This window comes from Amblyomma mixtum, chromosome 6 (genome assembly GCF_055824585.1).
Source record: "Amblyomma mixtum isolate Tamu chromosome 6, ASM5582458v1, whole genome shotgun sequence".
Taxonomy (NCBI): domain Eukaryota; kingdom Metazoa; phylum Arthropoda; class Arachnida; order Ixodida; family Ixodidae; genus Amblyomma; species Amblyomma mixtum.
In genome coordinates, this window is record NC_143017.1 from 136,482,923 (window position 1) to 136,768,606 (window position 285,684).

A 285,684-nucleotide genomic window follows, 5' to 3' on the forward strand; every position below is an offset into this window, starting at 1 on the left:
TGCCTTGCTAAATTTTTTAACAAAATAGGAAGCGGTGTTGGAAGCCTCTTTATTTGTACGCAGAGCTGACGAAACGAGCTCAGTTGACTATGAATGCATAGCAAATGCAATGGATTTTGGTTTGGTTTGGTTTATGGGAGTATAACGTCCCAAAGCGACTCAGGCTATGAGGGACGCAGTAGTGAAGGACTCCAGCAATGGTCGACCACCTGGTGTTCTTTAACTTAAGTATTGACATCGCACAGTACACAAGCCTCTAGAATTTCGCCTCCATCAAAATTCGACCGCTGCGGCTGGGATTGAACCCACATCTTTCAAGTCAGCAGCTGAGTGCCATAACCACCGAGCCACTGTGATGGCCTCACTGGATTTTGTCCAGTCACTCCCAAAGAAAATAAAAAATCTGGATGGAGAGCAATGTAACGGGAGCTTTCTTGAAACCCCTTCCTACTTTCTCTCTTTGAGGCCAACAAAAATTATTAAGTGCTATGCGACTCTCAAGACTTGGCCCTGGCCAATAAAACCCTGTACAGGCCATCACATGAAGCCAACTCCTTTCCCTTAATTTTCTATTGCTAGGCTTTAGGATTGCTGAGTGACGCTCTCAGAGTTTGTTCCTGCATGGCCATTCATGCTCTTGCTTCAACTGCAACTTTGGCCACGTCTAATTCGTTTAGATGGTTGCCTTAATTAGTACTAGCGAGCAGTCATCAGAGCACTAATGAACATTGGTGTGCAGCCAACAGATGTGTTGCTCTCTTTTCTGCTTTCTGATCTGCTGCCAAAGAGGAAGCATGCACAGAAAGCGCGCACAGCAAAAACAAGCGAAGATATATGTGTTGCATGGCAACTTGTCTATAAGCCATCTGATTCAAGCTTTACCTGTAACTATGCTGAAGTATGGTTGCCTGGTTCATTACTTAAGCAGGCTACGCTGAAAGAAAGGAACACACAGGATTGCTGCCTACTAATGCATCGAAAAGGGCAAAGTTGCCCAGTGTATGTGATCCTGATAAGTATCCAGCATTACACTGTTATCCTCCTAAGAGGACAACAATAGGTAAATATTGCAGAGGTAGCTAATGAGCACAGATTTCCTTCGAATGACCCAAATAAACAGATTAAAGTGCTGACCACAGGTACAGTTCGAAGTTATCACAAATGTCACAGTAGGTGCCTTTGAAATCAGCCAGATAGAAAAGACAGACATTGGCAGAAGAATCATAAGAGCAGAGGCTTAATTCGTAGCTACAAATATGAGGGTCCTTTCTACAGGAATAAAGAGGGAAAAACATTTTGCATATAAAAATATCTTTATTTGCGATTTCAAAAGCAGATGTAGTTGTGACCATTCTGCATTCTATACACAATATTAACGTATCTAACAAAACTGTGACTAGCTTTGAGTACAACTACATGTGGCCACAATATTAGGTCTTGGCGACCCATGACTCAATAGCCAGATTCGAAAGAAAATGTGTGCAAAAGTGGCTCCCCAGCTAGGTACTTTTCGAAGTTAGTCATGAAGCTCTTGACCACCTGCACCATAAAAAAAGTACAAGAACAGGAAGAAAGTCAGTACAGTGAAAGAAAAATGATGTTGTGTTGCAAGTGCAACTGACTTGTTTGAAAGCATAAAATGAAATTAAGAGGCTCTCAGTGCTTGTTCCTTACATACACAACATGAAAACTCAATCTTCTGCATCTCCATTTTGTTATACCACTCAAGGCATTGTGGGAGCCTGATCACAGCAGGATAACCATTGGCTACCAGGATTACATACTCAAGTGTAATGTACCACATGAAAGCACTCCTACATGCTGTGCACGATACAAATAAATCATAATGTGTAGTGGTATCGAGATCAGATCAGGCAAAAAATCAGTGAATTGTGCATTCTAGTATAAGATGTTTCTCTAATACATAATACAGCCTCACATGCGCTAAGATACAAAACTGTGCCACCACCATCTATTGCTATCACCAGAACTGTTGTCATTACAAATGTTGTACAGCTAGTTCAAATAGATCAAGGTTTATGACTGTGAAGCCACTTATGTGGTTTTTCAGTGATCTGAACAACTTGGGTCATTTCATCAAAGACAGAAATGGCATTAAATGGGTCAATGCCCACATCTGCAGAATTGGTCCTTCTCTGCTTTACATTCATAGATCGCTGGGAGTCCTCGTACCACTCCTGACACAGTGGTGCAGAAGTCAAGTGCTCCACCACTGCCCTGGCAGGGGGTAGCTGTTTCAAACACACAAAGTGGGCTTGTGAGACCCAGGTTGCTCTTTCCAAGCAACTTCTCGTGGCCAATCATTAAGTTTACTGCCACCTGCCACGGTGGGTAGTGTGCTCATAATTCGGTGGGCAGGTTGCGATGACGTCACAAGGTCACGTGACCTAGGTGGTCCACCTAGGTTGTTTCTCGGCACTGTGCCGATGCCGGGTTTTGCAATGAACAGGACCCATAAAGGTGCACTGAAGAGGATTATGAACTTGTCTTTTTGCCGCGGGAACTCGATCTACACGTTCCTAGCATTCTTAGAAACTGCAATTTATTGCCCTGTATGGCCGATTTCCCTAATTAAATCAAATTAACGTCCGGCTCCCGCCCTTTTCTTTAAATTCTGCTTCGTACAATGGGCGGAGTCGACCAACGCGTGAAGTTCCTTTCAGCCAGCTCTGTGGAGGCTTTGCTTTCGCTTTATTTTGTTTTTTAGGTCTCCATGAATAAATAGTTTCATTCGCAGATAATATAGCCGCAAAATAAGCCCACAGAAATAAAAATACGCGCGAACTATTTGCTACTACGGACTACTACGTATTACTCCGCCGATGGCAGAGCGGCAAGCCGCCACGGGACTGGGTGAAAGGCACTCCACGCGTTGGTCGACTCCGCCCACCGTACGAGGCAGAATTAAAAAAAAAAGGGCGGGAGCCGGAAGTTAATTCGATTTAATTAGGGAAATTGGCCACACAGGGCAATAAGTCGCAGTTTCTAAGAATGCTAGGAACGTGTAGATCGAGCTCCCGCGGCAAAAAGACAAGTTCAGATTCCTCTTCAGTGCACCTTTAATGCTATTACATTAAAAAAGAAAAGAAACCTTGTCAATGAAATAACTAGCATACAAAGTGAATTTTCGAAGTTTATATACAAAAACAAATTCTATTTCTCTAAAGGACCAATCGAGGAGCTGCTGGCCACATTCCACCTTGAGCCACCGCGGTGGCTCAGTGGTTATGGTGCTCGGCTGCTGACCCAAAAGACGCGGGTTCGATCCCGGCCGCGGCGGCTAGAATTTCTTTGGAGGAGAAATTGCAGTGTTGCAGTTGCAGTGCAGTGCAGTGCAGTGCAGTTGCAGTGCAGTGCAGTGCAGTGCAGTTGCAGTGCAGTGTTGTGTTACTAGATATAAAAGCTATATGATGCAAAATGTGATACTCTGAACGAACACTAACGACAACTCCACTGAAACTTTTTTTCCTTCGTAAAAATCAATTCTTTGGTGCTTTGTGGCCAAATTAATTTTTGTTTGACAGCAAATGATGTATTCATTTCAGAGAGAACAGGATTTAAAAATGAAACAATTTGTTCCTTGCCATTCCATTCAAACTCATGACGTCAATGACTAAAAACATTTCTTGATCCCTCATTTGAAATAAATGGCAGTGCGACCTAGCCAGAAAGACTTTTTTACATTAACTTGTGAAAACAGCCACTGGCGGCATTGCATTTTTCGGCTGTTCTAGCTTATGAAAGCTCAGTTTTCAACATAATTAGCCTTTTTATCATCAGAACAGGGTAATCTATCAATACAAGCCAACTTCGATTTGTCGTCGGAATCCCATTAAGTAACCCTCAGCCACCTAGCTCAAGTTCGTCAGTACTGAAACCTTGTGTGCAGCATTTATACGAAGACATGTGTGCTGTTTGCTTTTAGAAAGTTAAAGAACTTTGCAAAGCTGAAAACTTGGCAAACTTGTAGCAGAGTTCTACTCTAAGAAACTTGCACTAACATCTATGCATCAAATATGCCCACTTATAAGGTGATCTGTTGCAAAACTGGCTCAAAATATACTCAGTTATATATAGCACCATGAGTACCACAAGCATAGTGCCAAATGGCTGCACTAATGAGTAACCAGTTTAGTTTTCGTGGGGTTCACTTCACCAAGGCAACTCAAGCTATGAGGGGTGCTGCAGCGGAGAGCTCTGAATAATCTTGACCACCCAGGGTTGTTTAATGTGGACTAGCATTGCACAGTACATGGGCCTCTAGCATTTCGCCTCCATCGAAATGCAACCATCGTGACCAGGACTGAACACATGTCTAAGAGCAATCAGCTTACAGGATCAAAGTTGTTGTTATGGTACTCAGTGAGTTCCAGGAATAAGCCAAAATGTGTAAAAAAAGAAAGTAGTTCTGAAAATCCATGTTTTATAAACTAAACATGAAATAACATATCAAACACAATTCTTGTGCTTCTGTGTAAGCAAAGTTAATATTTCTGTGACACCTTTCTCAAATCTTCGTTCTTCCTATTTTCTTGAGAGGAAACCAACTGAAGAAAACTTGAAGTTAAACTTATTTTGTTGTTGAGCTCATAAGCACCTTGAACTTGAACGCTCATGGTAGGAGAACCAGAACTTGTGTATAAAAGTAAAGTCAATAAAGTCGTAAAACTAAGCTTAAAACCACTCACCTCTTCGGGCCTAGATGGACCAGACATATGGGGTGTGATTATCACCTGCAAAGGGCAAACAAATGAGCAAACCTGACATAGACAGTTGGCACAGTGGGCTATACACCAGCTAATCAAAACAGAGGCGACATACTCAACATCCTACACCATACATCGCATTGAAATCTAACAGTGGCATGAATTTGAAACCAGCACAGCAGCACAACTTTCAGCCTGTTTACTTGATACTTCTGCCTCTGAATAGCTACATTTCGGCCCATGCTATTGTTTTGGACAACAAAATTTTCCCATTTTAAGTTCATCAATCCAACCTTGCCCTGCCATAAGTTAGCATTCATGGTTAGCTTAGTCCGAGTGTCCCAGACAGGATGTGGTCACAGTTTCGACCCTCGGATGATGGCAAGTTTTTCTCTAACTAGTTTCTCAGAAGGCTGCATAGCTTTTCTTTAGAGCCAAACCGTTATGCTCTAGTGGGCATCGATGAGCAATTACTTCCTCAACTGAAATATACTGCATCTCGGGGGATTCCCTGGTGCACAGTCTGCTAAAATACTTGTCATGTGGATTACCAATCAGTGTGGTTGTACAAACAACTGACACGTTCTACACACAGGAGATAACATGCATTTCACCACACTTCATGGCTTTCTTCGCAATTACGGGTGATGATCAACAGGTTTTTTTTACCCCACAAAATAAACCACGTCCAAAACCCAGTGAAACCACGAAATGCTTCTAGTGCTTTTTTGCATCATTGTCTCAACTTATATACCTTTCCGCAGTATTTTAAACTGCCAACATTACAAATTCATTGTCACTGGACTTCATTACCTTGTTCCCACCTACAATCCTGCCTATACCAGCCTATACCTACCACTACCAACTGCTGCCACATGCCTGCCACCCTGTACCATGTCTTTTATTGGCTCTCATCTCTGTCTGCCTCCGACTGTTGGTCTTGCAGTCATGTCACTACGCCTCCGTTGCTTTCAAATGTACAATCCAAAGTGCATACCACGATTCCCACATACTAAGGAAAGTACTACCTCATCAAAGCACACAGAAAAGCTGGCAACAATGTGGAAACATGCTGCCATCATCACTGCAACAGCGTGAACACTGAATATGGCATGCACATTCTTCAGTTTTAAAAAGGATGAAGACTCTTTCCAGATCATTGCAGTCTTCATAGAAAAAAAAAAAAAACTGGAGGAGACAGCTAAGCTCCGGGCTCTAATAAAGTTGCGGTATACCCAGGACGATAAAGGATGCCGCTTCACGAATACTGTTCCGCTAGAATTATTTCCATGCGCTTTGTAGAAGCTGAGTTATCTGTAGTCAAAATTTAAATTTCAACATCTTCGTGCCTTTCCCTCTCCTCTCGTCACTTTTTGCACGCTGTAAGGTCGGTGCTCCTCTGCCAGCCCCACCTCCGTGGGCGGAGCTTCCTGACCTGTCGGAGCTACGCGGCTTAATGGCCACGGCCATGGTATCTGCCTGACGTCTGAAAGGATCGAACCAACAGCCATCTCTGATCTGGTATATACGCAGGTGCAAGTGTCAAGGAGGGTGCGAGCATGAAGAAGTGGCTGGAAAGGGCTCTCCAGCTTTCATACGTGACTGTGGGCTCCCTGCTGCATGCAGAAGTGCATTACTTGGCTCAGGTGTTCATGACAACACAATGCAGTGACTGAGCGAGTTGATGTGTTCTCCTCAGAAGGTGTTTCGGAGCCCCTTTAAGGGTACGATGCGATAGTGTAATGGGCTAATTGATGTATAAGCAGAAGATCATTCTATAAATTCATAGATCCTAGGGAGTTCTCATACCCCTCCTGGTGCAGCGGTTAAGTGATGTGCAACTGCCCTGTGATGGCAGGTGCTCCCAGCGATGGGCCTTGTGCATCCGAGGTTGCTCTTTCCGAGTGACCAATCATTAATTTACCTGCCACGGTGGGCAGTTTGCTCACATTCCGGTGGGCAGGTTGTGATGATGCCACAGGGTCACGTGACCTAGGCGGCCCAACTGCCAGAGTCATGCTCATGACTTATCACTCACAACACCGACATCGGATTTCCTGGGTAATGGGCCCTTTAATGCTATCATGTTAATAACAATGCTTTCGGTCAAAAAACGAGAAAAGTAGAAAACAGCTGCAATTTCCTCCCTAAAAAAAAAACAAAAAAAAAAACAAAACAAACATCATCATCATCATCATCAGCCCAACTACGCCCACTGCAAGGCAAAAGCCTCTCCCATCCCTCCTACAATTAACCCTTTTCTGTGCCAGCTGCGGCCACCCTATCCCTGCAAACTTCTTAATCTTATCAGCCCACCTAACTATCTACCACCTCCTACTATGCTTGCCTTCTCTTGGAATGCAGTCTGTTATCCTTAAGGATCATAGGTTGTCTTGCCTTCGCTGCCAAATGTAACCAGTTATTCTGTGATTAAATGCGACCAGTGGTGCAAGACAGAGAACTGTGCAACTCCATAAAAACTGCTCAAAATAAATTTTTCTAAGAAGTGTCCCATGCTCAAGGTATTAGACCGGCTTCACATCAGAGCCCTAGAAAACTTTTAGCAGCTGCAGCATGTCTTCATTTTAGCACCCAACCAGCTAAGACTTTTGCAAATACTATACAAACAGTAAAAGCCACAGTCTTGGTTTGCTTTGAACCATGCCACTCACAAGGAAGAAATTCACTAGCGTGTGAAGCTGCTCAAATGTTGCTTTGCACAGATGCGATCATTGTAGGAGATAACCAGAGCCCGAGGTGTGGCATGGTGCTGGTTTCATATGCGCAATTTCAGCATCCAACCAGATGAACTGCCAGAACATAAATAATAATCTACAAGAGAGTAACAGTACTGTCTGTTTGATTGGTACATCAGGTCTGGACAGGTCTGCTGAGAATCTGATTCAATTCAATTTTATTCAACATCTTGAGGATGTTGGGTGCGCCGACAAAAAGCTAGAGAAAAGGCTTGACAGAGGTCGACACACCCAACAATGACTTGACAGCAGCACCACGAATGGCATAGAGCATGTGGTATACATTCATAACAGTATCACTGAGATCCATGAATATGGAAATAAAATGGCATGTACACACAGAGGGTGGAGCCTATATTAATAATATATAGCTCTCTTAAAGCTCAGTGTGCCAGTTGCCTCACTCACAACGCAAAGACAGCCACTACTACAACATTACGGCCTAAAGCAGTTCATTTGTATTAGATTCAAGAGCTAGCTAGCTCACTTTAAATAAAATACACCTGCACGCTACCTATTTGGTGCTCTGAATACAGCAACACACCCAAATTTTAATCTTACACCTAAGTTGCTCTTCCACCTAATTAAACCTAAGGGGCAAAAAGAGAGCTGCAAAAGTCATAACGGTTTATGCTGTCATTTCTGTTGCTAATAGCACAGGCTTAACAATCAAAGTTTCAGTCAACTGCTTTACAAGGCGATGGTACAAGGTACAAGGCGATGGGAGGTGATGAAAAGATATTATGAGCCTTTCGCATGCCTGTTTTCAATAAGAATATAAATTTCTCAGCTCCTCAGGAAAAACTATCTTAATCTCACTCGTTCCAACAGCACCATAGAAAATATAATGGCATGAACTATTAGCAGCCAGGCAGTCGGCACCCCTTCGCACCTCTCGCACATGTCTCTAGTGCCCAGCAACGAGCAGCATGGTTAACTGTAGGCTTTTCTTTCATTTCATTCTTTACTTCCCATTCTCACGGATGGAGGAAGCCGAGGTAAAAGCTGCACGCAAACAGCTTGAGGAGCCCTCGACCCCCCATACAAGCAACAGCAGTGGAAGGCATGCATGCACTTTCTGGAACAGTTTCACAGGGTGAGAGATCCTAATGGGCTCCAGTAGCCATCCTGTGCTTCCACTGATATCACAGAGGTGGTGATAACGACGATAGCTCTTGTTCTGCATTCCGACTTTTTATGCGACACCGCTGTGATGAGGAAAAGCCACCCTAGCTGGCATGTAAAATGCCACCGTGCGCTGGCAGTGCTGTAAGAGGAAGCCAACCAAACTGGCGTCTGGCGCTCGGTTTGCAGCCTCTGCAATCGCCATGGGTGGCTTCGAAACAACATTGCTAAAACTTCTGAAAAAGTCCCTCCTAGTTGTTGTCCTTTCAATGACTATATTGTACTAAGAAGTACTTGAAGCTGGGCTTGTTGGTGCATAAGAGCGCAAAACCGGGACACTGACGAGGAAGGGAACAGGACGAGCGCTGCACTTTCAACAGGATTTATTCAGGGAAGAACGTTTAAATAGCCTTTGCTCTTATTCATGCTCTTGATCGCAGACAATCGCCTCTCACAGATACGCATCAAGAAACAGCATTTCACTGTGGCGAAGAACAACTGACGTGTCACTAATACAACTATCACCTCGCTTCTTGATATAGAAGGCTTCCACAAGCTCACGTTCAGTCCTATCTCAGCTTTTCAATAGCACTTTGCAATCATATAGTCGAGGCTTGCAGGCTACACGCTTCTCTTTCGAGCAGGCTTGGCAGTGGTCTGGAAGATGTCCTCTCTTGTTTAAAGAATTCTTGTGTTCAAGCAGGCGCTCATTGAGACAACGTCCGGTTTGTCCAACGTACACCTTGCCGCATGTAAGCGGCAAGCGGCATGTAAGCGGCATGTAAGCGGTGTCTGATGGTGCACTCTTGTACTTTTTTTTCTTCCAATGCGTGAACACATTCCGGCGAGTACAAGAGTGCAAGAGTGCACCATCAGACACCGAATGCCACATGTTGGCTGCAAGAAAGCAGTAGTCTATGAGTTCCCGCTTACATGCGGCAAGGTGTACGTTGGACAAACCGGACGTTGTCTCAATGAGCGCCTGCTTGAACACAAGAATTCTTTAAACAAGAGAGGACATCTTCCAGACCACTGCCAAGCCTGCTCGAAAGAGAAGCGTGTAGCCTGCAAGCCTCGACTATATGATTGCAAAGTGCTATTGAAAAGCCGAGATAGGACTGAACGTGAGCTTGTGGAAGCCTTCTATATCAAGAAGCGAGGTGATAGTTGTATTAGTGACACGTCAGTTGTTCTTCACCACAGTGAAATGCTGTTTCTTGATGCGTATCTGTGAGAGGCGATTGTCTGCGATCAAGAGCATGGATAAGAGCAAAGGCTATTTAAACGTTCTTTCCTGAATAAATCCTGTTGAAAGTGCAGCGCTCGTCCTGTTCCCTTCCTCGTCCGTGTCCCCGTTTTGCGCTCTCATGTCTTTCACTATATTGCGCTACCGCTGCATGAGTTTTTGGTGTAATTTTATATTACGAATCTTGGCTGCATCGGAACTATTTGCTATATTGAAGAAAAGACCAAGTAGAAGTCTCACACTGGGTGGGCACCTGGACTGTGCCGTGAAGGAAGGAGTGAAAGGGGCAGTCCATGTTGCAGAACAATGCTAGGAATCAGGCATGCGCTACCTCTCGTCTGTGCACAACACTTTCTTGTCGTGTCCTGTACTCCAGCCAGACACAACACCAGGCCAGTGTGTTTCAATGGAGATGAAATGCAAAATGACCCCCCTGTGCTGTGCAATGTCAGTGCATGTTAAAGAACCCCAAAACGATTGAAATTTATCTGGAGCCCTCCACTATGGTGCCTCTTTCTCTTTTCCTTCTTTCATTCCCTCCTTTTGCACTTCCCTAACAGCATGGTGAATGCTTGATGTTGGCAGCTACAACTATGCATAGGCCGGGAACCTTCACCTCTGGAACAAATTTCAGCTGCAAAGAATTTTTCCGATTAAAATAAGCAGACCAATTTTTTTTGCTTAACTGCACACTGTGCTTCCAGGGCGATACACAGAATATTTTCTACCATATCTTTTTCGTCCACATCAAGAGCTTGCACAAGTGATTGATATTTCTCATAAGCAATACTCCATGAAACAAACCCTATGGACTAGCACAAAACTAAAAAAATACTTCAGAAAGACTGAACTGTACACCACACATTATGTAAGACTCTCTAAAGTTAAGGAGAGAGCATTTATGACGAGCATCTCCCCTTCTACATCACATTACACTGTGCCAAAGCGGCCTCCAAAATGGCAATGACTACCTTGGACAGAAGAAAGGCTAAGCATAGCAGCATGGAAACAACCAACTTACATTCGGAGTCGTCCAAAGAGCACTGGATTTGGGCAGTGGCTCAGCTTCGAAGACATCAAGAATGGCCCCTGAGATCCATTTCTCCCTACAGAAAGAAAAAGAAAAAACGCCTTCAATGGACACTTCCCTCAACGTCAATGACTGCCGGTTTCTGCGATGTAGAGTAATGAGCTTTGGCATCACATATATCAAACTTAGTTTACCGTGCGTATGTTTGCCAGATATACTATCCAGCATTAAAAAACAGGACAGCCCTTTTCAGTGTACGGTGCTCTTACTAATCCCAAGGTCTGAGGGAAGTACTGTATCTGTTGGATCCTTTGCACGTTTTCTCCTGGGGATGAAAAAGTAGAGGCAAATGTCATCTGTGTTGCCAGGAAACGAAACTCGAGGACTCCAGTCAGTTTGAAAATATTGAAGGGGTAGGATGGCAGCACAGAGTCCATTGCAATCAACCTGATCACGTCAACACTTGTACTCTGTGTGGCAAGAGGAAGGGCCCCATCCCTGTGAGTTTTTGGTTGGCCCAAGGCCTGACGGGTAAGCAAGCAAGAGTCCCTAATCTCCTTCAACTCATCATGGGCATTCACTGCTCCACAAGATAAGAATTGTATTGTTTTAAAGAGTTATAATAACTTTTGTCCGTCAAGAGTTTTCTCCTTCAGAGCATCACATCACATCAACTACACTATATATTCCACCAAGTTCATCGACACTAGTGCATTTCAAGTAAAATCAAGCCAAGTTGATTAACATTAGGTCTTGCTTGTCTGCTGCTGGTGCCACATGTAGGCCTGAGCTTTAGCAATTTCCTTGGCTGCTTGACTCGCGCTCCGATACTCTTTCAGACAGCCCGGAAGGTTCAGACTGTTGTGGAAAGACAAGGCACTGATGTCGCTCATATCTTTCCCTCGACCATTGTGGATAGGCTTTATGCGAGCTTCTTTCTCTGTCTCTAAGTCAATAGAAGGCACTCCCACATACACCTCAGGCACGGCACTCTGAAAGTTGGTGCTAACACAAGGCTTGACTTTGCCACTAGTGAAGATGAAAAAGCAGTGGCAACTTCGATGAGGCTGAATAGATAATCACTGCGCTTGGCCTGAGTTGTCTCATAACAGTATTGCTGGACTTTCAAGCCAATATCCAAAACATATGAGGCCAGCACAAGCTTACAAATAAACTGCACTCACTGCACCTTCTCAGCAAGGAATGCACTGAGCCGCTGGTTACGGGCACCTCACGATTTCAATTTGGTGGCAACATACATTTTTAAGATGATTTTTAATAAGAATAATGCAAAAAATAATGCAATACCAGACAGCAATATCGACAAGCTGAAGTCTGACGACCAGCCTCAATGACAGGTATGGTAGTAGGTATTTTAAGCTCTGCTGAGAACTGGTTGTTCGAGTAAAAGCAGAAAAAAGCACAACAAGGATGGTTTAGCTTTGCCGGCCGTAGGGTACAGAACACAAAATAAAACAAACCAATACCAAAGCGCAACAAAAAAAAAATTCAGAGCACATCTGAGTGCAAAGCAAGAAACTGCCACTCAAAACCATGGCTCCCACACAACAGCAGCACTCACTTCAATGCATTTAGCAGGCTGTCTTCAGTCATGATGTTCCCTCGCCCAATATTGATGAACACGGGACTCTGCACAAATGAAGAAACGAGGTGAGTGCAACGTTAACAAAAGGTCACGACAAGGAGAGCAATAGTAGGTCCGTGCTAGGGACGCAGTGACACTGTTTCAAAGTGTGTCACAGGAACTGCACGAGAAAAGTAGGCCTAGACATCACTTATCTGACTTGGCTCAACACAAACATGAGACGTTTTGATATTTGTTCTTTTTTACAGCGCTAGCTGTCAATGCAAAGGTTCTCAAGCAAAGCATGTTTGTCGGTGTAATTGTTGTAGTAATCAAAAAACACCTCTGCGGCTGAGTGTTAATTAGAAGGAGGGACGTAGGGGGACACCCACTGCGGGGGTGCCACTGCTATCATGTGACCAATTTGTCCACATAGCCTGTGCCTTGCACCTCGCATTATCTTTCTTCAAACATACAGAGCAAAGGTTTCTTGGAAAGGCATGTTTGTGTTCGTAGTCATTTTGCACCCATTGCGCAAAGTATGACTGAGGGGAAAGAGGAAAGGCAGAGGGGGATGAGCCGGAGCCATTTTTCTGTGCACAATCATTATTGCAGGCCAGCTTGCACAAATTTTCTGCATTACCAGTAAAATAATCAGCATTCAATTTTTCTTCTTCTAAGCTCAGCACCAAAATGCAACAGAATGACAGTAAATGTAACAGAAAAAAATAACAGACAATTTAGCGTGGTTAGGCCAAATGGGAATTAGGTACACTAGCACTTTGGTATTCACTTTGGTTTCGGTTTCAGGCCGAGGTTCGGTTTTCAAGGTCAAGCAGGTGTCGGACAAAAACTGGCAAAATCATACTGTGAAGGCCTTCATTCTCGCGCATTAAAAATGGAGGGTACTTGAGCTCTGTCCTAGGGGTGACGAGATAGCACTAATGGATTAATGCCCATATGTGCGGAATTGGTCATTCTTTTCGTTACATTCACAGATCGTTGGAAGTCATAATCGCTGGTGCAGTGGTGTAGTTGTGCAGCAGTTAAGCGATGCCCCATTGAACTGCGATGGCATGTGCTGCCACTGGTGGGGCTTGTGAGACTCAGGTTGCTCTCTCCGAGCAACCTCTCGCGACCAGTCATTAATTTAACTGACAACTGTCACGGTGGGCAGTTTGCTCACAATCCGGTGGGCAGGTTGTGATGACGTCACAAGGTCAAGTGATCGACCTTAGGTAGCCCATCTTCCACCCAGCACTTCAAGGCTGCAGAGGGGCCCCACAGACAACGGCTAAGTGGCTGAGTGGAAGCTCTATTGCTAGCGCACAAAAAAAAAAAGCTAAACGTGGCAACTCTGCCACATGTAGCTGTAAACTTCATCAAATATGGCAAGTTTTGGATCATAAAACACAAAGTGTAAATCCAGGTCTTTAGCTCCAGTGATAACTTTTGAAGTATCCAACATACAGATGCGGGCTAGCTGGTTATATACACAGTTAATTTTACAGCACTAAATACAAAACACAAAAACAACTGGTCAACACAAGCGCTGGATCCATAAACAAGTAATTAAATGGGCCCAGAAAACAATGAACTTTATCAATGTGTACTGATGCAGACTTGTGTTATGCAGTTGTCATATTTCGTGCTTGGTGCCATAGAATTATCTAGGTGTAGAGTGAAGAAAATTGCCTTTCTGGATAATCTGTTTATCAAAAAATCTACAATTTAACACATTTCCGGACCGTACATTTCTTGGCAGCCAGCAGCAAAAACCAGTGGAGGAGATTATAGAAGCCTTTAATTTGATATTACATTTAATATACCTAGTTACATTAAAATTAATAGCTTTTGAGTTGCTGATTTCATTCATTTTGGTAGTTTCCTGGATGTTACATTTTCCCAGCTCTTGCAAATCTTCCTCCTTCCCACTACCCTAATAAAAACATAAGACTGGGGTTCTACTGTAGTAATCCCTCTCAGGGGATAGCTTGACACTAGTATGAGCACAGACAATACTCTTTGTCACGACTTTTAAACACTACCCTTTCTTGTTAAAAAGAACAAGCAAGGCAGCCTATACTCCACAGGAAAAGAAAAAGCTCGCGTGGCTGACTGTTCCCAGGACAACACTTAAGCCCTACAAAATGACTACTACTTCTATTGCTTCTTTTATTGCGGCTTGTCTATAGCCAGAGTAATGAAGTGGAAAAACAGTACTCCCGCTTACTTTTCTATGAAGACGCCCAGGTGCAAAGGCCCGAGAATTTGCCCATACAAAATTCTGCCATGCTTGAGAAATGGCCATAGCAAAAATTTTAGCCATGTCAAGGATGCTCATGAACAAGCAGAAGACGACGCTCTCCAAAGCACAGTGCAAGAGTGTGGTGCAGTTTAACGCAAGGCGTGTTGGCTGCAGCGATAGCCTAATGGTTTCACTGAGCGGCCCTTAAAGGGATACTGAACCAAACTTTTGGAGCTGCTTTTTTGCATGTAAACAAGAGCTTGACTGCTAAAATTGATAAATATGACAAGCATTTTAGCGAAAAAGGAGGATAACACGCCTTTTTTCGCGATTTATTGCCGTATCGTTGCACCTGGTGGCCGCCTGTGGAAGCTGCGACTAGACGTCATAACACCCGCGCGCCCACCGTTCCCGCAGAAGCACGATTGCCATCGCTACTCGCGGCTTTTCCATGTCTGTCGTCTGCTCACGGCGTACACAGATATATCAAAATGTTAATCGATGCTGTCTACATACCATAACCGTATGCACGCGTATACGCCCGCTAAATGCAGCTACTTTTTCCGGACCTTGTGCCATTTCTAGCATTCTCGCTTTTAAAACAGAAGCGCGACGATGTTCAGACTAGTGGCGCCATCTGGTGGTTAGGAGGGGAAGCATTGTTGTCAACAAACTGACACCCCTCTTAGCCCAAAGGGGGCAGAATCGTCACTTTAAATAAAAAACAAAGCAAATTTATTGCTCGTAAGTTTTCTTATGTGCAACAGGAGATGAAGCGAAAGACACGTGGCCCATTTATGGCCTGTGAACGCGCTGAAGAAGCCAGTAATAACGACGCAACCAGTCCGAAGCGAGGTTTCATGCATCGAAGGGCGCCGCCATATTTGTCGCCGCGGGAGGGTGTCGTGACGTCACGCTTCCCACCTCGCGCCGACCGGGAGGGCTTGGCGCGCGCTCATAAAACATCGAAAATAAAACCATCCGCTGAAAAATATGCGCAGTGACGACTACATTTCGGTGTAATCACATTCCGAGAATCTATATTCAGCCTTTTTGTTCAATTTTCAGATTTTGCTTCAGTATCCCTTTAAAGGGGCTGCAAAACACTGCTTGGGGGGATACCGGCTATACTTCAGGTGGGTTCTTTATGTCACACAGATGCTGACTTAAAAAGAATGACAGGAATCGATGCACAGGAACGGGAGTTATTCAATGAAGAAATTTCAAAATGCAAGCAAACAAAACGCTGCCCTCAACTCGATTTTGGCGGAGCTTCCCACTCCTATTTCACTCTCCCAATGACGGCACCTGGCGCAACCAATCAAAACAGCCAGCCAGAGCACGTCGCGGAAGTTTGTACTCCATGGTTGCCTGCTCTCTGTAACTCGTTCTTGCTGAGACTGGCAGCGTTGTTTCCATGCCAGAGCGCCCCTGGTGGTGTATTTTTATTTTACTTGCTTTGCAGGGCTTTTATCTAAGACAAACAAGTTGTTTTTCTTGATATAATATAAAACGCAGACAGGTGACAAAATGTGTCTCTATTTATTCACACAATTTGCAGCATCTTTACTGTTTGTCCGATCATCAAGCTCGCGCCAGGTGATGTCATATCCGCTGCTAAAAACCCGCCACTGTGTGGCGACACAATCAGAGCCATGAAGCTGTTTTTGGGAGGACATTAAAATATTAAAAAACGGAATATACGCGGTGTTACCGACGCTAATAGCACCATTATAACTCACTGTATGCAATCAACAGGCAAAACAGTTAACTAAGATTGTGTTTCTGGGCCCCTTTAAAGGAGATTTGCTCGCACAGCCGCGGGTTCTACTCCCAGTCATAGATATTGATTCAATTTCTTCTTCTCTTTTTCGTGATTTGACCTCTAACTCAGCTGAAGGTCAAATTTACACGGGCCGTGATTGAAACCCGAGGTCCTGTAGTGAAGCTCTCACTTCGAAAAAGCTCTTTCTGCCTCAAATGGCAACAACACGGCACGTATAATAGATTTCTCCACTAAGCAAGGGCTCAGCACCTTAACTCTTGTCTATTAGAGAGTCCCACCCACAGCCTTCAGAAGTGAGAGCCTAGGCATGTCTGAATGCTGAAGTACAAGAACAGAACTGACAATTCAACCAGCTGCACAATGAATGCCATCCACAAATCCACAATATGACCCTGCCAGCAATTATTTTGCAGACAGCAGCATACTGAAAACCGAGGCTATACACAGAACTATGAAAATATACCATTTTTCGGTTTCATGCAAATACAAAATGTAATATATCTAGCATGAACTTGAATGTTCATATGGATTTCAATGGGAAAGAAGTGTCGTTACATTTCATAACCAATATGAATTTATGAATTTGGAATATACAAGCAAGTACTCTCATCAGCACTGAGCTCGCAAACAAAGAGGATGCATGTCAAAGCCTCAGTATCAGGACATTTCCATCTTCTTAAGAACTATATGCAGTGAAAGAAAAATAGTAAATAACTCCAATCGCTGTGCACTTGAAGAAAACAACTACCCTTTGTCTCCTAAGTCCATCTGAATGAGTGCATCTGAAAGTGCATAACAAAGTAATGCCATGCTAGTAAGGCAGAACTCGGAAACCAGATACATAATCGGGTGCCAGCTGAAAGACAAGTTGCAAGTTTAGTTGCCAGTCCAAAACACCTTTAACTTCATAAAATACCTGCAGTTAGCAGATTCATGGGCATTGTTTTAAAACAGCACAGCAGATTTTGATCCTTTTTTGCCTCGCTTCATGCACCATTGCATAGATAAATTAGAATCAACCGAGAATTTGGAACAGGTGAAGCTGAATAACCACAAGAATGAAGCATATCATACAAACCTTGCACTGCATTTAGAGTGCAGAGGATGCAGTGTTGCTGCTTGCTTTAATGGCGAATTAAACTTACGTTCTTGCACCGACTCAGGACATTCCCATTGAGCAGGCCAACAGTGCTCGGGGTGCTAGGAAGAGCATTGACTATGTAGTGGGAGTCCTCAAGTATTGAATGCAGGTCATCAGAGATCCTGAAGCAAAAAGACAGACACATGTCGATAACGTTAGAACTGAGTAACGTCTCGATCAGAACAGGGAGCGGCTCTTAACTCAGAAACATAAAAGCAGGGGAATGGGTGAAGAACTGGATGGGCGATACAGTGGAAACTGCTAACAGGTATGACACAACAGTCAAGCTGAAAGCTGTGCAAGTGGTTTAATGCTTGTGGCGAAAACCTGCACGAAGAGAAGATCACAAATGGACAGAAACAAAAAGACAAAGACAGCACTCGTCTTTGTGAGCCTGTTCATCCAACATCTTCTCTTCGAGCTACTTTTCACCATGGTGCAATGAACAACTAATTGCAGATGCAGTTGGTTAAGGCATTCATGCCATAATGATTTTTATTAAGCACTCCAAAAAGAAACAAAATAGTAACAGTAGTAATTTTAGCAGTTTACAAAAATCCCCTAGAAGTAGTAACGTTCCATGCCGTAACCGAAAATTCCCTCAGTTAAACCAGAAAATCACTATTTCAAGCTCTTTCCTTGCAGTACCTTGAAAATGCAAGCAGTTGAGAAAAAAAGTGACAATTTCAGTTCTTAAAATTCCTTAAACATAGTTAAACTTGGACATAACGAAGCTGAAAAATGTCCGGGAATTTTTTTTATATCCCGGTTTTCGTTACATGCAGTTATCGCGAGAAGACTTGAAGGGGCAATGCAGAACTGAAATCAAAATAAGAAATAAATTCAGGTGAAATCACCTTGAAAATGTTTACAGGAAACCCCATTATTTGATGTCTGATAGCACAATTGCCGCGGCTTGCTTACAAGCTGGAATGCATGGGGCTCTTTTATGGCTACAAGTCGGCAATCTTCGCCCGATGGCACCCACTCGACGACCAGCGTGGAGAAAAATGCCCCCCGCCGCCGATCTGGTTCTGCCAGATATTGTCGTGCAGCGTCCGGTGAGACCGGAAGTGGCAGCTGAAGCAAGCCATTAGCAGTGCAGAAAGCCCATTCTTCCAGTTTGGCTGCCTCTTCCTGCCGTAACCAGCATGGCCGCCACGGCCGACGAGCTACGCAGTGATTCTGGCACGGAAATGTTATTGTCATGAAAATAAACGCTACACCAGACATGAAATGTCGCTTTTTTTTTTTTAGAGAACACGGCCGAATCTTGGATCTAAATGCCTGCATTTCCTTCCTGAAGTGAATGTGTTGAAGAAAACCGCAGCCGCTGGAGTCCGCGACTGAGCGGGTGCCTACCGAGTTCGTTACTCGGCCTACCGAGTTCGTTACATTAAGGTCAACCGCCGCTCGGCGCAACGTTTATAGATACTTTTTTAGTTCCATAACTCCTCCTCTGAAAGCGGGCGCTGCTTGTACCCGGGCGGTGAGAGGGCGCTGCAGTCGAGGTTTGCGCGGTCGCCGGCGCGCGCGCTGCTCCTCTCCTGCGGTTACTACTTAGCCCGTGCGCGGGATTGTCGTTGCCTTTTTTTGTCCATTTGTGTTCCTGTGCGCTCTGCGAACACGTGGTCCCCATCGTGCACTCAGAACAACAAACGCTGCTGGCCGTGAAGCAGCTTTCGAGCGCGACGATGCCCACTTGCTTCGTGCCCGGCTGTACCAGCGGGTACAAGAGCAACCCGGAGAAACGCCATCCGTACGGAAGCAAGAGGAAATATCAAACTCATTGCATCAAATCAAACCGTTGAGTCCCTGAGGGTGACATTGATGTCAGTGCTGTCCATTATAGACTTCCTACACAACAAGAGCCTCAGCTATATATACTCACAGCGAAGTTAAACCAAGACCCGCTTGAGGTAATTATACTGGCACGTTGAAAAAGCCTAGAAATGCTCATATATAATCTGAGATTTTTTGGCCTAGTGAGATCATTAGGAGGTGACGAAGACCACCCTACAGTGACCAAGTTCAGCCAATTATTTAGGCTGCTTTCTTTTACACACCTGTTGAAGTAGCTGTGAAAGGGAACTGTGAGACGGGAACTGATCGTGTCTTAATTAGTGCCTTCGAGAGCCTCGGAGAAAAGCGTCGCGACACCCTCATCCAGAAAAAGGCTAGAAAGAATAGATCTGGCAGGAGCTGATGACGATACTTTTCAGGGACCTCTCCGATGCCTCCAACGACCACAGATACTGTGTTCCATCACCAGAAGAAACAGCCTTGTACTATTTGGCAAGCTATGTGGCTTTCAAAATGAAAAATAAAGCGCAATATGGACTCTGTGATGCAATGTGACGCACTTGGCAGGCAGGATTCTCTGCCGCGTGAGGCTATGCTCATTATTGAGCGCGAGTATGTCAGTGGCAGACTCGCGTACCCTTCCGAAAAGATGTTTGCCTGTGTAATTGCGGTAGAGGGTGCTATAAAACAGGATTGAAAGGGCGAGTTGTTCGGCGACCTGTTTTGGAACGTGCTGGATTCTCTTGTAAAAAAAGGCACGAATGGTGTTGGTTTACCAGAGCATGCTGAGGTGTTCACAGCTCAATTAATTTGCTTTTGTTTAGTGACGCGCATGCACTTCTTTGCGCGAGCAAAGTGCTTGGAAAATAGTAGCGCCGTTAGAGCTCGAAGAGAGCGAAAGCAGGCGAAGCTTATCTGACAAATTAGTTGACAGAAAATCTGTCAGCAACAATATTTAGTGGATTTGTGAATAAAATTTTTCTATTTAAATGCCAAGGGCCTTGAATTACTCTTGCATTTCGCCTACACCGGTATCGAACTCTCGGCTTTCGGGAAAGCAGCCGCGGGCCGTAGCCACCGAGACAGCAGCGGGTTTTATTTGCACCAGTATTGCTGTAATAAAACGTAAAAGTAATTTTGCGCGAAATACGAGACACAACAGCCAGTCGCGAAAAACTGGTTCGGCGGATAATCCGAATCTATTGAAGTAGCAAGGTTAGGTTCATCTCACGAGAAGCAGAATCGAAGCATGCATGCATTTCGTCATTGCCCGTACAAAACGGCCGCTTGTGACACGGCTGAGAATACCGCTCTTAAGTTCGCAAACGCGCCAAGCACACATATGTTATGAAATACCTCCGGGCAAGAGCCAGAAACAAAAAACAGCAGTCGCGCAGCGATGATTCGAATGCGAGTGCTCGTGCAAAACGCTGCGCGCTAGCAGACGACTCTCGCTCTCCTAGCTCAACCCGCGATTGCAGCGCCGCGGTGGCGGGGACGGCGACCGGCCGCCTGCTCCCTACGGGCGCTGCGAGGAGTTATGGAACTAAAAAAGTATCTATAAACGTTGGCTCGGCGTTCGATACATAGAAGTCTCAAATACATGCGCTTCAATGGGGGTGGCGCCGGAGAATTGAAAAACTTCGTTATATCGAGGAATTCGCTATATGGAGGTTCGTTACATCCAAGTTTAGCTACATAAAAATTCCTTTTTCCCAAATTCCCTGAAAAAGGGCAAGATTCCCCAAATGGAAAATGACTGCACAAACAGGCACTCTTTTGGCATTGCCTTAGAATCTACACATCGGGTGAAACCTCTAGAGTACAGTAAACTTGAGGCCCTGAAGTAAATGATGCATGCAAAAATATCTAGTTAGCTTCGAATGGTTAGCTGCCTCCCACAAACAGCCAGCAATGACGAGCAGTTTCTGATAAGAACACCAAACACAGGGAAAAGAACGGAGCTACAAAAGTCTCACAGTTTTACTCATCAAGTGTTAGCCTCTGCGACCGAACTCAAATATGAACAGTAATGCATTACGCAGTTTCGTCAGCAGCTTCTGTTTGAAGTGAGCCCACTGAATAGAAAAAAAAAACATTAATCAAACACATTTACATATTTGTCTGGCATACTGCCTCAAGTCTCCAATAACTTTATAAGTAAAAATAGGATGCAATTCAGTTACGTTCAATGATACACGTTGCAATCACAAAGACTGGACTCGATGAAGAAAAGTAAAGTGGACTCTACTTGTTCTGGGACTTTGTTCAGTCAACCTCAGGTACTGCCTTGTCAGGGTGCACACCACTGTTGAGCTCAGAGTTTTTGTTGAAAAGCACTGGGTACATATATCCCAGTGATATGAAAAAATGCATGCCCGATTGACTAAAGAAAAATTATCTGTCAGTTGTCACCGAGCTCTTTGTGGTAGTATTACTGTTTGGTTTATGGTTGATGAGGGTTTAACGTCCCAAAGCGACTCAGGATTTGAGGGAAGCCGTAGTGAAGGGCTCCGGAAATTTAGACTACCTGGGGTTCTTTAATGTGCCCTGACATCGCACAGTACATGGGCCTCTAGCATTTTGCCTCCATAAAAATGCAACCACCATGGCCGGGATCAAACCCGCGTCTTTCTTGTCAGCAGCTGAGCGCCGTAACCACTGAGCCACCGCGGTGGCTTGTGGTGTTATTGTGTCTCGATATACAATCAAGGCATGCAATATCTGAGGCTCACCAAGTAATGTCACTGGGCTTCATGATGGCTTGCCCAAGACTGTGTCAGCAGTTTGTTGTATGACAGTGGCACTATGTACAGTCTAGGTCAAAAGTCTTCAGGCCAAAGGCCTTTCATTTGAGCCGCATAATGGAGCCATTGTGGCACCGTCAAAGACCAAGGGGCTTTGAAGTGTTAGGAGAAGGTGTCTTCTCGCAGTAGAAAAGTTCGCAGCTTAACGTGTTCTTCGAATGCTCCGTGAAGCTGAGCATTCAAGGGAAAGTTATTCCATTACAAGTGAACACTATGGCCTGAGGACTTTTACGGGGGTTGTACATATTGGCCAGAGACCAATAAAGGGGCTTCTGTCAATGGCCAGTGGCTACAGGCCTTCATTCCTGACTGTTGCCTCTAGTTTTCCTCTTGGCCATGAACACTATACCCAGCCCCTTCTTTACTGCTTAGACGAATTTAGCTGTAGAAAAATTAGAACTACAAGCAAACACTTTGCACAACACCATTTGCAGCTGCATGAAAAAATATCTTGAAATTCCCAGTTTCCCATAAACAATAGACCTCCCCGCTAGACTTGGTGCTTGAGGATACGGTCGCGAGTTTGTCTCATCTGTGGTGGCACGGGAGAGCATTCAGAACCCTTGAAATTTTGCACACGACACACTCTGGCTAGGAAATTTTGCAAATTCATATCATCCTGATATTCATACCAACCGTGATTGTACCATCGAGATTCTACTGCACTAACGAAAGAGAACATCATTGAAAAAAATTCCACATCGCATCTTTGAATGAACTGCATGGCTGAGCATACAACTGGCAGTCATATTAAAAGCACAATATCTTGAATGTAGCTGAGTGTAGTTTTCAGAGAAGGCAGTACCACCTGCGCAGCTGTGAGTGATTTTACACGGCAGTTTTCAAGAAAGCTAAAGGATGAGCTCTAAAACACAGCACTCAGAAAAATCATTGTTTATAAGCATGCGAAAACGGATGACATCGGGGAACACATATTTTATGCTCCTGGACATACTTTTGAAAAGATGAGCGCCGCAGTTCCTCAGAACTCCTCTTTTTCCTCGCAAACCCATTCACAGTAGTGCCAAACTGGACAAGGGACTTTGCAACTGCAGTAAGGAAATTCAAAGAAGTGAGGGAGCCCAGTATATAAAAAGCAATTCACAAGCATGTTTATACAAATTAATGTCTCTGGCCTAAAAGTGATCTAACACTAACAAAGTAAAGCAACATGCCCAAAGGCGTAGGCATAAGTCTGCATCTGTACCCTGACATGCAGCAAGACTTACACAATCACAAAGTTTCACAAAGATAAGCACAGATATATTAACAACACAGTAGGCAGTGATTAAAAATAGACTATAATGCTACTAGAAGTGATAAAACAAAATAAAAAAAATCAACATTCTTGTTCCAAATTCCATACGTCATGCATGTTCAGAATCATCTTCCATGACTCTACATCAATAAAAATGCTTCTAAACAATGGATGTCGTAAGGAGAAAGATGATGCATCCAGGTTTGTTTTAAAGACTAATTGTAAGTGCTTAAGTTTAGGATAAGAAAAAGAATGGTGTATAATATGCAGCAGAGTGCCAGAAGAGCCAAATATTTAGATTCTTAACTGTTGCAGTAAAAATGCATGAAGGCGGAAGATTTAATAATAAGCAATGCTGTAATGGCGGCTAGTTGGTTTGTCATCTTCAGGTTGGTGCGCTATACTTAGGCACAAGGACTAGTTACAAAAAACAGGATCTGTCTTGTCCTGTTTTTTGTATAATTAGTCCTTGTGCCTAAGTATAGCGCGTTCATTTCTTAATTCAAATGTTTCCTTGAATGCAGCAGAAAAAAAGAGCAGAAGCTAATACATACCCCATTCCTTGCACATATCACTAATACTATTATGGAAAAAACAACCTCACTGCAGCAAACTCACCAATATAAGCCTGGTACATATCACACAGTTACACACCCAAGAGATAAGCAAATAAGTCCAGCGATACACCTCCAAGCAATAATCACCATGCTTCATGTCCACTTAAGCAGCACGTCCTTGCTTCCACAACAGTTTTGATAAACAGGGCCCCTCAAAATTACCCAGAAGACACCACCATCTTGGAGAGCACTGCGCCGACCGTGGGAATGATGCAGAAGTGCTCACTTTCTATTTGGCTTGGATATAGCACTAGGATGGAGATGTAGATTCTGCTGTGAAATTATAAGTGCACTGCTCTTCACAGCACACTAACTAAATTCTTTATATAATTCATTTTTCATTTCTTTAATAAATTCAAATTCAGTGTAATTTTACTACAAGTAAATACCCGTTTTCCGCCAAATGTTCGCCACGCCAAATACGAAGCATGCATCTCTCGGGATTCCTGCGATGGATGAATGACTGAACTGCCACTTTTTCCCTCTAGGTAATCCTGAGAAACTTTATGGTTAAAAAAAGTTAAAATTAGCTACAGATTGTTTGTGACCTTACGTACAATTTCATTTTTTTTTTCCTTAAGATTAGATGCAATCCAGAAATGACTGCTGCCGTTTGATGCAAAAATAGAAACGAAATCACAAGCCAATTTGTACCTCTCTGAAGCATGTCTATCATGTCATCATATTTTTGTGCACTGGAAAGCTAGCTTTACGAAGCACTTGCTACTGCACTGTACAGCCTTATTAAAAAATTTCCTGCTCATACAGTGACACACTACACAGCTCTGCTGTTCCAATAATTGTATAGTGCAATGTGTGGTCCACTGTAATGACCTGCCACATCCACGCAACAGGTGAAGGCACACAGCTAACACGACGGATGAAGCACGCGACACAGACTTCATATGCAAACTTCTGGTGGAGCTTCATCCATCCATTCGGAAGGAGACAGAAATTTCACTCATGCTGGTCGACACAGTCTTGGCAAGGGGCAGCTGAGATGAACGTGGGGGAATTTTGTTACCTCATCAGCCCTATCTCCAATATTACTTCGTGTTCTAAAAAACTTTTTACATAAGCATAAGCCCTATATGCCTAAAATATGCTAAACAGAAAGCACGGCTGATGCGCTTCTTGAAAAACAAAAAAACACAAGAACAATAGGAGGTGGAAACGAAACCTAGGTTAGGCTAGGTTTGGTTTAGGTTAGGCTAAGTTAGTTTCGCTAAGTTGAACAAGGGAGAGAATGCCTCAGGGTGCTTGCCAACGTTTCAACAAAAGGACTTGTCTTCTGAGGCTTTCCCCTCCCTTGTTCACTTTGTGATTAACAAGAACCACCTGCCCACCCTCTCTCTGCCATAGACTTTAGTTTAAGTTGGGTTACGTGAGGTTAGCTTTGACACAGACTTCTCAGCAGCCCCTTGGTCATCTTTCTCAAATCTGTTACAGAATAACTGAATTTTCAAGCAAGAGATTGTAAAGGTTATTTAAAGTAATCAAAAACTCCTCAAGTACAAAATCCGCACAGGTGTCAGAGACACTACTACTTGCCAGTTGTTACTAAGGGAAAACATATTTACATGTACTGTCAGCATCAAATGAAATGTGAACACAGTAACTGTAACGAGAAAAAAATATGGCCGATTTAGCGCGGTTAGGCCACATGTGAATTAGGTGTGCAAGCACTGCGGTTTTCAATTCGGTTTTGGGTCGAAGCTCGGTTTTCAAGGTCAAGCTGGCTTCAGACAAAGATCAGTGATGTCGAGGAGGGGAAAGGGGGGGGGGGCCTTCGTGGGAGCACACTAAATCTGAAGGGGACATTTAATCTGCCCTAAGGGTATGACGTGATATTGTTAATGGGATAATACCCATATATGCAGAATTCGTCACTCTTTCATTTACATTCATAGATTACTGGGATTCCTCATATACCACGCCTGGTGCAGCAGTGCCGTGGTTAAGTGATGTGCCACTGCCTTACAATGGCAGGTGCTGCCATCGGTGGGGCTTGTGAGACCCAGGTTGCTCTTCCCGAGCAACCTCTCGCAAATAATCATTGACTGAACTGCCGGCTGTCATGGTGGGCAGTTTGCTCACAATCTGGTGGGCAGGTTGTGATGAGGTCACAAGGTCACATGACCTAGGTGGTGCACCTGCCACCCAGGCAGGTGTCACTCTACCACCCAGCTCATTAAGGCACCACCGAGGACAACAAAAACTGACAGACAACAGCTTTTCGGCTGAGTTTAAGAAGTGCTATTGCACTATAAAAATTATACGAAAATATTACCTTTGCGAGAGAAAATATAGGCTAGGTCTGTGAACACCTCCATGTAATGGCCTTCATAATATTGAAGTGATTATTAAACATGCTATTATTCAGCTTCCCTCAAATAAGGTCTTCTCGCTTCACTGTCCCAATTGCAACTGTGTTTTCACGTTTCATTAGATATACTGACAGTGCTTAATGTGCCTACTTATGTAAAAACATTACCTTTTGAGATAACTTACTTTCTTCGCCAATAAGGCCAGCTCCAAGGATGCCAACATGCAGGTCCGAAAGAGTCCTAAACTTGAGTGGTATGATATGATCCCTAGTGATAGAAGAGAACGCATTTCCACCAAAAGTATTGCGGACAAAACAAATGGTGCAAAATACTCGTCTGGCTTCACACAAACAGCAAAGAAAAGATACAACTAAACAAATGTGCTTGAAAATGTTATTCTAGTTACCACTCAGACGGCGTACTCATTTTTTGCCTTGGAGTACAAAAATTAGGAGTGCTCAAATGAAGTGATGGACAGTACAGACTTGGTCATAGCTTTAAATTTCAGTGCATTCAAAATAAAACAAATTAAAAACAAGTTAATACACTGCTCAATTCACTACAAGTACCCTAAGATCTATCAAGCACTTTGGATCACTACTCTTGAAAATGTCACCAGAAAAAGCGTTATAAAAAAACATTATCTTGCGAAAGAAACTGCACATCTAACAAGAAAGTGCAAGGGCTCACTGCATAGCAATGGATAGCCCATGTCAGCAAACGCATCTTTGGGCAATGGATTCACAATAAACAACAAAACAAATTAATTTTTCAAATTCCTGCGCACCATTCGCTCGTAAAAGCAAGTTAACAGTTGTTTCTTTTATTGAAAATTGAATGGAAACTATAGCTAAATGAGCCTCATTACCCAAACAGTTAAATCCCCCACCATCCTTTTTTGCATGAAAATGTGTGAGAACAAAAAACAAAAACTTGAGAGGACTAGGGCTCCACCCTAAGGCCCTGATGCGAAAGCGTTAATGGGTCCCTTTAGCGGTCTGAAGTCCACTTTGCGTACCACAAAGCAGACAAAGTCATCCTCACTTTACAATCATAGGTCCCAGGAAGTGCTCATACTACTACTGGTACAGTGGTAAGCAACGCATCACTGCTCCGCCACATGGCTGATTATACAACCACCGGCTGGGCTTGCGAGAACCATGTTTCTCTCACTGAGCAACCTCTTCTGACCAATCATTAACTGCCATGGTGGGCAGGTTGTGATGATGTCACAAGGTCACGTGACCTAGGGTGGCAGGTGGGCCACCTGCTTTTTTGCTCACAGCGTACACAATGTCAGATTTTCTGCAGAACGGCGGCCGTGTTAAAAGCCATGTTGAAAGGCAGAACGTGTTAAAAGCTGACATTCTAAGACAAACCACTCTGTGTGCACCGATAACAATATCAGGAGGTATGCGCTCAAGCCACAGTGGTCGCCATTTTGGCGCCCATGCAGCACGTGAAAGGCTACGGTGCATGTCTAATCGGCTTATCACCTCCCCCCTCCTCCTTTGGCCTGCACCACTGAAGCTAGGCGTTCAACACCAAAACGGTGGCCATGACAACACGTAACTACCTCCTATAGGAAACACTAGTAGCAGGCCACTTGTAGGTTGCCAGCCACAATTGGACTCTAGGTTGCCGCACACCTTAGGATAACAGTAAGGTGGTCAGAATGTTCAATCACATGGTACCTGCAAGAGCTGTACACATGCGCTGTAAGGGTAGCGAGATCGACCTCTGTTTCACATCAGTATCGTGAAAATGTGGCTTCTCAAGAAACTTTGTAGATGATCAAACCTACCATTCCTTTTTCTGCTGCATGGCGAAGTACCTGTAGAGGCCTCGCTCGAAGTTGATAATGCCAGCCACGACGTATTCAGCCATGAGAATGCCAAAGCAGCTTGCCCTCACTATTGCATACTTTGGCACGGGCTGAAAAAGTACATTTTCCAGGTGAGCAACACAGGAGACTAAGTTTGATGTTCCTGCCACTGCTACTGCTGCCACTGCAACTGCTGATGCAGCTGAAAGTAAAACAAGGTGTCTTACAAGTCCAAACAAGTTCAAGTAATATTTGGGGGAAAAAGAAAAGAATATTCAAATTTCAGCAACACTGATCCCTATACATTCCGTTACTGTTTTCTAGTTTCCTCAGCTGCATGCCAACCAAAACATACTTGAAGGGAAAGTGAACTATTTTCTGAATACAATGAGCTGCATATGGGTCAGATTTTTACCTCATTTGATCTTTTGGAGATGATATTATTAGCTACTGAAGCTTCATGAAACTTCCACTCCCAAAGCTCTGGCACAAGAGAGAAGGATGTTGCCATGCTGTTCTACTTGCTTCAGTTGAGCAGTCAATGAACAGATCAACAACTCGAATCTTGCCGCGGAAATATGCTGCATGTCTGAAGATAAACATAGTGCATCAACTTTCTTTCACGGTAACTGCAGTGTTAAGCTCATCACACCACCATTCTTTTACGCCTTGCAATATCAGTGCTCCGAGAATGTGAAGGCTGGTGAAAGCCAATTGCAAGCGCAATGATCTGTCTGAAAGATATGTTATGCTATCACGTGACAATTGCATTATGTGGCTGGGAAACTGAAGTAACTTAAAAGATGACTCCAATGTGACTAGCTTCAATTCCTCGCTGTGCGTGTTCGATGCAGTGAAAGTTCGGACATACTATACCTAAGTGTGCCTGCCTGTTCCTATTGTGAGGTCAGTTTATGGCTGCTTTCTAGCAGAAGGCTGTCTGTCACCTGTAATATATACAGAGTTGTAGGAGACATTCCTACTAATTAATCAACCATGGCATGCAGGACTTTTGCGGCAAACAATACAGCAGGTGCTGCATCACTGCTGTTGCTCCTGTCTACTGCAGAATCATCAGGGACTACAGGTTCAAACACTCACATGTAAAGGCCAAGTGCCTCAAAGAATCAAAGACAGTTTGTAATAACAAAGTTTGTTATGAGGATGGCCACAAGCACAACCCAGCACAACACACTTTATCTGCTAGTCCCAGGAGTCTTAGTGACAACACCGTTTTTAGTCATGCTATTCAGAGCTATCTGGAAGCTGCCAGTGCTCCTTTGCATGGTGAGGCTGTGGTTGCACAGCATGTGGCAACACTGGCTTGCACAAACAGGAATGGTTTATGGGAGTTTAACGTCCCAAAGCGACTCAGGTTATGAGGAACGCTGTAGTAAAGGGCTCCGGAAATTTTGACCACTGGGGTTCTTTAACGTGCATTGACAACACACAGTACACAGGCCTCTAGAATTTCACCTCCATCGAAATTCGACTGCCACGGCCAGGATCAAACCTGTGTCTTTCGGGTCAGCAGCCATAACCACTGAGCCACAAGGGGGCTCGTACAATCAATGTTATGCCTGATTCATAGCATTCCTTGTCTTGTTCTGCCATGTGTCTCCTTGTCGCTCAGACATGTGATGTGTGTGGCTTCAGTGTAGCACAGATTCTCATACCTTAAAATATGCACTGGCAGGTAGCATCACAAACCTGCGACATGTTCATCTAAAATCTGCCACCTATTGTCTGTACGTTGTGTGCTATGCTGCTGCTGCCTACATGAAAAGCTTCAGCACAGAATGCCAATACAGTCCCTGCCCTCAATATAGTCATATTTTCTTTTGAAAAGCTTTAGTTTGTGACCTTATAATTTTTCTGTGACTCATCTATCTATAACTACTCTAGGTTTCAAACCACTCTGTAATAGCTTTATAGCATCCCTGAGAGCACTGGCAGGCAAATTTGGCACTCTTGGGGATGCTCTGTGGCAAATGGCAATAATGCAGGCAGGAAGGCTTAGGTAAGCTGTAACAGATATGAAAAGTGATGCAGCAAACTGCATTTGCAGATCGATTCATTTTATTATTAGACACAGACAAAAACAGCAGAGACAAGCTACATCCATTCACACATGCCAATTCGCACCACACTTAAAGAAACAATGCACCTGCAATTACTGTCAGGATGATATAATGCTCGCTTCGTAGTGAAGCCTACAAAATGCATTCTGGCATTGGTGCTTACAGAAACCCAGCACAACTTGACGATGGTGGTGGTGTAGCGTCTTCTCTCTGAAGACAGCGTCACTCTGTGGTTGGTACTGCTCAACAATTAGGTACTTCTTCCACTGGTCTTATTTCCCCTACACAGTATACGCAGGATTTTATAATAGGCTTTCTGTGCTGCAGATTTTTAGCAAATGAGGTGTTTATGCCTGAAAGCATGCTGACAACAGAGAAACCTACCAGAAGCCACACATATGTGACTTTTGCCATATTGTACTGTACTGAGCCTACACAGTGCCATGACTTTAGAGGCCACAAATCAAACAAAGCAGAGGATAAAATCATGTGCTAGTGTGCAGAGATGCTCACCAAAGATCGGTCAATATAAGGAAGGAGAGTCTCAACACCTGCGGAAAAAAATTAAAACCAATAAGAAATTTATGATTGCAAGCAACAATAATGAATGCTATGCAAACAGCAATCTTATAGCAGTCATTGTAGTACTGCGTGGCACTAATTCTTTTTCAATAAACCAGACCAATTATTTGTGATTCGCAGCCATCACAGAGAAAGCTTCTTTCTGTGGAAAAAACATTGCCCAGAGATTAGAAACACTCTTGGTTTGCTCAATTTATGCTTTATTATGGTCAGGAAAGCATCGCCTCGACTACCCCTTCTGCAGCAGAATTGAAAAAAATGCTCTCAAGTACCGTGTCAGCGTTTAGTAACCATGTCCATGCTTCATATAAGCTTAGCAAAAGCAATGGCAGGCAAGCCCTCCTCTTGCTGGAAACATGCCGCATTAGCTGTCACTGCATGTCGACTGCAGTGAAGCTTCTATCTAGGCTCCTAAAGAGTTACCAGAGCGTAGAGTGCGCAAAGGCACTTGGTCAGTTCATCTTTTGGTAGAACTATGATTCTGGCCTCAACTATTACTGTCAGCCTTTATTGCACTGTTCCAAGACTGACTGCATGGCACTTTAAACTGGCTCCTTCATTTGCCATCATGCAAAAGGAGCTGAGCAGCCTAATAAGATGCGTCATGAGACATGAATGCAGGACCGATACAGAGTACGCTTATGGAATTAATTATATCAGCTTAAAATACCCCTTGAGTGACTAGTTCAGGGCTTTCCGATTTATCAACATAGCGTACTGAGCAGAACAATAATTTCACCTGTACATGAGCGGCATCTAGAATACGGAGATTCATAATGAATAATGACCACGAACTACAACATACAGCATAGCATTATTTACAGATCAGTTTTCATAAAAGGACAGTTTTGCAAAGCGGATGTAGATGCCAGACCTAACATTCGACACACAGCCGAAACTACATATTGCATGCAAGTAAATGTATTATGAATCCGCACAAGGGCAACACTAAAGAAATTTGCTTAGCTCCTCTTGCAAGAACTTACTTTGTGCTGAACACGTGAGCCTTAAGTGTAAGTACTTTCACGCCTAGTGAACACAGAGGAAGTCAGTGCTCACTAAAAAAGCATGACCAATGTGATATCAGGAGCTCGCGGTTTATCATCAATCAGCTGATTTCCAGCAGAATGAAATCCAAGACAGGAACTTAACTGCTCATTTACGCTGCATGTTTTAGAGGTTATTAAAAACTTCAATCTATACAATTTCAACAATAGCAAATTAATCAAAGTAAAATCGGGCTATTTCAAGAAGAAGGCACCAAAACTGAACATAGTAAAACCACTCGCTGCATGTTTACCACAAAGGGGAAGTACCCTACTTGATGAAAAACAATACAAAAGGCATTGCCCAAAATTTACGGTTCATTTGTTGGTATGAAAAGATGGTACTAAATATTTTAAAGAAAGAAAAAAATAATCACAGTGTCACTATAGTTGGAAATGTCAGTAGTTATGGGAACCCAACACGCATCAACACGCATGAAGAATAACAGCATTGCAAATTATGTAGCTGAAAGCTGATGTCACAAAAGGCAAAACCAGACTGAAATGACCACACTTGCCTGCTGATGTGACCTGCACAAGCTTCATGTTTGGAAGCCGGTAGAGTACATCTTTTAATATATGGGTGTCAGTGATCAGGATCTCAACCCTCTGAAGCCTCTGAACGACCTCAGGTTTGATCTTGGGGCAGTCGTCGTGCACAGTGACTGAAGAGCGATGACAAAAAAAAAAAAAAAAAAAAGTCAGAAGAACTGGAAACATCAAATGCTCGTAGAAAAAGCTTTTGTCGATTTGGGGTTTATTGCGGTAGGCTTTTTTTTTTTTTGCTACGCCGCTGCAATACAGCCACTCAAAAATGCGCAAATTGTCAACAAGCAAAGCAAGTTTAGTTTGTTACAGGAACGAAGGTTGTAGTACAAGACAAATCAGCTGCAGCTACCGTACATAATATACAGCTTGTTATTAAAACAAATCAGTCACTTCAATGTCAGCTTAAATGGTGAAGGCTTGTGGATCTTTGCCGCTGTTTTGCATGCATTATCGCGTGAAGCTCTACATTCATCATGCACTTAAGTGCAACGCAAAGCGACCCGAAAGGCAGAGCAGCATACGCACACTTTGCGACGATCTCGACTACTTCAGCTCGGCCTTTGACCACTTCTCGCAGGTGCTCGGCGATATTTGGAATCCTTGAAACGACATAGATCTCTGGTAGTCCCATCTTGGAACCCTGATATTGCGTAACAAGGGAACGAGTCGCAGGAAGCAAGAATGGCACACGGTGAAACCGCTCCTTCCCAGCGGCACGGGAAACTACACTGGCTTGCCGGCGCGTGATGGCCGGACAAAGTGAAAGCAAACGCAAGGGGGCATGGATCATCGCAATTCTGAGGGCAGTGAAAGTGTCTATGTAGAACAATCTACGCTAGAATACGTATTCATACATTTGAACCCGCGTCCTTGCGCGGTGAGCGGCTGTAGAGCTGCTGCGGCTGCTAAATCCGCTAAAACACTGACTGAACTTAAAGAAACCGCAGAAAGCTCATGTGTAAATGTATATAAATACTACTTTTCAATATGTTGGAACAAGGTTGCATATTTAAATGAACTATGAACTTAATGCCCGAAAGCCCCCAACACAGTTAGTTTCGCTTTGTTTTGGCGCGGAATTCGGTTTCATAAAAGACGCCGCGGCGATGTTGTGCTCAAAAATGAGGAACAGCATGTTATCTTCGCATGTTTCTATCATTTAGAAACATTGCTTACAGATAATATGGCCACGAGTCGTCCACGAACGGGGTCGTCATTGCGTCATTTCCCACGCCTTCAACTGCAACATGCCTGCATGTGTGCAGGGTTCGAGTAGAGGCCCTAACTGCTAGCTGCAAATGCCAAGCGCGTCCTTCAGTACAGTCACAAAATTATCGTGGTAACGGTCGGCATTATCAGAGAGATTACAGCTGCTACGGCTGCCGGGCCTGGCTGCTCAGCACCGTAACTTCTCAAATACTGCCACGCTATCAAATGCGTGGTTCACAAGGAAATGAAGAGTGTGACGCTTCAAAACAATTGTTGCTTTACCGCGACGGTACTGGCTACCCAACAGCGTGCGCAGCTTTTTTTTGTTGTTTCTTTTCTACTTATCACTAACCCACCTCGATTTTGAGTCAATAGTGGCTGCCAGCACCCAACCATTTTTCGAGCGCGGCATAAGCTAAGTCCGCGTAATGGCTCATATGCTAGCCGCGCAATTACAGCGACATTTGACACGTACGGTTTAGTCTTCAATGTAGACGACGGTGGTGACTCGACTGATGTCCTAGTACTCGCGTGGTGTTTGCAGCGCCAAGTACGCGAGTGTTAGTGGTATAACGTGTAAAATTAAAGCATACTTTGGGATGTGAAATTGAACTCAGAACTATGAGCTGAAAGAATTGCGTGCATCTGATGAACTGCCGCAAAATAGCTTTCGAAGTGGCTTGTTAATCCGGCTCATAAAACCACTCACATGAATAACACGCATGAATGAATGCACGCGGATCAACTCTATGCAGAACGAAAGACCATGTTTGCTCAACACAGACGCAAAGAAATCACAAGACGGATGAGGCAGTTCTGATTTTGAAAAAAAAAAAAAAGTTGGAATGGTTTTCACAGCGATGTTCTTGTACTTGTTTTTTGAACATATGGTAAACACAGTCGCACACAGCATATGAACCTAAAGAGGAAAGTACAGTGCTGCCTACTCACCTCCTCTCGTCGGAGCGCATATGAAGCGAGAATCGTTGTCAGCATTCATGCACGTGTGCAAATCGCACCAAAAAGATGCCATGGTATCAAAAAAGCATCTGCTGACGTGTTGTCAGCCTTGCAGGATACGAGAACGCTGCGTAATTTATGGTTGTCTTTTTTTATTAAGGCCACGTGCTAGTCATCAGTTGTTCTAACCATAACTATCGCAGCTTCAGGTGTCAAAACTGAATGGAACGTTCCAGTCAATGGACGATTCATGACACATATCGGAAAGTGTCCATGACAGGAGAAGGGATACCATATAGATGTACCGCGATCACATGCCAGCGCTCTAATAGACCAGCAGCTGCTCTGCAAGAGAAACTAAAGCCGGCTTCAGTTCGTTGCACTGGGCGTATGAAGTGTCCGCCAAACCTGTTCAATCAAAGGCACAATCATCTTGATAAAGCAACATAATGCAGACTCGCATCCGCAGCATTTTTACCGCGCTTGCTGACTTTCACTCATCACGCATACCTTTTCTGAGGCAACGCCGACGCTGTCCGCTCCAGCAAATACAATTGTAACTGAAGAAAAAAATTGCAAATGTTTCCGCACCACTGGCCAGACATACAGCCATAAGCCTTTTGTTTCTCAACACTGAATGAGAGTTGCACAACTGTGTTCCATGTTCCAGGAGGCGGGCGGCTACGTGGAGTCCGTTTCCGACCAAGCAGTCCTGGGCACAGGTCTTCTCCATGTCTGACGTCCGGTGGCTATGGACCGCGGCAAGAAGAGGCGGCCGTTCGGTGTGTCCTCTGTTTGCGTGGAACTGGAGGCTCGCTCACAGCCCCTGCGTGGTTGCTGAGGCAGTTGCTGTTGCCGGTTCGTAACTGCATCGACAGGCTCTTCCGACGGACCATTGGCAGTCGGTTCTGCGCAGGTGTTGAGTTTGCCGTTGCTGATTGTGGCTACCTCAGTGCCGGGCTTCGCTGAGTGTTCCGGTCTCTGGAGGTACTGGATCCCATGCTCGACGAAGTCTGCGCCGATCTGTTCTTCCTCTAGGGACATTCGAATGGGCACGACCCGGTTGATGCCCTACGAGCGAAAAAAAAAGACAGTTGTTTATTGTGTGGGTTGATAAATTCATCAGAAAAAGTGATTGTGGTGTAGACAGCTGCCACATACTAAATGTAAAAAAAAAATCTATAGTTCTCGACCGTATCCGCCATGAGGGGCAACCTTTATGATAAAGCGCATTTCCATTCATGGCTTCTGGAAAAAGGATAATATGGAATAATATGGGATAATATGGAACGAAACTTGTTGTCCCGTATGCCTGTATTAGGGAAGGCCACTCCCCCTTTGCTTCCTCTCTCCGTGCACTCCCCTCCATCTCTGCGAGCAATCACCTAAAATTCCTGTAGCATGCAGTTCCGGAGCGTCTTTCATTTAACTATGGTCAGATCTGTTACTGATTCTTTCTGTCATCCACAAGATATGAGTGCCGGGGGTGGCTTCTAGCGTGCATTTATAGTCACGCGGTCAAAGTGAGTTTGGCAGTAGGTGTCCTCATGACGACAAGGGGGCAAGGCAGGATACAGATAACACCCTCAGTTCTTTATACCAGGGCAGAGCGAAAAGTTAGGGTTAACCCTAGGGAATACGGTGTCAGCTCCGTCGTGTGATGGCACAGAGCGTGTGAATAAACCCACCCAGAGTATGATGTACGTGGAGAGACAGCTCCAGGCGGAAATAGTGAGCACTGCCAGAGCCTGCACCCCGAGAAGGTAGAAGCCTCCGCCGCGGAACACGCCAGCCCCTCCGCGGCTCAGGCGCAGCAGCGTGTCCCGCTCGACGAAGAGGCCGACGGCCAGCATTCCCCAGACGGAGCTGAGCCCGTGCACGGCGATGGCGCCCACGGGGTCGTCCACGCGTAGCCAGTCCAGCAGCGGCATGCCCACGTTGGCCAGCAGGGAGCCCACCGAGCCCACTACCACGGCCTCCCAAGGGTGGTACAGCGCACAGCCGGCTGCGTGGAGCGCGTTTGAATGAACAGCTATGCTGGGGATACTGACGCCGAGGCTCCAGGTACAAAGCCAGTACATACTAGGGGGCGGGAAAGGGGTGCTGGATGGCTGTTGCCCAACCCAAAGTGAGCACTGTCAGGATGGTCGGAGGCGGGAAGCCCCCCCCCCCCCCCCCCCCCACATGGTTACATGCCTGAATTCATGAGGTCCATGCTCAACGCAACAGTTATTTTTTAACGCGGTAGTGTTAAGGAGTCGGTGTCGCAGAAAAGCCGACGTCATCGTCGGCGTCGTTGGCCTTGAGCGAGAAATCCACGAAAAAAATCCCGAGAGAAGCAACCTAGGGGGCAGGTGGGCCACCCTAGGTAACGTGTTCTTGTGGCGCCGTCACTACCTGCTTACTGGGCTGTAAGCAAACTGCCCACCATGGCAGGGCAAGGGAGCATCGTTAACCGCTGCACCACTGCGCCAGGAGTACTATGAAGACTCCCAGGGATCTATGAATATAAAGTCGAGAAGGACCAATTCCGCACATACGGGCATTAACCCATTAACGCTATTGCGTCATACCCTTAAGGCAGAGCATAAGTGTCCCTCCCATTTTTTATTGCGAAAGCAATACTACTTCCACTTTCACGCCTTTGCCGTGCCGCGGCGGTGACCACCATCGTGCCGCGGCGGTGACCACCAAAGCAATACTACTTGCACTTTCACGCCTTTGCCGTGCCGCGGCGGTGACCACCATTGACCTTCATTTGACCTTGATTACATTAGATTGGATTAGATTGGATTGGACTGGATTGGATTGGATTAGATTAGATTACATTAGATTAGAGTAGATTACATTGGTTTGAATTGGATTTGAATGGAGTGGATTGGATTGGATTGAATTGGATTGGATTGGATTGCATTAGAATGGATTGGATGGGATTGGATTGGATCGGATTGTATAACCGATGCATCACCACAAGTCTAACCACAAGCACCACCACCAGCTACACTACCAGTTGTACCATAGCGTAGGTACGGATATTGCTTTCGCAATTACCGGGCTTAACCAAGCTAAGCCACAGCAAATTTTTTTTTATCCGATGACTCGGCAGATTCAAGATGTCAGTTTTGCGGCTTTCTCATCGCCAGGTGTCACATGGTGGAGACACCGTCATGAACAATGGACGAGCAGACTAAAATGGCGCTGAAATGAATTCCTTATTGGGTTGACCTGCGCCCACAAAGAAATGAGCAACTCGGCGACGGCGATAGCAAGAAACGTGCTCAGTGGTCGTCAGGAACAGGAATTTTACTAAGCTGACGGCTATTTGAGAGCTGGTCCCCACAGCCATTTTTTTCGCCACAGTATCGCAATTCATTAATCACTTCCTCTAAAGGGTCAGTGATGACAAGTTGAAGTTGGCGTGTATCGATTGGGTACCGCGTTCTAATCGCTAAGTCATAAGCTTGAAAAATTAAAGAACAAAGTACGGGTGTCGTCGTCACTGGCCTTATCAAATCACAACTGGGTGAGCTATATGACTTTGGGCAGTGTGGTAGACGGCTCCGTTGCTCACTGTAAGCTTCGACCACTGCAGGGGTTCTTTGGAGGCACCAAAATATTGGTGCACAGCATTGCTTTTGCACAAAGTCCGAAAATCAGACAGCTGTAGCCAGGAATGGAAGCTGCCAACTCGATCTCCCAAAAGGTACGGCTAGGTAGAAGCAACAGGGCAGAAAGCTGAGCTAGTTGATATATGTTCATTATTATCCAGGCGCTAACAAACAACGACACAGAGGGAACACAGCGCTGTGTCCCCTCTGTGTCGTTATTTGCTAGCGCCTGGATTTTTTATAATGTAGGTAGAAGCCCCAGGACTGTGCATTTTGTTCTTGTCATTATATGTGCACCAGCCACAAAGTGTGCGAACGAGACAGGTGATCATTGCCATGCGGCCTACGAGGCATGCTGCAAAACGTTTAATGTAACGCCTGGAATAATTGGCAGAGACTCACCTGTGATGGCCACGAGGGAGGCAAGTATCCCGTTGATGAGCTTAATCACGGAAAACTTCCGACTGTTCACCGCGTAACTGTTGTGAAAGAAATAAGAAAAGTGGGGCCATCTTTGTTGTGTCACGTCCAGGCAGTATAGCGCAGTAACGGTCGCGACCTTATCACTGATGCCAGCGGGTGTTTACGCCAGTACGAGGTAGAAGCGTCGCAAGTCAGAGCTTCATTAGGAATGGCGTGTGACGACGTATGCGCACATTTGCGCCTCCTACGGGTCGCCTTTGCAATAATGCCCAATCAGCAACGAGAGAAATGCGAGCAAGAGAACCGCGATGCACAAGCACAAAAATATTATCTCTTGGACAGGAAATTCAAGCGAGGTTAATCAAAACTTATATAGGGCAGTCTTCGCGCCTTCGAAGAGAAATCAAAGTGAGCAAATATTGGGGTTCCTCCTGCTGAGATATTCTCTTTTTGCTGTTCGTGTTTCAGTTGTTTTGTTCGCGTTTCGTTTGTTGCTGGTAGTACGTAAAATGTACGTCTTTCAGGCGCCATTGAAATATCACAGAGCCATTCTTTCCAGACTTGACAGTACAGATCAATGTGGTTACAGATAAGACGACTCCGTCTCATTACGCTGCAGCATCGTACCATGACAGCAATATTTCCCCGTTGTTTGATCTTTAGGGTTTTAAGAAGTTTACCTTCATCTTTCATTTCTTTGCCTTGGATACGTTGCCGTGTGGTGGCAGCACGAACAACATGCGTGACCTTTATAATTACAAGGATCGATATAATGCGGCGGTTAAGTTAGCAGTTTTAACTTTTATATGACCTCATTCGCGGCACACGGGCAGCAGTTAAGCGGGGGAAAAAACATGGAGCGAACAGCAGGCAGTTCCTACCTGAAAATGAGCGCAGTGATGCCGCCTCCTACTGAAGAATTTATTGTCACTATAGCAGACCTGCACAAAGAAAGGGGTTATGTGTAAGGAACAATCACAGGGGCTGCCTAAACTGATTTCGCGCTGCTATAAATTGCTCAAGTCCAGCAAATGCTGCCTTCAGATCACTAATAAGCCGAGGCACAATGTTTACGCCGTTAGCTGTCATTTTAGAAGGCTTCGTTACTGCCTATATTTTCCTCCTAGTATTTCCACAACAGCTTACTGGAGTACACCGCGCGATCAGGAACGAAAGCAAGATCGTTCAAAAACTGGGCGTTGTCGTGAATCGACAAGCCGCAGAAGTGGGGTAAAGTGCAGTGGCCGTTGCTTACCTAAAATCGCTGCAGTTTCCGAGACTGTTCGTGACACATGGCGATAGGCAGGCATATTGTACAATGCCGTTCTACCGCAAGGCCTCGAAGTACAGCACAGACCTCAGGAGACTACGGGTCACAAGGGAATGAGCGTACCAGTGAAAGAACAACAGAATGGGAGAATCTTTATTTAACTCAGGTAGGCCGGGCGCAGGTGCAGTCCGATCGTGGTGGCGAGGCCTGGTTGCTGGTGGCGCAGCGGGCTGAGGCCACTAGTCCGACTCCTGGCTTCCGTCGTCAGCATCGCTGTCAGTGTCCGTCGCATCCTCCGTGTAGTCCGACGAGTCTTCCTCATCGTCATACTCGCCCTCGTCGCTCGAGCTGTCGTTTATCGTCTGCTCGCCCTGCGCATCGTTGGTCTGCGTGCCCTCCTGACCAGTCTCCGCTGCCCCGGCCTTGGCCTTCTCCGGCGCTGCCTCACCCGTGGACGTGGCCTTGTCAGACTCGTTCTTGAGCTCCCCGGATGGCTGGCGCTGTTTAGCCTGGACGCTCTTGCCGCGGGCTTGTGCTCCTTCGATGTGACCTTCGTCGGTCGCGGCGTCCTTCGCGTCACCTTGCTCGTCCTTGATGGGCGACGCTGCGAGGTCTCCGATGTCCTTGATCATCTGGGCTTCAACCTGGGCGATGCCTTCCGTAGCGTCGGTCATGGCTGCGTTGACGGTGGTAGTGGTGGCAGCAGCGGCTGCGGCGGCGGATGACTCACTGAACTGCTCTCGTCGTCAAAGGGGGTAGGCTTGCGGGGCTGACTTGACGTGCGACACGGCGGAGGAGCGCGAAGCGTCTGACCTACATGAGCCTCGTACGGGTAAGCCTAAAAAGGAAGCCTCCCGAACAGGCCACGACGGCTTTAGAATGTTCCGCTGGCGCGTGGAGCGTGGGCCGAGAACGCAATTGTTGGAGCTCGCGTGGCGACGGGCGCCGCAAACGAAAAAAAAAAGAAGATAACACATCATCACTATGTCTTGCAAAATTCCTTCAGACTGAGCAAGGAAATAGCTTTGTGCAAACAGTTAAATATGTCAATAGATCCAGCTTACCGTACTTTATCATGTTTATGAAGAGTCGCTTAGCAGGGTAACTTTGTTAAAGAAGAAGAAGAAGCAGGTTGGTGGTGACGACAATAATGGTTGGTTGGTTTATGGGGTTTAACGTCCCAAAGCGACTAAGGCTATGAGAGACGCCGTAGTGGAGGGCTCCGGAAATTTCGACCACCTGGGGTTCTTTAACGTGCACTGACAATAATGGGATGCAGTAATTCAAATTTGCACATAAAGCCGTCGTCCCATCTTCGATCTCCCAGCTAACAGGACCCCTTTCGTTGCGTCGTCCAATCTGTCAGCCTATACCCTATTAATACTCCTTTTCCTCTAAAACTCCTAATCATTCTCACAGTTCACCGCCTGTGTCTTGGCCACTCCCCCGTAGTGGGTATGTGCCATTCTACTTGAGGCCAACCAACCAACCAGTAAGCAGCCAAAAGAGGTCGGCACCTGGTACCAAGGAAGAGGAAGGTATCGGCTCATCCAAAACGGGTTGATTCGCTTGGTATTAGAGTTACTGCAGCGGGCACAGACTCCGCAAATGATGGAAATGATTTTCTTCGCGATGACTTAAATTTGTAAATTGTGCTTTCTTTGCCTGTCGGTGGCATGAAAGTGTATAGCAGGAATAAAGGAAATAAAGTCTCTCACCTCGCAGCATACTTCCATTTGTGACCGGAGACGCCGAAGGTACTCCCACAGTTGAAGCCTAGCCAGCCCCACCTGTTGGAGAACGGGGTGTGGGGCAAAAATACATTGCGGCAAAACTCCAAAGCAAAGGCGCGCGCAGACTGGTGGCAAGGGAGGAAGTGGCCCCCTAATAGACGTGAGGAAAGGGGGGTTCAAATTTTGCACCACATTGTTCTCAACCCCCCCCCCCCCCTCCTTATATGTAAGAACTTGTGCAAGCTATGTTCGAAAGTCTATAACAGAGGTAGAGAGCAGTAATTTGGTGCAAAGCTTGTGACAGCATCTGGGGCACCCTCAAAAGGTTTAAGTCTCAAGAAAATAGAAATAACACCTGTTTCGGCAGTGGTGTACATGCAAATTGAATGATAGAACTACATGCTGCTTGCGCAGGTCCTGGCAACAGCCTTGCCTCCTCACCTCCCTCCACGCTCGCCACATTACGAATTACATCATATTTAAATGCTGTATGTCCATGCGATGTTGATGCCGATGGTGAAAAGCTTTAAGTTAAATAACTGCTTCAGCCTTCTTCAAACTGAAGTTTCTTTATTTCTCTCTCAGCTCGAGCAAAATCCTTTAGGACTGCAGGGAAATAGAGAAACCAAGTAAATCAATAAGTGTGGCGCTCAGTGCTAAAGACCCATCAGGGCTTGATTTATTTCTGCCTTATTTTTTGCGTCCTAATCTATCTCCGGTGTTCCAACGAACGCGCGGACCTTAAGTTCTGCGCGTTGCTCGCTCTTGACACTGATCTTTAGTAGACTGACGTAAATATTCACTGGCGCTGCTACGCCTCGGCTCTGGCAATAGATGCAACACCCGTTCGGGCAACGATTGCTCTATTCGACATGGTTTCATGGAATGCACGTCGTCGAAGGACGCTTCGTCAAAGGCGTCTCATCGATCGATGTGTCCCTAAAGATTTCTTTTTGTCCCTGAAAGTTCACTACCCGATCGCTCGTGAGCTCAACTGTCCCCGAAAAAATAATGGTGAAGGAAAAGCGGAACTGCCTGTATCTTGGACAGCTGAAAGCGTTTGCTCAACAAATTAAGTTGGCCTTCGGAAACTTGGAAATCGATAAACGCTGTTTGTTCGCGGCGATATTTCTTTGTGCAGTTCCAGGAAGACCACGGCATCGCGCATGGTGACATCGTGGCATTCTTATAAATTAAACCACATCGAGTTTTGCGCGTCGTCAGACACAAAACACACTGCCTCTAACCGTGCTAAAAACCTGCGAAGAAGAAGCGTCAGGAATAAGCAAGAAAAACATTTGAAGAAGAGAAAAGGCTGTTTTCCAGGTCTCATCGCTAAAAATTAAAACAGGGATTCACTCGCGTGTACTTCGCTCTGCAAGCTGCTTCAGTCCGAAATTGAAACATGCACGCGTACACACGCACGGGCGCACAGAACAAGCAGGCCACATTATAGTCTTGCGTTGGTCATCCCCACATTGGTCAGGGAGGCCCTCATGCCTTGCAAGTCCTTAGCACAGGGAATTATGAGGCAGATGGACAGACATAGCAAGCAGGCAAATAATAGAATGGGCTAATAAAAAGAACTAAAAATAAAAACTTAGCGGCCGCCTTAACCAGATTCTTAAAGGAGAAAATCCCATAGCATTTATGTTGGTGTGTAATGTTCTCACATTTTCAACTTTGGCGGTGCCCTTTGATCGGCCCACCGGTGGTCACGCGGTGTTGATGACATCATGATCCTCTCAATCGTATTCGTAGATCGTGGGGACTCCTCGTATACCACTTACCAGCGCAGCGGTTAAGCGATGCGCCACGGCCCCGGCAGGTGGCTGTTTTATACACAGCCGCTGGTGGGGCTTGAGCGACACAAGTTGCTCTTCCAAAGTTCCCGTAAGGCTCATGCGTAGTGTCACGGTGGGCAGGTGGCAATTGAATTGAATTTGGGAATGGTGGGCAGGTTGCTCGCAATCCGGTGGGTAGGTTTTGATGACGTCACAAGGTCACATGATCTCCCTCGGCCAATCAGGGAATTTCAAATTTTGCAGTGCTCTCTGATTTGTCAATTTCGGACACGTGACCTCGATGAAGTCACCAGGTAATTGACCAATCAGACAATTGTGTTACGGAAAAGCCGGAAATTTTTTGTGACACAAAGGCCTAAATGCTATCACATTAAAACAATGCCCGGCTCAGACGGACTGACAGACAAGCAGGCGGACAGGCGGCAGGCAGGCGGGCAGACAGACGGACATGGTTTTTCTCCTTTCGTAGGGGGTGGGCAGATTATTAAGTGTATGATTCTCATAACATGTCCGCCCATGCGGAGTGTTGTGGACGGCGAACTCCACCACTCACCACAGCATGAACATGCCGACGAGCGCGTTGGTGGGCGAGCCCATGGGCGGCGGGTCGGTGCCGTGGTCGTAGCGGCCATGTCGGGGCTTGAGCATGGCGGCGGCCACCAGCGAAGAGGCGCCGCCCACCAGGTGAACCGGCGCGCAGCCAGCGATGTCCACGACCCGCAGCTTGTTGAGGAAGCCGTGCTGGCCCCACACCCAGCCGGCCGGTAGGCAAAACACCACCGTGTTCAGGAAGGAGAAGATGCAGTAGGCCACGAAATTGCACCGCTCCGCCATGGCGCCCGACACGATAGTCGTCGCCGTGGTCGCGAACGAGAGCTGCCGCGGAGCCAGACAAGGCATTGTGAACGTCTGCTGTTTGATGTTGGGCTTAAAATTCTGCGGCGAAAGTTGAGTGCTAACTGATGCCACTAATTAAGTTATCAGCATTGTGACGATACACTCAGCCTTGAAAACCTCATATGCAATGACACTCAGGACAGTTATCCTTCTCAGTAAAAACTGGTTCTGTGGCTCTCTCTGACCATGTTAACGTTTGTCTGGCGGCAAATAAAAAATCTGGTTGAGAACATTTTATTAAATTTTCTCGCCACTATATTTAAACTCGTGGCGTCCACACCGAGAAGCGTTGTTTGCCGCCGTTTTGAAATGAATGGCTGTGTCGCATATCCCCCGGGACCCGCACGGAAAATTCGTAGCCGACGCACGCACCTAACTTGCAGGCGACACCTGCCGCTGCCTCTTTAGGTCTTTGGATTATTAAAAGCTCTGTTTTCGTCAAGAGTGGTCTCTCTGTCGTTAAAATGGCTTAGCCTATCGACCAAGTAAATTTTAATATGTTTTCAGTGTCCCTTTGAGAAAAAAAAGCACTCGCGTTAGATCGCCACATTACGGTCTATAGCGCCACGTGCTAAGAATTAAAAATTGCCTACAAGTACAGAAGCCGCTCCGTGTCGTGCGTACGACGCCCGCACAGTGTCGAAAGCGACGGCACATACGCGAAGTCATTGCGTTCTCTCTTCTAAGCAATAATAAAACTCTGCTGACCCAGGTAGTTCAAGAAGAGTCTTCTGGCGGGCTAGTTGGTGCTTTTCGTTCATGGTTAAACTGCGCGAAGAAAACACGGACAGAAACAGAAAAACACGTACACACACTGAGCGCAGAACTTCCAACTTTTATTCGAAAAACGCTTCGGGCATTACCTTTTATACGCTCTAAACAACCACCACATGACACAGCCGGGATAAAAACCGATAAGTATTGACAGTAACGTGTACATGATGCGCTGACCCGCCAGAGCGCCAATCTAAACTATACCAGTGTGTGCATGCTTAAGCACCATTGATACCTATATACAAGGAAAAAGAAAAGGGAAACTGGAAGATTAAGATCCTAAAAGTGAAAATAAAACCAATACCACCAAAGAGGTCATCAACAAAACGCTGTATTACTAGCGCAACCTACTCAGCAATGGGATGAGACGCGGAACCAACAGTAATAACAACAAACGATGAAGGTGCAAAGCCACTAAAAAAACGTAGGCTGAAAAGAACTAAGAACTAAGAAGAACACCGAGGCTAAAACTGTGAAACTGAGAGTGAAAGATGGAAACAACAAAAGTAAAGGCGACGCGAGCAATGAAAAGGCGAAACCAGGCTAAAATCTATGAAGGATGGCAAAAAACAAATAACAAGAGTACAGGTGCAGGGTTAAAATGGACGGTTTAAAGTGTTCCTTTCTAAAAACGAGATTTCTTTATCAGAAAGCATAATGGACGGTGTGCTCACACAATTCTTCGAATTCTTTGCGATTAAGAAGGCGTCAATTATCTCCCTTTCCGTTTTGGTTCTAGCCGTAGCGGGGAACTCTGTGCTTTCGAGAAACGGTTGACAATCACTTTTTTCGCACTTCTTACAATGTAAGGCTAAATTTCCTCCTGAGTTGGTAGAAAAATTGCGAACATGTTCAGCCGCCCTCTCATTAAAACATCGCCCAGTTTGTCCGATGTACATCTTTCCACAGGATAATGGCACCTGATAAATAACTTCTCTGGCACATTCAGTGTACTCAAGGCTGTGATTTGAGGTGCACCTTTGCTGTCTATCATCTCGGTTCATGATTGCACACAGTTTAGCTAGCTTACACGGCGCCGCAAAAGCGAGTTGGCCGCCGTATCTTCCTGCTACTTTCTTTAAATTGTGAGACACTCGGTGCAGGTAACGCATGACACACACTGGTTTTCGGTCTTCGTTCGTTTGGCGGTTCGTATTTTTCATCCTCTGTAGTAGACTCTCACAAACACAGGTTATCAGTTGCGGCGGATACCCGGCAGCATACAACCTCTCAGTCTGACGGTTAAGACTTGAACTCATTCTGTGTTCACACGACTTTTCTAGGGCTGAACGGCAGGCATTTAGATTGGCGCTCTGGCGGGTCGGCGCATCATGTACACGTTACTGTCAATACTTATCGGTTTTTATCCCGGCTGTGTCATGTGGTGGTTGTTTAGAGCGTATAAAAGGTAATGCTCAAAGCGTTTTTCGAATAAAAGTTGGAAGTTCTGCGCTCAGTGTGTGTACGTGTTTTTCTGTCTCTGTCCATGTTTTCTTCGCGCAGTTTAACCATGAACCAGGTAGTTCTGCGGATGACGCATCTTACATCCGAATGGGTCTAAGATCATTTGCGAATCACATGCTTGTTCCCAACTAAAGGGGAATCTCCTCGCGTGATCTGCCTTCTTGCCTTCGTTCCTAAGCCCCAGGCTTGGCTGTCCCGGTGCGAAAGAAAGGAGCTGACTGCCGGCGTTTGTTGCCAGCACTTCTGCATCAGTTCTGTACAACTCAGTAATTCAGAAGCGCCATAATATAATAGAGCATGCTTGGAGTAAAAGCAAGGTTTACAAAGCAAAACAAAGTAAAAGTTTTCTGCTCAAAAGCGACGTTAGGAAACGATAGATGCGTTCCTAGAAAAAACAACGCTTTCAGCAGCAGACAGAGCAGGATCACATGAACAGAGATGTTTACTGAATAAAGCGTCATCTCCAATAAACAGTCAAGAGGTAGCTTAAAAGACTTCTCCCACGAGCACCTGGAGCAAATGGGGTAGGTATCGCTGCATTTTTCGCTAGGTGCTCGTGGTCGCATGAGCCGGTGAAATCGCGTTCGCACCTGGAAGATGTACGTGGCGAAGACGACGCCCATCTCCTTCTCGTCGCTGTCCAGGAAGAACTTGCCGAAGGCGATGAACTGGTTGGTGCCGCGGTCCTGGCCGAAGCTGAAGCCGTAGCCGAACATCCAGTAGCCCAGGCCGCCGAACACCACGTCCACCGCGTTCTTCACCATGATGTTCACCTCGTTCTTGCGGGTCACGCAGCCCGACTCGAGGAGTCCGAAACCTGCACGGAGCAACGGTGCGGTAGGAGGAAGACAAAGAACTGATCATTAAGGAGCGATTCGCTGCTCTCCGTGGAGTTTACTTGGAGATCACCCTCGCTCCACTAGGTCTTCCTTTGTCTATTCGATTCTCCTCGCCTTCGGGGCAAGCGCCAAGGGATATGCACTGAAACCAGTGCACGATTATATCCACGACTATACAGTGGCATCAGGTAGATTCCTCTGCTAGAATGAGAATTCAGTTTTTTTTCGTATTTTTTGCCCTACAAATTCTAGTCTAAGCCACAAAATTATCTAAATACTCCACTCCTTGTACATGAGTACGTTTGTATCCGCTCTGCACCCTGGCCAATCCCCCGCCGTGGGTTTGCGCCATTAACCCTGAGGACATCACCATCATCATCAAACTCTGCTGGCAGCAGATGAGTGGGCAAGTCCGGTGGGACCGGTGAAATTATTCACCTTTTGGAAGAAATCAATTATATCAATAAATGCTTATAGCAGACTGAGCACCCGGTTGCAGCAACACGCCCAGTTTAACCAATCGCCAAGATGCGCTGTACAGAGCCGGCATCTTGAAATCATTGAGTCCTGAGTGTGCACTGCGCGGTGACCGTAAACGTGCTTCGCACGTACAGATGGCGTTCGCGGTCCTCTTTAATTCCTTGATAATTCCAATGAGAGCTCGCACCAACCTTCCCATATCCTTTCTCCATGTGTGACAATACGAAACGTGGAAATGGCAATATATGTACGGCGAGGTTCGGGTGTCAGCCCAGATATGTGAGACAGTTACTGCGTTATTTCCTTTCCTCAGAAACTAATTTTCCAATGTCATTGTGAACAGTGTAAACGCGTTTCTAATAGGTGGTTTATGGTTTATGGGGTTTAACGTCCCAAAGCGACTGAGGCTATGAGAGACGCCGTAGTGGAGGGCTCCGGAAATTTCGACCACCTGGGGTTCTTTAACGTGCACTGACATCGCACAGTACACGGGCCTCTAGAATTTCTCCTCCAAAGAAATTCTAGCCGCCGCGGCCGGGATCGAACCCGCGTCTTTTGGGTCAGCAGCCGAGCACCATAGCCGCTGAGCCACCGCGGCGGCCGTTTCTAATAGAATGACAGAAAAATAAGCAGCAAGGATTCCTCATCAGATGTCAGAGAAAAGCGCAAAATCATACAAAATTCGATTGAGTTACCATAAGAAGCCAGTTATAAGACGCGAGAAGAACAAGGATGGGGAGCTGGGAAGCCAGGTGCAGGATCTCCACTTCCACATCCTTGTGATGATGATGATGATACATTTTTCTGCATTTTTATGGCGCAAGGTCATCTGTGGCCAAAGAGTGCCATAGCACAATGTTTTTCTTCCACTCAAGGTGGGGTCAAATACTCATTTCCCAAGCATTTCATCCTACAGAAGTCGAGCACCAGACCAGGGGAAACCTGGTACCCGTTGTATCACCGGTGGGTATCCGGTGGCACTGGGGATCGAACCCCGTACATCACGCAAGCGAGGAGGATGCTCAAACCATCGCTGCGGTAGCCTAATCGCCCGTCTTCCTTGCTCTCTCTACCATAAAAGTCGACCGTTCTCTAACGCAAACAGAAACACAATTAAAGCGTTCCTCTCTGTCGTGCACCGAAGGCCGTGTGAGAATGGCGAGCATAGGAAAGCCCCGTGAAGTACACACGAAATATTTATTTTATTACTCGAACATTCGAGGCGCGTGCGTTGCGTTTGCCGAATGATGACGAAATTACTGGCCAATGACGAATGACAACGATAGTCGCTCAGTGTTGCTGGACTGCAGGTCACTTGTTCCCATCTTATCACACAATCTTTGAGTTGAGAGGTCATAAGTACAAACATTGGAGAAAGCAACAACTATATAGGAAGAAATGAAGGGTGAGGCACTGAATGTAAGGTATGAATGTAGTAAATACTCATTAGAATACACCCAAGCGCAGCCGTAAGGTTACAAAGGAAAGTTATGCAGCTTTCACAGAAACTTCGTAGATGGAGACCAACACCATCCCACTTCGAGTTTCTGACCCATTCTCTCATGTCCTACATTATGCTGGCCATACCGGTTAGCCCAGTTAGCAGAGCGACTGCCACGGTGAAGCGGTGGTCCCACGCTCGAACCACGGTCGACGATGAATTTTTCTTCGACTACGAAGTTTCTGTGGAAGTTGTATAGCTATTATTTGTAGCCGTATGAGCTGGCTTGGATTGGTGCTCATAGGTAATTACTCCCTTTTTACAGATCTGTTGAGCCTTGGGGATTTCCCTAAACTTTGCTTCAATGTAGGGTATGCGTGCCATGAACGATGTTCTGTCAACCGAGCTGCTTTTTGCCGAGCGCCTTCCTCTAATGTTACAAAGTACCTGAGCATGTGCTGTCAAACGTCAGTGAAGCACATGTAGTCAGTATTGGTACCTACACTTGTCCTCTGCTATGCTGTCACAGACCATGCTACGAATTCTTCCTGAAGGAACTGAGCAGCTCCCCGGCTCCCTTTTCACATTTAAGGGTTTTGAATCCGATAGCACTCGCGTGTAAGGTCCGAACTTTGCCTATGTCATGTACAGAATTCTTGGACAAAAATTTTGAATATGTGAAAATTTTAAGGTACTATTATAGAAATATTGAAGATAATGGTCCATTCTTGCGATCTGTAGCAAAATCTTTCTTTTAAACTTTCCCCCTCGCTCGCATGTAGCAGTTAAGACTGCCATAGAGAACCGTGGGGAACGCTTTTGACGATGGCAAAAACGTTAATAGCAAAGAAAGGCAACCCTTTCGAAAGGAGATCTGCAGATATATATATATTGCCATAGGGAAATCTTGCAATATATTTTTAAAAAATGCGTTCATAAGCTCTTTCCCATCAAAAATGCTTTTGTCCACAATTGTTGAATATGTTCATGTAAATAGGAAACCCAGAGAGCGGGGAGAAACAAAACGGGGAGAACATTCTGTCTGCCCACGTCAAGGTTAATAATTAAAGGCACCCGCCCCGCAGGACTCACGCATAGTTTATGGGAGCGCAGGGCCAATATCGCGACTCGGGTGATCCTGGTAGAGGCTAAAGGGCTCTTTATCTGTTGTCTATACTGGATGTTTTTCCCACCGCTCGAATTCACGCTGGAAAAGATCCAACTTTGATGGCCGAAAGTTGTGCCACAACAATGCACTGACACTGTCTGATTGAAATGAAAATATATCGCTAGATATTCTATCCACATTAATTAATTGACTGCGACGTCGCAGAGCAAGAACAAGAAAAATGACAGTAATTTCTTAGTGGCACTGATGCAAGAGACAAACAAAATCAAGCAAGACCAGAACTTTGAAGAAGTTATTATAGTCACCTCATTTAGCGCAAAACGGACACCAGTCTAAAGAAAGGAACACAGAAGACGAAACACGAGGGCTACTCATAGCTGATTTATTGAAGGAAAGACTCTAAGCATATGTACAGGGTGTTTCAACTAAGGCTTTAAACGATTCTTAAATAGAGGTGTTTTGAGTTACAAGAGCGCTTTTTCGGCATAGCATGTCATGGTGCAGTACATCAGAATACAGCTGAGATGCGCTAATTATATAGCAGGCCGGTTAACTGTAATATTGCATAAAGACTTTTTAACTATTACTGTTAGGCTGCCTAATTATTGAGAGGCGTGGAGCCCACCGTAAGTAATATCCATATAATTTTTTAGAATTTCGAAAACGAGGTTATACCCTCGGCGATGTGGTCCAACGATGTGGCCCAACCGATTGGAAAATAGGAAAGGTTGTACCGGTTTTCAAAAGGGGGACAAACACTCGCACGGAAATTACCGCCCCATCTCACTTACATGCATGTGTTGCAAGATGCTCGAACACATTTTCCCGTCGCACATCTACAGTCACCTGGAATCTAATGATTTTTTTTCTCTAAGCAGCATGGTTTTAGAAAAGGCTTTTCCTATGAGACGCAGTTATTTGAGTTTACTACCGACCTGCATTTTAACATTAACAGTAACTTACAAACTGACTGCATCTTTTTGGACTTTTCCAAAGCATTTGATCAGATAGCACACTGCCGACTAATATCTAAGCTTTCTGCGCTCAAATTAGATTCTTTAACTTTGTCATGGGTCCGTACTTTCTTCATAATCGCCAGCAGTGTTGTCAATAATTATTCCTCTCCTCTCTCTGACGTTACATCGGGCGTGCCGCAAGGAAGCGTCCTCGGTCCATTACTCTTCTTAATTTACATTAATGACCTGCCAGTGAACATCTCATCTTATATACGCAGATTTTCTGACGACTGTATTATTTATCGACCAATAAAAAGTACTAATGACCACCTCTCACTTCAAAGAGACCTCGATCGCATTAACGACTGGTGTAAAACGTGGCTAATGGCTTTAAACATTTCCATCTGTAAGGTAATTTCTTTTAGCCAAAAATCACTCAATTCGCATTTCCCCTACCACATTAATAACGATACATTGGCTCGAACTACACAGTATAAGTATCTAGGCGTCCATCTTTCACCAAACCTTTCTTGGGCTGAACATATAAATGCCATTTTCGCTAATGCTTTCCGGTCACTAGGTTTCCTTCGCCGTAACCTGCAAAGCACTACCCCTCACGTGTGTAAACAAGCCTACTTTACTTTTGTCAGACCGCAGCTAAAGTACGCTTCATCCATCTGGTCACCCCATCAGAAATACCTAATAGAGAAGTTGGAAGCTGTCCAAAATAGGGCTTGTCGTTTCATTTCGCAAAATCACAGTTATCACTCCAGTGTAACTCAACTAAAGATCGAACTTTAGCTCCATCCGTTGAATATTCGTCGCGACATGGCCCTTTTATCTATCTTTAATAAATATGTCCATGCCACTGATTGACCACCAGCACATGCACAACGTCCCTCCTACTTATCGCAGAGATTGCATAATAACTACAGCTATGGCCGCATTTATGGCAGCACTCAAGCTTTCAACTTCTCGTCCCTCCCTCGCGCCATACGCCTCTGGAACTATCTTCCGGATTGCATCGCCCTGCAGCGTAGTCATGACACCTTTCGCGAACATCTACTCAAACACTTCGTTGATAACGCTTAGCACGTCATTTATATAATTATGATTCATATAGCTTTGTTTTCAGCTGCTTCATACTTTTGCCTCATTGGTTCTGTTCATGCGCAGCTACCCTCATGTATACCTGAAATGTTTTCTGTTGATTTTGTTTAACTCTTTGTGCATTTCACCCATTTTTGTTCCATGACGCATAGCAGCCTTGTACCGTTACTAATTTTTGTGAACTGCGATATGTTATCTGAACTAACTTGTTTTTGTCTGTTTTGCTGCACCTTTACTAGGATTTTTATTTCTAACCTATTTTACACAAACTTCTGTATTTGACACCCCTTACACATGCCTCTCCGGAGGCCTGTAAGGTATTTGTAAATAAAACAAATAAATAAAATTTTGGCTACATCGCGCCAAAAGATGCATGCGCTTTCGAGAAGCTTTCCGGCAAAACATCTTCTCCAGCGCACGTAAATCGTTGAAATAGCCCAAACTTAACGGGTTACTGCGTCGAGGGTAACCGGGTTTTCGAAATTCTAAAAGCTGATATTGTGAGACAGGAGACAGAGCGCAGGATGGAGCGAGCTTTAATGGCACCCGCAAGTATGGCGACCAACCCTTCGAAGAAGAAGATGATCGATGATGATGGATATGTACAGATGAAGACGAAGGTCGCATGTTGTGCTTACAATATTAATATTTTACTTAAGGTGGGATACATACCTCTCAGCAATTAAGGGGCCTAAGAGTAATAGTTAAAGAGTCGACTATCAAATATTAGTTTATCAGCCTGGTAATTAGCGCATCTCAGCTGTATTCTGATCTACTACACCAATGACAACGCTTTGCGGAAAAGCGGTCTTCTAACTCAAAAAGCCCATTTTTTAAAATTGTGTGAAGTCTTGGGCGAAACACCCTGTATATGTCCGATGACCCGCGCAGTCGCCGCTCGGTGGCTATCAGGCCACGGTTGACAGCGACCTGAGTAGCCAATTCAATAGCCCGGGTTTGAACACCCAGGTCTGAGCTGACCAACACGGCCTCCCATTGGTCGAGAATAGAAACTTGTATTAGAGATTCCGGTGGCGGCTCCTCCTTACAGTTAAACAATATGTCATAGTAAGCGGCTATTTCGTCACATAGTGTACATTACATTCTGGGTCGTAGTCCCCGACCCGGAACTAGATGAGGTCAGAAAGAAAATTTATTTCCATATCGTAGAGAGCAAAGTATCATTGACGCAATTTTGTCCCGCTTTTCTGATAAAGTAAGCCTCCAATGTTTCGCGAGCGGATTTTTCCTGCTTCTGCCTAGGATTCCTACGTCCAGAAGGTGCGTGCGTTTATTATTAGCAAGATCTTTTGAGTGTTCCCTCCTTTGCGTGTTTCGTCTTGTTGTTCCTTTCTTTTGTGTATGTGTTTTGCGCTAAATTAGATGAATATAATGGCTGAAAACAAACTAGCCCATCAGTTAACTCTGAAAGAAGTTCTTTCTTGAGGCATGCGGGTAGTACACTTTTTAAAACAGAATCGATCACGAATAGTGCATCCTTACTGCCGAATAGAATACGAATAAGCGTAGCTAATAGTTGAATTGAGTACGAATCGAATCGTGAGTGGAAAGAATAGAATGGTAAGCGGACAGAATAGAATACGAATTTAGTATGAGTATTCCATTCGGCTTGACGTTTCCGAGCCAGAACAGCGAAGCTCTAGCTGCGGCGTTGCGGTGCTGTGCTATGATTCATGGAGTTAAAGCTATAGCTGTGAAAAGACGCGGCACTGATCTCCACTACGGGGATGTAACATGGCTGGTGTCATGGGTGGCACAGACCTGCACAGACCTCATACCATCCGGGTAAACCCCGCCGCGGTGGCTCAGTGGTTACGACGCTCGGCTGCTGACCCGAAAGACGCGGGTTCGATGCCGGCCGCGGAGGCCGAATTTCGATGGAGGCGAAATTCTAGAAGCCCGTGTGCTGTGCGATGCCAGTGCACGTTAAAGAACCCCAGGTGGTCGAAATTTCCGGAGACCTTCACTACGGCGTCCCTCATAGCCTTAGTCGCTTTGGGACGTTAAACCACAATAAACCAAACCAAACCATCTGGGTACAAGGCGATCCCTCGCTGCTCTCACGTGACTCTACGTCATCACTCGGCTTGGAGCAAGCGCTGCTACAGCTACTCATATACCATGCGCCGCCAATTTAATGAAACAGCAATGGCGACCTGAAATCGGCTATCTAGTACATTCAGGCATCCTTTAACTTCACTCACCCCGTTAGCCTGCAGCCAGGCTACCCTGTTATAATATTCTTTGGCTATACATTCTTGAAGGGTCACAAGTGCGTCTCGAGCAGTTTAATCGCATTTAGACTGTGAGAAGCCTATTGTAGTTGTCGAATTTTTTTTCCGTCTTACTGTAAGGCGCTTTTGAATGCACTTCCATATGAACAAGCCATTTTTCTGGCGGAAATGAGTCCGAATTTTTCAAGAGAAAACTTCTAGCATCATTTCGCTGAAGCAAGAAGGCACACTGCAATCAATTTACTTTAGCAAATAATCAAAAATGGAAAGCTACGGGACGTGATTAACCAGTGATACAGGGAAGTGAATCAGCCAAACCACCAAACTGTTTTTGAAATTAAAGCTAGTGGTGGCAAATTATAGGGTCATTACCACTGGTTATTATCATGCGTTTTTACTTTTCAACATTCGCGTAAAGTATGTCCTTGGTTCTTTAATTACCCACCGGTAAAGCTTTCTGATACGGTGCGAAGCCGTATGAGCAAACGTTCCCAAATCCAGTTAGAGTTCTTTTCCCTTTCCTACAAAATGCATTTAACACCCTTGACACCCTGACACGAATTACGGCCGTAAAAAGGCTCAAGTGTCTCGTTTTTGTACCGTGGTGAAACTCCTGCAGAAAAAAAAGCGACCAGTATCTGTCGTGTCTGCTATCAATATTTGTCAAGCGCCAGGCAAAACAATACTAAGTTATCATTAAAATATAATATAGTACCCAATACCTCCCTACAATAAGCTCGGAATCGCGTTGGCTCAGAAACAATATTTGCCTTGGCACACTTTAAATGTTTCTGTTCGAAGCCTCCTTGTGCTGTGCCAAGAATTTATTCAAAAAATCATAGTAACAGATCAGACTGGGGCCATTGTTGTTTCACATATCCCGTGGCGCAAGGTATATAAATGGCCATTGTTACAGAACAGCTCGACTTGAGCGCAGCCTCTGCTAAAACAAGACAGGCTGCATTGCAGCGCGCTGCTTGGAAGCAGACGACACCCATAACTCCGCTTGCGCCATCGCCTCCAACGCGTCCACGTTCGGCCAAGCTATGACGTAGCGTCTAGCGTTATAGGGACCGCCCTATACCCTAACGATGTGATGACTATGCCACCCATGCAACATAGTACATTAACTCTATGACCGCCATGGATGCGGCACGCACAGCAAAGTTATCTTTTCTTATTTCTGAAGACAGCGTATGAAGTAGCACCACGTCTCAGTAGATAAGAGAGGAGCAAGCTATGTCTGTGAGCTATGGCTTCTGGGATCGGGCATGACAGCAGGGTTAGGTAACCTGACTGAACCCTGCTGCGTCGGCCAATCTTGGAGGCCATGTATGAGCATTATGAACGCCGCCACGCGAATGGACCGCGCCGCGGCGCTGAACCTTCCTGCTCGCGAAGACTGATTGCGGCAACATGCTTAGCGGTGTCGGAGTGAACCCTGTCGTCAAAGAAAATTGCGTTCTTTTATTTTTTCATGTGTTCGAAAACAATTCGAATACTTGAAAAATATTCTAATAGTTTAGAATAATTTAGAACAGACACTTATTGATTCGTTCAGAGGACCAAATATAAGGGTATTCGATTCGCCATTAGAAAATTACGAATTACGAATATTCGCACACCCTTAGTTCTCTTTCTTTCTTTCTTTCTTTCTTTCTTTCTTTCTTTCTTTCTTTCTTTCTTTCTTTCTTTCTTTCTTTCTTTCTTTCTTTCTTTCTTTCTTTCTTTCTTTCTTTCTTTCTTTCTTTCTTTCTTTCTTTCTTTCTTTCTTTCTTTCTTTCTTTCTTTCTTTCTTTCTTTCTTTCTTTCTTCCCTTCCTTCTTTCCTTCCTTCCTTCTTTCTTTCCTTCTTTCTTTCTTTCTTTCTTTCTCTCTTTCTCTCTCTCTCTCTCTCTCTCTTTCTTTCTCTCTTTCTTTCTTTTTTTCTTTCTTTCTTCCTTTCTTTCTTTCTTCCTTTCTTTGTTTCTTTCTTTCTTTTCCTTCTTTCTTTCTTTCTTCCTTTCCTTTCCTTCTTTCTTCCTTTCTTTTTTCTACCTTTCTTTCTTTCTTTCTTTCTTTCTTTCTTTCTTTCTTTCTTTCTTTCTTTCTTTCTTTCTTTCACCTTATGTTCCTTCCACAGTTTCGGTCTGCGTTAGCTTCTTGTATACGAAAGGCTCGCCTCTTCTCAATACGTTGTCAAACCATGTAAGTCTTGCATCTTAATAAAAACAAATAAGTATTGTTTCACTTCCATGTATGCCATCTTGACAGTCCCTCAGACGTTTCGAGCTTTTTCCAGTCACTTCAAGAATACAACTATGCCTCCTCATTTCTGCTGCTTGGAGTTTTCTATTGCTTGTATGATCCTTCACTTGGAGCGTTCCGGCTCTGTACAGGATAGCTGGTATCATTGTCGTAAACATTTATATTGTAATGCTGCAGAAGCTCGTCGCAATGTAAATGCGTATAATAAAATACGGGACAAAATAATTAAAATATAAAATGTAATTTCATTTGCGGCATATCTTAATGAAAGACACGTAGCTTCCTAAGAAGGAAGCTATTTATGAGCGTTTATATAGGCTGATCGAAATTAAGCTTTACACATTTATTAAGATTAGGCGCAGAGAGGTACGTGAAATCAACCTTTTCAGATTTCAGATAACTTATGCGACCAAGGGGACGCAGAATGAGATGATAGTTGCCACTTTCAGGCACCCATTGAACTGAATTTCTTTGACATTTTAGTGACTGCGGGAAGCGGTAATGTTTACATTGGAAACTAATAGGCAGTCGTATTCTTGCACAGTTCCATTTGGTATAATTACCTAAGCACACGTGCGTTCCGACGTATTCGCATCCAAATATTCAGCTGGATCAGCGTAATTGCGCATGAAAGGCGATGACGATCAGCGCCAAACTCCTCCCGCCGTGATGCGGACTTTTGTCTTCCAACGGTGTCGAGCGACCGTTGAAGCTGATAACGGTTTCTCTTTCACTTCCGGCTATTAAGATGGAAGAAACTCCCGCAGCAACAGCTGCGTCAAGTACACGTGCCCTCATTCCCCCGTGCACTTTCCTCCTCTCTCATAACCCAACGAGATTGGAGGAGGTATCCCTTACAAGGATAAGGGCTGAGGCGGCTCTTACCCCGTCGGTCACCTGCCGATGGGGCTCTGAAGAAGACGCAGGACCCACCACCTGCCCGAGGTGTGCCACACCGGCTGCAGAGGTGGATGTCGGCCCCCTGCTGTGGACTTGTGCAAGGGACAAGGGCTTCATGGACACGAATTTTACACAGGAAGTGGGACTAACGGCAACAAGGGACGAGGATTTCTCCAAGAGGCAGACCGACAACAATAAGAAGCCTTCTCCGGTTCCTGCACGAAAATACCTTACATGACCTTCTACAGTATACTGCGAGGCCAAATTATGTCTTTATGGCAAGTGTGCGAAATTAATAAGAAAAACAGCTGTGTCCCACTGTGGAGGAGTTTCGCGTTGACCGCCACCGTATCGCATGCGTGGTTACTCGAAATCGGTGGAAATTTAGAGGGCGAATATCTCGAAATACGCGTGTTATCAAAGAATTCTGCCATATAGGGTAGTTTAGAAATGCGGCTGCCTTTATGTTTTCATTGTAAACATTCACGCCAGCCACACTGGCTAAAACGTTTATCAATATATTTTAGCCAATTAGGTGCAAGATGCTGACAATTATCATCTCACTTTGTATTCCCCTGACCGCATAACGTATGTGCAGAGGTGGATTTCACGCACCACTCAGAGCCTCATGATAAGCTGTAGAGATTAGTTTTGATCGTCCCGCGTATAACACTTTGTTTTCCGAACGAAAACTTTTCCTGTGAGTTAATCATACTCCTCTCCCTTCGAAAAATCTTAAAGAAAACAAAAAGAACCTTACACCATCCGCTGTTTGGAACCAGTTCTTCCGTTTCAAAAATGGACTAGAAAATAAACAAAACTGATCTTTTAGCGCACAATCTCACACGAAGAGCGACAGGCAAGCCGTGCATTTACTGACATTTATAGTAAAGGTTACCATTTTCAAACTTTATTCTTGTATCGCGCAACAAAATTCTCATTTTCGTAGTTTCATTCGCGTTCACAGTCGCTAAACCTTTGCACAGCTTGTTGTTGCGACATCGGTTTACCCTTAGCCGTGCGGCATCTCTGGTGTGATGTTTGGTGTCCAGATTGCACTCATGCTTGAAACAACACTATGATTATAACGAAGGGGCTTTGCTCTCCCCTTCAGTCTTTTTTCAAACCGGGTTTAAGTTCATTTGAGGCGTTGTCCAAAGCTATTTCTCTTCATATCTCTATGCATACGCTGAAAGCGACGGAAACCTGTCGCCCAGCAGGTTCTCTGCCCGTCGTGTGCCCGTATCGGGAAAGTGAAAAGGAAGCAAAAGGAAGACAGCCCCAGGCGTGGGCAGAGGGCCACCATGGGGTCGTGGTTTTTACGACTGCTGTTTGCCTTGACCGCCGTCCTTCCTTTCCTCGTGGCTGTTGCTTCTGCGGTCTCTCTTGTTCCTTTTCTTCTCTTATGCGCGGATTAGCCGCAGTCGCCGCGCACTGGGCGCTCCGTTTTACGACATCGTCTTCGGGTAGCGCTGATGAAGATTACGGGGAGTGCGCGCGGTAACGTATAGGACGCATGCGTCGTAAAGGGGGTCGTGGCGAGCTGTGTGCCTTTTTTTCTTGCTCTAGTTTAGCAGGGTGTTGAGGAGGAGCATAGGCGTGTGCGTTCACTCACGAAAAGGAAGTTGCGAACGAGCCATGATAGAACACAGTAGGCAGTCGGCGGTGACGTAACTTCTCGGCGTAGGCAGGTTCAACATGAAGGCATTACTTAAGGTGGAACGGCGCCGTGATTTAGGCTTTTGGTTCAAATAGTTTAAGAAAAGGTTCTTATCATTTATGTTCCCTGCTTTTCGTGACGTCGATGCCATCCGTCACTCGTCAAGAGCACTGAATTTGTTTCAAGCGTTTTAGAAAGCTTAAAATTTATAACACTATACGGAACCATGGAAAGACAGCAGAGTTGGTGAAATGTTCAGGGGAATCCTCGAAGGTGCAGTATATTTGTAATGGGGGAGTAATCTCTCATTGAATTTCGACAAGGCTGACGAATGCGCGACTTTTCACTGGATCCTCTTAAAACCAGCCAAAAGATGCAAAACAAGGAGAAAAGAAAAACACTCTAACACAAGGTTGTAGAGAGATAGTTAAAGCATACTATATCGATAAGGCTGAGGACGCGTCTGTGGCAAAGCCGTGTCTCTCAACCTTCACCGGAAGGAGTTTGCTTTTCCAGATGGCATACTTGCACAACGTTGATTGTCGTTTGTTATCCGCCCTTTCACTGCTTTGGATTATGTGTGCACGCGCATTTTTGTGCGAGCTTTATTTTGCCTCTTCCCTTCGTTAAAACGATTGCGAGGACACTTTGGCAGCTAAAGTGTTGAGAGGAGAAAGCCGAGGACACTATGCCGTGGCGACTTCCGGTGGATGTGACGTCACACCGTTCCCGTGGCTATATTGGTACCAAAATTATACATCTTTCGAGGTTCTCAAGTGTTAATTACGCTTAATTGCACATTTTTTCATCTAATTTGGCACAAATCCGATGTTTTTCCGACCATTCTGTGAATTTTCACTGTGCAAAAAATCAAATAGCTAATAAGCTAATGTACCTTGATATGCTGTAGTATTTTGATGCATATTTTAATAGCCGATAGTACAAAAACACAACTTAATACTACTACGAGTTAGACAGCACCGCTGCTTAAAACAAGTAAACAAATGACTCCGGACCTGATAAAAATTATTCTTATATTAAGGGCGAATTTCTGCGAATATGTTTAACTTTATATAACTATAACTTTTTTTATAACTATGCTTCTGCAATGCTTTACAGTTGACGAAAGAATAGCTTGGCATTAGTTGCCCGAAATTCAGAGTATCGACGTCTTTATAGCGAAGCCAGGCAAATAGGGGATTCATAATCGATCAAATGTTCGCTGCAAGCGCGTCTTGCGCGACGGCTAATAGTCTTTAAGAGCTTGCTAAGCATTATCAAATGATGCGAAACTAATGTTGTAGTCTTTCCTTTGCGTCGCTGAACAGTCGATAAGAACGCTCGTAGCACAGAAGAAGAATATGTGTTTTTCACGCTCCAGCTCGCTCTATGATGCTAAAATTATTTTCAGCCGCGCCTTGACACGAAGAAAGGTCTAAAGCTAGCAGTTCGTCTATCTTGGCCGGCAGACCTTTCATGGACCTCATAAGATGAAAAACACCCGACTAAAAACTACGTATACTGACATGAAAAAAGGAGAAACAAGCGATATTTGAAACAGAACCTAAGTTTTTAAATGTGGCATAAAATATTGTTTGAAACCAGTTACAAACCTAATTCGGAGTTTTGTTCAGGTGACGAATTTTTATGGCCATTTTGCAAAGAATAAGTGCACGCCTCAAAAACGACAGTGCTGTTTTCGAAGGGTTATATCAAATCCCATGTGCAAATCTTCGGAATGGCGCCAACGTTTAACAAAGATGCAGTGACTTGGAGGTACGTTGTTTCCAGTAGTTAATTGTTGCTTTTTCTTATCGCATCCACCAGCTAAAACAGGGCACACTGTTTACTATGACGGACTTTTCAGAATTTAAGGTTTTAATGCCAATATCCGAAATGTAACACGCCATTTTTCAACATGAAGAAAATATATGAACTGAACAGGCAGTATTGCGATGATTAGTAATACATGGTCTGTTCTGAAAGTAGTAGGACTCATTCCTTTAAACAAAATTTATTCAAGATAATAGTACAAACAATTACAATTTTTCAAGGTAGCACCCTTCGGCACCTACACGCTGCTGCCAATGAGTTTTACAGTTTTCGTACGCCTCCAGGAACGCCTGGACCGGAATGCTGTTTAGCTCCCTCGTCACGGCCTGTTGAACCACCTCTACCGATCCGTGACGTTTCCCCTCGAGCGTCGATTTTATTCTCGGGATAGAAAAAAGTCTGGCGGGGCCAAGTCGAGGCTGTAGGGGGGCTGAGGCAGCGTTGCCGCCTTGTGCTGGGCAAAAAATCGGGGTCCTCATTCACATGATGAAGAAGATCCTACCGGTTGGCCTTTTCCTCCTCTGACAACACTCCCGGCACCAACTTCGCGCAGGCTTTCCTCATGGATAAGTTTTCTGTCACGATCTCAAAAACTTGGGTTTGAGGAATGCTCAAGTCATCAGCAATCATTCTGATACTCATTCTACGATCACTGTTAAATAAATGTTTCACTCGCTACACATTTTCGTTGGTTTTGCTGGTCGAAGGGCGTCTGGAGCGGTCGTCTTCCTCCACTCTTTCCTTACCTTCTCGGAAAAGCTTGTGCTACTCAAAAAAACACCTGATCTACCCATGGAAGCGTCACCGTAGGCCTCCTTAATCATGTTGTGAGTCTCTTTGCCCGTTTTATCAAGATTTACTCAAAATTTGTTCGCGTATCGCTGATCCAGTAAACGCTCGACGATTCTGCGTGACGAGGCGATTCGACAGGGGTTCACAGTACAAGTGACCTCCTCTCTTCAACGGCCGAGAGCCGACTGCCGATTTTCCCCAGCATTCCCAATATCCCCCTTCAACGATCCTGCACGCGCAGACCACCTCTCGTCCGCTCGTTAGCCCAGGAAAAAACCAGTCCTACTACTTTCAGAACAGACCCTGTATACCGGGTGTTTCAGCGAACACTTTCAAAAGTTTTCAAAAGTAGGCTTTTTGGGGTAAAAATATGGCTTTTGCGGCATAGTATTACTATTGTTTTCGTACACCAGAAAACCGGTGAATCGTCGTAAGTAGTCAGCTGGTTAACTAATTTTTAATAATTAGCTTTTTAACTAGTAGCGTTAGGCACCTAGTTGCAATTCAAGATTTGTAGCCGATTGTTAGTAGTAGCCATATCAGTTCTTAGAATTTCGAAAACCCGATTATCCTCGCGCTCTGTATCGACAAAATCTGTCTGCATCGTGCGAAAATACATGCGCTTTTGAAAGCATGCAGGCAAAGCAACCCTTCCAGTGCACGTAAGTAGTCAAAAAAGCCAAATTTTGTCGAGTCACAGCGCCAAGTGTAATAGCGTTTTCGAAATTATAAAATCTAGTATGGCTACATAGTGTATATTGCCGCCCTACCCCTATCCTTTCTTCTATCGCTCCCCCCTTTCTTTCGTTCTCCCTGTCCTCCCCGTCTCATTTTATTCTCGCTAGCCGCAGCTCAGGTGTTTCAGGCTTCAATGGCAGATGCCGCGGCTAGCAACATCCTTTCCCTTCATATTACCAATAAATAGCCACTAACAACATTACCAACAACCGGCTACGAATCTATAATTGCAACTAGGCGCCTAACTCTACTAGTTAAAAAATAATTATTAAAAGTTAGTTAACCAGCTAGCTACTTAAGCCAACTCACCGGCTTCCTGGTGTCCGCCAACACTGGTAATACTATGTTTCCTCATAGCCTTCCTCAGCTACGAGGGATGCCGTAATCAATCCTCACCAGAAAATCCCTTAGAAAAGCCCCCCCCCCCCCCCCCCCCCGTTCTCCCCCGCTATCCCCTACCGTGCCCAGCACCCTGCTATGAGGGACGCCGTAGTGGATCTGTTCGAAAAGTGTCCTCCCCCCCCCCCCCCTCTCTCTCTCTCTCCTGCCACATCCAGTACCATATTTAGCTGCAATGAGAATACGCAGTTATGAGAAACACCGTAGTCAATACAGGCCCCGGATCGACTTCGACTCCCTGGGGCGTTTTCGCACTGAAATCCACAGCGTACAGGCCTCCTTTGCATGTCTCCTTCATCGAAATGTTGCCGCTGCGGCCAAAATTCGATCCCGAGACCTTGGTCTCAGCAGCCGAACGCCAAAACAACTGAGCCACAGCGAAGAATCGGTGCCGCTGAGTCTGTCGGGATTATTTCTTTTCTGTTTTCAGTTCGCAACCGTCTTGAACCATTGTTATCTCGTTCGTAATAGAAACAAAACGTACGCGCTCGAGAACACACGCCCACAAAGAAAAAGACCCCGCATGCCACAGCAACAGCGAAAGGTAGCGGTGCTCTGGGCTCCGCTGTTTGGTTCTATTGTTCCTGGCTCATTGCATCGCCCGCGTTCCAGTTGGTCTCGAAAATCGATGGCAGTTGGTTCGGCCTACTCTAAACTCGCCGAGGGTCGACCGACGAGAGGAAACGAGTGGTGCCCGGCGGCTGCCCGTTGCTTCCAGGAAGTGAGCGGGAAATTTCCGCTTCATCGCCTCCGGTACCGACTCGCTCCGAAATTGCACACCCGTTTTGTTTTTCTTGTAGCCAACCGAAACCAACTGCCTTCCCTCCCCCCTCCCCCCCCCCCTTTTTTTGTTTCGCTTCCTCCCTTTGTATCTTTTGCCTGGATTGGCAGTGGTTGGTCGCTACAGGTCTCATGCGACTGTGCGCTTAATTAAAGCAGCAGTGCCTTGTGAAGGTCTAGCGAGAAAGGCGTCGTTCTCTGTGCGCAAAAGGCGAAAATTGGCCTAGAATCTTGTGTATAGTTCCTTGTACCTTCTGCTCAGCGCTACTCGTACGCCGTTCCCATAAATCTCAATGTAGGTTTTACTTTCGAAGTGTTGGCTGTGGTAAAGGGCAGCGACCTTGCCTACCGCACCCCACTGGTTTGCGAGGAGGGGGAAGACGCACTTACAGTGCGAATTGAAAAAGCACGGCTAAGTGCATTTAGCGAAAATTTAGGCAACTTTGTTGTCCCAAGACAACCAAATCCTCCTGAGAGCTGGAGTACAAATTGTGTCACCGATTTTGTTCATGCGCAAGCACTATTTCACGGGGTCGAACCAAACAAGAATCTTGTGGCGTACATGACCTTGAGGGTGCAGGGATTAAATAAATATTGCCGCAACTCAGTTTTTAACCCATGGCGGCTCGAACAAACTAGCTTCGCTGTCCACTGAACGATAGCACTATGCTATCGCCGAAGCCAGCCACGGCCTATGTTAAACTGCAACACACTCTCGCGCTGTGCATTGCACACCGTTGTCTTCATCAACTTCCATCTGCGGCGCGAACAGATCCCATCGGCTTAATGTTGATCAAAGCTTAACCTGGGTCTAATATCGTCGCCAGATGACCCAGCAAAGCAAAACCATGAGTTAACCAGCCTAACACATGCTTACGCACGTCTACTCGGTTTAACTACGTCCTCGCATGCGGGAGGTGCGGGGTTCAATCCCCAGTGCCGCCGGGTACCCACCGGTGATACAATGGGTGCAAGCTTTCCCCTAGTGTGGTGCTCGGCTCACTTAGGGTGAAATGTTGGGGAAATGGGTCAAGAAATTGCCTTGTGCCATGGCGTTCTTTGGCCACAGGTGCCCTTGCGCTGTAAAAACCATCGTCGATTTAACTACGTTAAAACCCTGCCACTTTTTTTTTAATGTTTAGAATATGAGAATTTTGGCCCCCAAAACATGACTGAAATATCTTTTTGTGCATTCGAACTTTTAGCTCTGTGCTGGGGAATGTCCATTTTTGAAAGAGCTGTGAATTTCTCAAGCATAGACGAAAATTAGGGGCTTCATCTCTCAATGAATTCGTTGGTTACGCCTTCACGAGTGCTAAGGGCTTTCCCGCCTGTTGAAGTGCACGTCAAGCTACTTGTTTTATTACTATATTTTTTATTATTACTATATTATACGCGCAGGTTTTCACTGCCGAGTCTCAGGAGGATATCAGGCTTGAAGTGGGCGCTCGTTCGATACGAACTGCGCCGCCAAACAGAATGCCAATACCATTTCACTCAGTTATATCAGGTTAAGCCAAAACAAGGGTGATTTACGCTTTGCGAAGGGAGGTTTGTTATGTAACTATCGTAGAATATACGCTAGCTTGTGGGACTCTGACGCTTGAAGGTCTTGCGTCATAGTCGACACAGAAGACGTGGACGCAAAAACCAGAAGACACTGGCACTTGAGCGCAACAAAACATATAAAAACATATGTTAGCCCTTTGTCTTTCTGTAACAGTGCAGTTTTTCGCATCTTTCTTAGAACAAGTGCCATTTAGGTCCTGCGAGATGCTTTTAAAGAGCTTAACTTCCTTGTATGCGATTCAGCCCATGATATGTGACTTTCGCGCTCGATTTTAGGTATATAGCGCCTGTTTTTATGTAGCTTTGTGTAGTGGTTGGTCACAACGTTGAGTGTTCAAACATAGTCAACGTGCTATTCGCTCAAAACCGTCTAATAAAGAAATTCCTTGATGCATACTACTGAAAATATGGCGCTACAGTTACACGTATAAGCGTTTCTTCCACTGGGCTCGTAGTAAGCACCTTGAAGAGCATTTCACTGGCTCAGAAGAGCAAGGTTCCGGGCTAGTTGGTAATGCATTTGAAGGAAGAAACAGCGCGACGAAGCAAGGACACACGAAGAAATGACACACACACGAGCGCTCGTGCTCGTGAAGAAATGACACACAAACGAGCGCTCGTGTGTGTGTCATTTCTTCGTGTGTCCGTGTTTCGTCGCGCTGTTTCTTCCTTCAAATTTCACTGGCCTCAGCCGACACCTGGTTAAGAAATACGCGAATGAATTTCAGTGACAGAGAAGAACAGGGCACACACATGTTTTCATTCAGAAAATTCCCAACAGTTGTTGCGCATGCGCCGTCCAAAAATCTGACGAAGGAATGTGGCATAACCCTGGCAGTACGAGCACGGCCACTGGATCAATCAGTGATTACCATCATTCTCGCAAATTGCTAGCCGCAACTACGCACCGGCATGCATTTTCCATCGCAGAATGGTACCCGCGGGCGCACCCATCACATGCGAAACCCCGCCTTGTCTGAACGCCTGGGTATGCGTCTCTCCTTGACAACGAGCGCGTTCATGTGACAGTCCGAGAACTTATCTTCCGGACGCCAGAGGAAGTCCGTACCAATCCAGTGGAAACGTAGCCCATCAAAACTCACCAATTCGCACTACTCCAACATTATCGACTCTCCCGCAGAACATACTCACCGCCTCACAAACATCTCCTACAAGAGGAGGCGGCCTCCTGGAGCGAAATCCAGACTAACACTTTCCCTCTTCTTGCACATAGGCACACCTTTTACCCCCTCACGCCACCCGACGAAATTGCCCTTTTTGTGGCACACATCCACTCCTCTACCATTCAACATGGAAATGCCTTAATCCTTCCTCAGTCCCCCTTTCGCCTTCCCTGTGGGAAGCCGTCCTGCCCAGCACAGCCCTGGACGACCAGCGTAACCTGATCGTCCGGGCCACCCAGAAGCTACGCCAAATGAGGCCCTGTACTAAAGGCTCCTCCCTCCAACCTTTGCTCGTAATTAAGTCTCTCTCTCTCTCTCTCTCTCTCAAGTTTTTGTGTTCAATTGTGCCTTCGCTATCTGCGCATCCAAATTCATAGCAGGAAGAAGCGAGTGCATCTCTGCGGCCTCAGTCACGGTCAAGTACGCGGATCAAGCAGAAGAAGCGGCCATAGCCTTGGCCATAGCAAATACTGACGCTGACATCATTCTCAGTGATTCTAAGACTGCCATACGCAACTTCTCGCGCGGTAGAATATCCCTAACTGCTAGAAACATCCTCACAAATATTACACTGCAACGAGAAATAGAACTGGTACGGACTCCTGCCCATTCAGGGAACCCAGGGAACGAAGCAGCCCACCAACACGCTCGAGGTTTTGTCGGCCGAGCGGTGGGCTCTCGTCCAGGGGGATCCGAGATGGAGGCAGTGATTTCGTACCACGAAATTACCCAATTCTACAAACTCTATCGAAGAATCTATCCTCCCCCGCACAAGTCACTCTCCAAGCACCAAGAGGTGGCTTGGAGAAGGCTTCAAACCCATTATTACCTGAACCCGTACATTTACGCCCACATCTCATAGACCCCGCCTGCAAACACTGCGGTAGCACTGCCACCCCCGATCATATGCTATGGGACTGCCCGGAGGATCCACCTCCGGAAGCTCTTATAGAAGCTCCCTCACCAGACGCCTGGGAAGAAGTGCTGCGCAGCTCGGACCCCGCCGTCCAGGCAGGAGCCATCGAGCGCGCCGAAGAGGTCGCCGCCAGCTATCAGCTAACGGCCACCTGGCCCTTCTGCTAAGCGTCCAGGAACCCTTCTGTTCCGACAATAAAGTTTTCTCTCTCTCTCTCTCTCTCTCTCTCTCTCTCTCTCTGTCAATTCAATTCAATTTAAATTTATTTCGCATTCCTTTTACAGACAATACAAAAACACTTTTTAGACCCATCGCCAACGGCTAGTTCGGGTCCAAGTACACAAAATACGCTCATGCGCTTCCTTTGTTATGTGTTATGCGCTCCCTGTGTCAACGTATTCTGCACTGAGTTTTGAACAAACGGTTATAACATCTGTGAAGACAAACTGTTCGTACACACACTTACATATGTACACAAAAGCACGTGCATATACACAATGCTGTGCTGGTATTCAATGGTATTGAAACCTATCACCTCCCGCATTCGTGGCGAAGGCTCGACACTGCACAAGGCCAGGCAACAAGCATCAGCCTTAAAGAAGTTGTATCCTAGTGCCACCACAGATCATTCTTTCCTTAATTGCGGCTGGTCTCAATTTAACGCTCTTATTGGCGAAACCGAGATATACTTGCACTTTTTACATTTGATCCTCCTTGTACCGAGGTCTTCCTACCGACACACACGCACGCACACACACGCCCGTACACACACACACACGGATGCACGCAGACACACGCGCGCACACACACACACAACGCTCGCGCGCGCGCGCACACGCACGCACGCACGCACGCACGCACGCACGCATGCTCTTCACGTGAACTATGTGTTGCATCAAGGCATGACGAGCCTGACCTCCTTCATAGAATTTAGACTCAACATTTCTTTTTTGAGTACATTGGCTCCATAAAAGGCGCCTTTCAGACATATTCGCCATTTCGCTCGAAAGTCAGTAAGAGTGCCTCTGTTCAGTTTAGATGAAGAACAATACAAAATATTTGCTACGGGAGCGGACAATGAAAGCGTTTTGATAACGTTAACTCGCGAAAAAAAAAAAAGTGGCGCTTTCCAGACGCCCCACCAAAAAAATCAAGCAACTATCGAGAAATCCAAAGCAAGAAACTAGCCACCGATCGCATTTTATGAGGAAGAGACGCGACGATGAAGTTCGCATACTTGGTTTGGTTTGGTTTATGGGGTTTAACGTCCCAAAGCGACTAAGGCTATGAGAGACGCCGTAGTGGAGGGCTCCGGAAATTTCGACCACCTGGGGTTCTTTAACTTGCACTGACATCGCACAGTACACGGGCCTCTAGAATTTCTCCTCCAAAGAAATTCAACCGCCGCGGCCGGGATCGCACCCGCATCTTTCGGGTCAGCAGCCAAGCACCATAACCACTGAGCCACCGCGGCGGCGTTCGCATACTTGCAGAGGAAGCCCGAAAAAGCAACGAAATCCTGCGGAAAAGGGCACAGCACACCAGGAGAAAAGCGTCCGAAGGCGCATAAATCCTGCTTACATCTCCGTGAATTCACTGCTCAGTTCACGGTGAAGGTCGCGGAGAATGTACATTTATGCAAGGGCATTTATATGGATGTGCATCGTTGAACAGGCTCAAACATTTCAGCTGTCTACTAAAGGGCGCACTCAAGCCGTTAAATAAACGAAAGGAAATGCGCTCCGGTAGCTGGCGCTCTCAAACGGAAGCGGTTCGCAACGCGCAACGAAGATAAATATTTAGTGTTGTTTTATGGCTGCTGCGATTTTGCTTATACCGAAAATAGTGTTTTTTATTAATCAATAGACTCTATATGAACGCTATCGCTTCCTATGCTAGCGATTCAAAGAAAAGCACGTATGGATTGGTTCGTGAAAATCGCTGCTAGCGTACAGGTGCCCCAAAAGTAATACGGAGCACGCGAGCGGTGGCCCAAATGGAAAAAACTGCATGCCAGCGCGCTCTATCAGCAGATGCGCGGCAAAGAACTAAGGGGCGTCGGCACATCCGGCTGACCCATCTCGATAACTTGATGCTCGCGTTATCGCCGCCACGAGCGAAGTTGAGCTGCTACCATCAGTGCTCGCCAGGGGCACTTTAAATACATCATGCAAGCGTTTGTTGCTTGTCTTCGCCGTGTAGAAAGTGGCGTTCGGCTGGTTGCACTTTTTGCTTTTTCAGTAATGCCACCATTTTCAGCCTGCGAGACCGCCGTGGTTCGCTCTTCGCTTCGGGGCGAGTTTGTGATAGTGCAAAACTAAGCAAACTTCACAAAGGACACAAGAAGGGAAGACGAGACACAGAAGCTGATATAACCATGGAACGTCTCACTCTGATCGTCTTCCGTTTCTGCGTTCGTCATGAAGTTCGCGCTGCTTTTATCGTGATGAACAAGCTCATGATGTGTTCGTCAAGTTTGTGCGCAACTGAACTAATTAAAGATCACTTCCGTTGGCACAAATTTGCTTTCTTAGAATGGAGGATAAAAGACAAACAAAAAACGAGCTTGTCTCTCCTTTAGTCGTCCCCTATCGGCTGGCTCTATTTTGCAAGCGTGCAAAGGAGAAAAGGGCAACAGGGTGGAGGCGATTAAAAAAAACAACTTCCAAAGGCACTTTTCATGCAAACTCAAAGTTTAATGACGGGTGAAGCTCCCGCTCACGTTAATGACAGCGACCATGCGGCGATGAAGGGACACGTATAATGAGTCGACGTATCCGGGTTGCTCTCGAAAGTTGTCCAGTGTAAGAAAGTGAATTTGTGTGGAAGAAAATGGTCTTGAATTATTAGCCCACTTGCTATGCCGTTGAGCACCTATTTTTATCAAAGACAGCACATGCCTGCTACTGTTTTTGTTTTTTTGTTTGTCATGCGTTCCCTAGAGCGAAGCAAAGTTGTCACCGCATTTGCCAAAACGTTCCTCGAGTGCTTATACTCGTCAGCGCACAAACTCGCCGCCATGTGTAGCACAAATTTCGGCTGCTCCACAAAGATAACGTAGGACCTGACAAAGCGTAAAGTACACGGTGCCGATGGCAAACATTTCTTCGCGGCCCGGACGAACAGCAAACCATGAGGTATTGAAAGCGCCCCTGGCGGGCAGGGATGGTAGCTACGCAGCTTCGCTCTTTGAGGCGATAAGACGAGCATCAAGTTATCGAGATTGGTCAGCCGGATGTGCCGACGCCCTTTCGCTCTTTGCCGCGCATCTGCTGATAGAGCGCGCTGGCATGCAGTTTTTTCCATTTCTGCCACCGCTTGCATGCTCCGTATTACTTTTGGGGCAGCTGTACGTCCTGAACACTTTTTTTTTTTCTGTGAGGGCAGCAATATGCTCTTTACTTTCTCTCGTAGAAGGATTCATTTTTGAACCGCTGTACAGCTCAGCGCTTTTTGTCTTTGCGTATCATAAAGAATAAAACAGCGTTAATTCCATGATTTTTCTTCAAGTGGATCTTGTGTATAACCGTTGATAATTTTGTTCCAAGTGTGGAAAATATGAGAACTTCTGCAGTTTCACAAATCAGTTTACTAGGTGCGTCTCCTCGAGAACAGCCAAGTTCAAGGTTAACTTTGTTATTACCTTCTTATTCCTTTTTATTTCTCTATGCATGCATGCATAGCGCATTTACGAGCGACGTATGTAGCCTGCCCTTTATTCTCGTATCCAGGCGCTGAGCCAGCGCAGCGAAAGACCAGTCATCCATCGGTGGTCCTAAACAATCTGATTATGATGATGACAATCATTATTCTGATGATGATGGCCGCCTTCAGGTAGGCCAAGTTAACTAGGCCCCATTTGCTGCTTTGGAATGGAGACGCGTGCAGGACGGCATAATGCAAATGTCAGCAGCTTGAGAAACAGCAGCCGAAAGCCAAGTAAGATAACTAGACAGAACTTGTCTTTCTTGTGCTTTACTTATTTACTTTTTTTCTTCGTTGGTTGTTAAATGAATTTCCGAGCATTCTGTGTCTCACACCATTCAGACAGGTGCGCCGTGTCTGTGGTCAGAGTATTCGCGCATCATAATAAGCAGACGCCCACTAACTGATCGATTTCGAATTCTGCCTCGAACAGGACTTCATTCCTTTCAGTCCTTACGAATAATGGGTAATCAATAACATTCAAATAGATTGCGCAGAGTATTTGCATCTTGCTGTCGGTTTTGTTCTTTTTATTCTTCATTACTATTTTTTTTTTTTGGCGAAGCCCTTTTGAGTGTTTGCAACAACCTGCAGGTATTACGATAACATCTTATCGTGCCTGGGCTGCATTGTGCACATACGTGTATTTGATTGGTCAAACGTCTATTGGACTATCCCTAGGTGGAGTAAATCTGTAATAAGGGAGCAAATTACTCATTGGCATCCACCACAGCGCAGCCACACGGCTACAAAGAAAAGCTACACAGCTCCCGCAGAAACTTCGTAGTTAAAAAAAAAAAAAAATCCTCCTAATGTGGAGTCCGAACCCGGTACCACTTTGTATGAACGAGCACAGCTGTTTGGAACTTTTTTTTTCTAGCATCCTTTCAACTAAACCGTTTCTTTTTTTTCGTGAGTTGAATGTCTGCCGTTTCATGACTGCCGCCTCTCGGGCTCCCATGTCAAGTTATCCACCAGCAGCATGGCGGCCACACGTCGCTCACCTGACTGCATTGTGAAGATGATGAACGAGCTTGTCATGATCCACGTAGCGTCGTCCCACGATATGTCCTGGTGACTGTGGCCAACGTAGCCATCGCTTGTGGTGTTGTTGGAGTCGGTCCACACTGTCATGATGCTTGCCGGGTATTTGCAAAATGAAGGCAGCCGATTCGTGGCGCTGGCGTCAGTAGCGGCCGGAAGGAGAACCTCACGTGTAAGCACGTTTAGGGTCTGAGAGGCTAGCGCAGCCTTAGTGGTTGCTGCTAAGTCACCATCTGAAAGAAATGTGAACGTTCGCGCGTTGTACGTAGGCAACCGCGCCGTTGTGACGTTCGTTTCTTGAACAGTTATTTTAAAGCAGTATCTGAATGAACTGTTTTCTCAGAGGTACGTGTAGGGGCGTGCAGCTGTTGGATATGAACATGTGGCAGGATACACATTTAACGGCCAGCGCTGTCGTTCCTTTTCCAACTATCAGAGCCCCCGTTCCTGAATAGCACATGTAGAGCATTCCTGGCTTAAATGTAGCAACATATTAGTACTAATACGCATTTATCTGCTCCTCCTTCTGATAGCTCACACAACAAATTTCACACAGTGAGCATTGAAGGAAAATATGTCAAAATATATAGGAATTAACAGTTTCGTGCATATCTCATCGAAAAATTTCTGTTCTGAGAAAACACTTAAAAAACGACGAAGCGTCCAAAGCTCTCATACAACAGCCGCAAAGCAATTCAAGTTCTAGTTCTAGATTTGTGCAGAGTAGTTAAGTCGTTGGTCGATCAGAGGCGTATTAATGGGTCACCTTTTGAAACGGGGGGTGGGGGGGTGGGGGATTAAAGGGGAGCTCCCATTTGAACCATGCGTTTGCTGGACTCTTTTTCTGTCGAAAAAAATGGGGCGCAACATGATTTTCGTGTGTAAAAATTCTCGCTTTGAGCCATATCTTTTCTCGTGCTTTGAACGCCCGAGCATTTTATCAGGAAACAAGTTAACGCACTTTGCAGAAGGCATGTGCAGCAGCAGACAAAAGTTTATGGAACACAATATTGACAAAAAAAATAATTATACCCTTTCCTTTGCACTCATTCTTCAATAGATGCAAATAGTGTAATTCTGAGTGTCCACAGTACACACTGCATCATTTAATTCCAAGCAATGAACCTTTGAAACGAAGAAATTAAACTTCTTCAGAGTTGCGTTTGATAAACATTTGACGGTGAGGGTATGGGCAGTGTGCAACAAAATAAATGAGAAATTAAATAAGTGAATATGAATTATAGCAATGTTACAAGGTGGCTTTCGTAAAGTATAAACAAATGTCGCACATCTGTATGTCATGCCAGCTCTTATGATGACGTGACATCCGGAGGTTAAACATTGATGTACATCTCATTATAGGACAATCCGCAGTCGGATGTGCCGGACCGTGTATGGTGACGCAATTATCAAGGTTTTTTTTTTTTTTTATTACCGCGGAGTGGGCTTCGGAACACGCGGTCATGGAACAGGACAAAGATGTTTCGGCGTACTTACTTTAGTCAAGCTCCGAGCGCGGCTGCACTTGTCTACACCTCCTACTAGGGCTCTTGCAGCGGTAAACCACTAGAGGACGTACCACCCGTGCGCAGCGTTGTAACATGCAAAACTCAGATCACATTCCTTTCGCGACGGGCGCCGGCAAATGGCGGAGCGCTCAGAAGCGCGCACCGACTAGAGGGACCGTCGCGCGATTCCCGCGGCAACTCCGGCGGCGCGCCATCGCGCGGACTTGGGCCGCGCGCGCGGTTGTTTCGTGATCATGATTGATTAGATGACTCCGAAGACCACGTCATGACGTCACGACCCTTCTCTCTCTCCTTTCTCGATAGCCCTCCCCCTCCTCCAGTCGTTGCCACGAGGAGAAGCCGCACCCTGGGGGGAGGGCTCTGGCTTCGGTTGCCCCGGCGACAACCGTGGGACGCGTCTCCTACAGTCGGACGGGCTAGCGTCGCAGCTCCGGCCGCGGGCGGCCGCTTTGGGTTCCGAGAAGCTCGATGGAGCTGAACTATATCTCTTCGTACGTGGGTCTTATCAAAACTTGGTAGACTTCCTGTGGTCGCACGCATATATTCGGCATGAGTATATGTCATATTACGCCCTTCCAATCTGGGGCAGATTCCAGTAATACCGTTATCCAGTTTGGTCGCATATTGAACCCAAGAGCCTTACGCTTAAACCGAAGAGAAGATTTTTTTCAGCTAATGGGACCTGAAATCTGCGCCTCAGTTTAGCAGCTTTGGTGTCGAGCAGCAACATTGCACTCGCTACTCTCTCGACATATCTACTTCACGCGCACGGCTAGCTGTACCGCCTAGTTTTCGGCAGTGATGACAGCATCAGTTTCGCATGCTCACACTGCAATTGCGATGGTTGCGCAAAAAAAAATTATCAGTAAATTCAGCTGAAGGAATTTTTTCTGCAATCGCATGCATAACGATTCATTAGTTTCCTGCAGTTTCATTCAGTGCAAAGTCAACGTCTTTCACTTTCCAAGAGCAAACTGCCCTTTTGCTCGGCAGTTACAAGGAACTACTGTTGTCTGCAGGATAACCATAACTTGCTACCGTCAAGTTTGGTGTAGGCGAGTAATTAAGTAGTGCGATAATCACGTCGTGGCGAGTAGTCCCCACTGGACGCGAGCTGTTTTTATATTATCACACATATTTGCAAGGAACCGAATCCCTCCCGCATCGTGATCGGCTCCAAGCCGCTTTATCCATTGAGTTTCTTAATATAACTAGAGGAAAAGCTGGCGGCACTACACTTCATTCACCATGGACAGGCGCAGGAATGCCGAGAAGACGAGGTTTCTTACTTGGCTTGGCTACTGTTGGGCATAAAACGTGGATACGGCCGTAAAAACTCGACTCTGCTCGATGCAAACCTCGAAGAAATGCTGTGAAAGTTGCCATATCAGCCTAACATCGAACTTTCAGTTGCGTTAATTCCATTTAAGATGTGAAAAACGCAGTATCTAAATCACCTAATCTGCGCACAGAGGACAGCATCACGGCGAAACTACCCATTTCGAGGTACAATCTACGCTTTCGGCCTAACACTAACCAAGCCAAACAGGAAACTTCATCTTCCTGACATTCCCGCGATGGACTAAGTGCCCTTTAAAGGAACTCGCATAGACGGTGGCGCCAGCTCTCCCTCTAGGAAATATTTGGAAGCTCTATGGCGTTATCCACGCAATGCTGGTTCGCTTAGAGGGCCAAGCGACACGCCACGTCGGTTTCCCAAACTTCTGGTGCGCGGCTCATCCATTCTGTGCGTCCATTTCACCTTCCCGCACCATCCCGACGTGTTTCCCGATTCCTTCCCCATATATATTAAACACGAGGTGCAGCCCACGTGCTAAATGATCGCAGCGATCTGTGCCTCGTTAATGGCCGTCTCGGACACAGCGTGCCTCGCGCTCGTGTTGTACCGCTACACTGGCCGGGAGACGTGCGCAACAGGTTCATTGCACCGCGTCGGGCTGGCGTCCGAGGTCCCCCCGCGCCAAGCGGCGGAAATGATGCCCGGGCTCCGTTCGCCCTCCCGCACTCACTCTGCGAGCCTCCGCCGAGTCACGTCTAGCTGGGGGGCGCACTCGATTTAGCCACGACGCCCAGGAAGTCACCTCGGCATGATTGTTGCTAGGAACAACATTGGCCGCCTGTGTGCTTTGGGATCGTTTCGTCGGAGGGCTTCCTTTATCGTTGCTTTCTTTTTTTTTTCTTTTTGTTTCTTTCTAAACACGGGGATGGGAAGGCGGAGAAGGTTCAGAGGTCCCACCTTGACTTGGGGTGCCTACGCGGGTGCTCTAGAGCTAAAAGTCATTAGAGGGTGATAGAGCTCGCGTGTTACAGGCTTACTGAGCGAATGAGGGATAAGGAGCTCCACAAGGGATGTTCGTTGTGTTCTAAGCCTAACCATGACGCAAGGGCCTGACAGCATTGCAACGTTATCTGCATGTTACGTCATCCTTCTAGGCACAGGTCATTTGTATCTCGTCTGTTATTTCGTGGATACCAGAATAGGAGGCCTCCACAAATAAGGGGTCCACATCACTTTGAATGTCGCTATGTGAGAGAACCTGAAGCGAAGGGCGGCATGAAGTATTATCGTGCCGTGATATATCCGAGAAAAGAGGAAGGACTGGCGGCAAGCTTTCGTGGGTGCATGGGGAATGTTTTAGAGAGCAGTACACTGTGATACCAGACAGTCAGAAGTTAAGCAGATGTGTTAAGTAACGGCAGGGCGTCTTTGTAATACGACTGACAAGCATGTCGCGCTGTTGAATACCACTGCGGAAATATGCTTCAGAGTGGAAAACGTGGCGGTGACTAATAGGAGTGTGGCGATTCTTCTCTTGCTATGGAACAGGAAATTACATTGGGAACTAGGAAATAACCTCGTAAAAGCTTTTGTGCATATCCAGGGTCGGCACACTTAAGACGTTCAAACTGTGGATGCCTGAAGGGAAAAAAAATCAAGTCGGCTGTTCTCATAAAATTTTTAAGACGACTCCCGACAAGAGATGCCGTTGTGGATGGTCGGGAAATGAGAATGTTTCCTGTATCTACTACTGCGACTATGAGAGCGAACAAAAAATCATTGCCTGTATGTTGTTCTTACCGAACGCACACACCAAAAACTGCGACAGCAGGTACCTACCGTGCTCAAGCGGCCATTCAGCTGCATGATGCCTTCGGAGACAAAGGCGAAGAAAAGACTAGCGCAAACATTTAGCTACTTCTAATGACTCCTGAAACCGCACGTCCTTTGTGACACAACGCGCTGTACATGGGTGGCAGTTTGATGTTGGCAACAACCTTGCCCGTCCTCTGTGCCTTGTGTCCAGTGACCTCTTTCCAGTTCTGTATTTAATTAAACATTTTCGGGGACAAGGCTGTTGTGTAAAATGCCTCGTTCAGCCCCGTTTACTAAAAACTACAGAACTAACCTAACATCTAACCTAACATGGACGAGGCAAGTTGAGTACACTACATCCAAAGCCTGCAGAATGCTTAATTTCTTAAAAAGAAATTCCAATAAAGCACCGTCCAATGTCAAACAACTCCTGTATTTCACTTACATCCGACCAATTCTTGAATATGCCTGTCCTGTATGGGACCCCCAGTTTGCTTACTTATGTGATATGCTCGAGCGCGTCCAAAATAATGCTGCGAGATTTGTGTCCAATAATTACAACTTCTCAACTAGTGTCACGTCTCTTAAAAACCACCTTGGCTGGGGATCTTTAGCTAACCGTAGGAAACATTTGAGATTACAAATCATGCATCGCATCTATTTTGGAAAGCTGAGCATTGTCAAAGACCGGTATCTGCTTCAACCTCATTTTTTTCCTAGACGAGTTGATCATCAATGGAAGATCCGAGAGATTAAGTGTCGCACAGATGTTTACAAAACCTCGTTCTTTCCACGGACGATCAATGAGTGGAACAGGCTACCAGCCGGCGTCCCTGAGTGCTGCACGGAAGGTCAATTCCGCGCATTTTTATCTGATGTGTGACGTGGCGCGCAGTTGTCTTGCGCGTGTCTTTTTCATTTCATTAGTGTGATTTTATTTGTAGAGCGTGGTTGTCTTCCTTCAGTGCATGTTTTTCCTCATCTATTAGTTGTGTGATTGTATTTCTGTTATTATGTGTACTTTTGGCCAAATGAGCAGAAGTTATTGTGTTTCCCCCCCCTGCAATAATGCCCTTGGGCGCTGCAGGTATCTGTAATAAATAAATAACTAAATAACTTAAGATCGCATTTTTAAAAGCAGACTTCTCAACACTATTTTAAACACAATTTTGTTGACAAGGTCATGTGAAAAATTTCAGCGTCCCGGTACGACGTCCCGGAATGACATTCCGAAGACAAGTCGCTTATGCATGCAGCACGGACTAAGCTTTCAAAATTTTGCTTTTCCTTATTTTACTTACTCTCCCTATCTCCCTAAAATTGTGCTATTGCTTTAATTGCTTTACATTAGAGGCGTACGAGGCGCAAGTTTAACTGCTGTCGAAATATTTTTTTCGCACTCTTTGCCGAAGGTTATTGACAGGCTTGCATATGAACGTCCGAACGACAGCTGCATACAGCTTGGGACTTGAACCGATTAGTGGAAATGCCCCACCAACTACAACCAGCGCAATGGGAACGTCTGTTACTGCAACGTTAATTGCTCTGCGTGTTCAGAAAGAGAGAATTTTATCGCGTCGACACCTTTCTTGCAAGAACCCAGAAGCAAGGCTATACTAATTCTTTCCGGATCAACAAGTTTTTAGTCTTCAAGTAGAAGTGGTCTTTTGCGAATCAGAAACGCACCGCTAAGATATCTAGCCAGTTATGTAGTCGGTAGATTGACGTTTACTAAACCTGCATTTTGAGTGAAGAAAAAGAAACGACTTTCGTGCATATCAGCATGTTGATCACAGTACATTTTGTTGTTGACTGTAATGATACATGCGTTGCACAAAGTATTTTCATTTCTTTCACAGTGTCGTCATAACAGAAAAAAAATTGAGCAATAAACCATTTTGTTGATTTTCTTTAATACAGCCAATACAGTCAGATCACGAAAAAATACTCTAGCGAAAAACATGTCATACGGCGTCAGTTTACTTGGATATATAACAAAGAGGCTCAACAAAAGCATGGGCTCCTAGCGGTCGTCCAGCTGTAACTACAACATACGGAGTCGGAACATTAAATATAAATGGCATGCAGGTGGGTTAACAGCGATTACATATTTACTGGTAAAAGAGTAAAATGTATGAGTTACAATGATATGGCATGACTCGTGGTTAGTGTTTAAATTTCCTCACAGTCAGCCAACGATTCTCCAAAAATCCTAAATTTACCCGGCTTTGCCGAATCGCATTTAGAACGTGCTATCTGACCTTGAATCACCACTGCATGATGTGCACAAAATATGTGATGCCCATACTGTGGCAAGAAAAAGTTCTGATATTTTTTGTACTTTTGTACATAGCGTAGCATAAAAGGTCCAAGCCGTTATAAAAAAACTTCTCTACCGATAACGCAACACATGACAAATAATAGTGTTTCTAAAGCATCGCCAGGAATTTGGGACACCGCCCTGCTAGCGCCCCTAAGCCTGCAGTCTAAACACGAAGAGACACCTTTACGGGAGTAAAAAGGGACTAAGATTTCCTCCAGCGCACCTCTTTTATAAAAGCTGGTGTGCTAAAGGACACCTTCCTCCCTTTTTACTCTTTTCTGTCTAGAGTGTAGAGGCTTATCGCGTTATGTTCTGCATTCTCTCACTCCTGTCTTTCTTACGTCACCGCCGACGTCAGCGCGCAATTTGAACGTTCAAAGCCATGCGCCACATTGTGGCAGCCCAGGGAACTAGAGGCGCCTGTCCCGAATTCCTGGTAATGGGGAAAGGGCAGTAAATAAAATGACAAATACTGGTTTCCGCACTTTCACAACAAACTCTACAGGAGCGTGCAACAGCTTGACACAAACGCATCAGGAGCGGTTTCGACACCAATGTAAAGTAAGCGGGCACTACTTACTCTAGATACAGAGAGTCCATACGTTGGCACAAAATTAGCACCACCGGAACAAAGTGTTCCGTTCAGAGACCGACACGCGCGTTACCCTCAATACATGTGTTTTTCTTTATGACAAAGTCAGTTCAAGAAAATTTCGCAGCATTCGGCTGTTTCCTCTGCTGCATACATACGAAAGAAACCAGCAGTCATAAAGCAGTCATAAGTTCAGGTCATTATCTAGGAGCTACTATGCTACACTGCTTATGGTTACAGATATAACTTGCAGTCGAGCGTAATAATATAAAAAGAGCAAAATACATGCGGACAGCAGGCCACCCTTCAGCAGTATCCGGCCTTTTTTGTGTGGTGTTTGGTTTCTCACGAAAGACAAAATTTGACAAGGACGGAACAAGAACATGCCGTTCTGTGCTACGGCGAGTATCGTATGGACGGTAAAGGAATAAAGACATTTAGCATAGGGCGACCCTATCGGTTAGGGTGATCGGAGAATACCGGGGTGCCAATACGCAGGAAAATGAGGCCCCTCGGGTTATTGTTCTGCGCACGCGCGCTGGCGCCCCGCTGTTCCCCTATCCCCCTGACCGATAGAGTCGCCCTATCCTAGAAGTGTATAGTGAGGGAAGGAGGCGGTTGCGAGTTAAGAGGCTATACATGTACTCTGCGATCTGTGTTGAGTACTTCTCGCAGTACCTGATTCACGGAGGTCATCGCGCACAAAGTGCACCCAACCTTCTTGTCACTAAGAACTGTGAACACCAGCCGCCCCTACTTGTTAAGTTATACACTTTGGACTTCCGGCTTTTCCGGCTCTTCTGTCACGGCCATCCCAAGAGATAGCCGTGACATTACCGCAAGATTTCTCATGTGCTTTGGCAATGTGCTTTGTTAAGGTGTTTAGAAGCTTACAGTGATCCTTGAAGCGGGGTGGTACACAGGTGCAGAATTCACATATTTCGCGTTTGCTCTGGCGCCTTTACAGTTGTATGTGGTCGTCACTGCGCGCTCTGTGGTCACGCGGAATGCGGCACCAATAATATCCTAGGTTCTACTCGTGCAAAGGTTTGATTTGCCATCGGTAAGAGTTCGCATAAAGAAATAACCTCTAAATAGAAGGGCTAACTGTGGCACCTGCTTTTTTGCATTTGACCCTTTTGTAGCTAGGTAAAGTAAATGCAATAAATTCAGCACGCCTAAATATAGCAAACATTCTCAATCGTTAATAACAACAAATCATGATTAATAAAACAAAAACACTCTTCATACTTTTTTCAAAGCTATAGAACACAACGCTCCAACTATGCAACTACGGCGTTGCTACTGCAATCAGAAAGTTTTCTACGATATAAACAAGAAAATTGCGCCGACGAAAGGAAAAAATATTCACTAGAAGCCTGCAGCCCATAGAAAAATGGAGGAAGGCAATTCGTCACAATGTCTTTTGGACGGAAGCGTGAGGCCGGAGGGCGCACAACCTGCTACTAAAGTTAAAATCTAGCTGAAACGTTCCGCCTGTAAAGAAGAACAATGCGTTTCGCGACCGTTTGTTACCGCAAGTGGCCCCGCAGTTCAGTCTGTCCGATCCACACGACGGACCGTTGGCACGCGGACTAAGCATCACGTGACGTCCCACTTCCGGTCCGTCTGGCTGACTCGTGGCCAGCAATGTCGGTAAACTAGCATGACGTATGACCGTGAGCATGTCTAATGGGCTTAAAGGGCAACTGAAGCGGTTTTAGAAGTCGATGAGTTTAAGGTTGCCGAATGTACAACATGTGCAGGTAAAGCCTGTGAAATCTTTATCTCTAGCATTTGAAATCGTGGCTTAATCGCCGAATAAGTCGTCGTCGGCGTTCAGCTTCTCTGAAATGCACAGCGACGGGCAGAGACCCCGATAATGACGTCACGTATGACGGCACTAAGTTTCCAGCGAAGAAACGGTTATTCCATGAAAGAAAACCGACGCAATTGAAGGTGAAGCTCACGATGCATTGTTCGGCGCCATGCATCTGACGACACAACACAGCATGCAGGCGTAAGCAGCGGACATCTGAAATTTCGACAACAATGACGTCATTGCCGAGTTTCCTTGCACTCCTCCAACGTAGTGAGGAGAAGCCTAAACACCGTCGCGGTTTTAATCGACGATTATGTCGCCATTTTAAATGCTAATGCAAAAATACTTTGCATGATTTATCTAAAAGCTTGATAGATTCTAATTTTTGAATAACCTCGAATTCTCAAAAAACCGCTTCAGCTTCCCTTAACGCCATGTGCAAAGGTGAAGAGTGAAGGAGGGGCGATAATCGGATTACACATGGACGCGGCCTTTCCCCCCACCCGGACCATGCGCAAGAGCATCACGAAGCGGAAGTGGAACGTCACGTGACGCCTGGTCCGCGGGCGCGTGGTCCGTCGTGTGAATCGGCCTTCAGGTGCGCTTGTCAAATTTCGCGAGTGCAGCCGTGGACACTGCCAGCGATATATCACGTTGCAGGGCACAGTCTATTCATGGCCGGAGATTAAACAAAAAAGTCCTTGAAAAGTACATCAGGCTATAAATCTTCTCGCCGTAATGATCGCCTTCAGAACTACCTAACGACGGAAGCCTGTTCGATGCCTCGGCTTTAATTACAGTCGTAACACTTCATTATTTATTTCTCCGTGTTCAGTGAAAGCTTACTCTATCAAAACGACCAGAAGGTGTAGCTCCTGACAGCAGCTCCAATCTGCGCATCACTATTCAAGATATAGCATTACGCTTGAACTGCTTAGATGTGCACTATACAGCTTATCCGGAATAACTTCTGTAATCACTGCGCACAGCACTATTTTTTATGGCACTTCCTTATCCGACATGTGCCGCCTTTTCCAAATGCAACCAGGCAGTACGATTGGCTTCTCAGTCGTACAGTCTACTAAAAGACTCTGTCTGTAACGTAAGCTCTAAATCTCTGTAGCGTAAGAAGAATCCTTGTTCTCCCCTTTCAAGACCTTTTGATTTTTAGGAACACCATAAGGACTCCGCGACACGAGTGATAAACAAATCATGCTGCCTGGCTATTTCTCGCCAAATACGGGACATTGCTGTCATGATCACATGTTTTTTTTTTTTTAAATCTCAGCGAGCGAAGATCTCAGCCGCCGTGGTGGCTCAGTGGTAATGGCGCTCGGCTACTGACCCGAAAGACGCAGGTTCTATCCCGGCCGCAGCGGTCGAATTTCGATAGAGGCGAAATTCTAGAGGCCCGCGTACTGTGCTGTTTCAGTGCACGTTAAAGAGCTCCAGGTGGTCAAAATTTCCGCAGCCCTTCACTACGGCGTCCCTTATAGCCTGAGTCGCTTTGGGACCTTAAGCACCCCTAAACCGTGAACCAATCTTCCTCCCTGCGAGCGTTTTGCCCATGACTTCTGCTTCCGAACTGCCAAGTTCGTTTAATGTTCTATTCCCCCTCTGAAACTGCACGCAACGGGGCATTGATAAGCATAACATACTTTTAAAACAATCTGCCAAATCCTACTAGACGCTACACACAGATTACTGGATGACAAGTTAAAGTAACGGAGTATAAACTACAGTATCTCTTTAAGCATAAAGTAACGCACCAATTTAGAGCTGACGGCACGAATTATGAAATATGGTCAGCGCCGTATTTTTGTGCCGTGCCCTGAACCACGTTCGCGACCCTGCGGCTGATCGAGAGGCCAGCCGGAGCCAGCCTCTGCATCGGCGCCGTGCTAGGCGATGGCGCAGCTGCTCCGGTAGTTGGCCACCAGACGGATGGTCATCTCCTGCTGGGCGAGCCCGTCCTTGTTGTCGAGCGCCTCGTGGCACTCGGCGCTCATGGCCTCCCAGAAAGGGGACGCCGCATTGCGCTGGAAGTCGGGCGACGCGACGCGCACCGGAGACACGTCCTCAGTGCTTGAGGCGCTGTCCATACGCTTGCACTCGGCCGGGTTGTCCTCCTGGACGGGCAGTTTGGGTACCGTGTCATTCAGGGCGAAATAGTTAACTATATTTGTTTGCTAGGTGTTAACTAGTACTATGCCTCAAAAGGCCTTTAGGTTGAATGCTTCTTGGTTGAAGACCTTTAGGTTAAAGGCCTCTAGTGTGAAGGCCTTTATGTAAAAGCCTTTGTCCTAAACACTGTCACCTTAAAGGCCTCCAATTTAAAGGCCTTTCCTAAAGGCCTTCACCATATATGCCTTTGACCTGAAGGCCTTCACCTTATAGGCTTTTGACCTAAAGGCCACCAGGGTTCCTATGTATACATCGGGTGCTCTGTTGAGTCTCATAACGGGTAACCTTACGTCACCGCCCTGCTTTTGAGCCATCAATCTGGGACCATAGTGACGTCATTGGAGCTTTCAGACCGTTTCGTGTGGACAACAACGCAGGGTTCTGTTGACGATGAGCCATATAATGGTTTCGAATTTGAACATTCGCAAGATGAGAGAAAGAATGCCGGGAACAGCCTGCCATGCACACGCCTCAACGCCCACTTTGTTCAAAAGAAAAACTTGAGCACAAAAGGAAGGCACGAAGGGAAAAAAAAGGAAACCTAAAAGAAAAACATTGGTTCCACAGTTACGGCAACGTAACGCGAGGTTCAGCGGCAGTTGGAGTGGCACAATTTGATGATGCCCGTGTACTGTGCGATGTCAGTGCACGTTAAAGAGCCCCGGGTGGTCGAAATTTCCGGAGCCCTTCACTACGGCGTCTCTCATAGTCTGAGTCGCTTTCGGACGTTAAACCCCATAAACCAAACCAAACCAAGCAATTTGATGATGCACAACTGTGCAAATGGCAATGCCGACACCTTCAGGCCTCTTTGCACAGCGCATGTGAAAACGCTAACCATGCGTGTTTTGCGCTGCCTTAAAACATTAGAGGGAGGATTTTTTAGAGCGCAGCTCTTTGGCGTCCGTTCCTGGGTTTCGCGTCGGCGTCGGCCTTTCATCCCCCCAGCGCTATCGGCGTCAGCGGCATCAGTCAGTCGCTGCTATCTCTTCCCTCCTCCCTTTATCGTGTTGTCCGCTTGCTGCGCGCGCTTCTGCCCCCATCGTTTGCCGCTGGGTGTACACGCCGCCCCCCTCCCCCCTCTTCCTGCGAGTCTCCGGTTGTCAAAGCGCCGGCTCGAACTTAATTCCTTTCTTCGCTCCTCCTCCAATGCAACCCCTGTGCGGTGGCAATCAGAGAGCCAGATCGGTGGCGGCGGATCTGTATATGTGCACCGCCCGAGCCGAAATTGCGAATACGTGTGAAAAATAAAAAAAAAATCTGTGATAGCGCATACATGTGTTGCTCGATTTCTTTGCCTCAATCTATCGAAAAGGTGGAACAGCTTATTTGCTGCGCTCAAATTTCGCATTAGGAAGTAACGTAATCGTCGGTAATTTTTTGAAAGCCGTCTACTTATGTACTCACCATGCAACTACCAAAAGGCACAAAGGGTTCAGAAGTTAACGGAATGCAATGGTTCCACTGTATGAACACAAAATTAGTCTTAAAGTCGGATCGGAAGCATGTGGCTCAGCGATTTATATGCATATACACAGCTCGCTAACTTGGCTCATCTAAGTGAAATTACCGCATGCTTTCTTATTGCTTGTTTTTATTCTGTTGTTACTGATCGAAGACAGGATTAAGATGAGAGGAAATAATTTGTAGAGATTCAAGGATGGATTTTTATTACAGCGCGAAATTACTTGGCTGTTGATTATATTAACACCGGACACATTTACGCCCGTTAAATATGCCTGAGGCCCGCACCGATTATCACTTGCAAACCTGGTAATTCATTCGCTAAGCACCTTGCGGTAGGCCGGGCAGTCATCATCCGCGGGGAGCAGGCTTGCATCAGCGGGCTCGGTCTCAGCACTCGTGTCTCGGTGAAGGTGGGGCTCCGTCGATTCAGCGCTGTCCCGATGATCGATGCAGTGCTCGACAAAGTCTGCGCCCAACAGCTCATCGCCTGGACGCATCCGTAACGGAGTCACTCTGTTGATGAACTGGAAGACAAAAAAAAAAAGTGGCTGTGGCTCAACTCAGCTAAGCCAGGATATACACAGCGAGAGCTCTGTCAGCAGGTACTGCAATTATATTAGCGACAGCAAATCACGTGATGTGTCACGTGCCACAAGTACAAGAGCGAGCGTCCACAGCGGCGGTCGGCGCAGCGGCGGACGTTACTGCCAAGCGCAAGATTGAATCACGTGACACATCTCATGCCACAACTGGCGAGGAGGAGCGGCCGAGCAGAAGCCGACGCAGTGGCGGGCGCGACTGCCAATCACGCAACTGCGGCGTCGGCGAGTGACATGGCATGACGTCATAGTCACATGCAGCGCGCCTCCCGCTAGAGGTCTTATGAACTTCCGACTCAGCATGGGAGGAGTAGAGCTGTTCACTCTAAAATAATTCACTCATGCGCGCTAATCCTCAGCAAGAATAGCGCAGACTTTTGTGCTTCGTTTCTCTCGACGTAACCCAGTCCTCCTCGAAACGCTATGTGCGACTTAAACTCAACTCCGCCGTTTTTTCTACCTCCTCTACCTCCTCTGATTTAACTTAAACTTTCGCGGTACCTTCTCCGTAGTTTTATGGGCCTCTGTGCCAATCTTCGCAGAGGGACGGTACTTTGTTACAGCGCAAAATAATTTTAAAATTTCCCATTTTGTGGATCGGGCAGATTTCTACGGGAAGCCTTCTTATATGACATCATTGGAAGCACGACCGTTGATATTCGCTCTACATTTATGCTGAAGGATAAAATTTCGAGCTGGCTTTTGGTCATTTCGGACAAATGATGACCCAAACTCTCACTTACAGTCACCGGTTTGGCCAATCAACGCGCACATGACAGGTTTTATAACAATGCCCATCACTTCATAGGACGATTTATCATGACGTCATCGTTTATTCGAAACTGAATTTCGGTTTCGGTTTCCTGGGCTATTTTCAAATGCTTCGACTTGGTATTTTGAAAAACGATTTTTCGTAACGGAGCGAGGGGAATGTGACGTGATTATCAACTCGAAATTTTCAGAAAACCTGCGGAGTTGGCCTTTTATCTCGAATGTCCGAGTGCTACCGTGCCTTCTTTTATGACTCACGAGAACGTACTAAGTCCGACCAGCTTATTATACCCAGACACAGCTCGCTTAGAGTTTCGCTTAATCGTGTTGTCATTTAATTAGTAGCCCGTATATTTGGTACAATCTCGGCGAAGTGATGGCGATTCGTCTAGCCATCCTGCCCAAGGGTAGCCCACAGCCCCAGCATCTTCACTACGCACTCATTCACTTACGCTGTAACCGGCCGCATCTATTCCGATGGTTCTAAGGTTCTCTGCAGGGGCCAAAATACGGTAATACAAGAATGACGCTTAATTTTGTTCAAGCGGAAAGTAGTTAAGCACAACGTCTCGAAACAGTTCCCATAGCGAGCTTTGCACGGCCGGTGTTTTCACCACTTATTATTCCTTGCGATTTGTTTCGAGTAGAGAGCAGATCTCAGGCGCAAGAGAGATTTCACGAGGTGTTAGTTCTGTCAGACCATACGCTGGCCCAACGTTTACACGCCTAAACGCTTTCGGGAGCAGTTACTGAAAGCGCTTTACGGTTACGTACTTAATCTCTTAAAACCCTGGTCCATCATCGCATAGCAATCGCTGAAATGCTGAGCGCTTTGAAAACAGTGAGTGTGATTCGTGGGCCTCTTAGAGATTTCAGCATCATCTAAGAGCGCGAGATGACTGCACAAGCGACCAAATCATTGCTTTATAATGTAGTACAAGAAGGTTTTGCTCTGCATAACGTTGCACAAACAGAGCAACACTTTGAATCAGCACCTCCGGTCGCATGAAAGACGTACGCTGTCGAGCTCCCGCTTGCATTGCGACGGGATAAGTTGAAACGGTTTTATGGGCTATTCGATTCGTCTTAAATGGGCGAGAGATCGTTACCGACGGCACGGCAAAACGGCATTGCCTAGGGCATGTTGCTTCCAAAGACATATAAACCAGTCATTGTGACTGAATTGTACCATTTTCACCATACCCTGTGTTCCTTTGATTGCTTCTCAGTAGTTTGCTCTTAGCTTCCGGTTACATTTTCATCCTCCTTTTCTTCAACAAGTATTTGATGAACCGTACTGTGCGATCTACTTAAAGTTGCGCATAGGCGTGACCTTGAGCACGAGGAAAGTGACACCGGCGCTCCAGGCGACGATGGTGAGGCAGGCGGCCAGCTGGATGCCCAGCAGGCTTCCGCCGCCCCCCTTGAAGAGGCCCCGGCGGTGTTGGCGCAGCCCCTGGTAGCGCGTGGTGTCCAGGAAAAGGCCCACGGCCAGCATGCCCCAGAGGCCGCCCACGCCGTGGATGGCCGCCGCGTTCACCGGGTCGTCCACGCTCAGCCAGCGGCGCAGCAGAGACGGCACGGGCGTCGTGCACAGGCCGCCCACGGCCCCGATGAGCAGCGCCTCCCAGGAACGGTAGAAGGCCGAGCCGGCTAGGGGGCCGCGCGATCGTAGTGATCGATTATTTAAATCTTTATTGAACCCATGCATATAGTCTCTTGGTTTCACCCAGACTAGTCTGAGGATGAGGAAAGCGGGGAAAATTTCTTCTGGGACCTGTTCTTGGTGTTCCCATATCACTCCGAAGGCCAAGGGCACCCCCCTGGCGAGATGCCCCTACCTACGTCCCCGTCTTGACATGTCTGTCTAGCCTTTTCGGCAATCATGTTTGAGGGCGCATGGTAGCTTCGTATGCGCACCAACCATGTGTGTTTTTTTTTAAACTGCGTAAATCTGGAAATATACATACCATGATCTAACCAATCATTTTAAACCAGAGAGGAGAACTCCCCACCCCCCCTCCTCCTTTCCTCCGCACAAAAGCCTGACTAAAGAACAAGAGGTTACGTGGCGTCTTCTACAGACGAGATCGATACGCACCCCATCACTCCTCGCGCATATTTACCCTGATCTATACAACCAGAACTGTAAACACTGCGGCCAACGAGACAACTACGACCATATCCTACGGGACTGCAAGATAGAGCCACCTCCGGGTGATCTAGTTACAGCTCCTTCTCTCGAGCGGTGGGAGACCGTGCTGGCTAGCTCTGACCCCAGAACGCAAGTTTTGGCGGTGGAGTGGGCTGACAAGGTCATCGAGGGCTATGTACTCTCTACCACTTTATGCGACCTCTTACCAAGCTCTTTCAGAAGAATAAAATTTTTTGCAATCAATTAATACATATGGCACCAGTGAGTCAGGAGAATAAAACACCAAGATGCTTGCTTATCAAAAGAAATTGCGATTGGTCACCAGTTTTTCTGTTGCGTCACCGGCTGTTATGATTGGTCTCGTAAAGCGTTCGCCAATGACTAAATTCTCGTATAGAGGTTTGATAAATCAGCCCCCTAATTAAGTAGCACCAGTTATAATTTCAAAAGCGGCGCTTTAGTAAGACAAAAAGCACAGCTGTTGATAGTCTTTACAAACACTGAAATGACTATCGGGATGCGAATGTAGGTAATAGTTATTCATTTATTACGGTATCTACACTGTAAAGACAGCATATAGAAAAATGGCGGAGGCGTCCTCATAGTGACGCATTTGGGAGTGAGAGTAACAAATGTAGGTAAGCCATTTACGCGGGAAATGATCCTTGACGAATCGGGAAATACGTTGTTGTGGAAGGCACTACCGGGCGAATAAAACTGGGAAGTTTAGTAAATCAAAATGTGCAACTACCAGTAAACAAACAAGTTTCATTTTCGAAACTGCCGCAATAATTCAGCCATAGCTTAGCGTAAGGCCTATTTACCCTATTTTTTTTTTCCGCTGTCAAGCCACAGAGTAGGTGATTACCATGTGCTCTACAAGCTGCGAGAAAACCTGTACGTGAAAACTTATACACGGAAACTGCAGGTTGCGTTGGTTTGTTACAGTGGCAGAGTTTGAGATATTCACGCTTGAACTCAGTTCTGCGATTTGTTCAGTAAGCTAGTTAACCCTCATCTATGCTTACCTGTTATCGATACCAGCGACCCGAGAATAGAAGTGATGATGTCTTCAATGTCGAAACTTTTGTGGACCAAGTAGCTGAAAGAACGAAAAAAAAACAACTACATGTAGTGATAGGAAAAAACAGCTATTGTGTAAATCCAAAAAAAAAAGGGGGGCTTTTCTGTATGTAAAAGGCTTAACTAAAAAAAACTAATCTTACGTTGCAATTGTACCCACGAGACCTCCACCGATGGAAGAATTGATTGTCGAGACGGCTGACCTAAAGAAAGCGAGAAAACGGCATGGTTATTCCTGTAACAGCGTGACTAAATGCGCAGAGTTCCCTTCTATGAAAAGAGTACTACATCGAAAGATGTGCTTACATAAGCGGTGCTTATACGGGCTCATATATATAACCCTCTTTTAGGAGGAGTAGGGCTAGGCCCTCCTGAGCACTTTTAGTGCCGACCACCGACACTAAACCGAACGACAGCGGACGGTTACGTAAAAGCTCTTTTATCCAGTGGAACCCATAAATACGCTTGTAAAGCTTAGGGACGCGAAGCTCGGGTTACGAAATGACCCATTGTCTCACTTGCGCGGTCCAATACCAGCACGTTAGACGCTTCAGCCGTGTAGCTTTTCTAAGGCTATGAAATACGGCACCATAATGGCTGAGATGCGCCAGATCCTCAAATGGAGCATTTTAAGCGAACATTTGAAGCAAACTTCACAATGTGTAAAAAAAAAAAAAACAATCGTAGTAACCTTTCGTAATCCCAATCCAGCAAACGGGTACAGGTTCCCAAAGTTGTTCGTAAATCTTCACATTTTCCTTGGTCGATGCGAAGCCTGCCATTATACAATCTAATCGTGAATGGCTTTTTCACGAGGGGGTGGTTTATTCACTGGATAATTACGAAACGATTAGACGCCGCCCCGGACGCTCTTCTTTATGAGCCTGGGGCATTATCAAAATGGGACAGCCAATGGTACAGGGAGAGAAGAATAAATGGCGAGAGGAATCGTTACAATATATTGCGCGGATACTTTCTGTGTTATCAGGATGTCACAGATGTGGCTTTGTCTTTAACTGTGTCAAGGAAGGCTGAAGAATAAAAACGTGTTCATTGTTCGTTTCAATAGTGATTTACCCTAGATATTTTAGAGCGTGTTGTGACATTCTGGAATGAAAGAATATACTGCCTTTAGAGGCGTTTACTGCCCTCTACTTCTTAATAAAAAATCGTAGGTACGTAGAACGTAAGGAGGAAAACTTTTTAGCAGGACATCCGAAAGCATATGCCAGGTCACAGTGCGTCCTGAAATCCTCGCTGCAGCTTTAACGTGAAGTCGCCAGAAGCATGCACACCGTTGAACAAAGGTTGCCAGTCCACAGGGTCTTTATGAGCCATTTGGCGTGGCGCTTATGACACCACCGAGGACCCGAATTTCTCCTTGTCGGGGACTGTCATCCTCATCCCTCCATATCTTTGGATTTTCAGGGGCGGCGTAACGGTGACACCACACAGTCTCAGACGGCCTAGAGACTTTTGACCAAGACTTTACCTTAGGTTTTGCTCGTAATGCATTATTTATTGCGCAGAATTTTTTGCTTCGAATGTCCTTCGAGTGTTCAAAGAGCCCTGGAAACATCACTATCCGTTATGCGTGGCTCCGTTCTGTAAAACGGTTTGCATGTACCCACGCATAAGTTGATTTAAAGGCAAATACGACGCTCAATAGATTTGTATGCTTCTGGATACAGAAGAAGCAGAATATTTTAGAGTGAAGTGAAATATTAACAAAACAGCGTTCAATGTTTCGCAGCTCTTTTCGCTCATTTTCCTCTCATCACGTTCCAAAGGAGCTTTAAATGGCTTCCGGGGTATGCAGCAAGAGGAACATACCGCCTCAAGAAAAAAAAAGCATTTCGCTACTGGGAGACAAACATGCTTGGAATCGCACTTTTCTCTTTCTTATGTGCGTAAGCAAAGGCTTACCATAAGACCTTCACACTAACAGAAACCTTACCTGCGACACGTGATTTCATAGAAAAGAAATCGAGAATATGCAGAGGTAAAGAAAGAAAGGCTGAAGGTTGGGAAATTTATCTACGAGGCGTGTTTTTAACAGTCAAGGCCTCTTCGAAGATTGGTTCAATGTACGGGCCCACTGCTTGCATCCAGGCGAGATAACATGTTTAGAAGATCTTAAAACTTGTTTATGTTTCTTTTTTTACCGCATTCCGCGATCTACTGTAACAATTAAGGTTTTCTGCAACGTTCCAGATATAAAACTGTACGTCGTGCTTTGCACGGAGGCGATGGTGTGATTGGGATATAAGCTTAAACTAGGGGTTAATGAGATATGCAATTTGCTTTATCGTCCGAGTTGAAAAATACGAAAGAGTCGGGCCAAAATACGACGAAAACGTTTTGTCTTCCTGTCAAAATTATTAATTTTTCTGTATTATTTCAGTATTTTTGCAGTACTGTAGTATTTTTCTGTAGTATTTTCCTCTAGTTCTGTTGCTACGGCAAAGGGCAGCGCAATGCCAATGAAAATTTTGTTGTTACTACAGGATCGTGTCTCAAAATACTACAAAAACCCGGTTGTTACGAAAGAAAATATTTCTGTTGTATTTTCGATAGGTGCGCAGTTCACAAGTATTTCTTTGATGAAACAAAGTTACTGCTATATCGGCTTCTAAGGCAAATAAACAGCGGTTAATTTTTCTGTAAATGGCATCACGAAATGTAGCCAAATCAGACAACAGTGACCGAGAGCAGCTAAATACTAGCGTATCTTGCAATAAAATTACTGTATGTATGTATTGTATGTATGTATGTATGTATGTATGTATGTGTGTGTGTATGTATGTATGTATGTTTGGTTTGGTTTATGGGGTTTAACGTCCCAAAGCGACTAAGGCTATGAGAGACGCCGTAGTGAAGGGCTCCGGAAATTTCGACCACCTGGGGTTCTTTAACGTGCACTGACATCGCACAGTACACGGGCCTCTAGAATTTCTCCTCCAAAGAAATTCTAGCCGCCGCGGCCGGGATCGAACCCGCGTCTTTCGGGCCAGCAGCCGAGCACCATAACCACTCAGCCACCGCGGCGGCATATGTATGTATGTGTGTATGTATGTATGTATGTATGTATGTATGTATGTATGTATGTATGTATGTATGTATGTATGTATGTATGTATGTATGTATGTATGTATGTATGTATGTATGTATGTATGTATGTATGTATGTATGTATGTATGTATGTATGTATGTATGTATGTATGTATGTGTATGTATGTATGTATGTACATATGTATGCACGCACGCATGCATGCATGTATGTATGTATGTATGTATGTATGTGTGTGTGTGTGTATGTATGTATGTATGTATGTATGTATGTATGTATGTATGTATGTATGTATGTATGTACATATGTATGCACGCACGCATGCATGTATGTATGTATGTATGTGTATGTATGTATGTATGTATGTATGTATGTATGTATGTATGTATGTATGTATGTATGTATGTGTGTGTGTGTATGTATGTATGTATGTATGTATGTACATATGTATGCACGCATGCATGCATGCATGTATGTATGTATGTATGTATGTATGTATGTACGTCAGGAAAACAACTGTATGCAGACACCTGGTGAGCTCGATAACCACAAATGACCAGCAATTTAATCCAGCAAAATGAAACAACACGCGGCTACACGAAAGTGATAGTGCATGAAACGACATACCTTGCAGCGAAGTGCCATTTTTCGTCCGATATGCCGAATGTGCTGCCACTGTTGAAGACGAGTGAACCCCACCTTGAGGAAGAAACGAATGTTGAAGTAGCATGTGATGGAGTCCCATATCAGAATGCGTCTATGAATTATTACTTATTTATCGCTATATGATTTCTGATTACCCCATTTCATGATTGTTTCGCCAGAAAGAATCGTTACATACAGGAGGTCTTCTTGTTTGCCATATGTGCCTGAGGGGCCAAGTTATAAAAATTACTCTTCTCCAAGGAGTTGATGACAACATACTTCCCAGGGTCTAACACTTAATAGACAACGGAAAAAAGTACGCACGGGAGCTCTACAGCGAATACCAGCGACCTGCTTTTACCCGATCATGTAGGGAAGAGCGAAACTGCGAGGGATAAAGTGGCAAACCTCATTCAAGAGACCTCCACCGAGGTAATGCAAATGTTGCAATTTTTTACACGTGTAGTCTGTTCGACTTCTTTTTAAGTGTCCGCCCGCATAACTGCAAAACATACATCGTTAACCAATGCCAAACTCATTCTCTTTTTTTTTTCTTGTTACGGTAGAAGGACGATTTAAATTCTTGCAAACTCGCTGACTTTGGTGACTTGTTTTACCACTTGCGAAGATCGGCCATTCGTTTGCCTCCTAGTGCCTCAGACAGATGAGGACTTGCTTATCGTGGCACCCATGCGGGGCAGCGCGATATACAGACCTCGCTTCTTTAATTCTGTGCAGTGACGCGTAACTCAGACTGGTGCAGCAATCAAACGGCTCACGTGTTACATTGCTACACCATTTCCCGGTCTGGCCAGACATCTTTTCAATTATACTGCACATTCTTCATAACATTGTTCAATACAGACGCTTTTCAGGCGCTGCCAGCCATAAGTACTAAGTTAAGGAGTTACCATTTTTTTTTAATTAAATGAAGTCTTGGCTGTTTCACTGCGACTATACGAGTAGGTGAGACTGCTGATATGCACAGCACTTAAACTGCTACGCGAAAGCATACAAACAGTGTGAAAGCATATAAAGACAGCACTTCAAGGTCGATTTCTCATTGACCTGGCAGTCCGCCGCGGTGGCTCAGTGGTTATGGCGCTCGGCTGCTGACCCGAAAGACGCGGGTTCGATCCCGACCGTGGCGGCCGAATTTCGATGAAGGCGAAATTCTAGAGGCCCGTGTGCTGTGCGATGTCAGTGCACGTTAAAGAACCCCAGGTGGTCGAAATTTCCGGAGCCCTTCGCTACGACGTCCCTCATAGCCTGAGTTGCTTTGGGACGTTAAACCTCGCTAAACCATAAACCATCATTGGCCTGGCGAGTGAGCCCACCAGAGGGTGAATGCTCCGATCATGGCGTTGGTGGGGTTTCCCATGCGTGGTCTGCTGTGCCGGTCCCAGCTGAGCCTGGGTCCGAGCACCAGTGCCGACACGAGTCCCGACGTTCCTCCCAGTAGATGGACGCAGGCCGAACCGGCGAAGTCGATGACGCCGATGCGGTTCAGGAAGCCATGCCCGCTCCAGACCCAACCGGCAGGGATGCAGTACATGAGTGTGCTCAGCGCCGAGAAGAGGCAGTACGCGTGGAAGTTGGTGCGTTCTGCCATGGCGCCGGACACGATGGTGGTCGCGGTGGTGGCGAAGGACAGCTGGAAGATGAACATGGCGAACTCCTCCCCCATCACCTCGGAGTTGGCGTCCAGGAAGAAGGAGCCGACACCGCAGAATGGGTTGGTGCCCGGGCCACGGCCGTTCTGCAGGCCGTAGCCGATGCTCCAGTAGGTGAGGCCGCCCAGCACCACGTCGACGGCGTTCTTCATTAGGATGTTCACCTCGTTCTTCTTGGAGACGCAGCCGGACTCCAGCAGTCCGAAGCCTATGCACACAACGCAGACGACTGCGTTACCGAAGAAAAAGGGCCTGACACGGGCGGTTGTGCTCAGCCTTATAGAAAGTCTCCGGGGGCAGAGGGGTAGGGAGATTTCGCAAGGCGCAATATCACAGAGTTTCGTTACCCAGAGGTGCTTGCGCAAGTATACGCAGGCAATCTATTGGCCACGCATTGAAACTACTGTAGTACGCAGGCAATCTATTGGCCACGCATTGAAACTACTGTACTCATAGTGAAACCCAGGCGTCGTGAATATGTGGTACTAAGATAAGTAGTACTTAGATCAAATATAATCACTCTTCCCTCGTTTATATTTTTGTCGCAATGCCTTACAGGAACCGGCCAAAGTAGGCTACTTTTGTTACCTTTCACAAAGTGTTAATTTCTGAGAAGTCCGTTTTCGACTGTTCAAGACTGTCATGAAGACCTCTATGCCTCTTTGTAAGCGCTTTTGTTAAGGCACTTGACATATGGCTGAAGAAAGTTTTTTTGTCTTTATTTTATGCACTGCAGCCTCGATGAGGCGAAATTGCAGGAGTAGGCAGGAAGAGAAAAAAAAAGTCACCCAGGAAAATACAGTCATAAAAACAAAGAAAATCAAACCCTCCTTTACAAGCAATGGCTTCCAAAAACTCTTCCATGGTTTGGAAAAGTCCTTTTTTCCTGATTAGCATGAACCGAAAATTTTTATTTCTATCTTACAAATTTGAAGTTTTATTTCTTCAACTTCTGTTTGTGAAGTGAACATACATATATGGAGCCAACAAATAGACATGTTTCTTTGTTCTCGAACATGATAGCTTTAAACTGCGCAAAAAAAAAATGCAAGAACTAGTACTTAACGTTCCTGCACATTCAGCACCATTAGGACACGTTTCATGATTAACACAATTCCTGAACTTGCAGTTTCGAGGAAATTATCTGTTATGACAGCTCAAAAACACACGATAGAAAGAGAGTAGTAATATTCGCCAGGGTTGTAGAACAACTCATATTACTTGTAGAAACATTTAACTCAAACAAAATAAGGGGAGAATCAGAGTCGTTATTTACTGACACTGAAGTAAATGAGAGACCTGCCGCTTTTGCTTCGGCTTCCTGAAGAGCTATTTGCCACATTGTTTAAATTAGGTCGCTGAACAAAACGGAGTTCTCGACAAGTAAGCAAACATCAAAACTCTATGCGGGGAATCAAACTAGTCAAACCCTTTTCAGACATCAGGGCGATATATTAATTAAACTTCGTAACAATTATTTGTTGTACTATTCGTGCAGCTTTTATGTCCTCCTCCAATACTTGTCACTAATACTGGACCGAGACAATGCCCCAATGAACGATAATAAACAAAAGAGAAGGGAGCACGAGGCAACTCAGCTAATGAATGCATAAGCAGCTCGCAATGCCTTCGAGCACATACGGGCTACGTCTAGAGCCAACAGTTCGGCCAACGCGCGGCCCACTCACCTGTCTGCATAGTGAAGATGACGAAAGACGACGTGAGCACCCACGTCGCATCGTCGGGCTTCATGCTCTTGGGGTCCACAATCATGGCTGCTGTCGTTTTAACTACCCACAACAGGCAAGCGATTCGTTTACTCGACAGTTTACACTCTAGCGCCTTATACCCAACACGTCCATTCAAATCTCGCATACGCACCCACTAAAGCACACCCTTGCCCTCCGCAACCGTCTTCTCGCCCGAGGCGACCCCGGTCGGTGGCGCGCTTTTTCTTTGTGAGGCTTAAGCTCGGCGTGCTGGCCAGTGTGGCCTCGCGGCAGCCGTAATGCCACGCGCGCTGGCGGGAGGCGGCAGGCGAGCCTTCGTCGGCCGTCGTGGCGTGATGTTTGCCCGCTGCCGCCGCGGCCGGGCGTCTGGATCGACGGCCCCGGGGGAGCCGCGGGCGGTGGTCGAGCCAACGAGTGCGCTGGAGCAGGAAGTGAACGGGATATTGGGAGGCTGAGCGCGGGACGACGGCACGCGCTCTCGCGAGGTCCGAGGGAAGAGGAGACGAAAGAGGGAGGGATAGGGGAAGAGGCGAATAGGGAGGAAGGGATCGGGCCGGAGCGAAGTGTGCCGCCACGGCCTCGGTGTTGCTAGGAAAGCCCGCGCGCGCGATATCGCTCGCGCGCCTGAGGAATAGGCTGGAGCGTGATGATGACACACTCTGGCGAAGGTCGCGGCCGCCGGAGCGCAGCACGTGCGGTTCCAATAACGGGCCCGATGAGTGTAGACGTTTCCTGCTGCTCTCCCTTTTAACTGACAGGTGGATTTGTTTGCCCAGACGGATTTATGATCAAGTAAAGTCTCTGGAGCGATATTTTCGGACGGAAAGAGGCAAACGCCCGGGGGAAGTGAACTGTCTTCCTCGGGAACTTCTCTCGAGCACAGGAGCGAAGACCACGGAGTGGAGTTGCCATACAAAGACAAAGAAGAAGAAAAGCAGTTACCTGATGAAACGCAATTTTTTTTTTTTTTGGTACCAGCGCGTTCTTATTATTCTAAGCGGGGTCATTGCTATTTAAAGAGAGCCAAGATTCTGTAAAACGCACGCCAAAACAGAATGCGAGGGCACAAAGTGGAGTCGAATTTGAAAAAGCTGAGGCACCTTACCTCAAGAATTGAAATAACCTGTTTCGGCTGCGCTTGTCCAGAGCACGCACAACTTTATGTCTGTATGCTACACATTAAGCTATGGCTCGAGAATATCATGCAGCACTAATTAAAGAAACAAATTTGAAACAGAAGTCATAAAAACCGTTAGCGGCTTGCGAATAGAGTAAAGCAAAGAGCCAGGCAAATCAGTCACATTGAGAGGCTATGCGACACAGTTCTTCCGTGATTTAACTTTTAATTAATTAGCTACACATCCTAATTATGTCCCAACGATACTGACGAATTTCAGGCAGCCAAAGATTGAAATGGAGACATTATAGTGAGAGGAGCGCTTTGAAATTCGTGCGCCTACAACCTCCGAAGTTAACGAGCCGTCGGCATTCGCAGAGAGCATTTTTTAAGCAGTTAACAATAACAGAACAAGCCAGTTATTTTACAAGCACAACAGTTGTCCGGGGTAAACAGCTAATCTCTGGAATAAACTTTGGCGCATTTCTGTGCGATAATCTAAGTCGCCGACAGTGTCGTTGTTTTTCCTAACCCTAAAACTCCTATGTTCATCTGTCGGCCCAAAAGAATTTCATCCAAGTAGTCAGTATACGAGCGGGCGAATTTGAGGTATAGTCGGATACAACTTAATAACGACCCGACAAGTGTCCCTCGAAGGATGCCCTCCAGACAATGCCGTCGACAGATTCTCATGACCTTGTGGTTAATCGTTTGAAATAAGAGTAGGAATAAAAAGAAATCCCTTTAGACTTGCTAGAGTGACATATCGCAGTGGGCGGCAGATGAAAGGGTATTAACCACGCCTTAATCCATAGAGTTTCTTACTATTACCTAGAGGGAAAGCTGGCGGCGCTGCACTTCAGCCGCCATGGACGCTCAAAGCATCATGGGGCGGTGAGCTACTTGTTGCGGAACAGTCGTAGTTTTTCTGGAACACGGAGTGTCATTACTAAGATGTTTCATTCCAAAAACGCTGTCCGTGTGTGCGCAGACGACTTTCGCGCGAACGCAGTGTGCAAAAACCATAGTAGAGAAACCGCGACGACACACGACGCTAATAAAAGGTTTCACTTTTCCGAAATGCCATTAAAAAACCTCTTATAGTATTTAAGCAACAACATCTTTTTTGAAAACATATATACTTTTAAAAGTGCGCCTGTTAATTACGAAATATTAGTTTTTATAGTGTTCACTACTTGGCCAATAGGAGAGCGAGTCGTCTCTTATTTTTTTCAAGTCAAGTCAAGTCATCTTTATTTTCAACATCACAAGGATGCTAGGGGCGCAGCCAAAAAGCCTATTAAAGGCTTGACGAGGGGCTGCGCCCCGTACAAAAACTTGGTAACTTCGGCGTAAGAGTGGACTATGCAATGAAAAATATTTTTAACACAAACAACAGGGCGAAATGGCACTTTCACATACTGTTTAACTAAAGACTGTAGAAAAGGTGACATAGGATTGCGGCAAAGAAGAAAAAACATACACGCAGTGTGGAAAACATAATTACATAAATGCACACTTTCAGTGAGGTAATAAAAATAATAATAGTGTTATCTGCACACTATAACTATTGGATTGTGTTTAGAAGAAGAGGCAAGGTGTAACTAATGCTCTGCCGTCCGTAATTTGTTCGGGTTTGTGGAATGACGAAATGATTTTTTGTACGAGTGCTGTAATTGTGAGACTTGCGTTCAAGTGTGCAGAGTTCCTTGAAGAAGATAGCTGTGTTTATGGCTGTAGTCCTGTAGCGCCTTAATAAGGTTTGTTTATATTGCTGCGGGATAGGAATTATATTCATTTTACGAAAAATCGCTTCTGTTGGTGCGTCTCGAGAAACGTTGACGATGATTCTAAGGGCTCGTTTTTGTAATCTGTGAAGCTTGCTAACATTCGAAAAGGTGGTGGTCCCCCAAACCAAAAAGCAGTATCCTATAACAGAAGAAAATAGGGACTGAAAGATAATTTTTTTTACACATTGCTGTAAACAATACCGAAGCCTGGAAAGAATACCCACTACCTTAGCTATTTTGTTAATCGTAGTATCTATATGTTTATTCCATGATAAATGTTCATTGAAATACACTCCAAGACTTTTAAATTCCGAGACAAGCTCAATTTTTACCGAACCTAGCCACAGCGAATATCCCAGGAAATCAATGATCCTATTTCTGGGACGGAAAAGCATTGCTTTTGTTTTCTTGGTATTCATTTCCAAGGAGTTAATGGCTGTCCATTCATGGAGGGAAAGCAAACACTGATTCGCCTGCCCAAAGAGATCATATACATTAGTTGATTTAAAAAATAGGCTGGTGTCATCAGCATACATTATAAATGTGCATTGGTTATCTAGACTAGTAAAATCATTTATGTAAAGATTAAATAGCAGTGGACCCAATATGCTGCCTTGAGAAACACCAGCTCGTAGAGGCTGTATATCGGAAAGCTGATTGTCAATCTTGACCTGCTGACAACGGAAGGTTAAGTAAGATCGGATTAACTGAAGAAAGACGCCCCGAAAACCGTATATGTCTAGCTTGGCTATTAAAGTCTCATAGTTGATCCGGTCGAACGCTTTTGAAAAATCAACGAAAATGCCCAGAACAAGCTCCCTCTTTTCAAATGATTCCAGTATTAATTCTTTCTGCACAAGAAGGGCGCTCTCTGTCGACCTGCCTTCTCTGAAACCATGCTGACATGTAGTTATTAGGTTGTGTTTTTTACTAAAGCTAGCAATACGTTTAAACATCACCTTTTCTAGACATTTTGAGAAGACGGGAAGTATCGATATTGGACGATAGTTAGAGAGGTCGTTTCTGTCACCGCTTTTATAGATAACAGAAACCCTAGCCATTTGCATCCGCTTTGGAAATACTCCTTTTTCTAGGCAGATATTGAATATGTACTCTAATACTTGGCTGATAATATCAATGACATATTTAAAGGGTTGCACCTGGAAGCCATCTATATCACGAGACCTGCTATTACGAAGGGTTGCGAAGTGACTTTGAATCTCATGCTTATCTGTCGGGGACAGAAACGCAGTTTCAGGGGTACGAAATTTTAGATATTCTGCAGAGCGTTGATCATGAGCACTCCTGACAAGTGAAACAAAGTGATCGTTGAAGCGATTGGCCAGCTGCCTTCCGGATAACGCGCAGTCGCCTATTGTGATCGATGTACAAGTTTGGGGGTCTCTTTGAGGGTTTAAGATATTGTTAATTTCCTTCCAAACAAGATCGCTTCGTCTTACTGTATTGGAGTTGAATAGCTTATTCATGTAGTCTTTCTTTGCTTGGCGAAGAAATGATGTTACCTGGTTTCTAAAATTTTTAAAAGCTTTAAGGTCATCGGGAGCTCTTGAAGAAAGGAAACGGCTGTAGAGTTTGTTTTTCTTTGTTATCATTTCGAGGCAGTCTCTGTTGATCCACGGTTTACGAGCTTTCCTTGGCTTTTTGCAAGTTCTTTCAGGAAAACACTCTAAATATATGCTTGTAATTATCTTTACGAAACTATCGTACGCTAGATCTGGATCATTAATTTCGTACACACACTTCCAGGACACTTCCTTAAGTTTGGCTCTGAATAGTTCTAAGGTATCTGGGTTTATCGTTTGGTATGTTTGAACTATTTGCTTCTTTCGTTGACGCTTGTTCACACGATCAGCAAAGAGAAAAATTGGTAAGTGATCACTCAGTTGAGCACAGATTACACCAGATTGTGTGAATGTACACTGAACATTGGTGATAAAAACATCGATAGATGAGCCTGCATGCATTCTTGTTGGCTCCAAGATGACGTTTCGAAAACCGTTACAATCCAAAACCATATTTAATTCACGCTGTTCATGAGATGAAGTTAAAGAATCTATATTGATGTCGCCACCTAATATCAGGTTCAGCCCATTGTCAGTTATCCAGGACAAAAAATCGTCAAGAAACAAAAGAAAAGAAGACACATTTCCACCGGGAGGACGATAAACCACTGAAAACACATTTGAGCCACAGCTATAAGAAAGTATTTCATAGTCGTCCACTACCATGGAGAAGCGAGAAATAACACTGCCATTAAAAGATTTGTTTAACATTAACATCACACCACCTCCTTTCTTATTAACTCGATGCTGGGAAAATGTATTGTGATCTTCGAGGGTTAGAACTTCTTCATCATCTCGATACCAAGTTTCTGTTATCATAATTACGTCAAATGAGAATTTTAGCGACTTGAGAAAAGTAAAGACCTCATCTTCTTTGTTGCGTAATGACTGAGCATTCAAATGAAAGAAAGAAGTGACATTTTTGTTTTTCGAATGTAAATTAGAAACATCAGCGGGCAAGAAGAGCTGCGTGGCCATGATGAAGTGAAACAAAATCAAAGGGAAACGTACTTTCCTTAAACTATTTTATCTAGGTCACCTACACAGGCAATGCGGATCGCATCGGACGATTCATCCTTTCTCGCGAAAATGCGTCCATTTCTCGTCCAGACGAATTTCTATTTTTTCTCCTTTTTTCGAGTGACAGTCATTCCCAGCAGTTTTTTCAATGTGGGGCAAAGGTGCTCGTTAACATAAATTGCTGCACGAGTCCGAGACAGGCTGCCGTTTGAATCACCTTCGGAGTTAGAATTGCCATCGGCAACGCTTGCCTGTGCAACTGTTTCAAGGTGAAGACTGTCAGTGGTAATCTTTGATTGTCGGGCTTTATCAAGTACAGCATCACGCTTTGACCGATTTCGGAATTGTACGATAATGTTTGGGCATGGGTTATTCTTTGTCGGGACACGATGACAAACTTCTATATCCTGCATTGTTATCGGTTCATTGATAGCTTCGCCAACTTTCAGAAGTATCTCAGGCAGATGTTCGTTCTGATCAAAAGGAAGACCCTTGATTTCCACATTTTTTTGCCTTGAATATTGTTCAAGCTCAGTTAGGCGCTGTTCATAGCTAGTTAGCAGTTTTTTCAAAGAAACCTGCTCAGTGGACAGTGCTGCATTTTCAGCTTTCAGCGCCTTGTTCTCCTCTTTTAGAGCAGAGTATTCAGCCTTCAGATCATCAAACTGGGAGCTACAATATTCGACGCTTGTAGTCAGTTCTCGATGGTCTTTGCGGAAATCTCTTTCGATTGCGCTTCGCAATGCAGCAATGCCCTTCTGAAATTCATCTCTCAGTTCATCCCGCAACTTTTCAAGTTCCCGCGGCATATTTTCAAACACACTTGACTCAAACGCACTTGGCAGCGGCAACAGCAACAAGCAAGATTATTGGGGCTAATAAACAGCAATAAATCAGACCTGTGAATAGCAGAAGATGCGTATGAGCCAACAGCCTCTGTCGCCGCCGCCGCTACCAAGTGCTGGCTGGGGCTTGTTCCGGGGCTTTTATATCTTTTCTGGGGCCTGGCGGTGAAGCTTGGAAGCGTCGGTATTGCGCATGGCAGTTTCCTCAGCGATGCCAAAGCAGTCGGTGGGCAAACTTTGCACTTAAATGCTTTTCTGCTCGTTTGTTGCAATCATTAGACAAGATATTGAATATTAGGACGTTTGTAGTTATCAAACAACTTAATTTTTCTATTATTTTTTTTGGCCAAAAGTTGCAGTTCCGCAACAAGTAGCTCACCGCCCCATGATGCTTTGAGCGCCCATGGTGGCTGAAGTGGTCTCGAGGGGTCGCCATGCAAACTCCCATAGACGGGCTGCCAGCTTTCCCTCTAGGTAATAGTAAGAAACTCTATGCCTTAATCGGATTAACCGTGGCGTTATGAAACTAAGTTGCCGCCATTGGATGGAGAGCCACCTTTGAGTTGTATCTACCGCTTCGTTCTTGAGTTGTATGCGACTATACTGTATCGCATGATCGCATAATTAATGTGGACCTGTCTAACACCAGACTTGGAAGGGGACGCTCTGGATGGCTCGGTATGACTTCCATTGTTCCTTCACCACGGAGAGGGCAATAGGCTGGGAGTTTTTAGGGAACCCAGGTTTTGCGCTCGTTTAGGATTTCCATCAATTGAGTAGTGACGATGCCCTCCGTCGTTAATTTGCGTTCACCAATACTATATGCGCAGACAGAAACCGGCTTTATTAAAAAAAAAAAAAAGACGACCCGGCCTTGCTTGTTCTGTTCTCTTGAACTACTCCAAAGCTGTTTTTGCACATGAAACTTTTCGCCAGCGATTTTTTTTTTTGGTCATGACATCCTGATTTCACAGTAAGTGAACTCGGCAAATTTTGCAGCGAGAAGCTGTTTGACAGACATCGTCCGAGATAACCGTCAGTGTAAACAGCCGCTTCTTGAGGAAGGGGCGAGGAGAAGGATAATGAAGAAGAGAAGGAGAAGAGGAGAAAAAATAAGAGTAGAAGCCGTTTACATTTTTTATCAGAATACACATGGCTCGTCTAAGGCAGAAACCAACAACAGCTGAAGCAAATATTAAGATAAGATCCCTGTGACATCTTCTCGCTCAATTAACCGCGTCATGCCAAAGCTTAACTGGACGTATTTTTTATCATTTACGACATAGTACGACGTGACGCCGTTTAGCACGGTCAAAACGTCACTTGCAGCTGTCGCCGTAAAAAATCTCAACTCGAGATTGTGTTCTTTCCTGAGCACATGCACAGGTCGTGATTTATTTCGCATTGCACTCATGAGGCCCGGACAGAGCATCTCGAATCAGCATCACCGCCTTCCGTAGTGGCCGTATCCTCCGTGGCCACCGCCGCCGTATCCGCCGTGTCCACCACCGTATCCACCACCACCATGGCCACCGTATCCGCCCCCGTGTCCGCCACCGTATCCTCCGTAGCCGCCACCACCTCCGCCGTGTCCGCCGTATCCACCGTAGCCTCCATGGCCATGGTACCCGGCAAGGGTAACCGCCGCCATCAGAGCGAGAACCGCGATGTACACGATGAAGCGCTGTGGGAAACAAGCGATGAGGAGGAGCTCAGGTATGTCTATCGTTCAGGCTACTGAGATAAACAAATGCTATAAGATAAGCAATAAATGAGTAATACCTCCGGAATAGCCTGTTGTACGATATTAGAGAAAGGAACCGAATTTCTTAGCCAGCAGAGCTCTAAGGGCAAAACACTTTCTCCATAACAATTTGTAATGAGTCCAGCTTTTGCAGAAAATCGCAAAATTTAAAGCACTTTCACTAAGTCGATGCGTTACGTGCTGCAGTTGCGATCTCAGTGGTGGCTGCTTTACCTGCCTTTTAATTCAAACCCATAATCACATTTCAAGAAACATTACATGAAAGGACGACACCGCAGAGCTTAGTTTATCTTGCCATTTATAACTTCTGTCCTACGCATAGCATAACTTCCGTTAAAACTTAACTATTCGTTGACAGCGGTAGGCAGTGCAGCTGACTACAGCCGGAAAGAAGGGTTCACAAAATTCATTGTATAGAGAGTAGTTTCTGCTGCGCGTCAAAGGCGCCCTTAACTGGATGACGTGAATTTCTGCTTCTAGGGTTTTGGCTTACCATGTTTTCTCCTCGGCTAGTGCTGCCCGTTGAGGTGTTGCTGCCCTGAGACAGGTGAGCGATGCTTGGCAGAGCCGCGGCTCGAGGTATATATACCACCAGAAACCCCCGAAAGTCACGTGACGTGCACCACGTGACTCGAGGCAAATATTCGACTAGGAAAAAACTTGACAGAGGCCAGCACGCGCGACGGCATGAACGTAGCAAGAAAACCAGACGAACAATCCAGCGCATTGCGACCGTTGTCAGTTAGCTGCAGAGCATCAAAAAAGGTTTGTTCAAGCAACCGTGACTCTGGTTCCACACCGAAGTCCTGTACAACCGCCCTCGCATTCACAGACAACACCGTCCAGTGTCGCAAGCTTTCACTCAACGGTTTCTCCCACGCCGGCGCACAAAGCAGCAAAACCAAGGGAGCTCGTCTGGAAATCGCGCAAGTATAGTCCCCGCACCTTCCGTCAGCCTGATGGAGAACAAGAAAAAGAGGTCGTGAATGGCAAGATTCAAAAAGAATTCGAAGTAAGGACAAAAGCGAGAAGGACAGCGGCTCATGGTGACGCTTCTTTTCCTGATTTTTGCATTTCTTTTCACACGTCGGCTGAGCTTTTTTACCGCGCCGCCGAGGAAGCGTGTAGCGCTTGTTTCACGGCCCCGGAGCCGGGCCTGTGAGCGAGAAAAGCGCTGGAGCGTGTGGCGCATAAGTAAAGCGCCGGCAAATGATAGAAATTACGGCGACACCGATGGCGCGCCCTGTCGTGGCCGTGCCTGCCGATGCAGCACGTCAGAGTCGACCTGTTCTCGTAATTACCGCGTCTGACGTGGTTCTGTCGGAACCGCTTCCCGACACGTGGACGACCTCTCCGGGGAAGGATTTGTACTACACGCCCTTGCTGCATTATCGGTAGGAGCAACCTGGCGTGGTACAATCAATCGAGAACTAAAAATTCGGTAGTAAGCAACTGCTTGAAGAAACGAGTAGACTAGTCTACGTGTATGGTCGAACCTAGCCATACAGGATTCTGGAAAGAAATGACAACGATATGTCACCGACCATGTTTCGATGTAAAGGAATGTCCCAGCGGAGCCGAGAAACTGAGACGTCCTGGTACAGAGTAATCATTGTAAAGTGCACATTTTGATGTCACTGGGTTTGACAGTCCTCCTGGAACACAATATACATCTTTTCTAGTCTAGCCTCAGCCTAGCCGCTTTCAGCCGTTTACTGGAAAGCTCGCTGCTGTAAAAGCCACAGAGACTTTAGGAAGTAGCACGGAAGGATGGCGTGTGGTTAGGCACGCATGAAACACAACGGGACCAAGTGAGATGTCCACAGTACACGCAAGCGTGCGCTCTACACAGTGGATAGAGGAATCAGAAAGCGGAAGAGGAGAGTGGACGATAGATAGTAATATTTATACGTTAATTTACCTTTTGGTGAGTCGGTAGCAGTTCGTGGTGAAGTAAAAAGTGCGAACAGACTACGGGCAGTGAAGCTAATTACGGGATGCGCGCGCTCATCACGTAGCCTTCGTCCCCATCCGTCATCTGCTGGCGGTGTTCCACTTGGTCATGAACTTGCTCGGCGTGCTTTGCATGCATGTTCTCTAAGCGCATTTGTTGTCAAATCAGTGAACGCCTCAGTGAACACCTCAAGATATTTCGGCGCAGACAAAGGGAAGGTCGAAGACTCATTTTTCAAGAATTTAATCCTGGAGAAGCCGAGCACCAGGCCAGGGGAAGCTTGTACCTAGGGGTGTGCGAATATTTAAAATTTTTAGAATATAGCAAATCGAACATCCTTCTATTCGATTCGCTGAACCAATCAAAAAGAGCATGTTCGAAATTATTAGAAGTGAGTCGGATCTGCTAAGTTTTCGAATATTTTCTGTTGAGAACATCAACAAAAATATTCGATTAGTATTCGATTCGGTTTCGAAAAAAAATCGGAGGGGACATTTAAGCTCCGCCTTCAGAATATGACGCGATAGTGTAATGGGTTAATTCCCGTATATGGAGAATGTCATTCTATATTTTGCATTCACAAATCCCTCGGAGTCCTCATACCACTCCTGGCACAGTGGTGCAGAGGTTAAAGGGACACTGAGGAGAGCACTATTAATATTTTTTTATAGTAAAATACGATAGTTCGGCATGTCATGGCTTTGTTGCCACTTGGCCGGCAGCGAAAGATGCATTTATTTCTAAGAAATTTGGATTCGAAGTTGAAAAAGTTTTTCCCGCCGCTCTGATTCAAACTTGGGATTCTCCTATGACGACACAGGACTAAGTGACGTGAAACATGACGTGCGCATGACGTACCGCAGACTCCGTGATATCTGGCTGCCAGCAGTGCGGCCTAGCAGCAGCCGAAAAGAAAGCTACCGCCGGCCGCACGTTGAAGGCATCTATCGGCTATTGCGGCCGTCGCTACAGTCGCTTCGATTACGTTTGCACTGGCGTTTTGCCAGCGTTACGATGGACCTCGTTCTCGAATTCGTCAACGAAGTTCTCGCAAATAGACACCTTTAGCATACCGTGTACCTTGTTACCGCTAGCGGAATACCGGGAGCCCGCCTACCGCCGGAAAACAGGCGCTGATTGGTCCCGATGCTTCAGGAGCGCGCGTAGCTGCCGGGCACGTGGCGCCATCTGGCGACGTCAAGGAGATTTGCGCATGCATTGGCTGCGCCTCAGGGATTTGTGGCGTCTCGGGTCCTAGAGTTGCTAGAACCATTCGTTCTAGCAACACTGTTTTGGCCTATGATCTCATCACGCTTGTACTTGCGAGTTTGGCCTGTGGCGGCGATACCTGTATTTTGGTTCTTGCTCTTTTCTACGTTACAAGAGCTTTGTTGTCAGTATGAGTGGCGTTTTTGTAATCAGGAGCTAGTATTCTGTCGATACAAGCCAACTTCAATTTCTCCTCAGTGTCCCTTTAAGCGAAGCGCCACTGCCCTACGGTGGGCGTTATGTGGCCCAGGTTGCTTTTCCCGAGCCACCAATCATTAATTTAACTGCCACCTTCCATGGCGGGCAGTTTGCTCACTATTCGGTGGGCAGGCTGTGATGACGCCGCAAGGTCACATGACCTAGGTGGCCCACCTGCCTCCTAGGTTGCTCTTTAAACACCACCTCCCAGAGTCATGTTGCACACACGGCGATACCCAGCTTTACCCAGCTGAGTGAAGCTATCGCTTCAAGAGTACTACTCGCACATCCCTACCTATACCTATTGGAAACTGTTCGGCACCAGGCGGCGCTAGAGATCGAAACTGGCACTCCCCACAAGGTGGTAGAGGTTAAATTGGTGCCCGCCTACTTTACGGCGTTCCTTATTGCCCATTAGCTCATGTGCGTGTTCAAGACTTTACTCATATCGTACCATACCATGCCATACCTGCCATACCGTACAATGCCATACCATACCATACCATACCATACCATACCATACCATACCATACCATACCATGCCATGCCATACCATACCGTACCGTACCGTACCGTACCGTACCGCATCGTACCGTACCGTACGGTACCATACCATTTCTCCAGCTATACATACGCTCTTGCGGTTAAACGTCACTTAATTAAATTAATGACGAAAATAGAGGTACACAAACATGGCGACAAAACGTTGCAGTGATGTTTCTTTAATGTACACACCCTGCAGGTCAGAGAGCTTAAACAATGGCGCATGCGCGATAGCTGCACTTCCGCGGCATTTCCCTGACGTAGTTCCTGACGTAGGCTGCCAGTCCGCCGTCTGGCCTCGGCCTGTTGCGACCTCCCTTGCCCAGGAGGTACTCGTCGAAGATTCGCCTGTCCCAGTCTCCACGGTGCACGATGGCAGGCACATGGCTCACTTCGATGCCCCGGCTGCTGAAATGGGACAGCAACGCGTCGTAGTTGTAGTCGGGGTAGCTGAGAGAGTGTTCCATGAGATCCGCACCCAGAACTTCTTCCAGCTCGGTCATCCGGATAGGGATCACGTAGTTTATGGCCTGGCAGAAGGAAAACAGATGCACAAAGTATTTCGTGCACACATTCAAAGCAGGATGTTGAAAACACCTTTCAGGTACTATCTTCGAACACGCACTTGCGGTGAGCATCTGTATGCAAAAACTACATGATAGTGTTTCTGCGTGTGCTGTCCAATCAATAAACTTTTGTGTGGGTTGCTCAATAATAGGTTATTAGGCGCTTCAAGACGCCGTTTACCGGTTTCCCGTCCTTGGTTCCGGCCTGGTTCCTACGTTTCCTTGTCGGCGAGTGAGACGAACTAAGGCCATGATATGCGGCGATTCGTAGCTCATAAAGTGGGCCAGACTGTATTTTGATAGTAAGCCGGTACCAACTGTCAGTAAGTACTCGGACCACGCTGGCCGCACTAGATGCCACGAAGAATTATGCTATGCAGGCACCCCCAGCAGAAGCGCCGGGGAAACGTTTACGGCGCTTAAACCTATCTATAGCGCCATGTGTCCATTTCTTCACACCGTCTCAACCCACATATCCGCCGAATCAAAGTGAAAAATCTCTGCTTTTAACGCGGTAACGTTAAAGGCCCCGTTACGCAGAAAATCCGGTGTCAGAGTCGTGATCAATAAATAGGTTGTCACAGGCAGCCACCCCCGGTGAAGCAACCTAGGTAGGTCAGATTGTGGTTGGTCAGATTGGTCAGATTGTGTGGGGTTATCACAACCTACCCACCGGATTCTGAGCCAACTAACTCCCTCGAAAAGGTGCAAATTAAATTAATGGTTGATGGCGAGAGGTTGCTCGAGCAGAGAAACCTGGGTCGCACCATCCCCACCGGTGGCAGCACCCGCCATCGCTGGACAGTGGCGCACCGCTTGACCCCTGCACCATTGGGTAAGGATTGGTATGAGGACTCCCAGGCACATATGAATGTATAGTGGAGAATGACCAGTTCCGCATATAGATGGGCATTAACTCATTAACGCTATCGCATCATATCCTTAAAGGTGTACTAAAGAGTAATCTGAACTCGTATTTTTACCGCGGGAACTCGATCTGCACATTCCTAGCATTCTTAGAAACTTAGAATTATTGTCCTGTGCGGCCGATTTCCAGAATTTAAATCGAATTAAACGTCCCGGCTCCCGCCTTTCTTTTTTTTTTTTTTTGAACTCGCCGCAGATGGTAGGAGGGGTCAACACACTTTCAAGCCAGTCCCGTGGCGGCTTGCCGCTCTGCCATCGGCGGAGTGATATGTAGCGATCGACAAAAGCAATGAGTGCACGCGTATTTTTATTTCCGTGTGCCTAATTTGCGGTTGTGTAGCCTCTGAATGGATCTATTTACTCACGGAAACCTTAAAAAAAAAAATAAAAGCGAAAGCGAAGCCGCCACGCGACTGCCTGAAAGGCACTCCACGCATTAGTTGACTCCTCCTACCGTCTGCGGCGAGTTCAAAAAAAGGCAGGAGCAGGGACGTTTAATACGATTTAAGTTAGGCTAATTGGCCGCACAGGGCAATAAATCGAAGGTTCTAAGAATGCTCGGAACGTGTAGATCGAGTTCCCGCGGTGAAAAGACGAGTTAAGATTCGTCTTTAGTGCACCTTAAAGGTGGAGCTTAAGTGTCTGTCCCCTCCATTCTTTTTTCTTTTCTAAGCGTGTATGCTTCCAGGCTTCTATATTTTCGGATAGCATTCTCCTGCACATTCCTGTTTAGGCGTGCGGTATATATATTGCTCAGCCGTTCTTAAAAGTCACAGCGGTATCATCTCTGGCAGCAATGGTCGCTGTAAATAGTACCTTTTCTTTTTAATATTTCTGCCTATACATGTGGTACCTTGAGCAACACGTATGAGGTGAGCAGGCTCCAGGCGGCGATGCAGAGGCCCGAGAGCGCCTGGATGCCGAGCAGATAGGCGCCGCCTCCCTTGAAGAGGCCGCTGCGGCCCGAGGTGAGCCGCAGCAGCGTGTCGGCGTCGGCGAAGAGCCCCACGGCGAGCAGCCCCCAGATGCCGCCCACGCCGTGCACGGCCACGGCACCCACGGGGTCGTCAACCCGCAGTCGCTCGAGGGCTGCCGGGACCCAGCAGGCAAACAGCGCGCCCGTCACGCCCACCACGATGCTCTCGTAGGCCGAGTAGAAGCCCGAGCCGGCTACGCAGCACAGGCAAGCGCTCTCCTGCAGTGTTCTAGATGCCTGTAGCTCTGCGCTCTCTGTACACTCAACCGTTTCTCCAAAGTAAAACGAAACGTGACGTACAGGCTTCGTGAAAAGTAAGAAGCACAAGGGGTTTGCTTCTAAGCCGTGTTGTAGGTATCCTGTAGCATCTGTGAAAGCCGTAACTTTCACAGCGGTGAAGACGTGCGTTCTCTCACCTTCAAGAGAATTGGGACGCTGGCGATGCATAAAGATTCATACAGCACGACCCTGAACGAAAATAATTGGACTATGTACTTTCAAAGGTTGTACACTTCCTGTTCTGTTGAGCGAATGATGGCCCTGGAAAGGTGAAAACTTGAGGCACACATCTCACCTACTTCTGCATTTGCATTCTGTGTTCTTACCATTCCTTTCAGAGGAAGTATTGTCGGTATTTCTTGTTCTTTCTAGGCTAACAAAAGAAGCATTTACAATGCCTTTGTTGGCCTAGAACCGCGTCTACCATCACCACCTCGTGGACCACACAGTCTTGCGCCAATGTTCTGGGTAATTAAACCAAACCGAGGAATTGTGATGCACTGCAAAGCATTGGGGTCGTCGGAGTTGCGTAGTGACTCGAGCTTTCAACTCACGTGCACATTGTGCTGCACCTCATTTAGTTCTCCCTCATCCTTTTTATCCCTTTCTGAGTGCGCAAGTAGTCCCGAGAATTCTTTGGTTACCTTTCCTTCCCTTTTTCTTCAATCATCTTTCTCTAAGGGTTCACCATAACTGCTAAAAACGGCAGGGATCAGGAGAGAAGAGACGATACATATGTTGAAGGTATATATCATTCTCATCAAAATGATGTTCCTACTGTATATCAACATACGCTTGTATATACAGGCGTTTAATGTACTTTAATATTTAAGAGGACAAAAAGCCAGAAAATCTCTCACCAGTGACAGCAACCAGTGCAGTCAAGATGGCATTCACAATATCGTCGACGAGAAGCTTCCGGGACGTAAAGTACCTGGAAGTCACAGGACAAGGATGACATGGTTAAAGACTGCATCAAGGCTTCGCAGCAATACCTGAAATAATTTTTTATCTATACAGGCGTGCGCACTTATTCAAACTATTACTATACAGCCCGCTTCCCTTTATCAACAACCCATCTCTTCCTAGGGGAGATCATGGGAGTCTCCCTGGGGCTGTCCCCGGCTTTGGATCGATCTGTAGCTGCCTTCCTTTTTATTATTTTCTGTTGTCTTGGGGTATATGGATCACCCTTCCCCGATGCCTGGTCTTTTAATTTGTCTTAAAACTGGTTTATTGCTGTTAGGTTTAGTAAAGAAGAAGAAGACCTTTATATTCTGATAATTTTTTTTTCCTCAACATGCTAAATCAGCAGTAGTAAAATACTTTGAGTTGAGTTTCGGTGCTCTCCTTTTGGACCAGCATCACCAGAAAAGAAGACCAACGCAACTGCAAAATACGTACGAATAAAAAACGCCAACGAGGCCTCCTCCCAGGGAAGCGTTTATCGTGGTCACCGCCGCTCTGTAATAACAAACGACAGTAAATGAAGATGTTTAACTTGTAACATCTCAGCGCATCGCTACTAGTAGAGGCAGTCTACAATCTGACCAAATATATAATGAAATACACTGCATGCGTCAAAAAGACAATATTGGTTTCCGTTCTGAATCGTACAAGAAAAGCTCAAAAGCGATTTTTTTTCGGATGCAAAACTCATCAAGCGGCACCGAAAAACAAAAGTAGAGCTTACGTACGATTCGAGAATGTTTGGTTTACTACTATAACTGCATTTTTTTTTTCTTGTATTGGATCATACAGATGCCTCTTAGCAAGCATCAACCTTTGCAAAACATTTTTCGGGGGTTGCCTCTGTACACGAGAACAACTGAATGCGGCAGATGAAGAAGGTATACCTTGAGGCATACTTCCATTTGTCGTGCCTCACACCAAAGGAGCTGCCACAGTTGAACACGAGCCAGCCCCACCTGCGTACGAACAGTGCCCGTATCTGAGTGCATTCACACAAACGGACCTACCCCAGTTGTGTTTTTACAGTAGCCCACAGTCAGCACAGAAGAGAATCCAAGCAGTGCGAGCTACCAAAAAGTGTCGTAGCTCCCGATAACTAGATCAATCCTCTTTCATGCATTTTGTTTCCTGGCTAATGCGCACATTCGTAGTATATCCGGACACGTGCTACACCCTACAGTTCGAGATGGGACGGAGCAAAGTGCTTCAGCGGCACTCTGGCATTACCTAATTATGCTGTCTTCTTTGTCGGCACGTTACCAGTAAAGACAGCCCGCTAACAGCAACCAAAATGTATAGCAAAGCGGCTGACGCTGTTAGCGAAGAGCACGTTGGCGCATTTCGGAGCTGCTACTCATTGCCCTTCCTTAATGTCTGCCTGCCTATATGCCTCCTATGGACAACAACTATTTCCTTTCCAAAAGGCTGTGTTTTTTCACTATGCGCCGCCACTCTGCCCCTAAAAACATCTGCGGCTCCTAAGGAAGCAAAGTATGTCACTTGGTATTGTGTTGGTATAACATTGATGAGAGAATGATTGACTGGAATCAAGATTACTTGCACTTAAGGAAACAAAGAGTAGTTATTAATGGAAAATTATCAAGCGAATGCATTGTATCTTCTGGTGCACCTCAAGGATGAGTGCTCGGACCTTTGTTATTTTTTATCTTTATGAATGACATTTGCTCTGATATCTCTTCTCATATTCGTCTGTTTGCAGATGACTGCGCATTGTATAGGGTCGTTGATAGTCCGAATGACTGTGTGCAGTTACAGAATGATTTGAACAGGGTGTCTGATTGGTGTAAGAAATGGGGTACGTTTATTAACTTGCAAAAATCTGTGTATATGCGAGTCACAAAAAAGAAAAAGCCCCATGAATTCTCTTATACAATTGATGGGACACAACTTTCCTCAGTATCAGAATACAAATATCTCGGCGTATTCATAACCTCAAACCTAAGCTGGAGACGACATGTCGACTATGTAACAGGAAAGGCGTGTCGCGTTCTTGGTTTTTTAAGGCGTAACACAAAGCAATTCCCTTTAGAAACAAAAGAGTTACTTTTCATGACAAACGTTCGCTCGGTTCTCGAATATGTCTGCGCTGTATGGGACCCTTGGCATAAAACGGATATAGATAAACTTGAGAGGGTACAAAACTTTGGTATCCGATATGTCTTTAACAACTATACCAGGAACTTTAGCGTTTCGCGTGCAAAAAACTCGCTGGGATGGAAGACGCTTGAAAAACGTAGATATTGTTCAAGGTTAAATTTTTTTATAGTATTGTAAGCACAACATGCGACCTTCGTCTTCATCTGTACATATCCATCATCATCGCTCAAAGCACAACATGCGATCTTCGTCTTCATCTGTACATATCCATCATCATCGATCATCTTCTTCTTCGAAGGGTTGGTCGCCATACTTGCGGGTGCCATTAAAGCTCGCTCCATCCTGCGCTCTGTCTCCTGTCTCACAAGTGGTGGAGTGTGCTCTCGATCCCTGCGTCCTCTCCGCCGCCAGACTGCAGCTACGTTCCGGTCGCCACCTGCTCGTACCATGCGCACCGATGGATACCGTCAGCGACAACACCACTCGTACTCCCGATGGGCCCCCCGTTCTTCTTCCTCTCGATTCGAACCGTCTGGAGCCAGCCATGATGAGCCAACCCGGTTCTTCCCAATCTTCTGGACACCCCACTTGGACCATCACCACACTCCAGCGCGAGCCTCCCATTTTTGCTGGTCTTCGTGGGGACGATGTCGAGGACTGGCTCGACCAATATAACGAGGTCAGCGCCTATAATCGTTGGGACTCAGCGATGAAACTTGTAAACGTGTCGTTCTACCTCACTGCCGTGGCCAAGACTTGGTTCGTCAACCACAAAGATGCCATTCCGGACTGGGCTCACTTCTCGGCACAGATACGACAAATCTTTGGCACATCTGGTGCAAGCCCCGCTGTCTACAAAAAAAAGCTAGATACGCGCGTTCAGCTACCCGGTGAGTCCTACACATCCTACATTGAAGACGTGCTTTCGCTGTGTCGACGTGTCAACAGCGCTATGTCAGAGAACGATCGGGTACGTCATCTTCTGAAAGGGCTTGGGTCATTTGCCTTCAACACGCTTGCTGCTCAGAATCCAACGTCAGTCCAAGACATCCGAACAACTTGCCATCGTCTTGACGACCTTCAGTCGCTTCGATTGAAAGACACCTGGGACACCCCAGTTTCACCCGACGTGGACTTACGCTCCCTGATTCGCTCCATTATCCGGGAGGAACTGCACGGCTCCACCTTACCGCCAGTTGATTCCCACCCGCCTCCAGCCCCGCCGTCCTCGCCTTTGCGTGATCTCATCAAAGACGAGCTCGCTTCGGTCACTCGCCCCTTGGCTGCGGAACCACCTGTACCGCGTTTTGTGCCTACCTATGCCCAGGTTGCTGCGACGCCTCCTGCTGCTGTTTACCCGTCGCATCCACAGCCCGTCCAGCAAACTCCGGTCTCTGTGTCCCCGAGCCCCGCTATGTGTCCTGTTTGGAGTCCGCCTGCACGTCGGCCGGTGTGTCACTACTGCGGAATTCGAGGGCATGTTGCCCGTGTGTGCCGTCGGCGTCAACGCGACGAGCGCGAGTGGTACCCAGACTTTCGCAACGGAGCTACGTACTCGTCGCCTGCTTACCGTCCGGCGTTTGCCTCCAGTCCTCCTCGTCGCCCATCGTACGCGGACTTCTCCCAAGACGCTCCGCACTCGTCGTACGCTTACCGCCCACCGTTTGCTGACCATACCAATTATCGTCCCTCCTATCCCTCTACCTCTCCGGACCGCTCCTCGACCGACAGGCCGTCGCGCCGCCGCTCCCCATCGCCTTTCCGCCGCTCGTCGTCGCCTCTACGTCCACCATCCTCCCAGACAACTGGCCACACGGAAAACTAAATTGTGCAGTTTCCGGAGGTAAAACTGCACCACACGCCGCCCTCTCAATTCCTCCTGCACAGCCATCGAACATGTTAACCGTTGACATTGAAGGCACTGTAGTAGAAGCATTGATCGATACTGGCGCCGCCATTTCTGTAATTAGTTCTGATTTATGTTCTCGTCTTCGCAAGGTGCGCACCCCTTACAGTGGTCCTTCTCTCCGTGCTGCCAATGATGAATCAATGCGTCCTTCCGGATTGTGTACGGCACGAGTCACTATCGACGGCATCCTGCACTACATAGTATTTGCTGTGCTTCCCTCCTGTGCTTATCCCCTCATCCTCGGCTGGGACTTCCTCCACTCTGCGCAAGCTGTAATTACCTGCTGTCCCCCTACTCTACAGGCTTCTGAATCCGACCTTTCTGCCGTTTCTGTCCTGCCTTCTCATCATCTGGTTACCACCGCTGATCATGTACTTTACCCCGGCTGCGAAGATGTCCTCTCTGTTGCTTCTGCCCACGTCAACGCTGGGGATGTTTTCGTCACACCAAGCCCCCGTCTTCTCTCAAGGGGCATCTTTCTCGTCGCGTCCCTGCTCCGCTTCACCAATGGGTCTTCACTACTGACTGCCTTCAACACTACGCCGGAACCCATTCTTCTGCGTCAAGGCACAGCCATCGCTTCTGTGGATACCACTCAACCTGTGGCCGTTCTTTCCTCTGCCCCATCAAGCTTCGCTCTTTCGACCCCTGCTTCTGCCTCTGCATCTATTTCAGCTGCTATTAGCCCCGGTCTCACCCCGACTCAGAAAGATGAATTGCTTGCCGTCTTGACCAAGCATGCCGCTTCCTTCGATACCCAGGCAACAACCTTGAGCCAAACCACCGCAGCTAAGCATCGCATCTACACAGATGGTTCGGGCATCATTCGCCGTCGCCCGTATCGTGTGTCTTCTAGTGAGCGCAAGGTTATTCAAGATAACGTAGCCGACATGCTCAAGCGCCACATCATACGCCCTTCTTCGAGTCCTTGGTCTTCGCCTGTCGTGCTGGTTCAAAAGAAGGATGGCTCAGTACGCTTTTGTGTTGACTATCGCGCCCTTAACAAGATCACTAGAAAAGATGTTTATCCGCTGCCTCGGATTGATGACGCCCTCGACTGTCTCCAAGGTGCACAATTTTTCTCTAGTCTCGACCTAAGATCCGGATACTGGCAAATACCTATGCATGAGGCCGACAAGGAAAAAACTGCTTTCGCCACTCCCGACGGATTATACGAATTCAACGTTATGCCGTTCGGCCTATGCAATGCTCCGGCCACGTTCGAGCGCATGATCGACACCGTTCTCCGAGGCCTGAAGTGGAAAACGTGCCTATGCTACCTCGACGACATAGTCATTTTTTCTTCGACTTTTTCTGAACACCTTGTTCGTCTCGATGAAGTATTAAGCGCACTTTCTGAGGCCGGCCTTCAGATAAACACCAAGAAATGTTGCTTTGCTTCCACTTCTATCAAGGTACTCGGTCACGTCGTTAGCCAGAAGGGTGTAAAGCCTGATCCCGATAAAGTGGCTGCAGTTTTGCATTTTCCTCGCCCATCGCGCGTCAAAGACCTGCGCAGTTTTCTGGGGCTAGCGTCATACTTCCGGCGCTTCATACGCAACTTTGCCTCTATTGCGGCCCCTTTGCATAAGCTCCTCTGCGCTGACCAGCCGTTTGTTTGGTCTGAGGCCTGTGAGGTCGCTTTTACTACCTTAAAGAAGGCTCTCACATCTGATCCGATACTAGCACATTTCGACGACAATGCTCCAACGATTTTACACACGGACGCCAGTGGACACGGCATTGGTGCAGTTCTTCTGCAGCGGCAGCACTCTTCGTGCGAGCAAGTCATCGCCTACGCCAGTCGTACACTGACTGCAGCGGAGCAGAACTACACGATAACTGAGCAAGAGTGCCTCGCTGTTGTCTGGGCCATTCAGAAATTTCGCCCTTATTTGTACGGCCGCCAGTTCACAGTTGTCACTGACCATCATGCCCTGTGCTGGTTGTCCTCGCAGAAAAACTTGTCCGGCCGCCTCGGCCGCTGGATTCTCCGTCTCCAGGAATATGACTTTACCGTCACCTATAAATCGGGCAAGAAACACCAGGACGCCGATGCGCTATCTCGTTGTCCCCTCGCCCAAACCCAACCTCCGCATCCGCAACCCGTGTCCTCCGCATCCTCAAACTGCCAAACTACCCCTTCGACGGCTATTTCAACCTTGACCGCCGCACCCATTGACTTGATGCCAGCTCCCAGTCTTGGCGATCTCGCCTCAGCGCAGCGGGCCGACCCTTACTGCCGGACTCTTATCGACCGTCTGAGCGGTGCTACGCGGCCACCGAATGCCCGCCTACGTCGCCAACTTAACTCTTTCAAGCTAGTCGACAACATCCTTCTTTGGCACAATTACAGCCCATTCGGTGACTCATGGGTCCCTGTTGTACCCCGTTCTCTTCGCCGAGAAGTTTTGCAGGCCTTTCATGATGATCCCCCGGCTGGCCACTTAGGCTTTCAGAAAACTTATGACCGCATCAAGCGCCGTTTCTTTTGGCCTGGCCTCTCAACCGCTGTTGGAAAATATATTGCGTCTTGCATCTCTTGCCAACGTCGTAAACGGAGCACGTCTGCCCCTGCGGGCCTTCTACAGCCTCTCCCCTGTCCTTTCTCCCCTTTTGAAGTCGTTGGGATTGACCTCTACGGTCCCTTACCATTAACACCAACGGGCAACCGTTGGATCGTCACTGCCATCGACCACTTAACTAGATACGCTGAAACGGCCCCTGTTCCTTCCGGCTCTGCTTCAGAGATCGCCCACTTCTTCCTGAACGCCATCCTTCTGCGCCATGGAGCTCCTCGTGTCCTTATTAGTGACCGCGGCAAGTCCTTCCTCTCCAGCATCCTTGCCGAAGTTCTTCACGCCTCCAGAACCGTGCACAAAACCTCTTCAGCTTATCACCCTCAGACCAATGGGCTCACAGAGCGCTTTCATCGCACGCTGTCCGATATGCTAGCCACCTACATCCAGCCCGACCACACCAACTGGGACACCATGCTTCCCTTCGTTACCTTTGCATACAATACTGCCGTGCAAAGAACCACCAACTTCTCCCCATTCTTCCTTGTGTATGGACGTCAACCTACCTTCACCCTCGAAGCGTCTTTCTTCTCCGCCCCCTCAACCTCTTCCAGACTCTCTCACGAACAGTTTACTTCTCGTCTTACCTACTGCCGTGCCATTGCCCGCCTGAATACCGACGCCTCCCAAGCCTCCCGGAAAAACACCTATGATCTCTCCCACCGTGCCATATTTTTTCACCCTGGTGATGAGGTACTGCTGTGGACTCCAGTGCGTACCCCGGGATTGTGTGAAAAATTTTTGAGCCGTTATATTGGTCCGTATACTGTACTCGAACAAACGTCCCCGGTGAACTATCGCGTTGCCCCTGTTCATCCTGTTAATGATCGTCGTTGCCGAGGTGCCGAGATTGTTCATGTTTCACGCCTCAAACCCTTTGCCCGTCGCCCTACTGAGCTCTAATCTGCGCCCGGGCCGGTCGCTTTCGTACGCGAGGGGAGAAAGTGTAAGCACAACATGCGACCTTCGTCTTCATCTGTACATATCCATCATCATCGCTCAAAGCACAACATGCGATCTTCGTCTTCATCTGTACATATCCATCATCATCGATCATCTTCTTCTTCGAAGGGTTGGTCGCCATACTTGCGGGTGCCATTAAAGCTCGCTCCATCCTGCGCTCTGTCTCCTGTCTCACAGTATTTACTATTTCAATACTGGCATAAACCGTGACCTGTACATCCATTCACCAAACTATATTTCTCTACGCCGTGACCACCGGTTAAAAGTTAAGGAAATTAACTGTAAATCAGAGATGTACAAATATGCTTTTTTCCCTAGGTCTATAAGAGATTGGAACCGGTTCTCTGAAGAGGTGGTATTAATTACGTCAGGTGATTTATTCTCTTCATCTCTGTGAATGCTGTTTTTAGGCTGTATTAATATTGCATCATGGTTGCATTGTATGTGCTGCACTTTGTTACCTTTTTTTTTTCGTTTGTATGATGTGTTATTCCCCCCCCCCTCCCCCCACTCTAATGCCACTTGTGGCGCTGTGGGTATTACAATAAACAAATAAACTTATGCGTGTTTGCCGACAGGTTGCTACGCAGCAGGTTTACTGTGCTTGCTCTCCATCGCCCACCAATACGTGGTCCTCACTCCTTACCTTTACTTATATTTCTGCTCAACTGCTCAACATCTCCACTACCGCCCCTCTGCTTGTGATCGGTTAAATTTCAACTCCGAAAAGGTTCTGCCGGTGCTCATAGTTTGCTGTCAGCGTTCGGTTATCTATGGATGTCTGACAGTGGTGTTTTCCTTCCTATATATTCCTGATGAGGATCTCTAAGTTAATTCAAAGTAGAAAATCGGTTACATGTATTCATGAGTTTTCTTCCTTAGCTGCCGTTTTTTTATATATTTTGTACCTGCCATTCTTGTTTTTACCTTTCGTTTATTCAGAAAAAAAAATTTGCCGGGGGCACTTGAGGATCTTACGTTCGAAGAATGTGAAAGCATTTCAGTTCTATTCAAATCTATTTCAATTCTATTCCACATTTGTTTCAGTTCTGTTGCGATTCTATTATATTCCTTTGTAGTTGGTCCAGTTGTAAGTCCCAGAACTGACTATTACTAGCTAACATTTCGTAATTTTCCGCCTTTAGTGAAGCCACACCCTTTCGACCAATCGCGAGTTTTATAACGCCGCCACTTTTTGGGTGTCACCGGGTTTTCGCGTCGATGAGCCGCCGAATACTTTCGCATTAATAATGACGGGATAAAAAGCTCATGAGGGCAGCAAAACAAATATTTTATATCCACCAAAGGCGTGGGCTAACATACTCGCAATGCCCGGCAATGAATCGAAGTCGCGTATTACCAGAGCGTGAATGTTCCGAGCAGGACGTTAGTGGGCCGGCTCATCTGGACCTTCTGGCCGTCTCCGTCGAAGCGTCCGCGCCGTGGGCCCAGCAGTACCGCGGCGACCAGAGCGGACGCTCCGCCCAGCAGGTGGACGCATCCGGAGCCGGCGAAGTCAATGGCCCCCATCTTCTTGAGGAAGCCGTGGTCTCCCCACACCCAGCCGGCTGGTATGCAGTACACGATGGTGTTGAGGAGCGAGAAGACGCAGTACGCGTTGTAGTTGGCCCGCTCAGCCATGGCCCCGGACACGATGGTCGTGGCAGTGGTCGAGAAGGACAGCTGGAAGATGAAGCTCGAGAAGACCAGGCCCATCTCGTCCGGCCCGGCGTCGACCATGAAGCGGCCGACGGCGCTGAACTCGTTGTCGGGGCTCCGACCCGTGCCGTACTGCAGGCCGAAGCCGAAGAGCCAGTAGGTGAGCCCGCCCAGGATGACGTCGGCGGCGTTCTTCATCAGGATGTTCACCTCGTTCTTCTGAGACACGCACCCGGACTCGAGGAGTCCGAAGCCTGCATGGAACAAGATCAGCCGGCTGAACAGCCTCGGGGAAAAAATTGGTTTTTGAGGAAAGGAAATGGCGCAGTCACTGTCTGACATATCTCGGTGGACACTTTAACCGCGCAGTAAGGGAAGGGATAATGGAGGGAGTGAAGGAAGGAAGGAAGGAAGGAAGGAAGGAAGGAAGGAAGGAAGGAAGGAAGGAAGGAAGGAAGGAAGGAAGGAAGGAAGGAAGGAAGGAAGGAAGGAAGGAAGGAAGGAAGGAAGGAAGGAAGGAAGGAAGGAAGGAGTGCCGTAGTGGAGGGCGTTTCGCCTCTATCGAAACGCTGCCGCCGCGGTCGGGTTCGAACCCAGGTACTCCAGCTCAGTTGGCGAGCGCCCGTACCACTGAACCACCGCGGCGGGTAAACAGTCTAGGCTCTAAAACCAATCGGCTCCGGGTGCGCCAAGGACACACGGCACATTGTTTAGTGCTTAAAAAAAAAATATTCGCAGGATGATTCGCTGTGTAACGTTAGAAATTTGTTGTTCGTGGCCATGTGGCAATTGGTTCGCTACCTCATGATATCGTCTGGCCGCACATCCATACGCCTGAGGGCTTTTGCCGCTTTTGGCGTTGACAAAACCAGTAATTTCTCACTATAGCCTTGAAGAATCGTACGTGAGCCGTTTAGACATTCTAGTGAAACACTGCTCGCAGCCTACGCCTAAAACGTGCTTGACATGTTCCTTCCTTTTTCGTTTACGTTTCGTGAGGATAAACGTTTTAGGCTGCAAAGTTATGCTACAAACTGTAACCTTCATAATTGCTACAGCTAGTGAAGTCAGCTTCATGCATAAAAACTCTTTGGTATTATCTGATTAAATCAGATAGCATTCAGTGCATGTGGTGTCTTCTGTGTTTCTTTCTATTGTGGTCATGTTTGTGTGTGGTATTTTTGTATGTGGTTTGTGTGTGGAGTGTTCGGGACATCCAAAATTCTGCACATGGTACACAATGCACTCCGGCCAGGCAATTTTACAAAATCACACCGTTCCGAAATTTGTCCCAACCGTGATAGTATGATCGAGGTTCTACTGTACTAACATCTTGACAACATAAGTACCGGGAATAAGCTAATGGCTTACCGGTTTGCATCGTAAATATAACAATCGCCGCTGTGAGGACCCAAGTGGCGTCGTCGTACGTGAACTCTTCGTCCGGCTCTGGAGTTGGCGTAACGGGGATGTAGCTGTCCTCGTCTGTCACGGCAGGCATGTTCCTGCACCTTCTGGGTGGGCTTGGACCCGTGGCTGTCCCAAGGAACTCCCCGTCTCAAATAACACAAACTCTACCTTTGGAAATGCACTCCTTCGGTGATCGTTAGAACAGGGCAACGCATGAGTTTCAGCAGGCCATCGCAGGCAACGACTGTACATGTCCGGCAAGGACTTGAACCGTGAATATTTAACGCCGTTCTTTGCTGCTGGCATCAGAGCCGCGTAGAAATGGGCCCGAACCGAAAAGGCTAATGATGCTCTCTAGGTCGGGTGTAGTAGTACGCGAAGAGAATTTCGGCTGCTTAATCGTCGTGTTGATCGAAAATTCCTATCTATCGGCGCTTTTACTTTGTAGTTTTATATTTGTAGACTAAGCGTTGCTTCAAAAACCTTAAAGGCATTTACTGAGCAAAACACAGGCAAGTGTTCGACTGAAGAGTAAAGCGTTTAAAAAAATGTTTATTTCTGACAAATCGAAACTGCTTAAGTTTTTATTCAGAGTACCTAAGGGTTGTTAATGCTTTCTAAAGAATTTATTTATCGAATAAATATTTATTAATCAGGATTTTGGACCCGTATATTAGAATAAGACGTATAGTCTGTACATATATGTTACAGTGAGATCAAATATCATTTAGAGTGCTTGCAGGGCCCACTACGATTGAGTTTAAATTAGTTTATGGTGGTTTAACGTCCCAAAGCGACTCAGCCTATGAGGGATGCCGTAGTGAAGGGCTCCGGAAGTTTCGACCACGTGGGGTTCTTTAACGTGCATTGACCTCGCAGAGTACACGTACCTCTAGAATTTCGCCTCCATCGAAATTCGACTGCCGCTGCTGGGATCGAACCCGCGCCTTGTGGGTCAGCAGCCGAACGCCATAACCACTGAGCCACCACTGCGGCAGTACGATCAATAAATGCAGCCTAGATGCATGGTGGTGGTTGTAGCAATTGTAAGTAAAGAGCCACATAAAGGCTGGCCTCTGTCGGGAAAGTGAGGGTTAAGCCCAAAATGACGCTCCTATATTAGACACAACTAGGCGACTTGCGAATCTTTTAGCGCAATAGCGTTATGTCCCCCGTTCTGCAGAAAATCCGTCCGGCGTCGTCGTCGGCATTCCGAACGAGAAAAGCGCTGAGAAGCAATCTAAATTGGCCACCTAGGTTTCTACTCCGGAGATTTTTCGCTCACAATCCACCCACGTCACGTGACGTCACGTGACCTTGGGGTATCATCACAATCTCCTCACCGGATTGTGAGCAAGCTGACCACCTTGACATGAGGCAGTTAAATCAGAGGTTGGTCACGAGAGGTCGCTCGCGAAGAGCAACCTGGGTCTCACAAGCCCCACCGGTGGTAGCACCTGCCATCGCAGTTCAATGGCGCATCACTTAACCGCTGCACCACTGCACCAGGAGTGGTATGAGGACTGCCATGGATCTATGAATGTAAAGTTGAGATGCCAAGTCCGCATATATGGGCATTAACTCATCAACTCTATCGCGTCATACCCTCAAGGCGGAGCTTTGTTGGCTGCCAACCTTTGTTGGCTGCCAGGGCAGGTCAGCTAAGTATATCACAGGGCAGATGCTACGAGCGGATAAGAATGGAAATTGCATTAGCGATTTGGAGGGTTCCTGAAAAAAGTGACATAAAAAAACGAGGCCCATAGTCGACAACTGTAATGGGACCTCCTCTGCAGAATAACCATGAAAACAATTAAACAGAACACCACAGCACATTAACAAACAAGGGTCACGCGAAAGTAAATAAAAACAATACACAAACAACCGCTGCGGTGGCTCAGTGGTTATGGTGCTCGGCTGCTGAGCAGAAAGACGCGGGCTCGATCCCGGCCACGGCAGTCGAATTTCGATGGAGGCGAAATCCTAGAGGCCCGTGTGCTGTGCGATGTCAGTACACGTTAAAGAACCCCAGGTGGTCGAAATTTTCGGAGCCCTTCACTACCGAGTCCCTCATAGCCTGAGTTGCTTTGGGACGTTAAACCCCCATACACCATACACCATGCACCACAAACAACGTTACCTTATTGAACTCACACACGGATATATAAAATGAGACGATAACGAAAAACATGCAAAGGTCCAGTGAAGCTTCCCTGCCACTCCCCAGCCACCGTTTCTTTTGTTCGGCTCTTGCAGACCACTGCGGGCAGAGAGAAATGGAGAGAGAAACTTACATTCGGGAAGCTCTCAGTTCCTTTATTTTATTTCTTTATTGCTCTTTCGTTAACGCAAGGCCTAGTGGGCCAGTGCTTGAAGGCTCTCATGAAGGCGTTAGGCGCGCGGTGGTTGGCGCCTGCTCCGAGTCTCTCGGCCAGGTAGCGCCGGCATACGCGCAGGTCCCACGACTCCCTGTCCATAGCCGTGTTCTCGGAGCGGGGGGGCAGTAGCTCGTTGCATGCGAGCCCGCTACGGCGCAGCAGCTGCGCGTAATCTATGTCCGGGTGCACGATGCCGTGTTCGACCAGATCGGCACCCAGCACCTCGTGCACCAGGCTCATGCGGATCGGCAGAAGTCGGTTGACAGCCTGTGAGTGTTACTGCCACCTATCACAACCTTATAATCACACGCCAGGCAGTGAGGGAGGGAAAAAAGGCTGCAAAAAGCCGGGAAACCCCTACCTCTCCCCCTTAAGTATGCAAAAATGGTTGAGGTATTATATCTTTCCATGACACCACTTAGATTTCATTCTTCGGTCTCCATGACATTCAGGGTTCCTGTAGAAATTGATGTGAACAACGAAGGATTATAGAAATCAGTGGTCATAAGCGGGAAAGCCAGCACTGAGTCCTACGTAATCCTGAGCCCAAAGAGCTTGATACCACGGTGGGCGTTCGAAGAAGCAGGTGCAGAGCGCATGCTTTTATGGTTCTATTGACTAAGTAGAGTACGAATACAGAAGAGAAACAAGTTAATGAGAACTGCACGGCTCGTCGACCGTGTTAACTATAGGCCGTTCACATATCTGCACCCTTTTCAGAACACATCATGCGCTCGGGAGCAACCACGGGCCGTTACGTAAACACAGAGATCGCGCATCTCTCGCAAGTCCATCAAGCGATCAGTGCACGCAAATACTGCTGGGACTTGAACTTCCTTAGAAGTCAAGAAGGTGACCGTTCGGCAAATTCCTTACTCCAGAGGCTTATCACCACTTTCTTCGCAGTGTTCTTTCAGAGTGGCACAAGCTAATACCCCAAAAAATGGACGCATGGGCCTTATGCATTTTGCTGCGCGTCAGCTGCTAATGAAGTGCCTTTGATTTCATAAACTTCCAGCGAGCAGCTGTCAATGGCCACAGTTGCCAGTATCCTCTTAGCTGTGCCTAATACAAGCAAGCATTCATCTTGAGAACAAGTGCAAAACAGACAACGGACCAACGAAAGAGGATACTTTGTCCGTTTTGCACTGGTCCTCAAGATGAGCTACTTCCGTCTCGCCCAATACAGGGTGCTGTTACAACAAGCACTGGTCTCTTTCAACACATCACATTTGACCGTTGCGCTCGTAAAAACACATCTGCTTACCACGAGTAGTATGTAGGTGCCGACGGCGCTCCAGAGCGCGATGGAGACGCACGTGAGCGCTTGGATGCCCAGCAGGTAGCCGCCGCCGCCCCTGAAGAGCCCGCAGTGGATGCAACCTTGTTCGTCGCTGTGGGCGAACAGGCCGACGGCCAGCAGCCCCCAGGCGCCGCCGCAACCGTGCACGGACACGGCGTCCACGGGGTCGTCCACGCGGAACCGTCTCAGCAGCAGCGGCACTCCACTCGACAGCAGGGCGCCGATCGAGCCCACAATCAGGCTGTCCAGGGCGCCCAGGAAGGCCGAACCGCCTGTCTCCGCCGCATTGATCGCACTCTTAAGACTCGTCCGAAACAGGCTACTTTTATTCGAAAGATGTGTGCGGGGCTTGCAAGTATCTAAGGTTGGGCGAGTTGATATCGATTCATAGTTGTAAACGACGCGGAAGACAATGAACTAGTGCTGTGCACATTTGTTCTCTAGACCGTCATCTTCAGCACTGCGACCCGCCGCGGTGGCTTAGTGGTTACTGCGCTCGGCTACTGACCCGAAAGACGCGGGTTTGAACCCGGCCGCGGCGGCCGAATTTCGATGGAGGCGAAATTCTAGAGGCCCGTGTACTGTGCGATGTCAGCGCACGTTAAAGAACCCCAGGTGGTCGAAATTTCCGGAGCCCTTCACTACGGCGTCCCTCATAGCCTGGGTTGCTTTGGGACGTTAAACCCCAATAAACCAAGTCAAATCTTCTGCACTGCTTACCGCATTACCAGGAATTTGGGACAAGCGGTTCTAGTTCCCTTGGTTGCCGCCACGTGCCGCATGGCTTTGAAGTTTGGACTAAAAGAATGGCCGAGTGGCTGCCGTTGAAGCGCAATAGGCCGCTAGGCTGGGCGCTGTACCGAGCACCTGGTAATCTTAGAGAAGAGCAACTTATAGTCAGTGCCTTTGCCTATATCTTTGCAAGTCTTATCGCAGCAATCGGTGGAGTAGTCAACCATAACCCTGCTTCATTATATATATAGGCACTAGCCATCGAGCCCTAAAGCGATGAACTGTAAGGGTAACAGGAATCTCGAATATAAAAACCATAAAGGAAACTACAGCCATATAAGGAATGCGCCTGATCAGCCGATTTAATAAAACTGTTAATAAAACTGTTAATAAAACGATTTAATAAAACTAATGTGTTTGACGCAAGATAGCCATAGTTGCTTATGCGCCATAAAACCCCATATAACTAACTAACTAATTAATAAAACTGGATGAAATCAGTACTGATCTTATTGCTTACGGTGTCTATATAGAAGGGAAGGAGGACCACAAGAATGTTCGAGAAGTGCTGTAATTCAATCCTGTTGTATAAAGCGATAACAGCGCATTCTACTGAACCTAGTTGTGATCCCCAGTGGAGCACCGGTACGGTGGAAAGAGGGCAACTCCAACGCTGGACTATTTGTATGCGATGCGCCGCGCCTTTAGTTTCAACAGAAAAAATAATGAAAAATAGCCCCACTATACATGTGAAGTGAGTGATGTGCGTTCGGAATGTTTGACGCACATTTTACTTTAAGGTGCTAACACACTTGTGCGCAAAAGGGAGCATATAACCAGCGTCGTTTCTCATCCACATGTGCTTGCCGATGTTTACATGGAATGTTAGGCAAAAATCACCCTCTAGGATACTTCATAATGGAATGGCATGCCACTCTCCCACTTCTAAAAGAAAGAAACTTTTCTCTGCCAGCTAAAACTAAGGCTCCCTGGAAGCAGTCACTTGCCGGGACAAAATGAGGGAAAAGGCTGTTGCACTGACGAGCATGTTTTTCCCAAAGCGAATATTTTCGTCGTTATAGTAAAACGTTCCTGCGCGTATTACGTCGATAGCATTTTTTTTTTCTGTTCCTTGCACAGGCCAGTATTATGTGACCAGAATAGTCTCATTACCTGTGACTGAAACAAGGCCCGTCAGCAGCCCGGATACAATGTTGGTGATGAGGAATTTCCTGTGAAAGAGATACCTGCGAAAAAAAAAAAAGTAAAGTTCCCGAGAAATTATTGCTAATCGTTGAGCACACAGTCATGTAGACCGATGCAGGAAAGAAGCGCAAAGATACTCGCGACCTCAGATGAGGTAATGTTACAGGTCACGTGTAAAGTTTCGGACAACGATGCTATTGTAGTCGCAGAAGAAAAAACTTTTCAGTATAAACAAAGATTATGCACAGCATGACTGAGTAAAAAAAAAAAGAAGGATTCAATACTGTTCCACGTGACAAGAAGTATGTTACAAGAGAAACATCAGCGACGCACTCACGACAGCAGTATTCCGATGAGTGCTCCTCCGAGCGAACCGCTGATGGTGCTCACTGCTGCCCTTGGGTGACAAGGGGAAAAAAAGAACATAGTGAGGAAACAGTTTCAACTTTAATCCACGGAAAGAGAAGCAGTGCTTTCAAACTGAACGCCCATTAACTTCGTACTTGGCACCGGCTACATCCCTTTCGTCCCAGAGGAAACCGCCAGATCTAATGCACTGGTGATCAATTCCAAGGAGCGCTTACACAAGTATTGGAAGAACTTAAAAAAAAACACACACATTTCAGTTTTTACGCTGTGGTTTACCTGATTGGTACTTTTGTCATCTTTCAGTGGGGAGAACGATGACAACGTGAAGGCCATTATTGTCAGATAAAAAACTTCAGCGGACACTTAGCCCCCGCCTTAAAGGGGCTGCGAAACACTGCCTGAGGGAATACCGGCTATACTTCAGGTGGGTTCTTTATGTCACACAGATGCTGACTTGAAAATAATTACAGGAATCTATGCACAGGAACGGGAGTTATTCAGTGAAGAAATTTCAAAATACAAGCAAACAAAACGCTGCCCTCAACTCGATTTTGGCGGGGCTTCCCACTCCTATTTCGCTCTCCCAATGACGGCACCTGGCGCAACCAATCAAAACAGCCAGCCAGAGCACGTCGCGGAAGTTTGTACTCCATGGTTGCCTGCTCTCTGTGAGACTGGCAGCGTTGTTTCCATGCCAGAGCGCCCCTGGTGGTGTATTTTTATTTTACTTGCTTTGCAGGGCTTTTATCTAAGACAAACAAATTGTTTTTGTTGATCTAATATAAAACGCGGACAGGTGACAAAATGTGTCTCTATTTATTCACACAATTTGCAGTATATTTACTGTTTGTCCGGTCATCAAGCTCGCGCCAGGTGATGTCATATCCGCTGCTAAAAGGTGACAAAATGTGTCTCTATTTATTCACACAATTTGCAGTATATTTACTGTTTGTCCGGTCATCAAGCTCGCGCCAGGGGATGTCATATCCGCTGCTAAAAACCCGCCACTGTGTGGCGACACCAAACGATGGCGACACCCACCGTTTATGGCGACACCATCAGAGCCATGAAGTTGTTTTTGGGAGGACATTAAAATATTAAAAAACGGAATGTACGCGGTATTACCGACGCTAATAGCACCATTATAACTCACTGTATGCAATCAACAGGCAAAACAGTTAACTAAGATTGTGTTTCTGGGCCCCTTTAAGGGTATTACGCGATAGCGTAGTTGGGTCCCTGCAGCGGCCTGGGGTCCTCTTTGCGTGTCACTTCGCAAACACGGTTACTGTATAGTTTACATGATCGCAGGAAGTCCTTATTCCACTCCTGGCGCAGGGGTGGAGCGATTAAGTAATGCGCCACTGCCCTGGGTAGGTGGCTGTTTCAAACCCAGCAACCGGTGGGTCTTGTGTGACCCAGGTTGCTCTTCTCGAGCAACCTCTCGCGACCAATCATCTGCCACCTGCCATGGGGGGCAGTTTGCTCACAATCCGGTGGGCACGTTGCCGCCTGCCACGGAAGGTTGTTATGACGTCACAAAGCCATGTGACCTCGCTCACAACGCCGACTACGACGATGGCGCCAGATTTTCTGCACAACTGCAGCCTTAACGCTGTCGCGTTAAAACCGATCGCCGGTGTTTGTCCCAAAACGGCTCCGCATATAACCGCGTAGTTTCGAAGCGCACGATAATCAGCCATTGCTCGGGCTAAGTTTTGAGAATGGTGGGCACTCCCATTATTTCGATGTGATATTTTTTATTTACTAATGCTTAGTGAACTTCTCTGTCCTGATGATGAACCACCTCCCCAGAGCGTCAGAAAGCCGGGTTTTAGTAAGCTGTGAAAGACATAATAATAGAATAGTTACACCTGATAGTTTACCTTGACGCGTACTTCCATTTGTTGTTGGTGACACCGACAGTGCTTCCGGCATTGAAGACCACCCAGCCCCACCTAAATAAAGCAAGAAAAAAGACAGTATGCAAAATTCTATTCCGACATATGCATCATTGCATTCATTCCAGGTCTACAGCTCGATTCATGAAAACAACAGTGGTGTTATTGTTCGGTTCCTTTAACCTCCGTACTTTACTCATTTAGAAGCCAAAAGAAAGAGATCGCCCAATCAGAACAGGAAGGAAGAGCAGGAAGAATGAGGGTGTAAGGACAGTCGCCCATTCACATAAAAGCAAGTAAATATATTCATTTGAATGACCTCGTGTCTCAACCAAACGAGCCAGTGTATAGAAGACAACTAAAACAAAATCCTTCCTAAAAAGTCTCCGTCCTGAAAAGGAGCAGAGGTGCTCTTTCAAAATTGAAAAAAGTAATGAAAATTAGAGAGCTCAATTCCAGGCAAAAAAGAAGTCTTAGTTTTCGCTTATTGGAGGGTGTCAACAATTTCGTTTCCATGTCTGCTTGCAATCCTCGCCTTGAGTACGAGTTCCAATGTGCTCATAATAAAGTTTCGGGGGTTCTTTGGCGATACCGACCAGAGAGTGAAGGCTCCCTGGAGGACGTTGGTAGGGTTGCCGAGCTCCGGCGGTGGTTCACCTCCGTAGCGTCCAGTCCTGGGTCCCAGATACGCGGCTGCCACAAGGGCCGACATGCCCCCGAGCAAGTGGACGCATCCGGCGCCGGCAAAGTCCAGCGCCCCGAGCTGGCGCAAGAACCCTCGGCTGGCCCACACCCAGCCGGCCGGGATGCAGTACACGAGTGTGTTGAGAAACGAGAAGAGGCAGTACGCTGTGAAGCTGGTCCGCTCGGCCATGGCCCCGGACACGATGGTGGTCGCGGTGGTGGAGAACGACAGCTGGAACAGGAAGCACGTGAACACGCGGCCCATGTCTTGCGGCTCGGCGTCCACCAGGAAGGAGCCGAGGCCGTACAACGGCGTGCTGCCCGCGCCCGAGCCGAACTGGAGGCCGTAGCCGAAGAACCAGAAGCCCAAACCGCCGGCCACTACATCGGCCACGTTCTTCATCAATATGTTTACCTCGTTCTTTCGAGACACGCAGCCAGACTCGAGGAGACCGAAGCCTGCGCAGAGTTGCCGCGTGTAGGACCCCCGCTGCTGTCGCCGTTTCGAGCGACAAAAACAGAGGATAAGGAACGCACTAAACAGGAACGGCGGTAGCCTGCGTCCTTTCTAGCCAAATCTCTAAGAACAGTACTAAGTGCTGCAAATCCCGGTTGCGTCCTGCCGGCTGACTGTCGCTGCTGTTATCGTTTTGAGCAACAAAAACAGAGGATAAGGAACAGTGGGGCGGTCTGGAAGATCCCAAGAGCCCGCACATCTCAGTTTCAAGCTCAAAGTAAAACAAACGGCAAGTCCTAAGAAATGATTGTCCTTGTGACAACTAAATTTTCACCTCCTGTAACGAAATGATTCCTTTCGCATTGCTTATAACCTACCTCCCACATTCGATGAATTTAATCTTTTATATCTCAATTATACACGCGAAATGATTATTGATTGCAAAAAAAGAAATGCGAGCAAGTCAACCGAGTCCTTAGTCAAGTCGTTTCACGGTTCCAAAAAAGTGTCATTGTGACTGAGTACCGTCGCTTCGGCATCTACTGTGAATAAGTTCTACTGGCTACATTGCAAATGGATTTTCATGTCCACCTCTTGCGAATCTGAAAACTGAAAAACTGTCTCTTTAGTCATTTGAGAAGCATTACTGTGATCTAACTCAAAGTTCGGTCTGTTTGCACTCTGTAAAACTTTCAACTACGCTAAAGCAGTTCCGCAAGTACCATGTTCGATGTACAAAATGACCACGCCGGATGCCATTCTAGTTTGCTCTGGCCTCTGCTGCGGCGAAAGCTGGACTGATGTCGTCCCTACTTTTCTTCTTGCTTATTCCTTTCTCAGTTGATCTTCCTTCTGTACTAAATTCTTCAAGCGAGGGTGGCTGTTTACATCTGCTAGTTCTCTTCTTGAAACGCAAGGCGCAAAAAAGGCAATGGTCCCTTATGACGAACTTTTTCGGACTTTACACTAGCACAGTTCACGTTGTACGCATCAGAGCATAGATAGCGAGCACAGCAGCTAAGTCTACTTGCTTCGTGTTCTTTTCTGCACTGTAGTCTGCGCATCACTGTTAATTCGGCGAATTTTGTCAGTCAGGTTGTTACAGAAATGTGTTCATTAATCTGATGAGCCTCTAAACAGAACGTGAAGAAACTCGACACTTTAGAATTCCGAAAGCCATGGCAGTAGTTTTTTTAGCTGAGTCCTTCATTAATGAAACACCCCTTCCACAGGTTGTTCAGCTACACGCACAGCTGTGTATATAAGCAACGTCCCTTTTAGAGCTTACCATACGCTACGGCAGGAATCTGAAACTCATTTCGCCAAACGGGCCGCACTGGCAATCTTTGGACTGCCACTGGCCAGAAAAAGAGAGAGGAGAAACAAGGAGCGGTTGAAGGCAAAAAGTAAGTTTCTGAAAGTGCTTGAAAGTCAAATTCTAGCACTAAAAATCAAAGCGAATAAGTCAGAAGCTTTGGCGAAGAGGGCAACTGTTAAACTAAATAGTTGTTTTGTTTCCGTTCTTTTTCGGTTAATTTCTTTTTTTTTTTCGATCTAGTATTCACAATATCTAGGCCCTTATCAAGAAAAGGTGACTGTTGATGAAATCTTCAGGCCCATGTGTTTTTGACACTGCTTTGCAGCATTACATGCGCCTGAGTCCATTGTATTAAGGCAATGACTCCTAAGATACTCACCTGTTTGCATAGTAAACACCACTATCGATGCCGTCAGTGTCCAGGTAGCGTCGTCAGCCGTGAAGTTCTTGCTGCAGCCCTCTTGTGTTTCCAATCTTCCACCGTCCATGTTGTGAATCCTTGGTGGCCCCTAGAGCACGGTTATGCCGGCTCTGTTCGACGCTTCTCTTGCCGGCGCAGTCAAGATTGAGGGGCACTAGCAAATGCACTGCAGGTCATGGCGGCAGATTCGTGCACAACACTGCCCTCGCATTAAAGTGATCAAAACAGCCCGAAGGAGGCGTGGCCACGCGTCCTGCCGTGCAAGGGTCGTGCGAATCGACGCCCTGTATTCGCCGAGCAAACGGAAATTGTGACATGTGCCACGGACCCTAACGGTCACAAAAGATGCCATTGTGAACTCGGGCGCGGGTGAAAGGACTCGGCAATAGCGATATAGAATTGCATCACACAGAGCTGTCCCGCCCACTATGGTTTAGCTAAAGACTTCTGGCTAGCATCAGATCCATAAAACGATCAATATACTGAGTTCAGCGGAGTCCGGTAAAGGAAAAAGTTGGCGGGGAAGAAAAAAATGCACAATGGCAAGTAGACGACATAAATTACCACTATTCTTGGTTCAGTTGACCTTATTTCTATTATTCGAGGATTACGTCTCTTAAAAACTCAAAAACGCTCCCAATTTCATTGATACGTAATTTACAGCGACTTTGAGGCGATATAAAAAATAATTGTTATCAAAACTAGACACAGTTTTTAATAACCGACTAATCACCACTTCAATAGACCAAACGGCAAAAATCAAAAAAGAGTTAAAGATTATTGTTTCACGATGCCGTAGCAACAACATGACAAAGACTTTCATGACTTTTCGCTCTCCCAAAAATCAAATCATCGCAACCTCGCGTATTTACCGCGAATTTCGAATCTGCTACACTTTTTGCGTTCTCCTCCACTCATACCTGGCTAGAATTTCATTTTCACACTGCGTCGTGTTTTCTTTGGATTACGCTTTCATTCACAGTCATGTTAATTATTGCATTTCGTCGTGTATTAGAGCCTATCCCTGGCATCTGCTATGCATTTCTGATGTTCAAAATGAAGCGCTGCGAATTATTTCCCTGCGCCCATGCACAAGCTTCCTCGCACATTTGCTCTGACCTTAACATCCTCCTGTTGGCATGCCTACTCAAATTCAGATAAGGCCACCTCTTTCACCACGCCCGTAATGATAACATTCAAATTCCATAGTTCCTTTCAAATACAAAGAACATCTGGTTCTCTGAACCAAATAGCATGCTACAGCGAAATTTAATGCTAACCACGGCAAGCAAACTTCTTTTTTTGTTTCGCCGTAATGCTCTGGAGTTCATGCCACCAACGATGAAATCAATCCGCTGGAAGCCCCCATTCCACCCCTTACTAAAAAAGCTACTTTTAAACAGCTCACTCAACATCATGTGATATCTATGGGGGCCTTATTCTCCTTCTTTATATGTTCCGCTTCCTCAGTAAGCGTTCATGATTTATGCTCTCATTTAGTGTTATCACTTTTCTATTTTCATATTCTCTTGGCTTGTCTCCATGCCTTGACTGATAATTTTTCCATTCAACTCAAGTCTGTCATCTCTATTTTTTGTTTTTCTCTCTCTTTTTCTCTACCTCTGCGTCAAATGCCTTAGTATAGGTATTAAAAATTCACCGGCTTTTACTCTGAATAATTAGTTTGTTGCCGCATAATTCCATTAAATGGTTTGAATTTCGTTTGTATGCTTTTTTCGCTCATCTGAGAAACTTAAGCATTGGTATTCTTCTAGAGTCGAGTCGGCCCCACTTATAGCGGCTGCATATATAAAGAAAGTTCGCTTATTACGAACGAGTGCGGTAATACCGTCAAAATACGCACTGAGTCAATCGCAACTGTAGCCGCGCCGTTTGGTTATAGCGAACGAGGAGGCGCCGTAAGCTCGCCCGAGTAATTCAAGAACTCGCGCTTCCATCTTAGCGCGGAGAGCAAAGATTGACTCTCAGCCACCGCGACACTGCCTGGAAAGGACATGTCGAGACAGAAAAGGAAGAAAACGGCGGCATTCAAGCTGCAGGTAACCGCCAGCCAAGCGCACGCCGATGGCCTAAAAGGTCAATCATTGCCTGCGTTTGTGCCGTACGGAGAAGCATCCTAAATGGAAGAAGCGCACTGGGTGTGAGGCTGTGGCAGCGTAAAAAGCGAAGTAGTACGCATGGTCTGGATCAGCTAGCGCAGCGATTTCAGAAGTTCGAATGCCTTGCTGCCCATCTTAGTCACGTGGTATGCGTCGCCTGCTCAGTCGACTGCACCTTTTGTGCACCCACCACATGCAAACAGAGGCAGACAGTGCAGCTGATTAATTCTTTCTGCACTTGCGCTACGCTATTTTCGTCGTTGCACCGGCCCAGGAAAGATAGATGACGCTGTTGAAGGCGCCATGAGCAGACGCATTCAGATTTGTGGCAACGCATCGTTGATGCATAATTGGCCGGATGTTGCCTCATATGATTACGTGTGTGGACAACGATATCGCCGAGACGCGCTCTGAAGAAGCCGTTGTACGCAAAGGACAAGTATTCCCCTACCATTAGGAAGCTGATTAATGTGGCGGACCTGCCACCAGCTGCCGTAGACGCTTCAACCAGGATTAGGCTTATCCCGTCCCTAAAGCAGAGTTTTGGCCGCAAGGATCTCGACGAAGAGATCATGACCGCCCTGCAGAGAGCCTGGAAAGTGCAGTGGTATATAGGGCCTGCTTTGAAGCAAAATATTCGCATGACGCAACTTTTAAGCGGTAAACGCCACTTTTGGCGGACTTATTTCTGGCTGTAATGCAGGAATCCACTTACTACGCACATCGAATACAACGAATGCAATCCGCGTGACCACCAGGTTCGTTATAAATGAGCTCGACAGTATTTTTTAACAGAAGGTCCTCCAGACAGTTTAACATTGGAACTTCCTTCTTTATGAATCTTTTCGTGCAGTTATAAATTATTATAACTTATTTAATAAACCTGAAACTCGAAAAACCTGAGTGAGCTATTAAACTGTCTCGTACCGTGCCCCTCTCACGGTTCTGGCTACCTTCGCGCGATCACGGCGGGGTGCGGTTTGAACTAAACCTCCTCTCGAACTAACTTGAAGCCATCTAGAAGAAATATACTGGGCCCTTCCGGTCTATGAAATCTCCGTCCTGGCATGCTCGCACTCAGAATTTACATAAATAAATCTCATGTTGCTTTCGTTTTCTTTTGAGGCTCTCTCAATTTTAGTTCATGCGAGGTTGTAAGGGAAAGCGAACTGTGAAAATGACGAAAATTTTGTGTGCCCGTGCGAATAAACGGCAAAAAAAAAAAAAAAAAAAATCTTAAGAAAGCACTATTGATTGCGGGTGGTAATGATACGAACTCTTTTTCTCCTATGCTTCCGGCGGTTCAGTTCGTAAACCCCTTTGTTTCCTTTGCATCTTTTTTGGAGGTAGCAGAAAAAGAAAAAGCAACAAATCTCACATATAGCCGGCTATACTTTCTCCCTCATAGCCTGAGTCGCTTTGGGACGTTAAACCCCAGTAAACCAAACCAAACCAAACTTTTCTCTGTCCTTGCATCATATCCTTTCCGCCCGGCATGAACGCCAAGTTATAAAAATAATAAAAAAAGAACCTAGTCCGCCGTTTACGAACTCCCACTACAGAACCTGCTTCATCTGGTTCGCCTAAAGCCTCGTCTTATTTATTTCTCTTACGATAAATGCCCCTTCCATTCCCTGCCTTTCTTCTTTCCTCTGCTCAGACTTTTATTTTTTTTCTTTCGCACATATTAGACCTAGTCTTCTCGTTCGAAGAGATGAAAATAAAATTAATCATTGAGTTCTGCCCTTCGTATGTTTTTTTTCCACTTGACTAAACCGTAACGGTTGGATTCTTGGCCAGCCCCTCGCTGTTGTTGCGCGACCTTGTCCTGCAAGGCAACAACAGCGACTCTGGCGGGCAGGTCTTGGACTCGTGCAGCGCGTAAATGTGACGCTGCTAATGCACAACCAAGCCTGTAACTTCTGTATAGTTTCTGCAATACGGGCCTACCGACGAAGTTCAGCGCGAGTGCGTAGTGTAGCGTATCAATCGACTCACGAACCCAAGATCGAATGGTGCCTGAGGCTTCATTGCTAGAACTTCGAGTGGTGGGCAGACCTTCGCTTGTTTTATAAGCTCACATTTCTCCAGTTTCTTTTCGGAAAAGATCGCAAAGATAACAAGAATACGTTACGTAGAAACGCTGCTGGTTTTGCGATTAACTTCCAAGTTCTTCGCATGATTGCAGCCTTGTTAGAAAAGCAACCTTGCTCAGATTTTCGCCAGTGAAACAAACGGTTGGTGAAACCAGTGCCTGTGCCGGACCTAGTTATAGCTTGTACAAAAAATGTTTCGTTCAACGATTTATCCGGCAGCATTATACTTCATTCAGTAATTAAGCGTTGCCAAGGAAACAAAATACAACGTGAGATATGCCCTCTGTACCCAGGGTTTCATCGTCGAAGACATTAGTTCATGTTACACATTATTTTATTTGAGACGCATATACTGAACGGAGAGCTCACACAAACTTCCTCATTTGCCATTTAAGTCCTCCAGGAGTTTTTAAGACTAAACCTAGGCGTCAGCTCGGGTGCTCCAAAGAGGCGTTCTATGATGGCGGTAGCTAGTCAAATTAGTGAGCTTTGCACAGCGGAGACGTTCTAGCGTAGATGTATACCGGATTAGCCGCCATTATACTATATATAGACGCACTGTCGCACGCAGTATGACTTGCAACACTCATCAGGTGGTACGAGCTGATGTCACGAAGCAATGCGAGTCGGGCGCTGCGGCAAATTTATTGATGTATCTGCCGAGGAGCGGCCCTCGCGCTTGGTAGAGTGCAACACATCATATTCATTTTCCATCAAACGCAAACAAGGAAAAGGTGGCTGCCAGAGCGTTGCACGTCATTCTGACCGCGACTGTACCTTAGCACGCACGGCTGGCACCCGGCTAATGCGGTATACGTCTATGCTAAGTACATAACCATTATGCTAAAACTCTCAGTTAAGTAATGCGAGTCTGCTTTAAATGATTTTCCAACCTGTCATGAATCGTTTCTTTCAGTTGGGCAGTGAAAGTAAACATCAGTCCCAAAGATGCTCACTGATACATTACGTTCAATTGTAGGAGTTAGAAAGAACGAGGCTTTTGTTAATATTTAAGTACCCTGAATAGAAATTGCGTCACTCTCGGAAGATAAATGTTGCCGATAACCATACAAATATTAATCGGTTCGTTATCTTAGAAACGCATTTATTATTTTCGCCCCTTCACGGTCAGCGTCCGCAGGTACGTCAGCGCTGACGTCACGCTGCGATAACGCTTACGCCGCCGCCGCCAGCTCTGATGCGACCCCTTTCATAGGTATCGCTGGCGACCGAGTGCATAAGCTGTTTAATATGCACCATATTCAGCTCTCAGTACGCTCCGTGCATTCTCTTAGCGCACTCCTGTGTCTGTAGACTGTATTGCGACTTAAGAAATGGCGTGGTGGTTGTGAATGGTTATGTCCTGCGCCGGACTTGACGCAGCAGGCATAAAACTAGTGCTAGTTATGCAGTACAGACCAAATTTATTTCAAACTAGGCAATTGAATGGCCACTCACGGGCGTGCAGACCCTCTCTTCACGACTGAGCCTACATATGGTGCTCACACCCTTCAGGACGTACGAAGGAATAACCTGTTTCTCTTTTTTTTTTATTATCCCCAAACAACAACACCATGCAGCGCTGTGGAGACGACAGTATGTACCGACTCGAGTCCCATTCTGATCTTCAGCCCCTGAGGATGTCCACTTTGGACTCGAGGGCCTTGAGAGCGTGACCTGCGCGGTAGTGCTCCTGCAGGGCGCGGAGGAAAGGCGAGTTGTAGTCGTGCTCGATGTCGTGGTCCACCAGGTCTGGGCCCAGGATCTCCTCTTCTGGTGTCATGCGGAGCCCGATCGTGTACTTGATCAGCTGCGAAGGGCACGAAAAGACGCAGGTGGCTAGATCTGGATGCCGCGCAGAGAGCCCACCTTCACCCTCACAGGCTGAATTTATATTGGTATTTGCGTCGACAGACTCCGAAGATGATGAGAATGGTAATAAAAATGATAACAGTGACAACGAAAACCACACCCTCAGCTTCACACATTGAACATATATATTTCGTTCTTTACAGGGTGAAATTCCAAAGATGAATAGCAGTGGCAGAAAATATTATGATAGTGATGGTAATGATGACGACGATGACGTTGAAGATATGGACGACAAAGTGGTTTTACAGATAGAACATGACTGACCGAAAGAATTAATGAGGCAAAGCTATTACACTGCTTCGAAGTTCATGAAAACAAATGCAATTTAAACCAGTGGGACACCGTTAAGCCTAAATAGGACTGCTACACTATGCTATACTATACTATACTATACTATACTATACTATACTATACTATACTATACTATACTATACTATACTATACTATACTATACTATACTATACTATACTATACTATACTATTATACTATTGTGTACTATACTATACTATGTTGTTCTATACTATTCTGTACTATACTGTACTATACTTACTGTACTGTACTGCACTGCACTATGAAAAGCTAACGACAACTGTCTGGGCAACTCGCTCAGTGCATGAATTTGACGTCATCACTCTGTGAACTCGAACTGCATGCTGCTTGTTTGAGATTTGACAACACCTTGGAGTTGAATTAGTCGGTGCGAGATCGTGTTGAGAAAAGAGCGCGGATACAGGGCGTAAGGAGAATTGTGTTAATTTCTTCTTATACATCCTCTCTCCGCACTGTTTCCCCAACACAATATCTGGAATGTGGAAATAGAGAGGAAATGCGTTGCCCTCTCTCTCTTTGCGCGGAGCACACGAGCACGCCTCACGAGAAGCAGCAAGGCCGAGGCGCCGACCGCCCAGGCGATGATGCATCCGGCGGCCACAGCCTGGACGGCGAGCAGACTGGCGTCCCCTCCGGCGGCCAGCAGCCCCGATCGGCCGCGCGTGTAGTCCAGCAACGAGTCCCGCTCGGGGAAGAGGCCGATGGCCAGCAGGCCCCAGAGGCCGCACACGCCGTGCGCGGCGAACGTCTCCGTGGGGTCGTCCACGCGCAGCCGGTCCAGCAGCGGGATGGCCGCCAGCACCAGCAGGGCAGCCACGGCCCCCACCACCAGCGCCGCCCAGGGGCGGAAGATGGGCGCGCCGCCTGCGGCACGGCGTCCAGAGATGATGCCTCCAGCAGTGACGCGGGAAAAACGAAAGCTTCTCATTTTCTTAAGACCTTGTACGCCAACATCACCATCCGCCTATGTCCACTTCAGGGCAAATGCCTCTTTCATTGATCTACAATTAACCCTGTCATCAGCCAGCTGCGGTCACTTTATCCTCACAGTCTCCCTAACTTCATCTGCCAATCTGACCCTCTGCCGCTTCCCGCTGGGCTTGGCTTCTCTAGGAATGAAGTTCGCTACCCTAAGGGACCGTCGGTTATCCTCATTACCTTCGCATTAAATGCCCTGCCCATACATGTCGAGTTCTTGGTTTCAACTGTGATATTATTTACTGCCGTTTTTTTCCCGACCCACAATGTTCTCTTCCTGTCTCTTACCTTACCTGACCTTGTATACACCCTTTTTCGAAAGTCTTCATGCCATATTGTTCGCCCTTGAACTGCCGAGCAGCCCCAAAACCAACGGATTTTGAAAATTTTGTATGAGGGTCCTCCTCATCGTACAGAAATTAGAGCTTGGCTGCAATGCAAACCATGTGGCTACACGAAGGTTTTCGACCAAGGCTGTACATCTGCACATGAAAAGATCATTTGGGTTTGTTATGCCCTATAAGATAGAAAGAAAAAATATTGGAGGGGACAGTGGAGGATTAATTCCCATATATGCAGAAGGTCATTCTCTACTTTACATTCATAGGTCCCTGAGGGTCCTCACACCACTCCTGGCACAGTGGTGCAGCGGTTAAGCGATGCGCCACTGCCGTGCAAATGGCTGCTGTTGCCTCCGGTGGTGCTTGTGCGATCCAGGTTGCTCTTCCCGAGCGACCAATCATTAATTTAACTGCTACCAGCCGCAGTGAGCAGGTTGTGATGACGGCACAAGGTCACGTGACCTAGGTGGCCCACCTGCCTCCTAGGTTGCTCTCTAGGGACCACCTGCCAGAGCCGTACCCGCTATTTTTCGCTCACAAAATTGACGCCGACAACGCCGACACCGGATTTTCTGGAGAACGGGGTCGTTAAAAAGGTGTAGTTGCGTTAAAAATGTGTAATTTAGATTTAAAAGTAGAGGGGATAAGACGTGTACTAGCTTAGACCTATAACAGAAATCAACCGAAATAATGAAGAAAAATGGACATGTGGTGGACTGATTGGTGAAAATTATGGAAAACATAAGCTGATACTAATGAAAAGAAATGGCGTAAGACGAGGTCGAAATACAGGGCGAAATACAGGACAAAAGGCAGGGTGAGACGCGTAAGTAACCCTATAACGACGATGCGTCGAACGGAGGAAAGCGATATATGTATGCACGTAGAAAGAAGGAAGTACAGACCTTCTAACGCTCATCAAACTAGCTCCTCTGCAGCAACCAACCACCTTCTCGATTCGGCAACACATCCGGTAGGGGTGCCTTTATGCACAGCACAGCCAAAAAGTGTGTAGGGGGAGAGGTAGCGCTGGTATCGAGGCCCCCTAGTCGCATTCATAACCGGATGAATGTATGCAACAGCTGCGGTTGTATAATCTCTTCGTTTCTCAGCGTGCTTTTCAATAAAATAGTTGAGCTTTCAAATATTTTCATCCAAGTCATTCTAGGTCCAATTCTAAGGCATACGGGACAAAACAAATTCACTTCAAATGCGCGTACATGCGACGCACTGAAAGTTTACAATAAATAAATTAAATCTTGCAAAGGGAGAATGAGAGACAAATTATGTCATCTCTGTGTTTACTCGACCCGTAATAGGTACCTGATATCGCCACAAGTGACCCCATGACGGTGTTCATGAGCCATGAGACGTCGTGCTGGCCTTTCTTCAAGATAAAACTGAAAAATGGAAAGATATGCGATTAGAATTATATATAGGTAAAATGATCCTCAGTGGACTTGTAGGCAGAAACATGTAAAGGCCACTTAAATCATTATGATCAGCGTGTGCAAGACCACTTGTGTACAAGTGCGTACAAATGTAAATGGAGCACATATCTTTTTCAAGTGTTTTTCCAATGTATATATGTTTGAATGCATCAGCATACAGATTATGGCAGATTTGGTTTGGTTTTATGGGATTTGACGTCCCAAAATGGCTCAGGCTATGTGCCGTAGTGGAGGGCTCCGGATAATTTAGAACACCTGGGGTTCCTTAATGTGCACTGACATCGCATAGTACGCTAAAGTCCCGCGTTCGGTCCCACCCGCGGTGGTCGCATTTCGATAGAGGCGAAATGATAGAAGCCCGTATATAGTGCGATGTCAGTGCACGTTAAAGTACCACAGGTAGTCGAAATTATCCGGAGCCCTCCACTACGGCGTCCCTCAAGGCCCGAGTCGTTTCGGGACGTTAATATTATAAAACCAGACTTAATGTGTCACAACCCTATTTGCTGACCTATTCAAATCTATACACATTTTTCAGTAGGAATGATTTTGGCGTCTAACATTTTTCATGCGCTGCCTTACTGAAACTTCCAGTTATGGTATACGTGCACGTTGGTAGTGAACGCCTGTGTGCTTTCTGATGTACAGCGTTTCTTCATTTATGATATGGGAGGCGTAATTACACTTAGAACAGAATAGCGTGGTTTGCTTAGTTATGTCCGCACCTGTACATCACCGTTATAATCAGTTTATATGTATCATAATATAGTTAACTGAGCAAATAGGGAAAGAAAAGTTGTAAGAATGCACTGGGTCTTTTTTTAACATCCAGCGAATGGCGAGTGGTCATTGCGTTTGTTGGCGTAATTACATCAGCATACGTTTGCTTCGCCTATGAGCTGAAGTCGCATGTGAAGTCCACGTGACGAACCTCATGGACATTCCAACGAAGCCCCCAGTCATGGACGCAAGAATGGTGGTTACGGAGGCTCTGAAAAAAAATAATTGAAAGTAACGAACTGCAAAGAAGAGCTTATTTCTCGTGCAGTCAACATAACACCGATTTGTCTCAAGAGCACATGAAAGAAAAGTACGCTCTCACTGGAGTGCTCTTACGATATTATTGATAGCCTTCTGTGCTTTACAAATGCACGCCTATGAACTAGGAGAGAAATTTCGTCGCTGCTGGTGATGCATCTTATTTCAATTAGCGTTTTTTTCTCTCTCTCCCACATTCAGGCACTCAGTATGCGTCGTAATACCGTCCTCATCTCGTGCATCGTTTTCTGCGTATACTAAAGCCTACCAGCTTCGCACTCCAAAGTAGCTGCTCTAGATTTTTTCATGAAAAATGGGAGCGGTAGAGAATGGACAGAGAGAATTCAGCGATATAGACACAGGCAATTATCGTCACGCTTACCTCGCTGAGTACTTCCACTTATTTCGCACAATTCCCATCGTGCTTCCAGCGCTAAACCCCAGCCAGCCCCACCTGCATTACGGAATTTCAGTGATACGGAAGGAGGAGTTAGAGGCTTGAAGCCACGGGATAGGAACGGGCGCCATACCATAACATGAACAGTCCGAGCAGGGCGTTGGTCGGATTTCCCAGGGGCAGGGGCGCTGTGCCGGCGTCGTAGCGACCCAGCCGCGGACCCAGGACCACAGCGGCCACCAGGCCCACGCAGCCCCCGAGTAGGTGCACGACACCCGAGCCGCCGATGTCGACGGCTCCCATGCGCGCCAGGAAGCCGCCCCGGTTCCAGAGCCAGCCGGCGGGCACGCAGTACACCGCCGTCGCCAGCGCCGAGAAGAGGCAGTACGAGGTGAATTTGGTGCGCTCCGCCATGGAGCCCGACACCAGCGCCGTCGACGTGGTCGCGTACGCCAGCTGTGGCGGGAAGAGTATAGAACCAGCGGCACAACGTGTGGCCACTGTGCCCTGCTGCTGGAAGTTGACTACAGTGGTTCCATGTAGCACAAGAGATAGCGAAGGTTTTGACGGAACACGTCCTAAACAGATGGTACAAGTAACTTTATTATCTGGGGTGGAGCAACGGGCCGAAACTAAATGTATAAAACTTGTCGTCCACAAAAGGGCTCCCTGAATGGACTGTACGCATGCGTTCTGGCCAATCGCGACAGCCAAGAAGACACTTAACAGTGGTAGCTGATGAGGAAATCGCTGACCAGTAACCAACCGTACTTACGTAACATAGCTTTTGCGAAACTAGCCCCATACTCAGCATATAAGATGTTCTTTTTGGTGCTTTCTAAACTTTTAGCTGTCGCTTCAACTTATCCTATATCCGTCGCGGTATAAGCACGCTCCTGAGGCGCGCATGACCAGCACTTCTTTTTGTTTTGCTCTACACCGGCCCGGTTCACGTGTCCATCCGCAATGAAACAATTACCACGCCTCTCTCCTTTGTTTGCGACCTCAAACCAATCAACCAGTCATGAATATGAGGCTTTTCCCGAGAAAATGGAGTAGTGACCTAATGCGCACAGTATAGAGCAGACTCGGAAGTCTCCATCCGATACAGGCACTGATACAAGTGTCACTCGGCGAACTGTACATCAGACAGCCATTGCGTGACTCGAGACAATGCCATGAAGAAGCGGAACCCGCAAACAATGAACCGGAAATTAGGACAATTTCCTTCCCTCCACAGCTCACTTGCTGCTGATAAGGAAATAGGACATTGGGGGTCTCCAGACGTTTACTTTCTCAGGAGGTGGAAGTTGATGGGGAAATGGGTCATTGGGGGTCACGCGATCTCCATACGTTTACTTTTCCAGGAGGTGGATGCTGATGGGGAGGTCATGCCCAGCTTTCCCGGGCATTAGCAACTAGTGCCATCTGTTGGTCGCTAGTAGCGAACACCGCGTAACTCAACTGGATTATTTTAAACTTGTAATTTTGAGAAAAATAATGAGTTCTTAGAGATTTTGCGCGAACATAGGATTATCATGGCCGGCCCTTCCTCCTCACCGCTAAATCTGACCTATATAATGCTTCCTTCGCTCATACAAATTATGGGATTGCAAAATAGTCCACCTCCGGGTGACCTAGTTACCTCTACTTTTCTCTAGCGGTGGGCGACCGTGCTGGCTAGCTCTGACCCCAGAACGGAAGTTTTGGCGGTGGAGTGGGCTGACAAAGTGTCGTGTTTGTATCGCGATAAGCAAACGGCGAACTCACGGCCACGTGCCGGTATTTGGGCACCGCCCCCTTGCCTGTCTGTATCTCGATATAAGCACATGCGGGCTGGTTTGCACGGGCAGTCGTCGACCAGCGGGGCGCGCGGTCTGACGGCCGGCTGACAATAAACCCCAGTTCTTGTTACACCTCGGCTACAGTGTCGTTCCCCTCCCAAGACACGACACAAAGTCGTCGAGGGCTATGCACTCTCGACCGCTTAACGCGACCTCTCAGCACCAACCCCTTTCCGACAAATAAAATGTTTCACAATCAGTCATACCAAATATTTCCGATCACTGGGATGTACCGAACATTCGAAATTCCCGCGATGATTCTGTATATTCAGCGCCACGCAGCACGTGATGGCAGTTGTGCAAACTAAGTGTTTCCTGAGCTCGACGGGGAAGCGGTTATGAAGAAAGGAAAGGCGCAGTAACGGTCTGTATCTGTGGGGATCTACACCGCTCAGTGAGGGAATAAATAAATTGGGTGAAATTGAAATGAAAATTGGTTTTTGATGAAGGGAAATGACGCAGTAACTGTCTCACATCACGTTGGACACCTGAACGGGAAGGGGCAGAGGAAGGAGGGAAAGAAAAAGGGGAGAAGGAGGCGCCATAGTGGAGGGCTGTGAAATAATTTTCGACCACCTGGGGATCTTTGACGTGCACTGGCATCGCACAGCTCACTGACGCCTTTTGGGTGAAGTCAGTGCACGTTAAAAGTGCGTGCGTGCGTGCGTGCGTGCGTGCGTGCGTGCGTGCGTGCGTGCGTGCGTGCGTGCGTGCGTGCGTGCGTGCGTGCGTGTGTGCGCGCGCGCGGGAGGGGGGGGGGGTGAAGGAAGTTCAGGTACAAGGTCTGAGGCATGCTGGTTAGGATACAATGAAATCGATTGATACCCGGGGCAGTGTCGGAATTAACCCTAGACCATCAAAACTGCGGACTCTCCTGCATACCTCTCAGATTGTGTACTCTGTGTTACGCATACATCGTTAGCAATGCACGCTACTCTTTCCGCCAAGAAAAAAAAATGAGATCAGCATTGGACTAAACGTGCATTCCGTTTCCCTCGACGTTCAAGAAGCCTTCTTTCATTTCCTGGACAAAGAGCATCTGTATACGCCATGCAAAGCGTCGTGCAGAAACTTGGTATCGGGTGACTGGCGAACCTGGAAGACGAATCGCGAATACCGCTGTCCCATGTGGCTCTCGTCGGCGCTGGTGAAGAACTTGCCGAAGCTGAAATACGGGTTCTTCATCGGGTCGAAGCCGATACCGTAGCCGACGGCCCAGAACACCAGACCCCCGAACAGCACCGTGGTGGCGTTCTTCACCAGGATGTTCACCTCATTCTTGCGCGACACGAACCCGGACTCGAGGAGGCCGTAGCCTGCGCAGTTGGAAATGACACTAGCCATGAAGTGCTACAGTATTTCATGAGGACCTTGTCACGGCTATTACCGTGGAGAGAATATCAGGGTTTATGGTTTGTGAGGGTTTAACTTGCCAAAGCAACTCACGCTATGAGGGACGCCGCAGTGAAGGGCTCCAGAAATTTCGACCACTTGGGGTCGAACAGGCCTCTAGAATTTCGCCTCCATCGAAATTCGAGCGCCGCGGCCGGGATCAAACCCGCCTTTCGGGTCAGCAGCAGCGTGCCGTAACGGGGTCGGAGCCTCTAGCCGCACCACTTTCAATCTTGAGGTGAAAAGCGTGTAAATCGAGTTCCATCCCAAGATTCTTGAAAATATTTTTATTTTCTTGCTTCACTTCAACAAACAGACACACACGCGCAGACAGGCACGCACACACGCACACACAGTAACCCGAGGCTGTAATTTCATGTTTAAAAACGCACATGTCTTGCAAATGGATCGCCAGGAAGACCAAGGTCATCACTGACGCACCAACACCACTTAAACGTCGACAAACGAGGTGCCTCCAGGCGTTGCTGCATTTGTTTTGTGAACCGACAAACGCCTCCTACGGAAAAATATATCCTTCTTCAAATCTTGGTAGGTGATCATGCGCTCGCCGGCGAGCGTGGCTCTGCACTCAGTATACCGTTGCTCACATATACACCGAGCCGGTGTCCTACAAATGCATGGATGCATGAAGGCAGCACGCATGTGTTTCTGTAATTGACTGAAAAAAAAAGGAAATAAAAAATTTAAATAACCAGACGGATGCCTCCAAAACCTGATCTAAACGTAAAAAGCAAGCGGAAAGCTACATCGAAATAGCCACTTGTTTTTTTTTCCCTCACACCCTGGAATCGGCCAGCGGCGTCTGTGAAATGTTACAGGGTGTAAAAAAGAAAAAGAAACAGCAAGCTGGCATTCCATCTGCGATGTATTGCTCGCTGTGTTAAGGATGCAGGCGCAGGTGATGTGTTTTATGATGTAGAAGTAGTCTTTATTTTGGCAATGGTATTACGCGCAGCGACGCCATTTTATGATCAGGCAATGCGGGAAAGCCATCTCTGCAAGCTTCGAAATGCGTACTTTTGACGTTCGATATTTGTAACCACACTGCCGATTAAGGAAATTAAAACAGAGCTGACTTTTGATGTGGACGGCCATCAATTTCGCAATATAACCTTGCCCCTTAAATAAAGATAAAAAGTTCGTTAGTTTAAGATAATTAATCATCTAATTATTCATCTATATGAGGTACATAATGTCCACCTCGCCGAACAATCCAGCACAACATACCGCACCGACGCATCTCTCACACTTTTTAAAATAAAAATCTGTAAAGGTTAAAAAAAATCACCTTGTATACCAGTCAGCTGGTATTCTTTCCAAGGAAAGTAGCATGCATATTCTCACATGCTTCCGAGCTTTTCAGTCATGTAAAATGCAGCGAATAAATAATTTCTTTTCAACGAACCCGCATCCCGGAAACTTTTGGTCATGAGTGCACTGCAGAAGCAGCAGACGCACCAGTAGTGTATACAGGTGCCAGGCTTGCATGCCAATTTTCAGAGTCCATGTGAGGCGGAAATTATGGGATGTGACCAAATCTATGACCACGAGCCAGCATTTCATGCTTGTGCATTGATGGCGATCGCTCTTAAGTGGCGTAGCAGATCTCACCTGTTCTGATTCGAACACTGGAAATCTCCGTTAGGCCTTTGCCGTTCGCACAACTAAGTAGCGCATGCTCAACACATGTGATGCGCTCCCGTCATTATCAACCATCCCCACTAGAGATCTGCATCTACAAACTGTCCTCATTAAAAGCACTTATTGCTGCAAAATGTAAAATTCACAGGTAAATTCTGTAACCAAGACCTAATGATCTTCGCGCAAGGACCGCATGAACGAAGCTTTCAAACTCTATACGAGACGGATCCTTTCGCGACACATGACGCGATGTATATGCGTATGTGCCATTGAGTTCTACAGAAGCATCGAAGTCGAGGCATTTGCGTGTCACAAGCAATGGTGCGGCAACACAGCTATAACGCGCCTTCTTCATGTAGGAAGTACAAGGACTGTTGTGGACCAGCCAGTCCTAATACTGCCTAAGGCCAGCAAACGTATCTGGCCGAAAACTGCCATCCTCATGTCCCACCCGCAGCTCTCTGCATTGGAAGTTTCGATGATTGGTAAGCCTGGAAAGAGTTTTAGCGGATTCCGCGCCCAGCAGTCCATCGTGATCTCGGCCAAGTTTACCATTCAGGGCAAGCCAGGGCCCAAAGCTGCAAAAAGACCTTTCGCTATACGTATATCTGCATAAACATTGTCTTCTTCAGTGTCTATAGCATCACTTTCCTCATTTCCTTTTCCTCCCATACAGCTCCTTTCATCCCCATGAGGAAAACTGATAAAACAGATCCCTTTCAGAATTCTCTCGGAAATAACATATTCCTCGCACTCACAAAGGCTGACTCACCGGACTGCATGGTGAAAATGAGAAAGGAGCTGGTCAGGATCCAAACGACGTCATTGGCGTCTTCCTTGTTGTCGAAGCTGGTCTCGTTCACAGCCATTTGCGAGAGGTAGCTGCTTCCGGGCGTGACAGCGGCGCTGCACAGACGCTGTTCCCGCTGCTGTCGGACCAAGACGCCGGGCGAAGTGTCACGTGGTCTCCAGAGATTGATTTCAAATGGGAGTACAGGAACGATCGGGTCTCCCTCCCCGTTGCCACAATGAATGCGGTTGGCTCGGAGGGAGAAGTTTGCACCAGCGAGGGTAGCGGAATGTTTGAGCCATCAAAGCACATAACGACCGGCCTAATGGATCCTTCCAGTCTGTTAGCATTAGCACTAGCCCTAAGCTTGAAATTGCACCGGTTGTTTGGAACTGTATTGGCACTGTATTTAAAGCTACACTTGAAAATGTTCAATGTCTTTTTTATTCGCTTATGTTGTGATAGGTACCTTGGTCGCCGAGTATACCAGAATACAATGTGCAACCTCGAAGATTTGTCAACTAGGAGAGAAAAGTTGAATCTATCTTCTTTTACAAATGTCTTCACGGCCTGAGAGCTCTCATGTACTAGAGTCAATCCGTTTTGCGCACCGACTACAATGGCTCCGGCATCAGTATGATTTTTTAGTGAAAACACCTCGTACTAACAACAACAGCATTCGTATACGAATGCAGTTGCTGTTTAGCTAACTCCAATGGTGACCATACTATTGATAATTTTGTTCCCCCTTGTTGAATTGAAGCTTTCTTAATCTATGATTGGTATGTTTGTTTGTGTACCATAACCAATGGCGCTTTTCATGGGCACAAGAAATAAATAAATAAAACAAAAAATATGCGTCAGATCACAGCGGGCAGTGTCAGCTGTTTAAGTTAGTTAAGGTACATGACAAATTAATCATGGCCCGCTATACGTATTTAGTACATGTACGTCATACCACAGCGCGGATGCTGACTAGAAGCACCGACCACTGGAAAGGCTGGCTAAAGCTAGGCTACAGCAGGTGTGCATGCGTGGTGGGCAGCGTTGTGTTATGAAAATTGAATTTTGAAGAAAAGAAATGGCGCAGTCATCGTCTCACTTCCTAGTGGATACCTCAACCACGCCGTAAGAGAAGGGACGAAAGAAGAAAGCGAGAAAGAGGTGCTGTGGAGGTCTCCGGAATAATTTCGACCACCTGCGGATCTTTAATGGCTGGATCTTTAATGACTTAAGGCCCGTTCACATGCAAGCGACTGAGCGATTGAGCGACGCGTCGCAGCGAAAATTTCCAAGTTATTTGAAACCTCGCCGCTCATCGCAGCGACGACTCAAGACAGATTTTTCCGCCGCGGCGACAGGATTCGCTAGCGTTTTCGCTTGCATGTGAAACAGGCTTGACATTGCACAGCACACGGGCACCTTTTGCATTTCGCCTCCATTGAAACGCGGGGCCACCGCGGCCGAGTTCGAACCCGGGAACTCCGGCTCAGTAGCCGAGCGCAGCCACTGAGCTACCATGGCGGGTTGCCATGCATTGAAACCGAACGTTGTTGTTGTTGTTGTTGTCCTCTAGAAAATGGCGCATACCCACTGCGGGGGATTGGCCAAGACACAGGCGGCAACTGATAGGTGTACAAAATGTTAAACAAGAAAATAATGGTGGGGAAAAATAAAATAATCGAACTTTCAATAAAAAAATATATATCGAGGCTTTCTTCTTCTTCGTCGTCGTCGTCTATACTAGTTCTTGCTCCTGCCTGCTGTGATGTAACGTTATACCGGGTGTTTCACCAAAGGTCTTCTTCAATTTTTAAAAATATGTTTGTGAGTTAGAAGAGTGCTTTTTTCGGCACAGAATTTTCACCGGTGTAGCGCATCAGTATACAGCTAAGACAGTGGGCTGGTTAACTAATATTGAATAGACTTTTTAAATATTACTGCTAATAGTATTGAGAAACGTGTAGTCCACCGAAGGCGACATACAAATCAGTTTTAATGGCGAAACATACACGCCTGCACACCATCCAACCCAGCTCAATACAATAAGATTTGGCCCGCGCAATACCTACTAATGCATGCTCGGCAGCGCTGCCCGGCACGCGGATAGATTTTCAACGTCCTCCACGTGGTTTCGAGCTGCTCCGATCAACTTAGAGCATATAATTCTCAGGAACTCAGCCATGATCAGTGGAAGGCGAAGCTGGCTCACAGAGAGAGAGAGAAAAAACTTTATTGTAAAAGGAATTCAGGGCACACCCCAGGGTCCCCGCACGACCCCACTGCACTCAAGTGTTTATGTTCCTAAGGTCCATAACACTGGCAGCCCGGCCGGTGGCGATGGTCTGCACGGCCGGGTCCTCCGAGCGCAGCGGAGCTCTCAGTCCTCCCAGGTCTTGAGGTTCTCTAGGTCCCGCGGGGGAGGGTCCGCCGGGCAGAGGGAAATGATGTGGAGGGAAGAGGCGAAGGGTTCTGGGCATAGGGCGCATGCCGGATTGGGGAAGGAGGGATGATAGTGGGCAAGGGTAAGGGGTGAGGGGATAGAGTGTATCTGTAGTCTGCGCCAGTGTGTTGCTTGTTTGTTATCTAGGGAGGGGTGCGGCGGGGCGTAGAGCTGGCATGAGGCTCTGTAGGCCTGCGTCAGCTCGCTGAATGAGTGCATGCGCTCCTTCGTGAATCCCCGATCCGAGGCCACCTATAAGCCCGGTATAAAGAACCTCGGGCTAAAAGGTTGGCGGCCTCGTTTCCGGGATTCCCGGAGTACGCAGGCACCCATATCAGCTCCACTTGGCGGGGTGGAGGTGCATCGGGCGAGTCCAGTATGCCAAAAGCAGGGACATGGAGTCGGCGTCGAGCAAAATTTAGAATCGCAGTTTTAGAGTCACTTAAAATGTACCGGGCTTCCGTGCGGGTGATAGCAAGTGCAATAGCGGCTTCCTCTGCAGCCTCTGGGGAGGTGTCTGGAGGGAGAGGTAGTGTGAGGAGGGTGGATAAAGAGGAGTCCAAAGAGGGCGGATAAAGAGGAGTCCACAACAGCTGCTGTCGCTTCATCGCCCGTGCAGGCAGCGTCCACCCATGCGGCGTTCGGCTCGGGGCCGTACGCTCGATGGAGTGCCTTCGCACGGGCTCTGCGGCGCTGCTCATGGTGGGACGGGTGCATATTCCTCGGGAGCGGCCTGATGAGAAGCTCCCGGTGAGGTGCCGTGAGATAGCGAGGAGGGTTGGGTCGTTGGCCGGTATTCTGATTCCGAGGGAGTCCAGGATATACCGACCTGTAGAGGTTTGTGTAAGCCTGATGTATTGGGCCTGTCGGTGGGCCTCCACCAGTTCCCCGATCGTGTTGTGGAGGCCCAGGCCTAGTAATCTGTCTGTGGGTGTGTCACACAGAACTCCCCCTTCAGCGCCAGCTGATCGGTCAAGCCTATAGGTCGTCTTCGACAATGGTGTCCCGGACCTGGGTGAACAATCCCTAGAAATCAATAAAAGTTTACTCCCAGCTACACATCTACGCACTCAGATACCACTAACACACCCAGGGCGTCCACACTCATCCACCGCATCCTCACCTACAAAACTCACCACATCACGTCTGAGACGCAATGCGTTATCACAGAACTTATCCATCACACACATTCACTTCCTTCTATATTTATAGCAAACATATACCAACCCCCGTCCCTGCCGATGGCTCCGCTAGAATCACTTCTGCGAAAGCTACACCATCTAGCAGGGAAACATCCCCTACTCATCGGTGGGGACTTCAACAGTCAGCATACTGACTGGGGATACACAACCACAACACATCGAGGTCGCAGGCTCTGGCTGCTCCTGCAAAACCTCCAACTCACTGTGCACAACAAGTTTCAGACGCCTACGCGGATCGGCAACAGTGTCAGCATGGACACCAGTCCGGACCTGACGCTGAGCCGCTGCATCCGTGGCGTTACATGGAACAGAACACAACATACACTGGGCAGTGATCATTACATTATACAAATCACTGTCCCGTACAAACCACCACGTCACGCAAATACAACACACAAACTCATTAACTGGGATGCCTTTCGCGCTGCACGCACCGCACTCCCAGGCACATCCATCGCAGATATCGACGCATGGGTGCAGTCACTCAAACATGACGTTCATCACAACACGCGACACATTGAAACTACAACCGAAACCCCTACCCTCGACACACGCCTAACACCTCTGGGAGGCTTATCACAGCCTCTTGGAACGCTGGAAAGGCAACAAACTCAACAGACGCTTAAAAAGCGGCTGGCCGCGCTGCAGACACAAATCCAACAGCACTCTGAGGAGCTCTGCCGATCCAACTGGGGACAAATATGTGACGGCATCGCCGGAAACCTGTCCAGCAAACGCGCATGGCAACTCCTCCGACACCTCATTGACCCCGCACGCACCAAATCAGCAACACAGCACCACGTGACACGCCTCACACACGAACACATTGACGATCCCGACACCCTCGTAGACACACTTCAAACCATGTACACCTCTCCAGGCGCCCCAACACCTTGTGGGAATCTGGCTTTCCGCCGTCGCCTTTGCGCGGCTGTGCCGGCCTACCGCGTCGTTTCTCCTCTTTCCCTTGCTCCCGCCTCAGGCGGTGGAGAGGCGGCTGGGTGACTAATCACTGTCATTTAGCCACAGCTCCGCCCCGGCTCCCCAAGGGCCTTTGCCATTGGCGCCTTTTGGCGGGAATCCGGGACCCGTTTTGGGCGGCCGCGCGCCGCGAGACCGTCCGAGCGGGGCCCGGAGAGAGATCCCTCCGAGACAGCGTAAGGTGCGTACGTTACTGTTTGTCCGTGCCGGCCTTGCCGTTCGGACCAGTGCTTACTCGAGCTCGCCCGCACGTGTCCTCTGACCTGCAGCGGCTCGAGCCTGTCACTCGGGGTCCAGCGACCTCAGACAGGCGTACCTTGCGTTGATTGCCCACTCTCTCTCGCAACCGGCCCAACGGTCGACACGAGAGAGAGAGATCACAGCACTGCCGCGGGGACATTCTCCTGCAGCGGCGTGCTAGCGTCGCCCATTGCTCGAGTCGCTTCGTGCGCGCAGCGGAGCCTTGCTCCTCGCGCGCCCCCGGGACGGGGTGACGATTGAGTGTGTGTGTACTGCTGAAGGACGACGTGAATAAACGTCTCCTTTGTGAACTTGGAGGCTTATTTCTTTGCGGCGAATCGCTCTCCTCCCAGCGGAGGTTGAGTGCACCGCATCGGTGTCCCAGTGTGTGTGTGGTGACGGCTGATCGGGGCCCTTGGCTCGCGCGAAGCTCGAACCCGCGGTGGGTGGTGGCCTGTGTCCACGTAGAAACCCACAACTGGCGCCCAACGTGGGGCGCCAGTTGTGGGTTTCTAAGTGGACACAGGCCACCACCCACCGCGGGTTCGAGCTTCGCGCGAGCCAAGGGCCCCGATCAGCCGTCACCACACACACACTGGGACACCGATGCGGTGCACTCAACCTCCGCTGGGAGGAGAGCGATTCGCCGCAAAGAAATAAGCCTCCAAGTTCACAAAGGAGACGTTTATTCACGTCGTCCTTCAGCAGGTACACACGCACTCAATAGTCACCCCGTCCCGGGGGCGCGCGAGGAGCAAGGCTCCGCTGCACGCACGAAGCGACTCGAGCAATGTGCGCCGCTAGCACGCCGCTGCAGGAGAATGTCCCCGCGGCAGTGCTGTGATCTCTCTCTCGTGTCGACCGTTGGGCCGGTTGCGAGAGAGAGTGGGCAATAAACGCAAGGTACGCCTGTCGGAGGTCGCTGGACCCCGCTGGACAGGCTCGAGCCGCCGCAGGTCAGAGGACACGTGCGGGCGAGCTCGAGTAAGCACTGGTCCGAGGGGCAAAGCCCGGCACGGACAAACAGTAACGTACGCACCTTACGCTGTCTCGGAGGGATCTCTCCCTCTGGGCCCCGCTCGGACGGTCGCGCAGTGCGCGGCCACCAAAGCGGGTCCCGGAATTCCCGCCAAAAGGCGCCAATGGCAAAGGCCCTTGGGGAGCCGGGGCGGAGCTGTGGCTAAATGACAGTGATTAGTCACCCAGCCGCCTCTCCACCGCCTGAGGCGGGAGCAAGGGAAAGAGGAGAAACAACGCGGGCGGCCGGCACAGCCGCGCAAAGGCGACGGCGGAAAGCCAGATCCCCACAACCTTTACCCCACTACACAGGACAAGCAAATCCCACACTCGACACCGACATCACGGAGACGGAAGTCAGAGCGGCCCTCCTGTTTCTCCGCGCCAACTCCGCACCTGGTGCAGACCAAATCACAAACTCCATGCTCCGTAATCTGGACGACCGATCGATCACCCAGATTACGAAATACTTCAACCAGTGCTGGAGGGAGGGTAGCCTCCCGCAGTCGTGGCGCCATGCGAAGGTAATATTCATACCCAAACCCAACAAACCACTTACCATCCAAAACCTTCGCCCGATTTCGCTAACCTCATGCCTCGGGAAGCTCCTCGAGCATGTTGTGTTAGCGAGACTCACAAGTCACATGGCGGACAACAATCTTTACCCGCATAGCATGCTGGGATTTCGCCCCCATCTATCGGCATAGGACGCCATGCTGCAACTCACACACGATATTTTCGACCCGCTTCTTCCTGGTCACACCAAGGCAGTCTTAGCTTTGGATCTTTCCAAAGCTTTTGATCGCATTGAACATCAGGCGATCATGACTGCTCTATCCCCAATGAATGTGGGTACGCGCACGTACGCCTACATTCAGGCTTTCCTCACCGACCGCACGGCTGAGATACACTTCGGCCCTCTGTCTTCCCCCTCCTACACGCTTCAGAGCATAGGCACCCCTCAAGGGTCCGTCCTTTCCCCCTTTTTGTTTAACAATACCCTCATCCCCCTCGCCCGAAAATTGGCAACTATTCCCCACCTGAAGCACACACTTTATGCCGACGATATCACCCTGTGGACCACCCGCGGCAGTGACGGCGGCATAGAGAACACCTTACAGGAAGCAGCCACACTCACACAAAATTACGCACGGACCATCGGACTGTCTTGCGCCCCAGAGAAGTCCGAACTCTTCCTCATCCGGCCTAAGAACCACCGCTGCCCCCGCTCCCCCATTGCCATTGAACTGAATGGCAACCCGGTACCTGAGGTTGGCACCCTCCGTGTATTGGGCCTGCACATCCAGAACGATGGCAAAAACACCACCACCCTCAAGAAACTCAAGCAGGTTGTAGGCGCGATATCGCACCTCATCCGCAGGGTTTCGGGACGTCATAGAGGCATGAAGGAGCGCGACCTATGTCGCCTCATTCATGCCTTTGTCCTCAGCCGTGTGCTGTACACTACCCCATACTTACAACTATCCAAACATGACATAAACGCTTTGGATGCTTTGATTCGCAAGGCATTCAAGGTAGCACTTCATCTTCCCCTCAACACACCTACAGACAGATTACTAGGCCTGGGCCTCCACAACACGATCGGGGAACTGGTGGAGGCCCACCGACAGGCCCAATATATCAGGCTCACACAAACCTCCACAGGTCGGTATATCCTGGACTCCCTCGGAATCAAAATACTGGCCAACGACCCAACCCTCCTCGCCATCCCACGACCCCTTCACCGGGAGCTCCTCATCAGGCCGCTCCCGAGGAATATGCACCCGTCCCACCATGAGCAGCGCCGCAGAGCCCGTGCGAAGGCACTCAATCGAGCGTACGGCCCCGAGCCGGACGCCGCATGGGTGGACGCTGCCTGCACGGGTGATGAAGCGACAGCAGCTGTTGTGGACTCCTCTTTATCCGCCCTACTCACACTACCTCTCCCTCCAGACACGTCCCCAGAGGCTGCAGAGGAAGCCGCCATTGCCCTTGCTATCACCCGCACGAAAGCCCGGTACATTTTAAGTGATTCTAAAACTGCGATTCTAAATTTTGCTCGAGGCCGAGTCCATGTCCCTGCTTTTAGCATACTGGACTCGCCCGATGCACCCCGTCCCCGCCAAGTGGAGCTGATATGGGTGCCCGTGCACTCCTGGAATCGCGGAAACGAGGCCGCCAACCTTTTAGACTGAGGTTCTTTAAACCGGGCTAAGGCGGCCTCGGATCGGGGATTCACGAAGGAGCGCATGCACTCATTCAGCGAGCTGACGCAAGCCTACAGAGCCTCACGCCAGCTCTACCCCCCGCCCCACTCCTCCCTAGATAATAAACAAGCAACACTCTGGCGCAGACTGCAGACACACTCTCTCCCCTCACCCCTTACCCTAGCCCACTATCATCCCTCCTTCCCCACTCCGGCATGCGCGCTATGCCCAGAACCCTTCGCTTCTTCCCTCCACATCCTTTTGCTCTGCCCGGCGGACCCTCCCCCGCGGGACCTAGAGAACCTCAAGACCTGGGAGGACTGGGAGACCCTGCTGCGCTCGGAGGACCCGGCCGTGCAGACCATCGCCACCGGCCGGGCTGCCAGTGTTATGGACCTCAGGAACATTAACACTTGAGTGCAGTGGGGTCGTGCGGCGACCCTGGGGCGTGCCCCGAATTCCTCTTTATTAAATAAAGTTTTTTTCTCTCTCTCTCTCTACTCTCTCTTATCTCTTGGTCCTCATCGTCCTCTTCTTCAAGATAACCTGGATAACATATGTTCATAGCTACACGCCCATGTGCTCAGTGTGCGCTTTACGTGGGAATGTATAATGTACGCTTATGTGGAGGAGCTTTGTAGTTACCCAGGATAAATTTGTTCTGATTATTATAAGGTGCACGCCGAACGCGCGGACGGATTGGTGTTTTGTAGCGTTAGCTATACACTGACCGAGGTTGAGCAGTTTCGCGTGGCTCCTGGAGAGCCGTGCGCATGCGTGAGGAGCAGTGACGTCACACGGCGCACAGCTGGCGTGCCTCGCCGCGCGCTCTCGCCTTTCTTTCCTTAAAATGATCGGCGAGTAAAACGTTAACACCAACGCCAATGAACACAATGAACGCCCACGAACTATGACTTCAGCGCCGCGTTCCTGGCACAACCTCGTCAATGTCCGCAGCTCACATCTCTTTCATGGCCCAGGCGTCCCCTGACCCAGAGAGCCATTATGCGCACTTCCTTTCCTTAAAATGATCGGAGTGTGAAACGTGGTCAACGCCAACGAACACAACGAACGCCGATGGCCTATGGCTTCTGCGCCGCGTTTCTGGCACAACGTTGTCAATGCCAACGCATGCAGCGCACACCTGTCATTACCGCCACTTATTAAAGCCCGGTTGAGGTGTCCACTGTTCCAAGAGGGCAGTTATGCGCCCACCGAGATGTGGACACCTCGCCTCATTATCCCGCAGCCGTCTGCTATGGCTCCTCTTTCATCTTTTATTCTTACCTTCCTCCCTTCCCTAACCGCGCGGTTGATGAGTCTACCTACGTTACAAAGTTACCGACCTTTCATTTCTTCAAAAAGCAAATTCCCGGTACCGTTTTGGATATGGTATGGTATGGTATGGTATGGTATGGTATGGTATGGTATGGTATGGTATGGTATCGTGCCGCATGTCATGGTACGATATAGCACATGGATTTTACAGTGGTGCTGTCACCAAGCGGTAATTTGAAGCAATTTTTGGATGACCCAAAATTTATTTTGGAGCAGCAATATAGCTTCCTTAGAGCACTTTATTCCCCGACCGTGACATGAGCTTGTCGCCATATCACTCATAAAAATGGTAAGTTGTAATTTTGTTTGTTTCTGTGTATTTCTGTACATGTTGTTCTGTACATTTCTTTTTGGATTGTGTTGTTCGTTGCCGTCAATGCCAGGGGGACCAAGATTTTTTTCAAGCCGTAGAGGAACGGCTTTTCTTCTTGGCCCCTTTCACAATGTGTTCGTCATGTTGTGAAGAACAAATAAAATAAAAAAAATCACTTTGGGGCAGCGGCATTGTCGTTTTGGAGCAGATGTGCTCCATTGCTCATTAAACTGTCAATTTTTGAACAGGTAGTTAAAATGCGAGAGATTTGAATTCTGGCTAGCATTACACTGCCTCAAGGGAATCCCTTGTAAGTGATACTTTTGAAAGATCGTATTCATAAACGCTTTACGTGCATTTTTACTTCGCGAACGCTGCTTACAGCCGCAAATCCAAGGCTTGCCCGTTTACCTGCAAAGCACGTGTTCTCACTGAAACAATGTTCTCAAAGAGCATTTCCATGTGTGTGGAACAAAAAAGCACGCAGCAGCACGGAGAGCAGGGGGCATTTTAAAGCTATGCGTTAGGATATAAGTCCAATACAGCAGAAATAAGCTACACTCTGGCGCAGACTAGACACACACTCTCCCTTCACCCCTTAACCTAGCTAGAGCTGTGCACGCGGGCCGCAGATTTCAGCCCGCGCCCGGCCCGAGCCCTACACTACTGACGGAGGCCCGGCCCGGCCCGACACTGAAGAAACCTAAGCCCGTCCGGGCCCGGCCCGAGTTAAGGCCCGGCCCGGGCCCGGCCCGACTTGAAAAACTGAAATTGAAGTGACGATGAAACAGAAAGAGATAATTTAAGGAAAATTAGTTTATTTCAATGTTTTTAAAACGCTCGGCTCTCATGGTCTAGATGAAAATTGGTGAGTATATGCAAACACGGCGCATGTAGAGAGTTATCACTCCAAGTTATTATGTAAAAACAACAAATCGTCCATTGATGACGGCTTGAGGCAAGTGCGGCGCTCCTGCAGATTAGTTTCGAACCTTGCAACAGTAGGGCGGCTGGAGCCACGCAGGAGCAATCGCGATCGCGAAGCCCGGCCGGCCCGTTCGAGACAAAAATATCGTGGCCCGAGCCCGGCCCGGGTGAGAGAGAGAGAGAGAGAGAGAAAACTTTTATTGCTCTTTCAAGAGATTCGCGGAGATGAAGACTTCTTGGTCGTCCTGCTTGGGCGCTGGCGACTTGAGTCTTCGAGCAAGGGTGGGCCCTCAGTCCAGGGCTCCACTGAGTCGTGCCGCTTCAACAGCGTGCTGTACCAAGGCCCTCTGGACCTCGAGCTCGCTGCTGGAGAGACAGCTCTCCCATTGCTCCTCACTCGGTGTTTGATAATTGTGGAATGCTATGTTTCTTTCGCACTCCCAGGTAATGTGATAGAGTGTAGGTGAGGGAAGGCCCGGGTGAATAGACTTCCGCAAGGCCCGAGCCCGGCCCGCGGGCCGGGCCGGGTACGGGCTTTCGGGCCGGCCCGAGCCCGTGCACAGCTCTAAACCTAGCCCACTATCATCCCTCCTTCCCCACTCCAGCATGCACTCTATGCCCAGAACCCTTCGCCTCTTCTCTCCACATCATTTCCCTCTGCCCGGCGGACCCTCCCCCGCGGGACCTAGAGAACGTCAAGACCTGGGAGGACTGGGAGACCCTGCTGCGCTCGGAGGACCCGGCCGTGCAAACCATCGCCACCGGCCGTGCTGCCAGTGTTATGGACCTTCGGAACATAAATACTTGAGTGCAGTGGGGTCGTGCGGGGACCCTGGGGCGTGCCCCGAATTCCTGTGTAAATAAAGTTCTCTCTCTCTCTTCCCAGGTGCTGCGTTTTCCTTGCTGTTACGTTCTTGATGCCCGGTCCCACTACAGCTTCCATAGATTCCTGTGCAATACAAACTCGGCTTTTACATCGAAAATGTGGCAGCGTTCGTGCACACACACATCGTGGATGCCACCCCGCTCCTACCAGTGAAACGATCGAGCGCCAGAAGACATTTAAAATAATGACTCGGCTTGGCCTGGCTTGACTGTGCAAGTACCAACGACGGCGACCATTACACTGCACGCACGCTTGGCGTGTGCGTGCGGAACGGCTACAGCATGCTTATCCATAGCGGGACCCTGTAACGCTCGTCAAAGCTCGCGACCAGCTCCGTTGTGTTCGCCGATGAATCAAGCGCTCACAGGCGGCGTAAATTTTGTCGCGGCTGTTGATGGGGTTCTACCTTCCTCCATAAGTTCCATAGATGCAGTAAGGCAAGCTGATGCCATCGAAAGCATGAAAACGAAACTATGCTGCCAGAAACAGCTAGCGAGAGGGCAGCGCTGTAGAGGTGCCGTCGTTGTCTCTCCGTGGCTTTTGTTTCTCTTGCACGCTTTTTCTAGTTCTCTATGGCTTACGAAAGAGTTTCTTTACGGCGTGAGCTGCTATAGTGAGCCCACTTCGAGCCGACGCGTGGATGAAGCCCGTCCAATGTCTCCGATAACAGCGGCCAGGAGAGAAAGATGAGATAACGAATGTACGAGCCGGCAATAGGGAGAACAAAACGAAGAAGTAGGGCGAGTAAATGGAGGGACCGAGAAGGGAGAGAGTTACTCTTACATTTGCTCAAAACTAATTTTCAATGTGCATTGACATTGCACAGCACATGGGCGTCTTGCATTCCGCCTCCACTGAAACGCGGCCACCATGGCCGGTATTTGAGCCCGCGGCCTCGGGCTTAGAAGCCCAGTGCTCGACGGCGTGGGGAAATGGTTTTGAGGAAAGGCGCAGTAACAGCTCACTTCTCAGTGGACACTCAACCGCGCCACGAGGGGAAGGATAAAGGAAGCGAAAGAAGGAAAAGATAGTGTTATCTCAACAGCGTGTGGTTCGCTTTCGGTCACTTAGGAGCGCTACGCAGCTAAGCCTAACCGCAGCAAAGCGTAACTGATGCCGAATTTTTTCGGAAGATTTATACATGAATAAATAAGTGTTCATTCCTTTTACGCCCATGAAGAGGTTATGTCTAGAGGTGTGCCTAAAAAACCTTGAAATAAAAAACGTTTTTAAACCCCCAAAACTTAGACAGAGGAAGTGTATACCGAAAAGGGAGACAGTACTGCGCCATTTCCTTTCCTCAAACACAACAAAAATTTTTCGCAGTATCATCTCACTATAGGCACTGCAAAAGTTGGTTAAATGAGCTGTTCAGGAGTCTGCTAAGCATCTGGAACCATCCACATGCTGGCAAGCTCTCTGTAGCAGTGAACTACTGACCTCAGTCACATGTCCTCTACTCTAAATCACACCATCTGCATAATGCAAAAGAAACTGGACACAGGCTCGCAGGGAGAACGGAGAACGCATGCAAAAACTTGTACACGTGCTCTCCACCTCAGCAAAAACTTGTACACACCCCCTTAGACCTCAGCGCAAGCAATCATTCCCCTACCAAGAAGTGACCAGTCAGATTGATGTAATGCTTTGCGTAGGTTGTAATCTGTGCAATATGTCACCATCTTTTCCTGAAAAAGCTTTGCAGCATCTTTTTTTTAGTGCAAAAATATGATTTTTTGCTTATTTCTGAGTTACCACTTAAGTGTACGTAATGGAACTATGTGTTCTTGTTTTGTTTTGTGTTTTCCTAAAAAAAAAGCAGGAAAGAAAGGCTTTTTTTTTCTGAACTTGCACAATTTCTTGTGGAATAATTTTTAGGCTGCAGCTTGGTTCCTCGAAGTGGGAAGTAATTACCGCCATATTTTCCACCAAGCTAGACGAGGCAGGCAGGAAACCAATAACACATACGCCTGTAGCCGGGGCCGGATGTACCTTTATTTGCAGAACATATAAATCTGGCTCACTCCAAGCGTGCTCTAATGCAAACGAGGAGACATCTACCGAGCTCTGCTCAGCAAAGTGGCAGCTTTTTGTGAGTGTGAGATGAAGCTTCATGCTCCGGTTTATACGCCCTAGCAGTGTTTATTCTCAGACAGCTTCCACCCGGCCAAAACCCATGGTGACCAATATTTGCTCATTTAGCTTCAGTTCTGATTGCAAAGGACAGAGAAAGCAGGGAAGTACACACAAATTAACGCTCGTGCTTGGCAAAATTCAAGGCAAGCATGCTTGAAAAATGGCGCATTTCAGTAGTACAGAGAATGAAGTATTAGGAGTATACAAGTTGCGTGTTTCAGCAAACATGAACAGAGTACACGCTAAAAAAAGGCACTTTATTCAGCTTTGCGGCATGAGCTTCTTTGGAAATTTCCACAACAGGAGAATATCACAAACAATCCTTGTTTCAACATTTACTTCATTTCTTGCCACTTAAAAGGACAAAAGAAAGTGATATCACACAGTTTGAATACAATTTTATGCTAAGCATGCAGTACTAAACAAGAAGCTACTGGCAAGACCACTGCGCACGGATTCGTGTTAAAATGCGAAAGGCGTATATGGATGCGGCATTCGAGCACTCTGGCTGTCATGTCGTGAGCATAGAAAAATTACCTTTTCCTGTTGATGACGACAGCGAACAAACTAGCGTTCAATCTCAGTTGATGAGATGTACAAAACTTTGAGCCATGGCCTCCTATAACAGACATGAAGGCAGGTTTTGCTAAATGAACCCTGCTGCGTCGGCCAATATTGAAGGCCATATGTATGAGCATTATTAACGCCGCCATAGCAACGGAGCGCATTGTGTAGCTGAACCCTCCTTCTGGCGCAGACCGATCGGGTTCGCATGCTGTGTGGCATTGGAGAGGGTGAGCCATTTTTGAAACAATCGCCAAAAAATAACAAACTTCGCACCAACTTTTCAGAAACTTGACAACGGTTTCCATTCGTTTCGAATAATTTTGAACTTGCATTATTTAATTTGCTCAGTGAATCGAACAGAAGGGCATTTTTTTTGGCCATTCAAAAATTTAGAATATCCACGCACTCCCATCTATAATCCTTCTACAGACACGCACAGACATTCTGAAAGCTGTTTCAAAGCATTTGGCGCGTCCAGACCAGCCGCACCCATTTACAGACGCGTCATAGAGAAAGAAATTTCGTAATGAGCAGACACTGGGCGAAAACTGACCCCAGGAAATGCGTCACAGGTTGTTTATCCGTCCTCTGTTTAGTGGTGCCACCAGCATATGCACCCGCACTTGGGCGACGTATGAACGCGCACGCAGTCTCTGAGAGGTGTCTCAAAGCGTTTTGGCATGCCTTACCACCGCGCGTCTGACCCAATGACAACGAAGGTTGCTCTCGGAGTAAGGCACCTACTGCGTGAGGGGCGGTCACCAACCATCGGAATGAGTACGCCTGCCCTTACTCTCACCCGCAAACAAATAGGGAGACTCCAGTGCGCAGGCTCTGAAAGTTTACTCAAGGGGCATTACTGTTCTGCACAAGCGCACCAGAACTGACAGGGTCACCCTGCTCTAAAACTGTTATTCCTGGGCCCTAACACTACAGTACTTTTATCCTTTTCTCTTTCACTCCCACCTTCCTCCCTTTCTTCCTGGCACAGATGAGGACCAAAGTGAGACAGTTACGGGGCCTCTCATTTCCTCAAAATTAATTTCAGGTCACCTGCCACACATACAGCTCTCGTTGCAAAATGCCGGGCTGTTCGGCATTAAAACTGGACCTGGTGGTGGGGTGTGTCGCCCTAATCGGTTGCGAGCTACTGTGAGCAGCAATTTTTTAAAATTATTCCTAACCTAAAGGGTGCATGCAGAGCTTTCAAATTTGACTCAAATACCGACAAAGACCACCTCTACCGATCTGTTGCACTAAAGTATGCCCATCGAAATCATTTCAAAGTCCCTTTATTGGCACAGCTTCAATGCATGTAAGACAGCATCCGAGAGAGATTACACTGTTTTCATGACGTGCATCCCTACACAGAAGCCATTTCTGCTAAAATTAGTTCCACTGTCTTTATGGGAACAACTCGTAAATACACATTCTATTACAAATTGTGCCTCATGGTAGACTTTCCGTCAACATAAAGAACTAAAGAAAAAGAAATCTGCCACTTCTAGCAAAGCAACAACGTCAAACCTAATGCCCCCCTCTTGCTTCTTTCTTATTAGGAACAACGAAATAACAGGCAGGCTTGTATAAACACATTTCCAATGACAGCAGTGCACCCCTATATGTGAATAACTAGACGAAGCTGCTTTTTAGAACAACAAATGCAGGCTTTGCCTTCTGGAAAAAGATTAATAAGAACAGTCCAGACGAAATTTATAATTCAAAAGCTAAGACAACATGGACCCCTAATACGTCAATAGAGTTTCAACGCCTTTCATTATGCCGGTTTCAAACTCAAAACATGTGTTTAGTTAGAGTGTGTCAATATTAAAATTTTCTAATACAAATCGAATATAAATACGAAAAAAAAAATGGCTCCGAATATTGAATCAAATATCAATTCACTGCGAAAAAAATTTTTCAGAAAGTGACATACAGGCAAATGCTTTGGCACTTATGTTATATTTTTCAGAATGGTGCATGTTTTTTTGCAACTGAAATAAACAAAACCAGACTGAATTAGCAACATATATATTTAAAAAAAAACATAACATGCATAGGAATGTATACTACTTGATCAGACAGCATAACAGTATCCAACTTGTAATGTGATCATCTAAAATGAAATCCACAAGATGACACACGACTGGCAGCTAAAAATAACATGATGGCTAGTAAAGCCTCATTAATTCGGAGTCCAAGGGACCAGAACAAATGCTTGAACTACCTTATTTATAAATTGCTCCGTGCCCCCAAAAAGAAAAAATAATAGCAAGAATGCGATGAAGCCTTATGAGGAAGCTCCATCGCACAAACACCGAAAATTCTATGTCAAGCACGCAGTTTCGGCGTGCTGGAAGAGCTGTGCGAATGTAAGAGAGGAGAAAGCACAGCGGTGTCGGAACAGTGAGACTGTTTCTCAATAGAAAAAATAATCAGACGCCAGTCGGCGTCTGAAACCGGTACGGATCTGGGTTCAGACGATGAACGAATGCATGGCCCGACAGCTGCCGTTGCCGTGGGCTAGCGGCGAAGCTTAGAAACTACTACGTGGCCAGGCTATTTTTTTTTTTGCTTGGCGACAGGGGTCCTCTGATCATTGTCATGTCTGCCGTTATGCCCGCTTCGCGGGTCACAATGCACCATGGAATAGGCGAGTTTTTACGCGATCGCTTGCCCTGTTGTGACACCTCGACTCGCTCCTTCGAGAGCCTCATGCAAAGTTCCGCGGGTGGGCTTCCCCGCATATCATAGGTGACCAAAACAAGATGGCGGAGGTGACGTTCGGAGAGTATGAAGACGACAGAACGAATGCCATGGGTTTAGGAATTAAGTATGGAACACATTATGGAAGGATCAAAGAAAAAACAGTGCATTCTCTCACTGTGATTGTTCGAAATGGGCTGTTGGCCATTTTGTTATCACATGTCATATGTGAAAAAGCCCACTTGTGGAATTTCACTCGAGGCCAAGCCTAGCAGCAGCCGAATGCAATTGGTCCACACCAGAGAAGGAAGAGAAGAGGACGAATTTGTATTGTTTTTCTGATACTTCAAACTTTATTTTTATGCGAAGCATACTAAAATAGCCCAACCCAGCTCCTCGAGCGCGGCGGTGTCGTTACCATTGACCTTTCGTGACCTCCATGTCATACCACGTGATGCGTGACGTCACAGCAGATGAAAAACGGGGGCCCAACTCGCGCCGTCGCGCGAGGCGTCGTGACCAAGGATGACCACGTGGTGCGTGACGTCACAGCAGATGAGAAACGGGGGCCCAGCTCGCGCCGTCGCGACCAAGGAGCACCACGTGATGCGTGACGTAACGACATAGGAGAAACGGGGCCCCAGCTCGCGCCGTCGCGCGAGGCGTCGCGACCAATGTGTTTCCTGCTTCTGCCGCTAGGTGCGCTGTAGTGAACACGTGATGCTGGAGCGGCGGTATACAAGGGGGTGCGCCTGCCTCTGCTAGGCGTACACGGGATAGAGATGCCTCCTGGAGACAGGGCTGCTCGTTGGAATGAGAAGCAAAAGTTGCGGCGTGCTACAGAGACTGATGAAGAGCGTGAAGAACGTCTAGCCAAGCGGCGTGCTCGATATGCAACTCGGCGACAATATGCTTCGCATCTGACTAGGCTTAACCTAAGCTAAGCCTCAGCCATTTTTTTCCTGGAACTTTGCCATGGCCGAATTTATGAAAATCGGCGTGGTTATGAAAATCGCTAGCGAATATTCGAAAATTTTTTATTCTCGATTATCAATTTCTCGAATACAAATATGAAGCGAATATCAAACATACTATTCAATTCGTATTTGAAACTTAGAATATTCACACACCCAGTTTAGAGTCTTCTCATTGGAGGTGAAGACTAAAGTTCTCCTACATGGGCAATTAAGTTTCTTTAAACAAGTTTAGAGACACCCAGTGATACGAAATGCCATGGGTATAGTTTCACTGCAATAGAACACGAACGGTAACAAAAATTTTTTAAACATTGTCTTTCATCCATATCTGGAAGAGGTACTGTCATGTTACACTACTCTACACATTCATTGGCATACCTGGAAGGTAGATAAAAGCCAGTCAGATCAGTGCAACACGACATTGTATGGATAGTGCCCCCAACAAGTGATGCAAAAAGTAACACCACGGCCAGCTGTCATTGTATATCTTATTGCTTCTAGTAGTAGCTCTGCCCCTTCCCCACTCTACGAGTTGCAGTGCGCTGAGCATTTTGTGCACACTTTTTTTTTTCTTTTTGAGCATAATATTTCATATACTACAAACAGTGGTGAAATTTGCCAGTATTCAGCTTTTCATGCAACAATGAAACATGCTTCTTTTCAGCCACGAGGTGCCTGCACACAATGCTCAAATATCGGGGCCTCTACGCGTTACAATATGGCCACACAGATGCATACACTACATGGCATTTTACGACCCCAGAGCATGTGGAAATGTTAAAACAGCACAAAAAAAAGAATAAAGATGAGCAGAAATTGGTTTCTACCAGATATCAGTGACAATTTCTCTATCCACAGGCACCAACACTAAACTCAAGCATAACATGTATTAAAAAAAACCTGGACAAGAACTATGGCTCCATGTATAGCCACTCAAGAGACGTCAAACAACATGGATGTGAAAGCTTAGCTATCCACGAACAAACATGTGCACGTCCTTACGTATAATATGGCATGACTGCTTGGTTTATGAACTTCCGATGCCACCTAGACTTCCACTTCAAAGGTGTTCAGTGACAGTTTACACGTACGTTTAACCCTTTGCAGTCATTACTCACATATGACTCAATAAGAATCAATGAATGCCAACTCAGGTCATCAGGACGCTGCTAATGACAAAGCAGAGATGAAGTTTCACTAAAAGCCATGCAGTAAACACCCGACACTCAGAAAACTTTGAGTTTGCCAAAGCCAAATCAAATTAACACTGGAGGACCAACTGATGCAGGGGTGAGCCAGAAATAAATGTCTCAAAGAGTGTTTGTATACAGTGGTGGACTTTTTGCGATGTCTGAAACTAGTAAAACATTTGCTGAACATGACGATCACAAGCTGTGTGAAACTTAATGACTGCAAAAGGTTAACCCATGTGACAAATACCAGGGTAGGACAGAAAAAAGGAGCACTTCGTAATCTGAAAGGAAGGACTTCAAGTAAAAGGAGTTCCTTTAGTCAAGGGACACACAAACCTCTACAGCAGCGCCTTCTTTGGCAGGGACAACAAAACAAAAAGCTCTTATCACCAGTAAATATGGCTGCTGTTATCACAATAAGCTGATCAATCAGTAACAAATTTTTGGCCTGCCTTGTTCCTTCCGTATACATGTCCAAACTTTCAAACTACCATGTTCAGAATGCATATTGTCCCAGCTGACCCGCAAAACGTTGGCAGTTTGCCTTCACGGTACAAATGGCCAGCTTCTGTACTCTTATGCTCTTCCATAGTTGCTGCTATCCTTAGCACTACATAGCACTGTTCTTAGCATTGCAGCACAAAACAGTACCAGGCCCTACTTGGGACTAGTTCCGGGTGAACTATGTTCCGGGTGAATTATGTTCCGGGTGAACCTAGCACAAGAGTTCCACCTGTGTTAGAGTGACTCAATGAACAATCTGAACAATCTCAATGAACAATCCATTGCAGTTCCCATCTTACACTGACTGCTGCAATGCTAATGAAAATGGGCATAAATGCTGGTCCTATCTGAACTCCATGATCATTATCACTCAAAATTTATGCAGAGGTCACGTTTGCTTGCAAGTTTTGTGTAACACTAATTTCACTAATGCTCATTACATGTTTTTTCCCCCATAAATACAACAAGCTGCCATCTGTGGCTGCATTGAGCAAAAAATGCAAAAAACTTTTCAGCTCTGTGTGGAAAGCGACACATGTTGCTCAGAAAGCAGAATGTCTGCTACTTCTTTTCATCTTGTCTTTCAGCAGGTGTTTCACCCTCTTGATGGTGTTGCAGCTCCCTTCTAAGCCATATGGCACATTTCTTGTTGACGACTTGTTTCAGCCGAAGCAGGCAAGGACACAGTCATCAAGCTTCATACTGGTCAAATTCCAGTATCAAACACCACCTAAGTCAGAAACCTGAGCACAAATTGTTCAGCACTTTCTACAGCAAAAGCATTTGTGCCAGTACCCATTCATGGCGCAGCAGTTGTTGCTCCAGCTGCCTCCCAACCAACGATGAAAAGGCAGCTCAACCTGTTTCAGTGAGTACACAAGAAAGCACTACAATACTAGTCACCTATGCCTGTAGTGTTTCTAAGTATCCCTGAACAGCTTGCTTTGCATGGTAGATGCACTCGTTGGCTCCCGGGCCTCGATATGATGCACCAAGCAGGGTTAGGGGCAGTTTACTGCTGGTGATAGTCTCACACATATTTGACACACGCTCGAGATGGCCAACCAGGTACTGTGGAATGCATTCCTGCAATAATGAAAGGGAAAATAATGAAGCTTTCTCTATTTTCTTCTATGAAAACAGTTTTGGTACATCTAAGGATGTGAAATTTGCATGGCACAGAGCTAGCACAAAAAGAAAAATAAAGTTGCAAACCTAACTCAGCAACATGGCCAGTAGCCCATGCTGGTACAGTGAAACCTCATTAAAGTGTACCATACGGGACCAAGGAAATATTAAGCTGAAAACGGCAGAACTTTTGACTGAAAACATCTCAAAAATATATCCCTTGACCTGAAAAAGGGTGATACCTTAGATGTTCCCATGAAGGAAGGCACAAATGGAAGCCTTTACTCTCGTGAGACCACAGAAATCTGTTACTGTACTTATTCGCATAATGATCGCACTCGCGTTATGTTCGCACCCCCAAATTTTGTTGGCAAAATTCATTTTTTTTTATTCCCTGCGTAATGATCGCGCCCCAATCTTGCCGCTGCAATTTGTCAACTATGTCGAGTCTAGTCGACAATGATCGTACTTGCCATCTGTCTGACAGACGGCATGTGCAGATGACCATCTTGCTCTGTCAGCATTACAGCGGCAGCCACCTGTTGGTTGAGCTGCGGTCACACGGGCAGGCTAAATGCGGTTATGCGTAATCGTGGATACCAAACTTAACTGCGGTTATCTCGAATCACGGTTCGCCGTTGTCGCAAGGCTCGCCACCATTCTGGATTGCGGTGCAACGAACTAATCCGGCTAAACTTTCTTGTTCGCATTATTAATAAGCTCTGGGACACAGGAACGCCAAAAATGAATCCTCTTTGAAGATTGCTGGCCTGTACAGAGTTGCTGGTAGGAGTAATAACTGCGATACAAGCTATAGTCAGATACAACTTAAGTCTGCAGTGAAGCTCCACCCACTTTCAGCCTCTGCGCACAGAATTCCTCCACAACAAAAAAGTAGTCCACTGCTTAAACATTTTTTGTTAAGTAAACAAAAAGTTTTATCGCAAGAAAACAATTATGATCTCTAGAACTTTGATACATGGATTGTTTGATACAGTCAAACATTAAAAAGCTGATTTCATTTACAGTTGCGACTGGCCAGCAGAGTAATACAAGATGCCACGGACCGCGGCCCAGTGTTAGCAACTGCTATTTTTTTAAGTTGTATCCTACTATAGTTTTACTTTCGCAGCCGCGTAGCAGCTGCCGCCATTGCAGCGCGGGTGACCTGATCTGCTTGCACGCCAACTCCACTGCTAAGGAGACGCTGAAATCGATCATATATATTTCTTTTAATATGAAACAATTAGGTTGTCAGTAAGGCAGCGCCATAAGTAGAACATTCATTATAGCGTTGGTCAATTCAAAGGCGCCGTCCATTGTGGCTTCGATACGAAACAAGTTAGGCTTAGTGATGACTAGGGAGTACAAAGTGCCGTCGTCCGTCGCGCTCGCGGGCGGCACCATTGCGGTAAGCGCGGGGAATCCAGTCCTCTGAGCGTTGCGAACGTGTCACCTGAGTACATCAACGATGCGGCAGGGACCGGGCATTTTTCAGCATAACGGCGGTAAAATGCGTAGCTTGAGCGCCGCGGGACGTTGCTGTTGTACTCTGTTGCTGCACCATCGGATGAGATTGAAGGCTGCATAAAAGTGCCGTCGCGCAGCACCATACACACTGCCTATTTTGATGCGTTGCTCTTGGAACGTGATTTAGTGCGAAGAAAGTACGTTCTTGAGGCGGGCCAGCTCGTGTACTTTTGGCACTCTACCTTCTCGGTTAACGACGTAAGCCCAGACCGCCGAGCTCGGTTCGCGATAACTGTGTTTAGTGATGTAACTGCGGATAGGACGCCCGTGTGACAAGGGTTGTCTGCCTGCGACATGTTTGCGTTCCCGGTGCTCAAAAATTTTTTTGAGCACCGTCTCAACTGCACTGTCTACGTTTCTCTAAATATTAAAAAGTTCACAGCTTTCAAGGTGCCTTCCTGCTGCCTGCAACACTTTTGAAAACAGCCCTTGGCAACTGCGGCAATGTGGCAACCATGCAGTGCACAACAAATACGGAAAAGCTAATTCTGGGTGCATTGCACTGGAACGTGACGCTATATGCATTCACTAAGTCTGCTATTATGAAGCTTATTATGAGTGTATTTGCATTCATCTCAAAATGCTGGACGATTATGAATACTGGAAAGAATAGTAATAGTACATCCATTTCACAGCCAAGTTGTCTAAGGCTCTGGCTTCTAGTCTAACAGATACAGGTTTGAAGCTCGCTGGTGCATAGTACAGTTCCTTTAGCATAACAACAACTAGCTGCAGATGTTATACAATCACACCAAAGTAGGCAATAGACACAGACACAAGAAGAAAACGCACAATTCTGTGTGGTTCAAAGGGACAACGTGATTACTGTTAGCAGAAGAAAGTGAACAGAGTAAATTAAAGCACCGATGGAAAAAAACTAAGCCATGAAGCCATTCATGGTGATGTAAGTATTGAGTAATACCAAAAACTGATAATTGCAAAATACAAGAGTGCAGTATTATTTGTAATGGGTCAAAAACCAAAACTGAGTCTTATATTCATTATGTCCATGAAAACCAAACAATTGCTAATATTGAACAGATAAAGTCAACCGCAACAAAAGTTCACTTTGGCTAGGATACCTCTTAGGTAATTTGCTTGGTACATCATGAAAGTAATTGTGACAACAGTTCCATGCTTGTTAGGAAACTACTACTGTTGTTACAATAATTTAAAAGCTCTGTAGCAGATGACACATTCACTTGGTGGCATCGCACAGCTAGGCAGATTATTGAACATGACGTAGGTACAGAAAACTGATAATCTCAAGCCAAGTGATTGGCAGTGAACACATTGCGGGCAACATAGAACGAAACACTGGAAGCTAAGATGCAGCTTGACAGTCCCAGGTTTGGTACTGTGGTAAAATTTTTAAAAATTTCAGGTGCGATTACCGTGCCAAAATACTCTGTAGCCGTTGGGGGCACGAACACTCACGCTGCAGACAAATGCACATGCCACACGCATTTCGAGGTTCAGTTTTAAGGTTCGGCACTCACTCCTATTACAAATTCCATGTCTTGCTTTGAGGAGCTGCTCTTAAAACAGAACTAGAAAAAAGTTTTTACGGGGCAAAAATTTTCATTGTAGTTGACCTTCATTCACTCTTTCGGAAGCTATATAAAAAAGCCAGGCCTAAAAGCATGCGCCACTGCACAATTACGCTACCTGTGCCATTTGCACAAAAGCTCATGCCTTTGTGAGTGAGCTCCATGCTTATTATGCAGTACTCCCTTGCAATAACAGAGTACTCTGTACGTACCTTGAGTATATTGACATGGTGCCTAACGGGCGGCTCCTCAATTTGGAGGTACTTCCGAGCAGCCTCCTTGGCAGCTTCCAAAATGGCATCCGGATCAGCGCTGTCAACCTCTCCGAAAGTTTGTTTGAACCAGCGGCCTCCCATCATGACCTGAAAAGCCCGGTTGAAAGAAAGCGCCATGTTTATGAATGTTAGTTGTTGCTCAAAACTTTGATTTTGTCCCTTAGCTTTGGAAGACTTTGACAAAACATGAGGGAACATCAAGTGCTTGACCAAAATTAAAAATTAAAACTACTGCCTGAAAATAAAAACAGTACAGCTAGCCTACCTCTGCAACAAAGACGGTTTAGCTGATTTGATACCACAAAGGTGCCTGTCTCCATGACCCACTCTACAAATTTTTCTTACAGCCATTAACTTGCAGGTCCCTTCCCAACAAGCCCATGTAGAGCATAGAACAGTGGCTGCTGGTTATAGGGTGTTGTTGATTTGCCAGGCGAAGAGGTGCTACATACATATGCAATTTCATGCTGCTGCCACATGGAAACATCCGCTGTTGGGAATAGAACTGCTGACTAAGTTGGCATTGCTGTCGAATGTATGTTGTCAGAAACTGCAGTGATCTAATCCACACAGCACACTGTCCTCAACATCAAGCAGAATATTCAAAATTAGCTTCCATAACAGCTGCTGAGATGCTGCTAGATTTGCTGGTACAATAAAACCTTATTAATTTGACCCCATTAATTCGGTAAAGCAGATAATTTGGAGCATCAGCAAGGCCCCTGACAATACACATGTAATTCTATATCGCGGGATGCCTGTTAGCCAGGATGCCGCTCGGCTTGCACTGGCTAATTCTGACCGGCTCCCAAAGTGGGGCCGTGTGAAGGTATGACTCACACAGCAAGCAACTGCCCAAGTGTCCCTGCTCAAGCCTGAACTGCGCTGTGTATTGTTGCTGACGAACCTCTGATGTTCTAGGTTGTGCTAGGCGAGGAAATAACCCAGCGGCGCAGTTTTTTTTCTGAGCTCCGAGGCCAACCTGTGGCAATGGTGCTTTTTTTTGTTCCCCCGCATCAGTCAGCCAGCCAAGACCAGTTGCGTGCCATTTCGGATGCCATCTGTCACATCTCTGGCCTTTCTTCTGCATTCTGAAAAGTGGCTCATTGTTCCAGTGCCATTGCATGTTTCTCTCGCTTTCGTCTGCGTGATTCCTCCATTTCTCTAGTGCGTCAAAACTGTGCGCTCATCAGGTGCGGTTTGCGGCTTGCATAGTGAAGCCTCCCCACATGCGATGATGCCACTCAAGAGGAGACACCCCCAAAACTACCTCGTCGCACTGTGAAAGAGGCCACAGAGGCCCTTACAGGTTTGCAGTAATTCTGCTTTGGCATTACTGATAGTAAGCACGAAATAAATCATCTGATGGAACTTCCAAAATTGTCATTGCTGCGCAATTTTCATGTCAAAAGCAGACAATCATAGCCTAGCTTTCCATTAAATAAATTTAGGACAATGTGAATGTGTTGGGAACATTTGGGTACATAATTCAACCTTAGGATAATTCTGACGTTTTTTTCCAGTCCCTCGAAGTCCAAATTAATGAGGTATTGAGGTTTTACCGTACTACTAAGTACGTAAAAGGAATTCAATTAGCCCACAGGATTCTCATGCAAGAAACCTTAAACAATGATAAATATTCCTGCCACCTGTTGTGAATATATTTAACCAAATTACAAAGAATAGAAGATTGATGCCCTGTACATAGTAATGACTCAAAAGCATCTTCAGCTGGCAGTTTTACATTCTTGGTACCTTACTGCCTGTAGCCTTGCTCAGCGATATAGTAGCTTCTACAGTGAATAATGCTTAATTATTGTTAAGTTTTAATGCTATTATCTATGCGTTAGGTAATACGACTGTCAACAAGTCAAGTTATAAATTGTAATTAGCAGCTGCAACAGCACTTTGCAATTTGCAGCGTCTGCATGTAGAATACATGACCACTGCGCTAGCACCACAGAAATGCAGGACATGCACAGCTGGTTTAAACATAAAGGCTCACCGTGATGCGCGTCTTTGTGTCATACTGTCCATCGTGTTCAGGAAAGCAGCAGGAGTCAAAGTTCACGTTCAGCAAGTGTGGCACCTCAGAGGAGGGCACCATGAAGCCTGACAACTGAAAGCAGAAAAGAGTGCATGATTTCACTGTGAACACAGGACAACCACTCTACTGTGCATCGCTTTATCTCCTCAGCTCCAATTTAGAGCTATACAATGCTCTTAAGACAACTCTCATAGACCAGCCATGAGTTTATGAGACACACTTTCCTGGGTATTCTAGACATCCAAATTTCCTGGAATAATTCCAGCTCATACCAGCTTGCTATAAGTATAGAGAAGGAAATCTGCACATGGCCCATTTCCTCGCAAATGTCAGCTCGGCACCACATATTTGTATATTGCACCGACAGGAAAATAATAACAAAATACGGTAGACTCCCAATAGGAGAACTAGAAGGGATCAAAAAATTTGTTTGTCTTATCAGAAGTTCATAACAGAGGTGCCCCTAAAATGATATGTGAGCATGCCAGGGGTGTCCATATACATGTTACATGAAATCAATTTACAAAGCCTTTCAGAGGGAGGACAATTGCAAACAGGGCATTTTTGCACTGCACATAAAGTGAGCTGAAGGCCAAGAGCATGAAACAAGCTCACATTATCCTACCTGAAAATGGCACTGGTCCAGTTTTCTTTTTTTTTCACCATTTCTTTTTTTTTCTCAGTGTTTTCCACAGTGGCTGCTATTTGAGTGCCTTTTCTGATTTTTCCTTTCCATCCTGCTCCGAACTTTTTTGAAGGTGCCCAGCAAGGTAGCCATGTATCTCGCTCTTATCACTCCCTCAGCAGCATAGCTGTAGCTGTCACTCCGCTGTCACTCCCTCTGTAGCATAGCTGTAGCTGTCACTCCGCTGTCACTCCCTCTGCAGCATAGCTGTAGCTGTCACTCCGCTGTCACTCCCTCTGCAGCATAGCAGCATAGCTGCAGCATAGGCAGGTACACCACATGCCTTTTTGTACGCCAAAGGCAATGTGTTCGGCACCGATATCTAACCATCTCTGCGCCGCAGTAACACGTATTATAACACCGCATCAGTTAAAAATGTGGCCCCGGAATTTTTAAGCCCCAAGTCGACGAGTGGGTGCACTTTGCGCATACACGCCTTTCAGTCTGTGGGTGGCAACAAGCGTCATGTGATACACGAATACATTTACTGCATTTACTGGGATGCTCAAGAGACATGATATGGCTAAAAACAAAGGCTCATAATGAAAGGCTTAAGCGATAGTTGGCGGCATCATCTCGAGCGGGTGAAGCTTGTCTGGTGTTCGGTTTCGTGTGTGGTATCACTGTTCGCACGCCGCCTGTGTGGTGCGGGTTGCTCGACTGTTGAAGGAATGTGCGAACAAGTCAGGGTTGCCCGACTGTTGCTCTTGCCTGACTTCATGTGGTTGCGGGTGGCTTGTATTCTCACAATGAGAATAACGTTACTGCTACTATCGCAACCAGCCAAGTAAACACTCAGAGGAATAATGCAACATCACACTTGGGACCCAAAGCAGACTTCAGGGCACGGAACTGAACATGCTAGCTGAACTGTACTCAGAAGAATGCAGCAACAGAAAATGAAATACAAAATCTATCTCCAATTGCAGACACCATCCTGGATGTTTCATTGCGCAATAGCGAAAGTATTTGCTGCTTTTTGTTTACTCTAAGAAATGCTTTATAGTGTTAAATTTGCATTTCTTCCTTTCTTTTGGCATAATGATCCTACTTAATTGATTTCCATAAACTAACACTAGACCCAAGTTATGAAAAACACTGCAGTAGAGACTATGAAATAATTTTGACCCCCTGGAGTTCTTTAACATGTGCTCAAACCTCAGTATATGACATCTTGCATTTCTCCCCCATCAAACCAAAAACTCAACTGCACACAGAATCGCAAAAAAATATCATACACCTAAAACTCCAGGATTACCAGAACCAAAGCACTGATAGCATCCATAGTGGCAGGAAATCCAATTAGTGCAACAAAAACCAGAACAGGATGATGTCTCTTATTTGCCTTGATGAGAGTCAAGATATCGGCTAAGATTCTTAACACTTCCCACGAAAAGTGGACTTGCCTCATGGGAGAGCACGTGGCCCTTGAATTCCAAGTTGACAACAGCCAGGTGAACAGAAGGTATGGACAGCAGTGATTGAGCAAGCTCTGGCCAGTCATGGATCAACAGCTGGGACAGCTCTGCACATTAAAAACTCCGATTTATGCTCCAGCTTAGTGGTTGTATAAAACTAACCCAAAAGGAACACTCAGGAAAAAAAGAAGCAGGCATGTGTCAATGGTGTACCGCATTCAAATCAGAATGAGACCACTATCATCCAAAACAGGGTTACTATAAGGTAGAAAAGACCAAAGATGAAATACAGGCGTCCCCACCTTCGAACGATTGCACAAGTGCCTCCACACCAATTTTTGGGCACAGATCCCAGAGGCTATGCTACACTGCAATTCGCTTCAAAATGAAAATTGAAAATTGGTTTTCAAGAAAGAAAATGGCACTGTATCTGTCTCACATATCTTGGTGAACACCTGAACTGCGCTGTAAGGGAAGGGATAAAGGAAAGAGTGAAAGAAGAAAGGAAGAAAGGGGTGCCGCAGTGGAGGTCTCCACAATTATTTCGACCACCTGGAGATCATTAACCTGCACTGACATCGCACAGCACATGGGCACCTTTTGCATTCCACCTTCATCGAAAAGCGGCCGCTCTGGTCGGGTTCAAACCAGGGAACTCAGGTTTAGTAGACGAATACCTTAACCACTGAGCCAATGCAGTGGGTTCCAAAATGGCAGCAACCTATCCTTTTCGGTAAGGACGTCATGAGTTTGAATCGATTGACGGGAAGATTCTTAAACCCAATTTTTCTCGGCGAAAGATGCGCCTTTTACTGCAAGACAAACGTTAACGTGCCAAGAAAAAGCCAGCGTATCAATTTTTACTAATAACAATAATTGAATGGAGCTGTACCCAGTGCCCTTTCAACGACTCGCATTAATGTACCACAGCCATCATAACCTTGTGCAGCAAAGGGAAACTAAAAACATAAAACATCAGCTGTGCTTGCCCTTCCACTACTTAGGCATTATATTACATGGAAGATTTGGATTCTACCACACAAAATACGAGCAGCAAACTACCTTTCAATGCCGTTTATTTTTAGGGGTGTGCGAATATCAAATTTTTCGAATACGAATCGAATACGAATACTTGGTTCCGAATATCGAATCGAATATCGAATAATCAAGGACAGACGCATTTAACCACTACAAAACATTTATTTGAGCACCCAAGAACATCACAGTTCAACTATCAGTGATGAAATGAGCACAAAAGATGTGCGTGGCTGCACAAAAAGTATCAAAGATACGAACATTCTTCTTAGAAGAGTGGAAATATCAGAGAAGATGACTAGTACACAGCATTGATCAAGGCTAGCTTGCCATAAGCAAAAAAGCGCGTTGCTAGGATGAACATAAAAGGTTGTCGTGAAGGAAAACCGGCTGCTCCACATGGTCAGGAAGAAGTAGTTCCCTTCTAGCTGAAACGACTTGTCCAGCCACAGAAAATGCTCTTTCAATTGGCACTGAACTGGCACATATAGCGAGGTATTTCGTGCACAGCTCTGACTATACCAGCTTCGCAGGTATAGCCACAAAAAAGCTCACCAGCGCAATCAGCTACTGCATGGCCCTACGTTACGCATTGCTATGGCTCTGGGCGCCGCAATGTTGTTATGTCTCTGTCGATAGGACTTGCGGACCGAAATGAACGCCGGTGCTCGCAATAGAATATTCGGCTAGATACGAATATTCGCGTCGTGCCGAATATTCGAAACAACACGAATACTTGGATTTCGAATCGAATACGAATACTAAAAATATAATATTCGAATTATATTCGAAAATTTCGAATATTCGCACACCCCTATTTATTTTACATCAGAAGTCACTTTTATTTTAACATAGTGGTACACTGTGCCAAGCTCTCTGTGGGTAAAGCAGTATTCGAGCCCTACAGGTTCGAAAATTAACTACAAGGACATGGCTTTTTATTTTTCCTGCAGATACGCAGAGATATATGTGCTCGATGAGAATATAAATCTCATTTCTGCCAGCCCAGAAAAACAATACTGGGCCACCTGGGCAAAGAAGAGGAAATACCAAAAATACCAAGAATGGTTAGACCATAAATGTTGCTTACTGCGTGCTGGAATGCAGCTGAAAATGTAGTCCACAGGCATGGCCAGCTCTGCAAAGGACACCTGGGTCAAAGGGACAAAACACGTGCACTGAAACACACAAGGCACAGCAGCCAAGCTTTATGTTACTGTGCTCATCAGCTTTACAAACTTTTCAGCAGGCACACTAATACTGAAACCTCTCAAATGTGGGCCTGCTTTTTGTTTGCATTATCACATTTTATAAACCCTCTGAAATTCAATTGTGACAGGATTATTTTGATGCCATTTGCTCCATTCCAGGATGAATTATATTTGATATTTGCTCCCCTGTTATGTTACACATTTGTTTCTTGACTGTAGTGGAACCTTGAAGATATGCTCCCACTTCATATGCTCAAAGTCGTGGACAATAAGAATACAACCTAGAATTAAGCCTGTTTCACATGCCAGCGAAAATGCTAGCGAATCCTGTCGCCGCGGCGGAAAAACCTGTTTTGAGTCGTCGCTGCGACGAGCGGCGAGGCTTCAACAAGTTGGAAATTTTCGCTGCGACGCGCCGCTCAATCGCTCAGTCGCTTGCATGTGAACCGGCCTTTACACTATTTTTCTTCCAGTTTATATGTTCCTGGATAACACGATTTCCAGGCTACAAAGTAAAAAAATTTCGATAACTTCTGGTCGTATAATGTGATCAGTGACCAACTGGACATGTTCAAACATACGAGTGGACCAAACCTGCATGCACATGACATGCACATGACATTTGCTGAAATGCAGCGGCAGTCACCCGCCACTGTGGCTTCTCTGCAGTACCCATGTGCAAAGGGGCGAAGCATACAAAAACAACAACATGAGCAGATGAAATCTGAGGATTTGCAGCACGAAGAGCAAGAACAGCAACTGTCAGCCACTGTGGCAGCTTTCCCTCACTGCATTAGTGCAAGGGAGCTTAGCATCCAATAATAATAAGGAAGTTATTTTCGCATCACTTCGACTGACCAGATGTGTTGGGAAGTTTCTTCCATGCCAAGGACAACGCAAAAGTGGACAGTGCGAGCACTAGAAAAAGAGCTGTTCAGACGTTGTGCCAACAAGTGCTAATCAACATTTTTAGAAGGGGAATCATGAATTCGACAGTACCTTATTCGACAGTGAAATTTTTCAAAATTTTTTAAATGTGCCTTAGGATTATACATTTTCCCTCATAATATGTGTTTTTCTCCTCATTTTTCTTAAAATGTGTCAACTAGGTTCTATTGTCATTAATCACTTTCAACTGCTCTTTTCAGATATGTACTCATGTCCCCCCCTTGATACTACCAGAGGGTCTTCTGGGTATGTGAACAAATTACAGATGACAATGTATAATTTATTATGTAAGTACAAGCCAGAAACAGTTTCAGCTAACAGCCCAACAGCACATTCAGCCTTTCTGTCTGCTTTTCCTTTGCCTTTGTAGGCAGCACATTCAAGCTGGCTTTTAAAACAGTGTTGAATAAACCATACAGAAGAAAAAATCATCACTTATAAATAGACAACTGCAGGTGAGTCAAATAACAGCTAGATAAATATACACAAACTTGGCAAATAGCTAGTGACAACAGCATGCTTAATCAGCAACCTGTACATCGTCACGCACAGAAAAAAGAAAAGAGTAATGCCTTCAGTAAACCCTCTGTACCAAAAGTGTCAAATGAAATGTGAACAAAATAACTGAAACACAAGCACAGACAATTAAAAATATTAGCAGCTGGAGATAAATACAGGCGTGGCTGATTAACAGTTCCAAAGAGCAGTCTTTATGGATTTGATGCGAAAACCAACCACCCTACTATTTTGCCTCCTTGAGTAATACCTTCCAGTTTTGCAGTTTGCATTTCAATTCTCTTTTTCATGTTTCATTTGACGCTGACAGTACTATCAGCAACAAATGAAACTCGAACAAGAAAACTGAAATACCAACACAAACACATTAGCTTCCAGGGAGGAGATAAAAGCGCACTTGATCAACACTTTTAAAAAGAAGCCTTCGCGCCTTCGAAGAGAAATTAATCTGCACTAATACTGAACTTCTCCCAGCTAAGATTTTCTCATTTTGCGGTTCGTGTTTGAAATGTCTTCATTCATTGCTGATGGTACATCCTTCAGTCAGCACTTATCTGATATTTATTATCAGCTACCCATGACGTACGGAGGCGCTCAGTTCCAGTAAAAGTAATGCACATGAAAATTTCCCAATATTATGAATGACCTGAAAACAGTGTTGAGCTTGAGCTGCTTCAAAGTACGCTGAAAACCCAGCCTAGAACGATCAACAGTTTAACACAAGCAAAAGCAAGTGCAACAGTTCAGAGCCCTCATCCTCACCGGCTACCCAACGATACAGAGTTAATACCCTGACTCGAAAGCAAAAGAGGTGGTGGCACTCTCAAGCCCACCCTCTCTCCATTTTTGCTAACCATGGTGGCAGCCATTATGGTATGCCTCCTGACAACCTAATGCTCATACACGGACCAAAGATGTCACCTGAAACATCTGCATCATACTTGATACCCTGGCAATTCCCAAGAGTAAAAAACTGCATTGTGCTATATGTCGTAACATTGTCAAAAACAGTTGCTTCTTTGACATGTCTTCCCTTTTGTATAATTTGGACTTTATGCAACCTTATTACATTTCAATTTTCAGCTTTTCTGGTGCTCATATGCCATTTCTTAAAACTACGCTCAAAGGAAGAGCAAGACTTATCCTGAAGTGCACAATTTGCATGACTTTTTGTATCTACTTCTGTACTACTACTAGCCCTCACACTTATTTTGTCATGCTTGTGCTTCCTAGCACAACCTCTTATTTTATAGTATACTTTGTCCCGTGTCTTGTTAAGCCTTCAAATTGATGCCAACAGCAAATTTAAATGAGCAAACAAAGAATAAATTCATGGCACATTAACCTAGCAGCACTGGCGTTTTCAGGTGACATGATTCTCACCAGTAACATAACGGCTGCTATGACCATTAAAATGAAACTTGGTGACAGCATTCCTGCACTGTTCTTAACGGCACAGTTCTCAGAAGTGCCAATGTAAAATTTTAAATGGATTTTAATGCATTTTGAAGCTGTAAGTCTTTAATTTTGTAACACTTCTTGTTCAAGCATTTTGTTGAGAAATAGAATGTGCCTGATGCACTAGCAAAACCCCTGCAAGGGTACTGTATTACACCTTGATGATTCTGGATGGGGTGAGCACAACCTACCCTTCGCACTTTAACTCCCCTGTCCAACACTCACCAGGACCTGGCCATCTGAACTTGGTTTCAGAGACACGTTGGCTTCGTTGACGTACACGTGGACATTTGGTGCTGCATCGAGTTTTTCTGCGAGAGTGTCACACAGCTGCTGTAAGCCACGGCGCAGGCTCCACGTTGACCAGTCAGCAGAACGAACAAGCAAGCTTTCAGCTCCGCCGGCCTCCAGTTTAAGCATGTCGAATTCCTGTTTGTCCTTCCAGTTCTGCACGAATAAGTGGGTGGATACCAGCTACAAACCAGAGAGCTAAAAAAAAAAAGTGGTAACTTGGTCTGCGACTTCATTAGCAAAATAACTTTGTTCACATTTGTACACTGCAGGGCTAGCTGGTTTTCTGTCATAATTCTTGTATTAACTACACACATGTCGCCAGTGTGCTGCAATTGGCATAAGCCATGACCAGTTCGCAAGAGGAATTGCGGAAGCTGAGAGCATCAAATAATAAAGAGACACATTTGTCAGTGCTACATTTATCTCTCTTTTTTCCTTGTTCCTTTATCTCACTCCTCGAAAAAGAATTCACAGACCTGTAGGTAGCAAGATGACACACACTGTGACAAGAGTGCGGCGCAATGTTTTGTTTCCTTACATTTTAAAGAGATATGAAACTATAAATTTTAGAGCACTGCTCAATACACATCCATGAAAATTCAGTGCTTTGTGCACTGTAAGTCCCTTCAGCTTTGTTCTTACTGAAGTTGCCCATCGAAACCAAGATAACATTGCCCCCTAAGCATTTCTTGTTAAAAATAATACTGGCAATGAATTTCACTGATGCACATCTACTGTGTACTTACAGCCAATACAGCCTCAGTATTTCTGTCTGGAACTGGACTAATAGTGCCAATGCCGCGTACTGAGCAAGGCTTCTCACAAATAAAACCATCGCTCTTACCTGCTGCATCTTGCCCTTTAACAATGAGCCATGAGTCAAGGCTGCCTGAAATGCTTTCGGCAGCAATGATCGGAAGCTGATCTCCTTGGAGCAACCCCCGCAGAGGCTGCGTGTCAACGGGTCCATAATGTAATCTGCAACCTGTTCAAAGTGGCCGCATCATGTATGAAGATACTTGAAACGAACATCTAGAAAGAGAAATCTCATGAACTGAAGAATGTAGTAACAGGGATGAACAAGAAATTGAACAACGTAGAGCATAGCTCTGCTTAGACATGTCAGCAGACAAGTAACACTGGATGTTGATAACTCCACACAGTAAAACTCTCATTAAAAGTTTCTGAATGAAACAGCAACAAGCACAGAGGCGAGTCACAATGTCCTCGACTAAAAAGTGCGTCAGTTAACATTAAGACTACGGTGAAACTCTAACCATAGCAGTGACACCCTGTTTACAACTATACGAGCAGATAACGAGCCAAAAATGTACCAGCTTTTCGTACCTCCTTGTTGAACCGCTTTCGTGTGAAGTCATAAACACTCTCGTCACTGCCAATGCTGGGTCGACCGGCCAACCACAGGTCCTTGAGCAATGGCAGAAGTAGGGGCGTGCGGAAGATATGACCAGGCCAGAGTAGCTCCTTGAAGCTGCTGGGCAGTGGACTGAGACGGCCCTTGTTCAGCACCAGCTGCTCTTGCCCTGCAAGCACATGAGGACAGTAAAGACTGGCTTTTGAATTACTGGCCACCAAACAACCGGACTATAGATCTTGAGTTAAATTTGTAGAAGCCGTATTCACATCAAGAAAAACATGACTGGTAAGAAATAAGTGGCAACGCAAAGAATTTCGTCATTAATGGAGATTTATACACAGTTCTTTCCCAACTCATTCAATACCCGTTCTGCACTAAAATTTCAAGCAGAGCTGTTCATGCAACATTTGCTCATTACAATTGCCAAAGGCGTATAGAACAGAGGAAAGTGTGACTTCTACTGCAGGTAACAATAAAGCAAGAATGACAAGTTTCATCAAGAAAACAGTGATGCTGACTTCTGTCACAGAGGAGGCAATATACACACCAAAACAAGTGGTAGGCAATATTACATGGTTTATAAATCTAGTGACCGATGCTGCTCAGCCAGATGAAAGAAAACATTAGCTTCAATGCACCACAGAAATTTCTAAGAAAAAAAAGAAAGTGGTTTTCTTAGCAGCTTCTGTACTGGTTCAAGTGAAATCTATTGTGTCTAAGAGGAATTACGAGACTTTGGTCAGTCAAACAAAATTTCAGTTAAGGCCAAGTTTGTCTTTATTTGCAAAGTATTAAAGCATCCAAAATTCCAGTTTTTCAATTCTCTGATTATGAGAAAATCTATCAAAATTAGGTAGCTGGCCAAATGTGGTTGACTCAATTCCATTGTCACATAGCGAAACTTGCTTTGGGCAGTCAGGTCGTCACCTTGAACAGTAACTGCAGGAGCAAATCAGCAATGTTTGCTAAAGTACAGCCTCATGTCAACATTTCTAGCCGTGCAATTGCAGACCTTTGTTCTAGAAGTGACAACTTATACACTACAATGAGAAGCAAGCAAGTTAACATGTGAAATTGTTGAAGCCTTGCCACTTGCTAGCAAATTGCATGAGCATCATAGCCAGTATCAAGAAAAGAGCTGCAGAATTTGCACACCATACTGATTTTGAGGCCTCTCGTCACATGCAGTTTCTTTCAGAATAAATATCGCCTATGCATCAATGATAAGATTTCCAACCCTTCCCTCTAAATGCAACCATTCCAAAGAACAAGCACTGGCTTTTAGAGCCCCACTACTCGATTGCACTAAGTACCAACACCCTAAATCAAAAATGACAGGTTGAAGAGTTATGGCATTAGTCACACTAACATAGAAAAAGTTCAATGTATTTTAGGTAGAAATTAACAAAGGTCAAGCACAGGTGATATGTATCCCTTTAGATTTTCCACATAGCTCCCATAACCTTCAAATACTTATATTCAAATGCCAACTTTCAAACACTCACCCAATGCAGAACAATTTCCAGACTAAAATTTTCATATTAGCTTTATCACGGGTATTTCAAAACATAACAATAGATTTTCGTTCACAATCCATTCAAACATTCTGCACCTACTAATCACAATAAAACGATACGACAACCAAGGTGTCGCATTAATTCATATAAATGTTCCCATGTGCAAATTGCCCTGTGAAATCATTTGCCTGCCATGGCAGCAAACTGCTGTGCTGTTGACACTTCTGTGAACTGTACACAAAAATTAAAAATTTTCAAGCGGTTTGTGAAGTGCATTTAGTCGTTTATCTATTTGGTTGTCTTTCTATTTCAGTCAATAGCATGGTTCCACACGACGCAGAATATTTCTGCACTGTTGCTTTCCAAGTGACTATGTCGTCTGCTTATTTTTCGTACAATTCATTGTAATCACTCCTGCTTGGGCCCAAAAGAGGCCTGCAGTACTTGAAGATAAAAAAACCTGCTCTTTGTCACAGTGCCTTGGGTCAGCGCTGAGGAAGTTACAAGCCTAAAAAAAAACTGTCCCATGAGTATTCATCTGGCCCTATAATCTGTGATTCTATAATTTTTCATCCCTTCCATTATTTCTTTCAATTAGTCTCCCGATACACTCCAAGGTAACTAACCTGATCAGATCATTCTTTAAATCTGTGAAGCATCGAGAAGAAGCTATACTTCGTCTCACCAAATGCATGTAGAGTCGTTGAATTTAAGGTGCATGCCAGGTCGTATGATCGAGGAAAAATGTAGTTCTCAACTCTGACATTGCTGTTGTTCTTTCCAACACATTTCATAGCAATCCTCTTAAAAGTGCCTGTGGTATGTTATATGTACTCAAGTAACAAAGCATCATGTTTCCAACGTGCTGAGAAAGGTCATATTCACTTTCCTCATCAGCTCTTACAACCTGAGAGCTATAAAGACAGAATATAAGTTGCCATTATGATAAAATTGGCTACTCAATTTCCTCACAAGCATCATTCTTTGCAACACATTTCATATGTTTATTCAGGAATCAGCTCTCATAAAGAATATGAAACAGAGAATTGAATTAATTACTTCAAAAAGCCCCATTTTTATTATAACTTTTGTGCCTACTGCAAATGGCGGAGTAGTTGAGGATGAACATACAGGTAAATAGATAACAAACCTGCACGTGCTGACTTGGGAACTGCCAACACATGCTCAGACAAGCCGAGGTCCTCAGCCTGCAATGATCCACACAGAACATTATGTCACATAATTATGTCACATAATAGCAATTAACAAATAACTTTGTTGTAAAGAAGAAAAAAACAACATAAAAGCTTCATATTCCATGTAGATTCAAAGTAATTAAAGAGAAGTAAAATTGCAAATGACAGTGCAAAGCTGTGCAGTCAATCTGCAAAAAAACAATGCTGACATTTCTAACCTCTACTAATATTCGAAAAACCACACATTAGCAATAGCAGTCCAACTTGCCAGGATCAAATATTTGGCTCACTGGCAAAATATCATTCACCGCTCACCCTACTGACACGTGATAAAACAACCCAAGTTGCCCGAGTAGGCTTTTGCCCTGTGCACGTCCTGAACATCACATGGTAACTAAATTTCTTACAAACCTTTTCTGCTGGAGGTTAGGAGGTTGAAACAGGATGTAATACTACAAAAAACTAACAGGCACCTTAGTTATGAATAGAAGTAAAAGACCTACAGTTTACAAATATGGGTAATTGTCAAAGCGAGCAGATGTGTTTGCTTTCACACAGCTGCATACAAATTACTGCAATACCTTTGGTAATGGTTTTCTAAGAGCTTTTCAAATAATTGGTTTGGTTTATAGGGGTTTAACGTCCCAAAGCGACTAAGGCTATGAGAGCCGCCGTAGTGGAGGGCTTCGGAAATTTCGACCACCTGGGGTTCTTTAACGTGCACTGACATCGCACAGTACACGGGCCTCTAGAATTTCTCCTCCAAAGAAATTCTAGCCGCTGCGGCCGGGATCGAACCCGCGTCTTTTGGGCCAGCAGCCGAGCACCGTAACCGCTGAGCCACCACGGCGGCCCTCAAATCATTATCATGCTACTGAGTGCCAACAGTAAAGCCAGTTCATCCCATACCCATGTTCCAGCATATACAAGTAAAGTTTGAAGAAAATGTTTGAAGAAAATGGCACTCTATTAAACTGCTGGAAGAAGGGGTAAACATGGCATGCCTTCAGCATCTGGAATACCTCGCTATGAGAGCTTGACACCTTGTGACATTAGTCACATAAACTTAGCCACGTCATATGTGATGTCTCTGAAATACTTTTATTGAATTCCCTAAGCCGTATTGCTCTGCGGAAACCACCAAGTGGACAAGGAGGACAAGGTTCGCTGCACTAATGGCAGCAGAGGAAAGCCTTAGTTGCTTTTGCATTCATGGTTGACGGCAAAGGAAATCCTGGTATTTTTCCAGCATTGTTATGGTGACGCGACCATAACCAGTGTGCTCTCCACTCTTCAGTCAGTGGGTAAGTCTAAAAGCATTTCATGAGGAACCAGAAAAAAAAAAAAAAAAAAAAAGCTTCCGTGGTTGTTTTCAATTTCCTACTCTCACATCTGCTTTTACAACACTACAATTGTTCCCGTGGTTGGATAATGAAGACTGTTCCATGGTGGAACAAATTTCTACAGGTTCCTTGGGTTACGTGACATCCCATGGTGTTTCACGAATGATTTCATATTCTCATACCTGCTCTTACAACCCTAAGAATGTTCCAGTGATGGTGTGATGAAACCTGTTCCTCTTCTGTAGGCGCTCCACTAGGCAAAAGCAACCGCCTGTGCGCCTAACTGTTCACTGGAAATCATCATTATTACGACAGCTTGAGACCCAGGGTCAAACAACCATTGTGTTTCACAGTGAAATCTGCTTCCATTTTTTTAAATTACCGCCTGGAATGATTAAAAACGCTCCTCTTATGCATTTTTCTCATTTAAACATGCAGTGAAAATTTTATGGCACACCCACCAACTGCAGGGAATTTCGCCCTGCCTCGCCTCCAGCAATCAGTGAACTGGGCCCATGCTCGTAGACTGTGCCATCAGGTAATGCTGTGGATCGAATCCAACCACCAAGCCGTCCAGTCCTTTCAATGAGCAAAACCTGCAATGCATATCTTATTCCAAAACAGTCTGAAACAGCCTTGTCAGCCCCATGCTTCCATATTTATATTAATTACCTGCCAGCCTTTGAAGTTTGTGTTAAAAAATAATGCATTGTTTCGCATCACAAAAGGTGAAATTCAACTGTTACCTGGCTCCCCTTTATAAGAGAAGAAAAAAACAAGTTTACCGATGCAAATGCCACAAAAGAAAGAGCACAAAAATGCATTATTAACCGAGCATTGTGGATGCTACACAGGCCATCCCCTACCTTCCCTGTACCAGGCCTTTAAATACCTCCATGCTGGTCATTATACTCCTCAGGAGGAGGAACAAACAAGTTTATTGTCAATATATATATCCCTGCCAGGTGGAGCCCCTAGTCCCAGGCCCCATAGTAACCATATGGGAGAGTGCTGCACATTGCCTAGAAGGTCCATGCCAAAGCACTCCATCAATCAAAAGGTACAACCTTCTATTAGGAGAGGCGTTGGCTCCATTTAATACCCACATAGCCCAGGAGATATGTCTTAGGCTGGAGAGCATGTATCACACCACAAGAAAGTGCAGAACTTGAGCCTAAATTATGCCTTTTCTGTTTGAAAATGAAATAGATAAGTTTACCTAATTAACCGTATCCAACTCTGTAATTAAATTTATAAAAGTAAAACTTCTTTTACGACATTTTAACAAATTTTTCTCCATGTGTAAGAATTCTTTCAAGCCAAGAACAGCAGCTTTCTGCCACAATCAATACCGGCAGCTCTCATAATGGCTGGTCCTGTTCCTTCAAGACCAACAAACCTATCAAAGGACCCTGACTGCACCTTCCAGCACGCTAACAAAATGCCAAGAGGGGAGGGAAACTATGACATAGAAATATAGCAGCTTCAACAACAGATGCACTTCAGTGTCCACTCGGCAAACACTGCCACATCCCTCAAGTGCTGCTATTAGTAAAACAACAAAAAAGGAAGAGCACAGTAGTTTCAGGGGTAGAACAAGAACAGGAAGGCATGAAAGGGGAGGGCCTTTAGTACACACAGAAATAGAATTTAAACAAGGGGAAAGAATGCTAGCGAATCACGAAATTTACCTGCTGTCATAATTTTGCACTACCAGTTTAGGAAAACATGTTCCTTGTTTCACATTGCAGGCACTGTTTGACCACTTTCATAACTGCATTGTTCTCAGCGAGGAAAATGCATATTTTACAAATAATGACCACAGGATAAAGAGGCCTTGAGTGTCTTTTTCCTTTATATACACAGGTATCACAGGCAAAATGCTCCTTTCCTAGACCACAAACAAATCTTAGGGATTTTGAAGACGCTGAACTGCCTCTGAAATGTAATGTCCTGGAAATGTTCCCTTTTGCATGTTTTCTGCCTCTTAAACAGTCACCTATATTTAAATAAAAGTTCCGACAATCTTTGCTCATCTGCATACAGCCTGAGACACTATAATTCTATTCACAAACCGTAACAACGAAATATAACGAGCTCCTCATTTTGCTACCCCTACGAGCCAGAGTGAGACTTCACAGCAAATAATGGATTCCTTTTTTGCTGATTTTTGTCAGTACTTTTGTGCGGATCAAACTGTGGAAGAAGCTACTGATAGTGCAGACGAACAAAAGATGAATAATCAATGAATAAATTAAACACCCACTGAGTGACTGCAAGACTAATGAAATACTTAAGTGCCATCAGAGTGAAAATATTGGAACAGAAAGCAACACATTCCATGTACACGACAAAGGCAACGCTCTATAACCACTCAACAAATAATGATGGGTGTAAAACACATTCAAAATTGGGTTTTCGAAGTAGTCACAGACTGCCAACTTGCACTGCATTGGTAATATAACAATTTACAACTTACATGTACACATGCACTTTGCTGTGTAGACGGAACCACGTTAATGTATGTACGCGAATGTGCCTGCGCATGTGGTTATGCTGCATGATCTGCAAAAGTTTGTGTACGCACAGACCCAATGGACTAAATTTAGCGCGTTGACATTCTTGAGCAGTGTGGCAGGACGACCTTTAATGCACCGATGGCATGAACGCGTCTCACTTTTTTTATGGCCTCCTTCCCAAGAGTGGAAAGGTAGTATGTCGTGGCGAGGCCACTGATTCCGCCACCCAGAACGACGACTGTTGCCATTTCGTGAGCTGTCCTGCAATGAATAAAACGAAACGTAAATGCGAATCGCATGTTTATTTGCCTTCTTTCTTTTGTCCCAAAAGTTGAAGACAATGATGAACACGGCGCTATAACGCAAGGAGGCGAACGTCTACAATTACTTAACCGGTATAAAGGTCGTTGAACGAAACTTTCAGAGGAAACTTTCTAAGGACACTTCGACAGCTGAAAGAAACTGATGCGCTTTTCAGTGCGGCCGAGAAACGCCTCAATTAAAAATTAGCGCGTTGCATGAGCGTGCGCCCATTCATAAAACAAAAACAAATCAGTACCTCGTGGTGACAAACACGCACGCGATATAAGTGCTTTCACACCCACGAGATTGTGAGCACACGTGCGCCGTACGTGCTCCCGTCCATGCCGTCTTACTGTCTTGTTTTTGTTTTATTTCGAGCTAGCAAACGCTTATACTGTTGCAATAAAAAAATTAATTGTATTATATAGCACAAAATTTTTTTATTTATGAGTAATTATATGAATGCAAACGTTGCAAACTTTGAACGTTAAAATGCTAAAAATGTGTGGGTGGACTTCACGCCGTTAGGTACCCATATTTGGCAAAAAACAGATCGACGAGCAAGCCTGCTCCGTAGCCAGAGGGCCACCGGCTTGCGCATGCGCAAATGCGTTTCTAGCGCTTTCTCTCGTTTTGTTCCCGGCGTGACTGTTTGACGCGCCCATCACCCGGTTCATTTCTACACAAGGGCTCGTTGAACCCTTGCTTAAAACCGTACCAAAATGATGCAGGCACCGATCATTCTGCTCAAAGAAGGCACAGAAAACTCTCAAGGCAAGCCGCAGGTAATAAGCAACATCAATGCCTGTCAAGCAATAGCCGACGCTGTTAGGACTACGCTGGGTCCTCGTGGGATGGACAAACTCATTGTAGATAGCTCTGGAAAAGCGACCATTTCCAACGATGGGGCTACGATTATGAAGCAGCTTGACATCGTCCACCCGGCCGCCAAGACTTTGACGGATATCGCCAAGTCCCAGGATGCTGAAGTGGGCGACGGTACGACCACAGTCGTGCTTCTCGCAAGTGAGTTCCTTAAGCAGTGCAAGCCCTACGTTGAAGAAGGCATTCATCCCCAGGTAATCATCCGTAGCTTGCGGAAAGCGGTAGAGCTTTCAGTGGGCAAGATTCGTCAGATCGCCGTTACTGTTCAGAAGGGAAAGGAGCAACGCGAACTTCTCGAACGCTGCGCCATGACAACACTCAGCTCCAAGCTGATCGCCGGCCAGAAGGAGTTTTTCGCGCGGATGGTTGTGGACGCCGTCATGCAACTGGATGAGTTGTTACCGCTGAACATGATCGGCATCAAGAAGGTGCAAGGAGGTGCTCTCGAGGAATCGATGCTCGTGTCGGGCGTCGCCTTCAAGAAGACCTTTTCATACGCGGGTTTCGAGATGCAGCCCAAGAAGTACGAGAATCCAAAGATTGCGCTGCTCAACGTCGAGCTGGAGCTGAAGGCTGAGCGCGACAACGCCGAGGTGCGCGTGCAGAGCGTCCAGGAGTACCAGAACGTGGTGGACGCCGAGTGGGAGGTCCTGTACGAGAAGCTGCGCAAGATCCACGAGAGCGGGGCGCGGGTCGTCCTCTCCAAGCTGCCTATCGGGGACGTGGCTACGCAGTTCTTCGCCGACAGGGACATGTTTTGCGCTGGCCGTGTGGTGGACGAGGACCTGCGGCGGACGGCTAAGGCTTGCGGCGGCGCCATCCTGTCGACTGTGTTTGATCTGCAGGAGTCGAACCTGGGCAGCTGCGCGCTGTTCGAGGAGATCCAGATCGGCGGCGAACGCTACAACCTGTTCACAGGGTGCCCCCAGTCGCGCACTGTCACCATCATCCTGCGCGGTGGTGCCGAGCAGTTCATCGACGAGACGGAAAGGTCGCTCCACGATGCCATCATGATCGTCCGCCGCGCGCTCAAGAACGATGCCGTCGTAGCTGGCGGCGGTGCGATCGAGATGGAGCTGTCCAAGCACCTGCGAGACTACTCGCGCTCTGTGGCCAGCAAGGAGCAACTTCTCGTCGCCGCCGTGGCCAAGGCGCTGGAGGTGATTCCTCGGCAGCTCTGCGACAATGCTGGGCTTGACGCCACTACGTTGCTGAACAAGCTGCGACAGCGACATGCTGCTGGAGAAATATGGGCAGGCGTCGACATTCTGGCCGGCGATGTTGTGGACAACCTGAAGGCCTGCGTCTGGGAGCCAGCCGTGGTGAAGGTGAACGCCTTGGTAGCGGCCACTGAAGCAGCCTGCCTGGTCCTCTCTGTGGATGAAACGATCAAAGCACCAAAGTCTGGAGGCAGTGATGAAGGTCGTGGAAGGCCCTTCTGAGCACAGTTTTTTTTTTTTTTGGTTTGTCTTGTCCATCAATAAAGCCGCGTTAACTTAACATTGCGATTTGTTTTGCATCCTTTTTGGGTGGCTGCACTAACCGGAAAAAGGTATTGCAGGTTTACCACTCTTCTTACATCTTGCACACAAGTTTTAAATGCTGAGCTGAGACAGCTAAAAATCCTGAGTTTGCTGTGGGTTATCTCTTGCTTATTTAGAGCCGAGTACAGTAACTCAGTTTGAAGTAAAAGGTTGTGTGGCAGTTGTGGCAAGGTTGCTTGTTCTGAGGCTGCTGCTAGAAGATTCCCGTACGTCCCCTACGTTATTGGTGCCTCTTCACGGGAGCAAACATCTTTTACCTCTTTGCAAGCAGCTGATTAGGTAAGCCTGATACATGCCACATATGCCGCTTCACACAATGCAAATTTTTGGCCTTGGTTGAAGAAAAGCCACCCTACGTTAAACTCCTACTTTTTGAAGTGCCTCTCTGAGCTGTTGCAAACTGGTTCCACTGCAATTTTCATTGCACTACTGCCAGGTGCACACAACCCAGCGAGCCATATGGAAACGTACAGAAGCTCTCAATGGAGAGGTATACAGTACTGCTATACATCCAGGCAACACATTAGTATATGGCTTTGTTTCAAACATAATAGTTTTGTGACCAATGGCATGTCAAACTGGCATTTTTTGCAGCACGTCATACTAGACTTGGTTAGGCTTGTGTGCTGCAAGAGGTACATTTTCTTCTTTCACGTGGCCTATTTCATTTGTGATGGAACAGCGCAAAACACCGGGACAAGAGACACAGCGCTTGTCTCTTGTCCCGGTGTTTTGCACTGTTCCATCACAAATGAATAACCAACATGCCCAAGCTGCTGTCCTGGCCTATTTCAGAACTGTATATATTGTGAATGGTCTGAAAAGTTAGTAGCCGTCTAGAAAAGTACGGGCTTCAGGGACATTTTGTGCTGACCTTGTGAAGCACGACTGCTTTAATGCTGCTGCCATATCTAATAGCTTACTTCAAGATAATTCTGTCAAGACCTTGTCGCATCAAGACCTGGAGCACTTCGCAGCACACTAGCATCGAGGAACATGCAAGCTAGCAGGCGGACCTCACATGGACTCTGGTGAATTTTGGTTATGGCTATCTGTTGAAGAATGGAGCGTTTGAGGTAATCAGAACTTTTGTTTGTGTGACATAATGACATCTCATGTGTCATTCTGCCAGTTTTGGCTATTATGGCTTTAGCTGGAGCCCATGTTAGCCAAGTTGACATGACTGCACTAAGTTCCATCAACATGAATGCAATCCAAAACTTGCTTACCAGCATTTGCATCGGCCAACAGGTGCACAAATCATAGGTTTGTGGGAAGTGCAGATGGCTATGTAGTAGAAGATACCCATGTTGAAAAAAAAATGAGCCTAGCACAAACAATATATAGCAAAAGGGCTCTGAACTCTACCTCCTTCATACAAGTAGATGACATGTGAAATTATCTTCACCAGGCCTTAAATAGTGGCAGGCCTTATGATCTCGCATTGAAGGTGTATGTGTACACTTGACCTTTTTTTTTCTAGGTGGGCAAAGGCGCTTTTCCCAAGAGTTCCAGCTCTGAAAAGCCGAGCTCCATGCCAGGAGATAGCCTGCATCCATTTGAAAACTGGTGGGTAGCCAGGGCCACTGGGGATTTAACCCAGAACTTCCCGCATGTGAGGTGGATGCTCAGACCACTTGGCCACCACTGCAATTTTTTTTTCCTTATTGAAGGCCACTGCTGCGGTCTAACGTCCCCTTGTGATGAGAACTTTAGTGATGTTCATTTCCTCGCCTTGATTTTGGAAATGCATGCGCATAATGCGCTGCTCTTTTAGTACAAGAATTGATAAACAAGGCTGGTTCATTTCAAGACCAATGACTTTTGATAAAAAGACTAGTAGAGTTCTTATTTCAAGGAAATGGTTATTGGTTCACAACTCTTTCCAGTTACAGCTTTGCGAGAAGGTACGGACCATCGTAATCATTTTCATGTATACAGTGAACGCTTCCACTTATAGTTCACTGTAGTCAACCAGCCAGATATCTAAACAACATAATATAAGGAAGCATTTGGAGCTTGTATTTGAAGATGGACTCTTGAGGAGTGTTTCATATTTGGTGCTTGACAATGATTCAATCAGCTCTTTATTGTTTACGCTAAGCTGCCATAATAGTTACAATGTAATAATTAAACAGTTATCACCTCTGAAACTTTATGGCTACTTATTTACAGCAAATGGTACATGGCAATGCTTACCACTTTCTTAATCTGATGAGCTCAAGTAAGAGATAAGGCTGACCAGCAAGTTGGTTGTTTGCTATTACAGATGTCCATAACAATGTGCAAAGAAAACAAACCTAGACATGGAGAAGCTTTAAGCTAGGTGCCGTTTCTATTATTTTGCCTAGCAATAGGTCAGTCCTGCATTGCATTCGAAGCTTGTTTAAAGTACTAAGGAGTAATACTTTGCTACGGTAGTCATTAGTTGCAACAAAATCAAAGGAAAAGTGAATGCTTCTTGCAATAACAGCATTTTTCATGAAGGGAGGGGTGCTGCAAACACTGCAGCAATGACCTTCGACAGTGAGGCACCTTCGGAAAAGTAAGACATAAATAAAGCAATTTCATTTTTGTGTGGGTGCATTGTGCTTCAATGCAGCATGAACGGATACAATTTACAACTAAATAGCTACAACCGCTTCTGCCCTGATATGTTATCCATAACTCTGTTAGCCTCAATCTTCTATATAATAAATCATTGCTACACATGAATATTTTCATTAAATAGGCATATTTGTTACAAAACAAGTGAAAGTAGGATGTGCAGCTTTTTAATATTACTACACTTTGACCACCGGAAACAGCATTGCAGCTAGAGGGTAGACAGCTACTGGCGAATAGAGCGGTCATGGCCTATTTTATTCCAAATCATGGTTTTCACTTCCAACCTTACCACAGAGTGAACAGAAACACTTCATTGATTGCTAGCATCTGCAACAAAAAGTTCACATGCAAAACTGCGCCTGGAAAATTTGCAAATGTAATCGAAGCTCATAATTTGAAGCAATTAAAGTGACACTGTTCAGAGCTAGAATATGGACTGGTCTGCAGTCATTTGCCACCGTACTGGAACTGAAGAATTTGAGTTGGCCACACAGGCTGCGACACTTTTCAAACTGCTCCGTACACTGTTTATAGATGCCCAATTTGTCTTTCATTACATTTCATCTAAGCAGAAGGCTGAAGAAAGAATGCACAAATGTGAAATTTAAAATGCCCATTTATTGCGCCCACCACACTAAACAATAAAATGAAGTAGAAATAGGGTAACATTCTACTTGTTACAAGGCTCCCTTACAAACATGCTTTCTGTCAACATGCAATGTAAAGTAACATTAAAGAAGAGCAGTGTAATGTGTCATGATCACAGCTCATTCCAAAATAACTTATAAACACAGAAGTAGATGGCCATAGACTGGAAATGCTCTCTGCATAAGTCACTGTGAAACAGCGCAGTTTACTACAGTGCTAGGCACTTGAGTGGGCAGTGAATGTTGTCGCTGCCTTCAAGGCAGTGCTCAACATTAAAAGATACTTGCAAGTGTGACAATAAATAGCTTATGGGAGTAACAGGCAATAACGGCTTAACAACATTATTGATATGAATGTTGATGAGTGTCAGATACATTTCTGCCATCACAGACTAGTACAGCAGGAGTGCAGAAAGGTTTTACCTAAATAGCATGCCAGGTAAAACAGCAATAAATAGTACATGCAAACGAAGAGACAAACACAGTAGATAGAATATGAGACATGAAAAAGAGCCCATGAGCTTTCCAAAAATACGCAATACGGAGATTCGCACACACAGTACTGTGTATATGTGAGCTGCCATCAAACATAATGCCAAAAAATGAACAGATCTGGTGCAAAAGGCCTCCCCCAAAAAATCCATGAAAGGTGAGAAACACTTCCTTGTGACCTTGATAACTTAATGGGTGCTATAAAGAGCAGACATCTATTCGGAAGCTGTGATCTTGTGCTGGCTGCATTTGTTATGGAATGTACACAACGATATAACACTAGTGATTTACATAACCCACACTACTCGAGTTTGATATGCTTGTATCTTAAAGAGCGTGCATACAGGTGTGGACATAGGTAAACCAAACATGCCATTTCGCTCAGAGTGCAATCATGCCTTTTCTATCGTAAATAAAGAAACACTGTACATAAGAAAGCACAATGGCATCTCCTACCATCATACAAGCACCATAGCTGGCATTTTTAATCAGGCAAGGCGTGAAAAATGTTATAAGGCAATAGCATGTTGAGTTTACTTTTGTTCGCACCTGTACATAACACTTGATATGCTTGTATCTTAAGAGGCGCACATTATACAGCCTGAACATGTAAAAAAAATTGACAGAAAGTGTTATTTCCAAGCTATTCATCCACACACAGTGTGTGTGTGTATCGACAACTTCTTGCTTAATTATAACAGATTCCGCTTCCAAACATGTAAAAATGCCATCTGCACTCCTTTGCGGCTTTTTTTTTTTGCTATAAGATGCAAGAACCTTTGCAGTGAGTGTCATTTCGGAGTCAGCGACATGTCAGTGACTGCAAACTTTGTCCATGGCTGTACAATGCAAGGTTTCTTTTTTCACCAACACTGAGACTACAACACGTACAAACATGCTGGTGTGATGCAAATGGCAACAATGGTTTGAACAAAGCAACATCAGCTAACTAAATAACAGGTCAGGAAAAATCTCTACTTTTGAAGTCACCGGCAGCAAAGCACCCATTTCGTCTGCTGAAGAATGTGCGCTAAAGTGTCTCAGGCTTTCTTGTTATCCTTATACATAAGAAAAGCATTACTAAAGACAGATGTAACAACCATTTACACCTCTTTAAAGTGCAACCAAGACTTTCACAACAAAGTCAAACACCAGCGTACAATAGTTACTACCATTACAAAGTGGTCACCCTTTTGATGCCAACTTTGTAGCTACTATTGTGTCGCTGTAAACTTTCAACACGAGATCTACATGGGTAAGTTTCCAATTTTCGAGTTCAAGTTAAGTGAATGCAAACTGCACCATAAGTGCATTATTGGGCTTATGGGGTTTAATGTCCCAAAGCAACTCAGGCTGTGAGGGATGCCGTAGTGGAGAGCTCCGGAAATTTCGACCACCTGGGGTTCTTTAACGTGCACTGACATTGCAGAGTACACGGGTCTCTAGACTTTCGCCTCCATCGAAATTCGACCACTGCGGCCGAAATCAAACCCATGTCTTTCAGGTCAGCAGCTGAGCGCCACAACCACTAAGCCACCGCGGCGGCCCTATGTGCATTACTGTGACAACCCTTGGGTCAACACTACATATAACAATGCGACTTTTCAGGTGGCATGATAATGGGAGCCAGGTCAGGCTTGCTGCATTCACGTGCACCTAGATCTCTCAGTGAGCAGCCCACAACAATAAGGCATAGCAGGACAGCAACTAAAGCCACTCCAGCCACGGAGCTGTTGAATGCCAAGGCAGCACGTGCCCCCTTGTCCCCTCGCTGGGCCCATGTTTGTAAACTGCTTCCGAGGACCTCGCGAGCCATCAACAGCAGTGCCAGCTGCTGCTTCACTTCTTCAAGAAACACTGGTGCAAGCTTGGCCTTCCGGGTCCCGCCTGCGGCCATATCTTCGGCTACGTCATCCAAGGCGGTGCTGGGTCTCCTTTCCTGAAGCTGTGCCCAGCGTGCACGGGCACGGGGCCCCAGGTGGAAGGCAGTTTCGAGCAACTCCTGGCTGATCGCACCCAGGCTGGCATACTCAGTCACATTCACATCCGCTGCAGAGCGGACATAGATGGTGCCCAAAGCAAGTTGACCCATCCTCAACGACATCCCACGAACAAATAGGGCATGGGCAAGGGTGGCAGAAGGCTCGTCTGCTGAACTGGGAAACAGATGTCGCTGCAGGAGGGAGTTACACAGAGAGAGGTAAAAAGACGACGTGTCTAGAGGTGAAGTGAAGTTCCGCCTGACTGTCTGGCGAAACACGGCCAGACGGGCTGTTGTGCCCGCATCTGGCGATGCAGACGCAAGCACGTCGTCCGTGACTCGCCACGTCAAGGCTAGGGCACGCTGGTCGGCACTGGACTCTCCTGGAGAACTGTCGGAAAGTAGCCAGTCCACCGTTGACACTGAAGAGGCAATATAAGAATTGACCAAAGTAATTTCAAACTGCTAGAAAGAAGTTCCACGAATTAAGAGCTACAGCAAATAGCTATCAATTTCAATTGCATACTTCCTCACCAATGCTTTGCCATTACAGGCATGAAAACAGCACCATAACATTGTGGCAGTGCCTTTTTTGCTAGCAGCTGGCAGAATTTCCTAGGTAAAATCTTTCTAGCAATCACCTCTGATTGGTTGCTCATGATGAAGCAGATCAATCCATTCGCTTTTTCTTGGCCCCAATTCTCCCGGCACTGATCAGTTTGGCCATATCTGAATAAAATACATGCCGGTTGTACAGCCTAAGCACTGCGAGCTTGAGAGTAGCTCCTTTGCTATGTTCATGGCCCCTCTCGGTTAGCGAGAACCTTTAAGCCCACACAAGATCTCAATCCATGCGGCTCGACACTACCAGTAGCGAAAGCAATTAACAATGGTTTAAGCCAAGCATGACAAAACAGATGAGCTAACCACTGATGACAGAGAAAAAAGGATCACCTAAGCTCTGTTTAGGCAGCTCTATAATGGTGTGCAGATCACGCTGCGCTGCTCCCAAGCACTGAACTCACTAGTGAGTCTTCTTCGCTTTATTATTATTATTTGCCGTAAGCTGCCAGTACACTGCGCTTAATTCACGTTCAATACGTTTAAATTCCATGCTGTGATTTCATCGCGCTGAAAAGCTGGGTAATATCTGGCTCACATGCATGAAGACCACTTATAAAATATTGCCCAGATATGTACCTTGCTGCAAGTCGCTTGCTGTCCAAACAGCATTCTAGTTTGTTGCTAACACTGCGGTGCATGCAGGACTGACTTTTAGTTAGGAGCAATTTATTTGCCAAAAGATGGTCGTGAGAGCATAAACTATATGCGTGAGAGCACGAAAAATCAGTCAGTCACAGCTGTTCTCCAGGAAAATGTTACATGAGCTTCGTTAGCCAATCAGAGCTGAACATGTATATGTGGTTTTAGTTGTTGTTTTGGTTTAGTGGATTATAAGTGTTATGCGTGATTGAAGCGTAGATATACCGGTGTCCTCATCTAATGAAGGGTCTTTAGGTCTTTCATCTAGCACTCAACAAGTGAGCCTCGTCTCCGTTCTTCCGAGGCCTTCGCCCCGGCCACAATATGCCGGGAGGATTTCGTCCAGGAAATATTGGCGGCTTCTGTAGCTGCTCGGAAAAGTTCGCTCAGAAAATTCTGCCGGCTGCCAACAGCTAGGCACAACCTAGTTTTTTATTTATGACCCACAAACTTCTGTGTTCAACAAACGGCTCATTTGGAGTGGCTTATGCATGTGGTAAAAAGTGATACAAGGGAAGTTTTTTTACCCATTTCATGACCCAAGGCAAAGGTAACTTTGGCGATATCCTCGTGAATCTTCAGCGCTCCCAGCGCTGCCTTCGAACACGCATCGTCCTGTACGGAACGCAAAAAGAGACAGATATTGATGCAATCAGCTTACCACAAAGTAAAAGCAAACTCGATCGGCACCTTCAACAATGATATCCTTGTGGCTACTGAAGAATTCATGTGATAGCAATTGTGTGCAAACCTTTAGCGTCTTAGATATCAGCACACCAGCCAGTACAGCTGTCCAGATGACAAGGAATCCCAAAGACAGCGAAACGAAAGCCAAATGTCGCTGCGACTGACGGCTGAGCTCCATGGAAGTCATGGCAGTTTTCAGTCTGCAAAGCAAGTACAGCCCTGCCCATTAGCAAATCAAATGCAATACGTTGATCCGTCAAACAAATGTGAAAAATACAACAGCATGACGCGTACATACAGCTAGCACGGTCTAGGCTCAACATAAAAGCGCGCCTCTTTGGGGCTTGAGTGAAAGCACAGTATGACGGCAGATAGTTATACCAGAGTCCCTCAATACTTGTTATACAGTGGACAAGCAACGCTCCGAAACGGCACGAAACAAGTAGATCACGAAGCGGGCACTGCGCTACTTTAAATGCGGCTGCGTATGGTGTGTTAACGATTAGTTTATTGAAGTGTGAGGCGGTGAGGACAGCACAGAACTGCAGTTAAAAACAGGCGTCACTTACCGTCAGGTCGCTTGATGAAGAACGTGAACAAGAATACTGAGCAGAAAAGATGCAAAACAGTAAGCCACAAGCGGATAGCGCCAACAAACAAAAACAAACTATACAAGAGGCCGGAAGCGGATCACCGCCGGGATAAAGAGGGGAAGTACGGGTTTTGTGCTTGTTTTGTGTATGCAGCTGTCACGGCAGCTGACTGGACAGGTTTGTTGCAGCGGCATTAGTTATAGTTTTGTACAAGCATTACACATAAAATACGCTTTGTTTTTAAAAACAAAAGTGTATGACTAAATGCATAGCGCAACGAGCGATTTTTTAGTGCCATAGTCTCGGCCTAACCTTGGCCAGGCTGCTCGTGCTGCTGGCCACCACATTTCCCGCCATCTCAACTCGCGGCGCATGACGGGATCCATCCGTGTTCAAGAAACATGGCGGACAAAGACGATGAGCCGACGATCGCTCAAGACTTGGTTGTCACCAAGTACAAAATGGCCGGAGAAATGGTCAACAGTAAGTTCAGAAATTTGTGCTCTTTGCCTTTCTACCGGATCATGCACCCAAAAGTTTTCCTGCGCCTTTCACCGTCTTTGGGAGCCTGTCGGCCCCCGCCACATGTGGAGACATGGCAACGTGTTTTGTTGCTGGAGGCGAGCCGCCCGCGCCCGTGTGATTTTCTCGCTTTGATACGCTCCCTTGCGTGTGTCTCTACATCTACAGACAGCTTTATATCTGCGTTGGACAGTTTCGTTTCTGCCGGTGTACTCGTTTGTCGCGTACACTGATCATTGGCCACTTAGGCCGGTGTGGTCCGCTCCTGGGGAGATCCGAAATTCCTGCAGTGCGGTTGCTGAAAACCGGCATCAGGATAGCGGCGGTTAAAACCGGCGAACCGTGTCATTTCGTCAAATATATATGGTTATTCGCGGGGTCCATAGTCGCGTGTCATTGCCTGTGGCCGTGAATATTGCGCGAAGTCGCGTTTCTGGGTCAGTAGCCGGCATGGCGAAGAAACGTGCCGTATGGCTGTAAATGTCGCGCCAGGTACCCTCGAAGGCATATTGTCGGCGTTATGCCAGCCTGGTTTATAATTTCACTTATCGACCAAGTAGTTCACTTGGACAGTGTCGCTGTGCGCTAGTTTCAGTGGAAGTATACGCTGGTACGCCGGCCATATGGACGTTTTTACTGGCCGGAACTGGTATTTTTAGCCAAGGCCAGATCCATTTTGCACGCAGTTATTCTTTGCATGCATCCGCATATTCTTTTGTTTTCTTTTTCAGAAATTCTCAAACAGCTAGTGACCATGTGTAAAGCTGGAGCATCTGTGTTGTCCATTTGCGAAGAAGGTGACAAGCAGCTCAACGAAGAGACCAGCAAGGTGTTTAAGAAGGAGAAAGAGCTGAAAAAAGGTATGCTCGTATCACTTGTATAAACTGCCCATTGATTTGCTTTGACAAAGCCCTATTAAGGGTAGCAGTGTTTTCTGTCAAAAGCCTCTTAGAGTTTTGTAAGCTTTGCAGTCTCGTTGGCAGCAGTGTTACAAGTAGGAGCTGGTGTTCTCGGTTTAATCCAAAAAAAGAAAGAAGATAAAAATATGCTGAACTAATTTTTCAAAATTTAGCATAAAGTATGATCAGACCACTGATGAAAATTCTTCTGGAAGTACATCGCGTTTCAAGAGACACAGCGCAGTGGTGCTAAATTACATTCTGCAGTACTGAGACTTGCACAAAATGACGTTTCTTTCTCACACATTTCCAAAATAATTAAAGGAGTATAGACACCAAATTTTGGTGGCATGTTTTCTTCTCTATAATGATGCGGAAGCCACTGCTATGCATGAGTCACCATGTGGTATTCGCCTACGATCGCTAAATACTTTATAATCCAATTTTTCTGTCATGCTGTTTCGGCTTCAACTGCTGAACGATGGCTATGACGTCAAAGAGAGGTTATAGGTCACGTGAGGCTTGGAAGAACTGCGATATAATCGCTGCTTCGTCGTTTTAATTCACTACAGTGCTGAAGCCAGCCTTCCTCAAGAGCCGGAATGACAACATATGTAGAAGTATCGATTATATTGCAGTTTTTCATGCCTCACTTGACCTATAACCTCTCTTTGATGTCACGGTCATCGTTCGGCTGTTGAAACCGAAACAGCATGACAGAAAAATTGGATTATAAAGTATTTAACGATTGTAGAAGGATACCACATGGTAATCCTTGCATAATAATGCCTTATGCCTCTTTACGAAGATGAAAACATGGACCCAAAAATTAGATGTCTGTACTCCTTTAACAATGTATAGACCACAACAGTCTTTATTGTTCTATTTTCTCTACCAAGCTTTCACTGAACAATTTTGATGCATGGCTCAGACGTAGCAAACGTGAGCACCTTCTTCACTGAAACCACATTATAAGGACAAACTTGCAAAATAGCTAGATCGGAATATATCCCCAAAGCCTTCTGCTGTTGGCTAATACTAGTGCTACACGGGTACTTTCGAATGACATCTGAGTCGAATGGCAATCGAGACTTGGAATGGCATTCGAACTCGACGGACTCCCGCGGTGCTACACGGCACTTTCCAAATGCATTCGAAATTCTCAGCTCGTTTTCAGTGTACAACGACGACGACGGTCACACTAGTCCGACAACGGCACTATCACGGTGAACAGCATCATGTGATTATAGTGAACTATCCAGTTCACTTTAATATTGTAGTGGGACAAGTTTTTTGGCTAAACGACACCGACGAATCCGATCGGCGGACGGTCAGCCTTCATGCCCTTGGGAGTTCTGCGGCTGAGCAAAAACGCTGATGAGGGGACAGTGCGAATACATGCGCGCTTATACATTATCCGTATTGGAAATAAGCGAAACGAACGGCTATATTTCACATGTGCATACTTGGACACTCAATAGCGATAACCACTTACCAAATTAATTTCAGTCGACGACGACTCCGTTCCCTTCAGCGGCGACTAGGCCTAGCGAGTCTGTGGGGTTGGATCGGTGATTGCGGTGGTTGTGAAGAACGAATTCACAAGTTTTAGCGAATGCAAATGGTCAGCGAGTGTAGTTTTGACAACAGTGACATGAAATCAACTATTGCTTACATCGCAGGACGCGCATACGATGAACGGGAAGCGGCGGTGTGACTCGAGCTGCCGAGGAGTGCTTTACGGCCAGCAGCAGTCGTCGCCGTCGCTTGCTTGTGACTAACAAGTTAGGCCATTTCAGTTAACGCGAACGGTCACCAAACATACTTCTGGATAAAGTAGTTTATAATAAAGTACTGGGCATGTCGGAGGAAGCCTGGAAAATTAGCGAGAAGCGCCGATCATCCGATGTCAACAACCCGGCTGTCAAGTGTTTCTCAGGCGAGCGATTGCGTCGGCGCTTCCCACAGATTGTCGCACTGCGTAGACAAGCACGCATACAACCGATACAGAAGAGAAGAGATTATTTAATAGAACTAAAGCGCATATTTCGTTTTGTGTCTTGCAAACGAGCACAAGCTGTTCATACGAAGCGATGTAAACCAATGTAAACAGCAGTATGACTGCAGTCGTCCTCATCGGCACACTCCTGGGGAAATTTCATGCACACAGGGTAAATGTTCATTGGTGTGCTATTATCTGCAAGCACTCACTTAGATGGAACACAAACTATTTGCTAAACAAACATCAGAAAAAAGTGAGTAGCTGGTATCGAAATGAACAGCCACAGAGCCGAAAGCAGTCACGCGGCGGTGGGTGGGGCGAAGCGACGGCGGCGGCTATTGGTTGGTTCGGGCTCTGTTCGCATTTCGAAGGCATTCCAAAATCTGGAATGTCTCCGCGGAGCTCCGTCGACTCGAATGTCATCTGAACCGAATGCCGTTGAAAAACTTCGTGTAGCAGCGTTAGTTTGGCAGTCGAGTCGAATGGCATTCGGTTGGAAGACATTCGAAACGCCCGTGTAGCAGGGGTATAAGCTCGCGAGCTATTGGGTGATGAGCGACAGTGGTTCCACGGCCCCCAGCTTATCGCGCAGTGTGTTACTATGTATTAGTACTGCGAGCGGTTGGCGCTTTACAGTTATAGAATTCACATAGTGCAGAAGCCAGGAGCACAATGGGGAAAGTTTTTTTTCTTGTTTTTTTTTTTAATTTGCAACCCAGTTTTTAGAAATGAACTTCTATTTGCGTTTTTGCCATATGGCCCTATCGCTTCCATGTTGTCACTGTTTGTTACTGCAGTAGTATTGCAATATTGCAACCTCTACTCTTAAACGCAACCACTTGTGTGTTGATTACTTGTACATGAACTACTTTTGCTAGCAAGCAAGCCAAGATAAACTGTATGCAACTTTTGAGCACATAAGGGTGCCGCATATATCGCCGAAAAAATAAAAAGGAATTCTTCCGCAGGAATTGTTGTCACTGCAAATAATAAAATAAGAATTGTGGGCTGAAATAAACACCGCAAAAAATCCGCCGCATTTTCAGAACATATAAGCTGAAAAGTCCAACCCTTAGTGGCGAGGAACAGCAGCTTACTAAGTTGTATAGCGTATTGTAGGTATTTGTGGCTGATGCATTGCACTGACAGTTGTGGGCAAGGTGTGAAAAATGGATGAAAGTGGTGTGCGACAACAAAGCTGCATCGTGTAAAATGGGAAGGATAAAGGTAGCCCTTCCAAGTGAATGTTATGTGAGAGCATGCAATGCAGAAAGCCTGTTTGATGAATTTTCATTGCGCCTTTAAAAATACCTGACAGACTACATTTTTTTATTTTTTTTATTATCAATACCTCAAATGCCCCAGGAATGGGGTATTACATGAGGGATGGGCTGAATGTTCTACTAATGAGAGATTGGATGGCAGCCTTGAAGTGCAGTGGATCGGAGTGGTGCACGGAGTCGATTGGCAGGCTGTTCCAGTCTCGAGCAGTTTGCAGTTCGCACATTTGTTAGGAATGCCTAAGTGGTCGCATGTTGGGCCAGATGTGGCCAGCCCCGTGGTTGGGGGAGGAGGTGGAGAGTCTGGGGAAGTTGACTTGTGAGGAATATGCTTTGCATACTCTTTCCATTAGTTCTTTCCTTCTCTATTATTTGCTCATGCTCTTTTGTTTCCTAGTTCTGTTTGGACTTACAACTCGGTTTGAATGTAGCAGGGCAAGCGTAGCAGGGGGCGGCAGAAAGTTAGGTGGCCAGATGAGATTAAGATGTTTGTGGGGATACCGTGGCTGCAGTTGGCAAAGGACCGGGTTAATTGGAGAGACATGGGAGAGGCCTTCGCCCTGCAGTGGGTGCAGTCTGTCTGGTAATGATGATGATGTCTTGGACATGGCTTTTTTTACTCTGCAGGCATTGCCTTTCCAACGTGTGTGTCAGTAAACAACTGCATCTGCCACTACTCCCCACTGAAATCTGATGCCGAATATATCCTGAAAGATGGGGATGTAGTCAAGCTGTAAGTATCCGTTGCTACTGTCTTCTTGGAGTGACATTGGTGTTGCAGATTCTTTGTGGTACAGTAAAGCCTCGTTAATTTGACCCTCGTTAATTTGGATAATTCAAACTGTTGACTCGGTCTCGGCCAACCGCCATGTAAATCTATGGCACCGGACGCTCGCTAATTTGGACGCTACGGGTCTCGCACCGGTTAACTCGGTGGTGTGACTGCTTGCAGGTGTGACCGTCATGGCAAGAAATCATAAATTGAGAAAATTTTTCTTATGAGATCATAAAGCGTTTATCAAAAAGAAAGTTTCTGCTCCTGCTGTTGGTTGGCTAAATCCAAGATAGATTCAGTCTCTGTTCTTTCTAAAGCTCCCCTGAGGCACTTACCACGTTTAGATGCAGTAATGTTGGTTTTTGGTAGACATCTTTTTGCTCAAAACAAAACTGTGGCTTTGTATTGGTTTCACCATTAATGCTTCTCATTTGAGCAAATCGGAGCGGAAACCATGATCTCGGCAAATTTAAATGTATTTTAAATAGTGCGTTTTGTTCTTCACATATAACTGAAGTTTTGTTATTGTCTGGTTCTTTGTAGTTTCCTCAGCATTTTTGAACATAGGGTGTTTATTTTTCTTTTTTGGAAACTGTCTTGCAGGGATTTAGGAGCTCACATTGATGGCTTCATTGCGGTTGTGGCACATACAGTCGTCGTGGGAGCTAGCCATGTAAGTATTACAAATATCCAGTGAAAAGATATCAATTGTCAGTAGTGCTTTTTAGATTTGGAGCCTTTCATAAGTTTTTTTTTTTTTTTCTGATGTCATATTTACTCGTGTCATTTGCGCACCTCTAATTCGTTACCTGGGTTTTATAAACAAAAAACTTTTGATCACACATTCTACGCTGCCTGCTGCTCCAGTCCACCAGTATGCATGCGGTTGTGTGCGAGGCAGACTTGGAAAGATCGGCCCGGCCGCATTGCTGTGTGCGGCTACGAAAGGTGCAAGTAGTGAGGCAGTGAACTGCGTGCCATTCACCTTGCTCGCTCGCGGTCGCTTTCCGGGATGAACAGTTGGAAGAGCAAACTTTTGGAAACCGCCGGCGTGCACCAGAATCGAAAACTACCAAACCGTTTGCTGCTCGGTTTGCTGCTAGTCAGCCGTGCCGCATGCGAGGGTGCCAGTTTATCACCTTTATCTCCATTTGCCTCTGACTGCTGGCTTCGCGATTGTTTTGTTGCGTGTTTATTGCTTTGAGCTGCGCACGCGGCATCATGCCATCCCATGGGAAACTATTAGCATGAGGTGGGGTGGAAAGTGGGTATGCGTCTTACGTTTGGAGTCAGCTTTATTTTTTTGGCCAGCGAGGAATGCAAGATATGGGGGGGTCTGCTCACCAAATAAATTTACCTTGATGCAAGCAGTTCTTGTTATCTTTTTGTTTTCAGGGTCTTTTGATAATTCGAACATTTTTCTTGATCCCTTGAAGTTTGAATTAGCAAGCTTTTACTCTATTTTAAATAGCAATTTGATGTTAGAATGAGAAAATGCAGCTGTAGGTGTTGATCAGATTACTGAAACGACTCTGCTTATTGGTCCCTTTTGCAGGATAACAAGGTGAAGGGCAGGAAGGCTGATGTGGTCAAGGCGGCCTACTACGCAGCCGAAGCTGCCTTGCGGCTGGTCAAGCCTGGAGGAGAGGTCAGTATGCTGTGGATCTTCTGTTGCCTTTATTTTCTTGCAGGTTGGATCATCGTGCCCTGCTCCCTCCCCCTCCCCCATTTTTTTTTTCTTCAGAAAACACTGTTTAATTTCATTGAATTGTAGCCCTGCCAGGTATGTTCTGGTTGCATTGCACTTGCTCTGTCCAAAGCTCTTTAGGGCTATGGCTAAGGTTGGAAACCTTCTTGCCAGCTTTCGCTGGTAGTTGCAAACTCTTTCTGTGGCATCATCTGTAGTTATGCACTTAGTGCCCTTTTGCTGTTGCAGTTAAATTTTCAATGTGCCGAACCTCCATGTAGTGAATACCTGATATTACGAATTTTCTCAATTCCCCAAAGCCGCTTCTATTGAGTGTGTATTTCATGTAAGAAAGGTGTTGCTACAGTTGATCTTGATGTAACAAACTCACTACGCCATCTGCTCTATGTACTTGTGTAAGCGCCACACTTTTAACGGTTTAGCTTTTGGGATCCTCTGTCGCAGAAAAAGTGGTGTTGGCATCATTGCCTGTGAGTGAAGGTTCTATGAAAAACCTAGGTGGCATATGGGCTGTCCACCGCAACAGGTCGCAGTTTAATTAATGATTGGTCTCGAGAGGTTGCTCGGGAAGAGCAACCTGGGTCGCACAAGCCCCACCGGTGGCAGCACCTGCCATCGCAGGGTTATGGCGCATCCCTTAACGGCTGCACAGTTGCACAAGGAGTGGTATGAGGACTCCCAGGGATCTATGAATGTAAGGTAGAGAGTGACCAATTCCGCATATATATGGGCATAAACCCATTAACGCTGTCGCATCATACAGTATGGACACCTAACTTTTGGGTGCACGTTTTCGTTGTAATGGTACGTAAGGAATTATTATACATGGATTATCAAGTGGTATTCTGCTGCGGCTGCTAAATTATTTATACAGTAAAAGCTCGTTAATTCGACACTGACGGGACTGCGAAAGATTGTCGAATTATCCGAATGTCGAAATATCGAATGAATAACAAAAAAACAATGTTCACCACAACAGGATGTGCCTTTATTTGGCAAAGAAATCTGTTATCGTCGTCTGCTTTTTCGAGCGAATTTGAGCGACTACGTTAGCTCTAACAGCTGCCAGGTGCTCCGTGGCACATGCATCGTCAGGGATTTGTTCACAGAAGTCCTCCCGCACGGACAAGGCTTCTGCGGCTTCTTTCACCGTTCACTTCGGCATTTGGGGCAACTGCTCACAATCGTCACCTTCCGACGAAGCGTCGTTGGCAGCGCCTGTCACTTCTTCAATTATTTCATCCTTGGTCAGCTGACAGGACACAAAGGCGAAGCGTGCAGGCACTGCGCGCTACCCACTCGAAAGCAGCGCAGTAAACACGCTGGCAAAGCACTCAATTACCAAAAAAGGCACCGCCTTACGGTTAAATAACTGCGATCGTAGCAGCAAGAACACGCGGAAACAACGACACACGCCAAAACGAGACTTGCTGTCGACAGAGTACAGCGGACGCCACCAATACGACTGCTGCGACACAACAAAGCACAAAGAAAGACGCCAGCCGCTTCGGCCGCCGCTAACCTCGCTTCCCTCGCCCTCTCTCACGCTGCTAAGCAGCTGATGACGATGACTATACGGATAGCCTATCAGCCGTACAGTAGCGCCGCTCGTGGCAGTGTTTTTTTTTCTTTTTGCTCTCGGTGCACCGGCCTGGCGGGCTGCGCAGTGAAGTCGAATTATCTGACGCACGGCAAGATTTGTTCGAATTAACGAGAGTTTCGTCCCATAGACACCTATGTATAATTGTAGGGACCTTGCGTGCGCATCGAATTATCCAATTTTCCAAATTAACGGGGGTCGAATTAACGAGCTTTCACTGTAATCGAATTTCTTTCTCATGCTGTTTCGGTTTCAACAGCCGAACGATAGCTGTGACGTCAGTGTGGTTATAGGTCACGTGAGGCATGAAAAAACCGCAATATACAGTCGACGACCGATTTTTCGGACTCTCTAGGGGCCGCGAAAACGACCGAAAAATCGGGCAGTCCGGAAAATCAAATTTCACCGAAAAAAATCACGAACTTATTACCACTATGCCGGAGAAAGTGGCCAATTGTATTGCACACATTCTAAAGCTCCTCATGACTATATTTCGCCGCGCGAAATACCGTATAAACGCGTATAAGGGCCGCACTTTTTTTTTTCCAGATTCGAGGGCCAATTTTCGGTGTGCGGCCCATACACGCGATATGCGAAAAAAAAAAATTTTTTAAGTAAAAACACACCAACCAGGGAATGAGCGACATTTATTCTACGTTCAATCGTCACTCGCGAAGTATTTAGACTCCTGAGCTGGTGCTGCGCTCTGGTGCACGCTCATGCCAAAAGAAGCCGCGCAGCATGTCCGCTGTCAACGCGTAGCCGTTGTTCCGAAATTCCATCACATAGAGGAGCAGCTCTTCTTCCAGTTCAGGAAACTCGCACGGCTTGACTCGGAAAGCGCGCTTTTTGCAGCTTGTGTTTCTCTTTTGGTTGCACCATCATCGGACGCACTTCTCGGCCACGTCGAATTTCCCGTCCGCCGCACGCTTACCGACCGCGTTCGAGAGCTAACTCCCAGCCGTGTAGCTTAAGGTGCTTGCCCATCGCGCTAAAACTGTGAAGCGCGGCGGCAGCACGCGAAAGCCACTATCACGGCGAACGCGCTAACACGCATGCTGACACGCCAGACACGCCATGAAAGGCTGGAGCTGGCGATACTGATGCCGATGTGAACAGCGGAAAATCGCGACCGAGAAAAATGTTGATGATAATGATCACAGCGCCGTCCATAGACGGCACTTGGAAGCTCCGGTGCGCGCGCGTGGCCTCCGCGAACGGCGCAGCGCCGGAGCAGATCGCGGCCGCGATAAGATCCGGCGGCGCGATAAGATCCGGTGGCGCGCCCGAGGCGCGCTTCGATCGCGGAGGCCACGGCGTGCGCGTAGCCTCCGCGATCAAGCGCTCCGCGATCGTATTCGCGTTCCGTGTTCGGGACTAAAGACTCGGCACAGATGAGTTCCGTGAACTCAGACTACGGTTCAAGTTCGTGCGGCGGAAGACATTCAAGGACAGTACGAATTCGAAAACACGCGAGCGCAATGTGCTGACTCACGCAGAATTTCAGCGTCGCAAGAGGCTCCCTTTAAGCTGGAATTTCGTTTTGTTTGATCAAGTTTTCGATATATCCTGCAGTCTGAATTAATGAGGTTCCACTGTACACATTATATGGCGGCTTGGGTACTGGCGGCGAGTGCGAACGAGGTCCGAAAAATCGAGTGGTCAGTTGCGGTGCGTCCGAAATTTCAAGCGCTCTTACACATTGGCTCTATGGGCCATGTCGCGGTGCCGCGAAAAAGTCCGAATAATCAAGCATGTCCGAAAAATCAGGCGTCCGAATTTTCGGTCGTCGACTGTAATCATTGCTTCTGCATTCATTGTCATTCCAGCCCTTGAGGAAGGCTGGCTTCAGTGTGCAATGTAGTGAATTAAAGTAATGAAGCAGCGATTATATCGCAGTTTTTTCCATGCCACCCGTGACATATAACCACACTTTCACATCGCAGCCATCGTTCGGCTGTTGAAATGGAAACAGCATGACAGAAAAGTTCGATTATAAATTACTTAGCGGCCGTGGGCGAATACCACATGGCGATTCATGCACAGTAGTGTCTTCCGCATCATTGTAGGAAAGAAAACATGCCACCAAAATTAGGTATCTATACCCCTTTAAGGCGGAACTTAAGTGTTTCCTTTTTAATTTTTTCAGAGGGCGAGAGGAGTTATGGGATTCTGCTTAAAACTCATTTTCGGGAGCACAGCATATTTACTTAGTGTTCAATATCCTCGGGCCGAAATGTTCTCCAAGAATGTTTTTTGCTCTTTCTTGTCTTTTAGAACAATGCTGTGACGGATGTGATTCAGAAGGTAGCAGAATACTACAAGTGCAAGCCAGTTGAAGGTAAGGGCCTGTCCCTTTTGGCCAGTCTGGCTTTTCGTGCCTGCCAGCTTGGAGGCATGAGAGCATTCTTGCTGGTGCACTCACCTGTAATGGATATGACAGAATAATATAGACCACTCTTTTGAGTTGCATTTGCTCAATTGCCTTGCATAATGGAAACAAAGGTTTGCTTACTTTGGGTGCTTACACGCTAAAAACATTTACATTCATGAGTAACAAACGCCCATTAGGTAACGCGTCTGAAGAGCTTTAGCCGAAGCGTGGACAAATTATTCTGTCCATGACTGTACAATTGGGCTCAATATGAGCTGCAACACAGGAGATGTGGTCGGAGTTCAGTTCGTGAACTAATGCCAGCCCAGCACAGCTGGAAATTTGCGCTCTTACCCGTTAATGTACACTCAGTGTTTACAACTTAGGTGCCCTGTATAATGAATGTATAAGGGCACATTTTGCTACAAAGCGGAGTCCTCAACATGTTCACTCTGGACGCGTTGTACATGCTCGAGGAAACGCTTCAGCACAGCATTATGGCTTCCTCATTTCTCTGCAGCCAAAAATTAATTTGAGTAAAGGCATTTCTTGTGCTTCAGTTATATGAATTAATACAAATTTCAGGTGATACTTCATACGAATGTTTTCGCTACAGTGGAACCTCGATTATACGACGTTCAGGGGACCGCGCGAAACCGTCGTATAATCCGGGTGTCGTATAATCGAAAATCAAAGAATGCGGCCAGTGGCGCTCGGCCTTGCGCCGAAAACTGTTGACCGGCTTCAAGCCCGCGGCAAGTACGCCAATCAGATTAAAAAAGACAAAGCCCAGCATTTGTTTGAAACAGATTTGCAAAAAAATATTACCGTTTAAAAAAAAATCGGTAATTTTTTTTTTTGCACCTTTGCCCAACCTCGGCGCATCAACTTTCTTTCAAGGGCTGCCACGTCGGGCAGTAGGTCGCCAACATCGTCGCGTGCGCAAGCAAAGCGCCGGATGTTGTCGACGCTCTGCAACACCTCTGAGTCCGCGTAACTAGGAATGGGAGCGCAAACCTCTGCATCGTTGTCCACTTCCTCTTCGTCGGAAGTTTTATCGTGGGGCACAAGCATCCATTACTTCCATTACAAAAAGCGCCGTGGACGCCGCTGTCCTCGCTTGGGCGAGCGCGGCCTCGCCCGCTTATCTGTTTTTTCATCAGCGTCGGCTCCTGCAGACGCATCTGTTGCTGCGACCACCGCGCGTCTTATCTTTTCTCTTTATCTTTCCTCTGATCTTTTAACTCTCCTCGGCAGCGGTGGTGGCTTGGCTCACGCCAGTAGGCGGGCCCGTGCGCTTTCCTTTTCATCCTTCTCTCAGTCGCAACAACAACAGGCAGGCCGCGCCTCCTTGGGACTCCGACTGCACAGGCTCGACGAAAAAGAGAGCAAGTGCACTTGGCGGCCTCGGCAACGCTCTCTTCCGCGCAAAAACGGGGGTGCTTAGTTCGCATGCAGTTTTTTTTTTTTTTTTCAGAAAATAGGGGGGGGGTGCTTAGAATCGCGAAAATACGGCACATCCCGGCCTGCGTTTGCTGACGACCTTTTTTGACGGACGGTACGAGCCAGCCGTCGTACGAAGCGGGGTCCTTCTAAAATTTGCGCCGTATAACCGAGGTTTTTAATGCATTGTCTCTATGGGGGTTTTGCCGGGACCGCACAAATTCGTCGTAAAATGCGGGTCGTCGCATGACCGGGGGACGTATAATCGAGGTTCCACTGTATTTTGTGAGATTTGTGTCATCGGTGTTGAACCAATTTTTACCTTTGAGCAGAAATATACCTATCAAGTTTTGTTTTCAGTAATAGCCGTGTTTTTCACGGCACATAAGGTCATGAAAATTGAAAAGCAGAAAACTGGGCAAGCTTATTCATTCTTGTTAACACAACGAATTAAGGACTATCGTCAGAGAGGCTACGTGACACAAGCACTGTGTGAATTATTTGTGGTTATCGTGTACTACTGCTCTTTCTGTGTATTTCTTCCACTTTCCAGCTCCTTTAAGTTAAGTCGGTTCTGCTATATTCAAGCTAAAAATTCTGCCATTTTGTGAAATGCAGTTCTTACATGCAAAATAATTTTTTGCGTTGAGGATTTCGCTGAGGTTGAGCTGTATTCGTTGCCTCATTCTGGCTTCATAATGCACGACTGCATGCAGAAACTCACCTGTGTGCCTCTGTTGCAGGAATGTTGTCGCATCAGCTGAAGCAGTACAGGATAGATGGAGAGAAGTCAATCATCCAGAACCCAACGGAAGCACAAAGGTAAAAGCATATGCTGTTTTTTTTTTTTTTTTTCTGTACCCGTGCTAGGTGGGCACGTCAAGACGGCATTAGAATTTAGTGACATTTATACTCAGCTCAGTTCTGCAGTGCTCCATGGCAGTTTCCAAAGGTAGTTGTAATCTTCAACATTAATAAACTATATCTAGGGGTTGGGCTTTTCGGTGTTTGTTTTCATGTTTTGAAAAATCCTGCAAACTTTTTTTTGATATTTATTTCAGAATACGGTGTTCATTCCCCCCTCCCCAGAAAATATTATTTCCTATAGATGAAGTACTTCTTTCTTTTTTTTTCTGATATAATGTGGCATTCCTGTGTGCTCTAAAGTCATTTGGGAGTTTTAGAGCGCAGCTCTTAGGCACTTCTTTCTGTCCTGCATGTTGTCAGTGTCGGCGTAACCAGCAGAACTGTAGCAAAGCGGAGTGCATGGCAAAGGATGGAAGTCTGGCAATAGCGAAGGGAGGATGAAAATGAAAGGCCTAGGAGGGGATGTTGGTGGGAGAGGGAAAGGCAGAAGCGTAAAGGAGAAAGTGGAGGAGAAAGAAAGGCGGATGCATAAAGTGGAGAGTGGAGGAAGAGGGTGCGGCCGGGGCATGCGAGAGGGGTCGTGCCCATTTTGCGCCAGCTGTTGCATAACGACTTCCTAAACACATTTACAGATAACCGTCACGGTTAGAACGAGCACAACCACCACCTTCGCATAAGTGACTGCGATGGATGCGTTAGCAGGCAGATACCTCCCCCAACCCCTCCATTTCAGGCAAGCACATATTGGAGGGTTTGTGAAAACTGATGCACTGCCTTGCCCAAGTGAGGCACTTCCTCGTGCAACGATTGTGGGCCCGTTAATTGTCGCATAGGTGCCTGGCTGATTATGTTCGAAACAGCAAAAGATCTGCTACAAAACTGCCAGTTGTTCCTCGAGTTAGCCATGAATTGGCAGTCAAACAGACAACCAGCATATATGTGGGCGTCTCTGGGGGCTGTTTGTGGATGCCACGCTGTGTGCCATGTGAACGGGCATGCACTACGTTGCATGTGCAGGCCATGCTCCTCATGACCCACTCCAAACAAAGACAAGCACATTGCAGCGCGTTCTTGCTATGAACACTAAATGCTGGAGAGGGCTCCGCAACCGGGCAAGGATTGCACTGCACTCCTCTACACCAGTGAGGAGCGTTCTTTCAGCGCTATGCAGCAGCCGACCTATTTTTCGGACTGCAATAATTCAGACTAGCGTGATATTTCGGACTTTGCTGAGGAAACACTGCGCCTCATAGGAACGTGTACATTTACACGACAAATATTTCGGACTTTGTTGAGTCTAAAAGTTCGATTCTTCTGACTAATATAGGTGCCGACAATACTTTGGAGATCGTTTTCAACCAAAAGTTTATTTCATCCTTGTATGGACGGGAGCGGGCATCGCTGTCACAATTAACCCGTTCTGTGCCAATGTGAAAGGCGCCATCTTGGATTTAAAGCGGCGGGTGCTGACGGTGCGAATCGGACTGGTTTGGATAGGCTTGGCTAGTTGTTCTCCATCGTGGCCAATAGAGATGATGGGATGCTCTCCGTTGCCATCGAGATGGCCTACGAAGAGCACACGATCGCATAGAAAATGGTACAGTGGGATAGCCGGACAGGTGCAGCGTCCACCATGGCCTGGACGACGCCACCCGCAGTGCGTGGCGGGGGGGGGACTGTATTTGGAGGCACTTGCCTCCGCTCGCGTCTTCCCATTGGTTGCCTATGGGTTACCTCGGTCTTTGCTAGCACCACTGCCCCATGCAAACTGACTGTTGTTGCTTTGCGCAGCGAGTGCATTCATTCGCGGTATGACTTGCGACCGCGTCGCATTGTCTGGCATCATGATGTGATAGGGTGTGGACATGACAAAAGCATGACTATCACTCAGATACAGTCTTAATACTATCGCTTGTAAGTGGTACATGGGGAGTGGCGAATTTTGCGATTTTGAAAGGCGGTTTTTCTCAGAAAAGTTTTTTTTTTTTTAAGTTCACAGATTTTTCGGACTGTTCAATTATTCGCATCATTTTTCAGGTCTGAAAAATCGGTCAGCGGCTGTATTTTAAGGCTTTCTGTGACAGGCCGCCAATGCTTTGCTTTGTACTCTTAAAGGTAGCTTAAGTGTTATGCAAGTTTTCTGCCTCAGTATATCGCAGAGTCATGCTGCGCAAATTTCACATTAGAGAGCACCATAATTGTCGGTGAATTTTTTATCTTGATCCTTTTTGCCAGCAAGGGTAGCAAATTTACCAGTAATGAACGCTGAAATGTTCATATATAGAGCTGTGCTCGTAAAAGGAAATGGTGTTGCCACCTAGAATTTAATGAAAGTTAAATGTATGAACTGCCAAGACAAAGATGCAAGTGGAGTTTCTCTTCTAAAAACCGAGTTATGTTATGGTTGGGTTGTTGTGTTGCGTTAATTGAGAGGGCAATGCACCTTGCAGTCTCCCTGTTGACGGCAGCGATGGAACTGCCTTTGGACCGGGGTGGTAGCCAGAACGTGATTTTCTGTGACACTTGCACATGATTTCATATCAGTTTCCTTACATGCCGCAGAAAAACCCATTTAACCAAGCAACAGCACTTAGTGTGTGATGAAAGTCTACAAACATGGCTGAAGTTGGTGGAGGCAGAATGCAAAAAAATTTGGAAGAAACATTATTTTGGATGCAACAGCTCAGAAATATGCTCAGCTGGGTTTTGCGTGGTTAAGTCTCCCACAGTGGCAGCTGCCATCGCTATTTGCCCCCCCCCCCCCCCCCCCCCCCCTCCTATTATCATTTTGTTTTATTTCCCTACAACACACAAACCCTTCACTGTCTTCCCTTTCGAAGAACCTGTGCCATCTTTTCTTTGCATGCTCATAGCCACTGTTATTGCTTGTGCGGGCCTAGTGTTATAACTGAATGGCTGCAATCAAGGTGTGAATTGTGGTGACAATATTTTTTCATTATTTGCAATAGCTTTTGGAGAGTAAAGCTTGTGCAGCAGTAAATCTTTTTCTTGGAATGCATGGACACTAAACAGCATGTGATGTGAAAGAGTGGCAGCATCACTGTCACCTATGTGTGCCTGCGTGAATGCAGGTTGGACAGGTATTCTGTTAACATACCTCATTCATAGCATTGCGAGCGGGGTATTATCTCCATGAAGCATGCACCGCCCTTCTAGCAAGTGCAAGAAGCATGGTCTATTAGGTCTGCATTGCACTTGCATTGTTTTCTGAGTCAGTGGGCTAGTTTGGGGATTGTTAGTAAACTTATTTGAGCCTAAAACAGCGGGTTCATTACACCTTGCTAAGCTTGCGTTGTGTGCCATTCACTTTCTGGGCTTCCGTTTCTGCAGGAAAGAGCACGAGAAATGCGAGTTTGAGCTGCACGAGGTTTATGCTATTGACGTCCTTGTGAGCACGGGGGAAGGCAAGGTAGGTTGCTCTTTACTTGGCTCACGTCCTCAGTGATGCCTTTTGTCGTGTTTGAGAATGAGCTTCTTCAATGATATTGCAGGGCCGTGAGATGGATACCCGGACAACGGTGTATAAGCGCACTGACGAGACCTACCTATTGCGAAGCAAGGCCTCTCGAGGTTGGTTTACATTTCTTCATGTCTCTTATACAGCATTTCATACATAGCAGGCAACGCCACAGAGGCTATGGAGGTACCACATCCATGGAGCCATATTACTCCGTCATATATCATTTGCTCTTTTTGAAGCCACGTTGAGTGTTTGGATGAAAACTAGGAGCGGTTTAAAACGAAATGGTAGCACTGAAAATCGCAGCCGAAGCTGTGAGACGCTTCGTGTTCGGGCCCTCTGGCTATAATTTTCACTGAGTGTGAACTACTTTTTAGGTGCAGGCGGAATAAGAACGATTTGCCCTACTGGCCATGTATCGTACCACCCCACATGTAATTCTTTTTGAAGTCTCGATGAGTCGCATGATGAATATGTGGCAAGAGGTAAAATGAAGTCCAGGAGGCTGTTAGTCATGGCACTGAAGATCTGTTGCAACGAAATACGCCTTTGTTCACTTTGGTTACATGGTGAACTATTTTTAGGGTGCGGACTTAGCTTGCATGAAGAGGCGTGATAGCTTTGGCAGCGTTGAGTGCTATGTATGAAATGGAGCATAGGTGCCATTGTGAACATAAAAAATTCCCTCCCATTCTGTTGTCACAAAAAGTGTTGCCAAATGTGAGGAAAAAGTTATCTGCTGCGCAGAATTTTGAGTGCTGAAAATTTTGCTACAGGTTCAAACAGCAAACCAAGAACTGGTTGTCACCATCAAAAATGCATGATTCTTGAGACATTTACGATTTTGGATCAATTCTTCAACATTCCCAACTGTGTGTGTAAAGCAAAGCACTTGATGAAACCATGAAAAATTATCATTGTCGCCTGGTTTCCATCGCAGATGTAGAGAGCCATTGTCCAGGCGTTCATTGGATGAAAGTACTGCGATGTGAACGGTTTTTGGCAGTTTTTTTAAGCCCATTCGATAATTCGAACTTTCGGATAATCTAACATTTTGTCCTGTACCTTGGAGGCCAAATGAACGAGATTTAACTGTAGTATGCAGGATATTGGGAAGAACATCTTGCGTGAAGCTTAGCCTATGCCTCTTTCAAATTGTGCTGTTTCTTCCAGAAATGTAGGATGTCACGTTTATGTGTTTGGACACTGAGGCAAGCCACATCCACTGCACGCTCTAGTTGTTCTGCTTGTTACATGCACACTTTTAATGTATTTGTGTTTTATGTCATTTCAACTCTCATTTCAACTGACACTTTTGTGAGAAGGGGGCAGTCTTGTGGTATCGCCCTTTCTTTTACACATTCTCTCCCCTCCTGCCTTAGCTCTGATTGACTGATTTGTTCACCTTCTTTTTCTTGACAGCTTTTGTTAGCGTTGTAGACAAGCAGTTCGCCTCTATGCCTTTCACACTAAGGTGAGTACAACCTCATCACTTGCTTCTCAGTGTCGGAGTTGGCAGATGTTGAGGCCTCAAGTGGTACAAATTTTGCTAGATCATGTAACTGCAGTGTTGAGAAGCAGCTGCCCCCTAAGTCCAATAATTGAGCTTTTTGCACTGATTTGAAACTACTTAAATCATTCAGAGCTGACTGATATCCAGAGATATAGTCGTGCATTCATGTGTTAAGGGGGACACTGGTCTTAGACCTATTTTCCTTACTTTTAGTCCAATCCGAATGAAACTGTACCACCTTGCTCAGTTTTTTATACTGATTTCAGCAATGAAATTACCTTTCACATAAATTAGTCGGTTGCCAAAATAATTAATTTTAATTAGCCATTAATTAGTACCTCGGTGCAAAAAAAAACTGCTCAATAAAAAATCGTTTTTAATCCATGGCTACATAGTATGGTGATTAAAGAGTGCAATAATCAAAACCATTTTTACTTATTACCCTCATTAGTAATTTTACAGCACTTGGAATATCAACGTTCAAGGTGTGAATGTAATGCATCGATAAACTTTGCGAAATTATAAATTTTTGAAGTGTGATTGAACAAATCTGCTTCGATTATTGCACACACTGTGCATTCAGCTTCCCTTAGCAAACAATATGACATGTCTATCTGTCCTACATGTTGAGATATCGACATACTAAGACAGCCAGATGTCTAAAATTTTCATGCCATTAAATTGTCTGCTCCAGCATAAATTCAGCCCACACGATGATCTGAATTTAATATTATGGTCAAAATGCTGGTTTCTTAAGGGAAAAAATTGGTACGGTTGGAAAATAATAGCTGCAGATTCCACAAATCTCATTTTTTGAAAATCGATTTTTTAGTCATTTTTTGGTCTCAAAGACCAGTGTCCCTCCTTAACCCAACCCGTGAGTGCTGACGGCTGATTTCACAACAGTGATACTTGCGCTTGAGTTGAAATTTTTCGAGTCCTTTGTGAATTTCATTGTAGTATTGTTCTACTTATTACTAGTATATTAGGGGTGCAAAGCTTCATCACACAAATGATGAAGCATGTTTGTTTTTGCAAAGCATTTCACCCACTTGGTTGTGCTAGTCACCTTTCAGCGTCATAAAGCATACAGCACAATCGGAGCACATAAAAGGGCAAAAAAAAAACAGAAGACGGTAGTGAGTCTTTTTGTGTTTTTCTACAATCGAGCTGTACCCTTCATGATGTTTCCGCACCAATGATCCCACCAAAACTTCTAAAGCCTAGCAGCGGCCAATCCCTGTTCATCTGTATGGATAGCGAATGAGGTTTGGCTCAGGAGAGAAGGTCTTTTGTCAACTTCGGTTGAGCGTTAATTCACATCTACACTGCGTCACCCGTTCCTTTGTAATGTTCTTTAGAACCCAAAACCCTGACTGGTGAAGATATTCATTACAAAACATTTCTTCTGTGACAGGGCGTTTGACGAGGAGGTTAAGGCAAAAATGGGAGTTCTTGAGTGTGTCAACCACAAGCTGCTTGACCCCTTCCAGGTGCTGTACGAAAAAGAGGGTAAGTGTGCAGCTTCCTTCATGTGACACCACGCTGGTAGCATTACATCTGCGTTCAGGCTGCAGTTTATAAGTAGTTGCCATTATCATTGTCTACTGTACGAAATGAATAAAACTGCTGCAGTAGTAAGTGATTATTTGCTTAATTCTGTGCTGAAATGTGGGGATGCCTGTGAAGTATTCATGTTTTGATGCAGCTGTTACTACACTTGAAGCGCCATTTAGTGTCAAGTGTGTACGAAATTTAGTGTCAGATATTAGATGATGGGAAGTGAGCAGAGTTGTGTGCTGCTTTGTTGGACTTTTGTTAGCAAAGGTGCTGCTGTAAGTTTCTCAACTACTTATGTGTGGTGTTGGAAGAATTGTTATTTTATTCTTGTTTGATATTTTGTCTAGGTTGTTCAAGCCCATCTCTGAATATGCTGCACAGTGACAATGCTAGGCAGGTTGGATATAGAAAGCACAACACTGTCTTGCAGCTTTGTTTTTTTTTTTTTTTTTTTGAGAAAAGCTGCATCATTATGTGCACAGAATGAAAATTGTAATTGGTGTGCAGCTTTTGTAATATTGAGAGGGAGCGAATGCCGCAGCCGGAGTGCTCTCATAAGAAATAAACCAGTGCAGTAGAATACCGATGATATAACTCTCACGGGATGTGAAGAATATTTGTATCATCTAAAATGAAGATTGGTGTGCAGAAGCATAGCGAATGTATTAACGCAGATCTGCTTGTGGCTGGCAGGATTTATTTGCACCCATGCACCACTGCTCACTTGCAATGTTGGAATTTGTGGGCCTCGTGCTGTCTCTCGGTGCTCATGATGCGCACTGCACGACTGGTGATCGCACAGCACCAGTGTGTGGACAGCACTTGGTGCTCAAGGGGGCATTGATGGCTCGGTGTTCACATCATGCATGGTGGTGGGGTGCAGGAGAGTTGTGAACGCCCAAAATTCTCTACTTAATGCAGATAGACACTAGCCAGGCAATTTTACAAATTTGTATCAACCGTGATCGTAATGTCGAGACTCTGCTGAACTTTGTGTGCGTTGTTTGAAATAGGCCCCTCCCAGTACAGTGAAAGCTCGTTAATTCAAAACTCGATAATTCGAATTTTTGGATAATTCGAACTACACTACTTGGTCCGGCCAAGCTCCATAGAGATCTGTGTATAAAAAAGCCCGTTAATTCGAAAGCGAGTCGGTTCCGTTACGGATAATTCGAACTACGCGCCACCGCGTCTGGGCGGCTTGGCACACAGCATGTGGCCAAAAAAAAAAAAAAGCACCACCAAAGCACCTCCTCCGCATAGTTAGCTGCGTATGTCCTAAACGGGCACAGAAGATGGAACTAGATAAAACCTTGGAAAAGTGGGTAAAGCTTAAATGGCACCATCACCGGCGCGGTGGCCGGCGGCACCGGAGGGTAGGGTTTGGCGACCGCACTGGCGGCTGCCTACCCTCGTTTCCGCGCAACCTCCGGAACTCGCATCTAAATACTCGTTAATTCGAGCCCTGTTAATTCGAAAATACGGATAAGCACTGTCAGCGCGGTCCCAGCCAACGCCCATGAAGGCTATGACTTCGGACCGGCGCTACAAATTACGAGCGAAAAACTTTTTTTTTCTTTGGGAGTGTCGTCCATGCTTCCACCCATCGGTCGGACGCGACGGAAGCACGCGCTCAGCCGCGAACAAGACGCCCGCTTTTGAACTAGGCTTGCGCAACCGAACAAGCGCTGGCACTTTGCCAAAGTTCGCTTCCCCCTTGCTGGAGCTACCCCCCCCCCCCCCCCCCCCCCCCCCCCGGCCTAAGAATCTGAAAAAAAAAAAAAAAAAGCGTCAGCCGTTAACGCTTCCCTCCGTTTGGCACCGTCACGGCCCACAACGCATTTCTTGGCGGCGCGCCAAGATGCTGCGCAGCGATAAGTCGTTAACGCTTCCCTCCGTTTGGCACCGTCACGGCCCACAACGCATTTCTTGGCGGCCAAGATGCTGCGCAGCGATAACATCACTTATCGCTGCGCAGAATCTTGGCGCGCCGCCAAAAGCGTTGTGGGCCGTGACGGTGCCAAACGGAGGGAAGCGTTAACGACTGACGCTTTTTTTTTTTTTCAGATTCTTAGGCAAAAATCGGGGGGGGGGGGGGGGGGGGGGGGGGGGGGGTCATTATGTGAGTGGGTTCGTTACGCGAGTAAATACCCTACATATACCGTAATGCAAATGGTTCTTGTCGGTTTTTTCGCGGCCATTCGATAATTCGAACATCGGATAATTCGAACTTTTTTCCCGGTCCCGTGAAGTTCGAATTAACGAGCTTTTACTGTACCATTTTTTTAATGCTAGGTTATACGCTATGTAACTTGTTTTCCTAGTCTGGCTTTAAGCTAGAGATTCTGCTGTCTGCTCTTCAGTGTCACTGTAGCATTTTTGCTCTATCTGAGAGGAAAGAAAGAAAAAGAAATGTGCGTCGAACCTGCTTGTTGCCCTCACGTGAGCACTGGATAAGAGTCTGTGAATTCAACGTGCGTGCAGGTGAGTTTGTGGCCCAGTTCAAGTACACGGTGTTGTTGATGCCCTCCGGTTCGCACCAAATCACCGGTGGCCAGCTGGACGTTGACCTCTTTGAGTCCGAGTACAAGGTGGAAGACGAGGCACTCAGTGTAAGTGCTCTTTTCTTGTACCAAAGTTATGCTCACACTGGTCAGCCATTTTAAGCTATTGAAGTGCGACAGACGGGACAATATGGAAGAGACACAAACAGCAGCCCTCATGTTTGTGTGACTGTGCACTACTTACTCAGAGCAGACTGCTTTGCTTTCGGCCTCTCTCTTTGCTCGTTTCGGAGCTGTGAGTCGGGCTGATTTCTTTAAAACACAGAAATTTGCACCACTTAGTTCCATTGCTCCATCTGCGTGTGGCCTCCTCGTGGCTTCACTGCTGCCTTTCCTCGTTTTTCAGGCGCTGCTCAATCGCGCAGTGATACCCAAGTCATCTAAGAAGAAGAAGAAGAAAGCAGAGAAAGCGCTGCTGACAGCTGGCGACGGAGCAGGCGAGGCGGACAACATGGCCTCTGCTGAGGACTGATGGAGTGCGTTCTGGCCTCGGGGGATACAGACACTGCTTCACTGTCGTCCTGGCCCAGGTTGGTGGGGTCTCTGCACTTGTGGTTACCTGACCTTGCTGCCAGGGTGGTGTTTGGAAGGCATTGTTCCACAGGAGCTCATTTATTGGGGAGTTTCTGTGGGAGTGGGTCGCTGTATGTTTTCATGCATGATTTCCATAAGTAGTAGCATAGTCAACTTGATAATTCAGACTCAAAGGGGGTGCAAAATTTGTTGGAATTGAGGGCCTTTCACTTGCTGTGCTTTTGTGGTTCATAGTCCAGTAGAAGGGTAGAGCCAGTCATGTCTTCTGTTTGCAAGTTTCGCTTCAATATAACGAGTACAGACATCACAAATTGTTGGCTGTACCAAACTTCCTAAATTTTTACAGTATCTTTACGGGCACATGCAATTTTTACTTTATTATATTGAGCACGGTTGGCCATGAAGCGGATATATCGAAATCCCCAGCGCCAAGCGATGCTCGCTCGCATGGCAGGTGGTAGACTGCAACGCACTGCACAAGTGGCTGCTGGGGGGGTGGCAGGTATTCACGATAAGGTTTGCGCGTTTATCTCGCACTCGTCAACAGCGCTACAGAAGCTACAACAGATGTGGAGGGATGGTGTCCAGGCAATTACCGCACGTTCACGCCTCTCGCACCAGTTGACAGGGTCCAAGAAGCAGCGGCGTGGACGGTTGTAGCCTTGCAGTAGCCATCCTGTGCTTGAGTCAGCTGTCTTGGAGGTGGTGAAAGCGGGGCAATAGCTTTCGCTCTGACGCACTATTTTCCACACGTCACGGTTGTAATGTGGAAAAGCTGCCCTAGCTGGCACTTAACCTGCCACCGTTGCGTGCTGACGGTACTGTGCAGGGAAGCCATCCTTACTGGCACTCGGTTTTTTGCAACCTCTGGAATTGCTGCGAGCGCATTCGAAGCGGCGCTAAAAATGCGGAAAAGACCTCCCAGTTTCTATAGTAAGGATTGCCCGAGTTCCTGTTGCTTCACTGGCTACAATGCACTCTTGTTCCATGCATTTGTAATGAAGTTTCGTGTTGTGAATTTCGGCTATATTGAACTTTTTTTTTTACTCATTTGCTGTAATGAGGTTCGACTGTATTGGGAGCATCATTTTTGGAACGTGTCTTAAACGTGTAAACGTGCACACTTCATGTCCTCCAGTTGGGAAGAATGTAGAGCGTATTACTTACGATAGTTTCTTTTTTTAGTTATTGTGGGATTCACTATGCTGTAATAACTTGAACTTCCATTAACCGGTAAAGATGTTCTATTTATTTGAGTGTTGGAGTTATCGAAGGGCCCCCAAAAGCTGCAAAAAAAGCGTTCATATCATAGTAAATTATCTCCTGAATACGTGTGCGATGGTCGTCTGCTTTTCGTATGAGAACTGCGCAGGAACTATGCTGTTTCACTGTTCCGTCAAATGCTTTACTGCACGCCCTCTGTCGGCAATGTCGGAGCACAGCTGCTGCAAACAGCAAAGACCGCAGCTTATTTCACAGTGCAGTGCACTCACAGCCTCCTCTTAAGCGGCGCCGTCGGATATAAAAAATTTACACCGGACAAACTGCGGGCAGTACGTGGCAAACATGCAATTTCGGTGCAGTCTAAGAACCGTGCAGACAGAATTAAGGGAAACGCATCAATTCAGGAATGGCTATTAAAACAACAAGGAAAAAACCAGTGACGCGGCAATCAGCGCCTGAAGTGGAGCATAGCTGTGCTCGGCTAAACAGTGAATGCACCGCCATTAGGCGCCATCATTGTTTCTCAAAATTACCTACAGGGAAAAATGGTCTCACCGTCTCTGCAAATTTGCGCTTCGTCTGCCTTGGGACTGCCAAGTTGATAAGGTTTCGGGCTAGTTGATAAGGTGTTGGGCTGCATATGTCGGTTTCGTCTTGGAATTGCCAGCTCCACCACAGTGGTCTCCTCTGTGGGCAGTGTAAATTACTTTAGTAGTGAGTTTTTCACTTCGCTCAATTTAACGGAAGAAAAATTTCGGTGTTAGGGCAGTGTGGAAACTTCCGTAGCATTTCTTTGAGGTGTGCCTGAGGAAGATTCATATAGTGATGGCTGAATCCACTTTTTATGCCCAATAATAGCCAAGCCAAATGCGAGACCAGGTCTTCATTGCATTCAATCGCCTGGTGGATTAACTATTGCAGTGCTACTTTTTTTCCCCAGTAGATTTGCGAAACTGCATGCCTGCTGTCATCGCGGGCTGGTGCGAAGCTGAATACAGTGAAAGCTCATTCATTCGAAAAATCGGATAATTCGACGCACACGCGAGGTTCCTACAATTATACATAGGAGTCTATGGAGCGAAACTCTTGTTAATTCGTACAAATTTTGCCGTGCGTCGGTTAATTCGACTTAACTCCGCAGCCCGCCAAGCCGGTGCGCCGAGAGCAAAAAGAAAACAACACTCTACGAGCGGCGCTACTGTACGGCTGATAGGCCATCCGTATGGTCATCGTCATCAGCGGCGTGAGAGAGGGCGAGGGAAGCGAGGTTAGCGGCGGCCGAAGCAGCTGGTGTATTTCATTGTGTTTGTTGTGTCGCAGCAGTCATGTTGGTGTCGTCCGCTTAATCCTATCGACAGCAAGTCTCGTTTTGGCATGTATCGTCGTTTCCACGTGTTCTTGCTGCTACGATTGCGGTTATTTAACGGTAAGGCAGCGCCTTTTTTGGTAATTGCGCACTTTGTCAGCGTGTTTACTGCGCTGCTTTCGAGTGGGTAGCGTGCAGTGCGTGGGCGCCTCGCCTTTGTGCCCTGTCAGCTGACCGAGGATGAAATAATTGAAGAAGTGACAGGCGCTGCCAACGACGCTTCGTCGGAAGGTGACGATTGTGAGCAGTTGCCCCAAATGCCGAAGTGAACGGTGAAAGAAGCCGCAGAAGCCTTGTCCGTGCGGGAGGACTTCTGTGAACAAATCCCTGACGATGCATGTGCCACGGAGCACCTGGCAGCTGTTAGAGCTAACGTAGTCGCTCAAATTCGCTCGAAAAAGCAGACGACGATAACAGATTTCTTTGCCAAATAAAGGCACATCCTGTTGTGGTGAACATTGTTTTTTTGTTATTCATTCGATATTTCGACATTTGGATAATTCGACAATCTTTCGCGGTCCCGTCAGTGTCGAATTAACGAGCTTTTACTGTAAAATGAAACCAAAGCAGTACAGCTGAACTCAGTCTTATGGCGACAACAGCCTGCAGTAATCATCACACTGGCTCTTGCACACAAGGGAGACGGGTGTGGGCACGACTGCAGCATGAAATTCAGGCTTGAGGAGAATAGTTTGGACACTTCGACACAGCTCCCCTTTGGTAGCCCGTCCAAATCAAGTGGTATGAGCCACACCCACATCCAAATTAATTGAGGGTGGCCAAATTCATGAGCTTTTAGAGTAAATGTTCATGGACCACAATGGCCTGCCAGGTGGAGACCATACACGTCCTTGAGCTGAAACGAACGTTGGATGACAGACTTGCATAGATGTTTTGCCTACCGCATTGAGATGGTCATGCATCAGATTCAGTTTGAAGCCTGCCTTATTGCCTGCAGCTACTGAAGACTGCAGACTTCGTGAACTGGCTGTAATGTCAGGGGTGTGAAAGTTACAAACGAAATGACAGTTTGCATTTATTTCCTTTTGTGCAGGTACAAGGCAATGTGAGGGGGCATGCAGCTGGACATCGTCATTTTCTTTCTGTTACTTTTCTTGTTTTTTTAACCAACAACCATGTGCTCACTGAAGACCGAGCCTTTTTTGGGCGTGCCAGCCAATAACATCACAACCCCATCCGTTATTCCTGGGCCCATGGTATGGCTCTGAGGTGGAATAAATGGATTTTGCAAACACTGCCTTAACCCGTGGACGGGGTATGAACCAGTGTCTTGTTGCCAAATTGCCAATTTTGGTTGTTTCCATGGCTGCAGCCGCAGAAAACATGCACATTGAAGCAATTCTTAGAATGCAAAAAATTAAGTGATTAAGAGTGTTGAATGTGCATTATCTTTATGCATGCCTGGCTTCACTGGCAGCTTTGGTCCCAGCCTGAAAGTTGCCATTCGTCTATTAATGGTACACTTACTAGGCGAACCGCCTTCGTCTGCTTGGAGGTCAAGAACAGGAAAAGAGATTCATGTATGGGGTACCTGAGATGTGAATACTGCGATTCGCGGTGTGGTCCATGTTTTTGTAGCAAAGGGATTTATTCCTAAGAGTAGACAGTTCGGCAGTTTCATCTTCAAAGTAAGCAAGATTCTAACGGAATGCTAGACTACGCAATACGAAAAGAGTACTGAAGAAATTGACACCACAGTCACGGCTGCTGTGATGACAACACATCATTGTTCTCATAGGCTGGGCCATGCATTTCTGACTCTGACTGAGCCATCCGTTCGTTTGCCTGTCAAATCATGGCAGTGGTGGAACTGCTGTGACAATTGGCAAAAATTGAGCCATGGAGTTCTAACGTCTCAAAGCTGCAGCTGTGAGGGACATCATTGTGGAGAGCTCCGGATTCATTTAGACCACATTTGGGTTCTTTAATGTGCGCTGACATCACACAGCAGCCTTTTGTACTTCGTTTCTTTGCAGTGTGGGAAATAAACGGACATTGCGGGAAATAAACGAGACATTGAATGGGTGACCTAGGCCAACCTGGAGCAATAAAATATTGCCGCGACTGGGTTTCTAACGCGTGGCAGTGCGAACAGATCAGCTTCGCCGGTCACTGTACGAGAGCACTATACTATTGCCGCAGCTGATCACGCCTCGTGTTAACCTGCAACACACTCGCGCTGTGCATTGCACGTTGTCCTCATAACTTCCATGTGTGCGCAAGTCGCGAAAGGAAAGGAAGTGCAATTTCATGTATGTGGCGTTGTTGTCAACCTGCGAAAGCAGGAAATCCTGTCAATATTTCGTGGTTGGCAAGGCCACACCGCCAATAATTTTAGTGCGGAAGCACTGCTTCACGAGGTCTAAACGGCTCATCGAACTTGTGTGAAGCTTGACCTTGACAAAACCTAGCATAGCAACAGCCCATGCAGAAATAAATGTTGCCGCTACTTGATTTCGGAGCCGCGAACAGATCAGCTTCGCTGGCCGCTGCATGAGGGCACTATACTACCGCCGCAGGTCACGCCGCGTGTTAAACTGCAACACATTCGCACTGTGCACTGCACATCGTCTTCAACTCCATCTGCGGCGAGAACAGATCAGCTTGACCTGAGTAGTATCGTCGCCAGACGTGCCGACGGCCCAACAAAGCAAAACCATCAGCCAGCCAGGCTAAACATATTTTCGCACCTTTACTCGGTGTAGCTACATTAAAGCCCTACCACTTCTTACTTTTTCGGCTTACGAAGGCTCAGTTTTCAGCGGAAGGTCTTAAGAACGCGGTAGAATTATTCGTCCAGTGCGTTCCCAAGATTTGCCTTGCACGCGACGAGAGAATTGTCGCCGCGGATATTGGCAGCGCATAGTTCCTTTTCGTCTGTAGTAAGCTTCTAAAATGATTGCGCAATTTCACTCTCTTCAACCATTGCTTAAAGTTGAAGGGGGGGGGGGGGGGGGGGGGGGGCTCGAATTTTACCGGTATTAAAAGGTGATCCGAGACCCCCGCGCTAGTGTGTAGGGACGATGAATTACAAGCAGGAAACAATTTTCTATTATTGTCAGTGGTGGTGGAAACATTTCTTCTGTGTCGTTTAGGAAATATGGAGGATAATTGACACACGATTACGATAGTCTGTAATGCGAAATTTGAGCTCAGCTATTCATGTATTTTAGTTCTCCCGTCGCAGCCACGTACACCCGGCCAAATCTAACTGGCTCGGGTGTTGCATCGCTAAATGCACCTTGTAAAAGGTTCTTTTCGGCTACACCGCTGCCATATTCATGCTGTAATTTGACGCATGAGATGGCATTTCGTGTTCCTTTTTGTTCATATAATGTTTGAGTGGAGTACTTGCGTGTTTAAATCAAAGTTGTCGGAAATATTCATTTTCTGCCTCTACGAAGAGCTGAAACAAGCGGATTACGCAGCATTGGTTCTGGTCCATATGGTCTCCTCCTCTGGGTAAACTACCACTCCTTTCATGGCAGACAAGTCGTTCACCAAGAGTAAGCGCAAATGCGCCACCAGAACCATTGCTGTCTATTCCGCTTGTTTCGGCTCTTCGTAGTAGCAGACGATGAATATTTCTGATAACTTTGATCTAAACACGCAAGTACTCCACTCAAATATTACATGAACAAAAAGGAACCACGAAATGCCATCTCACGCGTCAAATTACAGCATGAATATGCCAGCGGTGTAGCCGAAAAGAAAATTTTACAAGGTCCGTGTAGCGATGCTACATCCGAGCCAGTTAAAGATTTGGTCGGGTGTACCTTCTGGCTGTCCACTCCTCCGCTCCCGTCGTGGGAGGCGGCGTGTGAGGCCACCTGGTTACGCCGACTACGACGCGGAATAGCGGAGGATGAAAAAAACTTTGAGGCCAGCACTGAGGCCCAGTGAAGAATATATCGCTTGCTCCTCCAAGGCCCGCTGCTAATCTGCCGAGCCCAGTGAAGCCAAGAACTCCATGGAGGAGCGGAGGGTAAGGGAAATAAGGATGGCAGTGTTACATGCATGAGTAGAGAATGTGTTCTGTGTCTGCCTTGATCTCTGGACAGTTGGAGCACTGAGCTGTGTGTCACCATCCGAAGTTGTAGAGAATTAGTGGAGTGAGGGGAGTGCTAGTTGAACTTTGCGAAGGACGTGCGCTTGTTCAGTGGCGGGTGAGGTTGGGGTAATATTGTGCGATTTTTTCTGCTGTTCTGGTAGTGTTCAGCTACTTGCTCTTTGTATGTTGCGGAGTCTTTCACTGACGTTGGATATGGGCAGGTGATTGAAGGCTCCCGGTCGTTGGATTAGTGGAACGAGCGCCTAAAGGGCTGCGCTCTAAAAAGGTCGGCAGCACTACACAAAGATTGGAAGAAGGGAGACCCTCGACCTCGCATCACCAGTCAGGCCATAGTTGGCCACTCAGCTCCAAGGCTACCTTCAAAGCAGTTTAGAAGCTTTCCCCCGCCTCCCCGAAATTTAGAGATGTTTCTAGTTTGCACTATTTTTTTTTACGTCCTGTATGTATGCAGTTTTGTACATTAACTACACCCCCTTTTTTCTGAAGCGATGTGTAAAACAGGCTGTGAGCCAATTTCTCTCCCTCTATTTTCCTCTATCTGTGCTCAAATGGAGTCACTTTAAGGACTGGGGCATGGAGGAAGGAAAGAACTCGAGAGGGGCGGTTACGTCACACTTTTTGAAGCTGTTCCCCCCCTCCCCCCTATTTGGCCGCTTTCTCGGCGCGCATGCGCAGCAGACACCGCTTCGTCCAGTTACCATTGGCTGCACCGTCGGCCAAAGACTCCCAGTAGTCCTTGCAAAGCGCGCGACTTCCGGCGAACTTTTTGGCCTGCAACCCGGATAGCGAGGGCCTCTCCTGAGCTTACCTTCCTCTATGGACTGGTGGTAAACACTGCGCAAAAATTTTCTTACGCTAAGCCGTTCTCAAGCAAGCCACAAACCACCTCCAGCTTCGAGAGAGATGGCAGCAAGACCTCCCTATAAGCAGCACTAGCCTTTGGCAGGGGGCCAGCTTAGTCATCAGTAAAAGCCCGCATTCATGCGAATTTATTCATGTTTAAGTAAAGCGCCGCAAGCTTCGAAGCTCCACTTCCATCAGGAGTACAGTACCCTCGCAGCTGAAGATTCCCAATTATCAGCGGACTCCCTCCACTGAACTCGCAGCTTTAGCCTTTCGGTGGGGCTTATAGAAATCTAGACATTACCCCTACGCTCATATGCCTTTTCCTGTCTTGGGACCCGCTTTCTACATGGGAGAGACAGGCTGCAGATTGGCATAACCGCGCCTACTGCTGCGTGCACTTTACCATACTGAAGCCTGTAGGAAGCGCTAGCTGTAGACAGTGGCGGCGACCTGTTCTTACTCTTTGCTCTGCCGTGGACTATGTAGATTCTCGGGGACTGTGACCAGCCAGCGTTAACTTCGCCGCTAATTTTGCGTATTATCGGAAAGATTTCTCGTACAGTGACTCCTGGATAGGTCCACATTATGGTTGGTTGATTTATGGGGTTTAACGTCCCAAAGCGACTAAGGCTATGAGAGACGCCGTAGTGGAGGGCTCCGGAAATTTAGACCACCTGGGGTTCTTTAACGTGCACTGACATCGCACAGTACACGGGCCTCTAGAATTTCTCCTCCAAAGAAATTCTAGCCGCCGCGGCCGGGATCGAACCCGCGTCTTTTGGGTCAGCAGCCGAGCACCATAACCACTGAGCCACCGCATTATCGGTCATTTTTCATCGGTTGGAAGAAAAGGAGCAAAAATGAAATTGAAATGGTTTTTGAGGAAAGGCGCAGTCATCATCAGCCTGACTACGCCCACTGCAGGGCAAAGGCCTCCCATGTCTCTCCAATTAACCCTGTTCTTCGCCAGTTGCGGCCACCGTATTCCCGCAAATTTCTTATCTCATCCGCTCACCTAACTTTCTGCCACCCCTGCTACGCTTGCCTTCTCTTGGAATCCACTCCGTTACCCTTAAGGACCAGCGGTTATCTTGCCTTCGCATTACATGCCGTGCCCAAGCCCACTTCTTCCTCTTGATCTCAACTCGGATATCATTAACATATCATTAACGCGAGTTTCTCTCACCCACTCCGTCCGCTTCCGATCTCTTAACGTTACACCTAGTCTCCACGTTTCTGCCCCATAGGTGAGTACCGGTAAGAAACAGCTGTTGTATACATTCATGATCTGAGAGAACCTGCCATATGCGCTCCACCCCATTATTCTTCTAGTTATTTCCCTCTCATGATCCGGATCAGCTGCCACTACCTGCCCTAGTATAGCTCACTTTCTGTGGACATCTCAACCGCGTTGAGGAAACAAATGAAGGGAGTGAATTGATGAGGGGAGGAAGGGATGTCTTAGTGGAAGGCTCGGGATCAATTCAGACCACCTGGGGTAACTGCGCTGACATCACACAGCACGCCAGCGCCTTCATTTCACCTCCCAACGAAACGCGGCCGGGATTTGACCTCGTGTTCGGTAACGGCACGTCGTAACCACTGAGCTACCGCAGCGAGTAAAGGAGCGAGAGCAGTTATTGCTTGACGAACGTGTGAGATATTTATGCAGAGGCAAGGTAGCCTCGATTCGTCTGGGCGCCGCAGCTGCAGCGCCCTCATCATCCTTTAGGCGTGCGAGGTCCGCCCGCCGCCGGCAGCAGCAGCGGCGGCTACGCTGCAGTCCCGGTACGGGTTCGGCGACCTCAGCGGCGGGGGACACCTGAAGGCCCTGGCGAAGTCCTCGTTCGCCGCCGTCACTCGGTTCACCCAGCCAGCGCGGTCCGAGCGGACGCCATCGTCGCGCTGCTGCACGGCGTATAAGGTGGAATCAATCAGTAAATAATTAGTAGGTCAGTCAGTCAATCGCATTGACATGAGCTGTTGCTAAATACAGTTACCCAGGTCCCGAAGTCGGAACATTCGCCGCCGAATAAAGCATCTCGAAAGCGAAAGCAGTGCTCTCAGTTTCGTCTGGTGATGCAACGTGTGGACTCGCAATGACTAGATTATCAGTCAATGCGTATGCGCGCACACCACACATGGGAGGCACGGGGCTGCGTGTATTTGACCCGGAACATTTTAATTCGTGTTTTTTCTTCCGAGAGCCAAAAGCTCTTTCAGAACAAAGCCCTACTGCAACAGAACCGATGTTTGTCGTTTCTCCCTGCGCGCTATCTTTCGAGTTGAAATATATTCTGTCATCTCTGGTGGCGTGCCAGTTGAACAAATGAATAATAAACTAAATTACCACAAATTAACAAGTTTGTCCTAGGCGGTTGCTAAGGAACGTGTTTTGGTTGCTGCAGACTACAGAAGTTCCTTTAGGTCCTTGGCTTACTCTAGCTAAGGCACTCTGTATATATCGATTGAAGGTGACATTTATCACAAAGTACAATGCAATCTGCACATGAGATATGGTCAGATAGATGGGAAAAAAGCTACATATAAGTATAGCTTGACTAGCGCCACCTTCCAGTAACCGACAGCGGACACTATGACAGAGGCACGGGCAGAGGTACGAGGGTCGTTCAATAAAGATTTCCCCTGACCCACTTCCTTTGGACGGAGAGCAACGAAACTTTGCAGATTTATTAGGCCTTCTCTACATAGGTGCCACCCAGGGACACACACTTCTCCCATTTTTTTATGCAACTGTAAACAACTCGCTTGTAGAAGTCAACAGGTAGCTCCAAAAAGCATGCTGTGACTTCGGAAATCAGAGTCTCATCATCTGGAAAATGCTTGCCCTTCAAATATGACTTCATTGTTGGAAAGAGTGATAGACCGATGGTGCGAGGTCGGGTGAATAAGGGGGATGCGGTAGAATTTCAAAGCCGCAGCAGTATGCTTCCATCTGGGCCACATGAGAGTTGTGAACTAAGGCATTGTCTTGCAGAAGGCGGACACCTTTGGTGAGCATGCCACGTCTCTTGCTTTTGATGGCCTCCCGCAATTTCCGCCGCAGCGAAGCATAGTATGCCCCAGTATTCGTGGCACCTTTTGCTAGGATATCCATCAAGACTACTCCGTGCTGGTCCCAAGAGACTGTGAGCATGACCTTGCCCGCCTAGGGTTGGGCGCGTGCCTTCTTTGGAGGCGGTGAGTCCAAGTGGTTCGATTGCACCGATTGGACATTAGTCTCTGAATCATAGTAATGGACTCAGCTTTCATACTGTGCAGTCAGTCTGTTGAAAAAGTCCTCGTGGTTTCCATGGCACATGGTCAAAAGAGCCTGGGAGCATTCGACTAATTCCTGCTTTCGGAAAGGTGTGAGCCGCCGGGGAACCCAGCGAACGCATACCTTACGCATGTGAAGATTGTTCTGAATGACTTTTTCCACGGACCCCACACTAATCTTGATATTTTGGGCTAGGTCTCGAACGGTTATGCGGCGATTTTCTAAAATGGCGGCCTGTACTTGTTGGATGGTGTGTTCATCGATAGCGGAGTGAGGTTGCCCTGCAATCGGAGCCTTTCCACCAAAGTCCGACCCCATTCGAATTGACGATGCCAGTTCTTTACTACACGATATGATGGGGAATCTTCCCCATTAACCTGTTTTGTCTCATCGAACGTCTCCCTTGGAGTGCGGCCTTTCAAGTACAGGAACTTCATGACTGCTCTGTATTCCACTGCATTCATTATCACACCTCACACCACTTCATCACCTGTGAAAGGAAGACCGTTATTAATTGCGAGTTGCACATTGGCACGTGACCTATAGGAACTTAAGTCATTACACATGCGCAGTTTCAGCATCCTGCAATAAGTAGAAGTGAGTCAGGGGAAATCTTTATTGAACGCCCCTCGTAAGTAGCGCAATTCACACTAAGTATACCACAACTGCACTATCAGTTTGTGAACAATAAGATGCGACTTGCTGTGTTATGTAACAAAGGAATAAGGAAGCGAAATGTTGACAGGCATTATAAAAAAGTGCGTATGTCATTTTTTGAAAGTGCATACAATTTATCTATTGTGAAGTGGTATTTACTGAAAACCTGTAGAACGCTAGACAGCCGTCTGAAATCCTTAGTTTGTTCGAGATCTTGGGACATGCCAATGTTCCATGCGCCTCATTGAGCGTGAAGTATTGCTTTGCAAGCAGTCCAATGCTCTCTCTCTCTCTCTCTCTCTGTGTGTGCCTGTGTGTGCCTGTGTGTGTGTGTGTGTGTGTGTGTGTGTGTGTGTGTGTGTGTGTGTGTGTGTGTGTGTGTGTGTGTGTGTGTGTGTGTGTGTGTGTGTGTGTGTGTGTGTGTGTGTGTGTGCGTGTGCGCGCGCGCGCGCCTGTGTGTGTGTGTGTGTGTGTCTGTGTCCTAAAAATTGAATAAAGGAAAATCAGCGCCACTTGGCATGCGCTTCACTCGCAGAAAGATACAGCCCGTGCGGGAATGCGAACTCGGTCGGCTTTTGGGAAAGTGAGCGCACGGCGCAAGGCACGGGCTATGTGCACGGTGACTATCGCGCCCTAAAGTCACTGGAAATTTAGGAGTTTTACAGTGACTATATCGCGCCCCCTATACTTAATGTATAGGTACCAAGAGTTGTGCAGGTCAGTCATGTTGCTCTTTCAAGTGTCCAAGTTATGAGGGAACGCCTCTGAGCGCAGGAGACAGACTTGTTGCAGTGGTTTTGGCTGCCGAATTTGTTTTACTTCAAAATACTGTTGCCACCAAAATACTGTTGCAGCGAATGACAGTTTGCTATAGTCGGATACAGCTCAAGAACGAAGCGGCTTTTCTCCGTCAGAGGATCCCCTTCCAGAAAATGGCGTCGGCCGATTCTCATGATCCTGGTAGCGAGACAATGCAGCGAGCGGCGTGACAGTGCTGGGAGGGGACTATCCCCATGGAGGGAGGGGTTATCCCCTTTCATCTGTCACTTGCTGCATTATCACGCTAGCAGGCTCATCAGAATCGATCCGACGCCATTTGCTGGATGACCTTTGTTGAAGGGCATTTACAGCTTCGTTCTTGAGTTTTATATCATCGGCTGAACCTTCGCTGCGGCCTTGTACCAAAAGCAATAGAAAGAGCGCGTGCGGTTCCTTGTATTTCCATGCTAACTTCAGGCCTCTGCTCACCACAGACACTTCCCCTACCCCACCTGTAAAGGGTCGGTAGTGTACGCGGGGTCATTGGAACGCGGCTGGGGGCGCTCAAAGCGGAGCGTCTCCTTTCTCGGAACGCGGCCGCTTGCGAACGCGCCGGGAAATTCGGGTGTCCCCCCGCCCCGCGGTACCGATTCGCGCACGTGCTGGCACGAATGTGTATTTGTGTTTGTTTTTATTTTGTGGTGGAGAGGGTTCTTCACCTTATGGGAGCTGGAGGGCTGGTCAGGCTCTCCCTAAACCAATCATGTGAACATTGTAACATGATTGGAAGCCACGAAATGTGGGCCGGGCCTTTAGGGCTTTAAAACCGGGCCCCGGAGCTGGAAGCGGGGTTGGGGAGCATCTGTTCTCGCTTCGGCGAGCGCGGCTTCGGCCGCTTATCTGTTTTTTGAGCAGCGTCCGCTCCGGCGGACGCAGTTGTTGCTGCGACGCGCGTCTTTCCTTTTTCCCTTTCCTCTGCTCTTTTAACTCTCCTCTATCTGCACGTGGCAGCGGTGGTGGCTTGGCTCGAGCCAGTAGCAGGCCCGTGCAATTTCCTTTTCATCCTTCTCTCAGTCACAACAACAACAACAACAAGCGGGGTTCTGCGCTAAGGTGAGATGCTACGCATCTTCGGCAACGCCGAGTAGGGGCCTCCCCTAGTATTAGCCAGATCCACCTTTTTGTTGTTTGTCCTTGTGCCGTTAATTTGTCTCCAGTGCCTGAACTTGTATCTATTGTAAATTTCTGCACATAAACTGTACATAAGTATTCACTTTATCCCTGCATCTCTACTCATCGAGAGACCGTCTCTGACGGGGCACCCCCGGTGCAGAGATCAAGCTTCAGTCTTCGAGTTACCAACCGTCTCTGGCGGGGCACCCCTGGTGCAAAGAAGAAGAAGAAGAACCTGTGAAAATTTACTGGCGCAGTCGACAGGATCCTGCAGCCATCGGAAGACGGCGCAGGTAGAAGATTGAACGCAGGGAGAAAGGCGACGGTTAGGCAACAGCAGCGTTCGAGAAAGCACCTGCGGAGAGACGGCGGCAAGGACGCAAGGACCGCGGCAGTAGTCCAGCGACGCGGGACTGCGTCCGGTCAAGAAGCGCAGCGCGTCTAGAACTCGACGGTCACCGGCGGGTCGCAGCAAGTGACGACAGCGGGCGCAGGACCAGCGGCGTGCGACAGCTCATCGCAGCGTCCGGTGAAAGCGGCGGTGGACTGCGACGCCAAGGAGCTGGCAATGCGGATCGACGCATCGAAACTGTGTTTCCTTCGTCGCATTGTTAGCGTCCCTGTGCATGTGTTCGAGCCGGTAGGACAGTTGAGGGTTACAGACGGCGGTATGGAGAGTTATCCAAGCCGGCCCTCACTCGATGTGAGGTACCAGGTTGAGTTAGCGAAGGCGCGCTTAGCGGACCTTCAGGCTCAACTCTTCAAAGTAAATGGCAGAAAGGCGGTGCTTCGCGAGGAAGAACCTCAGGATGTAAAGTATGTCTTGAAGGTTATAGAAGCAAGACGCCAGCAGGTAGAGCTCGAGATCTCTAAGATCAAGGAGAGCAGAAGAGCCAGTGAATCAGCCAGGGAGAACTGCTCCGAGTCCCGAGAGGTGAGGCCGCCTGTGCTGGAAGACAAAGACTTATGCTGCTCAAGCACAGGTGGAGGAAAGAGCAGCCAGGTCGCTGTAGGTAATCAGCCGATATGCGCGGACGCCTCTTTGTTGGGAAATGCCGCAGAGAGCGAAAACGAGATTTCTGAAGGAATCACAGCTTCGCCACTGCGGGCGGCTAGCAAAGAAAAAGAGCAGCCCAATTCTGATGGTCTAGGGCCAGTCGAGACCAAATTGTCCGAAACCAAGCAGGAGAGTGATCTAATTCCTGCAGGCTCTATGACTAAGATTGTGACCTCCGACACGGAGCTAGTAACCGGTGAAAATCTGGCGTTGCTGCAAACACACACTGTGTCGGCCATAGGGCATGAAGTGCCCCGTAGCGTTCCTGGTGACAACAGCTCTACATCCGAGGCAGAGAGCGGAGGTGGGCCCGCTGGGCCGACCGGGCAGAGCGCCGCGCAGTTGTCGAACGCACCCGGTGTGTGCCCGGCCAGGTCACTCGAGGACCCGGAAATGAGTGGCGACTTGCCGCAAGGCAAGCTCGGGTCAAGTGACTGTCAGGGAGCTCATGGAGCCTCGGAGATGCCACGAAGCCGGCAAATGCCTATCAAGCAGGGAACGGCAACATCAGTGTTTGCTCGTGGAGGAACGGGGCAAATGGTTCCAAGCGAGGCGAAGTAGCAGGAGGCAAGGGCGTGGCTTTCAAATTGAAAGTCGCTGCGTGGAGAAGTACGTTCCGTGCTGCAGTATGCCAGATCAAGAGTAGCAAAACCGGCGTCAGTGGTACGGTTAGACAGGGCAGGGGCTATGCTCCTTATGCAGCGCGCGGCTCGTACCGGCGCGCCAGAGAGAGCGGGCCCTCAGGTGCGTCGCGGGGTCAAAGATTTGGACTTATCGAGGATCAGGACGTTGTTTTCGATCCTGGAGGGCAGCAATTTTTGAATTCTTGCCCTGCTGTGGCACCAGCCTAATGAGCCGAGTGGCAGTTAGGCGTTAATTGTGTTGAGACGCGTAGTGGCTCGAACGCACACAAGGACGCTCGGTGCGACTAAGGAGGCTCACGTGGCCACTTACGGACGTCGTGCGAGTGCTACTGAACGCTCAAGTTGCGAGTGTCTGTGTGTGTGCGTGTGCTCGTTCGCGAGCAGGACGAGGGTGTCTACTTGGTGGTGGTGAACTGGGTGCAACCCACCAACTTGGATGCTGTGTTACGGCGCACGGCAGGCATGCCACTGGGTGTATTTTAGTGTGCAATTTGCTTGTTTTCTTGGTGCCCGTAAGCATTTTCTGTAATGTGTTGGTGCGCGTGTGCATTATTTTGCTTTTGGTTTTGTCGCTGCCAGTACTTGTGTAGCTGCGGTATGTCACCCACAGGGTGGTTTTGTGACCCGTACCGATCCCTTCTTTTTATAATTCTAAAAGTGGCATTTGAGCCCTTTGTAGAATCTTGGGGGGGGGGGGGGGGGGGGCGTGTAAAGGGTCGGTAGTGTACGCGGGGTCATTGGAACGCGGCTGGGGGCGCTCAAAGCGGAGCGTCTCCTTTCTCGGAACGCGGCCGCTTGCGAACGCGCCGGGAAATTCGGGTGTCCCCCCGCCCCGCGGTACCGATTCGCGCACGTGCTGGCACGAATGTGTATTTGTGTTTGTTTTTATTTTGTGGTGGAGAGGGTTCTTCACCTTACGGGAGCTGGAGGGCTGGTCAGGCTCTCCCTAAACCAATCATGTGAACATTGTAACATGATTGGAAGCCACGAAATGTGGGCCGGGCCTTTAGGGCTTTAAAACCGGGCCCCGGAGCTGGAAGCGGGGTTCTGCGCTAAGGTGAGATGCTACGCATCTTCGGCAACGCCGAGTAGGGGCCTCCCCTAGTATTAGCCAGATCCACCTTTTTGTTGTTTGTCCTTGTGCCGTTAATTTGTCTCCAGTGCCTGAACTTGTATCTATTGTAAATTTCTGTACATAAACTGTACATAAGTATTCACTTTATCCCTGCATCTCTACTCATCGAGAGACCATCTCTGACGGGGCACCCCCGGTGCAGAGATCAAGCTTCAGTCTTCGAGTTACCAACCGTCTCTGGCGGGGCACCTCTGGTGCAAAGAAGAAGAAGAAGAACCTGTGAAAATTTACTCCACCATTTCGTGACTACAGCACAAGTACACCTCGTCCGGACCATCCAGCTGAACATCTTCATCACTTCAGAGTTGCAGATCTACAATCCACTCATTACCCTAATACCCCTGTTCCCCCTGGGGGTGCGGTTGCCGTCGGCGACCCGACTCTTGGCCGGTCCTACTGGCAAAGGGCTGTATAGGTCTCAGTTAGGCCTAACATTACGTATTTTTATTTCCCGCTGCCTAGAAAACCAACAAGCCACAGAAGCTTCTCCACCCACCCTGTGCATAGCAGCCAGTGTCTGCTGCACGTCGGGTCCATTGGACTCGCACTGGTTGAGCACGTAGAAGATGAAGAAGAGCTGCTCGGGCTCGAGGTGCTCGAGACCCGGCAGTGCCAGCTCGGGGGCGCCCGGCCACGAGAGGAAGGCGCGCAAAGCCAGCGACAGCGCCCGCGTCTCCAGCGCCGCGTCCAGGTGGTCGGGGGAAGCGCGCCAGAACGAGCAGCGACTGTAGCCCGAAGGTTTCGTTGCATCGCTTTGCTGCAGATGGCGCAGTTGCCACCGGAACAGGTGGCCGAGCACGGGCTGGAATGCGCGGACGCCTGCAAGTAGGCGGGGCTTGTATTTGGGCGTGGTCCTCGCGTTGCTTCTTCAGAGAGCTTCCAGACGTCGAGCTATTACGCGATCGTGGCAGCTAGCACTTGACAGTGGACGTTATGCATTTTCGACTGTAGAGCTTTTTAATTAAAGCTTAAACAGCCTAGTCGCAAAGAAGCAAACGAAATGCACGGAAGTGGCATTTTGTGGAGCTCTGCGCTTAGTTATATAATTCTATGTAATTTATTTGCCTTTTCTTGGCTAACTTGCTAAGTTTTTATGCGGCTCACTGGCAGTTGCTCACTGGTTAGCCGGTTTGGCGACTGAGCCCGAGATCAACTCCTGGCCGCAGTAGACACCCGTTACGATGCCGGCGAAATGAAAAAAAAAAAACGCCCGTGTCATGGTTGTGATAGGTATTAATCCGGAGGGTTCCAATACGTCGTTTCTCTTAGACGAAGAGGAGCAGGCATAAAAAGTTCTGCCCCACTCAGCTGCCTCTCAGTCTCGCTGAAAGATGCAGCTCCTCAGGGGCCACATAAAAATGCTCAGCACTTTCAACGCTACAGAGACCTAATCGAGCTCGTGTTTCCGAAGTTGGCGTGCAAAAAAACAGCCGCATGAAGACCGGTTCTACTAGCCTCGGCGAAAAGAGGCTGAAAGAGCAAAACTCACCCACACGCGGCACCTGCAACATGGCGGTCGAGGGTTTGATGCCCCAGATCAGGTCCAAAGCCGCTGGTGGCACCTGGGCCATGAGTTACATTGCGAAATGAGTTTTGCGGCACCGTTGTGTGCGCTTGTCTTAGATCATTCTCCACAGAATAAAAACTTAAGGAACCCGGAGGCGTTTGCTCTACACAAACATATACATTCTCTGTATGCGTATGTTGCTGGGCTAGTTAGTAGTGTCGTAACAGCTATCATAACAAAAAAACCGCACATACAGTAAAAGGAACGACAGAGACGAGCGCTGGCTAACAACGCAATGACTAACAACGATTTTTCTAGTCAGCGCCTGTCCTTGTTCCAGTGTCCCGCGTCTACTCTGGTTTCTGTGAAATAGATGCACGCCTTGAAAGCCCCAGTTTGTCTTGAGCAGCGCCTTCGCTTGGAATGAACGCTGGAATTATTCTTGGAACAGCCACTCCAGGCAAGTGTTAGCTCTTTGTCCTCTGCTTTAGCTGTTTATTTCGCAAATAGAGCATTAAACATTTTAATGGCGTCTATCACGTAGCGTTGTCCACCCCTTTTGACGAACATAGTACTGCGCGACAAAAACAAGGACGCAGGATGCATACAGCAACAGTTCTCACTAACTAGTTTACAACAGGTCTGTACCATTGTCCTTGCCACGCTGTATACTCTGTTGGACGCCGTATACCAACTAACCCAATCGTAACTAACCCAACTAACCCAATCGTACCAACTAACCCAATCGTAACAAATTCAAGCAATGGCTGCTGGCTTTCGTGTTTGTGGTCCTTTCTATAGATGCTTGGGTACGGGTGTCCACCCCTGCTCTGAAGCAGCAACCACGTCAAAGCACAAAGGCCTTGCGCTAAAACCTCTGAAAGCGTTGCCATGTCAACGCTCAGTGTGTTCCGCTGCCTTAGCCGCCGTAGTGTAAAGCTTCCAGTTTAAGACGGCCCGTAGAGCTCCGCTGCTGGCGCTGAAACTGAAATGTTTCAGCGCCTTTAAATTTGCTTGTGTTCGGACGTAATGATGAGCGAACGAGCAACTAATCGCTGTCCCACCATCACTGATTCACGCTATTCACTTGATGTGCTTGTTTCTTTTCGAGCAGTCCAAGGACACTTCGCTTCCGAGTTCAAACCTGGAGCGTGGCTTCGGGGAGCGCGTCGTCGTCGCCGTTGACTGGACCGTCTCCGTCGCGCAGTACGAGCCGGCAGCGCGTCGAGAGCAGGCCCAGCGTCCAGCGCGAGTCCATGATCCGTTCAGGCTCGTTCACAGCCAGGTGCTCGTTGACCGTCTTCTCCTGCATCCAGGCGAAGACGGCCTGCGATGTCCGCGAGGACACAGGCGCCGTGCTCCCCTTGTAGAACCTGCGGCAGACAGTCGAAGCAGCGCGCGTTCAGTATATTACGTAGTTGTTGGGAGCTGGATAGAGAGGAAGCTTTTTTTGTGAGGGAAATTAAAGTTGGAGTGATTGGCCGGAAGACTGCGGATATGGCTTTTCACAGAGCATAACTGCTGCTTCGAACATAGCAGTATATGAGGTCTGATAAGGAAGACCTCGCCCGTATACTACTGCGACTATGTAAGGACCAACTACTGAGTCAATATTGGAGGGGACACTTAAGGCGCGTTCACATTTGCCCAAAAATCCGGCGAGCAAAGCGGATTCGCTCGCAGCAAAAACAAGGACCTGTTCTCACCTGTTCCCGCGCGGGCGAGGCGAATCCGCCGCGCCGCTGCTGTTTTTCGCTTTTCCACACCGCGTCGCTGCTGGCGGCATACACAGATATAGTGAGAAACGAGCATAAAGTTACGCCGCCTACGTACCATAAGCGTAAACATGCTTACGTACGTTAAACGCAGGCGCATTCTCACTTTTAGTTCAGCGCATGCTAGCACAGACGCAAAAATAAACTTAGCATATATTGGCGCCATCTGATTGTCAGGGCGGGAACCATTACTGTCAACAAACCAACTCTGCTGCCCTGCACTGCGATGGCATGCCATGGCAGGGCAGGGGCTGCCACCGGTGGGGTTGTACGACCCAAGTTGCTCTTTCCGAGCAACCTCTCGCGATCAACCGTTCCTTTAACTGCCACTTGCCAAGGTGGTCAGTTTGCTCAAAATCCGATGGGCAGCTTGTGATGACGTAACACGGTCACGTGACCTAGGTGGCCTACCTTGGTTGCTTTTCCTGCGGGTGGCAACCTGTGTCACCCTAACCCACCCTATGTTTCGCTCACAACGCCGACGCCGGATTTTCCGGGTAACGGGGGCCTTCAACGCTAACGCGTTAAAATGTTCTTACATAGTATGCAATATCGCTTGAATTCTTGAGCAACAAAAAAAAAGTTGGAGGGTACATTTAAGCTGCGCCTTAAAGGTTTGATGCGGTAGCCTAATAGGTTAATTCCCATGTATGCAGGTGGTCACCCTCTACTTTACATTCATAATAGATCCCTGGGAGTCCTACCCTGCAAAGGCAGGTGCTCAAACCGGTGGGCCTTGTGCGGCCCAAGTTGCTCTTCCCGAGCGACCTATCATTAATTTAACTGCGACCTGCCACGATGGGCAGTTTGCTCACTATCCGGTGGACAGGTTGTGATGACGGCGCAAGGTCACGTGACCTATAGGTGGCCCACCTGCCTCCTAGGCTGCTCTCTGGGTACCATTTTTCTTTCACAACTCCGACAACGAATTTTCTGGTGAATTTAAGAAACTTTGACACACCTGGTGACGTACGCCTCGCGGAGCGTGGCGTTGCTCATCCAGCGAGGCACGGGCCCTGCCCAGGGCAGGGAGTCAACGAGGTCACCCATCCGTGCTGCGAGAGACTCGTCGCTGGTGTCCAGCGCCCCTCCACGCACCAGGTTCGACAGCTGGCGCCTGAGGAAGCTCAGCAGGACATCGGCATCCAGGCCCTTCACCAGCGGAGACCGCGTCGCCAACGCGTAGAGCGCCAATGCCGGCTCGTACTTCCCTGCGGCGTAGATATATATGGCACAACGGTTGCTGCATCGCCCTCTTCTTTATGAGTCGATCTCATATAGGGGGCCTTCGTATAAGAACCTATACAAGAGTCCGAGCAAAAAGTTTTCTGTGCTTGAAATTGTACTGCAGTTAAGCCGCCGCGGTGGCTCAGTGGTTATGGCGCTCGGCTGCTGACCCGAAAGACGCGGGTTCGATCCCGGCCGCGGCGGTTGAATTTCTTTGGAGGAGAAATTCTGGAGGCCCGTGTACTGTACGATGTCAGTGCACGTTAAAGAACCCCAGGTGGTCGAAATTTCCGGAGCCCTTCACTACGGCGTCTCTCATAGCCTGAGTCGCTTTGGGACGTTAAATCCCATAAACCAAACCAAACCAAATTGTACTGCAAGCGGAAGCAATGCAAACGTTAGAAAACAATCTGTTCCTTGAAAAACGCGCGAAGGGTTGATCAGCCCTTCAGCAGACAGCGTAAACAAAAATGGCCATCGAACTGCACTATAAGGTCTCCTTGACTTCAATTTTGTCAAAGCACAACTATGTCATTTCTGGATGCCGTCGTTAGGAATCAGATGTTCGGTGCTTTGAAATGCTTCCAACGTAAATTCTTCCATGGGGTTGCGGCACCACTTATTTTTTTTTCAAAAATGAAGAATCTCTCAGAGCATTTTAGGTCCACTGCCCGAAAGTCTCCAAAGTCGTCGCTCTGACTGTATACACTGTCCATGGCGGCGTTTTTCTTTCACTGCCACTCTGATAAGAGGCGGCCGATTGGCAGTTCTGCTTGTTTCCCCTACAATAAACTGGAGGAGACACTTTAGCTCTTTAGGGCATACTTAAGTGACGAGCCAGCGATGGCAGGTGCTGCCACCGGTGGGGCTTGTAAGATATTGTTACTGATGAGTTGTAGTCACAAATGAGGCATGAAAATGCAGGAAAACCTGCTATGATTACAGACAAAACAGACGGTAATGTACAAAGAAGCAAGAACTGTTGCTGTGGCAGTTTAGCCCAGGGTGCTCTTCCCGAACAACTTCTCGCGATCGATTATTAAAGGAAGTTCATTGAATTAATAGACCGATCCCACCGGCTAGTTTCACGGCGCCACCGCTGCCGCGGTGCATGCTGGTAGATGTAGTCATCCGGTCGCTCCAGCCGCATGGTTTGTGTATGCGTCGCGCGTCCGGATGATTAAAAATTCCGTGTGGAGCTATCCTGCAATGGGAGGATTCACCTGTTGCGTTCCTGGGTGCTACAACAACAGTGCAAGGAACAAAGGCCTCGGGTTTTATGTCTTTCCTAAAGACCAAAAACTCCGACAGACGTGGCTTCAGCGGATAAACAGGGTAAGATAAGATAAGATAAACTTTATTTTCCATCAAAAAAAGATGGAGGGAGACGGGGCTAAAAGCTGCAACCGCAGCTTGACTGGTCCCCGCCCCCCATATGGAAACGACAGGTGGCACTTGACAAACATTTAACAACAAAAAGCATGTCAGAAGAACAGTCCTTTTGACACGACTAAATGAAGAAATGCCTATTGTAACAATACATGGCAACAAAACAAGATACTAAAAAAAAAAATCTCAGGAAGGTACATTGAACATGGTTAATTGAACATGGAATTTGAACATGGTTACCGAAAAAGTGATACATCAGATTTCAGGACTAACAACAGAACATCTCTATGAATTATACAACATTAATAGCGGTTACATACAGTTTGCGTTTTATTGAAGAAAAATATTCTTAAGCTGCGTAGAATTCAGCGCTAAAATGTCTACATCTTCAGACAAATAGGAGTTTAAGACCGAAGGAATGCGGTGTTTTAGGGTTTGTGCAGCGTAATTTGTTCTGCAGGAGCCAACTTTCCAGTATTCTGGTTTTCTTGTGAAGTGACCTGACGAACTTTTAACGGCTAGTTGTGCTAATTTTGTTAGGATTTTGCTATTTTGCCTCCTTTCTCGAATTAATGCGAGACATAGGTTGTACTTGTACATCTCTTTAATGTGTAATAGGCCCAGCTTGTGGAATAATGGCTGTACATTAGAATCATGTGCAGAGTGTGTAATGATTCTAACTGCCTTACTCTGTAGTCTGCTAAGTTTCTGGATACCGGTCATTGTGGTCGTTCCCCACACGAGTATGCAGTAATTTAAGTAAGACAGAAAAAGAGAGTTGTATAGAAGCATCATGACATTTTTCGGCAGAAAATATTTGTTTCTGTGGAGAATCCCAACTACACTCGCGATTTTTGAGGCTATATATTCTGTGTGCCTGTTCCAGGACATCGTTTCTGTAAAAATAACCCCTAGTGTTTTAAATTCGTCGACAACATCTATCTCCGAACCATTTAACTTAAGTCTTAACTCAGACGGAACTAGCCTTGATTTCGCGCGGAAAACTATCGCTTTTGATTTCGAGCTATTAATTATTAGTCCATTGTGTTTTGCCCAATCACTTACTTTAGCTAACACGGAATTTGCAGTGCTAAACAATTCTGTACATTTATCGGAAGCACAAAAAATGCTAGTGTCATCGGCATAGATGACGAACTTAGTCTGCATATCCACGTTCACAATGTCATTTAAGTATATATTAAATAAAAATGGCCCCAAGATACTTCCTTGCGGGACTACTGATTTAGTACAAGTCACGCTTGAAGAATAACCATTTAGCTCAACATATTGTACGCGATTTGAGAGGTATGATTTAATTAGCTCAAATGGTAGCCCGCGAACACCGTAATTTTTTAATTTTTCGAGGAGGAGATTTCGGTTGAGGTAGTCAAATGCCTTGGTAAAATCCAGAAATATGCCTACTACATACCTTTTACTATCTATATTGGTTAAAATGTATTCTTTCTGGTCAAGCAAGGCAAGTTGGGTAGATCGAAATTTCCGAAAACCGTACTGGGAATCAGTTATGCTATTCATTTTTTCAGAAAACGTTTCAAAGCGTATTAGAATAAGTTTTTCTAACCCTTTAGAAAACACGGGAAGAATAGAAACTGGGCGATAGTTATTAAGATTGTTATGATCACCTTTCTTGTGTATAGCTCGTACTTTTGCTATTTGCATGTCATTAGGAAAGACTCCAGAGCTTATGCACAAATTAAAAATGTATGACAGGATAGGTGATATAACATCGAGGACATACTTTACGGGCTTGATTTTCACGTCATGGACATCACAACTGGTTGAATTTTTTAGTTGCATCATTGTTAAGTACACTTCATTGGGGGTAACAGGATTCAGGAAAATACTACTAGGATATTCTTTATTGAGGGACTTTGCATGATCATGACTAGGTAATGCTGGTACAGGTAAATTGGCAAAGTGGTCGTTGAATGCATCCGCTAAGGCATGGCCAGATACCGTCGCGCCATTTATCTTTAGCTCGCTAACCGAGCCCGAAATTGATGAACGGCCAAGAACATCATTGAGTTTTCGCCAAGTAGACTTGCAGTCATGCTTGACTGCATTAAAATAGTTTTCAAAATAGGCACTTTTAGCTTTCTTGATTTCTTTATTAAGACAATTTCTATATTGTTTAAATTCTTTCAGCTTAGCCATATCTCTGGTCTGTATAAACCTATAGAACAAGTCATTCTTAACTCTAATTTTACACCATAGGTGATCGTTTATCCAAGGCTTCCTGATCTTCCTAGACACACTAATAGTTCGGAAAGGAAAATGTTTTCTGTAAAGCTCATTGAACCTATCTGTGAATAAGCAGAAGGAAACATTAGGATCATCTGATTCTAGAACGTGTGACCAGTCCTCCTTATTTAATTCATCCCGAAATTGGTCTAATTGCGCTGGTAAAATTTGCTGGTAGGTAACTACGCGATTTACTTTTTTTCCCTTTTCTAGAGGCTTCACACATATAAAAATAGGAAGATGATCACTGAGATCGCATACAAGGACACCTGATTTAGTTTTATTGGCTGTGTAATTAGTTAAGAATAAGTCAAGCAGTGTTGATGTGCTGGATGTAATTCGTGTTGCAAGGTAAATGGTGTTTCTTATATTTTGTGCTTCAAGCAACAGCTTAAATTCTTTGATACGACCTGAAGTTGTTTCAAGCATGTTTAGGTTGAAATCTCCCCCGCAAACAAGGCCAAGTTCGCAGTCATTAACGTAAGAAAAAAGGGACTCAAGAAAATCGAAGAAAACTGGCAAGTTTCCTTCGGGGGGTCTATATACGACAACAAGAACCATCTTGTTGCAACGTAAAGACAATACCTCAAAATCTGTTGTTGATTCCGTGAAAGCTGTCAGCAATTCGTATTTTATGTCCTTCCTTATCAGCATGGAAACACCGCCTCCTCTGCCGTAACTTCGGTTGAGATTACATGCCTGATATTCCGCCGTACAAAGTGCCTCATCTTCGTGCCGATACCATGTTTCTGTCAACATGAGTATATTAAACTGGGTCTTAATTTGACTGAGCAGAACCTCTAGTGGCGTGCTTTTATTTCGAGCAGATTGCATGTTAGCATGAAATATTTTAAAGGACGAGTGAAAGTCTTTGCCTACAGAAGTGTCAAAGTTATTCAGAGAAACATATTGTGTATCCATGGCAGAATCTGAGGGAAACAAAATAAAAGCACAAACGTGGAACTATCGAGGGCCACTTCTTGCAACTTTGTTCAGTTCGTTCAAAGCCTGGATGCGCCATGCACGCTCTCCGTCTCTGCGCCGTAGAAAAATCCTAGCATTTCTGTGCCACACATACTGGAAGTCGTGCTCTTTGGCCCATTTCTTCGCTTCAAAAAGTAGTTCCCGTGAGTGCTTTGTCAAGTTCTCTTGTATGTAAACCTGTGATGAGTGGGTGCTTAAGGCACAGACCGGACAGGCCGGACAGACTGGCAGGTAAGACAGTTTTTACGACGTATAAAGCCTTTTTCCAAGTAAATTGTGCAGCTTCTTGTATCGGAATGAAAAACGAGTAGTTGAAAATTTCAAACAGTGTAATGTTTGGGCACCTGTGCCTTCGTATGCCTATTCCGGAATGGATCAACCATCGTTAGCGCGCTGCACGCCGATGTTTCTCGTTCTAGGTCCCGCGTTTCTCTGCTTCATTATCATTGCGTGCTTTTATTACAGGTAGAGATATTTTAGATCTGAACGGGGGTTCCGTTGTTTCATTTGCACCACTGGTAGGAAACACGCATGCATAAGGAGAAGGTAAGCTACTGACGAGTTTACAGCGGCGACACAAATAAGTGCGAACTGCGCTTTGTCGACGCGCTTCGCCGTTCGCCTTTCTTTTCATGGTGCTTCTAGATGTACGGTAAAAAAGGGCGTACCGTCGTCCATGACTTTATCGTGAACGACTCCAGAGTCGTTCAGGCTGCCGCTTACTGCCGTCGTACCCTCCTCCCCTGCTTCCTCCTCGCACTATCGTTGCTATCGATGCCTTTCATTTTTCTCTGCGCTCTGCGTTTGCTCTTTCATCCTCCGCTCTGCTCTCGCTCACTCGGTTACGCCGAGGCACGACACTCTACGCAATAACGGGCGTTTGAAAGCTGCGCTCTAAAGAAAAAACCAGCATACTCTTGCTCAGTGGAACACGGGCCGCTTTGTGCAATAAGACCCAACAGTTTTGTCGCACTCCGCGCGCACCTATCATGCGGACGCAGTGTTCAGCAGCGGTTCGGGCGGGCGCCTCGTCGTCGACGTCCAGGAGCCGGCACAGCAGCTGCTTTTCCGGGCCGGGCGGCAGCATCCGGGACGCCAGCAGCGCGGTGCGCAGGCCGAGGTAGTTGAGTAGCTCGTGCTCCTTTACTTTCTGCGTCGATTGAATGGCCTTCCAGTTACGCAGAGATCTGCGACGCTGTAGCTTTAGCTTTGTGTGCGCGTATCCAGGTTTTCCAGTTCAAGCCGCGTCGCGAATTTAGTAACGCGTTGTAGTTCTATTTCAAGTAGATCCGCCTTTTTCCGATATCTTTTTTGTTCTGAACCCCAAACTCTTTCTCTCTCGGAATCCGAAGTTCCAATAGCTGATTGTGGTTAACTTCGCAAAGCTGCACATACCGGAGTTGAGGGCCTCGGATTCATTTCGACAATCCGGAGTTCTTTAACGTGTACAGATATCGCTCACCGCACGCGTGTGTGCAATGGCCTCCATCAATACGCGGCCTCCCGGCCGGAATCCCATCCGGCGACCTTCTCTCAGCCGCCGAACTCAGTAGCCACTGGGCAATCGCAGCGGGTAAAAGTTAAAGGGTCTCTGAAAAGCGTTTTCGAGGTTGCCTATATTACGCTCGCATTGTGTAGAGTACAGGCCACCGAGTGTTCAGTGGGTGGAGCCAGCGGAGGCACCAACTTATCAGCGTGCAAAATGTGACGAGAGGAGCACGAAAGGCGCGAAGACGCGTAAATTCAAATTTTGACGGGAGGTAACTCAGCTTCCATAAAACGCTTTAAGAAAATATTTGCTGGAGGATATTTGTGAAGCGGCGTTCCTATAGGCATACCGCAACTTTATTAGGAGCCCCTTCAGAGCCCCTCTAATACTGTGAAGCGTAAAAGGAAAAAAAGTACGAATTTAAATTACTTCATAGGTGAATTAATTGGCTGCATAATTAATTTAAGTAATATTTTACGCGCTATAGCTGCACATGAACTACAGGGCAGGCTGTAGGGGCTGTTCAGAATTAAAGCTTACTAGCCTTTCGCCATTGTATAACTAAACGGTCGACTTGGCGTAAAATCGAACAGCCATATAGCGGGGATCAGCAGAACGCTTCTGCAGCCGAGTCATCGTTACCGGTAGTGTCGTCAAGCCAGTCTGCGAACTCTCAAATAAGCAGAAATAAGGGTGGTAATCCAGCCCCTTCGCTCTGTTCTATTCTATGCTCGGGTAACATTGCTCCCGCACGTGGCGCTGTATCCGCCAGCGACTGTGCATCACAATAGTAACATAAAGTCATATAATACGACTGTTCAAATTAGGCCATTCATTGCCGCTGTTTGGAACGCAATTACCTTCAAGGGCAAGTCATCAGGGTGACAGTTCGCGGTACTGCGTTTTCTGAAATGAAGCGCTCCTTACTTCTGCGGTCAGAAGCGAACTGTAGCTATCTTTTGTTTCGTGAAAACAAAAAATATAGCACTCTCTTATTTGTGAGAAATAAGGCGCACCAATGCTGAAACAGTGTAACATATATTTTAATTATAATACTGGTTGTAGTTGTATCTGGCATTTATGATGTACAGCCTTTAGAGAAATTTCTTTAGACTGTCTGTAGGCTGTCTACAGACTTTCTGGAACAAATCCTATAGACTCGTCTATAGAAAATACAAATTCTATAGACAGTCTATAGACAATTTACAAATTTATGGCCATACACTTTTTGTGCGCTTTTGCCTATAGACTATGAATAGACAAAAGGAAATATATATATAGGAAGGCAATATAGTCTATAAGATGTCTATAGAGAATCTATAGACCATTTTTTAGAGAGCGTGGCATAATCTGTGCAAGGGCCAGACTTGTACTATGCTTGCGACGTGCTTTAACTATTAGGCGTGTTATGCTTTATGACAAACTATAGAAAAATGGGAACGTGGTTACCGAAGCCGAGAAAGTTAGGTGAGCTTGTTGAAGATAGCTCTCTGCTTCAATTATACTTCTCAGCTGGCTGGCTGAAACAAGTAGGAAGTGTAGTAACAGGACTAATAATTAGCCATGTTCCTGTAATCATAGGCGGGCATACTGCTGATAGTCGAGCACAGGTAAGTCCTTTTTCCATAATAAATAAACCGCTCATTTCAATTGAACTATCTTGCCTGAGTGAATATCAGTGAAGGGAGGGGTTCCATGCTCGCCATCAAACCTCGATTCAAAAATAAAGATTGGGCAGGAATCTGATAACAAAACAAATCTCCAATGAAGCTCAAAGACTGGAAAACGGCGGGAAAACTGTGCTTGAGGCGGAGCTGAATTTGCCAAACTCCCGAAGAAAATTGCTGCTTCAGTCCTGAAACATTCAACAGACACAGGGAAAGGGGACCCTTAGTCGTCCTCTTAGAACGCCCCCTCTGACCGTAACATAAGTGACCTGGCAGTCAGATGAATGCCATCGGGCTTTTATTTTAAACCCCAGACTCGCCTCTACTGTAGTCATGCCGTTAAGAATAAGCCGGCTTCGAAACGTTTGGCTCCTAACGTGAACTTAATGAAGCCCTATTTTGAGCATAGAAGCACGTACCTTAAGCACGCCCGGCAGTGCCTCGACGTAGCTGGGCGCCCGAAGCACGACCTCGTCGAGTTCCTGTCGAGGCTCGAACGCTTCCTCGACAATCGTGCGAAGGTTCCAGGGCGCCCACGCACTCTGTGGTGCTTCCGAGGCGTTCTGTGGCACTGTGTTGTTCTCCGCTTCTGAAATGTGAGGTGCGGGAAAATGCGCTAGCCAACTATAGCTCTTTCCCGTTTGGATCTACTTCACATGTGCACTGTCAAGTACGTAAGTTGAAGCAATACGTTTAAGTAATTGTTCACTGCAGCTGTGTAAACTTTTCCCCGTAAGAATGTCATGCACAAGGATGCCTCTTCATACTTGTGCAGACCGGAGTATGTAAGCTCAGGAATGGCGGCAGAGTAAGAACAAAATATATGCAATTATAGTTTGCGATATCTTACTGAGTAGTCTCAGCTGTCAATTACCTGGGCACTAGGGCGAGATCGGATGCCAGACTTCAGTTCCTACGAACAGATGGCTTGCCCTCAGGCAAGTCAGTAGCAAGAATTTATTTGTCGATTAAGAACAAAATACGAAATATGCGTGGCAGGGTATTTTTTTTTTTTTTTTCAGTGCTATTAAGGACGTTGCATGCAAAAATAGGAAGGCAGCCCTATAACAGTGGGATGGGCTCTTATACACAGAGTAAATACCGCCCGTATGCAACCGGCACTAATGGGAATAAGGCCGGCTATAGTAACCAAAAGATTTTAAACCTGTCATTTTTACGAAAGTAGAGCTTCGATAATCCTGAAAATTGCGTAAAGTGAACCACAGTAGCGACGCCGCTCGAGAACTCCGGAAAGAAGCTGCTGGTCACTGAATTCTTCGCCGTTAACGTTAGACTCACCCCCATTTGACGTGAATTATACCGTAAAAAAAAAGCGGCTGCACTTCTCAGTTCTTATTTTTCTTTGGAATTTTGGCAAACTATTTTCGATGTTTATTTACTTTGGGTATTTTTCCGGCGAATATCTCTTATTTACAAGTTTTAGTTTTTTTTTTCAGTGAGATATATGATGTCCATGTGTGTTTTAAAGTGACGAAGAATTTATTTTGGACTTTTAAAACTAATTAACACGCAATAAGTCGTATTAAGAGTTACATGCTTGCAGAAGGAGGTCGTACAGTCGTAATAAAAAAGTAAAAATGTCGGAGTTAAGGGATCGAAAGGCAAAAACTAAAGTGCAACCGCATCATATTGTCCACGTGCTGACGGCAGTAATCTAACTGCCGCTTAACCGTCGCGGAAGCCATAACATGAAACTTTCGCGTCATTTATGCACAGTCGCTTTTACACTCGTTACAGCTCGAAAAGTTGTCAGCGTCCTTACATGCAGTACAAAAACCTACTTAACCAAGCGACGGCCCTAAACCGGCGATAAGTCTGAGTAGACAGAACATAGGCTAGCCGACAGCACTTAGGACGAGCAGCCTCTCTATCTGCAACAGCCTGTCTGAGTTCGCGAATATATGCTTGTAAACTCACAACCACGGCACTGAATTCCAAAGGCATTGTTGTCTCACAGCGTTGCTAGAAACAGCACTTTGTTTTTATTTTCTCCTGGGAACTACTGTAATTGGTATTAAAAAAAAAAACATAGCTGTGAAATGCTTCCCAGAAACGCTGACCTTTTTCGGTTAAAACGGAATTAAAAAAAAAAAAACAAACAATTCGGCGTACTTTTATCGGTGCTTTTCGGTTGATTTAAACCGATAAGTCCGACCCTTACAAATAAATAGGAACAAAATACGGCTGGGCTAACAAAGAGAGAGTCAGCGATTGTTCCTGTGTATTCTTCCTTTCGTCCCCGTTTGTTCGCGCTGTTTTTTGCATAACAAAGAGGGTTCAGCTTAAGTTAAAGACAGCTCAGCGAGCTATGGAAATAAAAATGATAGGTGTAACGTTAAGAGGCCGGAAACGGGCAGAGTGGGTGAGAGAACAAACTCGGGTTAAAGACATCCTAGCCGACATCAAGAAGAAGAAATGGGCTCGGGCAGGGCATGTAACGCGAAGGAAACATAACAGATGTTCCTTAAGGGTAACGGAGTGGATTCCAAGAGAAAGCATGCTTAGCAGGGGGCGGCAGAAAGTTATGTGGGCGGATGAAACTAAGAAGTTTGCGGGGATACGGGGGTCGCAGCTGGCAAAGGACAGGGTTAATTGGAGCGACATGGGAGAGGCCTTTTCTTTGCAGTTGACGTAGTCAGGCTGATGATGAGTGTTGTGTGTGCTGTTGAGAATGCGAAGCGAGCCGCACAGTCTGGCTGCATGAAGCCGTCGTGCGCAGCAACTTCAGAAGCGAAAGCTGCAGCCATTAGCTTACAACTAATTGTTACTACGAATTGTGATCAACTGGACTCCAAGTAGGCACGACTCACCGGGCAGGTGCAACGTGGTGTTCCAGGGTGGAGGGTCGTCGCCTTTTCGCGCCTTGTCCAGAAGCCCTTCGAACCGGTTGACGTCGACGGGCGGCGGAAGCTTTCCTCCTGCCGACGCGAATACCGCAGCGGCCGCTTGCGCCACCTCGGCGGGACCGACCGTGAGCGCGTCGAGGAGCAGCCGAGGTTCGGCCAAGAATACGCGTCCATTGGCATCTACGCCCATGCGCATAAGCGCCGGCTCGTTGGTGAAGTAGTACGCGCTGCCCAGTGCCTGCGCACAATCGACCGAAACGGCGACTTTATCGATGCGAAAGCACATTAGATGGCTCTCATCGACACGAAGACCCTCGACGCCTCCCAAAAAGTGACGGCGTAACAAAACTCGCCATTGGTCGAAACGGTGTTACTTCATCAAAGGCGAGAAAATGCGAAATGTTAACTATAGTCGGAGACAACTCAAGAACGAAGTGGTTTTTCAGCGACAAAGGAGCCCCTTCCAGCCAATGGCGCCGGCCGGTTTCATGTACCCACTAGCGTGCCAATTGCAAATGAAAGGGGATAGTCCTCTCCCTCCATGGTCGGGAATAGACCCGTCCCTGCATTGTCACGCTAGCAGGATCATGAGAATCGGCCGATGCCATTGGCTGGAAGGGGGTACGTCCTTTGACGGGGGATAGTCGCTTCGTTCTTGAGTTGTATCCGACTGTGTTAAACTAGTGCTTACAAGAGCGCGAACTACAAAGGAGTAGAATAGACTCGGAATAGAACTGGAATAGAGCTATAATGTAATTGGAATAGAATTGCAATGCTTCCGCATTCCCTGCGCATGAGCTCTATCTAAGTGCCCTGGTAAATTTTAAAACGAACAGGCTGTGCTTCATCAAGTGAGGTTTCGGTGCTCTCTTAAGGCCGTTGATGTAATCGGCGAGCGAGTTACACGCATGCAGTCGTAGCGAACTTCTTATAGCTCGTCCAGGACCTGGCAAATAGAACGCCCATAGCAAATTTGCAACCTGTCCAGTTTTCCGAGCCGAGAACCGTCAAAACGAGCGAAGTAGTCTGTTCGTTACTGCGCCATCTCCCAAGGTCGTACAGAAATCTCTCGGGGGGCACCTCAACTACACCGTGATCACATGGATGAAGGAAAGAGTGAAAGAAGGAAGAGAGAATGAGGATTCATAATGGAGGAAGAATTCGTTTTTGAGGAAAGTAAATGGCGCAGTACAATATGTCTCATCTCGGTGGACACCTGAACCGCGCCTTAAGGGAAGGGATTAAAGGATAACCATGGTTAAAAAAGCAATTGTATTATGCTCTAATACACTCCCGTCTGCACTACTGTCTTCTTGTATGGGGTACGACCACCAAAACAAATTTAGAGAACCTACATGTACTACAAAATCATTTTCTGCGTCAAATGGAAAATGTCCCGCGCTTAACTCACTCAGCCCCGTTATTCCAAAAACACCGAATACTGACTATCAGAAACATCCTAAATAAAAAACTAGCAGTAGCCATATACACTCAAATCAAACAGAATGCATGAAAATTCATAGAGAAATATGCTCATAAAGAATACCTGTATAATCTCCGGCATGCCATTTATAACAAAGACAGGATTCGCACAAACTACGGAACACAAAAATTAACGTATCAGATTCCTGACTTCTTGAATAAGCACGCCATGGTTATGGATATCATTACTGACAGTTTTTCAGCTCAAGCCTTTTAAAAAAACATTAACACATTTTTTTTTAGCACAAAATTTTGACTATTTCCTTTTCTTTCCGGGTTCTAAGTAGACACCAGGTGTTTTTTTTTTTGTTATGAATATGTTTTATTGTTCCTGTTTGTTTATTTTCTCTGCCTATTAATACATGCCACTTATTTTAGCTGTTTGTTTCCTCGCAATATGACTTAGCCTTGTGTGCAATGCCGTCTTAATATGTTCCTTTTATGGTGGTGATTACTGATCGAAACTTTGTTGAACGATGTGACTAACTGCTGTTCAGTGATGTGTTTGGGAAGGGGGGAAGGGGGCCGACACTGAGTCAGGCATTAATTTGCCTTTATGTCTGCCTCCTAGGCACTTATTACTGCTGCCTGAGTAAAATTGAATAAATGACTTTGAGGGTATGATTTCGTGAGCTTCTTTAAGGTGTACTGACATTCGCAAAGTTGTCTGGCTTCATTTGCACACTACCCCCATCGAAAGTGGCTGCCAAAGCTAAGATTTGATTCCGCGTTAATCATGCTTAGCAGCCGAATGTCATAAACCACATCTACTGTGGTGGCCCAGGGATTGCGTTTCGGCTGCTGAGTCCGAGGACTCGGGGTCGAATCCCTATAGCGGGGGGCCACTTTCGATGGAGGTAGAGTGCAAAGGACGCTAATTAATCTGGAGCCCTCCAGCAGAACTCCTCTTACTTTTCCTTCTGCTTCGTCCTACAGACCTTCCCTCACAGCGTGGCCGATGTTTCATCCGAGATAGTCATTTAATGCGCCGTTTTCTTGATGTTCTTCAAAACCAATTCTTAATTTCGCGCGACCCGCCGCCGTGGCTGAGTGGTTAAAGTGCTCGGCTACTGAGCCGGAGTTCCCGGGTTCGAACCCGGCCGCGGCAGCCTCGTTTCGTTGGAGGCGAATCTCAAAAGGCGCCCGTGTGCTGCGCGATGTCAGTGCACGTTAAAGATCCCCACGAGGTCGAAACTATCCCGAAGCCCTCCACTTTGGATGCTTTAAAACGTTCCTGCCATTAATGCCGGGACTAAAGATGATCCTCCATCTCAAGACATAGAAGTATCTCGCACACTGCCGGTTGCGCCATATCTTTTACAAAAAACTTGCAATCTATGCAGTCTTAAAAGGAGGAAATACAGCAGATTGAAAACTATCATTACAGGTCGTGGCATCTGCAGCCGCACTTAGTTTGTACCTGTCGCTGTCGCATTTTGAGTGGACATTAGCCGGGCCGTGACGGATAGGATAAAGGCGAGAAAGAGGGTGGTGACAGCTGAAAGGTTTTACGCTACGCTGCGTACATTCTTACAACACAAACAGTTCCTCCGGCATCATTCAAAATTTGCTACCGCACGACATACACACACAGTGCGCTTGCGAGAACTGAATCGACACTACTTGGACGCTTTACAGACACGAAGTCCAGCACTGTGCGATTGGTTTTGATAGTCTGCTTGTCAGCGTTACACAGGACACGCTTGCCGTTCTGCCTCAGACTGGCGCGTCGCCCTCTGCTCCTGTCCTTTTCAAAAAGAGGTCCATGGGCGCCGCCATATTGGGCGCTGGGTTGTGCTCGTACAGGAAAGAGTTGGGTTTGGTTTGGTTTGGTTTATTGGGGTTTAACGTCCCAAAGCGACTGAGGGATGGATGAAGCCCCCGCACGTTTTGCCCACAGCCAAGAAAACCGGTTTTTCCGAGGGTCGTGAAAAGGTCTGCAGACCGCTCTCCATTCATTAGTTTACTGAGGGCGTCCCAGCCACTTTGTAATTCTAGGCTCACCTTGATGGCACGGTCGTCTGACGATCGTGTCAGCGATTTCTGGCTCGGCATCTGCCGTTCCTTTAGCAGGCGGTCTCACGCCGACTGCGGCTGCTTTGCCTGTCCTGGCTAAGCTACGCTACAAGTGCTTTCACAGGCGTTGCTATGCCGCACTTTAGGAAGTCTTCCTAGCTTCCTGGATGTACCTTGGATACGTCTAAATCCTGGGTCGCGTTGCCAGGCTGGTGCGGCCAGGGCGAGATGCCGGCGCTGTCCAGGAGCTTAGACCGCAGCTCGGCGCCGTCTTTTGGGCCTGGCTCGAGGCACTTGCGGTAGAGACGCCGCATCGCCGTGGGCAACCAGCGCTTGCCGGCCCTGCCTGCCAGCAGCATGTGCAGGGCGCTAGTCAGCGCCGCCTGGTGCTTGTGGTCCATCGTGCGTCGGTCGCGCCGCACCTCCCAAGGCTCCGCCCTCCTGTAGTATTCGATAGTGAGCCCAACGAATCGAACAGTGAATAGATCTAGACTACGAAATTAAGGCAACAGGCAGAGCAGCCGATGTGCACCCGACGGATATTATCAGGTCAGACGCTGAAATTCAGACGTGTTTGCATGTACAAAAACGTTTGAAGTTCCTGTGCGCGTTGAAAAGCACGCAAGCATTTCCAACCTGCTGTACACCCACAGGTATACTCTTGGTCAAATGCTTAGGGGAAAACCCAAGGTGGAGCAGATTTGTACAGCTTTCTCAGAAACGTAAAGAAAAATTCGTCCGGGGTCCCGGCAGTGCTCGGGTGGATGTCAATGAGTAATTACTCCCTTATTACATACCCACAATTCTGGACAAAAGAATTTTTGAACGGGAAAGAATTTATGAAAGCAAATTTTAAATATTTTTTAAGATTTCACTATAACACTATATACACAGATCTCCCGTCGGCAGGCCTGCATTTTTTTGAACGCTCTTGCTATCTTTAGAGGCGTTCCCCATTGGTTTTCTATATTAACTGCTCGATGCGATCTATGGAAAAACTTTACAACAAATATCTTGCTAAACATCGGAAGAATGCACCATTACCTTCAATATTTCCGTCACAGTAACTTAGTTTTCCAGTATTCAAAATTTTTGTCCAAGAAGTTTTGACATGAATTAGGCGTGCCAGGCAGATTTTTTCGTGCTTTTAACTAGTTTTCTCCTGGCGTATTAAATTTAAAAGTAATTGCCAGTTTTAGGGAAGAAATAAGTAAAAATTCGAATTTTTGTGCAAATTGGTTGTTTCCTTTCATGAAGTAGGAGGGACCTGTACGGGCCTGTTGAGTCTACTTCGCCGGTATGAATGCTCTTAGCCCGTTATGCTAACAGGCGATACATTCAGGGCAATATTAAGGCGAGAGCCTTTGGTTTGGTTTATTGGGGTTTAAGGTCCCGAAGCAACTCAGGCTATGAGGGACGCCGTAGTGAAGGGCTCCGGAAATTTCGACCACCTGGGGTTCTTTAACGTGCACTGACATCGCACAGCACACGGGCCTCTAGAATTTCGCCTTCATCGAAATTCAGCCGCCGCGGCCGGGATCGAACCCGCGTCTTTGGGGTCAGCAGCCGAGCGCCGTGACCACTGAGTCACCGCTCATACCGTCGTCCGTTAACAGAGCTTATCACACGCGTTTAACTCGGGAAATAAAAAAGATAGAAGAAAACCAATGGTTGCTTCAGATAGAGGAGGAAAAAATGAACCAAGAAGTCAGGTTTGATGACTGTAGGTTAATTAGTTAATTATAGGCAAAAATGTCGAAATAGCGCGGACGTCAATATAGCCACGGGAACGATGTGACGCCCCATCCACCGGAAGTCGTCACTGCATAGTGAAAATTGTCACAAAATCGTCGGAAAAACGTCGGATTTGTGTCATATTAGATGGAGAAATGTGCACTTAACCGTAATTAACACTTGAGATCCCCGAAAGATGTATAATTTGGGTATCGATACAGCCACGGGAACGGCGTGACGTCACAGCCACCGGAAGTCGTCACGGCATAGTGTCCTCGGCTTTCGCCTCTCAACACATTAGTTACCAAAGCGTCCACTCTTTTTTTCTTTTCTTTTTCTGGCACTCCTAACATGCTCGTCTCATCAGATTCATTTATTTAGCAGCAGACATCCTATGTTAAAGAGCCCAAGGTGGTCGAAAGCATCCGGAGCCTCCACTACGGCAGCCCTCATAGCTTTAGTAACTATGGGACGTTGAACCCCGTAAAACCCATGTATCATTCCATTCAAAGCCTGCGGAACAGAGAATGATTCCTGAGCCATTCCATCTGATGACGTACTCCAATCGGCGATCCGGAACAGATGTCTTTCTCCGCGAAACCGAAGTGAAACTTTCAATGCGCGATTTGGATTCAGATCCTGAGTTGTGATTGGACCATGACGGGTATTATGCTTCTTCGCGAATTGAGACACTCTATCACCGATTGGAATACGCCACTGGAAATGTGAACTCCGGCCGGAACTCGCGAAACGCGCCACTTGCGCTCGTATAATGAGGCTGCAGACTGGAGTTTTCGAAATTGTTGGTAATTTTATCGTTCTTCCGAAGGACGCATGCACCCCATTATCGTTTCGGTAAAAGAGCAGTGTGGGAAGGTGTCTTGACAAGCTGGTAGAGCACTCTGCCATTCTGCTACATCTGGCAGTCTGTTGGCACTAACACTTTTTAAACTTCAGAGATGGACTCCTCCTTTATCCGTTGCGATTCGGCATCGGCTATTCTTGATGGTGGAAGCGGGCTTTCCCTTTCTACTCATAGCAGTTATGTCTGCTCGAATCCCAGCGCCTCTGCATTTAAAGCGGGCACCGTGAGCTCCTGTGCAGGCATTCTGTGTTCCTCGTCCGTCTGTAGGGCCCCGTGTGATACTATACTTTACACCTGTCAGACCAAGTTAACATTTCAGTCGCACTGGTCCTGCTGATACATTTGCTGTAGTCGGAAACAACTGATGAATGTAGCGCCGAAATCTCCTCAAAGGAGGCCCTCCAGCTAGTGCTGTGGACCTCCTGCCAAGATGGAGCAGATGCCTCCTGCGATCCACCTGCGATGCCGCGCTAAAGCAGATGCGAGAAAGTCGACAGCGTCACAATAGGGCAACCCCATTTGTCGGAGAGACTCCGTTTGAAGGGCGTTTGCCCCTTCGTTCTTGAATTGCACCCGACTATACCAGAAGCGCACGTACTCATCGACGCGGTGGTTCCTGATCCAGTTGTTGCAGACATGTCCGAACAGGTCGTCGCAGGGGTTGGTCGATGGGTCGAGGCTGACGTTGGCGGCTGCCGCCATGCAGGACTCGGTGCTGCACGTGGTGCGGCTCTCCTGGCGGCGCAGGGAGGAGCCGCGCGAGGTGACCAGGCTGACGAACTTCCTGGGCGCGATCATGGTCTCGTTGCGACGAGCGCGCTCCCAGTCCCCGAGCAGGGTGGGCAGGCAGAGCGCGAACAGGGGCAGGAAGATGACCAGCATGCGGAACAGGCTCAGCCAGCTGGCGAGCCGGTCCACCTCTTCATCGTCGACGGCGTCGTCTTCGGGGGCGCCCTGCTGGCCGCCAGCGCGCTCCCTGCTGCCGTCACGTCCGTCGGCGTCAGCTGCAGGGGCGTTGGGCTGGGAGGGGCACGTATGCGCATGAAATCAGAACAATACGTACTGCACGCTGGCCGCCCGGCACCCGCGCGTCCTCACTTGGTCTGGTGGGCTTTAAGGACGGCGAAGTGGAGGGCAGCGGATTGATTTCAACCGCCTGGGATTCTTGAACGTGCTATCACATCGCATAGAACATGGGCGTTCGATGCGTGTCGCCTCCATCTAAATGTGGCCGCCGCGGACGGGGTTCGATTCCGCGACCTGGAGTCAGCAGTGGATTCGCCTTCTAGTGTGTGCGAGTAAGCGGAAGCGCTTCTATGAATACTTGCCATTTAATACAATACATATACAAGACTATCTACGTCCTTCTCATGTGCCTGCGGATGAGAGTTCTGGAGTCAGTCTGACTTTAATTGACGGTGCAGACAACGCCTCAGGCAATCTAGGCACTGCGCGAATGTATACATTTGCGATTCCCTATACGCGCGGAATCTAGCATCGGCTTACGCTTACGCTCTGCGGGCACTTTTGCGCACTCCGCATTCCTGCACTTTGTTTCATGTTAATGACACATCAGAATCGTGATGATTGCAGCTCCAAGACTGTGGCTCTCAACGATCGCATGCAGTAATCAACAAAAGTCAGGGCTTGGAAGAGAGCATACCGTGCCAGGTTAGGGTTAGCTCGAAGCTGGCTGTTTACGAAACCGCAGGCGCAGCGTGCTATTGCGTACTCACCCCGTGGGCGTCGCGGTTCCGTGAGCTGTTGTACGCTGGTAGCAGCGGGCGCATTGCTGCGTGGAATCGGAGACTGAGCCGGAGCAAGTATCTTGGTCGCTATTTTCTCAGTAGTGGGTGGGGACCTGCTGCAGTAGGCGGGCTGCCGCGTGGAGGTTTGCCGCGAGGTACGTGCGCACGAGTAATCAGAGTCCTCTTCTTCTTAATAGTTTTCTCCGCCTTCTTTTCCGTTGCATGTCCGGCTTTGCGAAAGGTACTGCAAAAGATTCAGCAAGAGATAAGATTTTTATTGGAAACGACAAGTATGGCGTTGCACGCAGCGGTAGATGTTGGGGAAAATCCTTCTAAGTGGTGAAATTCACCAGGAGAAATTACGGCCGTTTCCCGGCGTAATTACCGTTCTCGGTAGGAACAATTCGCACGTTGAAACTGCATTTATTAGGGTTCTTCGAATTACGTTGCACCGTACATCAGTCGATTACATTTTTCTTGCGCTATGCACACTGTCGTCGTTATCATTTTTGCAGTGGTCGCCACCTTTCAGTAGCCTAGTGCAGCGGCGGCGATGCGCGTGGTGTGACGTCATGCCAGATGACGCGGCGTCCGCCAGCTGCGGCGGTTGCTAGGCAACGGCTCAAGGTCGGCCTCTGTGCCTCCGCGGAGCGCCGCCACAGTGAAATCGCAAGTTCATGGCCAATGTAACTTTCGGTACAAAACCTTGTGTGAAGGCTCGGAGTATCTAGGGTAAGCTGGGGTTAGTTCGGAAGAGCGTCGCTCAAAATGCAGCCATTGGGAGTAAGCTCGGGTAAGTTCGGAGGAGCGTCGCGCCAGCTGCAGCCCATTGTAGGGAGACCTTGATGGTGATCTTGTCACCCTCAAGATCACTTGCTTTCGCGCCTTTCAAGCAAGGGTTGCGAAAGCACTCCTTGCTTTCGCACGTCTACTCGGTATAACTACATTAAAACCCAACTTTTTTCATTACCGGTTCTTGTGGAGATGGGATTTTGTGCATTGTAAAGTGTGGGGTTTAAAGTCTCTAAGCAATACATCGGTTATAAGGGACGCCATAGTAGAGGGTTCCGGATAAATTTAGAGCATTTGAGGTTGTTTAACGTGGGCTGACATAGTGTATCCCACAGGCGTTTTTATATTCCGCCTCCATCGAAACTCGACTGAGGAGGCCGGGATTGAAGATGATATTTTGTTAACAAGGGAATTGAGTTCATTCTACAGCCATACTTCGTCTCGATTTTCTTTTGACTCGTTGTTAGTGATCGGCCGTGCGATCGTGCTATTGTTCGAAGGCTGACTTTAAAAAAATAAATGTCCGATTCCGTGCCATATCCTGCAACGTAACAGCGGCGACACCGACAGGCTGCGTGCTCTGCTGCACACAAAATATACCTATATACAGTCACACTGACAGAAAGCATCTTCCAGCACTATTCGAAATTTGTTACCGTACAGCGCACATAATAAGATTATGATATCAGAATTATTTCTAAGAATTGTATTTGAACCTACGATGGTCCTTCCTACACACCAAATTCAACAATGCAATTGTTCGTGGTTGGTTTTGCGTCAGGGTTAAACATGTGCAGTCTCAACTCTTCTAGACACGCACTGCTGCCATATTACGCGCTGACAAAAAAAAAAAGAAAATACGCCATGATATATGGACTGATTTAAGCGAGTAACGCGCAGAGACTCTGCGTTGCTCTTTAATGCATTACATGCAGCGTTGCGGTGTAGCTTGCCGTTGCACCTCAGTTTGGCTGGCGCTTCGCACACACATCCCCTCGGCCGCGGCAAACCTTCTGTGAGCTTGCTGCGCGCGTCGATTTGACACTTTCTGCTGCTCTTTTGGCCGGGCCCGCTAATCGGCTAGCGGCCTTGCGAGCGACTTCCTCCTTGGTATTCGACACTCGGTTCTCGGTGGACGAGGACAAATCTGACATACATCGGGATAAATATTTCGCACTTGGTTAATGGTGCTCAGCATCACCTATAGTTTAAAAGCTCTTCACCGCCAGCATTTTGCGCCTGGGACGGCCTACTCACGCATATGTTACGACGTTAAAGCACAAAGAAACGAGATATCTCGTTTCTGATATGTACAGTTGTCCACATACCTGTCTAGATCACTCGAACTCCATGACGTCTGCGCTCGGCAGCGCGCGTAGCGACGTCTAGCTGCAGCGCATAATCCGAGATAGCGCAACTCTGATCATCACACATGTGCTATCGCGAACCAGGCGCTGTCGCTGGACGTCGCTCTGCGCGCTGCCGAGCGCAGACGTCACGGAGTGCGAGCCCTCTAGATAGTTCTGTGGACGACAGTGCTATGGCTAGCGTCTCTAGGGTTAATTCTTCATTAATGCCATATTCTTGACATTTAAGAAACTAACAGGACTCCGCTTTTTATTGTGGAGCTGAATAGTGCTTTTGCGGAAATAGCAATAACTGGAACGTCAAACCAATGCTATTCGATAGGTACTTCGGCTACTGGCTGTTTACGTTTCGTTATACACTGGTCTGAAGTGCCACAGAGACGAAAATCTCCAGGACGGTTGAACAGCATTCCAGACGTTTAGCTGCGAGTCAGGGTTCTGGAAATATGGGGGACTTCAGTCTTGCTGTTCTCCGTGGACGGCTCTGTCTCGCTCTCAAGGTGCGGACACCGTAGATTCACCTTCCAAAGGAGTATCGATGAAGTGCTCATAAAAAGCGTAGCATGCACGGCAATTCCCCCATGCTGCTATTCCGCCTATCTCGCTGTTAAGAAAGCATATTAAGGCGAAAGCCTTTAATGTCTCATCGTTGTAAGCAGCAGTTGTCGACAGAAATGTCACGCTTTTCAGTTGGTCGAAACGGTCGTGACGTCACAGTGCGCCAATTTCAAACGGGGCCAATTGTACTTTGGCTAGTAACCATGCAACCAATTGAAGGGATCATATAGTGATGCTCCAAGAAAGTGGGACTGAGCTTAGTTAATTGCTTAATTACCGAATTAGCCTAATTAACTTTTCTAATCAGGCCATATAAATAAATAAAACCCAGTAGGAAATTGGTCGAGCTCGGGAATCGAACCCCGGTCTTCGGAGTGCGAGACGAGCATGCTATCCACTCCGCCATGCCAGCTCGATGGTTTGGAATGAACAAAGGCGCGTCTAGTGAATACGATGTCTTCGCTCACTGCCATCCTCCTCCCTTCCCTTCCGGCGAGGTTTAGGTGTCCGCCGAGATATGAGAGACAGATACATTTCCTTTCCTCAAAAACCAATTTACCGACGAGCGAGGCGTAGAACCGAATGGGCGGTGGCGTTCTATGGACTCCCTGGCAGCGTTGCAAGACGCTGTCGCGTTCCGCTCTTAGAGGCGAAGCTTAACATCTTAACCACACATCAGTGACCGCACTTTAGGTAAAAAAAAGTGCACCCCCCCTGAATTTTGACGGGTTTCCACCGAGATATGTGAGACAGTTACTGCGTAATTTCCTTTCCTCAAATACAATTTTCATTTTCTCCATTACGGGCCATCTTTGTCTTTCTTCTTTCACTCCCACTTCCTCCCTTTCTCTAGGGTGCGGTTCAGGTGTCCACCGAGATGACGGAGAATTACTGCGCCATTTCCTTTCCTCAAAAAGCGTTGCGTTCAAACGGCAAGGCATCGCGCCGAACGGGTGGTCGCGTTCCGTGTACTCCCTGGCAGCGCTACAACACGCTGTCGCGTTCCACTCCTAAAGGCGAAGCTTAAGCGTCAATAATTAGCAGTTAATTAGTATTCAGGTACTAATCAGTAATTACCCATTAATTAGTATTTTGTCATCAATTATTAATTAGTACTCAATTACATGTGACGCCACCAGTGCCACTGAAGCAGGCAAAGTGGTTCGGAAAACGCTTTCGCCTCTACGCACTTTAGACAGTCAAAATACACACAGTAGACAGCCCGTCTCATACGGCGCGTTTCCAACAAGCGGGCAGGCATGAAGGAGGCGAATCTCCTTCGTCTCTTTCAAGCATTTGTAGTAAGTCGTATTGCTTACACTGCTCCATATTTACGTCTCACGCTCACGGAGAAGCACCGCCCGGATTGCCTTATCCGCAGCGGCGTCAAAACAGCCCTTGGTCTTCCTCTCTCTACTCCCAACGACAAGCTCCTCGCCCTTGGTGTCTCCAACACGGTTGACGAGCTCATTGAGGCAGCCCTCCTGGCCCAGCGCCAACGCCTCTCCCTAACTTCCGCAGGCCGCTCTATCCTCGAACGACTTCGCATCGCTCCCTTCCGTCTGCCATCCTCGGTGGTCAATCTCCCACCTGCCATCAGGGCCAACATCAAGACTCTCCCTCTCCCCCGCAACATGCATCCAACTCATCATCAAGATCGCAGAGAAGCTCGGGCCGCGTCACTCCAGCAGCGATATGCTGGCCGACTTGACGTGCTTTACACAGACGCGGCAGACCATCCTACTCGGACTGCTGCAACAGCGGTTGCCACAGATGAGAACATGACTCTCCATGCCTCCTGCTCCGTACGCACTTCACATATCACTACAGCGGAGGAAGTAGCTATTGCTCTCGCGCTGTCCACTTCTAAAGCTAGAGTAGTCATAAGTGACTCACAGCGCGCCATTCTTAATTTTACTCATGACCGTATTTCAGTCGAAGCGTTTCGCGTACTCGTATCAAATCCTCCTAAACACCTGACCCTACTGATATGGGCTCCAGCCCACATGGGTCTGAAGGGTAATGAGGGAGCACATGAGCTAGCTCGAGGGCTCACTTTCCGAGCAGCTTATCACCCCGCCCCCAACATGCCCGCCTTGGTAAGGAAGGACACCATAATCACTTCACGCGATCTGCTCCAGCACTATCGTCTTTCTCGCCAACTCTATCCAGGTCCGCACCAAGAACTTACAAAGACAGAGGCCGTCACATGGCGCCAACTCCAGACGGACACTTTCCCCAATCCCAAAAGATTCCATAATATATTTCCTGAACGGTACATGCCGATGTGTAAACACTGCAATATCCCAGCAGACCTCCTTCATATGGTCTGGACTTGTCCACGACAACACATGCCAACACCCACACAACATACCTGGGAGGCTCGTCTACGCAGCTCTACCCTAGACGACCAACGAACGCTCATCGGTCTCGCTCTAGAGGCTGCCAGATTCCAAGGAGTCTTGGCCGACCCCTAGATCTGGGCCTTCGGCCCCTTGACTGTTTTAATAAATGTTTACCAACCAAAGACAGTCAAAGTGCCCCTGAATTTTTAGCCTCGCTAGCAACTTCGATTTCGGGTCAGGCCTAACGCTGTTTCAGTCCGGGCGGGCATTCCATGAACCGAACTGAGTGTCGTCCCCTGTCCCAAGAGCTTGCCACACGTTGGGCTGCCATTATGGAATATGAGGGGGGGTCTAGCCTTCCGCCCCCGCACTCCCACACCGCGGATGCAGCGTTCCCGCTCGCTAACCGCGGAGGGATTGGTGCTCTAGGGAACAAAAGGAGGGACGACAAAGCGTAAACGCTCATATGCTATTTATTACACTTGCAATTAATACACAGAGCAAAAGTTCAGAAGTGCAAGATGCCGGACTAGTTGGTATTGCATAATGAAATAACTAGAGACCGGATTTTAGGCAAATGCCTATTTTTTTCAACGCTTCGTAGGCGCACCATTTTTACATATGAGCACGAATTAGGTGTTAACAATATGTTTAATACTCTTTTTATAGTGCCTATAAATGCCTATTTTGGGTGTCAGTGCCTATAAATGCCTATTTACGACGTCGGTGCCTAAAAATGCCCTATTTTACAGAAAAGGGGCCTGAAATACGCTGTGGTTTTGCTTTCAGATTCTGTTTACTTTCGAATCCATTTCGGTTTTGAGTAGAACACGCACTTTAGATGACCTCGTCAGTTGGCTGTGGTGAACACTGCACCTACGCCGGCTGCGTACACGATACCAACCACGTCAGCCGAAAATATCGAAGCAACCTTTTTCCTATTTTCTGCCATTTTGTCGTGGCAGCTTGTTGATGACTTTGGCTGTTAAAGTGGTAGCTCCCATCAAACAAAAAACCTCTCAGAGACGTCTAGCTAGACGTCTCTGAGAGGTTTTTGGTTTGCTGGGTTGACCAGATGGCACCACATTTCGGAAAGTATACAGAACAAGTTATAGGTTCGTCCAAATAATTCCGAGTTGGTTCTAATTGAAACCAACTGTACAATGTTCCATAAACCTGTTGAAACAGTTTAACTGATTAAAATTTCCACCTGGGTAACCTGCCTTATTTTCGTTCCTTGTGCCCCAGCCGCATGCCATCTTTATCAAATGTCATTTGGTGGTAATCTTGTTGGAGCAGGCCACACTAGACAGCTGGCAGTCGTGCGTGCATGAATGCGTTTTCATATGCACGCACGCATTCGTGCTTGTCTGCTACTGCTTCCATAGTTTTAACAGTGATTTCTAGATGGAGGATGTTGATTTTACCATGGATCCTCGTGGATATACGTAGGCCCGTGCAGAACTATGATTCTTTTCGGCATATTCCGCATCAAGCAGCACTGTGTGTAACATTTTCTAACATCTTCTATTTATGGTTTCCAGACCCTTTTAATGGCAAGCACCATTTTATAGTTGCGTGGCTCCAGACACGTGAAGCCACAAACTATAAAACACTGTTTACACAAATGACAACATATATATTAATGTTGAAGCATCGGGTATGCCTGCAATAATTAAGTTCAATTCCTGTGTGAGCGAAGACTGAACCCATTTGTCAGATGCTTTGAATTGACAATGTTTCTATCAATTTCTAAATACATGGCCTCCTGTTAAGGTGTTCATTGTTTCTGCTTTTGTACACGACAAGCGAATTGTTTGTTCCGAGGTATACCAAAGTGTTTTAAAAGGGTTGGTAACCGTCCCTTTTGCTCTGCTGAAGCATGTGTATTGTACGTAAAGTAGCGCGACAGCCTTAAAGAAAACGGCTTCTAATGTTCGCACCTTGCTTAAGGTCCCAAATCATTCCATCTGTGTTTGTTTTATTTTACGGCAGATATTGCGCGCTGAAGTTCGGAACTGTGTGCACTTTTGATAAAGTTTATAGTGCCTATTTTTCTCCGTTTGGTGCCTAAAATGCAATTTTAGCCGCCTGTTTATGGCGCCTAAAACGTGCTTTTTAGTGCCTAAAAATCCGGCCTCTAGAAATAACACAGCGCAAGGGACGGGACGAAACACGAAGGAGCAAAACACAGCGCCCGTGTCTGTTTTGCTCCTTCGTGTTTCTCCCGTCCCTTGCGCTGTTTTATTTCATTAAACAGAGCAAGCCAGCCAGCTGCAGAACATCAACGTGGCATTCCTCGGAAATAGAAGCCTACGTAAGAAGGGCTTCCGACCTACCGGCTGGGGCAGGTGCGCGACTTCGGAGGTATCGGCGGCAAATGTTTGTACGCGCAGACAATGGCGGCCGGGTTTTCCCGTGCGCGCCGCATTCTTGCGGCAAAGCCATCCCCGAGTATTTGCGGGGGAGGGGACGAGAGCTCGCGTTTGCTGCGCTCGCTTCGCTGCCTGGAACCAGAAGTCCAGCGGCAAGGCACAACAGATCTCCGTGCGCCTGCCGCGGAAGCTGACGCGAGCGTGCGGCTGCAACGGCTCGTGACGCTGGCCGGATTCCGAAGAGACTCTCAATGGCTATGCGGAGCTCCGCGTAGCCTTCGAGGTGGCGCTCCCGTCGCTGCTTCCGCTTACCCCATGTGTGAATGAACTCGATACCCTTGTTAACAAAATATCATCTTCAATCCCGGCCTCCTCAGTCGAGTTTCGATGGAGGCGGAATATAAAAACGCCTGTGGGATACACTATGTCAGCCCACGTTAAACAACCTCAAATGCTCTAGATTTATCCGGAACCTTCTACTATGGCGTCCCTTATAACCAATGTATCGCTTCGAGACTTCCCTCCTCGCCCAGCCGGTGCTGTCTTGACGCACGGTGATGATAGTCGGCCGCGTCGAACACGAAAAAGGGGGGGGGGGGGGGGCACAGGTTTTTCACAAGGTTACCGCAGGGAACATTTGAAAAGTAGTCAGAACTCACGCTAAAAGCTGCAAAAGGTAGCCATGCCATCTAATCTTAGCGCCAGATTTGTAGATATATAGAACAGAAGCGATATTATATGGTTTTTAATGAGCAATAAATAAAAACATTTTGAATCATCTCAAGAAACAATAAAGGGCACAAAATTTTAGGCCTTTTGCGTGTCTTCAAGTCACAGACACGTTGCGAAAAAATCAACTGGTCAGTGTGCGGGCAAATAACTTATCTAGATTAGATAGCACTCTTGCGAGAGCAATTCTGGCGCATATTTAGCCAACTTCTCAGTAAGAGGTTGAAGTTGTTTTGCTGTGGAGCCGTAGGCCCAACTTGATCCTTATAGTCGCCGTAAGCCAGCCCTGCTTTATTTGTTGCGGATCTCTGTTTTTGCGAAGTTCACAAAGCTGAACACACGCTCAGCATCAGTGCTAGAAACTGGAACTGACAAAAGTTTCAATGTGCCTTGTGCCAGGTGCGGAAAATTGCATTCGCCGTGTTTTTGTGCGATGCCGCTGCGTGCCAGAAACTCAACAAGATGTGTTACGAAGAGCGCTGCTGACCATTGCAGTTTCCACGTTTCTGAGCTGCATAAACAAAATGCCGTGACAGCTTCAGTACGTCTTCACGGCTCTTAGCGCTTTCTAATGCATCAGGAGTAATGACATGCGTCCTCCGAAGTGCAGAGGAGGAATTTTGGAAGCCGTTGCATGCAGGAGTTGTATCGCCATTTTCTTCAAGGGCTGGAAGCAGTGCTCGCTCACGGACCTTTGGTCAAGTAAAACCTCTCGGAAGACGTCACTTTCTTTGAAGTCTTCCTCGTGCCGCGCGTGCATGTAGGCTCCTTCGGCATCCCAGTCTCTGATAGTACTACATTTATCGCTGCCGCGCATTGACGTCGATCTACGTACACAGTGGTAGACTCTGGCCGTGATGTGCAAGCAGCTGTTTCATGCATTTTAAGAATTCTAAAGCTGGATGAAGAATATTCCATTCCACCTCAGGAGGAGTATTCTGCATGGTGCGGTGAAAGACTGCATCTCTGCCACGATCTCTTTCAGCCGTCCCACGTATCTGCGACATATCGAGCAGCTATCAGTATGCAGCGTGAAACTAGCATTTCATTTGTTTGGCGCGCCAACGACAAAACAGTTTTTAAACAGACAATGTGTTGTTTATTGCACAACTGTCCAACACAATGCAAAATTTACGTTATTTTTCTAGTCCAATAGAAAATCTGGTATGCTAGACAATGCTAAATAGAAGCATAGCCCACGAAGAGTTAGTTCCTCGTTAGACTAAAGTAAAACGCTGAATATATACAAAAAAAACACTCACAAACAAGGTGAGCAGCTAGTATTAATCTGTCCTCGAACTCAAGCAGCAGTGCAGTTTGAATTCGGTGTTTGGAGAACGTATGATGTATATTTTCGCGAACGAGAAAAGCATGTGAGACTCCAGGCCTCGAAATTCGGATCGCCCGCAGCGTCAGGTCCGGCCGACGTGGGCGGCAGCGGCCGCCGTGCTGCAGTCTCGGAAAGGGTTCGGCTGCTTCGGCGGCGGCGGGCAGTTAAAGGCACGGGCGAAGTCTTCGTTCGTAGAAGTCACCCCGTTGACCCAGGCGGCGCGATCAGGTCGGGCTGCCCCACCGCGACGCTGAATAAAATAAATAAATAAAAACGCAGCAGGCTGAGAAACGGCTCTCGAGCAAACTGCGATAAAATAGAAAAACGTTTGTTAGCAGGAACTACACGGCGAGGAAACTTGGGTTTCCTCTACAGTTATCGTTTTTTTTTTTTTTTGAATTGAAGATTACCCTCAGCAGCTGTCCTATCGAGGAAAAGGTGCGGGCGAATAATAATTGCAGTCTGTGATCACACAACTTTGCCAAAACCGAAGAAAAAAATGTAATGTAGCTCGACCGCAATTACACTCGCCGTCGTAATTTTCCTCAGCTCTAGAGCTGTGTGCTGTATACACAAGATTTATCTTTTTTTTTTCACCATTGTGGGTAATTTTAAGGCTTAGAAAGGCATGGGCTTGAGATAAATGGTAATCCATGCTACTTCCAACTAAATTTTATTTGAAATATCCAGCTAAACACGCGATGCGAAACGTGCTCTCGTCTCTCCTCTGCACTCGCCCTTGTGTTTTCTGCGCGCTTTATTTTCTGGCGGCCAATCACGATACAGGTACTTGGCCTCCGCCTGTCTATATGTGCAATCTAATCATGATCTAATTGCACTTTATTGGCTATTTAACGACACTGTGCAATATACGTCGGAGCGGCATCTAATCGTTGTGCCGGGTTTCCGTCTTCATTGCACTGCAGCATGCTAGGAAGTAAGCGGTGAAAAGCAAACGTTGAAAGCTTAATAACTTTTCTGGATGCGACAGTTAAGGAAATATAAATATACATAAGAAGCGTACAAAGCCTCACGTAGTCCACCCACTTGTTTGTTCTTAACAGCATAGCTCTGAGTTTATTCATTTACTGCGTTTTGGAACAGTAGGCTGCATTAACGCCTGCCGCTTAGGACCTCCTACTGTCCGTACGCATTCGTGACATGGCTGACAAAATGGGCGCACCCAAGGCGATTTTTCCATTGAAAGAACGCACCTAGTGACGCGACTTAAGGGGCTTCGAATATGTGCTACTGATGAACCGATGACGTGATCCTTTGGAAGTTTACAAACTTATGATTCTACAAACTAAAAGCCTTGTTGGCTTATGCGCAATGTAGTCTGCTTATACCGGGCATGCTCATATTTTTTTTCCACGCGTGCTAAGGAAAAACTTACTCGAAGTGGGTCGCGCACCTTGTACTTGGAAGCGAGGAGCTGCTCTACGTCGGGTCCATTGGCCTCGCACTGGTTGAGCGCGTAGAAGACGAAGAAAAGCTGCTCGGGCCCGAGGTGCTCGAGGCCCGGCAGCACAAGCTCGGAGGCGTGCGGCCACGCGAGGTAGGCGCGCAGCGCCAGGGACAGCGCCCGCGACTCCAGCGCCGCGTCCAGCCGCTCCGGGGGCGCCTGCCACGAGGAGCAGGCGCTGCGCTCGGGACGCCGCAACGATGACGCGCTCTGCTGCTGTTGCAACCACCGGAACAGGTGCCGCAACACGGGCTCGTAGGAGCGCACACCTGGGAGAAGACGAGTGCTCGTCGTGTTTGTGGCAGGGACACCATCATCAGCAGCCTATACTTACTTTCACTGAAGGACAAAGGCCTGTCCAGTATCCCGCCAATCAGCCCTGTCCCGCGCCATATATGCGACCACCTTATCCCTGCCAACCTCCCAATCTTGTCTGCACGCACTGCGGGCACCTGCTAATATGGACTCTACTGTGTTACCCTTTGAGATATCCTTTATCTGTTCTCCGCATTAAATGCCAATTTCCTCTTCTTGATCTTAGTTAGGAAATGGTTAAATCGCTTTTGTTCCCTGTCATCCTGCGCATTCCTCTCTCATCCTGCGCATTGATACACCTACTGTTTTCCTTTCTATAGCTTGCTGCGCTGTCCTCAGTTTAATTTCAAGCCTTTTCGTTAGCCTACAATTTTCCGCCCTGCAGGTTATAGTACGGAAAGTGGTTAACGGATGCGTGCAGATTGGACATATGTTAGAAAGGATTGAAAAAAAAGAAAATAAAAGCGCCCTGCTGCACAACGTTAAGGTGGGCAATAAAAGCAAATAAGAAAAATAAGTGCCCTGGCCGTAACGCACTGAAAGTGGGTATGAAGGGACAGGAGACGTCGTCGATGGCGGCAGTCAATCAGGTTGGACGGTGAGATCGGGAAATTTGCCGCAGCACGAAGGCTGCGGGTAGCGCAAGACGGGAATAATTGGGAGTGATTCGGGGATGTCTGCAGGGGCTGAACACGATCAGTATGCCTTTTTGAAATTAGTCATAGCGCGTCTAAGGCTGGGAAGCTTGAGATACATGGCTCTAGCTCTATTCAAGGTGAATACTAACGTGCATGATAATGACTGGCCCTGCTGTATGCTGCAAAACTATGTCACGCGTGCTGGTAGCAAAAGTACCCAGAGCTATAGAAGCAAGACCGAGGCTATCAGAGGTGTCTCTTTTCCCTCAGCTTCTATTGAGGAGAACACATTTTCTTTTTCGATGCTGTATTTCTTGGGCTTTTTGCTAAAGAAAGAACCATTGCTGTTGAAAGCCAGGGGGCTGTGCTGTCAAAGGTGCAGCAAGAGGAACGAGTTATAATTTAATTCCGTGAGTAAGCTTCGAGTGCGTTACAAAATTTACAGCTTCGCCTCAGCGGCGCTATCAGCAATGAAAGAACTTAGAGATCACTGCAGTGACCCGCATTGGAGCGATGCGAAAGCAAAACGTGCACATAATATATCGACGTCCGTGGCTGTTGTGACGTCCATATACTATATCGACGTCTCCATGGCTATTTCGACGTATAAGGGCATTTTTTTCGCGTTAACTTAACGAATTACACCACACCAACCAAATTTTTCCCATGGCAACATTTTATCACACGCTATCTGTCACAATCACACTTTCACACATTTATTTTCAGAGAATGACGTAATCGTGCAGTCAGAATTTGCGGACATGTTTTACGGACACTTTTTTCTAACACTACAGAGCCATATAATGCTTTCGTATTAAGAAGCGCAAGAGAAGGTCTTACCGATTCGTGCCACCTGCAGCATGCCCGTCGAAGGATCGGTAGCCCATATCAAGTCGAGAGCTGCCGGTGGCACCTGGAACAAGTACAGTTGCCAGGAATGTCTTCCAGACACGCAGTTTATACGAAAGGATTCGTTGCATGCAGTTGGAAAAAATAAAAATATCGTCAGTTCGACGCGGCGAGCTACGGTTGGAGACAAAAAAGATGTATACCGTAGGTGTTATTGCATGGCTCGCTTCAATTTCGACGCCTTGTCGTTTTAGCTTTGCATCAGCGCCACGGATCGATGATGAATGCACATTTATTTGCAGAAATTGTATTAGGAGTTTCTGCAGCTGGGGTCGTTACAGTCCAGGGCCCCAATTGGTTCTGCTGACTTCTTGGCGATGGTGAGCAGCGACTCCTGGTCTTCCACGGAGACGCTCCAGCTTTAGCTCCCACTACTCCGAGGCCGCATCAGGCGGCTTAAGGTGGTGGGGTTTGTGTGGATCTGTCCATGTGATATGGACGAAAAGTAGGGGTGTCGCCACACCAAGGACATGCATCTACGTATAGTGTTGGGTCAAGGCGATGGATTTGGTGCAGATTTATAAAGGGCATGTGAAAGGAGCGCACTAGCACGCCTGTAGATAATAAGAGTTGGCGAGCAGAGCTGCGGCCGTCCCCAAGTTTTCAACCGAGCCACGGGCACCTTGACAGGATGGCTTTGCCACATAACTGAAATTTCTCTTGATTAGTTAGCTTTACTGCATAGCAGTAGTGTCGTTAGATGAATGGGTATGTCTGATTCATAACTACCGATAAACAGATGACACTTCTATGCCTAGACAGCAAGCGCTGGCTGAAATGGCGCGGTAGTGAAGCCTAACCGAAACTGATGTGGTATTCGCATATTCTGCTGCCGACAGCACGTATAACCAACTAGCACGAAACGCCGAGCATTTTCTTTTACCCGTTCGGTCACGGCGTCGCCACATAACCACAATACGTGGTTTGTTTTTGTTTGGTTTGGCTCATGGGGTTTAATGTCTCAGAGCGACTGAGGATATCAGGGACGCCATAGTAGAAGGCTCCGGGTAATTTTGACCACCTGGGGTTTTTTAATGTGCACTGACATCGGGCAGTACACTGGTCTTCAGCATTTCGCCTTCATCAAAATGCGACCGCCGTAACCGGGATCGAACTCGCTTTTTTCGGATCAGCAGCCGAGCGCCATAACCACCGAGCCGCCGCGGCGACTTACGTCCCTGTCTTTTTTCGCGCTACGCCTCCCTTAAACAGACTTACATGAAATTTGCTTGGGCCCGGTTTGGGTAACTGCCTGGATGCAACGCGCCGCGAATGGCAGCAGTTTATGTGGAACCTTCTGCGACAAGCCATTTGGCGTCAAGTCACGCGTACGAAATGAAGGTAGCAATTTTTTCAACATTGACGCATCTGCACTTTAAGGAAGCTCTGATGAGTGTGCGTTTTCTTGTTTTTGGTTTACAAGCATCGGCGCTTTGAAAACGCTAAAACATGCTTTCTTTATACGACTTCCAATGACAAACAAGCCGGAAACTGAAGGAAGTGTCGCTTCTTCATATGAACACCTGAGGATACAATAAAAATTCTCTAATTAATCATCTTGGATGGCGAATTTTTTTTTCTCTACAGTCTTGGCATTTTCCTTACAACAATCAAATTTGAAATTGACAGATTTTGCACATGCGCATTTAGCATCTCTGTCACACAGCCAGCCGTTGCAGGAACCACTGAAGTATAAGCGAGCATGTCAGTTGTCCGAAGTCTGATGAGCCTGGATGATGAGGAGAGCGAATGGGTCTTTCCAATGGGAAATGAACGCGTAAGGGTGAAGCTAAAAATAGAGAGGAGAGGAGGGGAGCTTCTCGGAAAGAGAGGGAAGGCGGTAGGGCAAGCGTGACGAAACAGAGGGAAGATAGGGTGTCGGGCTCAAGAAAAGGAGAAGGAGATGCGAGGGAGAGGCTGAAAGAACGTGTGGCTGAGAGGCAGAAGCTGAAAGAACGTGTTCTCGTTGTTCCTCTGGAAGTGTGATATTCTAAGCCACCCTTTCTTGCGCAAGCAAGTTCGGCGGCAATGTGAAGTAGGGTCCTTATATTATCTGTCCTTGCATCTTTTTTTTATACCACTGCAGGTCTTCGAGAGTTGATCTATAAGCCCTGCATTTGTAATGCCTCCGGAGAGACAAGGTAGCATTTTTTCTTTTGATACAGAAATGCATTCCGTGGCTTGCGTGCCAGATTTCCACGGGCTCAACTTCGCGACAGCACTTTTACGTCCACAGAGCTGCGCTCACCTGTACGCAAATCCAGGCGCCAGCTCGCTTGGATAGATAATAAACAGCGCTCGTGTATTTAAAAGCGTACATTACACGCATGGTTCCGTATAGCGTACATTTCAAACATGGCAGCTGGTAGACAGGAGGTCCGCTTATCCATGCTGTTAAGTTGGCTTGGAAGCATAGAAACATGAAGGGGGATGAATAGTGGACGAAGCAAAGGATTCCTCTGAGGGCGATCTGAGGGAATGCATTTCGCACAGCGGTTGATCCAGAGTTTCGCGAGTGTGTCTCAATCTTTCCTCCTTGGGTGACAGACCTGGAGAGTAGCCTCGGGGCCCGTCTCAGCGCCCTCTTCGTCGCTCTCAGACCCCTGGCCGGTGGCGACGGTCTCCTCTTCGCGTAGCACGAGCCTGCAGCGCGTCGACAGCAGGCCGGCCTGCCAGCGGGAGTCGGCGAACTGCTCCGGCTCGTTCAGAGCCAGGTGCTCGTTGACCATTTTCTCCTGCATCCAGGCGAACACGGTCTGCGACGCCGGTAAGGACGCCGAGGCCACTCGCTCGCCGTAGAACCTGCGCCACGGGCATTTGGCACGTGAGATAGCGGGCCACCTCAGACAGGGGTTTTAAATTTATTTAGTATACCTCACGGGTCCCTTCGCGGCACATTACATGAGGGGTGGGGTAAAAAACGGGTTCTCCGACGTCCGTCGGAGAACCCCCTTTTGCGGTTGCTTCATGTATTTGGTAGTAGGCGCACAGTAATACTGTAGAACATTCGAAAATAAGACGTTTCATGCCGATTTAAACAACTCAAAGCTTCACATTTCAAGCATTCATGTAATGCAGAAGCGCATTTGTTCCTTGTCATTTAAGCGATGCAAATATCTCGTCGTGCTTATTTACCTGTAACGTTATTTTGCGATAGCGTCGAGGTAAAATAGGGCATACATTGGCGTGTTATAATTTGCCAGCGCTAGTCAATTTCATTTAATTCTTATTTTTCTAAATACGGTACATGTAAAGTGCATGAGGTAAATATTACAGTTAGTCACAAGGTAACATCCGTCAGGGGCCTCTCTCTTTTTGGTAAGTACTTCAATAAAGAGTGTAGAAATGAAGGAGCAAAATAATCCCTGCACAGAGCACGATAAAGGTGCACAGGTAGAAAGGAAATGAATCAATTCGCCAGCATTCCAGAAAGTGTTTATTTATTTACAAAATACTGCAAGCCCTGACTACTGACCCTACCAGGAGGGACAAGAAGAATACAACATTGCTCAATATGAATTCTTCGAAATGAAAGCACGAAAGATAAGTAACTTAATCGCAGTGAGACATGTTCGCCAGAAATTTGAAAAAATTTACACAAATGCGCTGCATGGCGATAAGTCAAAGGTAATATCTTTTTGTTAATAGAGCAACGAATAGAAATGAAGGAGATACGCTCCGCCTTTAGTGTATGCCGCGATAATGTTTAAGTTAAAACACATGTATGCGGAATTGTTCATTGTCTACTTCACATACATAGGTCCTTGGGAGTCCTCATACCGCTTCCCGCGCAGCGGTGCAGTGGTGCAGCGGTTAAGCGATGCGCCACTGCCCTGCGATGGCAGGTGCTGCCATCAGTGGAGATTTTGAGAACCAGGTTACTCTTCACGAGCTACCTCTCGCGTCCAATCATTTATTGTCCTGCCACATGCAACGGCGGGCAGTTTGCTCACAATCCGGTGGGCAGGTTGTGACGACGCCACAAGGTCACGTGACCGGCTGCGTGAGGCCGAGCAGGACATTGCGTCCTAGACTGGCCACAAGGTGGCGACCATGGGTGGATAGGATGGCCACCTTGGCCACCCTACCCCCGCTGTTTCTCGCTTACAACACCAACGACGAATCCGGAGTTTCTCTAGAAAGGGAGCCTCAACGCTATCGCTTTAAAATTATTGCAGGATCCTCAATGCTTTTTACGGACTCGTTGCTTAGTCTTTCCCTTCGGTAATGCATCTCGGCAAACCTTGAGAGCATAAAACAAGCCAAGTGAAGACCTCGAACCGAACCATTTGTCATGCAGTGGACCAGACTCTTGACAACAATGGACCACGCGTACCACCTGGAGTCGTGGTTCGTTTTGCGACAAAGTAATCCCACCTGTCGACGTATGCCTGGCGCATCGTGGCGTTGTTCAGCCAGTCTGGCGCAAGCGCCACCCAAGGGAGGGCGTCTGCGCGGTCAGCCAGCGCTGTCGAAAGCGAATTGTTGCCGGTGTTCAGCGCCCCCGCGCGTAGCAGGTCGGACAGCTGGCGCTTCAGGTACCCCAGCAGGGCTCCCGGGTCCAGGCCGTGCACCAGCGGAGATCGAGTTGCAAGCACGTGCAGCGCCAACACCGGCTCGTACTTCGCTGTGACAGCAGGAAAGAGGGCTTTGTGCACGCTGCCTGTACAGTCACCCATCTTAAGAGAGTGAGTGTTCATGTTCGTGGCCATCAAGGAAGCAGCGTCGGGCGTGGAACCCTTATAAAAATGGTCTATAGACGGCCTATAGACTTCTTATAGCTTCTAATGCCTTCCTATAGATACTTCTTTGTCTATTCATAGACTGTCTATAGACAAAAGTCTACTAAAAGTGTATCGCCATAAATCTATAGATTTTCTATAGACTGTCTATAACATTTGTATTGCCTATATACTGTTCAGTAGGATTTGTCTATAGAGAGTCTATAGACTTCATAGACAGAAGTCTATGGATAGTCTGTAAACTGCCTAAAAATTTTTTGTAAGGGAAGACAGACGACACACAGGTCATAGTTACGACAGACTGACTCGGCGAGCGCTGACCAAAAAAAGCAAAAAGAAAAAAACTGAGTCTTACTTAAGCGTGGTAGAAAATTTTTGGGGCGCTGAGCAATTCCAGAGGTGAAATTGCAAGTAGAAAAAGAATTACCGAGCCTTTGAAATCCCGGATGAAGGAATTCTCAGCGCATGAGGGCAGTGGCCCCTCATCTACCAGCAAGAGCGGAAATAAACTTATAAACGGTCTTCTGCTGCGAGTGCATTTGCTAGTAAAACGACGAAGGACAACTCTGAGTTGCTCTATTATGCAAAAGGTTTGCTAATTCGACACCAAACCTGAAAAGCCACGTCAAGGTGACAAATCACGAAAACTGCCTGTGTTGCTGAGGTCTCAGCGCACGTTCGGAAACGATACCAAGTGTTTATTTTTACGTCCTCCACAATCGATCTTCAGACTGTGGCTATACACAAATGGAGCCAAGCCTGCGAGGCTCCATGCACTGGGGCGTACCTATCATGCGGATGCAGTGCTCGGTGGTGGTACGCGCTGGAGCCGTGTCGTCAACGTCTAGAAGTCGGCACAGAGTCTGCTTCTCCGGGCCAGCCGGCAGAAGCCTCGACGCCAGCAGCGCGGTGCGCAGGCCCAGGTAGTTGAGAAGCTCGTGCTCCTTCACTTCCTGCATCGCACAACGCTAGTGATGCAAAACTTTCGGAAAATTGACTATCGATAGTATCGATAGTTTATTTGAAACTATCGATAGTTTCGACGATAAGACTATGGATAGTAACAATATTGATATTATGCATTTTTTGGCCAGCGATAAAACCTAAACATTTGCGTTCACCTGACTGGTTTCACGGTCTCATGAGGCTTACCGTCCCAAAGAGACTCAAGCTATGAGGGATGCCGCAGTGGAGGTCTCCGGGTAAATTTCGGCCAGCTATATTCCTTTAACGTGCACCGGGACAGTTCGGAAAAATACCTGGGGCTGCATCTGATGAAAGAACAAATAGCACAAGTTGTGCTGGCTTACACGACACTATCGTGCACTGCAGACGTCGTCTTGCTGACGTAACCACTGCAGAAATGCTTTTCGCACACATGCTTCGCAACTAGGACATTCGCACGCTAACATTTTATCCATCAACTTTACGTAGGCAACATCTGTAGAGCACGTTGACGCGTAGGCCGCGTAAACGTGCGAGTCCTGTCAGTCACTCACACCATCACCTCCATACCACACGCTCGGCAAACCAAGTTCAGGATGCAGTGGGTACGCGTGGTTGATTTTATAGAATCGATAGTATCAAATATAACAAGTAGTATCGATACGGCTATCGATAGTGCTATCGATAATGCTATCGATAGTACTTTCGATAGTGTTATCGAAAGCATTAACTATATTCTTTTTTACCATCGATAGTTTCATAGTGACTCGACCATCGATAGTATAGATAGTACTATCGATAGTTTTGCATCACTACACAACGCTCCTTTTACACGTCGGAAAAGAAAAAAATGTCGCACAGAAAATAAACCAGGCACCTTGAGCCGTCTGCTGATGCAGTTTTAAGACAGCCTATCCCGCCTCTAAATACGCAGTTTTAACAAGACGTTAATAGCCTAGTTAAAAAGTGATACTCTCGCCGGGTTGCAAGATAAAGGATAGTCGCAACTACTTGGCCGTCGTTTTTGAAAGCGACGAAGCAAATGAAGTAGAGCCGGATACAAAACTCTCTGAACTGCGCGCTTCATACACGAAGCTGATATAGCTGTATTATTAGCCGCTGGCTGGATACCTCCCCTACTGTACATGTCACGGTACGATAACACAGTCGGTTCGCAGGC

The 285,684-nt window shown here is 46.8% G+C and overlaps 13 protein-coding genes and 1 long non-coding RNA gene across 19 annotated transcripts in view; 2 read left to right on the plus strand and 12 right to left on the minus strand.

The window, feature by feature from the left end:
* Positions 1 to 1,294: 1,294 nt before the first annotated feature.
* Positions 1,295 to 33,440, minus strand: LOC149340491 (uncharacterized). 2 transcript variants are annotated; one of them, XM_089549260.1, is made up of 11 exons: positions 33,065 to 33,440; positions 32,509 to 32,655; positions 30,876 to 30,913; positions 28,261 to 28,391; positions 26,641 to 26,723; positions 23,210 to 23,303; positions 17,649 to 17,766; positions 12,467 to 12,534; positions 10,876 to 10,960; positions 4,710 to 4,754; positions 1,295 to 1,539 (listed from the first exon to the last, which is right to left on the minus strand). In XM_089549260.1, exons 1-11 carry the CDS (start codon positions 33,327 to 33,329, stop codon positions 1,453 to 1,455), a joined length of 1,161 nt encoding a protein of 386 aa, XP_089405386.1. In that variant the 5' UTR covers positions 33,330 to 33,440; the 3' UTR covers positions 1,295 to 1,452. The 2 variants fall into 2 exon arrangements, with proteins under 2 accessions (XP_089405386.1, XP_089405387.1); XM_089549261.1 differs by lacking the exon at positions 32,509 to 32,655.
* Positions 33,441 to 35,389: 1,949 nt separating this feature from the next.
* LOC149340492 (putative ammonium transporter 3) lies at positions 35,390 to 49,976 on the minus strand. Its single transcript, XM_089551135.1, has 8 exons — positions 49,946 to 49,976; positions 47,273 to 47,499; positions 44,101 to 44,423; positions 41,728 to 41,799; positions 39,621 to 39,680; positions 38,719 to 38,795; positions 36,397 to 36,713; positions 35,390 to 35,779 (listed from the first exon to the last, which is right to left on the minus strand). Exons 1-8 carry the CDS (start codon positions 49,974 to 49,976, stop codon positions 35,390 to 35,392), a joined length of 1,497 nt encoding a protein of 498 aa, XP_089407261.1.
* Positions 40,249 to 40,683, minus strand: LOC149340493 (uncharacterized). The gene has a single exon (XM_089551266.1). The coding sequence runs from the start codon at positions 40,681 to 40,683 to the stop codon at positions 40,249 to 40,251; it is 435 nt and encodes a 144-aa protein (XP_089407392.1).
* Positions 49,977 to 83,575: 33,599 nt separating the features above from the next.
* Positions 83,576 to 97,725, minus strand: LOC149340494 (putative ammonium transporter 3). The gene is made up of 8 exons (XM_089551267.1): positions 97,375 to 97,725; positions 95,351 to 95,894; positions 93,996 to 94,067; positions 90,442 to 90,501; positions 90,244 to 90,317; positions 88,394 to 88,713; positions 86,017 to 86,214; positions 83,576 to 84,168 (listed from the first exon to the last, which is right to left on the minus strand). Exons 1-8 carry the CDS (start codon positions 97,559 to 97,561, stop codon positions 83,941 to 83,943), a joined length of 1,683 nt encoding a protein of 560 aa, XP_089407393.1. The 5' UTR covers positions 97,562 to 97,725; the 3' UTR covers positions 83,576 to 83,940.
* Positions 97,726 to 105,148: 7,423 nt separating this feature from the next.
* On the minus strand, positions 105,149 to 106,099 carry LOC149340495 (uncharacterized). The gene is made up of 2 exons (XR_016283869.1): positions 106,030 to 106,099; positions 105,149 to 105,455 (listed from the first exon to the last, which is right to left on the minus strand). It is a non-coding gene; the product is annotated as an uncharacterized LOC149340495 (long non-coding RNA).
* Positions 106,100 to 109,709: 3,610 nt separating this feature from the next.
* On the minus strand, positions 109,710 to 123,949 carry LOC149340496 (putative ammonium transporter 3). The gene is made up of 7 exons (XM_089551136.1): positions 123,820 to 123,949; positions 122,150 to 122,702; positions 114,105 to 114,176; positions 113,653 to 113,712; positions 113,109 to 113,182; positions 111,847 to 112,163; positions 109,710 to 110,030 (listed from the first exon to the last, which is right to left on the minus strand). Exons 1-7 carry the CDS (start codon positions 123,947 to 123,949, stop codon positions 109,710 to 109,712), a joined length of 1,527 nt encoding a protein of 508 aa, XP_089407262.1.
* Positions 123,950 to 126,179: 2,230 nt separating this feature from the next.
* On the minus strand, positions 126,180 to 134,694 carry LOC149340497 (putative ammonium transporter 2). Its single transcript, XM_089551137.1, has 7 exons — positions 134,586 to 134,694; positions 132,344 to 132,890; positions 131,733 to 131,804; positions 129,815 to 129,874; positions 129,445 to 129,518; positions 127,504 to 127,811; positions 126,180 to 126,503 (listed from the first exon to the last, which is right to left on the minus strand). Exons 1-7 carry the CDS (start codon positions 134,692 to 134,694, stop codon positions 126,180 to 126,182), a joined length of 1,494 nt encoding a protein of 497 aa, XP_089407263.1.
* A 5,776-nt stretch (positions 134,695 to 140,470) lies between these two features.
* On the minus strand, positions 140,471 to 148,316 carry LOC149340498 (putative ammonium transporter 3). Its single transcript, XM_089551138.1, has 7 exons — positions 148,191 to 148,316; positions 145,385 to 145,707; positions 145,237 to 145,308; positions 144,748 to 144,807; positions 143,689 to 143,765; positions 141,591 to 141,910; positions 140,471 to 140,653 (listed from the first exon to the last, which is right to left on the minus strand). Exons 1-7 carry the CDS (start codon positions 148,278 to 148,280, stop codon positions 140,471 to 140,473), a joined length of 1,125 nt encoding a protein of 374 aa, XP_089407264.1. The 5' UTR covers positions 148,281 to 148,316.
* Positions 148,317 to 164,867: 16,551 nt separating this feature from the next.
* Positions 164,868 to 193,269, minus strand: Ppox (protoporphyrinogen oxidase). Of its 3 annotated transcripts, none has more exons than XM_089549265.1 (12): positions 193,184 to 193,245; positions 192,783 to 192,885; positions 190,567 to 190,701; positions 188,717 to 188,774; positions 186,019 to 186,215; positions 185,516 to 185,656; positions 184,603 to 184,824; positions 181,335 to 181,395; positions 179,198 to 179,316; positions 177,065 to 177,178; positions 174,997 to 175,146; positions 164,868 to 171,662 (listed from the first exon to the last, which is right to left on the minus strand). In XM_089549265.1, the coding sequence occupies exons 2-12, from the start codon at positions 192,870 to 192,872 to the stop codon at positions 171,480 to 171,482; spliced, it is 1,470 nt and encodes a 489-aa protein (XP_089405391.1). In that variant the 5' UTR covers positions 192,873 to 192,885; positions 193,184 to 193,245; the 3' UTR covers positions 164,868 to 171,479. The 3 variants fall into 3 exon arrangements, with proteins under 3 accessions (XP_089405391.1, XP_089405388.1, XP_089405389.1); XM_089549262.1 differs by lacking the exon at positions 193,184 to 193,245 and adding an exon at positions 193,018 to 193,177; XM_089549263.1 differs by lacking the exon at positions 190,567 to 190,701 and having other exon boundaries at positions 193,184 to 193,269.
* Positions 193,270 to 193,529: 260 nt separating this feature from the next.
* CCT7 (chaperonin containing TCP1 subunit 7) lies at positions 193,530 to 195,312 on the plus strand. The gene has a single exon (XM_089549266.1). It carries the CDS (start codon positions 193,650 to 193,652, stop codon positions 195,252 to 195,254), a length of 1,605 nt encoding a protein of 534 aa, XP_089405392.1. The 5' UTR covers positions 193,530 to 193,649; the 3' UTR covers positions 195,255 to 195,312.
* A 2,885-nt stretch (positions 195,313 to 198,197) lies between these two features.
* Positions 198,198 to 203,731, minus strand: LOC149340501 (uncharacterized). Its single transcript, XM_089549268.1, has 4 exons — positions 203,603 to 203,731; positions 203,098 to 203,233; positions 202,874 to 202,961; positions 198,198 to 201,505 (listed from the first exon to the last, which is right to left on the minus strand). The coding sequence occupies exons 2-4, from the start codon at positions 203,218 to 203,220 to the stop codon at positions 200,685 to 200,687; spliced, it is 1,032 nt and encodes a 343-aa protein (XP_089405394.1). The 5' UTR covers positions 203,221 to 203,233; positions 203,603 to 203,731; the 3' UTR covers positions 198,198 to 200,684.
* A 223-nt stretch (positions 203,732 to 203,954) lies between these two features.
* Positions 203,955 to 230,596, plus strand: LOC149340502 (proliferation-associated protein 2G4). Its single transcript, XM_089549267.1, has 14 exons — positions 203,955 to 204,109; positions 204,880 to 205,008; positions 208,957 to 209,062; positions 209,708 to 209,777; positions 210,660 to 210,752; positions 214,690 to 214,753; positions 216,973 to 217,051; positions 220,448 to 220,526; positions 220,609 to 220,687; positions 222,000 to 222,051; positions 223,508 to 223,602; positions 226,135 to 226,262; positions 226,561 to 226,744; positions 230,393 to 230,596. The coding sequence occupies exons 1-13, from the start codon at positions 204,028 to 204,030 to the stop codon at positions 226,684 to 226,686; spliced, it is 1,182 nt and encodes a 393-aa protein (XP_089405393.1). The 5' UTR covers positions 203,955 to 204,027; the 3' UTR covers positions 226,687 to 226,744; positions 230,393 to 230,596.
* A 5,060-nt stretch (positions 230,597 to 235,656) lies between these two features.
* On the minus strand, positions 235,657 to 266,224 carry LOC149340503 (uncharacterized). Its single transcript, XM_089551140.1, has 11 exons — positions 265,983 to 266,224; positions 264,845 to 265,266; positions 261,821 to 262,088; positions 258,114 to 258,387; positions 255,702 to 255,871; positions 253,111 to 253,276; positions 247,226 to 247,475; positions 245,634 to 245,862; positions 244,472 to 244,544; positions 243,479 to 243,801; positions 235,657 to 236,185 (listed from the first exon to the last, which is right to left on the minus strand). Exons 1-11 carry the CDS (start codon positions 266,034 to 266,036, stop codon positions 236,006 to 236,008), a joined length of 2,409 nt encoding a protein of 802 aa, XP_089407266.1. The 5' UTR covers positions 266,037 to 266,224; the 3' UTR covers positions 235,657 to 236,005.
* An 8,953-nt stretch (positions 266,225 to 275,177) lies between these two features.
* LOC149340504 (uncharacterized) overlaps positions 275,178 to 285,684 on the minus strand; it is a 20,096-nt gene continuing 9,589 nt past the window's right edge. For 2 of the 3 annotated variants that reach the window (XM_089551270.1, XM_089551269.1), the window contains exons 6-11: positions 284,347 to 284,512; positions 283,195 to 283,444; positions 281,367 to 281,619; positions 278,749 to 278,821; positions 276,887 to 277,224; positions 275,178 to 275,740 (exon numbers count right to left, since the gene is read on the minus strand). In XM_089551270.1, coding sequence (XP_089407396.1) covers positions 275,573 to 275,740; positions 276,887 to 277,224; positions 278,749 to 278,821; positions 281,367 to 281,619; positions 283,195 to 283,444; positions 284,347 to 284,512 — 1,248 coding nt within the window. In that variant the 3' untranslated portion in view covers positions 275,178 to 275,572. The remainder of the gene's footprint in view (positions 275,741 to 276,886; positions 277,225 to 278,748; positions 278,822 to 281,366; positions 281,620 to 283,194; positions 283,445 to 284,346; positions 284,513 to 285,684) is intronic. The other variant, XM_089551271.1, reaches the window with a different exon arrangement.

What these genes read in the sequence shown, in the direction of transcription:
- LOC149340491 (XM_089549260.1), bottom strand. Translation starts at nt 33,329, where the DNA reads ATGATCCATGCCCCCTTGCGTTTGCTTTCACTTTGTCCGGCCATCACG. An exon ending in ATGCAGCAGAAAAAGGAATG is followed by an intron (nt 26,724 to 28,260) that starts GTAGGTTTGATC and finishes TTCTATCACTAG; the next exon opens with GGATCATATCATACCACTCA. An exon ending in TGGCCTTATTGGCGAAGAAA is followed by an intron (nt 23,304 to 26,640) that starts GTAAGTTATCTC and finishes TCCTTACTGCAG; the next exon opens with TTGCAAAGTCCCTTGTCCAG.
- LOC149340493 (XM_089551266.1), bottom strand. Translation starts at nt 40,683, where the DNA reads ATGACCGACGCTACGGAAGGCATCGCCCAGGTTGAAGCCCAGATGATC.
- LOC149340492 (XM_089551135.1), bottom strand. Translation starts at nt 49,976, where the DNA reads ATGGTCTGTGACAGCATAGCAGAGGACAAGT. An exon ending in GTCGGCATGTTCATGCTGTG is followed by an intron (nt 41,800 to 44,100) that starts GTGAGTGGTGGA and finishes GTTCTCCAACAG; the next exon opens with GTGGGGCTGGCTAGGCTTCA. An exon ending in CTCCCTCGTGGCCATCACAG is followed by an intron (nt 36,714 to 38,718) that starts GTGAGTCTCTGC and finishes CGCTCCACGCAG; the next exon opens with CCGGCTGTGCGCTGTACCAC.
- LOC149340494 (XM_089551267.1), bottom strand. Translation starts at nt 97,561, where the DNA reads ATGCGAGATTTGAATGGACGTGTTGGGTATAAGGCGCTAGAGTGTAAA. An exon ending in CATCTTCACTATGCAGACAG is followed by an intron (nt 95,895 to 97,374) that starts GTGAGTGGGCCG and finishes TTGTGTGCATAG; the next exon opens with GCTTCGGACTGCTGGAGTCC. An exon ending in ATCGGAGCATTCACCCTCTG is followed by an intron (nt 94,068 to 95,350) that starts GTGGGCTCACTC and finishes TTCTTCCTCAAG; the next exon opens with GTGGGGTTCACTCGTCTTCA.
- LOC149340496 (XM_089551136.1), bottom strand. Translation starts at nt 123,949, where the DNA reads ATGCCTGCCGTGACAGACGAGGACAGCTACATCCCCGTTACGCCAACT. An exon ending in TATATTTACGATGCAAACCG is followed by an intron (nt 122,703 to 123,819) that starts GTAAGCCATTAG and finishes TGTTCCATGCAG; the next exon opens with GCTTCGGACTCCTCGAGTCC. An exon ending in TGCACTGGTTGCTGTCACTG is followed by an intron (nt 112,164 to 113,108) that starts GTGAGAGATTTT and finishes TGTGCTGCGTAG; the next exon opens with CCGGCTCGGGCTTCTACTCG.
- LOC149340497 (XM_089551137.1), bottom strand. Translation starts at nt 134,694, where the DNA reads ATGGACGGTGGAAGATTGGAAACACAAGAGGGCTGCAGCAAGAACTTC. An exon ending in GGGCCTTGTTTCAGTCACAG is followed by an intron (nt 127,812 to 129,444) that starts GTAATGAGACTA and finishes CGGCGGAGACAG; the next exon opens with GCGGTTCGGCCTTCCTGGGC. An exon ending in GCACCTACATACTACTCGTG is followed by an intron (nt 126,504 to 127,503) that starts GTAAGCAGATGT and finishes TAACACTCACAG; the next exon opens with GCTGTCAACCGACTTCTGCC.
- LOC149340498 (XM_089551138.1), bottom strand. Translation starts at nt 148,280, where the DNA reads ATGAAGAACCCGTATTTCAGCTTCGGCAAGTTCTTCACCAGCGCCGAC. An exon ending in GTCACTTGTGGCGATATCAG is followed by an intron (nt 141,911 to 143,688) that starts GTACCTATTACG and finishes GCCGTGCCGCAG; the next exon opens with GCGGCGCGCCCATCTTCCGC. An exon ending in CCTCGGCCTTGCTGCTTCTC is followed by an intron (nt 140,654 to 141,590) that starts GTGAGGCGTGCT and finishes TGCCCTTCGCAG; the next exon opens with CTGATCAAGTACACGATCGG.
- Ppox (XM_089549265.1), bottom strand. Translation starts at nt 192,872, where the DNA reads ATGGCAACAGTCGTCGTTCTGGGTGGCGGAATCAGTGGCCTCGCCACG. An exon ending in TCCCAAGTCAGCACGTGCAG is followed by an intron (nt 186,216 to 188,716) that starts GTTTGTTATCTA and finishes ATGTGCTTGCAG; the next exon opens with GGCAAGAGCAGCTGGTGCTG. An exon ending in ACACAAAGACGCGCATCACG is followed by an intron (nt 175,147 to 177,064) that starts GTGAGCCTTTAT and finishes CGGGCTTTTCAG; the next exon opens with GTCATGATGGGAGGCCGCTG.
- CCT7 (XM_089549266.1), top strand. Translation starts at nt 193,650, where the DNA reads ATGATGCAGGCACCGATCATTCTGCTCAAAGAAGGCACAGAAAACTCT.
- LOC149340501 (XM_089549268.1), bottom strand. Translation starts at nt 203,220, where the DNA reads ATGACTTCCATGGAGCTCAGCCGTCAGTCGCAGCGACATTTGGCTTTC. An exon ending in TGATATCTAAGACGCTAAAG is followed by an intron (nt 202,962 to 203,097) that starts GTTTGCACACAA and finishes CGTTCCGTACAG; the next exon opens with GACGATGCGTGTTCGAAGGC. An exon ending in TGCCTTGGGTCATGAAATGG is followed by an intron (nt 201,506 to 202,873) that starts GTAAAAAAACTT and finishes TTGCCTCTTCAG; the next exon opens with TGTCAACGGTGGACTGGCTA.
- LOC149340502 (XM_089549267.1), top strand. Translation starts at nt 204,028, where the DNA reads ATGGCGGACAAAGACGATGAGCCGACGATCGCTCAAGACTTGGTTGTC. An exon ending in GGAGAAAGAGCTGAAAAAAG is followed by an intron (nt 205,009 to 208,956) that starts GTATGCTCGTAT and finishes TTTACTCTGCAG; the next exon opens with GCATTGCCTTTCCAACGTGT. An exon ending in GATGGGGATGTAGTCAAGCT is followed by an intron (nt 209,063 to 209,707) that starts GTAAGTATCCGT and finishes ACTGTCTTGCAG; the next exon opens with GGATTTAGGAGCTCACATTG.
- LOC149340503 (XM_089551140.1), bottom strand. Translation starts at nt 266,036, where the DNA reads ATGCGCCCGCTGCTACCAGCGTACAACAGCTCACGGAACCGCGACGCC. An exon ending in AGGAACCACCGCGTCGATGA is followed by an intron (nt 262,089 to 264,844) that starts GTACGTGCGCTT and finishes CGAATACTACAG; the next exon opens with GAGGGCGGAGCCTTGGGAGG. An exon ending in AGGATTTAGACGTATCCAAG is followed by an intron (nt 258,388 to 261,820) that starts GTACATCCAGGA and finishes GATTGTGCGCAG; the next exon opens with GCACTGGGCAGCGCGTACTA.